Source organism: Mustela lutreola, chromosome 2, assembly GCF_030435805.1.
Source record: "Mustela lutreola isolate mMusLut2 chromosome 2, mMusLut2.pri, whole genome shotgun sequence".
NCBI classification, from domain to species: Eukaryota; Metazoa; Chordata; class Mammalia; order Carnivora; family Mustelidae; genus Mustela; species Mustela lutreola.
In genome coordinates, this window is record NC_081291.1 from 1,534,424 (window position 1) to 1,808,482 (window position 274,059).

Below are 274,059 nucleotides of genomic sequence, written 5' to 3' on the forward strand. Positions count from 1 at the left end.
TCGCGAGACTGCGACCGAGGCCCTAGTGGGTCCCCATCTGAGTCTCTCGCGAGACTGCACCGAGGCCCGGCCTAGTGGGTCCCCATCGGAGTCTCTCGCGAGACTGCGACCGAGGCCCGGCCTAGTGGGGGCCCCCCCATCGGAGTCTCTCGCGAGACTGCGACCGAGGCCCGGCCTAGTGGAGCCCCATCGGAGTCTCTCGCGAGACTGCCATGAAGGGGCGCGAGGAGCACGTGGCTGCTTCCGGGCCCTTAGGTGCCGAGGCCCGAGCGAGGCCAGTGTCCGGCGAGCGGGCGGCGGAGGAGGCCGCGGCCTGTCCCTCCGAGGCGATGCTGGCGGCCGCGGGTGGCCACGAGGCGGGCCCCCGAGCTAGCGCCGGGCCGGGCTCCGTGTGGTTCGCTCGGTTCCCGCGGCTTCTGCGTGCTGGGGCCGATCGGCGGCCCGGGGCGTGCCTGGCCCCGTCCTCGACCCGCGGACGTGTCCCCTCCCGCGGCAGAGGGGCCTCGTCAGGGCCGCGAGCCGGGGGTGACCCTGGGCTCCCGGGGCACCCGGCGTCCTCCCCAGGACCTCAGGAGAGGGAGGCAGAGGCGGGGGTCCCGGAGACGGGCGGACCCCGCACTGCCGGCGGGGAGGATGGGGCCGCGGGCCAGGCAAGGGCGGGAGCCGGTCTCCCTGGGCCCGGGGGACCAGCCTGCCCGCGCCGGGGTTGTAGGACTCCGAGCCCCGGACTGCTCAGCAGTAAATCTGGTTCCTTCTCAGCCCGGGTCTGTGGCGACTCGTCGCGGGAAAGTCGCGCCTCCCTCCGCGGCCGCCCCCCAGGGGCCCCAGCCCGCTGCCCTGAACCCGTGCTGTGCTGCGTTTGTTCTTGTTGTTGTTGTTTTTAAAGATTTCACTTACTTGTTTGTTTGTCAGAGAGGCCGAGACAGGGAGAGAGCTCCAGCAGGGCCGCAGGCAGAGGGAGAAGCTGGCCGCGTGCGGGGCTGGCCCCCACCCGAGCTGACCGCACAGGCTCCCCCGACTGAGCCACCCAGGCGTCCCTGAGCCCATGTGTCGCCAGGGAGACGGGCACCCAGGGCGCGGTGGAAGGCTGCCGCGTCTGCACGAGGGAAACCCTAGCTTGGGGGACAAGAAGCGTCCTCCAGCTCTGACCCGTGTTTCCGTCCTTTTTCCCGCTGGGATCCAGGTCGCCTTCCCCGTGTCCAGGAGCCATGGAGCCCACCGCGGGTGACCTACAGCTTGTGCCTGGGCCAGCAAAGGACATCGCAGCTCCCGGTGCCACGTGCCGCCGTGTGACCCTCTCCGCGGTGGTGGCCACTGGCCTTGTCCTGGTCACCCTGGCGGTCCTCGTGGGTAAGTGGCTGTGAACTCGCACGGGTTCACACGCTGGGCGACGTGCACAAAGATGTCGGGTGGCTCAGCGGTACTCGTGCTCTGACTCCAGGACCCAAGGCCTGAGCGCGCAGGCGTGGACTTGAAGGCTGGCCCTCAGGTCACCAGGAGAAAAGTCAGGCAGGCCAGGAGCGGGGGCCTGGTGTGCACTGGTTGGCTGTGGGGGGCGGGTGGGTGCATGCGGGGGCCACCGGGCATTCGCGTCTCCCATGGACCGGGCTCTCCCAGGGAGTTTCCACCACGGGGTGAAGAAGGAGACAGATGGGGACAGGGAAACGAACTTTTTTAAGGATTGAGGAATTTGAGACGCTCTTGTACTTTCTGAAGCGTAAAGAACGGGCAGTGGGGCGTCTGGGTGGCTCAGTGTCACGCGTCCGACTCTGGATTTCAGCTCAGGTCTCGACGCCAGGGTTTGGGGATCAAGTCCCGCATCAGGCTCTGCGCTGGGTGTGGCGGCAGCTTGAGACGCACCGTATAGAGAGGCTGTGATTTTGTACGGTTCACCCGGCAGAACGATCTAGAGACGCCCACATTAGAAGCAGAAGGGAGAGGCGCCGTGTAGCAAGAAAGGAAATCCCGTCCACCCGTGTGCGTCAGTTTTTCTGGCGGGGGGGGGGGGGGTCCGCCCCCGGGTCACCTCCGGGGAGGGACAGCCCACGGGCCGGCACAGGGGTGGTTTGTCACCAGGTGGCCTTCAGCGGCTTCTGATTTTGAACCTGTGGATCCACCCACAGTGTCGTCTTGTTCTAAAGCACAAAACAGGTCACCACAGCTGGCCACAGCGTCCCTGCCACGTCTCTGTGGCTCACGGCCCCGCAGGTCTGCACAGGCACGCGCTGCCGGGGTTGAGCTCTCCTGCTGTCTTGTGAGAATTCGTGAGGGGACAGCGGGTCCTGCATGCTCTTGGGGGACTTGCCACTCCTTCCACCGAGTGTTCTGGATTCCCCCGCATGCCTCTCTCTTTCTGTCTTTATATATATATATATATGTTTTTTTTAAGGTTTGTTTTATTTACCAGAGAGTAAGTGAGAGAGAGAGAGAATATGAGGGCATAAGCAGGGAGGGCGCAGGCAGAGGGGGAAGCAGGCTCCCTGCTCAGGGGAGCCCGATGCGGGGCTCGATCCCAGAACCCCGGGATCATGACCTGGTGAACGACTGAGCCACCCAGGGGTCCCCCGTCATGTTTCTACAGACGTTCCCTGAGAGACCGCGAGCCATTGTCATTCCTCCCCACCACAAAGGGCAGCTGCTCTTCCCCTGGTATCAGCCTCCGTGTGTCCCTGTGGCCGGGGAGGAGCCCCTGGGGTCTGTTGCCGTGAATGTCGTTAACAGTAGATAGTGTTTACGAGTCAGTGTCTGGTGGGGATGAGTTACTCTGCGCCCACCATGCAGCGTCCTTGAAAACAGAGTCAGTTCCTCGTCCCCACCAGCCACCTGCATGGGCAGCTCATGGAGGACACCGCCTGGGCGGTGTCTAGAACATTCTGTCATCACAGGAAGCTCGCCGGGCGGCCCTGACCCGGAGCAGGCCTGTTCTGAGCTGGTGGGCTTCCCGCAGCTTCCCCTGGGGCGTGACGGTCCCCTTGCCGCCTCGAAATAGTGATAGGAAGTGGCATTTGGGGAGAAAAGGTTGTCCTGTGGCGAAACAGTAAGCTGGGAACCCCCGTGGGCTTCTGTGATCTGTGTTCCGGGTTGGAGACGGGTGTTACGGGAGCGACCGGACTGCCCCATGTCCCGAGTGCCCTGCGCCGGGCGGGCCTGGCGGAGCCCTCTAGTGGCCGCGGGTGCAGGTGCAGGAAGGTCGGTGCTCTGGGTGTGCCCCAGTGTGCGTGTCCTTGCAATGGGGAGGCGCGGGCACCCCGGGAGCACGCACACACGCGAACAGCAGCATAAACGCGGCCCCCTGGGACCCCCGAAACTGAGGCAGGCTTTAAGAAACACACACTTTTTAAACGTTTTTTCAGTTAAAATTAAAACGTATCCCCACCCAGCTCACGAGTTGAGCTGCGCACGCCAGCCTCGGGGAAGCTGGGCGTCGGGCACGCGTCGGAGTTTCCGTGGCTCAGTCATCATTTCAGAGGGAAGACACGGGCTCGTGGCGGGCGCCCGGCGGGCTCGGTCGGGTGAGCGAGCGGCTCTTGACCTTGGGCTGTGAATTCCAGAGCCAGGTCGGGTGTGGTGAGGCAGGAGGGAGGAAGCCGCGAGGCGGGGCGAGGGGCACGGACACTCCGGCCCGCACAGCGGGTGCTCGTTTCTTCCGTCGTGTCCCCTGTGAGAAGACAAACCGCGTCCGGGTTTGGCTCCGAGCGCATGTTTAAGTCAACGGGGGCCCCAGCTCCTGCGGCCGGACGTGCACGCGGTCGCGGCACGCCGAAGTGGGACCCAGCCTGAAGGGTTAAGGTGGCCGCTGCTTTCACTGGTCTAACATCCTGATTATGGTCAGTGTTTTGGTTAGCGCGTCTTTCTGTGAGTCCTAATATATTTTCGACATGTTTTCCGTGGTTGCTACTGTGTTGTTTGTTTTTAAACTTCGCGTGGCTCTTAGTCTGGCTGTCGTGTACTTCTTGTGATGGGCAGCACGGGCGCCGGGCGGACATCTGCAGGTGTGTGGCCTGCGGCTGGACACGCCCGCGCTGGTGCCGGGCTCCCCGCCTGTGCCACGCGGCCCTCCCGCGGGGTCCCTGCCTCGGGCCGGCTCCTCTGCAGCCGCTCTGCCCCTCCCCACCCACCCGTGCTCCTGGGTCTGCGTCTTCGCGGCTGCATACTTTTGACACGGTGTTTCCGACGGTTGGAAACCCGTGTTCTCTCGCGGGGTGGCATCGTGGGGCCGTGGCTGTGGTCAGGCCCCTGTGGCATCTGGTGGGAATGGCTCCGGACGGGAGGTAGGGTCTCCGGAGGCCATCTCGGCCACTTTTGGCTGAAGCCAGCTTCAGGCCCTGAGCCAGGCACACCTGGTGGTCAGACAGGGGTGAGAAGGAGCTTGTCCTGTCCTCAGAAAACTGGGGGACACTGGGAGCCTTCAGGTGGTGACCGGAGAGTCCGTATCCAACCTGGAACACGGGTTGGGGGTGGGAGGGGGCACTGAGGGGCATCACTCAGGGCCTCCCGGGAGGTCGGCCCACCCGCTGTTGGGGTGATGGCCCAGGTGGCAGGGGGCCTGGGAGGCTGACTTCACTGCACCCTGACCCCGAAGTGGGGCTCTCTCACGGGGCCCTGGTCTCGTCCGCAGCCTCCCTCTCTACACAGGGTGTGGACGTGGAGCACACGGCCGAGCTCCGAGGGGTCCGGTATGCCGGCAGCTTGCAGCAGACCACCTCCGACTACTACCGCGCGCTGACGCCCACGCTGGAGAGGCTGGTGAGGGCGGCCGGGGGCTGTGACCGCACCAGCAGAGCCGAGCGGGGGGACGCCCGGGCAGGGATGAGGGCACGTGACGAAGAGGGTGAGGCCGCTGTCCCCGGCGCCGGCGGGCTCTGGCACACAGGGGAGTGTGGCATCGGTGGGGACTGGCCCCTGCTGGGCCTGGAGCCGGCTGACAGGTTGTACGAGGAAGTCCAGCGGCGGGATCAGAAGCCACACACGGGGCTGGCGGGATTCTGAAGGCGGGCAGCCGCCGCGGAAGGAGGCAGGCGGTCGGTGGCTCAGACAGGGTTTCTGCGGGGCCCAGCCAGTCTGTGTGTCGTGTCCACCCGAGGGAAGTGAGAGTTTGCGTCCACACAGAAAGTCTGCACGCCCACGTCCACACCCACGCAGCAGCACTCACAAGAGCCAGAAAGTGGAAACACCCAAATGCCCTTCGGCGGGTGCTGCGTCAGCACAGGGAGGTCCCCACGCACGGGAGCGTCCCCAGCTGCCAGCAGGGGTGAAGCCCCATGCACGGCCCTGGGGACAGACCCCGAGCCCATGGCACTCAGGGAGGGACCCAGACACAGAAGGCCCCCAGGGTGTGAGTCTGTGCGTGTGACACGTCCCAAGCAGGCTCGTCCGCAGACGGGAAGGAGGCTCGAGGGGCCGGGGCTGGGGAGGGGAGACTGCTGGGGGGGATGGGGCTGCTTTCAGGCCGGTGGATTGTTCAAAACTGGGCTGCAGTGATGGCGGCACCACCCCAGAAGGCCCTGAGACCCGTCGGTGCGTTGTGCGGCAGGGGGGTGACATCCCTGTGGAACAGTGTTCCAGCCTCCTGCTGGGCGGGGTTGGAGGGTCACTGGCTGCGCAGCTGCGGTGTGCAAGGAGCCCCCTCCGCCGGGGCTGGGAGGTAGGATGAGGAAGCGGGGCGGCCTTGCCGCGTCCTACCGTCCACATCCGGGCCGGCGCGCTTTTTCTCCAAGGCCAGACGGGCAAGGTCGTGGGCTTCGTGGGGCCAGACCCTCGGCCCAAGGACTGGGCGACTTGGCTTGGCCTGAGGCAGCCAGAGAAGTGCCAGGGGTGGCTGACGCCTGATCTGTGGGCCCCGCGGCACACCCTCCAGCTAGCCTCCACGCGACCCCAGCAAGATCTTCCTTTTCTTTTGATTTTTCTCCAACCCTTTGGGGACGGGAACACCATTCCGAGTCTGTGAGGCGATGACGTGAGTTCGGCCCATGGGTGTCGGGTGGCCGATGTCAGCCCCACACCCTGAAGCAGGGACCAAAAGAAATAGAACGCAAGCCCCGTGCGTAATTTAAGATTTTCTAGCAGCTACGTTAAGGGAAAAAGGTAAATTTAATTTTAACGATTTTTTTATGTAACTCAGAACATCTGGAGTATTATCGTTCTGTGTCACTGACATCGGTAAAGTGGGGATTAAAGAGAAAGCTATATTTTTTTATTTTACTGTTTTAAGATTTTATTTATTTGACAGACAGAGATCACAAGCAGGCAGAGAGGCAGAGAGAGAGGAGGAAGCAGGCTCCCCGTGGAGCAGAGATCCCGATGCTGGGCTCGATCCCAGGACCCTGGGATCATGACCTGAGCTGAAGACAGAGGCTCAACCCACTGAGCCCCCCAGGCGCCCCTCTGCTGTAGAGTTGAAGCATGAATTAACGAAAATGTAAAAACCAGTTCCTCTGTGGTACCAGCCGTGTTTCAGAAGCGCGGTAGCCAGTGCGGCCAGTGGTGGGCCGGTGGCCAGGGCAGCAGAGAGCACCCGCTGCAGTCCGTGGGCTGCGTGCGGGCCGGCCGGTCTGAGTGCGGGCGCGGGGACGCGGACTGGAAGCGGAAGTGAGAGAAAGAGGTTGGAGGGAGTTTGGGGAGGGAGAACCGTGTACTGCGGTCTTCGGGAGCAGGCCGGCGGCCAGCTTTAACAGCCACGCCGGAACGCTGACCGTGCCCGGGGCCGCTCTTAGTAACTCCACTGGGAGAGCAGGTAAAGCGGGATGTCCTGTCGCCCTCGGTGGAGGTCCCGTGAGGTGCCGGGGGGACGTCGGAACCCCCGGCCTTGGCGCTGCTGGGGCAGCACCTGGAGCAAGAGCCACGCCAGCTCCCAGGGCGGGGCCTCTCGCTGCTAAGCCGATACTGTCCCCGGAGAAGTGGACAGTGGTCACTCGAACAGCACACGAAGGATAAGCAAGTTCCAGTGGCATCTGTTGGCACAAAGTAGGCTTTTCTTGGTGTAAAATTCACATAAATTAACCACTTGTTAAAATTTTCTTTATTTAAGTGATCTCTGCGCCCAATGTGGGGTTTGAACTCAGAACCCCGAAATCAAGAGTCAGATGCTTGGGGTCCCTGGGTGGCTCAGTTGGTTAAGCACCTGCTTCAGCTTGGGTCATGATCGCAGGGTCCTGGGGCTCCCTGCTCACCGGGGAGCCGCTTCTCCCTCGGCTGCTCCTCCTGCTTATGCTTGCTGCCTCTGCCACATTAATAAGTAAATCTTCAAAAATGAAAGTCAGATGCTCTACCGACTGAGCCAGCCAGGAGCCCCCAAATTAACCATCTTTATTTATTTATTTTTTTTTTTAAAGATTTTATTTATTTATTTGACAGAGAGAGATTACATGTAGGCAGAGAGGCAGGCAGAGAGAGAGAGGAGGAAGCAGGCTCCCTGCTGAGCAGAGAGCCCAATGTGGGACTCGATCCCAGGAGCCCGGGATCATGACCTGAGCTGAAGGCAGCGGCTTAACCCACTGAGCCACCCAGGCGCCCAAATTAACCATCTTTAAAGTGAACAATTCAGTGGCACTTAGTGTAGTCACAAAATCGTGCAACCATTACCTGTCTGGTTCCAGGACATTCCATCACTCCCAAAGCAACCCGGTCCCTGTCGGCCATCACACCCCTCCCCGCCCTCCGGCCCCATGAGCCCCCCTCCCATGTGGGGAGGGGCCTGGTCTGGCCGTGTCTCACATGTGGACTCGCACCCCATGTGGCCTCGCACCCCATGTGGCCTCCTGCGTCTGGTTCCCTCCCTGCGCGGCGTGGGCTCGGGGTCCGTCCCGGGGGCAGCACAGGGGGCGTCGCTCTTCCTGTGGATGGACCATGTCTTGTCTGTGCGTCTGCCGATAGGCCGCTGTTCTCATCCAGATAGTTTCAAGGTCTGCAGCTCTGGGACCGGTGTGTGTACCGGGAGAAGGGGCGCTGCCCCGCGCGCTCTGGCTCTGCGCACACGGCAGGTCCCCGTGGGGCGCGTCCGCCCCGTGGCCTCAGCGTGTGCGGCTCCTGTTTCTGTCACAGTTCGCAAGCAGCTTTCAGGAGACGGAGCTGGAGGCCAGCTGTGTGGGCTGCACTGTGCTGGGCTACTGGTGAGTCAGGGCTGCCTCTGGGGGAAGGGACCCCGGTGGCTCCCGAGAGATTCCGGAAGATTCCAGCAGGAGCCCCCGTGCACGGGCTTCTCTGTCCTGCAGGGATGGGAATCCCAGTGTCTTCGTGCATTTCTGGCTGCGCTTCCTGCTGCGAGGCCTGCGGTCCCTGAGTCTGGGCCTGCAGGAGGAGCTGCTGCGGCAGGGGCTCCGGGCGCGGCTGCGGGGCCGGGGCATCCCCCTGGCCGCCCACGGCGCCATCCTGTCCGCCGAGCTCACAGGCAAGTAGGAGGCGGACGCTGGAAGGATTAGGAGGCGGCCGTGGGAGAGGAAGCTGGAAGTTGCATCGAACTTCAGGCTTTCAAGGGTTGCTCCCTCCGATGACCAGTGGACCCCCCCAGGGCGCTTTACTCTGGGCAGCACAGAGCCGGTGACCGCGGCCGGGGGCAGAGTGTGAATGCTCCTGCCTCTGCCGCCCTCGGGACCTCTGTTGAGACCAGTCGGCTCTGCTCTAACAGGAAGGTTCCAGACGGTGCACGAACAAACGGGCACAGCTGTGTATTGGCAAAACTGTATCTACAGAATCAAACGGGCTGCGTTTGGCCCGTAGCCATTGCTTGGCAACCCTGGTGTAGGTATAAGAGTAAACGCGATTACACCCCAAAATCCGATGATGCAGATTCCTGTCGTGCCCCAGAACCGCATAAAATCTGATGACGCGTGCATCGCGACCTGGGAGCCGGACACGAGCTCGGTGTGTTGTCCGGTTAAACACCGATTGCACTGATCCTGCCTGCCCTGCAGGACAGGACGGTCCTTCCCCACCAGCCCAGACGTGCTCGCTGCGTCCCAGTAACCTCTCCACCAATGCTGGCTGAATTCTCCTCAGTTTCCTGCCTGCGTGGCCCACAGAAGGGACCCCCAGCCCCAGGTGGCTCTTGAGCGTGCGTCATGCAGCCAGTGAGGCCGGGCAAGAGACTCTTCCATTGGATTTAACTTCAGTTGATTTAACTTACAATTTAGGTGGCCCCCATGGTAGGCAGTGCAGCTCTCGGCTTTGCAGTCCGGCGTTTTCAAAGAGCTGCGGAGCTCCCTGAATGCGCGCACAGCTCTGGTCTCTTTCCCCGCAGGAAGCCGGGAAGGGCCACTGACGGAAAGAGACTTGAAGTCAGGTACGTCTTCCCCTCTCCCAAGGAGCTCCCCGCCTCTGCAGAGTTGGTCTGATTGCAGGCTTGCGATAGGTTTCCCGGACTTCTTTCCAGTACACAGAGGGGTCCCTCAAACGCAGTAAATGCTGCTTTTGCGCACCAGCCTCCTCCAGGGGACCGGAGGGGACAGGTTCCCAGTCCTGTGTGGGCAAAGTGTTTAAAGAGGAGACACTTTGAATTACACATGGCCACACACGAGGGAGAGAAAACATTAACGATTTTTTTTGAAAAGCGGTGTAAATCTGCTGTTAAAAGAAAAAAACAGACAGTTTGGAAAAAAAGAAAAGTGGCACTTGCCGTACAGAGTCCTCAACTAGGGGTGATCCAGGCCCCAGGGGATGCTGGGCAGTGTCCGGGGACTTCTGTGGTTCTAAGGATTGGGACCTCTGCGCCCAGTGGGTAGGACCAGGAGTGCTGCGCAGCCCCCACGAGGAACAGCCCCGAAGCGTGTGAACTGGAAACTTGAAATGGTTAGCACGGTGGATTTTATGTTGTACGTATTTTACTGCAGCTTGAGAAGTCCAGTTTCGTCTGTATTTTGCTCTAGAAAAGTGAGGGCGCTGGATAACGTGGGAGCACAGGTGGTGCACCAGTGTTTCTGCTGCACAGCCCTCGCCTCGCGCTGGCCGGCATTCTCGTGTTTCGTCTCTGTACCGATGCTGAGAAAATTATTTCGGGAATGTTCAGGGCTAAAAAAGTAAAAAAAGAGATGTTTTCCATGCTCTAGAGGCTCTGAGTAGACCTCTTGCCGCAGCCAGGAGAGACAGAGTTGGGAGGCAGAACCTAACCTGCGGGTTCTTCTCTGCCCTCAGGTCGCTGTCCTGGGAACGCCTTTTCCTGCCGGAACAGCCAGTGTGTGACCAAAGTGAACCCGGAGTGCGATGACAGAACCGACTGCTCGGACGGATCTGACGAGGCTCAGTGTGGTCAGTGTCCGGTCGGGCCGGTCCCTGGGCCGTGTCCCCTTTCCAGGGTCAGCGGCTGGCTCTGCTCTCTGGCCCACTGTGCACGTTACCTGCGGGCTCCCGGGCGCGGGAGTCCCTGGAGTTGGCTGAGAAGCATGCAGGGGGACACGTGGCGGCACAGTCAGGTGCTCCCCGAACTGTGGAAGCCACAGGAACTGGGGCTCTGTCCGACAGGCCGTGGGATTTGAGCAAGGGAGTCTTGCGGTCGGAGTGCGGTAAGGCTACGCGACGTTTTCTAGCAGTGCTAGCCCAGGCGCTAGGGTCAGAGCGGCAGTGTGGGCGTGGAGAGGAAGGGGGACAGCGCTCCTAACAGCGGCGCGACTGTGTCAGCCGGTGGATGCGTCGACTGAGCAGCGGCTGGAAGGTTAGTTCCCCCAGAGGGAGTGAGACGGACACAAGCGCACGAAAGCCGCTGCTTTGCTTGATGCAAGTAACAACAGGTTAGAAGAGAAAAGGCTGGGGCGCCTGGGGGGCTCAGTGGGTTAGAGCCTCTGCCTTCAGCTCAGGCTGTGATCCCAGCGCCCTGGGATCGAGCCCCACATTGGGTTCTTTGCTCAGTGGGGAGCCTGCTTCCTCCTCTCTGCCTGCCTCTCTGCCTGCTTGTGATCTCTGTCAAATGAATAAATAAAATTAAAAAAAAGAAGAGAAAAGGCAGAAAGCCCCACTCGTGACCAGTAGCAGCAGGAAGTAACCGTGTCAAGCCTGTGATATCATAGAGTTATAAAACTCCGCTGAAGGACGTAGACGTGAGCAAAACCAGCCGAGACCGAGATTTCCCGAAGAGAGGACGTATGAGAATTTTGGAACTGGCAAAACCCACGATGAAGGGGACACCGGCTGCGTGTGGCCCCTGGCTGTGGGGGCTGTGGTCGGGGTCCACCGGGCTCCCCCGGGGGCTGTGGTCACTGAAAGCTGTCACAGAACTCGGGTGCTCGATGACGGTAACTGTGTCTTCCAGTGAAAAGGTCCTCACAGGAAAGGCGCACAGGCAGGGTGTGCGCGAGAGCAGGAGTGAGCCAGCGTCCTGCTGCCCTCCCAGTGGTGCGGTGGGGACCGCCCTGAGCTAACTCACGGTGGCAGCACATGACCACACACACGGTGTTTCCGAGCAGGGCGGCTCGCAGAGCCTTGGTGTCCAGGGTCTGTCCTGGGGGTTGCTCCCATGGCCATGTAGCCCCGGCACAGCTCGCTTTATGGAGGAGAGTCCCAGAGCTGGCGGGACCAAGTGCCACACACGGATTGCGGGAGGCTGGAGGCCCGAGTTCACGGTGTCCGAGGGTCTGGTTCCTCCTGAGCTGGTGGAGAATCGGGGTCCTGCTTCTCGCCCAGCTTCTGGGGTTTGTGGGATGCCTGGCACTTGTCGGCTTGTAGAAGGGTCCCCCAGCCTCTGTCGTCGTGTTCCAACGGCGTTCTCCCTGGGTGCCCGAGTCCAAATTTCCCCTTTTCCGAGGACACTAGTCATTGGTTTGGGCCCTCACTCGTGACTTGGTCTTACCTGGGTCATCTGTGACAGCCTGTTTCCGAAGAAATCACATTCACCAGTGTCGGGTGTTAAAACTTCACCTTCTCGCGGATCACAACTCAGCGGGTAACAGTTCACCGCTGCTCCAGACACCAGGCGGCTGCCGCGTGGCCCCCGCGTGACCCCGGGCTGTCAGTCAGTCCCGCTGTAGCGTAAACTTCCTGCGTGACCTAATAATGCCCCAGGACAAAGCTGCTGTTAGCATCAGTATTCCAGGGGCGTAGAGGTGCCCCGCCAGGAGGTGGTCAAGGGCCAGACTTTCTTTGAAATGTGTTTGGACAGGCTGGGGCTGCCAAGTTCAGGGTCACTGTGTGGCCACGTGAGCTGTGGTGGAGACCTGAGAAGCAGGGGCCCCTGGCGGGAGGAGGAGGAGGAACATGCCCCAGGCAGGGAGGGACACAGGAAAGCAAGGAGCTGACCCTTTGGTTTCTGAGTTGGCACATCCCCGCATCGACTCGGAAGCGTGAGTCCCCCCCCCCCCCCCCGCCGACCGGGCTGTGGCCGTGAGCATGCGACGTAACGTGGCAGGGTGACAGCTGCCGGACAGCTGCGCAAGGCAGAGCACAGGGTCCCCGTCGGCGTTCTCTGCCACTCCCCGGTACGTGCAGCCTTTGGGGTTCCGACATCTGTCGGGCAGCTGGGGAGATGGGGCAGAGGAGGGGCGGGGAGACCCCGAGGGAGTCGGCAAAGCCAAGTGCCAGGAATCTAGGACACGTCTTTGAACAAGAGGTTCCACGCGGGCACGCTGGGAGCACAGTCACAGCCGCGCCTCCTGCGGCTCCTGGTTGGTGACCTCTGTCTTGCAGACTGCGGGCTGCAGCCTGGCTGGAAGACGGCCGGCCGGATCGTGGGCGGCGTGGAGGCGTCCCCCGGGGAGTTCCCGTGGCAAGTCAGCCTTCGAGAAAACAACGAGCACTTCTGCGGGGCGGCTGTCGTCGGGGCGCGGTGGCTGGTGTCTGCGGCCCACTGCTTCAGCGAGTGAGCCCGTACCCCTTGGCCCCCTGTTCCTTCCCGCGCGGGGGCTCCCCTTTCCTGGCGTTCTCAGAGCCTCTGGGGTCTCTCTTCTTTATTTTTTGTTGTTGAATCTGAATGTGTCCTTGTTGTTTAATTTTTGAAATCATGGTAAGACACACGTAACGTGAATGTACCGCTTTAACCGGTGCAGTTCAGCGGCAGGAAGCTCACTCACCCGGTCCTGCAGCCACCCCCGCCCTCCGGCTCCAGAACCTTCCATCTCCCCATGTGGCGACTCCATCCCCATGAAGCACGAAGCACGCACTCCCCACCCCTGCCCCGGCTCCCACCCTCTCCTCTCCATCTGTGCAGATGGGACTCCCCTGGGTCCTCCCGGAGTCAGGTCCTGCGGGATGTGTCCTGGGTCTGGCCGCTCTCGTGGAGCTCTGTGTCCTCGGGGTCCCTCCGCGAGGGGCAGGGGTCAGGGTTCCTCCTTCCTCCTTCCGTCTGAGCAGCGACACTCCATTACGTGGACGTACCACATGGTGTCCACTCTTCTAGTGGCAGGCGTGGGTCATTCCCAGCTGCTGGCTCCTGTGAGTCCTGTGGCTTTGGGCAGGGGCATGTAGGTCTGTCTTCAGGTGCCCGCTTTCAGGTCTCCCGGGTACAGACCAAGAAGTGGGGTTGCTGGGTCATCGGGTAATTCTGTGTTTAACCCTTGAGGACCCTCTACCCCTGGGCGCTGCACCATTTCCCGTCGTGGCCAGCCGTGCAGGAGGCTCCGGCTCCACGCCCCCGCCAGCACTTGTTGCCACCTGCCATTTTGACTTGAGCCGTCCAGAGGGGACGCACCATGGTCATGATTTGCCTGCCCTGAGGCCGAGTGACAAGGAACATCCTTCTGTGGGTCTCCTTCAGAGAAATGTTTGCGTTCTTTGCCCACTTTTGAACTTGGTTGTGGTTTGTTGTTGGGGATGGCCAGAATGTTTAACGAGCTGGTCAGAGGTGGGAGAAGGTTCTAGAAGTCTCTGCTCCAGGCATTGCTGTTTGGTAGCTGTGGTCTGGGGAGTCCTGCAGAGAGGGCAGGGCGGCAGCAGCCCAGCTCCCCCCAGAGACCGTGGCCTCTCCCATGGGGTGCTGGAGAGCCCCGAGTGCGCCCTGCTGTCCGCCTCGGGGTGACGGTGTCGGGGGGGGGGGGAGGCCAGATACAGGGACAGCTCAGGGCAGTAGGAGCCGGGAGTTTCCCCCTGGAAGTCTCCTTCCTCCCATGTGTAGTTACGACGCCATCAAGGCAAACCCAAGAGGAGGAAACGGTTCTGGCGACACCTGTGTTACCTCCTCCCCGATCCGGGCGCGTAGCCTCGTTCTGCTGGGTCAGCGCTCCCGCCTGCGGCCTGGGCCGGAGCTGGGCCGGTGCGCACAGACGTGTGGGCGCCTTTCTTGGCCAAACCATCTGACGCTGTCCCTGTGACCACGAGGCGTCCCCCCCGACTCTGCTGCTGGAGTCTGCTCCGATGGGGCAGGGGCCCCGCACGCCCGTGATGCGGTCACACGCCCGCAGCCTCCGCCAGCGTCCCGTGCACATCCGACTCGCCCCGTTGTCCCGAGGGCCCGTGCCCGCCTCCACCGTTTTCTCTTTCTTACGTTAATACAGATACCGGGAAATGTACCATTTGAGCCATTTTTAAGGCAGCGAGAGCTTTGGCCTAGAGCGGAGCGGAACGTTCGGGGGATACGGCGCGAGGGTGGGCGAGCGGGGCGGGCTCTGTGACGCGGAGCCTGGCCCCGGGTTCCGCCGGGGGCTGTGCTGTTCCGGCGCCTGGCTGTGGGGCCCACGAGGTGCCTCGTGGGGCCGGGATTAGGGTGAGGGGAGCAAGGCACTCACCAGGGAGGGAAAACGTACGGGGCCGCCGGAGACCGCCATGGTGATGCGTCACATTTCACGTCACGTGGCAGAAAATACCAAAATGAGCGCAAAGATGAAAATCAGTGAATGGAATATGCACTTGTGAAATCGAGCGCTGACCCGGCAGGCTGGGGCTCGGGGAGGGCGAGGCGGTGAGTAGAGCCAGGCCGGGCCCACCCGGCTTCGGTCAGATGTCCCGGCTTCGTTCACTGGGGGCCTTCTGCGTCCCTTTGGTTGTTTCCCAGCCGGTCTGTGGTCATGGCGCCCCCTTAGCATTTCGTTCTCAGATCTGTGCTTGCCGGGGTGTCGACCATCGGCGGGATTTCTTCTGCGTCTGCTTGTTCTTGACAAGCTTGTGTGGAAACATCGGTGGTGATGACTGGGTTTCGGGGCTCCCCCGGGTTGGTATCTCCCGCATCTCCCACAGCCACCTGTCCCGTGGGTGGGCCCCTGAGCCGTGGTCTGTCTCTCCTGCAGATTCCAGGACCCGAGAGAGTGGGTGGCCTATGCGGGCACAACATACCTGAGCGGCGCGGAGCCCGGCACGGTGCGGGCACGCGTGGCCCGCATCACCCCACACCCGCTGTACAACCCGGACACGGCCGACTTCGACGTGGCGGTGCTGCAGCTGGACGGGCCCTTGGCCTTCGGCAGACACGTCCAACCCGTGTGCCTGCCCGCCGCCACGCACGTCTTCCCGCCCCGCAGGAAGTGCCTGATCTCCGGCTGGGGCTACCTGCGGGAGGACTTCCGTAAGTGCTGTGCTCCTGCGGCTGGGCCAGCCCCCGGCCCCCCCGGGTCCCGGGGTTCTGTGCTCCGAGAGCCCTGCTCAGTGAGGTGCGTTCACAGCCCCAGGTGGGTCCCCGCAGCGCCCTTGGGGCCACGGGTCTGCACGAGGAGCATGCTTGCAGCCGAGGCCCACCAGGCTTCGTGCCCCCTTACTGTTCCAGCTCAGACCAGACAGCAATGCCCTTTGCATTTTTGTGCTTCTGAGGGCGATTTCTGAAAGGGCCTCTAGAGGAGAGGTGGGTGCTGGCCGGCGTCCAGAAGCACGAGGAGGCTGGGGCGCGTCTGTGCGGAAACGTGCGGTGCGTCCGCCGCCTTCAGCGCGCATGGCTAAGTGGTGGCCCGCGTGCAGGTGGTGACCGCACGGTGTGCGTCAGCGAGGGTGGCATTTAGGCAGAAGCCACGTAACACGAGGTTCCGTATTGGTTCACGAAAACGTGGGGACCAGAGGCTCGTAGGAACCGGTTCCGTGAGCCCCACGAGCCTTGCTTCCTCTGCACTGAACCGGGCTTTGCAGTGACTGCACAGAACGGAATGGCCTTGGGAGAGAGCCGAGTGTCCCGTGGCGGGATGTCACGGGGAACCCGAGATGGGCTGGGGACCGCTATAGGGAAGGCCCCCCGAATAGACGCCCCAGCTCCAAGCTGGTGGAGGAGGCAGAGGCGCAGGAGGGGAGGGCGTCCTGCAGCGAGCCTGCCCATCCTCGCGGATCGTGCCACGGCTGAGGCCGTCTAGAGTGTTCCAGCGCAAACCGGCCAACACAGTAGCTGCGAGCCAGGGGCCGGCTCAGCGGCCATGCGGGTTTCCATGGACAGCGCACAGGAGTGGAGGCTCCCGGGGGCCCCCGATGTTCGGGGCAGCTCTGCCCTGTGTGAAGGCTCTGGGGACCCAGCGTGGCTGACCTCCCTCGCCCAGCCCGCTGCCTGCGTTCTGGGGTTTTCCCGGGTCCCTATCTACCTGACCTAAAGGGAAGGAAAGTGCTGGTGATTCTTACAGCTTCTGGGAAGGGAAGATGTTGGCCACGCGGACCCCGTGAGGAGGGAGACGACCCCGACACATCCGGGCCTCCCCGGCTCACCGAGCACTGGTCCGGGGCCCGACCGGAAGCAGAGCAGAGAGCTTCCCTGTGTGGGGCTCAGCCCAGACCAGCGCCGTGCAAGAGCACTTGCCTTGGGGTGGCCATGCTTTCCTAAGCTTGTGCCGCGCACTGCAGGAACCAGCAGCCCCTGCAGTGTGGCCCGTGCGGCTCAGAAACACGGTTACGTTTATTTCCTTTGAACACATTTAGATCTGTGTTTAAGTAGCCACGTGTAGCCCGTGGCTACCGTTCTGGACAGCACAGCTCTAGAGGGAAGTAGGTCCTAAAGACGGTGGATGGGGACAAAGCACAGGAAAGTAAGGTAGGGGCGGGGAGGGGGTAAAGCGGTCAGGAGGGGCTTCTTGAGGAAGGAGATGAGGGAGGAAAACAGGCAGATTCTGTAGGGACAACATTCTAGGCAGCTGGAGTGGCATATGCAAAGGCCCTGGGGTCGGTGGTCAGACTTGGACTTTTCACTTGAGCTGGGGAGGGGAGGGCACCCCGGAAGATTTGAGGAGGGGCAACATAACGATTTCACATTTAGCAGAGACGAACCGTAAATCAGCCAGGGTCGGGCTGAGGAGAGCTTTCTGCAAAGTAGCACAAGAAGAGCTGCAGGGGTGGGTGAGGGGTCTCCACAGGGAGACGAGGTGTCCAGTCGGATGCCTCCTTGCCGTCTGGGCCCGGAGGTTACCGCAGAGCGCTTGTAGCGCATGGCCTCCGCCGGTTTCTGAGCAGCTGCTGCAGCAAGTGCCCTTCAGCAGGGGCCGCGGGGTCGGCGCGGACATAACCTGTGGCCCCAGGCTCATGCTGCCGGTCTCCCCCCGGGCAGTGGTGAAGCCAGAAACGCTGCAGAAAGCCACTGTGGAGCTGCTGGACCAGGGCCTGTGTGCCAGCCTGTATGGCCACTCGCTCACCGACAGGATGGTGTGTGCCGGCTACCTGGACGGGAAGGTGGACTCCTGCCAGGTGAGCCTGCGGCCCACACCTGCCCCGCCTGCCCCAGGCCCCGTCCACCGCCCAGACGTCCCCTACCGGACTCGGAGCATGGCCACGGACTGCCTTCGTTTTAGCTCGTGCCCTCGGACTCATCTTAGCAGATGGGGAGACGGTGGGGGAGGTCGCTGCAGGCGGCCAGGAAGCCACAGCGGAGGGACAGGGAGGGACAGCAGGACAGGGGCACGAGCGTGGAGCAGGCCCTTGGGGAAGTGCAGTGGCCGTCCTGTCCTCCTGTCTAGCAGGCGCTCACATCACCATGCATCTGGTGGGCTAAGGAGACGGACGGGTGTTTATCTGGCGTGGGTCTTTAACTGCCCGCAGTGGAACTGGAAGGAATCTTAGCCTCTTGAGTTTTTACAGAAGAGAAAGCAGGTTCTGACTTGTGGACTGTCGGCCCAGCTCTGCTCCCTGAGCTCGTGGCCAAGGACCTCTCAGAAGTCCGACTCCGCAGGCCTGGGATTGGGGCTGGCTGCGGCCTGGAGCCCGACCCCCCCTGAAGGCGTCCCTTTGTCTCCTAGGGTGACTCAGGAGGCCCCCTGGTCTGCGAGGAGCCCTCCGGCAGGTTCTTCCTGGCCGGCATTGTAAGCTGGGGGATTGGCTGTGCAGAAGCCCGGCGTCCCGGGGTCTACGCACGTGTGACCAGGCTGCGGGACTGGATCCTGGAGGCCATCACCACAGCGAGTGAGCCTCTGGCCCCCACTGTGGCTCCCGCCTCTGCCACCCCCAGCAGGGCCTGGCCCACCAGTCCCGAGAGCCTGGTGGTCCACACCCCTGCCAGACCCACACGGGGTCCCAGCACGGCGCCTCCTGATCCGGTGACCGCCTCTAAGCCACAAGGTATTTGCTGGGGACGCAGGCAGCTGTCAGCGTCCACTCCCTGCAGGGGTGGGTCGATCCGTACTGGGGAGCAGAGGGGGATGGGCTAGTGATGTCTGCCGTGGGCACGGGCGAAGGCATGCCGGGTCCTTCAGACTGCGCGGCCAAGTCAGGCAGCGCGCGGGGACGTCCATGGGGCAGCCGGGGGCTGGTGACTTTGAGCTGTGCCCTCGGGGGTCCTTCCAGACACCCCACACACATTCACGTGCACACACACGGACATTTGAACATCCGAGAATCTGCGTTTCTCTTCTTTTTCCTCAAATTTTCCTGCACACGTTTGCATGCTCCTTTTCCAGGAGAGGAGCAACGTCCGCTTATCTGGTTTTTAATTTTCATTTTATCCTTAACTGCCGCGTCCAACACCTAAAACGGGCCGTCCTGAGCTTCTTGCACGTCTAGGTCGGTAGCCTTACGTGTCTTCACCTTGTGCGGCAAGTCTCCAGAACTTTCCACCTGAAGCTCCGCGCCCTCCACACAGCAGCCCGCCCCGCCCTGCCCCCAGCCCTGCACGGCCCCCGGACCGGTGACTGCGACCGGCCCTCCCAGGAGCCGGTGGGCTCGGTTCACTCCGTGCTCCGGGTTTTACACAGAGTTACGGCTGGGCCTGGGCCTGCTTTCTTCCCCACCGCAAGCTCTCCTGTGGCCTCTTCCAGCAGCGCTCGGTGACGGTCACACCCGCATTCTCACCCGGGGCCCCTGTGTCTTTGGCCCCAGGAAGTTGCCCCAGTTATGACCTGGGGCCGAGCTGCAGAGATGGGGTTTCTGGACACAGTGGTCTGTGTCTGTCTTCTCTGGTCTCCAGGTACCCAGACGAGATGCCGGTCCGCCTTCGTGGTCCCCCAGACCCGTGATGCGGAGCCTGTTAGAGCCCCGCTTCGTTTAAATGTCAGCTACCCCCGCCTGTCCCCAGATTCCGCAGCGCCCAGTTCCCCGGGTCCCTGCAGGGAGCCCATCAGCCCGACCTCGTGGGCCGCAGGTCTGTGTCTGGTGGGCTTGGGCCCTCGGACCCAAGACACTCCGTGACCGTATCTTCTCTGGAGCCCACCTGCGCCCGCTGTGCCACGTCCTTGCTACAAGACCGGAGGCCACCATTAGGCCTCAGTTTCTTCATCCGTGTAACGGGGCGGCAGCGCTCTGGTGTCCGAGCCCCTGTGCTCCCACCTGGGCAGGCTGCGATGCTGAGACCCTCTTCTCTCGTCCCTGGCAGAGTGCGGGGCCAGGCCGGCCATGGAGAAACCCACACGGATCGTGGGTGGGCTGGGGGCCGCCTCTGGAGAGGTGCCCTGGCAGGTCAGCCTGAAGGAAGGTTCCCGGCATTTCTGCGGCGCGACCGTGGTGGGCGACCGCTGGCTGCTGTCAGCTGCCCACTGCTTCAACCAGTAAGGCCCGTCCCCTCCGCGGCCGGGTGTCCCCGGCAGCTCCTGCTCCTGTGCACTGGGGTGGCCCTGGGCTCGTCCAGCCAGAACACAGGGGGAGCAGGAGAAGGAGGGGTTCTGGGGGCCTTCTCGGGAGGAGAGTCTGCGGAACTGGCCTCTGGGGACAGGGGGGCTAAGTAGAGGAGGGACGAGGGCCCCTCCCCCCGGGCCCCCGCATCCGTGCTTGACGCCCCTAGAGCGCGGGGAGCCGCTCACTCTCGTCACAGCCCAAGGGAAGGGCTTCCTGCCTTGCCTGGCCCCCAGCTCGGGTGCTTTGGGGGAGCAGCCGCATGGGCCCTCTGTCCTCCTGGTGCCCAGCCCAGACCGGGGGCGCCGCCCAGCTCCCTGGGGGCAGCGGGGGTGCCGGCGGGTGTCTGAGCGGCCCCTGTCGGCAGCACGAGGGTGGAGCTGGTGCGGGCCCAGCTGGGCACCGCGTCCCTCGCGGGCATTGGCGGCACCCCGGTGAAGGTGGGGCTCAGGAGGGCGGTGCTGCACCCCCAGTACAACCCCGGCATCCTGGACTTCGACGTGGCCGTGCTGGAGCTGGCCAGGCCCCTGGGTTTCAACCCGTTCATCCAGCCGGTGTGCCTGCCGCTGGCCATCCAGAAGTTCCCGGTGGGCCGCCGCTGCGTGGTCTCCGGCTGGGGCAGCACGCAGGAGGGCAACGGTGAGCTCCCGGGGTCCGTCTGCAGACCCCTCACCTCCCCCTCTTCCGGGGCCACGGACGCCCGCCCACGGCCCTGCCCACTCGCTTATGGCCGTCTCGGGGCTTTCCTGCTGCGAGAACCTGGGCTCCCTGGTGCTGGGCCCTTCCGAGCGCCCCGAGCCCCCCAGTTCGTGCCAGCTCCGAAGCCTCAGAACGGCCTCCCTGCAGGCCTGCGGCACTGGGGAGAGTGCAGGGGGCGGCGGGGAGGGTCTCGGGCATGAGGAGGGCCAGGGTCAGCTTCCTTCTCACCCCGAGCCTCGGCAGGAATCCCTGCAGCCCTGCGGGTTCGTCCACGGGCCGGGGATGGCGCCGCCTCTCGGGGCTGCTGCCAGCTGAACCGCGTCTGGGGGGCTCTCGTCTCGCAGCTACGAAGCCCGACATCCTGCAGAGAGCGTCCGTGGGCATCATAGACCAGAAGGCCTGCAGCGCCCTCTACAACTTCTCCCTCACGGACCGGATGCTCTGCGCAGGCTTCCTGGAGGGCAAGGTCGACTCGTGCCAGGTGAGCGGCTGAGCAGGTGCCCGCTCCCTTCCGCCCAGCCCGCCCCTCCCCCTCGCTGCCATCCAGGTTTCCACGGCGCTCGACGGGGACACAGAGACCGCAGGGAAGGAACTGTCGGGATGCCGCGAACAGGGAAACCCTTCCGAGAACCAGATGTCTTTCACGTTGGTTCAGAGAAATGCCCTTTCCAAGCACGTGCTCGAGGCGCAGGAAGCTCAGACGCCCCGATCGTGTGCTCCCAGGAGGCGAAGCCGGTGCGGGCTGCGGCGCGGGCCGGACCTCGTCCCCGGCTGAGATTACAGACCAGTCTTACCTAGACACGCCAGTGCAAAACCCTCGGTAGACGTTGGCAGATTAGGAATGCCCTAAAAGGAAAACAAATCAGCCGCGGTGCGTCGGTCTCCTGTGAAGGCTGGTCGGACGCGGGGGACCCAGTACTCGGTCATCACACCCTTGGGCCGAGGGGGAGGAACGGCGGTGCCTGCACAGCCCCAGAGAAAGGCATTCGATGATTTTTTAAAAAAGATTTTATTGATTTATTTGACAGATCACAAGTAGGCAGAGAGGCAGGCAGAGAGAGAGAGGAGGAAGCAGGCTCCCCGCGGAGCAGGGAGCTCGATGCAGGGCTCGATCCCAGGACCCTGAGATCGTGACCTGAGCCGAAGGCAGAGGCTTAACCCACTGAGCCACCCAGATGCCCCGGCATTCAATAATTTTTGAAAGGACTTATTTTAGAGAGATTTATGTAATAAAATAATTTATTGACTACTTAAAAGATGGACATATTTGGGGGGCACAGAGGGAGACTCTCACGTGAACTGCTGAACGCGGAGCCCCGGAGCCCTGTGCGGGGCTCAATCCTGCAGTCCTGACCGCTGGCCCCGAGCCGCAGCAAGAGTCGGCGCCACCTGGGCACCCGGCACTTGGTCGATTTTAGGCACCATTTCTAGTTACATTTTAAACAGTTGCAGCCGGATGAGAGCCGGAGAACAGAAACTGCCGCAGACAGCAAGCTCGGTGGCGAAGCAGCTTTCCTCGGACACGGCCGCCTGCTGTTGCCGGCCTGTCCGGCCTCACGCGGAGAGTCAGGAGGGAAGGAAGGAAAGATGACATTCGTGGACAGAAACGTGACCCGCGGGAACATAACTGACACCCGGACAGAAGACCGTAAGCGCTGGAAACACGCAGCCAGTGGAGAAATGGTGACTCGCGAGCGTCGCCGCCCGGCCTGGACGAGGGCTCCCGCTGACCGTGGGAACAGCGTCCGTCTGGCGTCCAGAAGTAAACTCTAGATGGTGTTCGGGGCCTTCATGGAGGAGATCACGGAACTCCGAAGAGAACGAGGAGGTCTGAACGGATCGAGAAACCGCGCGCGGCCGGCCGGGAAGACCCGGCGTCACGGACACCCGCTTCTCCCCACACGCCGCGCTGCTCCAGGCCGGTCCCAGCAGTGGCTGCCGTGTGACTCGGCAAAGTTCCCCACGGCAGGGCGGGATGATGCTGATACAGGAGAATGGGGAGGGTGGGCACCGCCAGGAACAGCACCAGGGGAGAACGGGCGGTGTCACAGCCCCAGCCGTGGGCTGTCGGGCTCCGGGTCTGCCGGTTTCGGACTCTCCCCGCTGTCGCTCAGGGGACTCACCTGGAAGGTCCACCTCCGGGGCTGCACTCATGCGGCGGGGGCTGGGGATCCCCGGCTTCCTCCCCACCTGGCGCCGGCTTCCGAGCGCGGTATCCACGCGGGGCGGCCTCCGCGGGGGCGGCCGCTGGCGCTGTGGGCGAGGGTCTCCACGGCACCCTGCATGCAGCCTCCCCACGGGGTCTCCGCCCAGAACCCTCCAAAGGCGGCGGTGGGCTTCCAGGACAACGTAGTCCAGGGCCAGCATTTGCCTGACCTTACTTTGGAAGTCACCCGGCGTCGCTGTCCCCACGGTCTGGGGTGGGCAGAGTGGGGCGTGGGCCGAGAGAGGCCCTCCCGACAGCTGTGGGAAGACGCGGCCTGAGCCCCGAGTCACTGGTGCGCCTCCTTCAGCACCGGCGGGAGCGAGGCCGGCAGGAGCGAGCAGCGGTTCATTCCGGGCGGCGGGAGCACCCGTGACCGTGATCGTGTTTAGTTTTGTGCATTTCTCTCTACGTCTCCCAAACAAAAGCCGGAACAGCTGGAACTCGGAGAGAAGCGACCGGACCAGCGTCTCCCAGGCGGGGTGGGGCTGAAGCAGGTGTCCTGGGCCCCCACCGTGGTGACGCGGGAACGGGAGCTCCCGGCAGAGCCGGGAGCAGAGAGGGCGCCCGTGGCCCGCGGCCCCAGCCGGCCGACCCCTCAGTTTCCCCACTTCCGTCACCGTGTCTGCGCCGGGCCGGGCGGCAGCTGGGCAGTGGGCTGGCTCCCACCCTCCCCCCCTTCCCTTGCAGGGCGATTCGGGAGGACCCCTGGCCTGCGAGGAGGCCCCCGGCGTGTTTTACCTGGCCGGGATCGTGAGCTGGGGGGTCGGCTGCGCTCAGGCCAGGAGGCCGGGCGTGTACTCCCGCATCACCAGGCTGAAGGGCTGGATCCTGGACACCATGTCCTCGGGCCCCCCGCCCAGTCCTCGCCCGCCCACCACGGGACCCCCGCCCACCACCAGACCTTCCTCCAGGACGGTGGCTGGCCCCACGGTCCCAGGGGTCCTGGTCAGCAGAGCCACCCCGCGGGCCACCAGCCCGGCAACCAGCCAACCTACCAGCAGGACTGCCACCACCGTGAGCACCACCACAGAGGGACAGACACCGCTTCCAAGTGCCCCCGGCACCACCGTGGGCTTCCAGCCACCAGGTAGCAGGAGGGGCGGAGGGACATGTGGGTGGCAGCGTCCCGTGTCCGTTGTGACAACCGCATACATTTATTCTCTCCCGGTGCTGGAGCTCAGAAGTCTGCGTAGACAAGTCCTCATGGGCTTGTCCCTCTGTGTCTCGTGTCCTCATTATGTCACGGCCCGCCTGGGACCTTGTTCTAAGTTCATGATCTCTTTAAAGACCTGCGTCCCCATGTCTTCATCCTAAGCTCCCGGGGCCTCCGACTTGGTTGTGGGATTCTGGACGACACGAGTCAGCCCACGATAGGCCCTGAAAGCCAGGGATACAGGCCCTGGTCAGACAGCCTTGGCGGGAGGGTCCCCACCGCTCTGTCCATCCAACCAGTGTCCACAAAACCCTCCCGTGTGCGGCCCCGTGCTAAGTCTGGGGTGCCGTGGGGGACCAGACACGCAGGACGGCGGCAGCAGGAGTGAGGAGAGCAAGCCGAGCCCATGGGCTCCCACGCGGGGCCTCGGGGGACGTCCTGGCTGAGGCGCAGCCCTGCTCCTCCCAGCCAGCCTCGCTCCTCGGAGAGGGGATGGTCACCCGAGCAGGACTCCGAGTGAAGCTAGTGTTTTTGCTAAACACGGGGCTCTGTAGAGAAAGGGGAGGCAGCGTGGGGTGGGGGCGGGGGCCGGAGCAGCAGGAGGGCCCCAGCAAGAGCCCCTTGGCTCGGCTCCTCCGTGCGCACGGCCCCCCGCCCCGGCAGACCCCTCCGCTCTCACCCGGAAGCGGAGGGACCGCGTCTGGTCTGGCTTCATTCAGGTGGGGCTGCGGGTCGCCGGGACCGGAGCCGCCCCCAGAGCAGGTGCTCAGCGCGGGCCGCTGGTCTGGTGCTGCCCCAACGCGCTGCTTATTCACGAGCTTCCCAGGAGCCCCGGCTGTTCCGCGCCCCCAGCCCCAGCATTCTCACCGCCTCCCTCCAGAGACTGACCCAGCCATCCTCTGCTGTCCTCCATCAGTGTCCCCTCCTGACCTCCCTAGGTCCCCGTCATCCTTGTGTTCAGGGTGTGTGTGTGACGGAAGCCGTGACACACAGGGGTCGTCCCGACGATCAGGATGCGTCCCCGAGGCTGTCCTCCTCAGGGGACACGTGGTGCACATGTCCGCTGTCCAGGCCCGAGGAGCTGGGGCTGCCCAGGCCTGCAGTCCGCACGAAGTCAGGCTGATGCGCTCCTGCCTCAGGGCAGCCCGCGCGCCATCAGCGCCGCAGGAAGAGGCGGGCCGCTGCGGGGTCTGGGAGCGTCTGGCTTGGCTAGGGGTCCGGTCCGCCGCAGGCCGAGGGTCTGCGCGGGCTTTCCTGCGGAACCGCAGAGTGGAGGCAGAGCGTCTGGTCCACAGCCCCCTGAGGCTCTGCACGTGGGCTGGAAAGCTAGCGTCCCCGGGACCAGTGTGCCCGGCCAGAGGGGCAGCTCCCCCACCCGCTGCCCGCCACTGACTCCCCGCGGCAGGTGCTCCAGCGGAGCCGCTCCCAGAGCAGGGGTGTGTCTCCCGGGCCCTGCGGCTCGTTGGCTCTGCGTCTGGCCTCCTGTCTCGGTGACCGTTCCCATAGCCACAGCCCGCGAGTTCTTAGCCGGGGGTCCAGAAGAGGGCAGGAAGCCCCTGGAAATGGCACCCGTGGCTGCCTTGTTCCGCAGGGGCAGCATTTCCAGAAAGGAGCCATTTCCATCCGATGCTCCAGGCATCTTGGTCGGGCCCTCGGGACTGAGAGGGAGCGGCGCGGGCGGCCTCTCGTCTCCCCTCTTCCCTCCCGGCTCCAGCTGCCGGGCAGGGAAGGCACGTGGGGCGTGGGAAAGCAGGCTGGGGCAGGGGGCCGTTCTGGAGGAGGAGGATTCCCTGTAGGGATGACCAGGCAGGTCCCCACGTGCCCCCACTGGTGGCGACGGGCTCTTGCAGCACCTGCTGGAACCGCCGCGTTGTTCTCTGCTGCTGTGCTCTGAGCGTGCCTTGTTCTGGGGCCGGGGCGGGTGTCCGTACCCTGGGAAGGAGAACCCGGGAGGGCATCGAGGGAGACCCGGCAGCGCAGGAGCTGCAGGGACAGGGCAGGGGCCTGCGGGGCAGCAGCTGAGGGTGTGCAGAGGCGCAGGGGACCTGGTTCCTAGCTCCCGGAGGTGCGGGGAGATGCGTGGGAAGAGGGAGACGTGAGGACCGTGGGCCGGACCTTCAGCCAGGAAGGCCAGTTTAAATGCATCCCAGATGTTCCTGCAGAAGCACCCGGATCGGGCGCATTTACAGAACCAAGCACCCGGGGGGGGGGGGTACCCAGGGCAGGACCCCCAACCCTTTGCCGGCTAGTCCTGCCCTAGGCACGGGCACTGCGGGAGGCGGGGTCAGCCGTGCTGAGCAGTCCCCCGACTCCCCTGCAGACTGTGGCCTGGCACCCATGTCAGCGATGACCAGGATCGTGGGCGGCAGCGCCGCGGGCCAGGGGGAGTGGCCGTGGCAGGTGAGCCTGTGGCTGCGGCGCCGGGAGCACCGCTGCGGGGCCGTCCTGGTGGCAGAGAGGTGGCTGCTGTCCGCGGCGCACTGCTTTGACGTGTGAGTCCGGCCGGCCCATGGGGCTCACTGGCCGGCTTTCTGAGTCGCCCCTCCGTGCATCGGCCTTTGCACACACCCCCCCCCCCGGACCCCGCTGCCCCCAGCCATCTCCCCCTTCATACAGCCCTCCCCTGCTCAGGAACCACCTGAGCCGGACCCCCACCAAACCCTGGGCACAGCCTCTCCCAACAGCTGGGGGCAGGCCTATGGGGACACAGTGGGGCAGGGGAGTCTCTGGGGAACCTTTGGGCCCTCCTACCCCTGGCTCCTACCCCACTGGGACTTGGCACCAGACCTAAAGGAGCAGGGCACTGTGTAGGGTGGACAGGGCTACAGCCCCCATCCTCCAGGGGAACAGCCGGCGGAAGGCGGCACCGTGCACCTCCGGGGGTCAGGGTCCAAGGGGGTGGGCATGTAAGACCCCCAGATACAGCTTGTGGGGTCCCGTCAGTGCGTGGGAGCGGGCTGGGGCTCCGGCCAACGCCTGTCCCCTGCACCCCGCAGCTACGGGGACCCCAAGCAGTGGGCGGCCTTCCTGGGCACCCCGTTCCTGAGCGGCGCCGAGGGGCAGCTGGAGCGCGTGGCGCGCATCTTCAAGCACCCCTTCTACAACCTCTACACGCTCGACTACGACGTGGCGCTGCTCGAGCTGGCGGGGCCTGTGCGCCGCAGCCGCCTGGTGCGCCCCATCTGCCTGCCCGAGCCCACGCTGCGGCCACCCGATGGCGCGCGCTGCGTCATCACCGGCTGGGGCTCCCTGCGCGAGGGAGGTAGGTCCGGCCACCCCGCGCCCAATCCCACGCCCCGGCGGCGTTGAGCACGCCCCCGGCCCATCCTGCTCCGTGTCGCCCGCAGGCTCGATGGCGCGGCAGCTGCAGAAGGCGGCTGTGCGTCTCCTCAGCGAGCAGACGTGCCGCCGCTTCTACCCGGTGCAGATCAGCAGCCGTATGTTGTGCGCCGGCTTCCCGCAGGGCGGCGTGGACAGCTGCTCGGTGAGCGCACGGGGGCACCGCCGCAGGCCCTACTAGCCAGGTGCCACCCTCCAGCGCCCGCTTCTGCAGCCCGCCAAGTAGGGCACCGATCCCGGCCTCAAATTCTCAGTCCACCACCGTTTATTGGGCATCCTGCCTCTAGGCCCTGCGGGGGCAGCCCGGGACCAAGGTCCAGTGTCCCGAACGGTCTGCCAGCCAAAGGAGCGGGTCGTCCTAACAGAACCCACTTCCCAGGAACTAGGAGGCTCCCAGGGAAAGGGGCCCTGGCCCAAGTGCTGCGGTGGGGGAGCTGCTGGGCTGCTCTAAGGCCTTTCCTCTCCTCCAGGGTGACGCTGGGGGACCCCTGGCCTGCAGGGAGCCCTCTGGCAGGTGGGTGCTAACTGGGGTCACCAGCTGGGGTTACGGCTGCGGACGGCCCCACTTCCCCGGTGTCTACACCCGGGTTGCTGCTGTGAGAGGCTGGATCGGGCAGAACATCCAGGAGTGACCGGCCGGTGGACAAGAGAGGTGAAGGCAGCAGGAAGCAGCTGACCCACCCCTCTGCCCGAGGAGGGGAGTCTGGGGCGCGAGCGGGAGGTGAGGGGCTGCGGATAACCGGGTGCAGTCTCACTGCGTATTTTGTTGCAATAAACAGCCCCTCGTCCCAAGCCTGCCGGCTCAGCACCTCCATGTCCCAGCAAGGAACCTCAGCCAGACCCGGGGTGGGAGGAAGGATGTCAGGAGGGCCAGCGAGGCCCCCTGGGGCGAGGACCACCCTCCACGGCTTTGGCAGCGCCGCAGCTGGGGAGGGAGCTGGCCAGCCTCGTCCTCCAAGGTCCTCTTGACGCAAGCACCGCGTTCCCGGTCATCGCGAAGGCCCAGCCGCGCAGAGGGGAGGCGGGGTGGGGGGCCGGGAGGAAGAGGCTCAGGCTGGGGGGCGCCCAGGAACACGCGCTACCCCCTCCGGCAGAGACCCCCGCAGGGCGGACCGCCCGGGTTCTCCCCGCCCCCACCCCCGGGTCCACATGCGGATTCTCCGCCCAAGGCACGGGGCGGGCTGCCGGCACTGGGCGCAGTCCCAGGCCCCCCCGGCGCACGCCGCGCTCGCTGGCAGGCGGGAGGGGAGCAGCGTCCCGAGCGCCGCGGCGCCTGTCTCCTCCGCAGAAGCACGGGCAGGAAGGACGCACGAGCGGCCCCGCTTCGCAAAGGGCATTTATGGAAACGGAACGGGGGATGAGGGCCGGGCGCGGGGCGCCGAGGTCACATGTTGGCTCGTTCCCGCTGCAGCCGCGAGTTGTAGGCGCGGGACACGGTGTTCCAGGCGTCCATGTAGCGGTCCATGCACATGGCGATGCACTTCTGCAGGCGGGGAGGGGCGCGGCTCAGCTCCGGCCCCGGCCCGGCCCGGCCCGCGCCCCCGCCCCCGGACAGCGGGCTGCGCACGCGCAGAGATCCCCCCATGCGACGGCCCGCGCACGCGCACGCGCAGCGGCCTCCCCGCGCCCCGCCGGTCTCACCTGTTCCGAGTTGTCCAGGGAGCCCCCCGGCTTCCCGATGCACTTCCGGAAGCACTTGTCCGTCATCCTCTGTGGGGACACGCGAGCTCAGTCGCGACAGCCGCCCCCAGCGGACCCCACCGCCCTGGACGCCCGCCCCGGCCCGACCCCGGACCTGCAGCAGCTCCTGCGCGTTAGCCACGGCGATCTGCACCTTCACCTGCTCCATGATGAGCCCCGGGTCCAGCTTGCCGCCGCCGGAGCTCCCGAAATCGGAGCCGAAGCCACCCTCCATGGCTCCGCAAAGTCAACCGAACCGTGACCGCGTGCGCCGACCCGTACCCACGCCGGAAGTCGGCCGCCCCGGGCACCACGGGAAATGGAGTCCAGGTGTACTGGTAGAGGAGCCGGACTACAACTACCACAAGGCCGTGCGCCCTCCACCCGTGCGCGCAAGCGCGGGGTGCGAGTAGCCTCGCAGAGCGGGATGTTTACGCGAGGCCGCAGGTCACCCCCCGCTCACCCGGCAGGGGGTGCCGCGCATGCGCGCGGGCCGGCAGGCGCGTCAGGCGAGCCGGGACGGAGGCTGGCCGGCGGTGCTGTCGGACGCCCGTCTCGTGCGGGGCCGGGGCGGCGTGGTCAGAGCCGACGCGGGGCAGCAGTAAAACCGACTGTTTATTGGCGTGTCGTACAAAAGTGCCCGGTCGTAGAATGCGTATTACAAACCCAGGAGAAGGGGAGGGCCACGCGTTTGGCATGCAAGTTCACGGACGCCGGCCGGCCCCGGCCCAGCCCCGCCGGGCGTGCTGGTGCTCCCGCGGGGGCCAGACCGCGGGGGGCCGGCCCAGGGAACCGTCCTGCGTCCTTTAAAGCGGCTTAAACCTAAGAATGCGGACAACTACGAGCTGCTTTCCGGGCCGGTGCGGACGCCCGGGACCCCGCACGGCTCACCGGCGGCCCCCGCCCCCCGAAGCCCGTCAGGCCCCCCATCCGCACGGCCTGCACGACCCCGGCCCCACGCTCCCGAGGCCTCCGCCTCTGCAGTCCAGGCCCGCAGTGGGCAAGGCGGGGTGGGGGATGCACAGCCTGCGGCTCTCATGGGGAAGGTCCTGCGTGGGGCGGGGCGCGCTCCCCACGGCCCCCCAGAAAGGCGGGGAATGGTGGGGAGCCGTTTCCGTCCGCGGGAAAGACCGACCTCGGGCCTGGGTACCGGGCAGCCATGGAAAGAACTAGACCTCAAGCAAGGGGCTGCGGCCAGATTCTCGGTGCAGAAGCCTTGACCCTCCGGCCACAAGCAGGTTCCGAGGGACGGGCGACCGCCCGAGGCGGGAGGCAGGCGTGCTGCGGACCTAGGGCGTCGGTCGAGCTGGGAAGGGCCGGTCGCGGGCTGCTTGTAAACGGGCTGCCTTCTGGGGGCAGCTGCCTCCGTGGCTCAGTATGACGTCTTTAAGACTTGAGCTGCGCTTTCTGAAGGAATTTGCCGTCTGGGGCCTCAGAGGTCACCGAGATGGCCCCCCTCAACTCCAGCCCCTGGGGGGAGGGGCTGCCCCAGGGACGCTGGCATGAGGCCTGAAGCGGGATCCGGCAATCTGAGTACTGACCAATGTAAAAAAATAAATATCCATTAAAAAAATAACTTCTGTGTATCTGTGTGGGAGGGGTACACACGGTGAGGGACCACCGAGGCGGCATGGCAGCCGGGAGCTGGGTCGGGGGTCCTGGAGCCGTCCTGTGGAATCAGCCGGCACTGGCCTCTGAGAAACAGCATTTCAGCGAGAAGGTCACCACGGAAGCTAGGACAGACAGCAAGACACACACACAGCATACGGGACAGTGTGGGGGTCAGGACTCAGCCCCATGCACAAGGCACAGAGTGGGAGACCAGCTTGATGGCTCACCATCAAGTCCCCCTCTTCACTGAGGGAGGGCAGGAAGTGGCTGTGCCCTGTGGACAGTGGCTTTGAGACCCGGGGGACACTTGCTTCCCAGGTGATCCCACTACCCCTTCCACCTGTCCCCTGGCCATTACCTGGTGACAAGTCTCCAAACGGAGCTGTCCCTGTTCCCTGGGTTTCCAGCTCTCTCCTGCCTCGTGGTCCTGCAAGCTTAGGAACTGCACTACAGAAAGCTCCAGAAACCCAAGGGCCAGCCAGCCAGAAGGGAAAAGCCAGAAAGGAGGTGTGGCCTGCGGCAGCTCTCCATCACACCAGGAAGTACACCAGAGCCCCAGAGCCCAGGACGAGCACCAAAACCCACACCCAGGCCCCTGCCACACCTGCGGCCGGGCCACCAGAATGCCACAGGGGATGCGCCTGCCGCCCCCCAGGTCAGAACCTGGCTTCTGGACTGGGCTCTTAAGGAGCTTCACTGGACACGGCAGCCCTGCTCTCCGTGCACTAGAGGCCACAGGGCGGGCCCCAGCAGCCAGTGTGCGGGGGAGGCAGAGGGACAGTAGTCCCTGAGCCCAGCCCGGCCCGGTCTTCCGGCCTCCACACCCAACCCCCCGTCAGCCATTCCGTCCCCGGCCTCGAATTCAACCAAATGGTGAAATGGGGCACCAAAAAAATGTCTGGCCAGTGGTGATGAGAAGTGTCCAAGGGAGCCCACCCGCAGGAAAGACCCCAGAGACCCGCCCCGCGTTCTGGCAGTATGCTTAGAAATCCTCTAGAAATGTATCAAGGAGTAAAGACAGCCAATGATAGAAAAATAGTTTTCAGTGGCTCTGGGTAAAGACAAGTGATGAGGCACGTCCCGTTCACATCACGCAGCAGCCTCTCGAGGTGGTCCTGGGGTCCCCCTGGAAAGAAAGGCCAGCAGCCTGAGAGGAACGCGCAAGCACACTGGGCCACACAGCTCCCACCCCTGGGACACCGGCTCCCAGCAAGCTGAAGGGGCCAGCAGCTTCACCCTCAACTGTCCCTGTACCAGAACCTTCCACGTCTGCCTTGCTTCTGTTCCGAACACATAGGCCGTCACAACTTAAAGGTCAGACACCAGGCGTACCATGCAGAGGAGCTGCAGCCGGCCCCAGGCCTCAGGAGGCCCCCCCCCCAAACCCATCACTGAAGCCCGGGGATCCCAGGCAGGAGGAGCAGTGGCCTCAGAGCCTGCTCGGGGCTACACCGGTGCCGCCTGGCAGTGTTTGGGGTTCAACACCCCACTCCTGGGGGCCCTGGGCCACAACCCTGAGGTCCACACAGGGACAAGAGCCAGGAGGCGAGGGCAGTCCCACAACAGGCCGTCTCTGGCAGTGGGCGGTGTGGCCTGGGGTCGGCTGGCGGGGGAGGCCTGGGCGGTGGCCAAGCAGCGGGCGGGCAGCACGGCCCTGGGGACCCGGCGGGCAGGCGTGCACGTCTGCGCCGAGGGCGCGTCCACATGTGCCACCCGGGGGCCGCTACCTGTTGATGGAAAAGATCCTCCTCGCCGAACTCTGCGGCCTCCTCTTCTCCCTCCTCCCCGTTCTCCGTCTCCCGCACCACCGAGGACTGCTTCACGGTTCTCATGGCCACCTCCTGCGCAAGAGAAAGGCCGCGAATGCTGGACCCCTTGGGCAGCGGGGGCCCCCTGTCTCGGTGACGGGCAGGCAGGACGCTCTGGCCAAGAGCCACATCCCGCCGAACCCCAGATCGCGCGCTCCCTGGCCTGCGCACCCTACTGCACCCGGCCTGTGGTGTAGTGAGGGTGAGGCAGGGAGCCTCCAGGAGGGACCCCAGGGCAAGGAGACGGTGGCCCCCAACAGGGCGCGGGCACCTACCTCCCCGTCGGCGTTGACCAGGACGGTCCGGAAGCTCTGGCCCGTGCCCCAGCTGTCCTGGCTCTTCCACACGAGCGTCGAGGGGGGGCTGTGGGCCACTCCCGCACCAGCTGCCCACACCTGGGGACACCGGAGGGCCTCCCTATCAGCACTGGCTCTGGGCCCAATACCTGCCACCAGTTAGTTCCCGGTCCCTCCCCCCTGGGTCCTGCTGACGGAGGACAGTTGACAGTGTACAGGGGACACTGAGGTCCGGTGCCCAAGGACTCATGTCAGCAAACACAGGCTGAGCAGCGAGCAGAGGCCCATCAGCCTCAGGGATCTACACCCGTGATCTTCTGTCTCTGCCAGCACCCGCCAGCCCAGACAGCCCAGACCCTCTCCCACTGTGGGAGGCTGACAGGTCACCCCAGGGCTCCCCAGGGCTCCAGGGACAGTCCAAGGGCCCAACGGCACACAGGTGGCCAGTGACAGGGCACAGCTGTTCTCAGAGCCAGCCCCCCCATCCCACAGCACTGCCTGCTTCCCAAGAACCCCCCACATCGCAGCCCGCAGCGCCGGCCCTCCCACAGCCACCTACCGTGACCGTCTGGCCGGCTCGCAGCACGTACTTGGGCGTGAACTTGTAGGAGATCTCCTCCCCTTCCAGGATCTGCCTCTTGATCCTCCAGTTCCCCAGAGACTGGTCCTGGCACAGGGGACACCGCGCCTGACGCACGGCTCAGGGAGGGCGCCCCCAGCTCCGCGCCGCAGCCCGGGACGCCCCTCACCTTGTCCGAGCTGTTCTTCAGCTGCACGAACCTGCCCTCCAGGTCGATCTCACCGATGCTGACGCCGCCCGAGGCCGAGGCCTGCTGCGCCAGGTGGAAGCTGGTGGTGCTGCTGCTGCTGCCCGTGCCGGTGCCGATGCCGCTCGAGCCCGCGCCCGGCGACTCCTCCGCCTCCAGCCGCTTGCGCTTGCTGCGGCCCGAGCGCCCGGCCGTGGACACGCTGCTGCTGCTGCTGCTCGACGTGGCCCGCGACACGGCGACCCGCGACGATGGGCTGGGGGTCAGCTTCAGCCTGTGGGACGGAGGGGACCGCCAGCCCGACACACTCGCTAGCCCAGTGGGGCGGGGGGAGGGGAGGGGCTTCTCGCCCGGCCCCGCCCCTCCGGCCCTCCCGCCCGGCCCGCCCCCTCCACAGAGCACGCCCACCTCTCCTCCTCGCCCTCCAGGAGCTTGCGGTAGGCGCTGATCTCCATGTCCAGCGCCAGCTTGACGTCGAGCAGCTCCTGGTACTCGGCCAGCTGCTGCTGCATCACGTCCCGCATCTCGGTCATCTCCTGCTCCTTGGCGTCCAGCATCTTGCGGAACTTGTCCCGCTCCCCAGCCATGGTCTCCTCGAGCTCGCGAATCCGGTCCTCCGCGGCACTGGCCTGGCGGGCGGGGGGGTCCGGGCAGCCAGGTCAGGCCGGCCTCTGCGGGTCAGGCCGAGAAGCGCACCGGGCTGCTGCGGACGCGGGCGGGCACCGACGGCGGGCAGGAGGACTTGGTGGGGTGGGGCCGGGGGGCTCCGGAGGCCCGTGGGCCCTACAGCCCCGCGGGCCAGGAAGGAAGGGGTGCTGCGTCACCCACGCTGCCGTTCCGGCTCGTCTACACCCGACGCCGGGAGGGCGGGCCCGCAGCAGCAGCAGGCCCGCGGCGGGGCAGGCCCCGGGAGTCACCTGCTTCTGGAGGCCAGACAGCTGGTAGCTGAGGGACTCGAGCCGCACGCGCGCTTCCTGCAGCTCCTCCCGGGCGGCGCTGGCAGCCTTGTCGTTCTGGTCGGAGCTCAGCTTGGCGCTGTCGAGCTGGACGGACCCAGACAGAGGTGTGAGGGGCCGGCCGCGGGCAGGGAGACCCCGCCGCCCCCCGCCGGGCCCCGCTGCCCCGCACCTTGGCCTGGTAGGTCTGCTCCAGCTCCAGCTTGTACAGGCGCACCTGCTCGTCGTGCTGGCTGCGCAGCTCGTCCAGCGCCTGGGCCATCTTGAAGTCGTACTCCTGCTGCCGGCTGCTGTCCACCTCCACCAGGCGGCGCTCGTGCCGCCGCCGCGTCTCCCGCACCTCCTGCACCGGACCTCGGTCAGTGCCCCGCCCTGGGCCCCGCACCCCCGCCTCCGCGACCCCGATTCTCCCCCCTCCCCGAGCCCCAAGTCCACGTGGGCGCCCAGACCCCGGACCCGCTGCGGAGTCACGGCCACCAGAGCGGACCCGGCCCGGCATCCCCCACTGGCAAGCAGATAAATAAAACGTGCCCCCCCACACACACACACACACAGGGGCACTACACGGCGCGACCGGGGGCCAGGCGCCCCCACGCGCTGCCCCGGGGACGGCCCCAAGCCCAAGGCCGCAGGGAGGGAAGCAGACACAGGAGGACACGGGGCGTGAGTCCACGCGGGTGACCCGCCCAGACCAGGACGGGAAGGGGGATCGAGCCGCTGGGAGGAGGGGGGTTGAGGGCTGACCGGACCGGGTTGCTTTGGGGCTGACAGAATGGTCTAGAGTTAGAGATGAAGTCTGTGCAGTTCTGGAAACCAGCCGAACTGTACACCTTACAAGTTTCGTAGAACAGGAACGTTCCAATAAAGCTGCTGTTACAGGAACTCCTGACAAGGGCTCCTGGGGGGCTCATGCAGGCGGGCACTGACTCTGGTTTCCGCTCACATCATGACCTCGGTGGTGGGATCCGGCCCCACGTCCAGCTGTGCACTGGGGGGGCCCAACCTGAGACTCTCCCACTCCCGTTCACTCTGCCTCTCCCCCTGCGCGCACACTCAGGCGCTCCTCTCACTCCCTCACGTAACTCCAGGAATAAAATCTTAAAGTAAGAATTCCTGCTGAGCCTATCCCACGTACCTGGGGACAGAAACACAGAGACCCAGGCCTCAGGACAGCGGCCGCACACCACGGCGACACTGAACCCAGCGGGAGGTCCGGCCCCGGAGCACAGCGGCCCCAGACACAGCTGCGGGTGGAGGGCGCTGTCCCCCAGCCTTGGGCTCGGAGAGGAAGAGAAACTCGCTCCGCACGGCCGGCTGTCACTCACACTGTGCCATCAGCTTGTAAGACCAAGAGGACTGCTTCTCAAGGAAGCCGGTCCTGTTCTCAACCCGTGAACCTTGGGGAACACAGGACCAGGACACCCACCTTCACGGCAGCCCCCGTGGGGGCTCCCCGCCAGGAGCTCCTGGCCACCAGCCTCAGGGAGCCCCACCAGGAGCCCTTCCAGTGTGTCCTGCGGGCTCCCCTCACAGGTCCCCGCATGGCTCTCTTCCTGGGATCCTTCCTCACAAGTACGGACCCCCTCAAAGCCTCAGGGTCTCCAGCGGATGCCTTCAGGGCTTCCCGCAGGGGCTCCCCCCTAGCTGTCATGGCCCTGGCTCTCAGGGGCCCAGGCTGGAGCTGGAGCCCACTCCTCAGCTCTATGGGCATCGTTCCCGCCAGCCCCTGCTCCCGCCTGCTCCCGGGGCACTGAGTGCAGGAAGCTGCAGCCCCAGGGTTCCGTTCTGGGCTGTGACAGAACAAAGAGCTCTGTGATGCTGAGCAGGGAGGGGCCCCGATGCCACATCCCCCACGGAAGACACAGAAACCCCAGCTCTAGCTGCCAGGAGGGCAGGTGGGGCCACCATACCCCAGAGCCTGGGGCCAGGGATTCCGAGCTTGAGTGGGGGGCCCAGGAAGCAAGGGACGCAGATGGGCCCTCCCCTGCCCTTTCACAGAGAGGGTCTGCCGTGTGTTCAACGGCGGCACCCCAAAAGATGTGCCCATGTCCGAATCCCCAGAAGCAGGAGTGTGATCTTATTTGGAAAGGGGGCTTGGGAGATGGAATCTGTAAGAGTCTCCAAATCAGAGCTTCTGGATCGTGCCGGTGGGCCCTAAACCAATGACAAGTGTCCTCATGAGAGATAGGAAGCACGTGAAGACAGAGGCACACATGGAGGGATGTGGCCACAAGCCTGGGGGGCACCTAGAGCCCCCACCCCCGGGGCTGGGAGAGGCAGCAGGACCCTCCCCCGGATCGGGGTCCTGTGCTCCAGGAGGTGGCAGGACGCCGCCACCGCCGTACGGGGTGCGAGCCGCCCCCAGACCCACCTCCTCAAAGACGTTCTTGCGGAAGTCGAGCTCCTCCTGCAGACTCTGGCAGCGGTTCTCCAGGTCCACGCGCATCAGCGTCTCCTTCTCCAGCTGCTTTTTGGCCACCGCGTGACCGTCCTCCGCCTGGGACACAGGACAGAAGCTGAGGCGACAGTCTGTCTGCCGCACCGTGTGGCCTCTCAGGGCCCAGAGATCCCCTTACACACACACACACACACACACACACACACTCCCAATAGGGAGTGTCAAGGGCTTGGGGACCGGCGGCCACCGGCATCCTGGCCCTGGGCCACTCCCCCACGACAGGACGTCCGGCCACCGCCCCAGACCCCGGTACTCGCCACTGGGGCTGCTGGAACCCCACCTTAGCCAGCTGGGCCCGCAGCTCGGCCACGTCGCTCTCCAGGCCACGCTTCTCACTGAGGGCGGCGGCCAGCTCCGCCTCACTCCGGTGGAAAAGGGACTCCAGATCCTTCACGCGGCCCTGAGCCGCCGCGAGCTCGCCATCCCTCCTCTTGGAGCTGCCAGTCAAGGGCGGGCGTTAGCTAGGAGCAGGCGGGGCGAGCCGTCGGGGGGCGATGGGGGCCTCTGGCAGCGCCAGGAAGCCCCGGACCGGCTCCCTCCGGCCTCTGAGCCACGGGCACCTCCCGGGGTGACAGGGCCTGGGCCGTCGGCACAAAACGCGTCCCTTCCTCAGACCCGCTCTGCACATCAGGACTCCGCCAGCTGACAAGTAGAGCGCTCAAAAAGACCTCAGGAAAGAGCTAAGGTCACTTTTAATTTAATGTCACCTTTTTTTTTTTTTTTTTTGGACAGATCACAAGCAGGCAGAGATGCAGAGAGAGGGGGAAGCAGGCTCCCCGCTGAGCAGAGAGCCCGACGCAGGGCTCGATCCCAGGACCCTGAGACCATGGCAAAGGCTTCACCCACTGAGCCACCCAGGTGCCCCTTTAATGTCATTTTGTGTAATTTTGAACATGAGGGGAATCACGTCGGGGAGAACGATGTTTAAAAAACCACAGAATTTAGTAAAGTTGCAGGTTAAAATGCTGCCCTTTGAAAAGTTGATCTCGCTCGTAAACTTAATACGCTTCTCCAAGCAGGTTCAGCTGACGCCCCAGGAGACGATTTCCGCGACATTAAAGAGGCAAACAGATTCTTTAATGCCCAGCTGTCTGCAGCACGGGCCTGGGGCCTGGGGCTCCTGGTCGTTTCTCAATGAAATTCGCCACCTTCCAGGAGTTGAATGCGCGCCACCCCCCACCCAGGAGCCGAGGGAGCCGTCCCCAGCAAGGGGACAGTCTCCCCCAAGTGCTGCTCACACAGGGGCGCTATGGGGGGCAAGCAGCATCCCTGGGGCTAGCCCCCCAACCGCACACCCAGTGAGAACTGCTGGGGACGCAGCTTCGGCTGCACGAGGCTGGGGCGGGGCGGATGGCATAGGGACCCATGGCTTCGGCCGCCAAGCTGCCGTGTCCTCAGCAGCAGCCCTAGAACACAGAGCTCCAGCCGCGCCTCTGACCACCATCCTCCATGAGGGTCTCGGGGTCCCCGCAGTCCTCACCCCTGAGCTTATGCCACATGATCCTGGCTCTCCTGCCCGCGGCGGGACCGAAACCCTAAGCCCCTGGAGCAGCTTCTGCAGGGCTTTGGGAAAATGAGTTCCTCGTCTGAACCCGTCACCGAGAGCCTGCTTTGTGGGGACGGCCCCCCTCGCGCCAGAGATGCACCTGGGAGCACCGGGCTCTCCTGGTGCGGAACTTTCTCGTGGGAGGAGCCGACAGTGAAGCCCGCGAACCGCATCAGGAGGGCAGAGAAGGGGGAGGGAAGGGAGGGAGGAGCCCGAGCCACGAGGGAACCCCGTGGGAACCCCACTTGCAAGGCGCACAGTCCTGCCCAGGGTCGCCCTGGAACAGACCTGGATGAGGGGAGCATTAAGAATGAGCCAGATCAAGGGGCGCCTGGGTGGCTCAGTGGGTTAAGCTTCTGCCTTTGGCTCAGGTCATGGTCTCAGGGTTCTGGGATTGAGCCCCGCATCGGGCTCCCTGCTCAGCGGGGAGACTGCTTCCCCCTCTCTCTCTGCCTGCCTCTCTGCCTGCTTGTGATCTCTCTCTCTCAGATAAATTTAAAAAAAAAAAAAAAAAAAAAAAGAACAAACCAGATCTGTTATTTCCAGGAGAGCACTCAGGCAGAGGAAGCAGAAGTGCAAAGGCCCTGGGGTCAGGTGTACCTGGCAAGTTTAAGATCAGCCACAAAGCCAGGGTGACAGGAACAGAGGCATCAGGTGATGTGGAAAATGTTTTTTGTTTTTTTTTTTTAAAGTTCATTTGAATAACCTCTAAACCCATCGTGGGGCTTGACCAAATAAGCCCAACACATGCTCTCCCGCGGGGGTGAACCTGCCACCTTGATGCAGAAAATCTCTAAACACCTTCAGCCAATATTCGCATTCTGCCAAACTCCACAGAACGACCCAGAAAGCAGGGGCGCCAGGGACTCCCACGGGCCACGTCTCCCGAGCATCAAGCTGAACGCGGCTTCCTCATCTGTGGGCCAGTCCTGGAGGGTTGCGTGGGAGCATGTGACCTATCGGTCGGGTCCTCCACGCAGCCACCCACGCTCCTGTCCTCGCCGGGATGTGCTGATAAACGGGTTAGGAAGAGAACCCACTCGACCTAAGTGCGGCCGGCTCCCTGCTCGGGAAGGGCTCCTGCGGCGGGACAGGAAGTGAGGGAACGGAGCCCGGCACCTGCAGCCTCTGCTGGCCAGAGAGCGGCCGCCGGAGGAGGCCTTCCCAGGGGAGCAGGGGCCTCCGCTGAAAGTGACGGCCCAGACGCGCAGAGTCCCTCCCGCCAGCCCCGCTGCACCGGCCGCTCCTTGTGTCCTGTCTGCCGCCCGCCACGCCCAGCACCAGGCCGAGGGAAGCGGCGGACAGAAGCCGTCACAGAGCCATGGGACCAGCCTGCCTCAGCCACGGCTCCCCTGGCGAACCTGTTCTGGGTGCGGGAACATCCCAGTGGCTGGGACAGAATGCCAGCGTGGACGACATCTGATGACTTTGGGGGGACATCCACGAGAGGCTTGTGGCCTCCAAAGCCCAACCCTGCCGGTGTCTCCGGCATCCACTGTGAGTTTACGGAAGGCCGTGTGGGTGCTCACACCGGCCACCCAGTCTGTTTGGGGGAAGCCTGCTGCAGACTTCTACTTTTCTCCTTAAACGAGCGTGCATTTTCCACTTTGTCGCCAGTGAGCACCTGGGACCACAAAGCAGGAAAAGTCAAGACTTCTCGGCCTAGACAAGGAGCCACACCCAGAGTCCCAGGCATGTGGAGGCTTCTGGAATCCTCAGGGGCTACAGGGAAAGCAGTGCTGACCCTGGAATTACCTCAATCTTCCCCCAGAAGCACAAATCCTTTTTTAATTAAAAAACCTACCATGGGGCACCTGGGTGGCTCAGTGGGTTAAGACTCTGTCTTCGGCTCAGGTCATGATCTCAGGGTCCTGGGATCGAGCCCCGTGTCGGGTTCTCTGCTCAGCAGGGAGCCTGCTTCCCACCCCCACCCACCCCCACCCACCCCCACCCCCACCCCCTCTCTCTGCCTGCCTCTCTGCTTGTCATCTCTGTCTGTCAAATAAATGAATAAAATCTTCACAAAACAAAAAATCTTCAAAAAAACAAAAAAATCCTATGAAACTGGTGAGCTACAGTCTACCCTGGGTCTAGCATCACTCCCTGGCCGAGGACCAGGCTCCGGACCCCGCGGGGCCACCCCGCGCGCGCTTCCGCTCCAGTGGCTCTCCACGGAGGGACCCGCGGCACATCCCTGAGCCAGAGCTGGGCTGAGGCCACACACCGTGGGGCTCCGAGTCTGGGACGTTCTGGAAAAGGCAAGACCGCGGTGGCCCGGACGGGACAGGACGGAGGGACAGGGGAACACAGGATCTTTAGGGCAGCGAAGCCATAAGGGCGGACGCGTCTTCGTGATGCAGGTGTCCAAGCTCGTGGAAGGCACCTCCCGCTGGGAGGGAAGCCTAACGTGGACTCGGGCTCCGGTTAGTGACACTACATGGGTGCCGCGTGTGGGTCACGCCGGCGGAGCTCGCCCGCTACTGGGTGGGGAAACCAGAGCAGAGACTTTGGAAACTCTGGCCTTTCCACTCATTTCCCTAGACACACAAAACTGCCTACACCCAAACATGGAGGGGAAGGAAAACATCCCACAAACGTGAAGGTGACTCTGTCGGCAGCTAGGACTGGGAACCGGCACTTGGGAGCCAGGCTTCGGTCCAGGTCCCTGCCAACCTGAGGGATCCTGGACAAGCCTGGCCCGGTCTGCCACCCCCAACACACACACTGAGGCGGGGACAGTGACAGTCCAGCCCTGGTCACGGGTGGCCGCCTGGGGTCGTCGTGGCGTCATGGTGTCCTCTACCCAGTACTAGTGCCATCCCCGCCACGGCACCTGGCTGGCCACGCCGTGCGCACGGGCCTGTCTCCGGAGCAGCCAGAGAAGACACAGCACTTCGGAAGAGAAAAGGCCAGGCCCGAAGGCTGCCGGCCCGGCCCAGCGGGGACCGCAGCCCGGATGTGGGGGGGACGGAGGCGGGCGGCCCCACAGCCCCACAGGAGCCTTGGAGGATGAGGGTCCCCAGGCCACACGTGAGGCAGTGCACCAAGGGCTGTGGGGGCCCGCGGCCTGGCGGTGGGGACGGGGTAGCACACCAGGGGCTCCCAGACCCAGGGCAGAGAGGGGAGGCTGGGCTGCGTGGCCCGGGGCCGTCCTCTCCCTGAGGGAATTGGGGGAGCCACTCAGGTCTACTTTTTATTTTTTATTTCTTAAAGATTTTATTTATTTATTTGATACAGACCACAAGTAAGCAGAGAGGCAGAGAGAGGAGGAAGCAGGCTCCCCATGGAGCAGAGAGCCCGATGTGGGGCTCGATCCCAGGCCCCCGAGATCATGACCTGAGCCGAAGGCAGAGGCTTTAACCCACTGAGCCACCCAGGTGCCCCAGCCACTCATGTTTAAAAGCTTCCCTGGGCTGAGTGATGCTGGGGGACCAAAGGTGGTGGAAAGGGCCGGCTGGAGGCCCGGGCCACAGAGCACGCCCCTGCCAGCGGCCAGCCCGCCCGGCCCGCACGACGGTGTCGGGGTGCCCGAGGGCCGCACGCCTACCCCTTGTTGGCCTCCTCCAGCTCCGCCTTCAGCTTCCCCAGCTCGATCTGCAGCCGTGCCCGCTCCCGCGCAGTCTCGTCCAGCACCCGGCGGGCGTCCGCCAGCTCCGACTCGTACAGCGTCTTGATGCCGCTCACCTGCGGGGTGGCAGCCAGGCCCAGGTCAAGGACAGACCCCCTTCCCCACCAACAGCGGGCCCTCCCGGCCTGAACACGGCTCCTCCCGAGGCCCCCCACCCCCACCCCAGGGGCACCACAGCCGCCCGAGCTCTCCGGGTCCCGGGTCCCCCGCCAGCGGCGCACACAGCTCATGCTTCTCGCCGCCTTCTCGTACCCAACCTTCCCCCGCGTCGGCACGCAGAGGGCCAGGCACGGGTGTTAAAACCATCTGGAACCAAACTAGGGCCGTGAGAGGGCCCCCGGTCCCCCTAGGGCGGCCAGAGTCAAAGAGACAAAGAGTAATAAACACGGGCGGCGGTACCGGGAAACCTCAGGCCCCCGCGGGCAGCAATACCAGGAAACCTCAGGCCCCCGCGGGCGGCGGGGCAGGAGTGGGAAACGGGCCGGCGCCGGGCAGCCAGGTGGGCAGCGGACCCTGGAACCCAGCGACCCCACAGCTGGGACCTCCATGCCCGGAGAAGCAACACGCGCGTGCACACGAAGCTGCGCGTTCGCAGCTCGGCCCACCGCAGCCAGGAGGTATAAACAAGCCCAGTGTCCTCCCGCCGACCGGCAGGTGCACACATGCGTCCCCACACGCACGAGCGTCCCCGGCCACCAGCAGCGGCGGGGCCCCCACGCGCTGCCCTGGGGACGGATCGCAAGCCCACGACGCGCAGGGAGGGAACCAGACACACACACAAGGGCACGTGGGGTGTGAGTCCACGCATGTGACACGCCCAGACCAGGCTCCCCCACGGACAGGAAGGGGACTCAGGGGTGCTGAGGAGGGCTGGGGGTGACGACCGATGGGGACGGGGCTTCGTTTGGGAAAGCGGCCACGTCGGAGGGGACGGCTGTGCACCTCTCCCCACGCACTAGCCGCTGAGCTGCGGAGCGCCGGAACCACAGGCGCCGGGAACTCCAGCTCAGTGACCTGCAGGCGCAGAGGACGACACAGAGCCGCTGCTCCAAGTGGCACCACGTTGCCTCCCACGAAACCACACGCCAGCAGGTTGGGGGGTGCAGGGGTGGCCGGGACCCCTCCTCCCACAGGAAGGCCCCAGGGCGGAGGGGGCTGCCGGGAGCGGCCGACGACCTGCCACACGTCAGGTAAGCAGCATCCCGCTGCCCAGGGACAAGGGGCCTCTGGGGGCGGGGGGGGTGCGCTTCAGAAGAGTTGGGGTTTTCACAGCCAGTCTGAGCCCCCCGCACTGGCCTGGGCATCCTGGGCCTCAAGACAGCAGCTCCCAGTCACTTCATCCCACAGGTGAGACGGGGTGTGCGCTCCTGGCCCGATCTCACAGATGGGGAAACTGAGGCATGGAATAGGCAACTGGTCTCTGCGGACCCATCACGTGCAGGGCAGATGATGTCCACTGGGGGCGATCCCAAGAGGAGGACACGCGATGGGGGAGCAGAGACCACCTCCTCCCTCCTGTCCCCTGGCTGCGGCCACCACCCACCCCAGGACAGCAAGGCTCCTCCCCCGCACAGAGGTCTCACCTGTGGCCACGCCCGGTGTTTGCACCTCTGGGAACTGGATTCTGGAATCAGGCTCAGTTCACAAAAGTGACCGCTCCTGTCTCCACACGAGCCTGGGTTTACCATGTGTCCTGGTTCTGCCTCCTGCCGTTTCACCTTCCAGAACTCTCCTAAGCCTGAGGGAGAGCGCGCACAAGATCCCCGGCCCCGACCCCCACCCTTTCTCTCACACCTTCCCCTCACGAGGCAGGGGTCCCGGGATGACTAGTGACCAACGACAGTCACTAAGGCCACCAAACCCTGAGCCAGGCTGGGTCATAGGGCAGGAGAAGCCAGCAGTGGTGACACTGTACGTAAGTTCTCTCTTTTTTTTTCTTTTTTTTTTTTTAAAGATTTTATGTATTTACCTGACAGAGAGAGATCACAAGTAGATGGAGAGGCAGGTAGAGAGAGAGGAAGGGAAGCAGGCTCCCTGCTGAGCAGAGAGCCCGATGTGGGGCTCGATCCCAGGACCCTGAGATCATGACCTGAGCCGAGAAGGCAGCGGCTTAACCCACTGAGCCACCCAGGCGCCCTGTACGTAAGTTCTTGATACTTCATTCCCAGTGGGGTTTTTGCACGACCTTTAATTTTTCTTTTAAGTAAACTCTACCCCCAACACGGGGCTCAGACTCACAGTTCTGAGACCGGGAGTCACACACGCCACGGACGGAGCCAGCCCGGTGCGCCACGGATTTTAATCTTTTAAACGTACCATTAAAATATCATTGGGCCCACTGCCCGGCCTAACCATGAGGAAACACCAGACTGACCCCAAACTCCTGACCAGCACTCCTAAGGGCTACTGGGGGACATCGAGCCCTGGGAATCTCAGAAACGCGCTCGGTCCAGAGGGGCCCGAGGAGACGTGACAGCTGAGCACTGTGAGGTCCCGAGGGCGTCCCGGGCCGGAGAAGCGGGGGAAACTGAGGACCCCAAACAGCACAGGTGTTAGCCCGTGATGTCGCTACAGCGTCAACACCGGTAAAACCACTGTGACGAGACAGGAGCATGAGACGCTGACGGAACTGTGCTGGGGGACACGGACCCTTTACTTACTCCACAAGGTTGAGTAAGTGAAAACACCTCGTATTGTTTGTCTCCACGCCTGAGACTTCTGGGCGCCCCTGGATTCGCTCGCCCTGACTGCTCTGGGCTCTGAGGCCACGCTCTCACAGTCCCCTCGAGTGTCCTGGCTCAAGTCCCAGGTTCTGGGGCGTCTGGCCGGCCCCGTCCTGCAGCTCTCGGTCCCGGGGAGGAGGTGCGGGCCGCGCGGGCACAGGTTCCCGGACGCATGGACGAGGTTCCCGCAGCGCAGAGCTCATGCCTTCGTCTTCCCGAGGCACCTCCGCAGCCGGGCCGGGGGCTCCGGGCCGCGGCAAACCCATCCCGCCCTCTGCGGGTCCAGCCTGCAGCCCAGGGTAGTTTCCACGTCGGTCCGTGGCTGAGGGGGAAAGAAAGGAGCAGAGACTTTGCGACCCAGGCCGATGACAGGCCCGTTCCTGTATACAGTGTCTGCGGCAGCTTCCACTCCCACTGCTGAGTTGAGGAGCCACGGTGGAGACTTCCAGCCCCCAGAGCTGGAAACGCAGACTCCGGCCCTCCAGAGAACACCGGCCAACCCCGCTCTGTGGCCCTGGGACGATTCAGAAACCTCTTGTGGAGGACACACACACAGAGCGTCTCTCAGAGCCCTAACAGGTGCTCTGCTGGCAGGCCCAGGCCGCCCGGCCCCTGCGACGGCCCCTGTGACAGCCGCTGTGACGGCCCCTGCAGAAGCCCGGCCACAGCTGACGGGAGACCGATGGCTGGGCCTTTTGTTTTGTCTTTTACGGCATTATTCAAGCGCCAGGAATGAACAAATGTGTTAGCATGTGTTGGCCAGGGAGGGGGAGCATGGCGGGGGGGGAGGGGTGTCCAGATAACCCGAGGTGGCCTTTCCCTGTTCCTGCGTCTCCGGGGGATGAACCCTTCCCAGCCGAGAACCACGGCTCTGCAGGAAATCCCCGGACAGACAGCCGATTGGGCTACTTTCTCCCCCCACAGCTCACCGCGCCCCGCCCCTGCTCCCAGGGTCCACCCGGGGGGGCCCTCCTAGCTTCCCCCACCCCCCAGCAGCAACAGGACACCTGGGCAGGTGAGAGAAAAGAAACCGAAGGTCAAAGGAACTTAACACCCAAGTGGGAGGCTCCTTGGAGAACTGCCTCTCCCTCCTGGCTCCCCCTCTCCCAGCCAGCACCCAAGACCTCGCTCGAACAGAAATCGAGCCTGGCCCCAGCCCTTCTGGAAGCCCTCCGGGGACACGGGCACGTGGCTCTTCAGCACAGAGTGGCCGCGGGACCCATATGCGGCACGTGCGGGAGGGTGACAAGGGCTTGGAAGCTTCCGGCATCCCTCGTGCACCTCCACTGTCCGGATTTTGTTACAGGCTTGTGGCACGCTTAGGACACAGTAAAAGGCATCTTCAAAGGGCTCCTTAAGTGGCTTCTCCTAATGGGATCTGGGGTTGGAACATCTCTGTGATGGGGTCATCCTGAGCACTGGGCGAGGATGGGAGTGAGCAGTACCCCTCCCCCGCCCACTCCATGGGCCAGGAGCGCCCCAGCGTGATGACCGCCCCAGCGTGATGACCACCGTCCTCCTGGGGGAACCAGGCACCCAGCTCCACCCACATCCCTCCTGGAGCCTCCGTCCAGTCCCAGCCCCCGCCCCGCTTCTGCTCACCCACTTTGCAGGGCCCCTCCAGCCTGGGCCCCACTGTAGCCAAGGCCACTACCAGGTTGCTTTGAAAGCCTGTGACAGCGCCCTGACACACACACGCACACACACCCCACGCCCCCTGCTCCAGCGCCCCTTCTTCCCCAGGCGCCAGCTCCCTCCACTGCCCAGTTCCCAGGAGCACTGATCACCTGGCCACAGGGGCAGCTGGAGGCTCCAGGAGAACCTGCTGGTGGCAAGTCCTCAGCTCCAGCCCGTAACCCGGCCCTCAGCCCGGGGACACCCGGAGCCCCAGGCCTACCCCTGAGCCCACGGCGGGGCAGGTTTACCACTGGTGGCAACACATCCTTTGTTCCCAGGAGCCCTCAGACCGGGAGACCTCACCTCTCCAGCTGGGAAGGGAACGGCCCCTCCCCAGACCAGAGAGATCCGGGTCCCCAGGCCCTCCTGCTGGGACTCTAGGTACAACACCCACTCAGCGCCTGGGGGCTCCCATGCCCACCAGGCCCATCACCCTCAGAGAGCTGCCTGCCATTCGCCGCACCTGCAGGAGACCCATGCAAGAACAGAAGAAAGACAAGGCACCCCGGCAGGCAGGAACCGGACCCGCACCCCGAGTACTCAGGCGCCCCTCTGGAAGGTGGCCACCTGGTGGGGGGCTGCAGACAATTCTAGCCTCATGGGATGGATGACAAAACCTGCCCAAGGTCACACAGACTGAAAGGACTTTGCACGAGTGAGCATCAGAGCTCGAATCCAGTCCCCCACCCACTCCCACAACACCGACAGCACCACCTTCCAGGGAAACTTCTTCCTCCCCGGCGTCACCCAGGCCACTTCCTGAGCCGTTCCTGTCCTGGCTACTGTTAAACAGGGGCAACAGAACCCACGGTTCCTCGGGGTGCCCATCCTTTATTCTACAGGACGCACATCAACAGGCCTGGCCAGCCAGCCAGAACAAAAGGGGGGCTGTCATCTCCATTTTACAGAAGAGGCACTGGGACCCAGGGAGTTTTAAATGACTTGCCCAGGGTCACCCAAAGGGTAAGTGGCTCCCAGAAATGACCCCCACACGACTGTCACATGGCCCACGGTCAGGATAGGGGCCTGGCTCTCCTAGGGGGCCCTCGGGGGAACCACAAGGTGAGCACTCTCCCACCGGCCATCCAGATTCCCCGCAATCACACTTGGGTTTGGAAAAGGGCCAGCAGGGGTCCAGCCAAGTGAGAAAAGAGCCTGGGGCCCCTGGGAACTGGGGGAGAGTTGAGTTGGAGCCACAGTCCCCAAGCAAGGGAAGAACCCACCCAGGACCCCCAGACAGGCCCTCCCATGCCCCTAGAGGGTGGGGGTTACCCAGCCCCTTCTCCCTCAGTCTGCAGTGAAGCCCTAGGACCCACCTAGAACCCCAAACTTCCTGCTAAATCCCCAAGACCAGACATCTCTCCACCCCCACCAGGCTCCAGCCCATCCACCAAGTGGGTGCCCCAGGCCCCAAGTGAGAACCTCTCAAATTTCCCATGGGACCCCGAGGCTTCGGACCCCCTCCCCTCACGTGCCCACCTACCCCAGGTTCCAGTACTAGATGGAGCCTACAGCCTAACCACCTCCCCAGTCCCTCAACACCCCAGAATTCATCCCAGGACCCCTGGAGAGTTCCACAAAGAAGAGCACCGTGGGCCCCCCCAGAGGCTCTCCACCCCTCCTCGGGGTCCCTTCTGAGAGCTTGAACTCAGGCTCCTCTGAGACCACAGAACCCCACCAGATTTCCTCCAGGGACGCCAGGACACCCTAACGTAGCCCGGAGACTCTCCGCCTCTCCCTCAGGGGCGGGGCTTTCTCTGGCTCACACCCTCTCCGGCCCAGGGATCCCCAGATGCCCCCCGGCCACTCAGGGCTCGGGCCTGCCCCCCATCCACCAGTCGCACAACGGGCCCCCGGTCCCTTGGGGGATCCCTCAGAGGACGGGTCTACCCCAGACCGCGCTCCTCACTCGGTGGGCTCACGAACGCCTCTGTGGGCCCCTCGGCGGGCGGGGCTTGTCCCAGGGCGCACCCCTCGCTCACAGGGCTCCCGAAAAGCCCCGGGAACCTTCGGTGGGCGGGGCCTGCTCCAGGGTGCGCCCCCCTCGTTCCGAGGTCCCCGAAAAATCCCTCGGACTCGGCCCTCCGAGACTGCCCCAGTCTGCACCACTCGCCTGGGCCCCCCCACCCCGAGACCTCTGACGACCCCCTCTGTGGGCAGGGCCCGCCCAGCCTCCGAGCCTCACCCCCGGGAGGCCCCCGAAGCTCCCCGGGTACCCTCAGAGGCCGAGGCCCAGCCCCGCGTGCGCCCCTAGGGCCCCCCGAAACCCCGGGGACCCCCCCGGTGGGCGGGGCCTGCCCAGCCTCCGAGCCTCACCCTCGGGAGGCCCCCGAAGCCCCCCGGGTACCCTCAGAGGCCGAGGCCCAGCCCCGCGTGCGCCCCTAGGGCCCCCCGAAACCCCGGGGACCCCCCCGGTGGGCGGGGCCTGCCCGGCCTCCCCTCTCGCGCACGGGGACCCCCGGGGACCCCCCGAGGCCGGAGCCCCGGCCGCGCGCCCACCTCGCGCGTGGTCACCTCCTCCCTCTCGGAGATCTTGAGCAGCAGCCGGTCGTTCTCGAGCTCGAGCGCGCGGACGCGGTCGATGTAGTGCGCCAGGCGGTCATTGAGCTCGCGCAGCTCCTCCTTCTCCTGCAGCCGCGACAGGCGCGTGGGCGACAGCGGCGTGGCGGGCCCGCCCCCGCGGCCGGGCAGCGGCGTGGCCATGGCGGAGGTGGCGGCGGCGGCGGCGGCGGCGGCGGCTCGGGGCCCGCGCGGCTCGGGACGGCGGCCGCGGCGCGGCGGGCTCATTCAATCCGCGCCGCCGACCAAGATGGCGCCCGGCGCCCGCCGTCGCGGAGCAGCCTGGGACTTGTAGTCTGTCGCGGCTGCGCCGGGCAAGCCGGGAGCTGTAGTTTCCCGCGCCGGCAAGGTTCCTCTCGCCTCCAGCCGGCTTCCCGCTCTGTGCATTGCTGTTGCTGAAACCGCCAGCGTTCAGGGCCAGGCCCCGGGACCTGCAACTCCCAGCCCGCCCCCGAGGGACAGCGGGCTTCTTTCCAGTGCCCACCTTCCCCACTTGTACAATCTCCCTCCCTCCTAGGAGTGCTATTAAAATGAAAGGTGAAGGGACCTCGCACACACGCTCGGGGATGTCACTTACAGGTACGATCAAAATAAAATAATGGTAAGATAAGATAAATAACAGCTCACAGCGGCGCCAGGCTGGCTCAGCCGGAAGAGCATACGACTCCAGCGTTGTGAGTCCAAGCCCCCAGCTTGGCTGTAGAGATTACGAAAAAAAAAAAAAAAAATTAATTAACTTTAAAAAATAACTGAGCTCGCAGATGCAGAGAACAGGTTGCTGGAGGTTGCCGGTGGAGGGGTGGGAGGTGGGCAGCACAGACGAAGCCATCAAAAGACACAAACTTACAGTTATAAAATAAGTAAGTCCCTGGGATATAAGGCACAGCGCAGTGGCTATAGTTAATAACACTGTATTGTAGGTCGGAAAGTAACTATGTGCGTTGACTGATACCAGCCACACCTACTGTGATCATTTCAACAATGTACACAAACCTCAGATCGGCAGGTCGTGCACCTGCAACTTCCACAATGTAACATGTCAAGGACAGGTCAGTTTAAGAAAAGAAAAGAAACACCTCACTGAAAGAAGCCAGGCACAAAGGGCCACATAGTACCGCATCCCACTTATGTAAGACACCCATTGGAGGGGAATCTGTAGGGCCGGTCCCGGCCCACGGCCTGGGCCCATTGTTCTCTGTGGTGGGGCAGAAAGTGGAGGACCACCTCTGGGCGCCCCAGCCTCCACCTGATGCCAGCAGCACCACTGCCCCACTCCAGTCCAAACAACCAAATGTCTAGTCACTTCCCCCTGCCATCGCCCCCAGTGGAGAACCACTTCCTTCCCCTCACCCTGGAACTTGCCCGGAGAACTCCTCCTTCCCAGACATCCCACCTTGGGGAATTGGGCTGAAACGGCCTTGCTTGGGGACTCCTGCAAATGTCACACGGAGACCGTGATTGCCCTTCCAGCCCTCGGAGGGCTGGGATGCTCACCTGTCTCCAACACCTGAAACTCACTCTGAATTGCCCTCTCACCAGGAGTCAAGGGCCCCACCTTAGAACCCAAGCAGGAACAGTCCCCAGCTAGACCCGTCACTGTGCTGCCTTCTCAAAAGAGACCTTGCGCTTGATGGGACCGACACCTGGGTGGCTCAGCCGGTTAAAGCCTCTGCCTTCGGTTCAGGTCGTGATCCCAGGGTCTCTGCTCAGCGGGGAGTCTGCTTCCTCCTCTCTCTCTGCCTGCCTCTCTGCCTACTTGTGATCTCTGTCTGTCAAATAAATAAATAAAATCTTAAAAAAAAAAAAAAGTGACCTTGCGCTTGAAACCCGGTATCTTTGCCTGTGCCGTCATCAAACAGAAGAGACGGTGGCAGGATGTAGGATGCGAGAACGAATCCGTGATGCTGCAGGGGGCAGGGCGGGAGCGGGAGGAAAGTGACTGCGGTTTGAGGGTGGCAGGGGGTCACCTTGCCAGACCTCCCCGCCCCCAGACCTAGCTGCAGCCCCCTCCCCACCAGAGCTCCACTGAGCTGACCGCAGCCCAGAGTCCTGGCCGTCCCTCCCCACCCCCACCCCCCACCCGGCTCAGGGCCCTGCAGGGTCGCACCCCGCCCCGAACGCCTCTCGCCCCTCTACGCCTCCCGGTCTTTCCCGGGCCAGGAGGCCAGTCCCCTCCCGGCGGTTGCACCGACAGGCCTGGGCCTCAGCCCTCGCGTGTGTAGAACGAGTCTGGCCCCTACTCCCCACCCCGACCCCTTGGCGCTGGGCGGGCCTCGGGTGCCCGTCGCGCCCCACCCCACACGCGGGACCCCCGGGGGCTGGACTCCAAGTCCCAGAAAGCCCTGCGCTTCCCGTGGGTGGGGCCCTGGGCTCCCCCTTCCCCGCGCGGTTTGGGAGGTGACCGCAATTTTCAAATTTTGGCGCTGGACGGGCGGGGCGGGGACCGCAGCTGCCAGGCCCCCGCCCCGCTCCTCTGCGGAGCCGGAGGTCCGGGCTCACCCCTCCCGCCGCCCCGCGAGGCTGGGTGCCCCCTGCGCCGGCTGCCCCCGCCAGGCACGCAGCAGGACGCTCCGGGGCAAGGCCTGCGGGGGAAACTAAGGCACGGGACCCCCAGCGGGGCGGGGCGGGGCGCAGGCGGGACGCGAACCCCCCACCCGCCGGCCCCTGGTGACTGTCTGCTCTGGGGACGGGGGTGCGGGGACGGGGTACGAGGGTCCGCGCCCGCACCGTGCTGCCCGCCAGGCCCCGTCCCGGCCGTGCGCTCCGCGCCCCTCCTGTCGCCGCGCTCGCCCCGCGCAGGGTTTGGCGCCACATCTTTCAAAAACCTCCGTGCAACGGCTGCCACTGGCTCCGGGCCCGGCTCGAGAACCCGGATCCTGAATTCCGGAGCCTGGATCTGTGGGGCCGGGATTCCGGAGCCCGGGGAAGGGCCGGACGCCGGAGTCTGGCTGGGCGGCGCGGCGCATTCCCGAGCACGGAGGGCCCTGGGGCCTCCGGACCCCTGGTTCCAGAGCCCTGCGCTAACCCTGGAGTCTAGGAGCCGACGTCGGGGACCTGGGGGGCTGGAACCTATAATCGCAGGTGGAAGCTGGGCGGGAAGGGGGTGGCGGGGCTGGCAGGCAGCCCTGGATTTAGGGAGCGGACTGCATTGGAGACAGGGACGAATACTGGCCAACTTCTCCCCGAGCCACGCACTGGCGCTGGGGCAATTCGGCCCCAACAAAGATCCCTGCTCGGGGGCAGGGGGGCACGGGGGGAGCTGAGAGACAGGACACAGACACACGCAGCACAAATAAGCGAATGACATGGCGTATGGGAAGACGGGAAACGGGGGGAAACAAGGTGAAGGGGTTGGGGGTCAGTGGGGTATGTGGGGATGCAGTTTAAAATCGGTGGGTCCCTCTGCAGAAGGCTGGCTTTGACTTGGAGAAGCTGACATTTAAGCCAGGACTCAGAGAGAAGGAGGAGTTCAACCTCCTGGTCTGAACGTGTGGAGAGAAAGCCTCCCACAGGACGGGACCAGGCCAGCACTGAGTCTAGGCCTGCAGGTCAGGCAGGGCACCGGGGGAGAACTTCCAGCAGGTGGAGATGTCCAAAATCAACCTTGGAGCTTCGGGCCACCGTAATAACACTAAGCCAAGAGTTTGATAAAGAGAGACGATAACTTTATTGCCATGGATGCCCGGCAAAGGAGGCTACGGCTGGTGGCAGCCTTCAGAAACCCTGGGCCCTCCCCAAGGAAGGCGCTGGGGCATTTTGCAGGGAAGCACAGGATCTAGCAGGAATTGGGTTTGTGCTATCAGCCGTTTTCGTGGCGGTTCTGGGTTCCTGAAACAGAAGGATAAGAAGGAAGGAGGGGAGGTTTGCAGAAGAGAGGAAAAGCTTACTTTAAAATCAAGCTTCACCGAAGCTTAGTGCAGCCATTTTATTTTTGCTCAACTTGAAGCTTTTAAGATGAACATGTAATCAGACATTGGCGTAGTAGCGAGCTACTGCTGCGTAACAGGTAGCCCCAAATGCAGACGCTTAAAGCAACTCCCATTTCTTCTCTCCGGTTCCAAGGGTCAGGAATCTGAATGCAGTTTAGCTCGGTCCTCTGGCCGGGGCTTCACCAAAATGCCCTTCCAGCTGGTTCACACTGTTGATGGAAGGATTCAAGTCCTTGCAGTCTATAGGCCTGAGAGTGTCAGGGTCTTAAAGGCTGTTGTCCGAGGGCTGTCTCAAGTCCTCATCCCATAGCAGAGGATCTCGTTTGGGTTTTGAAACCCTCACTGCTTGTTGTAATAGGGAACCAAAACCCCCAAACAACCCAAATATCCATCAATGTACCCACGGTCCCTGTATATTCATGCTATGGAATATTATATAGCAGTGAAGAGGAAAGTGCCTTGGGGAACACCCAGCCACAGAATGGCCTCCCAGACATAAGATCGTGCAAAGAAAGCGAAGCGCAGAAGAAAGCGCAGAAGAAAGCCGCCACTATTCTACCATGTTTATGAGAATTCCGAACCTGGCTGACCTGGCCGATGTGTCATTTAGGGGTCCTACAAACACAATAGAATTGGAAGGAAAAGCAGACCCGGAGGTTTTGTCTGGCGACAGGTTTTGTCTGGGGACAGGTGGAGACAGTGGGGCTTCAACACGGTGGTCATATTTGATTTTGTAAGCTTGCTGGTTGTGAAGGTTCTATGCTATATGCCGGACATACAAGTTATAGATGGTGTTTCTGTGTTTGATAGATTTCATCTTTCAAAAATGAAAAACAAATAAATAAAAAAGAAAAAGCCTCCTTGGGACTGCTATGCAGAGCAATGTGGTCCCAGTAGAAACAGACTGTCCTACCACAAAAGAGGAATGGTAGTCGTCTGACCTCAGAGAGGTGCTAAGTAAACTCTGGTGCTAATCACGTGGGGATATTTAAATGTATCAAATCAGCACACATTGTACACACTAAGGTTACACAATGGTTATATGTCAATTATATGTCAATTAAAAAAAAAAAAAGAATAGGGGCACCTGGGTGGCTCAGGAGGTTAAGTGTCCTGATCTCCAGGTCCTGGGATCGAGCCCCGCATCGGGCTCTCTGCTCAGTGGGAAACCTGCTTCCCCCTCTGTCTCTGCCTGCCTCTCTGCCTCCTTGTGATCTCTGTCAAACAAACAAACAAACAAACAAACATCTTTAAAAAAAATGGGATGTATGTATTTTAAAAAATAAATAAAATAAAAATAAATAAAATAAAATAAAATTTGGTTTCAGGATGGCTGAGCGGCTCAGTTGGGAGAACATGCGACTCTTGACCTCAGGGTCGTGCATTTGAACTATGTTGGGTGTAGAGATTACTTAAAAAAATAAAACTTAAAAAAATAAAAGGCGGGGCGCCTGGGTGGCTCAGTGGGTTAAGCGTCTGCCTTCGGCTCAGGTCATGATCTCAGGGTCCTGGGATCGAGTCCCGCAACGGGCTCTCTGCTCAGCAGGGAGCCTGCTTCCTCCTCTCTCTCTCTCTGCCTGCCTCTCTATTTGTGATCTCTGTCTGTCAAATAAATAAATAAAATCTTAAAAATAAAAATAAAAATAAAAGGCGTTTCTCAGTCACACCAGCCATATTTTAAGGGCTCAGTAGCCACACACAGCGGCTTGCCACCGGCCAGCGCAGGTGACACGGAGGCTGGGAAAGCCCCCGGGGCCGGGTCTGCAGCGGCCTGCGTGGTGGCCGGTGGTGCAGTTGGACCTGGCCCGTGGACCTTTCCGAACCTCTCTCTACACCTCCTCTTCTACACGTCACCCCAATGCCCTGGACTCAGAATCACCTGTTTCCGGCACGGGGCGGATCTCACCCTCTCGGGCAGCCTCCCAAGGGCACACTCCCCGGACTCCGGTAGCAAAGGGCAGCTGGCCGGCTTCTGCGGGGGGAGAGGGAGAGGATGGGCGCGCTGAGCTGCCACCTGTGTGCAGGCGAGGACCCTTCTCACAGCGAACAAACTGCCAGGAGAGAAACAGAGGCAGGCGGCGGGGACCGAGGTCGGCTCTCTCCATGCCCCCGGGGCCGGGGCAGAGCCCCGAGGAACGGAGAGCTGTAACTGTGAAGCAGGCTTGCCGGGAGGGTTTGAAGGGGTGAGTCCTGGGCTATCTCCGTGTAACCAGCGGCCCCCAGACTTTATTACCACTCACAGTCCTGGGAGCTGGGAATGGGGCTCAGCCGAGTGGCTCTTCTGTCCCATGCAGGGCTGACGGGAGTCACTGGTGGCGTCAAACTCGCAGGTGGGCCGGGCTGGGGCCTCAGGCAGCCTCTCTCCCCTTCTGTGTGGTCACACGTCCCCGGGGCTGCGGCCAGTGGGACTTCTTAGATGGGATCCCAGGAGCCCCGAGAACCGGACAGGAGCTCCAGGCCTCTTGAAAGTTAGGCCTGCCTCAGGCAGGGCCCCTTCTCTCGTGCCCCAGTGGTCAGCGAGTCACAGATGCAGCCCAGATGTGCTGAAGGGGAGGGGGAATGGGACCAGGCCCTGCCGCTGGGCTTTTCTTTTTTCCTAACAACTTTATTGAGATGTAATTAACATACCATACAATTCACGCCCTCAAGGGCACAGTTCAGTGGTTGTTTTTTTTCCACATTCACAGCTGTACTATATTCACCACAATCAACCTTCGAATGTTCTATCAACCCCCAAAGAGGCCCCATTCCTTCCCTTCCCCCAGCCCCCAGCCCCCACGAGCCCCCTTCCTGTCCGTGGAGGAGCCCGATCTGAGCATGTCACTCGCGTGGACTCACACCCCGTGTGGCCATCTGTGTGGGTTCCCTCCCTGAGCGTCGTGGACTCGGAGTCCGTCCCCGGGGCAGCACATAGACGTCTCGCCCCTGTTCGTGGGTGACTGAATTCTGGGGTGTGGGTGAATGACCACGTTTTCACCCGTCATCAGCTGATGGACGTCTGGGCTGATGCCCCGTTTTGGACGTCACAAACGCTGCTGCTATTAACACTCGTACGTAGGCTTTTGCGCAGACACGGCTCTCGGCTCCCCAGGGTGGACTGGGCAGGTCAGATGGTGATTCCACACTCGCCCCTTGCAGGAGCTCCCAGACTTGACTTTTCTTTTTTTTTTTAAAGAATTTTATTCATTCATTTGACAGACAGAGATCACAAGTAGGCGGAGAGGCAGGCAGAGAGAGGTGGGGAAGCAGGCTCCCCGCTGAGCAGAGAGCCCGATGCGGGGCTCGATCCCAGGACCCTGAGATCAGGACCTAAGCCAAAGGCAGAGGCTTAACCCACTGAGCCCCCCAGGAGCCCCTACCAGACTTTTCCACAGTGGCTGCGCTACTTCACGTTCCAACCAGCGCATGCGCATGCAAGGGTCCCAATGTCTCCACATCCTTCCTAGCCCTGGTTATCACCTGTGTTTCCTATTGTAACCATCCCCGTGACCGTGAAGCTGACGGTCCTGACACGCGTCTCTCATCCCCAGAGCATTTGTCCCGATGGGAGGACAGAACACGCTTGGGCGGCATTTTCTTATTTGGTGCACAGGCTTTTGAACCCTGAGAGGTGGGTTTTGGGTGTGCCCCCCGAATTCTTGCTCTGGGTCCCACAAATGTTAGAAGCAGGCTCGGGGGTGGTGCCTCCGGAGGCCGGAGGAGAGGGATTTGAGATCTGCCCCGGAGCTGGAGTTGAGGAGTTAGCCGCTGCGGGCCAGGGAGCGGAGGGGACCCCCACCCCACCCGGCCTGTCTGCGCGTCTGGCTCTCCTCCAGCCTGCGAGCCCCGAATCTTTGCTGGGTGTTGGAGCAAATGGTGTCTCCCCACCGCAAACTCCTGCCCACTCGGAACCCATGAGTGGGACCTCACTTGGGAATAGGGTCTTTGCAGATACAATTGGTTAAATTAAGAGGAGGTCACTGGGATTCAGGTGGGCCCCGAAGCCGGTGCCTGGGGTCCTTGTGAAGACACAGAGGCACTCAGGGACAAGTGCAGGTCCAGAGGCAGGTGGGAGCCAGGCATCTGTGAGCCAACGAGAACCAGCACCACCAGAGGGGCCCAGGACAGATTCTCCCTGGGAACTTCCACAGTCCAGCGGCCACCTTGACCTTGGACCTCTGCTCTCCAGAATGCGGAGAGAATAGACCCATGTCCTTTGGTGTATTTGTTTGTGGAGCCCCAGAGACAGCTACACTATGGGTGTGAAGCCGGCACTCTTCCGAGGCCCCCCGAGGTTCTGGGGGTCACGGCCCACCCCTACCCCCGCCCCAGCTCGCCCCTGGGCTCCGAGTTGAGAGAGGTCTCTGGGGACGGTGCCCTCCAGCCAAGCGATTGGCTAAGCACCGGAGAAGTACCAGCCCTCCAGCCAACGAGGCAGCGTTGGCGATGGTCTCGGACAGTCTGCGGTCCTGTGAGACCTCTGCGCGGAACACGACATCTCACTTCTCCCTGCAGTTGTGACGGGAGCCCTGCAGTCGTGCAACCAGCACAGCTTTACTGCGCACCTGCTGTGCTCTGGAAACACTGCAGGGCGCGGAGCCCACGTTAGGGCGCGGTAACAGTGATGCCGGGAAAGGAAGACAGTAGCGTGTTCCAGGACACTAACTGCTAAGAAGGAAAAAGGGGGGCATGGAATGCACCGGGGAGGGCTGTGTGAAACATCTTGGGGGGTCAGGGGAAGTCCCGCTGAGAGGGGGGCGGGGCAAGATGACCCGGGGCTGGAAGGGGGTTCCAGGGAGAGGAACGGGCAAAGGTCTGGGTGCAAGACCACGTTCCGCACATTCAAAGGGCAGCAGGAAGGGTTCCCGGTGGTGCTTCATCTGGGGAGGGCGACCAGACGAGGGACCTGAGCACAGCAGCAGGGGGCCAGCTGGGGGACATGGGAGTCCGGGGAGGGAGAGGGTGGCCGCCGGTGGATTGCCAGGTCACCCCGGCAGGGCAGGGCAGGGCAGGGCAGGGGTATGAGGAGCGCTTCCTGTGTGCCACACATCTTCTAGGCAACCCTTTCACTAGCCGGATCCTTCCCCGAAAAGTGGGAGTTAGAGGTTAAGTCCTCAAGTCAAGGATGCAGCAGGGGTGCAGATGGGGTTCGATCCAGGTGAGTGTGACCTCAGAGCAGAACCCCCTCCACCCCTCCTAGGATGTCGCAGCTGGCAGGCGTCCAGGCCACCTGCTGCCGGCCAGCCCACCCCTCCCCGACCCCGCCCTCCCTCCTCCTCAGCAGTCCCCGAACCTGCCTGGCCTCCTCACCTCCTGACCCCTGCTCTTGTCACCTCCACCGCCTGCAGGATCAACCCCACCTCCTTGCAGCCCGTCCTGTCTTACCAACACCTCCAGCTTCAGAGGATGACTCACATCCACCCGGAAGCCTCTCCTTAGGGACAGGAATCACATCTTGTTCATCTCTGCAAAAAAAAAAAAAAAAAAAAAAAAAACAACCCATGATGTCAGAGGCCAGCTCTTCTCCTTCTTCAAACTTGCCAGAGACTTCCTGGCACATCCAGATGCCCCACCCCCACCCCCACCGCAGATCCCAAGGCCCACCTCTCTGATCGCATCTCCCCCACCTCTGCCCCTCACTAACTCTGCTCCAGCCACCCGGGCCTCCTGGGGGCTCCTCAAACATTCCAGGCACAGCCCCACCCCAGGACCTTTGCACGAGTTGTGCTAGAAGCACTCTGCTTCATGCTTCCCCAGCCTGGCTGCTTTATGTCACTCAGGTCTCAGCTCAAGTGTCATCTCCCCTGACCTCTCCACCCAAAGTGGGGTGCCTGCCCCTGACACCATATCAGCATCCCTTGGGCCTTCAATCAGTGCCTAAAAGTTAGAGGAAGTTACAGCGCTTAAGGAGCCCTCTTGTAAGTGTGGGCCAGAAGGAATTCTTTGGTGCTCGGAACAATCCTGGATGATGCTATGATATTCGTTAGCAGCGAGGGAAACTGAGGCACGGGAGTGGAGCAGGGGACTGACGCACCCAAGGGCCCACAGCGGGACAGGAAGAAGGCGGGGATTCAAAGCCGAGCTATCAGAGCCTCCTTGGTCAGCCCACCCCTTCCATCGGCCCTTTGGGAGGCTCTGTCCATGCCCCACGCCCCTCGCACCCCCTCCGGCTCAGCTCAGGCCACCATAACAAAACCGCGTAGGCTAGGGGGTTGAGCCACAGTCACTGGAGGTCCTGGAAGTTGGAAGCGGGGGATTAGGCCCCGGCAGGGTAGGCCTCACCCGCTGCAGTCCTCAGGTTCACACCACGCCCTCCCATGGTCTGGAAGGTGCCGATCTCTCTTCCTCTCCTTATAAGGCCCCTAGTCCACTGCGGGGCTCCGCCCTCAGGACCGCCCCCCCGAGGCCCCGCCTCCAAGGACCGACCCACGGGAGGTCGGGGCCTCAGGCGCCGGGAACCCTAACACCTCCGGTAACGATGGAGACCTCCAGGCGGCCCCCCTGTCCCCACATCCACCCCAGGCCCGCCTTCCCTTCTGAGGCATTCGAGCCTGGATTCCCCCACCCCCCAGCAGGCTGACCCCCCCCAGCCTCCTTGCTTTGTTCCTTCATCCACTAAGAGCAACCCCCTGGCTCCCAGATTTTCACTGCGGGGGGGGGGGGGGGAAGGGGGGGTTGGGGGGGTGGGTTGGGGGGAGGGGGCGGTGAGGGCGGGTTTAAAGGCAGAGTCCCAAGAAGCAGAGCCTGGACTTGGGTGAAGCAGAAACTCAGGATGAGCAGTGAGATTTTGATGCTTTTAAGAAAGTAAAGCAAAGGGAAAAAAAGAAAGAAATCCATGGATACATTGAATCAAAATTTTCAATCAGGGCAGATCAATCATGCTGGTTTTCCCCTTTTGGCTGGGTCTCCCATCAATGATCCCGCCTAGACGCGCATTTTACCATCCCACCCAGCCCGGACTTTGGGGAGCAGTCGTTGGAGTCAAACTATGGTATTGAGACGTTTCTCTCATTCTGGACCAGAGGTAATAGCCGCTCTAGCTTTTCACTGTGCAAAACGCACTAAGCTGGACACTGTAAGAGGGTGAGTTTTGTGGTATGAGAATTAGATCTCAATTTTTAAAATGAGAGAAAAAAGATGAGCCGTCCTCGTGACTGAGTTTTTTTGTCGTTCCCTTAAATTTTGCACCCCACAATGTCAATGCTTTCTGCCCCCTGGGCCTGCCCTCTTAGCCAGAGCAAAGCAGAGCTTCAAAGAATCCATGTCCAGACCCTTCCTAGGAATCAGCCTCTTCCTGAACCGCCAGGCTGTATCCTCTGCCTGGCAGGCCGCCTCCCCTCTTCACCAGGAAAACACGCATCCTTCCGCACTCCCGCTGTTTTGTCTCCTTCCGGGTCTGGTTTCCTCCATCCTCCTGGCCCCCTGGCCCCCCACCGCTCCCTGTCCTTTCCCTCGAGGCTCCAAACATCCAGTCCTAACCTCTGGGGTCTTGGGATATTTGGAGGATCTGGAGATATCCTCAGGGAACTCTGAGCTCTGTGCCCTTGAACGAATAACACTGTCTTTCCACGTCTCTCTTCCTTCCTCTGTGAACTTGGCCGACCTGCAAAGTGCCACTTAGCGGGGAGGGAACGCAGAGTGAGCCCCCAGCAGAGAGACTGCTTACCAAATGCCCAGCACGTAGTAAGCACCTGATAAAAGTTCGGTCTTACTAGTACCTTCAACCAATGCAACATTACAAAAAATGGGGTTCCAGGGGTGCGTGGATGGCTCAGTTGGTTAAGCATCTGTCTTGGGCTCAGGTCGTGATCCCAGGGTCCTGGGGTTCCCAGCTCAGCAGGGAGCCCGCTTCTCCCTCTGCCTGCTGCTCCCTCTGCTTGTGCTCACTCTCTCTCTCTGACAAATAAATACATAAAATCTTTTAAAAATGTGGTTGCATTTATTGATTCTTGAGACAAAGAGTCTCTCTTTTTTTTAAGGGTCTCACTTTTTAAAAAAAGGATTTTATTGGGGGCCTGGGTGGCTCAGTGGGTTAAAGCCTCTGCTTTCGGCTCAGGTCATGATCCCAGGGTCCTGGGATCGAGCCCCGCATCTCAGGCTCTCTGCTCAGCAGGGAGCCTGCTTCCTCCTCTCTCTCTGCCTGCCTCTCTGCCTCCTTGTGATCTCTGTCTGTCAAATAAATAAATAAATTCTTTAAAAATAAATAAATAAATAAAGATTTTATTTATTTATTTGACAGAAAGACACACAGAGAGAGAGCACACAAGCAGGGGGAGTGCCAGAGGGAGAAGCAGGCTTCCCGCCAAGCAGGGAGCCTGACACGGGGCTTGATCCCAGGACCCTGGGATCATGACCTGAGTTCAAGTCAGATGCCCAACTACGGAGCCACCCAGGCGCCCCAAAGGGTCTCATTTTTGAGGTGGATACGGACATGCCCATTTCCCTCGCTGGGGAAGTCCCCGGACTCACGTATTCTCCCACGGGGTGGGGGGGCTGTGATCTCACCCCCAACAGATGCAGTCAGCTCTTCTTGGTGCCGAGAGGGACGTCTTCAAGGCCTGGGTCTAAGGCAAGGTGAGTCCCTTGTCTTGGGAACAAAATTTAAGGGGACACCAAAATCTCAATCATCAAGATACATATTTGATTTTATTTTTATGTTTTTAAATATTTTATTTACTTATTTGACAGAGATCACAAGTAGGCAGAGAGGCAGGCAGAGAGAAAGGGATCCTGGGATTATGACCTGAGCCGAAGGCAGAGGCTTAACCCGCTGAGCCACCCAGGCACCCAAAGATACATATTTTAAAAAATCAAAATCAGTGCCAAAAAAATCTATGGTGAACAAAAAAAAAGGACAATTATAAATAAAGAGAGGATCTGATGTACCTGCAGAGCTCACTTCCCTGCCCTGCCCCTAGTCCCTGCCCTACTGGATATTTAAAATCTTAATATTTTGTCTTCCATTGGTGGGGTGTTTTATTTTGCATCTGTTTTGATTTTGTAAAGAATACTGCTTTAGAATACAGTTGATCTTGATGACTGAGTTTTGTGGCATTCCCTTAAAAGTTGTGCCTGAGGCAAGTGCCCCAGTTTCCTTACCCCAATCCCATGTCCTGGTTCCATTAAGATTTTACTGATGACAGGGGCGCCTGGGTGCCTCAGCGGGTTAAAGCCTCTGCCTTCAGCTCAGGTCATCATCTCAGGGTCCTGGGATCGAGCCCCGCATCGGGCTTTCTGCTCCGAGGAGAGCCTGCTTCCTCTTCTCTCTCTGCCTGCCTCTCTGCCTGCTTGTGATCTCTGTCAAATAAATAAATAAAATCTTAAAACAACAACAAAAGACTTTACTGATGACAATAGGCATCCAGAACAGCCAAAAGGCGGAAGCAACTCAAGTGTCCATCAGCGGATGAATGGATAAGCAAACCGTGGTGGGACCAGACCCTGCAGTATCACCCAGCGTTAAGGGGCGCCTGGCAGGCTCCGCTGGTCCAGCGGCCAATCCCGATTTCACTGGCACTCATTGGATTACCCCCCTGTCAGAGTCTCCCTGGGTGTGGGGTCTCCTCCTCCCTCTTCCTCTGATCGTCCCCCTGCTTGTGCTTGCTCTCTCTCTCATTCTAATAAATAAGTAAATCAATAAGGTCTTGAAAAAGAAAGTAAGGATATCCTGGGGCACCTGGATGGCTCAGTTCATAGAGCATGTGACTCTTGATCTTGGGGTGGTGAGACCAACCCCACCTGGGGCTGGAGTTTACTAAAAAGAAAAAAAAAGGGGGGGGGGGCGGGAAGGAAGGAAATCCGGACTCCTGCTACACTGTAGATGAACCTTAAGGACGTTGTGCTCCGTGAAACGAGCCAGCCTCAGAAAGACACACACGGTCTGATTGCATTTATAGGAGGCCCCTAAAACAGGCAAGCCACGGAGACAGAAAGCGGAATGCTGGGGGCCAGGGTCTGGGTTCCTGCTGAGTGGGTACAGAGTTTTGGATCTACATAGTGATGACGGTCTGATCGCCGCTGAATGGCACGTTTACAAACGATCACAATGAATTCTACCGCAGTAAGAGGTAAGCCAGGCGCACCCGAGCGGTAGTCGGGTCTGTGACTCGACTTCACGACGTCTGTGAAGTCATGTGTTGCACGTGTAAGATACTGTGTATCCAAAATGCTGTAACTGTCACTCCAGTCCTGATTCCTCTCCCTCTCCTCTCCTCCCCCACCCCCTCCCCCGTCCGTCCCTTCCGGCGCGTCGGGCGCAAAGACCGATGTGGTCACCAGGTGGCGCCAGAACGCCTCTCAGCTCCCGGGACATTTCGCGCCCCCACGGTGGGCGGCGCGGAGGCGGCGCGATGCGTCAGCCGGACCGCGGGCCCGGGAGTCGGGGGAACCGAGCCGCCGGGCTGAGGCCAGACCCCAGGCTGGCGGGGGAGGGGACGCAGCTGTGAGTCAGCCGGGAGCCCCCGATCGCCCGTGGGAGGCCATCCCACGCTGGCCTGCCAGCCAGGCTCGTGAACTGCCTTCCTCGGGAGACCGGGAGGCCGGCGGCAGCCCCTGAGTGCGGCCGTGCTTGTCGCACACGTGTGGCTTCAACACCAATGGCCAGTGGCTTGGGGGCGTGGTGGTCTCCGCAAGCCTCAGTTACCCCTTTCGTCTAATGCAGATAAGTATGGACCCTGCTTCTTGGGTCTTCGACAAAGAAATGAACCACGATGCCGGGAGCCCGGTGCGCGGTCCGCGCTCGGTGTATACCAGCGTCCATCCGGAAGGAGGAGTCAGAGCGGCCACCGTCCCTGCCCGCGGACGCCATGTGGCCGCGCGCCCCGCAAGCACGCACTGTCCGGCCCGGGCTTCCTCGGCCGCCGGCGTCTCTGCGCCGTCAGGTGCGGAGGCCGGTCGGAGCGTGAAGCGCGAGTCGCCGCCAGGGGGCGCGGGGCGGGCCGCGGCCCCGCCACCTGCGCCTCCCACGCGCGCTCCACCCTGAAACTCGCGGGGGGTGAGGAGGGGGCGACCGTCTGGTCCCTAGAGTGCCTGGGGCTGTGCAGCCCTTACTTCTGCGGACCTCGTGGCTGCGGCCGCTACCGCCGGCTGACATTTATTGAACGCTTACTGTGTACCCCTCATTTTATGTCATGCTTCCTGCAACTCCATGCAGCCGGGACGCATTCTCCTGGGGCAGGTGACACAGAGGCCGCCTGCGCAGCTCGCAGTCTTGGGGGGGCCTCCAAGCGGCCTCCTGCGACGGCCGCCGTCTATCGATCACTGTGTACCTCTTACTGCACTTAACGCTCCCTCCAAACCGGGGAGGCCGGCGTCGCGGGGCCATTAGGTTGGGACACAGGGTCCGGGAGAGGTTAAGTCACTCAGCGTTTGGGGTCCCCGCAGTCAGCCACCCCCTCCCCCGCACACACACCGCCTGGGAGGGATCGGACTGCAAACTGGGCCCCCTCCTCCTGCAGGCCCTCAGCAGAACTTGGGAAAGGCGCGGGCCGGGGACTCTCCCGGGACCAGGAGGGGATTCCAGGCCACCCCCCACCCCGAGAGTCTGCGCCGGCCTTGCGCGCTGGAAATCCCGCGCGCGCCCCGAAACGCGGTGCAACTGCCGGGAAATCAGGAGGAAAACTTCTGCTTTTTTTTTCTTTTCTGGCACTCACGCTCCCCGCCGCCCCTCCCCGCGCCCTCCTCCCGGCTCTCGCCCCCACGTGGGCGCCCCCCCTGCGCGGCGCTCCGCCCCCTGCCCGCGTCGGCCAACCGCAGCGGGCCTTTCCCTCGCCTTTGTTGGCTCGCCAATAGGAGGGGCGGACGCGCCGCCGAGGCCACGCCTCTGGCCGCGAGTCTATAAACGTCCGCGCCTGCGGCCGCGGGCTCAGATCGCCGAAGCCGCGGACGCGATCCGCTTCCTCGCAGCGGTGCGGATTACTCTTGCTGAGGATTTTGCCTTTTTCGCCCCCTTCTCTGGGGGAGGATTTCGCTGCCTTCCGAAGGTCTCGAACGAGCGCGCGGGCTCCGTGGGAAGGGTTTGGGCTTTGCGGCCTCGGGTTTTGCGTTTTCTCGCTCGGGACTGTCTGGGCTGTTTTCCACTGTGGATTATAACTGCAACATGACGTTGGAAGAGCTCGTGGCGTGCGACAACGCGGCGCAGAAGTAAGTAGCCCGGGCTGTGGCCCCCTGAGGTCAGCCGGGCCGGGCGGGGTCCCGATCGATCGGTGGCCGGCCCGGCGGAGCGCTGACCCTCCTTCTCTCCTGACCCCAGGATGCAGACCGTGAGCGCCGCGGTGGAGGAGCTGCTGGTGGCCGCGCAGTGCCAGGACCGCCTCACCGTGGGGGTGTACGAGTCAGCCAAGTTGATGAATGTGTGAGTCACACACCGTCCCCGGACTGGGCGCGGGTGGGGACCCCCTCCGCTCTGCACCCCCACCCCCCCCGCTGCACCCCTCTCGCGCAGGGCTAGGATTTCCCCCACGCGTCCCGCTGTGGAGCGAGGGCCTCTGTGCTTGCTTTGGGAGGTGGGTTGCAGTATCCTGACTGCGACGTTTGCAAGTGTCCACCACCATATTTGCTCCTGCGCTTCTCCCCAGATATCTCAAAACGTGCGTCTTCCCACCTCGCCTCCCCCCTGCATGCACATGCGATCCCTTCGGCACCTTGGTTTCTCTTTGCTTTTCGAAACTCCCTTGCCCTCAGTGGCCTTTCCTCAGCCCCCAGCTGACCCATCTCCTTCCTCTGGCCCCCTTAGGGACCCTGACAGTGTGGTCCTGTGCCTTCTGGCCATTGATGAGGAGGAGGAGGATGACATCGCCCTGCAGATCCACTTCACGCTCATCCAGTCCTTCTGCTGTGACAACGACATTAACATCGTCCGGGTCTCAGGCATGCAGCGTCTGGCCCAGCTGCTGGGCGAGCCAGCGGAGACCCAGGGCACCACCGAGCCCCGAGACCTGCACTGCCTCCTGGTCACGGTGAGTTGGGCCTGGGACGTGCCCCACCCTGCCCGGGCACCTGGGGTCTGTTTGTCAACAAAGTTGAGCCGCCAGCCTCGCCCCAGCTCAGCGCTCAGCCACGCTCGGAACGTCCCGTGGGCAGCCCTGGCCGGCCCTCCTTCTAGGGGAGCTATTTTGAGCTGGCCTGTTTTCCCCAGAGGGGCCCTGGGAGAGGGAGGCTCCCTGCCCACTCCTGGGGCTCCCACTGAACCCCTTCTTTCCCCCCGCCGCAGAACCCTCACACAGATGCCTGGAAAAGCCACGGCCTGGTGGAGGTCGCCAGTTACTGCGAAGAGAGCCGAGGCAACAACCAGTGGGTTCCCTACATCTCCCTCCAGGAGCGCTGAGACCCATCCCGGCATCGGAACCTGCTGGGTTGCTACCAAAACCAAAAATAAAATAAATATTTGACCCCTCCCCCCCAGAACAACCCCCCAAAACAACCCAACCTGTGCGACCGTGGGGGCAGAATCATCGGAGAAGAGGGGAGCACGCAGCCGCCCCCAGGGCGGTGAGCCAGGAGCAGCACCCGCTGGGGCCCCCGCGAGACAGAAGAGGGGGACCCGGGCCAGCAGGAGAGGGGAAGCTGGAGCTCAGGCTCTGCGACAGAGCAGTTGGAGTGGGGGAGCCGCGGCCTCCCCCACAGTGGAGGGCCCGGACCCCACACTCGGGGTGGAGGGAGACCGACGTCCCCACCCGTCTTGAGACCGGCGCTGCCATCTGCATGGGACTCGCGGGCGCGAGGGTCTGCGCCCTTGCCAGGACGAGACTTGGGGACTTGGGAGCTGGGGCTGACCTTGCTCTGTACCCATGAACTCCCAGTTGGCAAACGTGGAGGACCATCTATTTTGTTACTTGCACTTGTTACTTGAACCACTGAGAGAGCTCGAAAGCTTACAGATACATATATTTTTACTTCTACAGTGACCTTGTAATAAACTTCTAAAGCTTCTGGGTTCTTGTGTTTTTGCCACCTCTGAGGCTAGGACCTCTGCGCCGCCCCCCCTTGCGCCCCAGCAGCACTGCCCCCCAAGCCTCCGCAGGCTCACCAGGAAGTGTTACCTAAGTCGCTGCTAGCAGCCCGGCTCCGCTGCAGAAACAGTACCTCTTCTCTCTGCAGCCGGCGCCAACCTCGCCAACAAACCTTGGCCTCTTTTTTTTTTTTTTTTTTTTTTTTAATCCTCCCTCCTCCTGCCCCATAGCAATTAAAAGACCGGTTTATTACGAAACCTGGCTGCTGTGCTGCAGCTGTTTCGGGCTGTGCTGGAGCCGGCCCCAAGCTCCGGGCCTAGAGAGACGCACCCTGGGAAGCAGGCTGCAGCACCCCCCCCAGCCACCGCCAGCCCCAGGTCCGGAGAGGTCAGGGGGGCACCTGGACAGCGGCGGGCTCAGGGCTCGCAGCGGCCCTGGCAGGGCTGGGCTTGCAGGGAGGGCTCCTCCGGACAACCCCCAGGGAGGGGCCTTCCACCGCACCCATGCGTTCCCCCTCCCGGGACAGGCTTCCTCACTGCACTACAGGAAAAAAAGTTTTTCTTTCCCCAAACTAAGATCAACAAGCAAAAAACCCGCGGAAGTCATGCTCCCAGCCCAGCTGGGCTTGGCCCCGGGGCTGTGCTTTGCCTCTAAACCGAAACTGTCCGGCCAAGGGCCAGGACCCGCCACCTCCCGGTTCTCCCGAAGCTGCAGGCGCGGTGACTCCCCTGCCCCCGGGGCTGGGAGCCGGGGCTCGCGCCTGCCCGCCCCACCCCGCCTCAGTCTTCCCGCCCCAGGTCTGCGGGGTGGGCTTGCGGCGTCTGGGCGGCAGCGTGTCCCTGCGCCCTGCTAGGAGGGGGACGGGGCGGGCTGCGCTGCAGGCCGCAACCTTTCCACGGAGCCCTACGTGGGCGCGGGAGGAAAACCCCGGCGGTCCCCCGGGAGTCACGGGGCTGGGGAGAGCCCCGCCGGGGAGGATGGGGGGGGCGTGCAGAGGTGGAGGGGGAAGTCCCAGAAGGAGGGGGGGGGGATTCCTCCTGGGGGGTGCGAGTAAGGGGAGAGACGAAGTGGGGAGACGGGATCCCCGAAGGGGGAAGGAGACCCCGAGATGGAGACCCGCGGCGGGGAGCGGCGGAAGGGATCCCCCAGAGGTCAGGGCGAGGGGAGATGCTTAGTAGAGGCAGGGGCCAGAACCCTCAGGGGTGGAGGGGGTAGTTTGAAGAGGAGAGGGTTTGGGGTGTTGGGGTGCAAGGTGTGGAGGAACCGGGGGGACTGGGGTCTCAGAAAGGACCCCGGTAGGGGGTGGGGAGGGGACGGAGGAGGAAGGAGCGCCGAGGGGTGGGAAAGGGGGAGGTGAGGAGGGAGCTGGGGACTCCGCGAAGGGGTGAGGGGAGATGGGGAGCTGGAATCCCTGAGACAGAGCCCTGGCGGGAGGGAACCTGGGGAGGACGGCAGAGGCTGAAGGGACCCTCCCCACCCCAGGGGGAGGGGCTTAATGGGGAAGGACGAGCCAGGACAAGGGTCAGCTTTGGGTGTTGCCTTGGCTCCTCTGGGGGCAGGCTTACCCCCGAGGTAGTGGCTCCGCTGTGTGTGTGTGTGTGTGTGTGTGACCTCTCTGTCCTTATCTTGATTCTGGCCATCCAGAGGGGCTTGTGACGTCTGTAGGTCCTCTGTCCAGTAGGGGAAGACTCCAGCTCCTTGTGTGTCCCAAGGACACACAAGGCATGGGGGGGACCCCAGCTGTGTAACGTTTGGCTGGTCCCCTAACTTCTCTGTGCCTCCGTCCCACTGCCCGAAAATTGGGGGAAGAATGCTGGCTACCTCCTAGACTGTTGACAAGCTTCATATTTTTAAGATTAGGTTTTCCCACGTGGAACACAGAAGGATTGGCCATTACGGCTGCTGTCCCAGCACTATTCCCACGCCCCGTACCCTTCTAGAATCATCTCCGTACTCCGCCCTGTGAGTTACCAGAGCTGAGAGGAGGCGAGGCTTGCACGCAGAATCTGAGAAAGCGGGTGCTCCAAACTCAGCAAACTGAGGATGATTTTCAAGCAATATTTTCGGAACTCAGTGCAAGGAAGGGGCAGGACAGTTTTGCTTGTGAACGGAACCGGGGAGCGCGGTAGGCACGGAATGGCCGATGTTTGCTTCTGTCTCAGGCTCGAGTGCCTCTCCTTTTCCCACTCTGGGTTTGACTTCAACTTCAGATATTTGGTTCCTTTCCTTTGCAGGTGAAGAATGAAACCCGGAAGGGGTGTGACCTCCCAGGACTGGGAGAGAGAGATGAACCCAAGGCCTGGGAGTCAGACCCCAGCTCTCTGGGCACTGCCCTGTGCAAGCGCAGGGTGGAGGCAGCGGTTGGCCCGCTCCTGCCCCTGCTGCTGTGGTGGTGGTGGTGGGGGTGCTTTAACAGGAGCACGGAGTCCAGTTTCCAGAAGAGACGAGGCCCAGCGAGGCGGAGCCACAGACTGGCCACTGTCTTCAGTTGTCACTGACAGGCTAGTCAGCCCCTGGGGAAAATGCAGGCTGAGGGTGAGGACACGGATGGCGCCGTCCCCAGGACACCTCTCCTGCACAATTCACACCAAAGAGAAGCTGCCCAGGTCACCTCTGCCGGTGACCCCTGGGCTCCCACCGCTGGGGGCCAGGGAGACGAGAGATGCCACGACATCAGCAGGAAGGTGCAGGCAGACCCAGGGGATGGGGTGCAGGTTCACCTCAGGGTACCCGCACTCACCTCTGTCCATGCCTATACCCGTGGCCCTGAGACACGCACACACGCACCCCCCCCCCATGTGGCTACGCGTGCACCCAGCTCTCCAGACCCCAGAGCCCAGACACGCTGTCACCTGCTGGGCCCCACCCAGGCACTCCTGGGCCTGAGGCTGCAGGTCCGGCTTCACGCCACCCCCTTGGGCAAGTCACTTAGTTTCTCTGAGCCCCGCGTCCACAAGACAGTTTGCGTGTGTTCGCACACCCGCCCAGTGGACCGGGGCCCGGGTTACATGCATGTTGATAGCTGTGTAAACACAGATGTCATCTCTGGCCCCGGGGCCTTAACAGTTTGTAGGAGTCAAGCCAGTACCTGCATCCTCCGTGCCTGGAGAAGGGGGCTGGCCTGGGGGGCATGTCCTGAAACACGTAACATAGCCCTGGACTTGCGGACAAGCAGGGGCCTACGAGGAAGAGGGCCAGAGCCGGCAGCAAGGTTGAGATCAGTGTCAGAACAGCCGGCACGGCCAGGCCAGCTTCTGCCCTGTTATCTCCTCAAAACAGCTCTGCCCCATAGCTTCTATCTTCATCTGCTTTTCACAGGAAGGGAGCACAAGGGCTCAGAGATGTGCAGCCACTTGCCCGCGGTCACACAGCTGGGGTTAGAGAGCGGGGGTCACACAGCTGGGTGATGGTCTGATCAGGGACCAAGCCAAGGCCTGTGTGATGCAGAGCTAGGCTTTCATATCTGTTTATATTTTTATTTTAATGTAATTGAGATATAGTTTACAGACCATAAAATGTACCCCCTTACAGTGTGATTTAGTGTTTTTTTTTTAGCACACTGCATGGATTTCGGCAGTTATCACCCCTGTCTAGTTCCAGAACATTCCATCACTCCAGAAGCAGCTCTGTCCTTATGCGTGGTCCCTCCCCAGCCCCTCCCCCCAGCTCCTGGCACCCATGAATCCACTGTGTTTCTCTGTGGCTTTGCCTGGTTTGGCACATCCCACAGAAACAGGGCCGCACTCCCGACGGTGCATGATCTTTGCATATTTGGGGGTTCGTCCGTGGTGTGTGTGTCACCGTCAAACTCGGGTCGCTTGCCCCACGTCTGTTGTCCCACGTGTGCACCCTTCTGTGTAGACAAGAACACGGGACGGTGCGGACGTCATCAAGCACGCGCTGGGGCTTGGCACCACGCCTCCCGCCCAGGCCCTGCTCGCGCACCTGTCCTCCAAGCTCTGCCTCGTGCACGCGCGTGGACCGCTCCGTCCTGAGCCCTTCCTGCGACCCCTCCCCCAGCGGACGCTGAGTCAGCCTTGTTTGCTTCCGTGTCGCTGCATGCCCCATCTTTGGGGAATCTCGCCACACAGGACCCCCGAGAGCCTGTCTCCCGTCTCCAACTCAGCCCTCCGACTTCCCAGCACCCGCCTGTGTGTAAGGACACATGTCACCCTGCTTGGGACTCTGGCACTTCGGAAATCCTCCGCACAAAGACTCCTGAGTTATGTGCCGAGATTGACCCACTGATGGTGACCTCCTTCTCTGGGACAGACTGTTTTGTTCCTGAGGGACACAGGCCGGCCTGCCAGGTGCTAGGTCCTGGCCGGAACCAGGGACACCGCCCGCGGCAGGGAAGCTGGAAGCAGGCCCTGTGGGGGCGGCCGGCTGTGTGCCCGGGGCAGCTTGCTTCATCCCTGCGGGCTCAGTCTCCTTATCTGCGCAATGGGGACACTAATAGCAGCGCCCACCTCTGGGGCTGTTGTGAGCCTTAGCTAGCCAAGTATGTGGGGCGTTTAGAACGGCAGGGAGCCTTCCAGAAGAGGCAGCTATTGTTACGTGAGTGAGTCTGAGTCGTAGGCCACTGTTTACGGGAGTCTTTTTACATGAACGAGGTGTCTGTCCTGTAAGTCGTGGGCGCCCAGAACTCCTGACCATCTGGGGTTTTGCCGTTAGACCCAGCCGCGCCTGCCAACTGCAGGAGCTGCTGATTCTGCACATGGCTCTGCCTCAGGCTAAGAAGGGGGCTCAGGGCGTGAGCTCTGGGGGAGGCAGCCGATGTGGCTGCCGGCTGGGGGACTGTCTGTGCTCCGCTGTGGCCCCGGATGGCCACAGGTGCGTGCAGATGCACATGTGTGTGCTTGCACACGCAAACAGCACACACTAAGATCCTCAGACGGGCAGATGGGCATGGCCACACACGCACACACACATGCATTGTTCTGGACCTCAGGCTAGCCCACTGCAGGAGTGTGCTGGGGCGGCTGGTACGCAGTGGGTCGGGGGTGGGCATGGGGGCTCCACAGCAAAAACGGCCTGGCTTCTGCTTCTGGAGGCCGCAGATGTGAGCTGACGGCGTCCTTCTGCAGCTCTGAGGAAGGATCTTTCCAGGCCTCTTGCTTCAGGTGGCCTCAGGTGTGCCTGGGATTTGGGTGTGTCCCCCCCCTCCGCCCCCATCCTCGTGGCCGCCTCCATGTATGTGCAGCTCCGTGTCCCAGGGACACCTTCTTGGAGGACGCCAGATGTACGGGGTCAGACCCGCCTTCAGAACCCCCTCCACCATCTGCAAACAACCTGCCTGCAGATAAGATCCCATTACCAGGTGCCAGGAGTCAGGGCTTCACCTCCTGTGAGCGGACACACTTCACCCCGTCACCCCCGCCCCCTGCACAGAAATACCCAGGATGTCCTCCCAGTCACACGCAGACCCTTGCGACCCGGGTCTCCCGTTCACAGATGTGTGTACACGGGCACACGTGCCGGCACACACCCCTCTTTAGCTGGCTCTCGGGTCTTCACAGCAGAGCAGGGAGTGGAGGGGAGTTCTTTACACAGACTCCAAATGCGTCCTAGGGTCCCTCCTGCCTCCCCCGCGGGCGCCCTGCGGCAAGGCTGGGGGTGCTGAGAGTCGCCCCAGGTGACCGCTGGGGAGCTCACGGGCACTCAGGTAGCCTCCCTGCACAGCGGTTCTCCCCCAGCAAGGTGCCCCGCATTTCATGGGCACAGCTTCCCTCTGGCTCCTTCCACCAGTAGGTAAGATGGCTCGGGGAGGGCGGGGGCGTGTTCTTGCTGAGATGATACCCCTCTTCTAGGAAAGCACCAGAAGGAAGCCGGGGCCTTCCTGGCTTCTGAAATACTTCCCTCTTTCCTCCCAGGGGTCAGGCAGGACTCTAGCCTGTCCCTCCTGCCCTCCGGAACCACCGCCTGCATTTACCAGCCCCACAGTCCCCGCCGTCCCGGGGTGTCCTGCCGGGTGCCTCATCCTTCCCAAAGGTTCTCTCCTGACCCAGAAGCCCAGGCAAGGGGCGTGGCCTTTCTCCTAGATTTTTCAAGGTCGCGGTGCCGCCAGACTGGAGGCTGGGCACGCTGGAGGGTGGGGAGGCGACCCGACGGCATGGCTTTATCTGCTGGAAGGGGACAATCTGGGAATGACAGACCCGGAGAGACCTGAGTGCCGCCCGTCCGGGCTGGTGAAGGTCAAGTGTGCCAGGGACCCACGATTCCTGGCGGTGGCCTCGGGAGACCCGGAACCACCAGCTTGCAGCACAGCCCCGGTGCCACCCCCTCCCCCAAGGGCCTGCGGCCGACACACTTACAGACGCACAGACGCTGCGTCCGGAGAAGCCCCTCCCTGCCCCTTCCCTGCCTGGTCCCTGCCTCCTCTTTCCCACCCCACCCCCTCCTCCCCGGCGCCGGACTTTCCCAGGCTCTGGGGCTGGGGTGGGGTGGGACGAGGGGTGTCTGGGGGCGGCGCAGGCCCGGCAGACGACCCTCGTGCACGCGGGGCTGCTCTCCCCCCGTGCGTGAGCACACACGTGTGGGAGCGGAAGCCTGCGTGCACGCGTGGGGGGACGTGCGCGCCGCGGCGCACACAGCAGGCGCGCCATAAATTCCCCTTGGGCGGCTGCGCGGGGAAGGAGGAGGGGGCAGCCGCGCAGCTCGGGACTCGAGTGGGCTCTCGGCGGCTTCCCGTCTACCCGCGGGGCGCGCAGCGAGCGTGACTCAGTTTCCCCATCCATAAAAGGGAAAGTCTAACCGCCCTCCCACGTGGCGAGGTGAAACCATTTAATGCGCGGAAGCGCTTTGTAAAAAGCTCGGCCTTGAGAAGCCTGACCACGCCTTCCCTCCACCCCGCCCTCCCGCCAGACACTGGGGGTGGAGAGGGGCGCTGACCCTGGCCCCAGACGCCCCTCCCGACCCAGCAGGCAGGAGTCCCGGCTTCCTCGGTACTTAAAACTGGATGATTGGAGACAGAGGCGGGTGTGCGAGAGCCAGAGAAATCCCCGAGTGGGCGAAGTGCAGGGGCCTGTCCCTCTCGTTTCCCCACGTCAGGGGCCCCGACCCTCTCCAGAGCCCCCTTCGTGCGCGCCCTGGGAGCGCTGCCGGTGCGCACGGGAGCCCCCCGCGCTTGCCGCCCACCCCCTCCCGCGCCCGGCGGTGTCAGCCTCCCGCTGGTGCCCGCCAGGCGCGGTGTCTGCGGCCGCCCCGGGGGTGGGGGTGGGGGGGGTCTGCGCCGGCGGCCGTCCCGGCGGCGTCTCCCTCCCCCAGTCCCTGGCGGCGGGCGGCCGGGCCGAGGGCGGGGCGTCTGCACAGACCCTCCTTTTGTGAGCGGCGCCTTCCCGGGGCGGCCTGGCGCGCAGGGCCCGGGCACCGCGCCAGCGCCCGGAATAGCCTCCCTGCCCCGCTGGCCGCCCCACGCCCGGCTGGAGCCGCCTGACCTGCCGGGCCGGGCGCGGGAGTGGGCAGCCGGGCCGTGGCGGCGCAGGGACCGGGTGCGTGCTCAGCGGCACGGGCTGCACCGCCACCGACCCTCGAGCAGCAAGGCCTACTGTGTGCAGTCCCCTGACCGGGGCGGGGGGGGGCGCCTACCGTGTGCAGAACACTGAACAGCCCACCGTGCGCGGACTCGCTCCTATGTGCCAGCGCGCACGCACAGACTTCCACCTGTGCAGGACCTACTGTGTGCAAGACCCACCGTATGCAGTCCCTCTCCTGCGTGAAAATTTCCATGTGTGCAGACCCCCGTTTGCATACAAATACCCACAGCGAGCGGATGTCTTCATGCGTGCAAATACTTACTGTGCGTGGCACCAGGGTGTGTGCAGGAACCCGCCGTGTGCAGGCACAGACACGCTCGCGGATACCCATTTGTGAAGAAGTCCCCTATTTTCAAATACTCTCATCTGTGCAGGTACCCACATGTGAGTACAAAATCCTAATGCATGCACACCTGCGTTCGGGTGCACCCTGTGTGGTCATCACAAGCGTGCAACCTGTTCCAAGTTCAAATGCTCCCTGTGCAGACCGCCCACACCAGTGGATTTAGGGAGAGCAGCATTCGCGGCGCCCACCGAGAGCTGAGACCCTCTCCAGGCGTCCTTGGGGTATATGCTTCAGTTCACCCCAAACTCTGCTGTTTGAGTCTCTTCTGGCCCTGACTGCGAGGGGCTCTGACCCTGTGGGAGGAAGTGGGTTGGACACCCCCCTGCACTGTGTGGGTCTGCGGGGAGGACTCAGTCATGCAGGGTTGGAGGCAGGGCCTCCTGGGACCTTCCTGGAAGCCCAGGGGGCAGGTGCAAGGGCAGGCGGGCTCTGTGGCAGGCTGCCAGCGGGTGGCTTCCCTGAAACTGGGCACAGCAGCTGGGAGAGGTTTCCGGCGCGCCCGGCCCCACCTGGCCCCGGGCACTCTCGGCAGATGGGCGGGGCGGGCAGGCAATGCCAAGGAGGAGCCAGGCCCCAGACTGCGCATGCGCGCCTGTGCACACACGCCTGCGTGCGTGGGCCAGGCCCGTGCTAACTCTGCGCCCCGTATACAAAGGCGCGTGGTTGTGCACGCACACCAGCCTGCACTTGTAGGTGACACGAGAGCCACAGAACGCAGCAATGGCTCTGGGGATCCGTTTTCACCCTTGGGCTCTGCAGGACAGAGATACTTCTCTGATTCACTCAGGGCTCCCTTGTCACACGTGCCAGCTGGCTGGCGCTCGGTGGATATTTGCAGAGTGAGCCACCAGATGAAGGGAAGCGTCACTTTGCAACTATGTACGGAGCATCTAGATGCACTGGGGACCTGTACATCCAGGAGCAACAAAAAGATGTAAGACATTCCAGACCCGCAGTCGGGATGAGTTCAGCTCCCACTTGCCGGCCATGGCCATGCCGGTTGATCAGGAAACCGTGGAGTCCGCTTCCATTCATTCACCGCAGAAACCAGGGCCATGCGGACACACGCAGGCCTCGCGGGTATGCACGCCGGTTTGAGCCCAGGATTAGCCCTCTTCTCTCCCTACGGTCTGTCTGCACTGTCCATCCAGCCGCCTCAGGCTCCTGACCTCCCCTCCCGAGGCCACCGGGCGTCCACCCCTCAGTTTCAAGGGATTCCTCAGGCCACGGTGAGCCTCGTGCCCCACTCCCCAAACACCCGTGTTATTAGGTGGTCCCGGGGCCTGCAGTTCCCACCATCTGAGGTTCTCCTAAGGGCTTAGGGTGTTGTCTGCAGAAGGTTCCAGAAAACATGCAGCCAGAGTTGGCAGGGCCAGAGCCGTGCAGGCTGGGGGACTTGCCAAGGGGCTCCTGGATATTCCCAGAAACGATCTTTTCATTTCATATCCCGGGAAACTGAGGCCCGGAGACGGGAGGGCGTTACTGTGGAGTGGGGGAGGGGAGGGGCAGACTATGAGAAGCAGATGCTTGGTCTGGGGGTGGGGGGCCCTTTTCTTCTCATCCTTTTGCAGCCAAAGCCAGGAGATTCCCACGGTTGCCTGCTGGGGTGGGGACAGGAAGGTGGGGGACTGCACAGGGAGGAGGAGGCTTGGGGGGGGGCTGTCTGTGTCCTGGAGACAGAGAGGAGGGAGGCCCCAAAACACCCACACGCAGTTCACAGAGACCCAATCTGGGACACGCAGACATGAGTTGGCTCCTTCCCGGCGCAGATGCCCTCTTCCCAGCCTTCAGATGGGGCGCCTGGGGCCCCTGCCCTGCCTGCGAGAGTGTGAGTGAATGTGTGTAGGCGTGAGCCCACGTGTCTTTAGTGTGTGCCCCTGCACATATTTCTGGGCGTATCGGGGTGTATGTGCGTGTGTGTCGGTGTGCATGGCTGTATGTGGGTATTTGTGTCTGTGTGCATGGGCATGGCTTTGTGTAGGTGTACACATGCGTGTGTGCGCGCAAATGTGTAAGTGTGTGCGCACTTGCAAAGTCGTATGTGCATGGGCACGCGAGTGTTTCTATGCATGTGTGTTTTGTATGCATGTACACACGTGTGCTTGGGTGTGCTCACACACATTCATGCATACCCATGTGCATGCTTTTGGATGGTTTCTGCGTGTGTGTGTTGCAGAGGTACCGCCGGGTGCTCTAGGTGCCCCAGCCTCCAAGCTCCAGATCCAGGCCCCGTCAGTGGCACGGGCTCTGGGCTGCACCTGCACGCCCGGCCCCCGCAACTGTAGTAACAAGCCGTGGTCTGTTGTGTCTACTACACGCCGAGTGTTTTTTCTAAACACCTCACATGCGTGTTTTGAACGCTGGGTTCACTGAGGTATCATTCACAAATAGTACAGTCATACCTTTTAGGCGTACAATCCCGTAAGTCCCAACAAACAGACGCGATTGTGAGTCCTCATGCTGTCAAGATTTACAGTAGGCGCACAGCCCAGAAGCCGCCTGCTGCCCCTGGTCAGCCGGCTCTCCCCTGCACCAGCCCCTGCCCCCAGGAGGCTGCTCTGTGCTCCCAGTTCTGCCTTTTCCAGAAAGTCATAAAGACAGGATCACCCACCTGCAACTCCCCCAGGCTGGTCCTTATACTGCGCGATGGGCTTCCACCGCGTTGCCTAAGGTGTTGCATATGTAAACAGTTTGTTCCTTAAAAAGAAAAAAAAAAAAAAGCTGCAATCCACATACTACAAAATTCACTCTATTGAAGAGTCTAATTCTAGCGTTTTTAGTGTTTTCACGGAGTTGTGCAGCCATCCCCTCCATCTGATTACAAAATATTTGTATCTCCTCCAGAAGAAGCTTTGTCTCCATCAGCGGTCACTCCCCACCCCCTAACCCACCAGCTCCTGTGGGTGGCTGTGCCCACCCTGGACGGCTCAGGCAGGTGCACTCACACTCCGGCGGCCTTCGATGTCTGGTCGCCTCCTTCCCTTTAGGCTTGTCAGGGTCAGTCCCTGTGCACTGCCCACTCCTGCTCCATTGTGGGGGCGGCGGCCTCGGTCTACCCTTCTGCTGGGCATGGCCGGTGGGGTAGTTCTCAGGCTTTGGTAATTAGGGATAAAGGCTTCGGGAACGCTCACCCCAGGCTGTGGTGTGGGCCTAAGTTTTCGCTTATCCCGGGTACCGGGGTGGGGATGGGGGGCTCCTGGGCCCTGTGATGAGCACACACCTCAGTCCATGGACTCACGGACTCCTCAATCTCGGAGTGAGCACTATGATTAGATCCACTTTATGCATAAGCAGAGTAGACGCTCCCACTGATCTGTCTCACCGCTCCCCTCCCCCTGCAGACAGCAGGGGCGCCGCACCCACCACCCAGCACAGGCCCTGCAGGGCCGCACGGACGCCCAGGGCTCCCCCACGCACGCAGGGCCGCACGCCCGCCACGCCCCGCACCCGGGAGCAGACGCTGGTGGGGCCCGCAGACCCAGACGTGCTGCAGACACACTGGGATTTGTTCATCTTTCCAGCCAGCCCGTCTAGTCCTCACAGTAATTAGCTCCCAGACTGGCGGGGAGACAGGGAACGGGCTCAGAGTCATCGCTGCGGCCCCACGCCCACAGGCCAGGGCCCCCGGCACCGTGTGTGTGTGTGTGTGTGTGTGTGTGTGTGTGTGTGCGCGCGCGCGCGCGTCCAGGGCGCGCGCCCCGCTCCTCTCCTCCACCCCTGGTGTCGCACACTGGCCCTGCAGTGAGGCCTGGCTTCCCACCCCCTCCCGCCGCGCCTTCCACGCGCGATCGCGCCCCGCGGGGAGCCGCCGGCCCTGCGGGCGCCCGGGCCCCGCGCGCCGGTGGAGCGTGTGCGCGCGCGCGCGTCCCGGCCGCGTGGGGTGGGCCCCGCGCCCGAGCCCGCCCCGCCCCGCCCCGCCCTTGCCCGGGCGCCGCCGGAAGAGCTGCGGCGGCGGCGCTGGCGTCACGGGTTTCCACGAGGGCTCCGCGCGGGGGCCGGGATTCCCTGGCGCAGGAACGCCCGTGACGGCCGCGGCGCCGGGAGGCCGGACTGGCCGGGGATGACATCAGCGCCTGCGCTTCTGGAGCCGCGCGGGCGGGAGAGGGAGTCCGGGCCCCGCGCGCGCTGCGCGGCCCCCGCGTCGCAGATGCGGACACTGAGGCCCGCGGGCGGTCGCCTGTGCCGCTTCCGTCAGGCGCTCAGCGCGGCCGCTGTCGCAGTGCCCCCTCAGGGACCCGAGAGCCCCCTCCCCGCTCCAGAGGGCGGGCCCAGCGCCTTCGGTGCTCCGGACCCGCAGGGGCGCGGCGGCCCGGCTCTCCGGCAGCGGGAGGGCTCGCGGAGGGCCTGCGGGCGCCCCGGCGCCACCCCGCCAGCCGGCCGCTCGGGCCAGACCTGTCCACACTGCTGGTCTCTCCCCAGCTCTGGCCGCTGCGGTGGCCAGAGGCGGTGCCCACGTCCGAGCCAGGGCTCCCCCCCCCCCCCCCCGCCGCGCCCCCCGGCTGCCCTGCGGGGTGTGCCCACCGGTGGCTGCCTCGGTGCTGAGGTCTGGGCCAATGGACTAAAAATAGCTTGGGCGGAGAGGAGGGCTATTTTTAGCCGGAGTGGCGGGCCCTCCCAGTTCCCGGGTCAGCGGCCACTGGGCCAGGACGCGAGTGGGGGCTTGCGGATGGGAGAACCCCCTTCGCAGGGTCCCCACGCCTCCTGGGCGTCCCCGCCTTCCAGACCCGGGGGCACAGCCGGCGCTGGGGAGGGCGGCGGGGACAGATAGCCTTGGGGGTGGGGGAAGGGTTGCCCGAGGCCGCCTTTCCTCAACACAACCCCATCCCCCAGCTGCCCTGCCTTTTGTTGGGCTGGGAGGCGGCTTTCTATTTTGAGAAGGTGTTGGAATAATTTCCCTGGCTATTTTTAGCCGGTTTGGGGATTCCTCCACCCAGACTGGCCACCCGCCTCCGCCTCCTCCCCGGGGCCCTCCTCCTCCTCCCTACGGACCCAAGGCCTGCGGCAACTGTGAAGGGCACACAAGGACACACAGCCCCCGGCCCCCAGAAGGGCATCTCCTTGGGGCAGACTTGGGGCGGGAGACCCCCTGCCCCCGTGTTTCCTGGCTTCGGAGGGAGAGGACTCTCAAGGGCGGTCCCACGTTCCAGGTGAGCCGGACATTCCGGCCTCCAGGAATCCATGACGGGCCGCAGCTGGATTCCATCTCCAGGGCAGGGCGGGGCTCCCCAGTCTCTGACCTTTCACCTCCTTTCAGTGTGTGACGGGTGTGCCCCGCCTGGGGGCTCCCGTGTCCCCCAGAGGAAGATTTGCCTGGTGAGGGTAAACTGAGGCACAGAGACGACACAGGGTGGACCACATCTTAGGCTACTGTAGATGTTTTCATCTCCGTCCACACTTCACTCCTTAAGAGCTGGGCGACCTTGGGATGGTGACCTCCCCCCTCTGTACCTCAGCTGCCACCCCCAGGAAAATGGAGTAATAATGGAAATGGAATTCTAGAACACGATCCTGGCAGGAGATGCAGCAGGTGGCTCCAGAGCCTGGCTGGAGGCGAGAGGGAAGTTTTGGGTTTTAGCTAACTCCATACTTTGAGACCACTCTCCAGCCATCTCCTGACTCCTCACGGTCCTTGATGCTGGCAGGAGGGACTCCATGCTACAGACAGGGAAACCAAGGCTCTGGCATGATTTCATGGCCAAGGGTCTCATGCCTGGTGACACACGGAGGCCAGTGTGGTCTCCTGACTCTCCTGGCTCTGACCCATAGCATATTCCACAGCTGCCTTCTGCATGCTTTCTGGCATTCTTTTGCTCATTCAGCAAGTATTTGTTGGGCATCGAGTGAATTTCCTATGGCGGCTGTAGTAAGTCACCGCAAACACAGAGGCTTACAGCAACACAGATTTCTTCTCTTCCAGTTCTGGAGGTCAGAAGTCAGAAACCAGTCTTCTTGGGGACCAGGTTTCCGCCAGCCTGCGATCCTTCTGGAGGCTCCAGGCAAGAATCCGAGGGTGCCCTGCTATCCCTTGGTTCATGGTCCTGCATTACGTGGACCTTCTCTGGGCTCCCAGCGTCCCATCACCTCCTCTCTCTGCCTCAGACCCTCCTGCCTCTCTCTGATAAGGAACCCTGTGCTGGCATTGCCAGCAACACCCCTGCCCCCATCCAGAATGTTCTCCAGTCCAAAGATCATTAATTAATCCCATCCGCCAAGTCTGGAAAACATACACAGGTGCTGGGCATTAGGATGTGGCTATCTTTGGGGAAACCATGCAGGCAGCGACTTAGGTCAGATCTTGGTTGGCAAGGATGGACAGGGACAAAAGCTGACCCGTGCCTGACCTGAGGTCCACATTCTGGGGTCCATGGCCACACTGATCAGATGGTCACAATGATGAGCAAATATTATGAATAAGGTTATAGATAAAATATAAGATGCCCAGTTAAATTTGAACTTAGCTTTGTTTTTTTCTTTTTTAAAGATTTTATTTATGTATTTGATAGAGATCACAAGTAGTCAGAGAGGCAGGTGGGGGATGGGAGGGGTGTGGGGAAGCAGGCTCCCCGCTGAGCAGAGAGGCCCATGCGGGGCTCCATCCCAGGACCCTGGGATCATGACCTGAGCCAAGGGCAGACATGTCTCACCGGCTGAGCCACCCAGGCATCCCAAATTTGAATTTTAGATAAACAACAAATAACTTTTTTTTGGTATAAATATGTCCCGTGTAATAATACGTCTCATTGAAGAGTTAAGTCATCCTGACACTAAAAGAGTAAGTTAAAAAAGCTGTAAAGCATTTGTGTGTGTGGCTAGGCTACAAGTTACAGTTTGTCACGGAGGGACTCATCAGCGGTGACACATGAGCTGCAGCGTGTTAAGACCACCCACGCCCGCAGTGTGGAGAGCAGGCGTCGGTCTGGGATGCACCCAACCAGAAGCCCGGCTTTTATAGCTATGGGGATGGGCGTGCCCATGCGGGAAGCTCCGCCCCCAGGCATGCACATGCGCATCCTGCCCTCATGGCGAGAGGTTCAGCCAATCGCCCCCCCCCCCCCCCGTGGCGCCTTCTGCGCAGCCTCGCAGGAGAGAAGCGTCGAGGAACACGAGGCCGGGAGGGGGGTCCCTCGCCCGCCGGGACCCCTCACAGGACCCGCCCGGGGCCTCGGCCGTGCCGGCCTAGGGGATGGCAGCTCCGCTCGCTAGCGGGCTCCTGAGGCCTGGCCGGTGCCCGGGACAGCGCCCCCTCACCCCGGACACGGGGACACCCCGACCCCCCGTCAGCGCCCCCTCACCCATGGGACACGGGGTCCTCCCAGGGACATCATCACCCAGACACCCCCCCCCCCCCGGACACCACGCCCTCCCCCACGCCTCCCCTGCGCCTCACCTCAGACACAGACCCTCCAGGGACAGTGCCCCTGGACATGGTCCCCCCACCCTGCAACATGGAGCCCCCAGGGACATTGTCACCCAGACACTGTCCCCCAGACACTGCCCCCCTCCTTGGGACACAGGGTCACCTGGGGACACTGCCCCCCAGAAACCACCCCTCCAAGACACCATGCCCCCCACCCTGAGACAAGGCTTCTGGGACACAGCACCCCATAGGGTCGCCCAGGACACCCTATACCACACCCACATACCTGCTCCTCTTCCCCTGATATCACCCCCCGGGGTTACAGGTCCCCCTCACGACACTGCCCCCCAGACACTGGCCCTCCTGGGACACTGTCCCCATCCCCCAACACCATCCCCCAGGGACATGGTCCCCTGGACACCAGCTCACACATGCACTGGACCCCAGTCCCCACCGCTCTCTAGGGTCCGTGGTGGAGGTGCGCCCCTCAGGGTCCGCAGCCCCACCCTGCGAGGACCCCCCTCGGGGAGCCCATTCGCTCGACCTCGGCAGCCGCGACGGTCGGTGTCGTCTTTCTCCCGCGCTGCAGCTCACTTTTGGGGCCGCGTCTCTCCAAGCAGGGCGGTCGGCCCGCTGCCCACCGAGAGAAGGCCCAGGCCAGGACCCTGAGCGGCGTCCGCCTGCAGCAGGAAATGCGTGCAGGCGTCGGAAGAGACGGCGGTCGCTCGTGCCGCGCAGGGCACGGCAGCATCCGGAGGCCGGCAGCCGGCGACCCTCGCTGACTGTCCTTGACGCCCGCCGTGTAGCCGCACAAGGACCTCGGGGCCCCCGACTGTGCTTGCGTTACCGAGGAGGACCCGAGCTGCGGCGCCGTGCGCTGCCGGCCGGCTCTCTCCGCCAGGCTGCCGGGCCTGCCTTGCCCGCCCCACCCCGGTGCCTGTCGCCGGAATGCTTTGGGATCCCCTCCGGAAACAGTCAAGGGGACACCGTGGGTGTCACAGCCCGGGGCCGGGGTCCACCGCGGCCCTCCTGCCCCGGGGGTGTGTTCTGAAAACCGCCTCAGAGAACCCACGGAGAGCGGCTTCCCGGTGTGCGGGCCGGAAAGACCAGACGCGCAGGGTGTTTCCTCTCCCTCCGTTCCAGGGCGGCCAGGACCCGGCTGGAGGACAGTCGGGCTGGCGGGGATGGGGGGGCGCCCCAGGGGGGCAGGTGTTGCTGGTGGAGCAGTTCCATGACCCGAGGGTTGGGTTTGGCTTCAGTGCACCCCGAAGCCATGTTCCCTCTTCCAGCAGGTGGGCGACCGTGAGCTCCGACCCCGTGCTCCTGCCCAGATGGTCTCGGTCTGAGCGCCCCTCCCTTGCGGACGCACCTCCAGCTGGCCCGGACGGCGAGGCCACGAGTGTTTGCAAACTCAGGACCTCCCGGGAGTCTCCTGAGGCTTCGGGACCGGGTTGCAGACAAGCTGACCCAGGGGGCAGGAGACACAGGGCTTTTCCTGGGTGTCCCCTAGAGTAGGAACCCACCTTCTGCCCGGGCTGGGAGACTCTAGAGGGGGGCGTGTGCCCACTTCCCCAGGATCCGCACGCGGCTTCATCCAGGACTACCTGCTCTGCTCACAGAAGAGCGCAGGGAGGACACAGGGATGAGAGCCCCTGCGGGAACCGGGGGCACAGGAGCGATGGGGGTGCTGGTGGGGACTGAGACCCCGACACCTGCTGGCTAGCCCGGGCTCCTCCTCGCCCGCCTGTCCCGCTCCCGGGCGCAGACAGACTGTGTTCTGACCAGAGGAAAAATGTTCTTCTCAACCGTGGGCTTGGAGTGCTTCCCAGAGGGAGGCATCCTGGCCAGAAAGGGCCACATTTTTCGGGCAGGCCCGCCGGAGAGGTCTCGCGCGTCACTCTTTCCACCGGGGGCTTCGAGCTGGCTCTGCGCAGCCACCACACGTGTGCAGCCGGGAGCGCTGGGGCCGCCGTGGCCACCCGGGGGGAGCCCCACCCGGAGCCATCGGAGCCCTCCCGCAGGGTTTCCCCCAACTCTGGATCTCCGGGGGCGGCGGAGACTGCCTCCTCGGTGCCCCCTCATGGGGGTGGGAGGGCGGGCAGGCTGGCGGGTCAGGCTTCGTGGCCCAGGTCCAGGTCGGGTTAGCGTTGTCACTCACCCCTAATTTGGGAGGGACACAAACGTTTGGGGACAAGATGCGTGCAGCAGGCGGGCTGCGCGCGGCTCTCGTCCTCCTGTCCTTTGCATCAGGGGGTTTCCGGAGGTTTCTCTGTTGGTGGCAAAGGTGTACGTGGGGAAGAATGTTAGAGTTCGAGGAAAGAGGGGCGAGGCTGGTGGGCATGGAGGAGGGACGAGCTGGCTCCCCGGGGATGTTGGCAGGGGTCACCAGGCTGCCAGCGCCGCCAGGGGTCACAGCTGCCCTGCCCAAGGTCATGGCAATCCGCAGGCCGCCTGGGGCAACAGCAGGTCCTAATGGACGTGGACCCAACGAGAGACCGTTGGGACAGGCTGGTTGGGCTGCAGAGCCCCGCTGGGGCAGTGCGAGGCCCCTCCCGGCCCTCCGTGACGCTCTGATCCCAGGAGTCCTCTCTGGGAAAGCTCCCGAACACGACTCAGTCCGCTTCCCAGAGACCCCAGCCCGGGGTCCGGCAGGGGCGACCGTGCCTGTGCGCTTGTGTCCCTCGCTGCCTTTTACAGAGCAAGGAACTGGAAGTCACGGAAATGAAAGAACGTTCCAGAACCGCTGCAGGGCCCTCACGGCTCCGGCAGTTCTTGGTTCCGGTACTTGGACGCAGCGTCACTGCTGCGAAGGCTTCTGTCTTCCAGGTGCGTTGAGCCTTCGGCGATGACGAAGGACCTCCCAGAAGGTCTCATGTGGCGCTTCTGGCCTCGCTTTCAACCCTGAAACCCAGCGCCGGTGGTTAGAGGGACTTGCTCAAGGTCACAGGGAAGCGGGGCTGTCTCCACTTGTTGGGATTTTTAAAAAATATATATTTAGAAGAAGAAGTGGGGGGGACCCGGCTGGCCCAGTTGGAGAGCGTGTGCATCTCAGGGGCGTTGAGTTCGAGCCCCATGCTGGGCAGAGAGATGACTTAAAATCAATAAAAAAAAATTTAAAAGAAGAGGAGGAAATACCGGCACAGGATAAAGCAATCGTCGAAGAAAACATTCGGTCACTATTTGCAAAGCGACGGCAGTCTTTCAACCCTGTCCGTCTGTGCCTCCCCTTCCTCCTGCTCTTGGGGCGACCATCAAAGCCCAGAAGAGGCTCTGAGGTCATTTTCGGAGATGCACACAGACATCGCTAAGACGTGATCCCGAGTTCAAGATTAGCCTCTTAATTTCATAAATAAAATGTCCGTTGGCTTTGAACGGGGCACAGGATTTCTTTCTCCCTGGAGCCGAGGTTTTGTGAAGTAGAATCGGGAGCATCGTGTCTTTTGTGCATTTCTCGAGAAGCTGGTTGGGGATGCGAGGAGGGTTGGAGACCCTGGCCAGGCGCTCTCCGGAGCTCCGGGACTGGGAGCGGGGCTGGCCATGCCCGGGGGTCCTGCGCGTCCCTGGGGCCCGAGCTCGGGAGCGCTGGCGCGTGGTCCAACACTCTCCTAGCACCATCTTGAAATTCTTCATTTTGAACCAAATCATTCAGCTGGCCCCACTGAGAGGCTTTGTGACTCCGAATCTGCCGTCTTTCCCGTCATGGGCTGGATGTGGTACCGGTGCTCGTGGAGCGACCACGCCGAGTATCGTTGTGAACTGGCTGCCTCTGTGGTCGGCGCTGGGTTTCTGGCTTTGACTGTGTCCAGCTCCAGCCTCTCGCCGGTCTCCCTGGGCTTAGGGACTCCAACCTCCCTCCTTTCTGCTGCGCAGACCCGGTCACTGGATGTAGGGCCCAGGGCCCAATGCAGCCCTGGCTCCTCTGCAAATGGCCTATCTCCAAAAAAGGCATGTGCGGAGGCGGGGGGTTCGGGGGGGCAGGGCTTGAATATAGAGTTTGTGGGGGGACACAGTTCCGCCCACCATGGTAGCCTAGCTGGAGCCCCTCTCCAAAGCCTTTCCTGACCCGCTGTCCCCCCCAACCCCCGCTGGAGCCCCGTCCCCTCCTTTGTGCTGTGATAACGCGTGGGTCCACTGGCCTCACTCTGGACCCCGGGACTGTAGTGAGTGAATCAGTGACATGAGCTTGCTGGGAACACACGGAGATGTTTCCGCAGCCCCGCACAATCATCTAGAAGAATCTGCCGCACTGGGTTGACCAGTGTCCCTTCCCCAAATTCCTGCCCACCTGGAACCCTGCCGTTTGACTGTCCTTGGAGATGGGGTCTTTGCTGATGATGTTCGTTAGGATGCGGTCCTGCTGGAATGGGGGTCCTGCACCCAGGGGCTGGGGTCCCTCCAGGAAGAGGGACTCCGGGAGACACACAGGGGGACTGGTGGCCACAAGGTGGAGATAGGAGGTGATGCTCCCAGCCTAGAGACCCCAAGGACCACCAAGAGCCCCCGGAGCTGCAGGAGGTGGGGAGGGTCCTCCCCGGAGCCTCCCGAGGTCGAGAGTGTAAATCCTGTGGTTCGAGCCACCCGGGGCCTGGTCCTTCGCCACAGCGGCCCCCCGAAGCCCTGGCACCCACTCTCTCTGGGCAGGAGGGGCCCCCGGATGGGAGTGTGCAGGCCCGAGGCTCAGAAACAGGCAGGTTTTGGGGTGCCTGTGTGGGTCACCCGTGGCTTCCTCCTGAACTGCTTCACTCTCCCCCCCCAAACAAAGGGGTGTTTGCGAGCCTGACGGCGGGAAATAAGCCCAGTGAAGACCAGAAGCCCGTGGCGGGGGCCTCTGCTCCCGGTGGGGGCTCAGTGTGGCCTCCGGCCCTCTTTCTACCTTTTCGGAGGCGCAGTGCACCGTGTCCGTGTCCTGCGGGGTCGCGTCCCTGCCCTAAGGTCGCCTGTGTTCACTCCCTCATGCTTCCGCCCTTCCCCGGCCCCCCGATCCGTTCGCGGTCTCGTGGTGGTGCCTCTTCCAGAAGCTCCCAGGGCTGGGGTCCCTGCGCGCGGCCCTCTCACCCTGGCCTCTGCTGCGTAACTCCTGCTCCTCATGGCTTCGGGGACGCCGCTGGGGGGGCCTGTGAGGCCGCCACGCCCCGGGGAGCCCAGCCCCCCCCCCATCTGCAGGTGTTTGACTCCGTGTCCCTGCAGGACTCCTGACCCCCCGGGGGCTGACAGCCTGGGCTCTGGGGAGGGGGGTGTGCGCGTCCTCGGGTCCCGCTCCTGAGCCGGCGGCCTGTGCCCTGGCCTCCCAGGACGCCCTCATGTGCCCCAGGGGCCCCAGGCAGGCTGCCGGGCCACTGGCCTGGGGGCAGCAGGTCCCTAACCTGCTAAGTGGATTCGGGGCACGAACAGCTCCCGCGTGTTCTGCAGCCGCCGTGGAATGCCCGGGAGGCTTCGGGTTTGGGGTGTTATGACAGAGGCAGCGCTGAACACCCCCGGGGCCTTCTGTGGACGCGTGCCGCATCCCTCTCAGGTGCGGGCCCGGAGCAGAGCCGCCAGGCCTTGTCCCGGGCTGGCCCTCGCCTGTCGCCGCCAGCAGCCGCTCTGAGGCCAGGCCGCCCGCACACCGGCCCCGTCCTGCAGCCACCCCACCCCCTGTCTCCAGAACTCTCCATCCCCCCACACAGAGACTCCGTCCCCATGAAGCAGGGGCTCCCCACGCCCCACCCCTGCCCCGGCTCCCACCCCCTCCTCTGTCTGTGTGGACGGGACTCCTCTGGGCCCTCCTGGGAGTGGGGACCTGCAGGACGGTCCTTCTGGGTCTGGCCGCTCTCGCTGGGGCTGGATTGTGTTCCCATGTGGGGACGGGCCGCGCCGTGTGCGCCCTTCATCGGCTAGTGGCCCCTTCCCCATGCTGTGAGCGGCTGCTGTGGGCGCCACACGTGGGGATGGTGCATCGGGGGCAAGTCTTGTGTTTGGGTTTTTGAACTCATTTTGATCTTATGCTCTCAGACGCAAAGAGGATAATTTTTATGAAGCTGGATCTGTAAATGTTTTAGACAAAGTTCTCTGCCGGGAGGTCAGCATCTTTCGTGGACAGATTTGTTACTAAACTTGAACTCTCTCCACAGTCCGGTGTGAGTCGGGACCACCACCCACTCGCCTTCTCCCCTGGGGTCTCTGGGGGCCGAGCGTGGCCGCTGGGTGGACTGGACGGTGGGGGCACCGGGCCTGGGGCACTCCGAGCTCTCAGGAGAGCGAGGCACTTTTCCGACAAGGGCAGCCCATGCTAGACGGAGGCCACCCCGAGCCGGGGGCACAGGGCTCAGGCATGCTGAACCTCACGCAGGGCAGCCTGAAGTTTTCGTTTCAAATTTATTTGAGAGAGAGAGAAGAAGAGAGAGAACGAGCAGGAAGCAGGAGCAGAGAGAGAGGGGGAAGCAGGCTCCCCGCCGAGCAGAGAGCCCGATGCGGGGCTCGATCCCAGGACCCCGAGAGCATGACCTGAGCCGGAGGCAGATACTTCACTGACGGAGCCCCCAGGAGCCCCTCTCTGAGGTTTTCTCGCTGCAAACTGGAAGGCCCATGGAGGCTGAGAGCCACCTTGTGGGGTTGCCTGAAGCCACGTTCCATCCACGCACCCCCTCCTAGCAGCAAGGGGTGCACGCGTGGGGGGCAGCCCGTCAACCGTGCCCGGCCCGCCCTCCCGCCCGACCCCAGCCGCCACAGGCGGCGGCACGGAGAGAGGACCAGGGAGCCTTGGTGCCGGGGATCAGTCAGTCTGTATTAACGATTCCACACAACATTAAAACACTGCAAGAAAGTGGGTGTGGTGCACCAGGAATTTTTTTCCCTTTTTAAAAAAAAAAAAAAATCAGAAATAAAAGCCACTGATCATCCCAAAGGGGTAGAACCTGCTAGAGCCACGGACGGCTTCTGCAAACCAGAACCGGTCTTTGCAACGTTTGGCAATGGTTTCCACGGACCGAGAAGGAAGCGGGCCAGGGCCCGACATATGGCTGCTTCTCCGGGGACTCCGTGGCAGGCTGGCTTTTTGTAGGTGTTCTTGGAGGACCAGCGCGACCTTTGGTGGCCTCACCTTGGCCGGGAAACTGCCCCTGGTCCCTCGCCCTCGGGGCAGGCTGACGGCCTCTCCCGGGCCCCCGCGCTCAGTGGGGCCGTGCAGAGCCGGGGGAGCTGCCAGGAGGCCCAGCGCTCGGACACGGACACCGGAGTCGCAGGCAGGACGCACCTTGTGCCGCCCGCGGTCCACGTCCCCAGGCCAGGGGTCACGCCCCCAGTCACTTAAATCTTGGCCTGGGGGTCACCTGTGGGGAAGGGTGCACATTCTAGCTCCTTCCTGGTGTGGGGGAGGGGAGGGGAGGCGCCCCACCTGCCAGCCCCCTGGGGACCCTCAGACTCGGTGTGTTGGGGACGGTGCTCTTCACTCTCCCCTATGACGCGGGTCTCGCCCAGGCCCGTGGCGCCAGCTCCGCCGGCTCCGGCTGACGCCGTGCACACGATGTGTTCCTGCGGGACGCGCCCAGGGAAGGCTTGGGCGCTCGAGGTCTACACTAGGGACACGGAGACGTCCTCTAGAAGGAGAACAGGAGCTGGAAGGACCCCCACGGTGGGGACGGCCGCCTCCCGGGGCTGAGGTCCGGGCGGCCCCTGGGGGAGGCAGCTGGGCGGGTGTGGTGGCCGGGGCTGGGGGCGCGCCCGTCCTCACCGTCTCTGGGGCTGGTTTACCCCCACCCCTCAGCCCCGGGGGGCTCTGACTTGAGTTGGGGTTCACTCCAGGGCTGGGGGTGCCGCTGGCTGTGGGGCTCCCTGACTCTGTTCAACCGCACCTGGGCCGCGGGCTGGGGACACGCGGTGAGGCTGAGCAGGACAAGGCCAGTAGGGAGGGGTGGACTGAGACCAGGGCCTCCCGTCCTCGCCGGGGACCCGCGGCCCGAGGACCAGCCCGGAGTGCTGGGAACGCAGGGGAAGGACAGGCTCCAGGGATTAAGGCTTTCACAGAAGGGGCCCGGACAGGCTTTGCTCGGCCAACTGCCTCCCCGGTCTGGTGTCTCGGGGCGGATCCCTGGGGCCCTGGCCATTCCGCCGCGGACAGCTTCTGCTCTGTCTCCTTGCTCAGCTGGGGATGGTAGGCGGCTGGCTTCCGCCCAGCGAAAGGTGGCCAGGGCATCAGGCCCTCGCAGCATCCCCGTCCAACGGCAGGTTTGGAGACACTGGGCTCCCCAAAACCCCTGGTGCTCCCGGACCGGCCGGAGAGAGCTGGGAGCCGGGGAGCAAGGCTGGACCCTACAGCCTGTGCCCCGGGGAGCCAGCCCACATGGGGACACATCCCGCCCATCCCCAAACCTTAGCGCTGCTGGGGTCTGGGCCTTGGCACTTGCAGGGCTGGGGGGTGGGGAGCAGGAGCCTTGAGGTCGGCACGAGGCCCTGGCCCCGGCCTGTAAGGGGAGGACCCTCCTGGGGGGGGTGCGCAGGGGTGCAAGGGTGGGGCAGGTGGGGGACAGGTGTGCCCGGGCCCTCCCTCCGCCTCCTGCTCCTGGAACCGTCCAGGTCGTCACAGGGGCCAAGCGACTGAAGAAAAGTCGAGGAAGGGCAGGTGAGCGGGTTAGGCATCTTACCCCCGGGGCCCACGGCTGCTTCCAGGACCGGACGCCTTCTGACCTGCGAGGCAGGGCCTCCCCAGGCCGCCCTCCCGTCTGCAAAGTGGTCACGGCCACAGGCAAGAGCGGAAAGCACAACAGAACACAACACGGCTGCCCGGAAGGGCCGAGCACGGACGGTTCGCGCTGCCCACCTCGCCGCGGGCGCTCAAAACGGGCTGCGACACAGGTGGCCGCTCCCGGGAGCCGGGCAGGGGCCTGGAGACCCGCCTCCCTGAGGGCTGGGGTCCCCGTGAAGGGCTGGGGGCCACGGCGGGGCTGTCGGGGGCCACGTGCCACACCGATGCCATGCCGGTGCCACGGTGCAGGGGGACATGAGGCCACGCGGGGCGCGCTGCACGAACAGAGCCCCCCTCCCGGCCCCTACCATCTGGGGGCGCCTTCCCCGTGACACGGAGCTGCGGGCTCTGGGCTCAGCGGAGAGGAGACGCGGTTCCCAAGCCGTGCGCGGGGCCCTCCGTGCACCCCTGACCTGGGGCGGCTCGGGGAGAAGCAGCGCTAACGCAGCAGCGTCGCCGGGTGCCCGTGTTTCCACAAACGGACAATGGTGCGAGGGTCACCATGTGCCGGGTGTCCGGGGCCACCGCCAGGTCCCCCGTCTCCTTCCCCCACCCGTCCCGGCCACTACCCCGATGGCGGCCCAGAGCCTCCAGACGCCATCAACGTGTCACTCGGGCATTTCTGCGGCTCCCCACGGGCCGCGGCTCCCCGGCGTCTCCCCACGGGGCCCGGACAGGACAGCGCTGCTGAGCTTGAAGCTCTAGCTAGACCCGGAGGACGCATTTTGCCGCATCCATGGTGGCGGCTGCTCGCCTCTCTTGGGGACTGAGCGTTTTGGGACTGGAGATGGCTCGCTTGCCGGCGCAGGGATGGACGCCCGAGCCGAGGGAGCCGGAGGGAGGGGCGCCTGGAGACGCGGCTACAGGATAATACAGGGCTTCTTGTCCTTAAAGGGGTTCTCGGAGGCGGGGACTCCCACCAGCAGGGGGTCGCTCCGGGCGTGCTGCTCGCAGTAGCTCATGAGCTCCGACGAGGCTTTGGACACCTGCACGTGGGCACAAGGACCAGAGAGGACAGGTCAGACGGGCTGCCCCACGCACGTACACTGCAGCTGAGGCGGGAACAGCCCAGCGTCCACCCAGTGGGACAGATACACCCGGTCTGTCCACCCACACACGGGAGCATCCCCGGCCCCAGCAGGAGCGAGGCCCCCCATGTGTTGCCCCAAGGACGGACGACGCGCAGGCCAGACACAGGAGGCCACACGGTGTGTGAGTCCAGTGTCTGACACATCCCGACCAGGCTCCTCTCCGGACGGGACGGGGGCTCGTGGGGGCTGGGGAGGGGACTGTTGATGGGGACGGGCTCCTTTTGGGGAGATGGAATGTTCTGGAACAGGGTGAGGCAGGCAGTGGTTGCACAGACGAGTGTGTTATCACCGCGGCCAAGAGAGAGACGGAGCCCTCTCTAGGACTCAGACCAAGACTCCATTCCCACCCAAGACAGGAGGGCACAGGAGAAGTCATCCCAGCATCGGAGGGACCCCAACACCAATTCCTGGGCCTTCCTTTGCTGGGCCCTGAGCTGGCTGGGGGCAGTGACCTGGGCGAGGGAGCTGACACCTGGGGCACTTGCCTCAGGGTCCCCAGAAGAGGAGGGGGCAGGTGCAGAGAGGGCCACTCAGGCCCTGGGAAAGCTGATGGGGGATAGGGGTGCTTCGTCACAGCAGCGGGCACAGCCCAGCCCTGCACCCCACCTTCTAGGGTGCGCATCTGGGGCTGTGGTGGGCTCCGTCCCACTCCACTCTCACTAGCAGTGCTGGGGGCTGGGCACCGGGGTTCAGGGATCCGGGGCTCCTGGGTCTCCTCCCTGTGGTGGGAACGGTCAGGGGAGCCTGCTTCCCCACGTGCCAGGAGCGGGGGCGACCGGGGAGAACTGGCGGGAGTGAGGACTCTCCTCGGGCTCTGTGGTCTGGGGCCCTGCACCCCTGAAAGCCAGGGCTGCCCAACCTCGTCCCCAGGGCTGCCCCGTCTGCAGGCTGGTCTCGAGGTTCATCCTGGGGACACTCCTACCCACAGAACCTGACAATTGCCACTGTCCCGAGCCCGCAGGCACTCCCAGGGCCGCCGCCGCGGATGAGCTTGGTTTCTAGAGCTGTATTTGGAAAGCAACCCTCCAAAACGACAAAAATAGCCTCCGGACCCTGGAAATAACCGATGCGGTGGCTCAGGCGTGTGGCCCCCCGCTCACGCCCCCGCGTCAACAGGAAAGCTCTGCCCAGAGGGCCGGGCCCCCCATGCCCGCCTCGCTGCCCCTTGCCAGGCCCTGGCCCTGCCGGCTTTTCAGATGCGCCCATATTTGTGGTTCTGGTCGCCGGTTTGGGGATGGAAAGCCTTAGGCGGGGCCGCAGTGGGAGGGTGGGGCCCGTCCTCTCCCTCCTCCGCCTTCAAGGGTGGCAGGACTCCTCCAGCACATCAAACGGGCCGGAATGAATCGCGCTCTCCGCCAGCAAACCGCGGCAGCCGCGGCTTTCAAGCCTTTCTCTTTCTTCAGCCAGAAGGAATGCTTTGAATGCTCAGGGCTCTGGAACGTTCAGACCCTCCCGGGAGCTGCCTCCCCAACCCAGGGGGCTGCGGGAGCCCCCCACCCCACCCGCAGGGCTGACAGGCAGGTGTCAGTCAGTCTGGGGCTGGGTCGCCGCTGCTGAACTTCCGCGGCAGCAGGACGTTCACTCAGTAGAGTGGCAGGTGCGCAGAGAATCCGTCTGAACAGCCCCGCGCCGCCGATGTCCGGTTTCACGTGTCCACTTGGCCAGGTCAGAGGGCCCGAGTGGAGATGTCACTGGGAAGGTCATTCTTATAGGAGATTAACATGTAAATGGGTTGACACAGAGTAGGGAGACGAGCCCCTCAACGTGGGTGGGCCACTTGCCATCAGTTGAAGGCCTCCAGAGGTGACAAAGTCTGCCTCCAGGTGGCCCTGGGGACTTGAGCGGCTGTGTCAACCCTGGCCTGGATCTCCGGTCTGCCCTGCAGATTTTGGACTTGCCGGCCCCCCTGGTCTGTGAGCCAGTTCCTTAAAAAACCCCTGGCTCTCTCGACACCTGTCCTCCTGGCCTGTGCCCTCGGGTGTGATGAAAAGGCACCGTCTTTCTCCCGGGAGAGGCCGCACCCGGGCCGCCGGCCCTTTTTGGAAAGACTGAGTCTGCAGAGCTGGGGCCCGACTAGAACGAGCTCTGGTGTGGGTCTCTAGTCCCTGAAGGGTGAAGTGTCTGTGAGCAGGAACGGCTTGTCCTTTTTTTTTTTTTTTTTTTTTTTTTTTAAAAAAGGTTTTTTTTTATTTATTTATTTGACAGACAGAGATCACAAGTAGGCAGAAAGGCAGGCAGAGAGAGACAGAGGAGGAAGCAGGCTCCCTGCTACGCAGAGAGCCCGATGCGGGGCTCAATCCCAGGACCCTGGGATCATGACCTGAGCCGAAGGCAGAGGCTTTAACCCACTGAGCCACTCAGGTGCCCCTCCTTTTTCTTTTTTTAGCATAAAAAGCAAACACACTTATTTCAAAAAATCCAAACAACGCAGAAGTGAAGAAGAAGCCGGCACGGAGCCCGGGGTCCTCCCTTCTCTGGGCCGCGGCTCTTGAGGGAAGGACCCCCGGGGCTGGGGGTGGGCTCAGCCTTGCCTCGGGCTCCCCCCGCACAGGCTTTGTATCAGCTGGGTCTTTCCACTGAGGAAACGGAGGCTCAGAGAGGTTGTGGGGGGGCCCGAGGCCGCCCAGCTCGGGGAAAGGCAGTGCCCGCTCTGGGGCAGGGCCCCCAGGGGTCTCCCCGCCCTCCACCCGTCCGCCCAGCTCACCTTGATGCGCTCGATGCCGGCTTCGATGCGCAGCTGCTCCACCAGCTTCCGGGCCTGGGCTACGTTGTTAGTGGCTGACATCGTGGGCCATCAGCGCCGGCCCCGCTGTCCAGAGAGCTGCCGGGGGGAGCAGACGGATGTCAGCTGGCTCGTGAAGCCCCGGCCCCGTGGCCAGAGGATGCTCCCCCCAACCCAGAAGCCTCCACCTGAGCCCCCGTGCCCATGTCCCCGGGGTGGGGCGGTGGGAGGCTCAGCCGAGGCGTCTCCGTGGCCCCCCTGTGCTAGTGGGGTAAGTGCTCCCCAGATGGGACCACTAAGCCTTTCAGGGCCGTCGACCAAACCCCAGCACTGACACGGGGGTGACTCAGAATGAGGTACTCATGGGGCACGTTCTGTGTTCCCTGCCCTGCTCCGTGCCCCGCAGCACCACTGGCACTGGGCAGGGTCACGGTCTGGGGGCGTCCCAGGCACATCTTCGGCCCCCACCCTTCGATGCCATGACGTCCCAGTTGTGACAGCCACCTATGTGTCCGGACACGGCCCCGGGGGACTCAGAGTCATCTGGGAGACACCCCGGCTCTGGACCACAGCAGGTCCCCCGGGAGGCCCCGTGTGCTGTGGGTCCCGGGACCGGCTCCCCATCCTTCATCCCGAGGCTCGTTTGCCCGGAGGATGGCCCGCCCTGTCAGAACCCCGCTGAGCGCGGCTGGGCGCAGGGGGAGGCTCGTGGCTCCTGTCTTCGAGGGTCCCTGCCTCCGACTTCCCTCGCCAGGCCCAGCCGTGACCGGGGCCCCCACAGGAGGCCGCCGGGGCGGGAGCGCGGGCTCCTGCTTCCTGCACGGGAGAGGCTTCTGGGGGCGGGAGGGGGGATCCATGTCACCCGTCGACAAGGGAGCCCACTTGGTTTGGCGGGGTTTCCCCGAGCTCTCTGTTGTCCCGGAGAGGCCAGGACAAACGCCACAGACTAGGGAGCTGAGCCCAGCAGGAATCCATTCTCCCACATTCTGCAGCTCAGAGGGCTGAGGTCCAGGCGGGGGCAGGGCTGGGCGCCCCCCGCGAGGGTCTGGGGAGGCTCTTCCTCGAGCGGCTGGTGCGGCCACACCGCTCGACCTCTGCCTAGTCGACCTCTGCCTCACGTGACCTTCTCACCGGGACACCCTCAGTCGTGACCTGCTCTTCCTAACTACCTGCATCTGTAAAGACCCATTCTGAGGTTCTGGTGGACGTGAGTTTGGGGGGACACTATTCACCCCGCGACGCCTTTCTTGAGGGTGGCTCACAGCCTCCACTCACAGCGGGTAAGCGACTGCAGAGAAACCCTCTTCTCGACCCCGAGCAGCCCTTCCGTGAATTCTCTGAGAGCTGCTGCTCAGCAATGGGGGTGCCTGCGGCTTCGATGACCAGGAGGCACCCAGCGGTGCTCGCTCCCCCACAGCTTCAGGAAGCGGCTGTCACGTCTCAGGGGCTCGGGGCCGGTCGGGGGCCTCCCCCCTGCTCGCCCAGCGAGAAGACCAACCTTTTGCTGCACCAATGATTCTGGCTTTGCTCGTGTTTGAGGGTGACCGAGTTTCCTTCCCAAGTATTTCTATGGATCTATGTTTTCATGACTTTAAAATCTGGAGGTGCCCGTTGACTCCCACGCAGCGGCAGGGAATGACAGATTCCTGTGCCTGGTTCCCCAAGGACGACGTCTCACAAAACCACAAGGCACAGGGACGCGGGCACAGAGGACATGGGCATCCCTCTGTGCCCCGTCCCCCGCACCCCCCCGGCCCTGGCGACCACCCATGTGGTTTCCTTCTCCAAACGTCCGTCATTTCAGGAACGGTGCGTAAGTGGAACCGTACGACCATAACCTTCCCGGACTGGCTTTCCCCGACGGGATCACCGTGGGGCACCCAGGAGAGGCACCCAGACCGCCGTGCGCGTGGCTAGCTCCCTGCAGAGCGGCGGTCCCCGGTCCCCCGGGGCGGATGCAGCTCACCTGCGGAAGGTCAAGGTCCCCCGCCCAGAGCTGCGGCAGCCCCGCGGTTCGCCGGCAAAAGGTCAGTCTGGCCCAGTTCCCGTTTTGGGCCCTCACGAGGCCGCTGCCCCAAATTGTGCGCAGACTTCTGCGCAAACCCAAGGGTTTGTCTCTGAGATCAACGCTGAGGGATGGGACTTCGGGTTCAATTTTCAGAGAAGACGCCAAGCTGTCTTCCAGAGTGGCCGGGCCACCCGCGTTCACACCAGCACCGGACGAGCGGCGCTCGCTAAGTTTCGTAATTCAGCTGTGCACCCTTTCCCCGTTGCTTGGCCGGCAAAGATGAGACGTTCCCCGCAGTCTTCCTCTAGGGGCTCTGGCAGAGCGGTTCCGACGGCTGAGCGCGTCCTCCAAGGACACCGGGCCGAGCGCGTCGGGAATCTCGGGATCCCACGACCAGGGGGGCTCCTGGTACCGGGGCGGGGCAGGACCCTGCTCAACCCCCACCATGCCTGGGACACCCCGCCCCCCACCGCCCGGGCACGACCCGCTCAGGGTCTTCAGTGTCCAGGCTGAGGAGGCTCCCGGGGGACCCGCACGGGTGTCTGTGCAGACACAGGGCCCAAGGTCAGGAGTCGGGGGAGACACTGGGCCAGGAACGAGCAGCAGCCTGTGTCTGTCACGACGCAGCGGGCACGGTCTGCTCGGGGTCGCCGGAGCCAGGGGGCCGCACGCAAGTAAAGGCAGCTTTCAGCCTCCGTCCCTCTGTCCCTCCGCCTGTCCGTCCCTCTGTCCGTCCCCCTGTCCGTCCCCCTGTCCGTCCCTCTGTCCGTCCTTCTCCACCCTCCCCCCCTTCCAGTCTAATTATTTATTTAAGTCTTCCCTACACCCACTGTGGGGCTTGAACTCATGGCTCTGAGATCAAGAGTCCCACGCTCTTCGACTGAGCCGGCCACGTGACCCAGATTTCAGATTTTCAAAACATTTTCTATTTAGCAATAATAATAATAATAATAAAGGGCCACCGATACACACAATACCTTGGGGGGGGGGGTCTCCAGGCAGTTAGACTGAGTGAAAAAAGCCAATCCCAAAGGTCACGGGACGTGCGGTTCCATTTTCCGAACGGGTCTCAGATGACAGAACTGTCGAGACGGGGGACAGTTTCACGGTCCGGGGCGGGTGGTGGGCCTGGGAAGGAGGGGCTCCTCGTGGCCCTGGAAACGTGGGCTCCTTGAAGGGGGCAGGAGGCTCACGGCCCGCACGTGTGACAACCTTGCACAGTTCCACACACATGTACACACGCGGGACCGCAGCAACAGAGAAAGGCAGTGGACGGTGTCGTGTGGACGTTCTGGTTGTGATACCGGCCTTACGTCCACAGGAGGCTACCGTTGCAGAAGCTGAGCGAGTGACACGTGGACCGTCTCTGCTTTGTTACAACTGCGTGTGAATCCAAAGTGACCTCCGCAGAAGTCTCAGGAGAAAGACCCCTCCACGCCGCCTGGCTCCCTGCCCCTTCTGGCAGACATCCAGCCCCCTTCTGGGCCAGAAAGGGCCTGAGTGTGTCTGTTCTGGGAGCACAGAGCCCACGTGTGGGTTTCCAGAAGGCTCTGATTCAGCAGAGAGCTTCAAAGCAGCCACAAAACATCCAGCTCAGGGAAAACGGCCCTTGGTTGGGCTTACAAATACCTAAATTACTCAGCGCTAAATATAGACGCGTTGGGATAAGAAACGGGCTGGCCCCGTGGCGTGTTTTCCTTGGAAGGCCCGGGACGCCTGCTGGGCATCCACACTCAGAAGTGTCCACCGGGATCCCAGCACCCCCGCACCCCTGAGGCCACCCCCAGCCTGGGCTCCCTCTGAAGCACGGAGCCCCGCAGTGTGGCTGGCTTCTTGTTCCAGGCACGTCCCGAAAGGCTCCCTCTGGGATGGCAGGGGATGTGCACGCCCACGAGTGTGTGCATGCATGTGCGTGTGCAGTGGGTGTGCGTGTATGTGAGCGTGCACACACGTGTCCAGGTACAGACGTGTGTGCATGTGCACCGCACCCGTGCATGTGTGCCCGAGTGTGCTGAGACACGGGGACCAGACGCTGGTTGCGTCATCGCCGTGCACGCGGCAGACTCAGCCTTGTCCTGGCAGGGGTCATAGCCCGTCACTGACTCACGGCCCAGCCGTAGCCCCGACACAACAGGCGGAGGCGCTGAGTCAGCCCCGGCACATTCCTCGCTTGGTGCTAGTCCACAAGCAGCACATGACGGCGCCCAACTTGGCCGGACCTGCTCGGGTCCTGGGGGACAGGAGGGAGTGGGCGCGGGGACAGGAGGGTGCCCGGCGCGGGGACAGGAGGGCGCGGGCTGGGCTGTCTGTCCTGGCCCTGACTCCCGGTCCTGCCCCTGCAAGGTGCCCAGGGCACAGCTCGGGGGACGCCCCACCCCTGCTGGGAAGCCATGCCGAGCCTAGGGGCTCCTGCGTGAGAATCTCCCGTGGGCGTGTGTGACAGGAAGGACAGCAGAGGCCTCCCGCCCTGGAGTACGTTGGGAGGTTGTGGCATCACGATGGGGGGGGGGGCAGGCACCCCTGGAAGGAACAGATCTGCCCTTACACAGCAGGCTCCGGTGCACACAGGGTCAAACAAGTCATGGGGAGGGGCAGCGTGTCTTCCACGGTGGGCTGCGGACGCGGCCCCATGGGGACACAGAGCGGCGTCTGACGGGGCGTCCCTGACCCCACCCCTCCGTGCCAGGAGCACCCCCGGTCCCGACGGCTGCAGACACCCCCAGACGTCGTCCTGTGTCCCCAGGGAGCTGAGCCGGCCTGGCATGGGAGCCACTGACCGGCCTTGTCCTTCCTTGTCGGGAAGGACATACGCACAGATCCGTGAAGCTGTCCCAGGTGCTTAACCTCAGTCACGGACAAGTTAGGTTCTGGCACGGAAGCAACGGAAAGAACAGAGAAGGCCAGCAACTCTGATCTTCTGGAAACGGGCAGAACTTCATGACAGTGCTAACTGGACTGGAAACCAAGGCCACCACCGACCCGGCCAAGGCCACGGCAACGCGGACGCTGACGGGCAGCCCTGTAAGGTGTTAATCACACACGGGCCGGGCCCCCCGGAGGTGCAGCACAAGGACTCACGGAAGCAATTCAGGTAAGAAGTGATTTAACCGATAAAACCCGAAGGGGCACCTGGGTGGCTCAGTGGGTTAAGCCTCTGCCTTCGGCTCAGGTCATGGTCTCAGGGTCCTGGGATCAAGCCCCGCATCAGGTTCTCTGCTCGGTGGGGCGCCTGCTTCCCTCTCTCTCTGCCTCTCTGCCTGCTTGTGATCTCTGTCTGTCAAATAAATAAATAAAATCTTAAAAAAAAAGATATGCATGGGTAAAGGCAGACAGAGAACCTCAAAGTGACAAATTTAAGTAGGCTCTGTACTCGACGCGGGACTCGAACTCATGACCCCGCGATGGCGAGTCCCACGCTCCACCCTCCGAGCCCACCGGGTGCCCCTGAGGGACAATTTCGTCAGCAATTATTCTCACGACATCCTTCAGTGAAGGGTGTCCGTGCAGGGACAATCTGCATACAGGGAAATTTGTCCTTTTGGGCACACAGTCGACGAGGTTTCACACACATCCTGTCAGGCTGCCGACACCACCCTCCAGATCCAGACTCTGTCCCGTGCCCCTGGGACGCGCCCTGTGCTGCTGCGTTTGCAGCCAGCCCCTGCAGCCTCGGTCCAGAAGTCTGCAAACACAGGCCCGTGAGCCGGTCTGGCCTTCCTCCCTCAGCAGATGGCCTGGTGGGTCGCCGTGTCGTGGGGCCCACGGGCCCGCGGCTCCTGTTCGGGGCTGTGTAGTCGCCCACAGCCCATCCGGGACACAGCGGGGCCTGTTGGTCCTTTTGCTAACCGGGCCACGTCAGGGCACGGGAGACCGTGAAGAATGCCGCGACGCGCTCGTGCCCAGGGTCCGTGGAGCCCGCGCTCCCGGTCCTTCTGGGGGACGCCCGGGCGTGGGACTTCCAGTTGCGCCGGCAGGTGTCAGTTTAACTTTACAAGTTAAATATTTTCCAAGCAGTTTCCAAAGTCACTACACTTTGAAATAATCCGACAGGGATTGCAAAAATAGTATAGCCCCGTGTGCCCCTCTCCCCCGACGGTGACGTGTCCTACGCGACCACGGGACATCACGAGGTCGAGACGCCAAGGCTGCCTGATGTCCGCTCAGGTGTCCCCAGCCCTCCCGCGGCTCCTTTCTCTGCAGAACGGATTTCTGCCCCGGCCCTTCCCTCCGGGAGGGTCTGGCCCCCATCCCTGACCCAGCGTCCAGCCCCTTCCTCCCGAGCTCCTGCAGGCTGGCCCCGCGCTGCTGTGAGCACCACGGGGCACACGAAGGTTGGAGTAAATGTTTGCTGAGTGGGTGGATGGGCAGATGCACGTGAAGAAGTGCGACCGGTCTGGGCTCCGGTCTGCAAAGCTGCTCGTGTTCATCACGTCGTAAACACGCCCGGCCAGCAGCGGGGGGTGGGGTGGGGGGGGCAGAGTCTCTTCCCGTTCCGTGCCGTGGACCCCGGGGCCAGACTGTTCTCTGAGATCATTCCCCTGCCCCACCCGCTCAGCGCCAAGAGAACCCCCCACCCCCACTGTGACGGCTGCAGATGTCCCCAGACACTGTCCCATGTCCCCTGGGGCTAGGATCTAAGTCCTTTATGCGAAGAAACTGTAGCTAAGAGAGGCTCATTAGGGCAAAACGTGAAGTTTCTTTGAGACTGAAAGGTAATAAATGAAAATAGAAGCTTGTTTCAAAAACGGTTTAATTTTCTTAGCGTCCGACGACCTCCCGTGACGGCAAGTGACCCGGGACGAGCTGCACCTTGAACTCACCAGCCACTTGCCCGGCAGTGAGGCCGCAGGTGCCGGGGAGGGGCAAAGCAGGAGCGGGGGCCCACGGGACGCGGCAGGCCTGCATTCCGCAGACCTCGAAGCTGTGTGGCTGTGGGGAAGCTACCACCCCTCTCTGAGCTCCAGCAAACTCTGCAGTGCTCAGAGTGTCAGGCCCTCCCCGGCCAGGCCTGGCACACCTCCAGGTCCCCAAGTTCCAGTGCCAAGGAACAGAGGTGCCCAGAGGCTGGCAGCCATGGAGGAGACCCTCTGGGAGGCACCTGTGCCAACTGCTAACTGTAAACACAGCTGCTAGAGACGGAAGCGAAGCCAGGGCGTCCTGCACAGCCCGTGCCCAGCAGAGGTGGCAGGGCCGGTTTGCTGCAAACTATTGAGAAATCCCGCTCCCCATGGAGCTGCTCTCCCGCGGTGGTCACGCCCCTCAGATGCCCGGGGGGCCCGGTAGGACAGGTGGGAGCGTGATCGGAGGCACCGGGGCCTCTGGGGACCCCCAGCCGCAAAGCCCTCCTGCGGAGCCCCCAGAGCTGTCAGGTCTCAGGGAGAAATGGGATTGATTTCCCGGCACCTCGTTCCAAGGACAAAGGCAGCCGCCAGCTCCTGAAGGTGCAACAGGCGTGTCTTGAAGTGGGTTCACGGGCCAGCTCTGCCCTGACCTGGGTCTCAGCTTCCTCCACTGGAGAATAAGGCAGCTGCGAAAAGCTGAGAAGGGAATCCCTGTTTGTCACCCACTGGTTCTAAGACCCAGATGATCCGCACTCCTGGCTTCTGCCGACCAAGTCCCTTGGACTTTGAGTAAAGTCCTCTGTCTGCCGATCCTGGCTTACACCACAGCGGGACGCTAACGTGGACAGGCTCGCCTGCTGAGGGCAACCAGGAAGTTGGAGAGAACCCAGGCGCATGGGCTCGAGGGCGCTGGAGGGTTATTAGCAAAGAATTTATAGCTACGGTCTGGGGGAGGAGGGAAGCCCGGGAGTCTGGCTTTTGGGGTCACTTTCCCAGGATGGAAGGTTTGCTAAGAGGCCGAGTGGTGCTTCCATCAGCTTGCAAGGCTGGCGATGCAGAGACTGACCTCTGGGGCCCTCCGAAGGGCGAGTGCTGGGCGAACTCCCCTGGTACAGACTGGGAGAGCAGAGCAGTGCGGTCCAAGCAGGAGAAGAACTCGGACAGGGCGACGTGGGGCAACACGGCAGACGCCGCGTGGGGTCTTCTTGAACGCATGGCAGCATTTGACGAGACTGCGTTTTAGATGGAATTTAATTTTACTGTCACTTTTACCATGGGTGTCATTACCTTAGCTTTTCCCCAAACAATCATGCAAAATGATGGGGTCCCCGTGATTATCACACACACAGAGGGATATGGGTACACCCTTAAAGCAACCGCAGCAGAAAGACACATAAACTCAGACCTCGAACCAGACGGAGGTGATCCCAGGTTTCGGGCAGCCCTAACCGCCGGGCATGAGTAAATGGACAGCTTCTCTGGTGGAAAACAACATCATCTTAGGATTCAAATGATCTCCACAGACAAGTCGGCAAGCGCAGTGTCTAGCTCACATCTAGTAATAACCAGGTGTACAAGGAGGTAAGAGCCCACAAACAAAACCCAAGAGGAATAACAGGCAAGACGAACAGCTCACAGGGGCTCCGGACCCTGGAGCTGGCAGATGCTTTCCAGTAATTGTGTGAATTACGTCCAAGGAGATGAACAGGCGAGACTGGAATTTCAGCAGCCCTGGACGCTACAGAAGAACCGGCGGACATAAGCGTGACGCCGACGTCTAAAGCCCAAGAACTCAGTGGAGAGAATGGCATCGTGAAAGACGACGACGGAGAAAGTTGGTGAGCTGGAGGACAGTTCGGGGCGAACACCCAGGACGAAGCACAGAGACGCAGAGGGGAAAGAAAGACCGAAGAGAAGGGAAGGGCAGAAGGAGTAACACGCGCACCCGGGGCCCGGGCAGGAGCAGGAGTCATCCCTGAAGCGCTAACAAGAGACCGTTTCTCCAAACTGAGGAGTCAACGAAATACGACTTTCAGCCACAGATTCAAGAGGTCCTAGAACCTCGGGCAGGATAAACGTCTTAGGCACTGACCCAGAAATAGCCAGGAAGCCGGCGAGAAGGTGCCCCCTGGTGAGTCGTCCGGGAGACACGAAAGGACACTGGAATGGGCGGCCGCTTCCCGAGCACTCTGGGGGCGAAAGCGGAAGACTGGCGACTGTGAATACCGGGACGGCGCGGAAATGCTGGAAGTTTCACCCGTTCCTGAAGGGCGTGTTCAACGGTACAGCCATTGGGGAATGGGTTGGCGGTTTCTTAACAGGTGAACGCCATGCCTCACCTGTGACCCAGCAATTCTGCTCTTAGGGACCTCCCCAAGACACACAGAAGCAGACGTCCAGCGAAGGACTCGTACGGGATGTTCACGTCTTGACTCACGACAGCAGAGCTGGAAGGAGCGCGGACGTCGCCGACGGGACCGTGAGGAAGCAACCGGTGCTAATTGGTGCGGTGAAACAGGATGGCAGGACAGAAACAGCCCACGGCGGACAGCGGCCGCGTGTGTGAGGCTCGGAAGTGCTCAGCCATCGGAAGCCAGACAGCGAAACGCTCTACGTCCCGGGCGACGTGTTGGTGTTCACAGGTGTACGTTCGTCCAAACTCGCCCCGCTGTGTACTGAAGGTCTGTTCCTCTCGCTGACGGTGAATCGCGCCTTAATAAAACCGGTTAATCACAGAGCAAGCGGGAAAACACACACCGCCGGGCGGAAAAGAACCAACAACCGGGCGGACCCCGGGAAGACCCCAGACCCGGTGAAGAGCGTGTTCAGGCCCTCAGGTGCAATCCAGACACTTCCAGACCCCCAGAACAGACAGCCTCCCCGGCAGACCTGCCTCGCTCCGGGGGACGTCAGAGAAACAGGAGCCCTGATGGAAGGGAGGGATGAGTGAAAGGAGAGAAAAACCCAGGGCAGGACTCGACACAGTAGCTCGCGGGTTCTCCTGGGAAACGCGACCAGGAGCGGAAGCCCCCAGAAAGGCCCCGGCGCCCCTCGCCCGCTGCCAGCTCCCTTCTCCTCCAGCCAGGTTTTCAGCCGCTGTTCTGTACCTCGACCTTGAACGTTTTAGGGTGCCCCCTTGTGTCCTGCTATTCTGTTCCAGGGGTCACTTCTCTAGTGTGGAAGCTACACACGCGCACTTGCGTCTGGCCCAGGGCCAGAGCGAGAGACCCACTGAGTATTCTTCTTCCGCCATCTGACCCCTGACCCCACTCCCTGGGTGTGGGTGCTGTGTGCCCCGGGCGGGGGGGGTGGTCAGTGCTCCTGCCTGTCCCGAGGGCTGCCAGCTCCTTGGGCATGGGGTCCATGTCTTCCTCCAAAATACCCTCTGCTGTGGCCCCTGAATCACCCATCCAGGAGAAAGGGAGCTGGCAGCTGCTGAGGGGCACCGGGGCGGCGCATGGGGCCCCCTCGCTCCTGCTGGTGGCCGGGGGACACTCTGGCACGTGTGCAGGGTCACGGTGCTTTTTTTTTTTTTTTAAAGATTTTATTTATTTATTTGACAAAGATCACAAGTAGGCGGAGAGGCAGGCAGAGGGAGAGGGGGAAGCAGGCTCCCCGCTGAGCAGAGAGCCGGATGTGGGGCTCTATCCCAGGACCCTGGGATCATGACCTGAGCCGAAGGCAGAGGCTTAACCCACTGAGCGCCCCAGGGTCACGTTTTTAAGCAAACATTTTTTACAATGACAAGAAGGAAAAGCCAAGACCTCATCTTGCTGCTGTGGAAACCCAAGCCCGTGCTGTGTTCCTAATCAGAACTAAAGCCAATCAACGGCTTGCCAGACCTCCAGCACGACTGGGAGATTCGTGTTTCCGGAGGCTCGAAGATGTTTGCACCTTAATAACCGCTCCGAGACCACGCGGCTGGTGGAGGTCAGACCAGGGTTCGGATGCTATCCCCAGACTAGGACTCACGGGGAGACGAGCCCCAGGGGCTGCCCGGCCACACCCCGCTGCACTGTTCTGTCCCCTGCCGTGCCTGCTCCCCCTGCCCCCAGAGCCAAGCTCTGAGGTCCGGGCCAGAGGCCATGACTCCTCCATGGCCCCGTGTACTTGGCAGACTCCTTGGGGAGTAGGACCTACGGCGCTCCCAGGTCTGAGGCTCTACAGGTCGAGGTGCTTGGCACCCACACTGGTCCAGGAGACTCCAGGCCACTTCGTCCGTTGTGGAAGGACAGGCCGCTGTCTGTGCTACAGAACACTGCAGATGTCGGGGGCCTGGGGTGCTGGGAGGCTGCGAGAGAACCCTGAGTAGGTGTTAATGACAAAATGTCTTAGCTTTTGTGCTTCCCGTCCAGCGGCCTGTAGGCGAAGCCGGGACTCTGAGTCCTGGGAATGTTTTCCCGCGGATGAGAGCGCACTCCCCTGCCAGCTTCCCACAGCGCTGCCCGGGGGGAGTTGGGGAAATCTCTGCGCTGCTTGGAAGACTTGTCACCTTGGCACCCCAGGGAGGACCCCTGAGAGGGATTCCCAGGATCGGATTTCTGTCTCCCCGGCTCCCCGACGCGGCTGGGTGGGCTGCGGCTTCCGTCTCGGTGAGTCAGACGGAGGAGCGGGTGCTCTGAGAGGTCACTGGGGCCCTGCGTCGCGCCAGGGTGCTCAGCGGGACTGCGTCTGGACCGCCCACAGGGGGACTCACGGCAAGCAGGGACCTGAGACCGCCCCCAACCACGAGGGTGCACAGGCCGGACCTCGGAGCGGTGGCGTGCAGAGCCAAGGTGCAGACGGGGTCCTGCGGGGCTCCCTGCCTTCCCGGCACATGCCCGGGCTGCAAGTCCCCTCCAGGGAGCGGGTGCAGCCCCTAGGCTCAGCCCGGGTGCTGGCTCCGCCCTTGGAGGTGTTTTCCCGCTGCACAGGAAGCAAAGACAGCCAGACAAAAATGCCTGCGATCCCTCCGAATTCCGCACATAGCTCTCATAGCTGGGGAGGGCGCCACTCCCAGCCCGCTCCCGGAGCCCGCACCCCAGCGGCCCGGGCCGGTTCTTTACCAGAAGAGGAAGAATGTGATGCCAGTGGAGGCTTCTGAAAGTTGGCGGGCTGGGCTGCGTAGCAGGAAAAGAATGTGAAAAATGTGCCTGGCGGGGCAGCGGCAGGAGGGAAGGGCCTTCCAGGAGAGGCTTGGAGAGGCTCGTGGGCTCTGGGTTCTGGTGGCCTGAAGGACCCTTCCTGGCCCAACCCCCAAACCCTGTTTAAAAGGAGGGAGGTCTGGGCTGCGCAACCCTCCCGTGTCTCCTGCACAGACCTCCTTCTGTGAGCAGCAGGGGCCGCTGACCTGGGACAAGATGCGTCAACAAGCCGGACCTCAGACAGGGAGGGCTCCCCAGCGAGTGCTCCCCCCAGGGCTGCCTCCGTTACGGCAGCTCTGGGCAGCCCTCCTCAGAGCCAGGGGCTGTGTGTGCCTGCTGGAGAGATGGAACAGGGTGGGGGGCATCCCTCCATGATGGCCCCCAGTGACCACGCAGGAGCCCTGGGCCTTCAGTGTGGCTGGGACCCGAGCAGAAGACCCGGTCTCCCTCCAGGGAGAGGCCCTGCCCTGTGGCAGCTGCAGCTTCAAGAGAGGGAGATTGCCCTTGGCCTGCCTGATTCAATTATGGGAGCCCTTAAAAGGGAGGAGAAACGATTGCCTTTTCAAGATTTTACTTATTTATTTGTGAGAAAGGGCGAGAGCTCACGTCGGGGGGAGCGGCAGGCAGAGGAGAAGCAGGAGGCCCGATGTAGGACTCGGTCCCGGAGGCCTGGGATCGTGACCTCAGCCGAAGGCAGATGCTTCACGCACAGAGTCACCCAGACGTCCCAAGGAGGAGAAACGATCTGAAGCTTGAAAGGGATGTGGCGTAGAGAGATCTGTGTTGCCGGCTTTGAAGATGGAGAGCCTGGGGCAGGGCATGGGGGTGGCCGCGAGGAGCTGACAGCCAGCAGGAAATGGGACCCCAGCCCTGCAGGGGCACAGACCTGCATTCCGGAGCACTGTGAATGGGCACAGACGACCCGAAGCTCCGGAGGAGACATTCTGACCGGCCCGGTGACACCCCGCGCCGGGAAACTAGCCACACTGTGCCGGATCTCTGACTTTCCAGACCCGGGAGCCAGCTTGCTGGGGACAGTCTGTCACACAGCGCAGAGCCGGTCCACAGGCCTGGGCGAGGCTGGAACAGGGTCCCCCGGCTGTGGGGCTGGCTTCCTTCTAGCACGCTCTGTGCACGACGTGGGCCGGGCCGGTCCCAGCGGGCACCTGCTACTGATCGCTGAGCGAGGACGCACGCTCGGCGGGCCACGGTCGTGACTCCTGCCAGCCTCTTCCCCGCCGGGAGACGCAGGCCCGGGGCGGCTTCCCACAGCGTCCGTCAGCGGCCCCAGCCTCCCGCACAGCTCTGCTGCGCAGGGGCACGAGCGCGCCTTCTCTCATCCCCGGACGGCCAGGCCTGGAGCCAACCAGCTCGGAGAGCCCGGGGCGGGCGCGTCAGAGCCCCCGGAAGGCTGGCTGGGATGGGGTGGGGGCCTGTGGGGCTGCAGGGGCTGGGAGGGCGGGGGGCAGGCGGCGCAGTGACCCCTCGTCCTCAGGGAGAACCGAAACAGCTTTAAAGTCTGCTTTAAAACCTCCGGAACCAGCAATTTTACGGCTCACAGAGTTTCTGAACTTGTCTCTCCCGGGGACGGACAGGGAGACTCCTGCCCCTGCCAACCGTCAAATGGGAAGAAAAAACCCAAACCCAGGAGACACGAACCTGCAGCCAGATTCTGGGGGAAGCGGGGTGGGGGGGATGATGCTGGGAGGGAGCACGCAGCCCCCCAGCCCCGTGCCAGGACAGGGCTGTTCCCGGGCACACGGTGTGCGGAAGGAGAGACGGTACTGATGTCGACAAGGGAGGAAATCCCAAACCAAAACAGAGCGAGACAGAAGAGGGGAGACGGCGGCCACTGCCCTTGGGCAAGGCCCACGCGGCGCGAGGCCTAGAACAGGGACCCCCAGCCAGACCTGACCGTGCCCCCAGGGGCCCTGGGGCGGTGTCCGGGGATGGCTGTGGTCCTCACAGCGGGGGTGCTCCTGGCACCGAGGGGCTGGGGGCAGGGCTGCTGCTGACCCCCACCCCGAGGGCTCGGGACGCCCCCGCAGAGTGACCTGCCCAGATTGCTGGCAGCGTCGAGGGCTGGGGGGAGGGACCCTGTGCGTGTCTCTGGAGAAACGTGCCCACAGAAGTCCCCAGATGCTGGGCTGGGGTCAGCCGCCGGCCCGCAGCAGGGTCACGCCGCAGCGGGGATCTCCGAGAGCCCCGGGAGCCGTGTCGGCATTTGCACTTCAGTACTGGGCAGACGCAGAGCCTCTCTGACCCCCGACCCCGGCCTCCGCCGCCCACCTCTGAGGCCCCTCTGAGGCTCCCAGCACTGGGTCCCCCCAGCCCTGCCCGCGGCCTCCAGCATCACGGTCACCCCCTGGTGTGGGGCGGGCCGGCCACGTGAGGGCCTCCTCTGAGCCTTTGCGCATCCGTGACCTTTCGGCGGGTAGGGGGCGGCGGGATTCCGCTAGGTGGACGTTTCCCAAGAGAAGCCACGGACCCCTTGGAAAACAGCGTCTCATGACTCTGCCTGTCAGCCTGGTCCTTTTGTGTGTGGGCTACGTCGGCCCCCGGGGCAGCTATATTTAGAAAGGGCTGGGGACTCAGCAATGAATGAGTCCCCACATGCGAGGGGACAACAGCGCTGCAGGGCACGCCGGTGCCGCCGGGGGCTGCGGGCGCCGAGCCCAAGAATGAGCCGGCTCGTGGGCGCGGGCGGTGACCAAGGCTGACGCTGTGGCTGGTGCGGGAGCAGAGGAGAAGGCTCCCTCTGTCACCGGGGGGTGACTGCAGTCATGTGAGGGTTTGCAAGCCGGGGGGCAGGGCTGGGACACCGAGCGCTCCTGCTCTTGGCTTCCGAGCACTGAGGAAATGCCGTCACCCAGGCCCCATGAGGGGCAGGAGGCCCGGGGAGGCGGGTAGGGCAGACCCAGCCTTCCCACCGTGGTTCAGGCGGGTCCTTCGCCCCGTGCGCCCGAGGAGCTCCTACGTCCCCAGCGAAGCCCTGGGAACGTCATCTCTCTGAGAAGGTGCACAGCCAGTCTGGCCCAGACCCCTTCTCGGGCTGTCCACAGCCCCGTGGACGTTCCGTGGGCCCTTTATGCGTCCCCTGTGGTCACTGTGACAAATGATCACCAACCTGGTGGCTTAAAGCCACACACACATACTATCTAACGATTTTGGAGAAATCGGACATGAGCCTCCCAGGGCTACAACCCTGGCGCGGGCAGGGCTGGTCCCTCCAGGGCCCCAGGGAGACCGGCTCCTGCCCTTCCCTGCCCTACGGCCCTGCTCCGTCCTCCCCGCCGGCAGCGCGGGGTCTGCCCGTCTCTGAGACCCCCGCCCTCTGCCTCCTTCTTGTGACGACCTCGTGGGGATGCCGGGCCTCCCGGGAACCCAGGATCACCCCCACCTTGGGGGCTGTGACTTGCTCCCCACTTCAAGGTGCCCTCTGCCATGGCAGACGTCATATTCACAGGTTCCAGGGACCAAGATGGGGGCTCCTGGGCACCTCAACTCCTCTCTGCTCTGCAGAAGAGGGCGGCCTGTCTAGGCACACGCGGAGGAAGACGGGCCTCGGACCTGGGCCGTCTGTGCCGGCCCCTTGCTCTTGGCCGCTGGGCCGCTGGCCAGCACAACGTGTCACACAGCATCTGTGAAGTCCCCAGGGATGTCCCTCCCCACCTCTTGCTGTGGCTGGGAAGTCCGGGACAAAGCAGACCCAGGGGACCCTTCCTAAGCTGTCACGAGGGCATTTTCCACAGTGAAGAACAGGGACGGGCGGCCCTCCGAGAGTGAGACGGAAACTATGGGGCACGCAGGGTCTGCAGCGGGGTGTCACCGGGGTGGCTCTGTCTGTGGTCATCCCAAGTGGGGGGCTCCTGGCGTGGAGGGGTGGGGCCAGGGAAGCTGCTCAGCACCCCCAGTGCCCGGAAGGCCTGTAGGGAGCGCCCCACCCCCGGGGCCGCTGTGCTGGCAAGGAGACCCTGGCCTGGGGATATTCGACCCCACAAGGCAGCTCTCCCATGAAATCCGTGTGCTGTGCTGGGCCCACCGGAGTCACAGGAGGAGCGTGGCTCCCGGCACGTGTTCCCGCTGCACACCACGCACCCTCGGTGTCCAGGCAGGCCGGAGCTCCGGAGGGGCCCCAGATGTCCACGCGGTGCAGACAGGAGGGCCTGGGGGGCCTCTCTGCACCGCAGCAAAGCACTGGGACATCTGCGTGGAGTCCCCCTCCCCCGTTGAGTGCTAACCCACGTGGTCTGGATGGAAGCGTGACCCGGAACAGAGTAAAGGTACAGAGAAGCGAGAGGCCTCGGCCACGGGGCTGCTGGACCACAGGCTCATTGGGGGGTGGGGGTCACGGACCGGGAGCATGGAGCCACAGCAGGTCTGTGGTGCTAGGAGCGGGGTTTTGGTGTCGCGCAGGAAACCGTCCAGGGGGGACGACACCACGGCAGCCCTGGGACCCGGAGACCAGAGGGAGGGACCGGAGGGCCTGGGTGCCCACGGGTGGCCGCGGCTGGCCGTGGGGTGCCGGGTGCCAGCGCCGGGTTTGTGGGAAACCTCTTCTGGGAGTGAGTTAATCTCCACTCCCAATGGCCTCTGCCCCAAGATGAGGTTTCGATGACCCGTGCGGAATTTCTAACAATGAGATCAAGTGTCTGGTTCTGCTCACGCTGACATCCCCTTTCTCAACCGTCCAAATTCCATGACGCCTTTTCTTGTTACTGTAGGAAGGCAGCCAAGCCCGGGGCCGCCCGGGCCGTGCCGAGTCTCCTGGGACTCTGGCTGGAAGGGGAACCCTGGCTGCCGCGGGCAGGGTCTCTGCAGGACCCCGGACCGACGGCACGCAGCACGTGGAGAACGCCCAGGATGCGGGAGTGTGACCTCGTGGGATCTGCGGGGGACCTCTGCACAGCGGCCGGCGGGTTCTCCCGTGGAGACTCCTGACGTCGGCCCCGCCCCCACCCCCGCGAGCTCTTCCTTGCTGGCGTGGCCAGGTACAGCTATGTGTAGGAAGCCCGGGATGGACGGAGCAGTGGACGAGCCCCGGGAGCCGACGACAGCCCCAGTAACAGGCAGCAGGCACCCCAGCACACAGCCCCACAGCTGCAGGGGAATGAGCTCACCGGCATCCCGGGGGCCTCAGGGGCAGGGTCTCCCCGTCTCCAGTGAGGCTGCAAGCTGACACCTGCACGGCGGGCCTGGGGGACCCGGGCAGACAACGCCGTCGGGCTGCACCCAGACTCCTGACCCCCAGACACCGCGGGAGAACACACGGTGGAGACGGGGTCATCTGTCCAGCAGCGTCACTAACCAGGACAGCGGAGGGGTGACTAGAGATCCCAGAGACATCGCAGGCCTGCAGGAGGCGGCGGGAAGACAGCCGATGTGCCTGTGCCCGACTTGTCCCAGGAGGTCACGCCAACTGCGCCTTCTGCTCCTAAAACGGACCTACCTGACTACACAAATACCTACAGAGAATACAGGAAGAACACGACATAATCGTAACGTCGCCCTCCTGACCCCAAGATCAGGAAAATCACGCTCCCGGAAGGAGCGACTCTGCGTCCTGTTCAGGGGAGCAAGTCCGGGGCCACCCAGCAGGCGAGGGACAGAGTCAGGAGGGAGCCCTGCCGAGTCCGAGAAGGAGCCACGCCAGCCAGCGAGGAGGTCCGCTGATCAGCTCCAGGCCAAAGACCACCTGAAACGAACACGTGTCACCGGGCCCGGCTCTTCGCTTCCTGGAACGCCAGCGGACCTCCCTGGGAGCAGCGGCGGTGCCCAGCGGTCCGGGACTCCCCGGCCCGTCAGACAGCTCGCCGGGCCCAGTCCTGCCTCGTCCCCTGCTGCTCGTGGCCCCGGGGGCTCCTGCCGGTGCCCACACGGGTCCCCCGCCTGCACCGGGAGGGACACAGGCTCTTTCACGCCCGCCCCGCCGAGGCAGGGAGCAGGCGGGAGCCAGGCTCCGTTCTGTGTCTCAGCGCCCACACCTGCTGCTTCAGGCGTCTGGGAAGACCTGTCCGCCGTGCCCTCGGCCTAGGACGGCCCCACTTCCTGCACCGGGACACCCTCCACAGCACGCTGGGCCTGCTGGGTCTTCCCTCTCCCCTGCCCACACACCCTCAGAAACCGCACCACTCACCATTTAAAATATACACTTCAGTGCTTTTTGGTATATTACATGGTCGGTTTTTAAAGTGCAAACATATGGTAAAATGTATATGTTAACAGAACACTTGTTTTAACCATTTTTTAAAAAATTAAGTAGGCTCCACACCCAATGTAGGGCTCGAACTCACAACCTCAAGACCAAGAGCCGTGTGCTCTACTGACCGAGCTGGCCGGGCGCCCCAGTTTTCACCATTTTCAAGTGTGCAGTTCAGTCGGATTAAATATATTCACAGTGTTGTGCAACCACCGCACTCCATCTAGTTCTAGAACATTCCTTTACTCCAAAGCAACCCTGTCCCCAACACTTGCCCTCCCATGGCCCCCACGAGCCCCCTTCCCGTCCATGGAGGGGCCTGTTCTGGGTGTGTCACACCCTGTGGGGCCTCCTGGGTCTGGTTCCCTCCCTGCGCGTCGTGGGCTCAGGGTCCGTCCCCAGGGCAGCGCGTGGGGGCCTCACTCCTGCTCAGGGCCGAGGGATGTTGACATGTTTTATTCATCCGTTCACCGGCTAACGGCCCCGAGGGCTCTGAGAGGCCATGCAGCTGGGCAAGTGGCCGTGCCGCTTGGGAGGCCAGGAGCCGGCGAGCTTTCCACACCTGCAAGGCTGGGCCACGGAACGCCCAGGCGTGTGGTCAAGCATTATTCTGGATGATTCCGGGAGGCTCTTTCTGGATGAGACTGACCTCTAAACCAGGGGGCTTTGTGAAGACAGGAGGACGCTCTCCGGTCCACGACCTGACTTCCCACTTTGAGGACCGGGGACGGGAAACCCGAAGCCGGCAGGAGGAGGGGGTCACAAACATGGAGTGGAGACAGACGGAACAGACTAGAAGTACCGCAGGAACGTCCACGAGCGCCGAAGCCGGTTCTCTGAAGTGACAGACGGTGCTGTGACCCGTCCGCCGCCCGACGCAGAACAGCCGAGACGAGGTGCACATCACAGGAGGGGGAGCGAGGGCCGTGTCACCACCAGCCGCCTGGAGCTAGAAGGGGCTGGGGGGGCTGGGGTGGGGAGACACCGAGAACGACCAAGGCCGGCACCGGCAGCGGCCGAGCCAGCGGGAAGCGCACACGTGCCCCCCCTCCCCCCCGGCTCAGGGCCCCCTCGCATCTGCCAGAGACCCATTCCAGCCCCGGGGTCCTGCGAGCTTAGACCCAGGCCTCGCTGCATCTCTGCGACATTCTTGGGAAGCCGGGGATGTCACTTCCGTGGCAGAGATGAGAGGAATCCGCTGAGTGGGATGGAGCCGGGAGAGGCCGGCCTGGGGTCCGCACGCGGGTTTCCTGGCTGCGGGCCCGGAGCTCTTTCCACGGCGATGCGACGCCCCGGGTGTCCTGCGCGCACCGAGCACAGTGGGGTGCTTGGTCCTTTTTCTAAAAAACAACAGATTCCTAACTCATGACGTAAGGTAGAATGCTACCTACCTTCCCCAGTCTTTCCAAAGAGCACCGCTTTCCCCGCAAAGAGAAGGGAGAGACAGAGAGAGAGAGGAGCCCGGTTCAGTGGTTTTGACTTAACCGCCTCCCGCTTTTCTTGGGGAAAGACTTCACTGTCGCCAAAAACGTGCCGTGTGAATGGAACCCGCCGCGGCCTCCCGAGAGCCTGGGCTGGGGTTCTGAAGAGTCTGCTTTACTCTCCACAACCCAGCCCGTGGGGAGAGACACCCGTGTTTCGCAGGGGCAGGGCGGGGGCACCGAGCGTTCCTCTGGGACCCGCACTACCCCGTTCCGGAGCTCGACGGACACACCAGTATCAGAAAAACAAAACGCTCAGGAACCGAGCCTTGAAACGTCACGCTGGGTGTTTTTCCACGTCTGGTTTTCTACTTTGCTGGAAGCCACGTGCCGGGACCGAAGAGGGAGAGGTGGAAAACACAGACTCAGGACGAACGGATTAACCCCGGGCGGCGGAGGTGACGGGCACTCGGGCACAGGAAGGCATGGGATCTGAGGCTGGCCGCCGAGGGCCAGCAGGCCAACAGGAAGGCCAGGAAGTCCCGGGATCACACTGGGGGACGGCACTTTGGAGCTGTTGTTTTCCAGGGAGCGGGAGCCCTGCTCTGGGTGGAACCCTGGACAGAGCTCAGTCTCCCTCTGGTACTGGACACCCACACGGCAGGACCATCCTTGGGGGCCACCGTGTCCAGCTGTCAGGGTGAGTCCGAGGCTGAGAGCCAAGCTACACCGCATGTTGCCTCAGCTGCCCGGAGAACGGACCCCCGGGGAGGTCCCCCTTTCCTGCTTCCTGGCAAGCACGGCCACGAGGGAGAGGCGAGTGTCCCACTCCGCTGCATGGCTGTGGCCAGCGCCGGCCTCCTGTGTGTCTGAGGAAGCTCCAGGCTACGGAGGCCAGGCAGATGCCTTCGTCTGGGTCCCCCAGGGGACCCTGCAGCGGCTGGGACCACCACAACTGGAAAAGAAGGCAGCTAGACCCTCAAGTTTGGGGTGAGGGGCGTGGCGCTGGTCCTTGGGGCTGATTCTGCTGTGGGCTTGTCCTGGGGGGTCAGCAGAAGCCCCTGTCCCCGGGCTACTGCAGGCCATGCTCTTTCCCTCCAGCTCCCACCATCTGCCATGCTCTTGAGAGCCGGCCCCTCCTCTGCAAACATTAGCTCTTTCCACAAACCGACAGGGTTTTTTCCACTTATACAAAGGGTCATGCCGCCACTGCCACTCCCGGCCACACGAGTCTTTCTCCACCGCCCTGGGCTCCGGGGGGCGAACACCACAGGCTGGGGGTGGGGAGCTGACATCGGGTGGAAACCTTCCCCACGGCCCGGCGGGGGAGGCCCAGCGTCTCGGACGCAGGCAGGAGGCAGCTGCGTGGTTTTCTCTAAAGCAGGGCTCTCCCGGGGCCTCCCGAGGCCGACCTCTCTCTGCCGCCTGGACGGCACCCCTGGCCCCCACCCGCTCCACTCCGGGAGCACTCCCTGGAGCTGAAATAACCAAAAATGTCCCCAGGCATCACCTGTGTCCCCTGGGGAGCAGACTCACTCCCAGGTGAGACCCCCTGGGTCAGGAGGTCCCACTGACCCCCAGGAGACTGTGTTTGGCAGCCACCGGGCTCCAGAGGTCCTGGGACACTGCACACGCCTCACGACACACGCTGAGTGGGGGCGACTCACAGACACTGGGGTCGCCCTGGTTTGTACCCTCTGACCCCAGGGATGTATTCTCGTGTCCAGCGTGAGCAGGGACTAGACTTCACTGCTTTTTCAGATAATGTGGGGTCTCCCTCGTGGCCCAACATTTGGAGCCGGGTCACTCTCGGCAGGGGCGTCCCGGGCACCACGGGCACCGAGCAGCATCGCGGCCCCACCCCCTCAATGCCAAGAACAGCCCCCGTCGTGATGACCACAGACGTCCCCAGACGTGGCCCCGGGCCCCGTGGGGACAGAACCAGCCCCGGGGAGACCCCTGTCTTAAGGGAGAGTCTGAGTGAGAGCCACGTGGGGACCCTCCGCTTGGCCGGGCTGGACAGGGTGGGTGGGAGGCAGCCCCGGGGGTGAGGCTGTCCCAGCGGGCCAGGCCTCGGCCTGTCTGCGCTGAGCACCGCACTGTCTGCACGGTCCTTTCTCGGCTTTGCCTAACTGCTAAAATCCCTGAGTGACCGCAGTGACTCTCGGAGGGGCCGGGGTGGGGGGAGCGGTTCTCAGTCCTCCTCGGACACACGCAGGGCAGTGACAAATCTGTCGCCGACCCGCTCCCAGCTGAGGTGGGACAAGGCGCTCAGCTCGGGCTACGACCGCAGAGGTCCCTCTCCGTCCTGACTGCCTGGTCACTGAGGTCTTCAGACAGTCGCTCGAGGGCCACGAGGTCAAGGTCACGTACGGATCGGCTGACGGGAGCGTGACCGACACTTGTGGGAACCGAGCCCGGCGAGGCCCTGGGCGCTGCACGGCGTGCCCGCTAACTCGGCGTCCACGGCGACTTCCCGGGACAAAACTGCCCCCGCCGAGAAGCTCTGCAGACGCGCACGTGAACACAGACACACACGCCGCGCGGAGCGGCCGCCACCGGATGCTTCCGTCGCTTCTGATCGACGTCTCTTCTCGAAGACATTTGCCAGGAAAACCTACGCACAGGACGCGGATGTCCACGCACATCCAGGCTGGGTACGCCCCTGGGGACAAATCCGGGTGTGAACCCTGAGTTCAGAGGTACAGGGGCTGACTCGCCCTCCAGAAAGGCTGCGAGAAGGTCCCCGCAGAGCCCCGGGCGCTCTTAGCCATCACCCGCCAACACGGCCAGGAGGCCCCGGGGCGCGGACTCAGCCGCCTCGGGTGTTCCCACGCCCCCTTGTTGAGTGTGTGCAGACGCGCGGACGGAGCATCCCTCACAGCGTCTGGCCTGAGGGGCCGTGAGGGGGGTCCCCGTGGCGTCCCTCTAGGGGACTGTCCGGACAGCACCGGGCAGGCCCAGGGCGCTTACCACAGCGACGCCGGAAGGAATCACGTACCGCATACGCTATAGAGAGCCGCGTGGCAGTGGGGGCGGGGGCTCCCAGGGTCGGGGCCAACGCGCCTGGGTCAAGCTGATGGGTCACAGGGCTGTGGCAGCTGCCGCTGAGGGCCGTGCGGGGTTGGAGAGGGCACGACGCGTCTCCCCACAGCTCCCCACGCATCATAAGACGATTTTCTCTTCTTTCCTCTACGCTCCTGAGAAAGGAGTCAGGACCGCGCTTGCAGCGCGGCCCCCGACGCCCTGCAGACATGCGCTGCCTGTGGCTCGCTCGCCTGGTAGCCGGGAGAGGAACACTCCAGAATGCCTGGCTGACTGACTCCCTGCTTTTCCACGAGCAAGGCCCTTCTTTATATGCCGGAGTGGGTGGAGGCTTTCACATGCCTGCACATGTGCACGTGTGTGTGTGTGTCTGTGCGCGTGTGTGGAGGGGGTCGCTGGGGCAGGGGGTCTCCCCTGGGGCGATCCTGCCCTCTGGCACAGTGGGCCGTGTCTGGGGACGTCTGCATCTGTCACGAGTGGGAAGTCTAGGCACAAAGCAGGCGGGGCTCTGGGATGCTGCTTGGCCCCCACTGTGCCTGGAAACCCCCCGTCCCGCCAGAGAATGACTGGGCGGGTGTGGGGGCCACTGGTCTGGGTCACTTTGCAGCCACGGATGCAAGCGGGCCCTGTGGCTCTCCGTGCCCACAGGGACCCTGGCCCCCGTCTGCGGCTTTGCCTCCGGGTGCCGCTGCCTCTCCCTTGTCTTTCCAGCTCCCGACGCCGGGGCCTCTCCTGGAAGGACCACAGACAGGTAGGTCGTCTGTCTGCCCTTCTTGGTAGGTCTCGGAAATGCCGAGCAAACCGCCCCGCACAGGAAGCTGCCCCGGGCAGGGAAACAAACGGGAAGTGCTGCTTCTTGACTGTGACAGCTCTTCTGGGGAGCCAGCGGGCAAGCCCCCGCCTGGGCACCTCTTAGAAGTGTCTCTGGGTTCTGCTTCTCGGAACGAAACCGGGCTCACGGCTACCATCCACGGCCTCCGCCCACTCAGGTCCTGCCCGTAACATCCAGCAGGTTCGGAAGACTCAGATGGGAGTTGACTGTGACCCTCAGGCACTAGACACCCCGCAGCAGCTGCCCTCGTGCCCCTGGGGTCTCGGTCTGTCCTTCCGTCCGGCAGGAGGGTCCCCACCGGCCACAGTGCAGGGAGGCACACCCACTGCCTTTGTTTGTTTGTGTTAACGTGACCAAGAAGTAAACCTCACGTATGTTCTGCTTACTCTCAGTATCTAGGACGGGGTCCTCCCCACCCCCGCCTGTGACACAGCAGAGTCACTCTCTGGGGGCGCGTCCCCGGCAGCATCCCCGGCCCCACCCCCTCCACGCCCCCACACCAGGAGCATCGAGTCCCGACAGACAGCCACAGATGTCCCCAGACCCGGCTCTGCGTCCCCTGGGGGCAGGGCTGCCTCCACCTGCGTCGCCCCCAGCACCACGGCGCTGGGATTACTGAGTGCGCGTCTCTGAACCACTCCACCGTCTTCATCCTGAGGAGGGATTTTTAACACAACCGTCGACCTTACTCTTTAAACATTTATTTGCCCTGAGATAATGGACATATGGTACCGCGAATTCGGCAAGACCGTCACCAAGGTAACCGTCAGCTGATCTGGACATTTCTACCCACCCCCTTCCCTGGTCGGAGAAGGATGGGGGGCGCTTATGCAAGTGTGTGCGTGTGTGCGCACACACACACACACACACACACACAGGCAGGCGGTGCTGGGGGGGGCGGTGGCAGGACGAAACCAGAGGACGGGCTGCGGAGTAGGGAGGCAGTTCTGTGCACGGACTGTTCCGGCTCCTCTAAAGGATGGGCAGTTCTCGGCAAGACGAAAATAATGTCTGCTGCTTGCAGTGGGATGGAGACTGTCCCCAGACTCACGCTCTCCTGGAAGCTCACCGCGCGGCCTCATTTGGAAAAAGGATCTTTGCGGACAAGGACGTGAAAGGTCATCCTGGATTGAGGGCCGGCCTCGAATCCCACACCGGGTGTCTTCCTCCGAGAGTGGGGGGGTCTGATTCTCAGACACACAGCGGGAGGCCACGGGGCCACGGAGGCCCACACTGCAGGGCGGGGGGCTGGAGCCCCGCGGAGTGGGGGAGGCAAGACGGACCCTCCACAGGGAGCAGGGCTCTGCGACACTTGCCTGGGGGCTTCTAGCCTTCAGAAGCCGAGAGCGCCGATTTCTGTTCTAAGCACCGAGTCTGGGTTATTTGTTGCAGCCGCCCCAAGGAAAGGACACATTGGTCATTAAAAAAAGAAAAAAGGACTTGGCTGTAGGAGTTCTGTCTCTCTGGAGCTGTGACATGCCAGGACCCCAAGAGAGAAGGGTCCCCCCTCACTGGACTGACAGACTCCCAGCACTTGCGGGAAGCGCAGGAAACGTACACCTCACCCCCCTGCCCCAGCACAACAACACCCCCACCTCTGGGCGGTTTGCACAGGAGGAAGGGTCTGGTGGTTCCTTCCCTCAGGACGAAATCCATGCAAAGTGCAGACATCTAGGATCAGGAACCAGGAACACCAGGCTCCCAGACCTCAGCATCACCGGGGGCTTCAAGGTACACAGATGTCACATCCCACCCCAAGTGGATGGTCCGGATGTATCCCACCTGAGGGGTCCCAGCCAACTGTCCAGCTCAGCGGAGCGCGGGACCCGCGAGTGAGGCCAGGGCTCCGTCCCAGTCCCCACAGGAAAGTGAGGACCTGGAGGTCCGATGCGTTTAGTGCCCCCGATGGTGAGGGTGGGGATTATGTGCAAGTGCTTAATGACAGCAAGAAACAGAAATAAAGAAACAAAAAATTGAATTCCTGCCCTAAGGGGACTGTGTGTGTGCTGGGGTGCAGATTAGAGGTACACAAACAGCTGATTACAGTGTATGGATAAAGTGGGGAGTTACAAACATATTTTTTTTCTGTAAAAGGCCAAATAGTAAATATTTTTGGTTTTGTGGGACACATTATCACCGTTCCAACGATTCAGCCCAGTTGCTGCCGTAAACAACACATAATGGGTGTGCCGTGTGTCAATAAAACTTTATTTGCAATGACGGGCAGAGGGCCAGGTTGGTTTGCCGGCGGCAGTTTGCAGAGCCCTGACCCGGAGGGATGAACAGACTCTGAAGTAAAGAAACGGCAGCTCCTCGTAAGGTTAAAATGCAGTTTCTATCACCCAGAAGTTCTGTTTCTAGGCATCTACCCCAAAGAGATTAAAACATGTGTCCACACAAAAACGTGTGCACAAATGTCCACAGGAACATTACACGTGATAGACCAAGCACAGACACAACCTAACGTCCACCACCCAGTGAATGGACAGATTACACACATGCACGCACACACACACACACACACAACAGAACATCACTCGACCGCCAGCAGGAGCGAGGCCCCCATGGGCTACCCCAGGGACCGACCCTGAGCCCACGATGCTCAGGGAGGGAACCAGGCACAGTTGGCCACATGGGTGTGAGTCCACGCATGTGACACGCCCAGACCAGGCTCCTCCACAGACGGGAAGGGGGTTCGTGGGGGTCAGGGGAGGGAGGAACGGGGCACGGGGTTATTTCGGGGATGATGAAAGTATTCTGGAATCAAGTAATGGCGGTATAAGTGCACAACCTTGCGAATGGACCCAAAACACTGAAGTGGATACTTCGAATGCGTGAGTTTCTGGCCATGAGCGACAGCTCACTTTTCTTAATGAAGGAATTAAGTAGGGAGCCTGCTTGCGTAGACGGTGCCCGCGACAGGGCGCAGGGTGGGGCTAGAGGCCTGTGGGAGGCCCACGTGGGGCCGGTGCCTGGGGTCTGGGCCGGGACGCGGGTGGTCGGGGTGGAGTCGATGGGGGTCCGGGGCCGAAGCCAGGCTGTGCTGAACGCGGGCGAGTCCGCTGCGCGGAGAGTCCGGGCCCCTTACTGGGGCGTGGAAGGGTTTCCAGGCCGGCAGTGGTGCGTCCGGGGTAGAAGGGACTGACAGGGCCTCGTTTTGACTTGGGCGGTTCCTCCCCGTGAAGACGCTCGACACACGTCACGACCGCGCGGGGTAAAGGTGGGTGCGACCAGCCTGGAACGTTGCATGCGCGTGGTCCGCTGACTTCAAAAGAGACTGATGCAGCCTGCGGGCTTCACGGCGAGGCGGAGCCGCAGAGCGGGGGGCACGAGGGGGCTCCACGCCCCAACGAGACACCCCGACACGCGTGGGCCTCGGCCGTGGCGGGAGAGGAGGCACCTGCGTGGCTGGGGTCAGGGACGACGGAGGCTCGGGGCAGCCCTTCCGCACCCAAGCCGAAGAGCAGGGCCGTGGGCGGGGGGAGCAGGACCCGACATCAGGTAAATGGGGCGCGTCTGCTCTCTCAAGGGGCAGCAAGACCGAGGCCAGACACAGAGGTACCCTCTCCCCTCGGGGCCTCTGGTGCTTGGGGTCCGGCTCCCGAGAGCACGCCGGAGCCTCCGAGAGCCTCCGAGAACCTCCGAGAGCTCCGAGAGCCGCGTGGTGGGGCTCCCTGAAGGCGTCGGCGGGGGGCTGCCCCGACGTGCAGCGGCGAAGGAAGGGCGGCCTCTGCTCACGAGGACCCCGCAACGGGCGTGTACGAGCCTTTCTGGAAACCGTCCTTCACGATGCCGTCCAGGCCTCCGAAGATGAATCACACCCAGATACTCCGACACACACGGTGTGCACGCGTGCCTACGCGCACGTATACTTACCCATTTACACACATGCGTGTGCGCACACACACGCACACACACATACACACACACTACAGCTAATCCACACGGAAGCACAGCTCATCAACGGGAGAACCGTGGCACGGAGAGCCTCGTGGAATCCACTAAACAAAGCTCTAAGTCGGGGCACTAACGGCCTGTCACTGTCCTGACTCTTGCATGAACGTCTGTGAAGTGACGGGAACTCTGCTGATACAGACTGCTGCTGACATCTGGGAGGTCCTGGGCACGGCGGGGGGCAAAGTGTCCCCGGCCCCTCCCCCTCCATGCCCACAGCCATCCCCGACACCATCCAGCGGCCCTGGGACCAGGCCACCCCTATTGAGAACAGATACTAGAACCACCCCCCCCACCCAGGAACTTGGAGCAGAGTCCACGGGGGCCACGCAGAGCCTGACCGGGCCTCCAGGTGGGATGGAAGTTTGCCCCCCACAGCCACCCCTGGGAGGGACAGCGGGTGCCTGGAGCAGCCCTTGGAGCCTCGGCTTTTCTCTCTGCACAATGGGTTCCTGGCACCCGTTGGAACTTGGGCGTGGAGGAGAGACTCGCACCACAAGCGCTTGGAAGCCCCGGGCCCTGCCAGGAGCCATGGACAGAGACGGCCCCTGAGAAAAGTCTCGGCGGCAGGCAGGATGTACTAGGAGGGTTTTCAGGAATAAGCGGCCCCGACCCCTGTACAAAAACAGCCAAGGCAGTGCACAAGCAACCCCCACACGAAGCCCCAAACCTCTGAAGAGACGGCCGGCTCTGACAGACGGGGCGACGGTGCACAAGCCAGGCCTCGTCCGGCCCCCACTGCCCAGGGTCTGAGACCGCCAGCGCCCGCACCTGCCGGGGCCTGCCGCATGGGGCCCTGTCCCGTCCTGGGAGCCTGGGACCATCAGCCCACCTTCTGGAAGGGACCTGGAGACGGCAGAGCCATCCGGAACCTGCCGGCAGACGCCTGGTCAGACCTGGTCCCGTCCACACCACAGGGTAACGGCCACCGTGGCCCAGGGTCTGCTGAGGGCAAGGGTGGGCTGGTCGCGTGCCACCGACTTCCTGCTCCCAGGGCGAGGCCTCTGACCCCTAAGGGGGGCTTCCCCGGTCCAGGGGACATCCCTGCCAGAGCCCTGTGTCCTGTTCAGCAGCTGGGCCAGCGGGGGTGCCCCCTCCCCTCACAGGCAGGGGCCCCTTCTGTGCGCTCCCGGGGCAGCCCCCACCCAGGACCACAGGCCGGAGCTCCAGGGAGCGGACACTCACTCTCACGGTCCTGGAGAGCAGACTCTGGACCGAGTCCTCTCTGGACCCATCTTTTGTGGCACAGGGATGTCAGGCCGGGCCCACACCGCCTGAACTGTCTCTGCTCCTTTGTCAGAGGTCAGCGGACACTACGTGTGGGCTCTGTTTCTGGACAAGGTCAGTCCTTCACCCAACCACGGTGGCCGCGGCACGCAAGGCCTGAAGGCGGGCAGTGTCAGCCTCCTGCTGGGCTCCCTCCGGCCACACCCCGCGGCTAGCCCGGCTCTCCCCGCTGCCCCTGACCCCCCTCCCTCCCGAGGCTCCAGGCGCCCCCCGGTCTTCCCCACCCTGCACATCTGTGCGTCCAGACTGGCCGCTTCTTGCAGGAACGCCTCTCTCCCACCTTCCCCCACACACATCTGCAAAGACTCTCTTTCCCGACAAGGTCATTTCAGAGGTTCCCGGTGGACGGAAACTGGTGGGGACACTATCTGAGCCACTCCGGGCTTGCTGTCTTGTGGGGATGTTGACCCCTGTCTGAGGTCTGGGGTCCGAGGGCGGAGGTGGGGTGCCCCTCACGGGCCCACATGCAGCAGCCTTGCTGCCGGGCCCTGTGAGCTTCGGGTGACGGGGGGCCCCCGGGGTGGGCGCCGGCAGCTCACCCAACGGGCAGGAAGCCAGCTCGCTGCCCCCACGGGACCCTTGCTTCCTTCCTGCCCCCCTCCTGGGGCGAGTGCAGCTGCTGCTCACAACGGCTTCTTGCATATCGCCAGCGCTGGGGAGCTCACTCCCCTCCAAGAACAGCTCAAGCCCTCACCGCGCAAGGACGGAGACCCGACCGCTTACCTGCGCCGTGGGCGGGGCTCCGACATGGCTTCACGGAGCCACAATTCACACACCCCACACTTGGCCCATCAAATGTCTGCCCAGCCATCCCCGCGCTTAATGTCAGAACACTCCCGTCACCCCACAAAGAAACCCCCTACCCTTGGCTGTCACCCCCAACTCCATTCCTCCCTCAGCCCCTGGAGACCACTAACCCCTTTCTGGGGATTTCTGCGGTCCGGCTTTAAGCCAATCAGCTATCGGTCAGACACAGACGCTCCACCGTTTGCGAATCCCCGAAGGACCTCTCCGCTCCGCTCTTCCGAGTTGCCGGCATCCCACCGCTGTGCAGAACGCGCGGGACCCCGGGGACTGGCGCAAAGGTTCCTGAAGGGGCACCGCGGGTCACGAGGGATGGGCTCCCTGACTTTCAGGGGACCACTGGGATCAGCACCTGCCTCCCACCGGGTGTCAGCAACTAATCCTGGGGAGGGGCTGATCCCAGGGGCACGGCCAGAAGACAAGCCCTGCCCCCACGTTGGTGTGTCCTCTGTGTCCTGGGCCCCGGGGGCTGCTCTGTCCTCGGCAAACCATTGCAGCGCAAAACCGACGCTCACCTCCTGGGGTTCTTGGTCTGGAGATGCCGGAGAGCAGGGCCTGGGTGTGACAGGCTGCCGGGGCCACAGCTCGAGCTCGGCAGCCCCGCGTGGGGACGGACCGCGCCGCGTGTGTCCATCTATGTCAACAGACACACTCCTCAGCTGCCGTGACCCTGCTGCTGTGAATGGAGGGTGTGCGGACACCTCCCCGAGTCCCCGCGTGCCGTTCGCTCCGCAGACCCGCAGGCCCAGCCTCTGGAGCACACAGTAGGTCTGTTTCTAATTGTCTGAAGAAGACCCAGACCCGGCCAGGCGGTTTTCCACAGCAGCTGCCCCATTTCACAGTCCCACCAGCCGTGCACAAGGTCTCAGCTTCTCCACATCGATACCCGCCCGAAGCCCCTTTCTCCTCCGCACCGCACGACGGGCTCGCGGTTTCCCCACCGGCTGCCGGGAGGCCCCTGAGAAAGGACCGTACCTGTGTCGGGCTTCGTTCGGTCCCGGGGGAAAGGGTGTCCCTGGGTGCCAGGAACCCGAGCAGAGACCCGAGCTGGACCCTGTCGTGTGTGCACGTGTGTTCGGGCCATGCTTGGCCACTCTGGAAAGCCACCAGGAGAGGAGCAGAGCAGAGGAGGGACTCACCCTCGTGAGCGCACACGCACACACACGCACGCGGCACGCATACGTGTTCCCAGAGCAGGGGTCGCGGGGCTGGCGGCCCCGGCGGCTGAGTCTCCCACCCGAGGCTGGGCAGCCCCGGGTGAGGTGCGGGCGTGCAGCGCGGGCGGCCCGGGAGGCCGCAGCAGAACAAACACGCGGGGTCAGTCCCAGCGGCGCGGGGCCGGCCTGCACGTGCGGCGCGGGGAGTCCGCGCGGGGCGGGGTCTGCTCCTTCCTGCAGGGCGGCTGTGGCTTCCGGACACGTGCAGGGCCCCCGGGGGACGGGGCCGCCAGGGAGGGGGCCAGGCTAACCGCGGCTGCTGGCGAGCCTCCGCCGCCCAGCACTGGTTTGCTCTGAGCTCACGGACTCTAGTCGCAGGGCTGCAGGCTGGGCCCCGGCCAGCGGGTGTTTTCCAAGCTGCTTCACACACTCCCCACCGAGTGTCTCTGTGCGGGGGGTCCCTGCCCCGAGGCCCCCGAAGCCAGCTGGGGTTGCTGTCTCCCCAGGAGCCCGAGGACGGCCCGTCTCTGCTCGGGCAGGTTGCTGGTACAGTCGCCTCCTCGTGGCTGCGGGAGTGGGGTCCCCGCCTTAGGCTGGCTCAGTGCCCAGCGGCCACCCTGGGGTCCTAGCCACGTGGCCCCCTGCAGGACCCCTCCTAACGTGGCATTTTGCTTCTTCACAACCAGCAGTGGAGACAGTGTGACTTAGGGGCTGCTGAGCGGGTGTTATGTGACCGAACGAGCTCACGGCGCGTCTGTGACCTTTATCACGTTCCCCAGGCCGGAGGCGGTCTTGCCCACATGCAGCGAGAGGAGCTTACCCGAGGCACGGAGCCCGTGGTGAGGGTGCAGACCATGGAATCAAGTCTCCGAGGTGCCTGAGACCGTGGCCCTGGGCCCTGAGGACGGTTTGCTGAGGTGCCGGGGCTCTCAGTGGGGAGACGCCTGCCCACGCGTCCCTAAAGTGGGGAGGCCCTTCCGATGGCGTTACGGGCCAGTACGTGTGTCATCGACATGTAGAATTCACACATGGAGGTATTAGGTGCACTGTGCACCTGTCGTTATGAATAAATCTGGAAAGAAAGGCAAAGATTTCCTACAGGAAGTGTCGCGGGGTCTGCACGCAGGTCTGCACGCAGCACCACGGAGTGGCGGGAAGACGTGAGTTGACAACGAGGGGCTCCGAGGTTGCCGGGACGCGCTGGAGGCCAAGCGGGCCCTCGGAGAGGCAGCCCCCCGCACTCGCCCCAGACGCAGCTTTATAAAACGATTTGTGTTTCTCCTATTGGACGGAGTCTCTTCCTGACCCTTAGTTCAAGTCTCCAAGAAAGGACAGCTAGCTGTGCTGTCGACACCTAGCTGTGCTAGGGTGCGTACCCCAAGTCAGTCACCTTGCGGGGCCGCAGGGCTGGCGAGGGGCCCCAGGGCTCGGCCCACTGCTGGAGGCCCCAGACCCCATTACTGCGGAACCCGGAGGACCCAGCAAAGAAGCATTGCTTGCTGTCCCTACGGGCCACCTCAGCACGGCTGACATCAGGCCAGCTCATTCTGGGGGGCGTCCTGGGCACGGGGAGGTGTGCAGCAGCCCCCCGGGTCCCGGAACCAGCCGGCCCAAACGCCAGCAGAGTCAGGTGCAGAAACCCCGCTGGAAAGGATTTCCACGTCACACGGCTGGGACGGGGTGGAGCAGGGCTGGAACCCGTGTCTCCTGCTTCCCGGGTCGTGGGGTGTGGATCCCAGGCTGACCCTCCCCTCCCCTCCCCCTCTGTGGAAAACAACCGGCCCTGGCCGGGGGCCAGCATCACTGGTCTGCGAGGGGCCAGGAAATGGCCGGAGAGAGGCTAAAAGGGAAAACATCCCGAGAATGCAGACTGTCCCTCCCCAGCTGGGGCCCTCACCCGCCCACCACGGCGGACTCCGGGTTCCTGCTCCCGCCTGCACGGGTCTAGGTGCACAGGCCGGGTTGGTGGCCACCCACACACCCCCGACACGTCTTGTGGGACTCCACCTCGTCCCGAAACTTCAGGGAGTTAGCAGGAGCAAAGGAGCCCCCTCCCAGCAGCGCCGGCCACCATCTCCGGCCGTGGGACGCCCTGTCCTGCACAGCGGCGGGCTGGACAGGCCCTCAGAGCTCTGGCCAGTGGCTCACCCGGGACCCCAAAGGGCCCCAGCTCCCCCACACCGGCCATCGGGCTGGTTCCGGGAACTGGGTGGGCCGGGAGACGAGGGACAGTGGGACCGTCAGAGAATGGGTGTCGGGAGGGCGTGGAGGGGACCGGCCGACTGACTGGCTGGCAGGAGTGAGACAGCAGGGCTCAGGGCCTCTGAGACCGGGGCGCAGAGCGGCTTCAGCTGCCAAGTGCTGGGAGCGTTGGCCTCAAGTCTGGAAGTGTTCCGGGTAACAAGGTGGGGACACAGGCGTCCTCGGGTGTCACCTCCTCGGGGTACTGGAGGATGGGCCAGTGGGCCACCCACTGGAGGAGTGAGTGGGAAGGCAAAAGATACTTTTCTAGGCATCAAAGAGGCAAACAACAGGGGTATAAACCCTGCTGTCTGGGAACTGTCGGAACAAAAGACCCGCTCCGCGGCTTCACTCCGCTCCAAGCTGTTCCGTACCACGCCGGAGGCCAGGAGTCCAAAATGGGCCTCCCGGGGCCAAACCCCTCGTGGGCAGGGCTGGCCCCCCTGACCCAGGGGGACCTTGACGAGGTCCCCTCTGTCGCGTGAGGGGACACGTCCACAGGTCTTCCAGGACAAGGATGTCTTTGGGGACCAGCGTGGATGCACACACACCATTCTAAGAAGGATCTTTAAAATGACTGCCTGTGTTTAAAATCAGGATGTTGTAACCGCCCGGGTGACCCACGCCCCAGGTTTTGGTAACTCCTCATATTGGTGGATCCACCGCTCTGCCCCAAGCCCACCCACCAGCCTGCTGCTGACAGTCTCCAGGCTGCCTGTCTTTCAAACTCAGTTCAGCCACCGCCTCCTCCAGGAAGCCTTCCTGGCCTTGCTTTTCCCTGGACAGGCTGCCTCAGCGCCGTTTCCTCCTTGGCCACTCCACTCGGCTGCATCAGGCTTTAAGCAGTCTGCAGAACCCAGCGCCCACCCTGAGCAGACACTCAAATGAGCCACGAAGGGTTCGTGGGGGGTTACGTGTGCAGGAGATCAGGGCCGAATGTCCCTTCCCCATCACCCCCGCCTCTGGTCCTGCGCCCATGACCCCTTGGGCCCCTTGTTGGATGGAGGGACAAGGCAGGACACATCCCTGAGCCTCCTGGGGCTCACCTGTCTTCTCGCCCCTCTGGCCCCTCTCCAGGCAAAAGGACGAGCAGACACGGGCTGTGTCTCCGTGGCCCGCACAGCGGGTGCCGTCTTGGGCAATCCCAGCCTGACAAGCCGTTAATCTGCGGTTTGGCTCCAACTTTGCCCCGAACAGAGGTTTTCTGAAGGACAGAAAGTCCCCGGTTAGGAGACAAGAGGCAAAACAACAAAAGGACAGTCTTGGTGGCAGAGCGGGCCTGGGGGCCAGGTGTCAACGTCCTCATGTGCAAATCCCCAGGACAGCTGGGGGGTGGTGGTGGGAGGCCGACTCACTCGTCCCGACTTCCCCAAACACGCGGCCACGCTCCCCGGCTGCCCCCCCCCCCCCCCGCGAACGAGGTTTCCTGCTCCGCGTTCCCGGGGCACCCGCCGCCCGCCGCCGAGGGTAGAATCCGGGAGACGTCCCCCCACCCCCGTGGCCTGGCAGAGCCGCACTCACTCCTCACCACTCAACAGAAGTGGGGTCAGAGCGAAGCATGGTTTGGTACAAGAAGCAGCTCTGCCCACGGCGGCCACAACTCTGTGGGGTGAATACTGAAGTTTGCAAAGGCGCCACGTGGCTGGTTACACAGCCTGCCCTGGGGACCCGCGGATGTGTGGGAGCAGGTGGGGGAGGGCCCTGTAGGTGGTCTGTGCCCTGCCGGGTGCCCAATGTTGGTTCTGTGACTCTCTACTGAACACAGGACCGCAGTCTCGTTCTAGGAGACTCATCTACAGTCTCCTGTGGGGGTTAGGACTTTGGTCTATGGGATTCTTGTTGACCATAACAAAGTGAAAAGGCAAAATGAGAAATGCTTCACCACAGGAGCAAGTGCCAAAATGTGGAGGTCCTTCATATAGAAAGATCTCCAGTAAATCAATAAGAGGTCCACAAACCACTTAACGAATGTGAGATCCTGAACAGGGTGGAGGACAGAAAAAGCTCGCTGGCCGTGTAACTGGTGACATTCGCATCAGTTCTGGGCTTTGGTCAACAGTATTGCAGGAAAGTTGGTTCCTGACACATGTTTGGTGGTTGTGGAAGACGCTGAGCGAGAGGAAGCCGGGGGGAGGGTGTATGGGATTTCTTTGCATTGTTTCTGCACTTAAAAAAAAAAAAAAACTTTTATAGATTTTCTTTATTTATTTGGCAGAGAGAGAACAGAGAGAGAGAGAGAGAACACGGCAGGGGGAGTGGGAGAGGGAGAAGCAAGGAGCCTGACGCGGGACTCAATCCCCAGGACCCTGGGATCATGACCCAAGCTGAAGGCAGACGCTTAACCCACTGAGCCCCCCAGGCGCCCCGTTTCTGCACTTCTTCTGCAAGTAAAAAAGCATCTCAAGATTTTAAAAATGGACAGTTCACAACGGACGTCAGCGACCCACAAAAAGCATGACAAAGGACCGTGAGTGAAAAACGCACACTCAGCAGTCTCCGACCGTTATCGACGACGCGAGGAAACGGTTCTTTCAGCCTCTGATCCAAGGACACCAACAAGCCGGGTCCCTGGATGCCATGAGGGGCCCTGGAGGGGGGATGCCCGGGAACGTGGCGCGTCAAGGGACAGAACTCGGACGCGGACCTTCCCGATTCCGCTGCCTGCCCTGTGGTGAGGTGGGAGACCGCCCTTGCTCTCAGTAAATTCCTGTTGGAAGACTGACGGGCGCGGGGCTGGGGGGCACCGATGTCGGCAAGTTCATCTCCAACGGCTCAGAGAACACGGACGTGCGCACACACGCTCGTCACGTGTGTGCTGGTGACCCCGTTCCTCCGTCGGCCACAAGCTTTGCTCTCTGCGCCGGTAGGTACACACCCCGTGCACACGCAACAGGAACACACGCGCACACACACACACACACGCACACGGACACACACGGCGGGAGAGAGAGCAAACAGGTCAGCTGGAAACGCCCGCAGCCCCGGCGTGCAAAGGGCACATGGGGTTCCTCACACGGTTCCTGCAACTTTCCGGTAAGTTTGCAACCAGAGCAAACATGGGAATCAGTCTGGGAGCTACTCCAGGGGCCATCCCCAGGCGAACGGCCTCATTCTGAAAAAAACAGGAACAGTGGACACAGGCCACAAAATCCGTCCTCTAAGAGCGTAAAACGCAGCTCACCCTTTCTTCAGACCCGCTGTGCTTCCTGGGAAAACAAACTGAAGACGAGAATGCGTCCGTTTTATAAATAGGAAACAAGAGCTATTTCTGAAAAGCCCCGACCTTTTGCCCCTACACACACTGTGGACGGGGGTGGGGTCTGGCCCGGGGCCAGAGGGTGGGGCGGGGTGGGAGCCCGAGCCCAGCGGGGCCCACACTGCAGTGGCCGGGCCCCCGTGGGTGCAGCCGGCGGGGCGGCCGGCATCTCCACCTTCCGGAGCGCCTTCCCGGCTCTGATGATTTTCCCATCTGCTCCGCGGGCCCGTAAACCCAAAGCAAGGGCCGCACGCGGGAGCCGTCTGGGGCGGCCGGTCTGGTCCCCAAAGCTGTAAGCCAGGGTGCGTGACGTGCTGCCAGCGACCGCGGGCCCACGAGCCCAGGGGAGGCCGAGGGACGGGGGCACGGCGGGAGGAGACGGGCCGGCCCGGGCGTGCGTCCCGGTCCAGACATCCGCCGGCCGAGAGCCTTGGTCTCTGAGACTCCATTTCCTCAAACGGGAAATGGACAGACCGGACGCACACAGCCCTCAGCGGGAACTCAGACCAAGTACTATATTTGGATCCAACAGAACATGACCTCAACGTCGTGTCAGCCTGGGCACCAAGGCCAAGCACGGTGACGAGTCACGGTGACGGCACAACCCGACACGGAGTCGGGAGAAGGCACTTCCCTCGGGGATCTTCCTCCCCAAAACCCATCACCCCAGTCTGACCGAGAGAAAAACATCAAACCCCAGCGGGGAGACGTTCTACAAAACTGCTGGCCAGTTCTCCCCCGAATTGTCTGGATCAAAAAGTGAGGAAAGTCAGAACCTGTCACAACCCAGAGGGCCCTACAGCCTACAGAGATGGGCCGGAGATGGGCCCCGGTGCAGGGGGCGGACGTGAGGGCAGGGCTGGCGACACGGGCATTACCGCGGAGGCTGACGCACCGACGTGGGTTTCGTGGCTGTAACGCTGGGCCCTGGTCACGTCCAGGCCAACCCCAGGGGTGGGGGAGCTGCGGGGCTGCCAGGCGGCGGACGGCACTCACAGCTGGCTTTGCAACTCTCGGTAAACCCCAAACCATCCAGAACAAGAGGGTTCACTCTAAGATAACCTGACTGGCCGAGTGCTTCCTGCAGGGTCAGTGCGGTGCGTCCCTGCTTCCCGTGGGGACGGAGGTCTGTGAGCCGGAGCGCGGCCAGGGGGCCGTTCTGGGCAGGGGGGTCCTGGCTTGTGCCTCGTGTACCCTGCTGCAGGACGGGCCCCAGGGGGGAGGACACTGCCTCTTCCTACACGTCCATCCCCTTTGGGCACTGATAGGTCCTCATCTTCAGGGTGAGTGTCCTGTGCCCCCAAAAGGGTTCCCTGATGGTACCAGATCTGCCGTGGGTTAAAGTGCGCCTCCCAACACACGACGTGACCTTCCTTGGAAAGAGGGTCGTTGCAGATGTAATCAAGTCAGTGAGAGACTGTGCAAGCAGGGCATCTAATCCAGTGTGACGGTGTCTTTGGAAGAAGGGAGTTTGGACACGGAGACACACAGACAAGGCCACGGGGGCACAGAGACAGACGTGAGGGGTGTTCTCACCAGCCAAGGCACCGACCCTCTGCGGGAGGCTCGGGAGGGAGCACGGCCCTGGGCGTCGGACGGCTGGTCCCCGGGGCTGAGGGAGGACAGATCTGCGTGGTTCTGGCCGCCCGTGCATGGCGGCTCTGCCATGGCGGTCCCGGGGACGCAGACACAGCAGATGGTGGTGAGCTCTGCCTCACGTGGTCCTCTCCGTGCTGATCAGCTGTCCTCTATGCAGGAGTGTCCCCGGCCTCTCTGGGCCACGGGCAGAGCAACCTGTCCGGGGGGGGGGTGTCATTCCACGAGGCGAGAACAGCGGCCGAGGACACATGCGTGTGCAGCACCGCAGCCCGCCGGGCTCTGGGTCCAGCACACGGCGGCGGCCAGCTCTGACCGCACAGCCGAGGGACAGTGCGGTGGCCGTGGATTCGCGCCGGGCGTGACATGACAGGAGGGCCCCGCCGCCGTGTGGACGAGCGGCAGCGTCTCCGTTCTCGCCCCGGGGTACTTGGGCAGGGGCGCGACGCCCGCGAGTCACTGGCAAAGGTGAGGTGCGTGTGCGGAGGTGAGCGGGCAGGCGACGGGGAGAGGCCGGGTCCACAGGTGACACAGGTGGCTGACGACGGAGATGCACACGCACGCACAGGCGCACGCGTCCCCTCCAGAGACTGCGGTTCCACTCCTGAGCCAGGCTCTCCGACACGCGCCCCCCGAGCCGCCCTCCCGCGTGCCCCTCGCCCACTTCCCGTCACCCATCTGGACGGGTCCCACCTCGGGCCTCCCCCCCACCGCCACCTCCCCGAGACCCGAGCCTGGCCCCCAAGTCCCTGCGGTAGTCCAGGCTCCCCCCGCAATAGGGACACAGGGCAGGGCCGTTCTCCGGGGGCGTCCCGGGCGCTGTGGGGGCGGAGCAGCGTTCCTGGCTCCCGTCTCTTAACGCCAGGAGCTCCCCCAGTCCCGACAACCACGGGGTCCCCAGGTGTAGCCCAGTGCCCCGAGGGCTGCTAGGCGATGGCCAGTACTCGTCCCCGCGAACAGGGTCACTGTCGGGATGAACCACATCGGTGTGGGGAGCTGCCGCCAGGCTCTCCCCCCAGGCTCCGGGCTCCGGGCTCGGAGGGAACCGAGGTCACGAGGAGACTGGGCGGCAGGGAGGGGCCGCGCGGGGCTGGTCTCTGGGGAGCTGTCTGCTGCCTGTTCCCTCCCAGAGAGCTCGGAGGGCAGATCCCACCCCCCAGACAAGGACAGGGACCCCCGCCGCAGAGTCCCGTGGCAGGAAAGCAGGTCGCCCCTCGTCTCTCCTCCCAGTGCCCCCCCCCCCCGCCACCGTGTTGAGCCGTGCAGCTGCCCCCGGGCCAGCAGCCACTTGACCCACAGACCCTCGCCTCTTCGGCAGCTCCGTTTGCTGCGTGTACGCTTAGGAGGGAAGACGCGTCCAGGCAACAGCCCCATTTCCGGATCCTGGCACGGGGCCACGGCGGGGTCCCCCCACCCCACAGCAAAGGGGGCAGAGGCAGCGGGCAGCGGGGGCGGCGGACGGGACGCAGGCGCAGGTGTCGTGGGGCAACCAGAACAGGCGGAGGGAAGGCAGCACGGGCGGGCAGGGCCGGGCCGGGCCGCTCTCTCGGCGGGAGGCAGACGGACCGGTGCGCAGCGGACACGTATGCACGTCCCCGGGAGACACAGAGCTGAGACAGCGGACAGACAGACAGAAGCCCTGAGAAGTGGTCTCGGGCTCAGGCACATGCGCCATGGTGCCCGCGAGCCAGTCCACATAAGGCCTCCCGGCTCTGCCCCCGGAGGACGCCCACGCGCTGATGCCCCGCAGGGCGGTCGGCGGCCGCCGTGAGCTTATTTCGCTTCACGCCGCGGGCCTCCCTGCCACGTCGGCCACAGGTCCCCCCGCCACGTCGGCCGCCGGCAGCAACCCGCCGGCGAGTCCCTGACGCCCTCCGGACGGTCCCCAGCACAGGCCGCCAGCCGGAGCTTCCGGAAGCCGCCGGTCTCGCGGCGTGTTCACCCGCACTTGGCAAGAGGAGAGACTCCGATGGTTCTCAGAGTGCTCGTTGCCAGGACCGACCAGGCCGGCCACAGATCCCGCTGAGGTCCACGAAGTGTGTGGCCAGACCGGCCACGGCTCGCTTTCATGAGCAGTGTTGTTTGCAGGGACACGGGCACACACGCATTTACAGATGACCAGAGGCCACAGGCTGGGCTGAATCTCTGCAACAGAGACACCGGTCCCCGAAGAGACACTTGCTATCCGCCTGGCCTCCCAGGAAGCCGGCCCTCCCGGATGGAGCGGACCCCAGGGTGGGCCGTCGGCACTCGAGGGCGGGAGAGGTCACCGTCCCTCTTGTATAAAGATTCGAGGCACTTCTCAGGCGCGCCTTCGGCGGGGACCACCGTGCTGCCTGCTGCCGCTGGCCTCCGAGCGGCCGTGTCCTCTGGGCTCCTTCCTCTCACAAAGCCGCGCCTTCAGCCTCCTGACCCGACGGTCAGCCTGTCCTGCTCTGCTCCATTTTTTTTTAAACAAGACACCGTCCACCAGGAGGATCTCCTTGCTGTGGGTTAGTGATTCTCAGCCGGGGCCAATTCCTTCCCCCTCACCCAGGGGACACAGGTGATGTCTGGGGACGTCAGAGGTGGCCATGACTGGCATGCTCCTGGCCCCGAGGACGATGGTTTGGGATGCTGCTCAGCCCTCCCCCCAGCACCCCGGGAGCCCCCAGACGATGACGGCCCCGTCCCGGCAGCACAGGGGTGGGGCGGAGGGTGAGCCTGCCTTAAGCCCCAAGTAGGAACAGTCAGGATGAGCTAAGGCAGCCGCCCGGCTCGGGGAGGCCGGCCGTACCCTGCTTGGGGAATCAGGATTCAGGACTTCCCCAGCCTCCGTACTCTGAAGCAGGAGCCCACAGGGGTCAGGGACCGCCAGACCCTGGTGAAGCGGACGCTGGCAAGGCCTTGCCCCTCAGACGCGTTCACAGAGCGGCGCATGGACGGGCACGAGGAACAGACCCGCCCCTTCCTGGTGAAGCTCCCTGCGCCGGAGCCAAGCGTGTGACCCACAAACAGAATTAGACACCAGGATAACAGGTTCGAATCAAAAGTGCAGAAAGTCATGAATGAGCCTAGAGGGTCCTGATTTCCCTTTGGGAGGGTCAGGAGGTGACTTTTAAAAGAAGAACAGGGAGGGGGGGCGTCTGGGGGGCTCAGGGGGTTAAGCCTCTGCCTTCGGCTCAGGTCATGATCTCAGGGTCCTGGGATCGAGCCCCGCATCGGGCTCTCTGCTCAGCGGGGAGCCTGCTTCCCTCTCTCTCTGCCTGCCTCTCTGTCTGCTTGTGATCTCTGCCTCTCAAATAAATAAATAAAATCCTTTAAAATAAAAAAATAAAAGGCGAACAGGGCTTAGGAGGTGCAGGGGTGCGGGAGGGACGGACCCATCAGCCCACAAATCCACCGATGCCTCCTCCCTTTTTGGACTCACGTTGAAAAGCGGGGGGCTACAGCCCCGCTGGGGGTGGGGGGGGGCTCTCCGGGGCTCTGGACGTTATGAAGTGGCCGCCGGCCCGCTGGTAAGTGACCAGACATGATGCAGGACCGATGGCGTGAACATCATCTCTCCAGCCCTGCAGGGGCCCGGAGGAAGGAGGCTCCGGGGCTCTGCCCCACGCTCTGCCCCCACAGCACTGTCCACAGGGCCCCGCGCCGGCCCAGGGCCCGCCACGGGGTCTGCTCAGACTGCCTCGGGGTGGCCAGGCTCTTCCACTCAGCTCCCGACCACATTTTTGCTTCTAATTTTTATTTAAAAAAATTTTTTTCACATTTTGAAATCATCACCGATTCCTAAGAGGTTGCAAACAAAAGAACCACCGTACAGGGGCCCTCGCCCGGCCTCTCCCGACGGGAAGGACGTGTGCATAGTTAATCGCCGCTGAACCCGTGCTGGGACACGCAGGCACAGAGCTTAGGACCATCTGGGTGTGTCTCAGGCGACCGGGCCGGAGGGCGGGTTCGCGTCCCACCGCCGCGTCCCCCAGCGCCCCCCCTCCTCGCGGCTAGCCCTTCCCCACCGTACCGACCCCGCCTCCCAGCTCCTTGACAAGGCACAGCAAGCCAGGCCTGCACCCTGCAGGGGTGTCCACGGGCACCGGCGGTGTGTCCCGGAGCACACAGCTGGTTTAACACGGGTGCTGGGTCCACACGCCACACCACGTCGCGTGAGCAGGACAGAGGACAAAGCCCACGGATGCAGCAAAGACTTGACCAACCTCTCCACCCCCGTCACAAGCTGAGGACAGACGGGAACTTCCACAACCTGACTGAGGGCCTCCCCGGAAGCCACAGGCACACGTGTGCCCACGACGACGGCCCGCAGAGCTGGGGGTGGGGGGCAGGGGTGCCTGGCGCTCGGCATCCTGCTGAATGTCCTGGTCAGAGCGGCTGGTCCGGGGCGGGGACGTCAACGGGATCCAGACGGGAGAGGCCGGAGAAGCACGTGTGCGCGGCAGACGCCACCACCCGGGCGGCAGGGGCACAGACGCACAGCAGCCACACGGCGCCCAGCAGGCTGCCTGGGAACCGAGCAGACGTGTAGGGCCCCAGCCGTCCCGCAGCGTGACCGGGACGTGTGAGAGGCTGCCGGGTGACGCGAGTCCGGCGTCGGATTCGATGGCGGCACAGAGATCACGCCGCACGGGCTCTCGGCACAGGACAGGTAGTAGGCAGACCTCAAAAAGCACGTCAAGACTCATTTTTTGCATTTTTCTTTCTTGTCAACAGCTGCCCAGGATGGTCAGAGGGCCTGTTCCTCCTGGGAACGGGGTGGGGACAGGGGGCGGCTGGGAACGCTGTCCTGTCTGGGGCCGTATTTCTCTTCCACCGTCCTCCGGCCTGCGTTCCAGACGGCCGGCTGGTGCACCTGTCCTCGGCGGCCGCGTCCTGGGAACCCGACTCGGGGTCTAGCGCTCTCGGGGGCTGGTCACCCCCGACGGCTGCAGCAGACATCCTTCTCTCCAGGCCCCCCTGGGTTCACGGTACCTTTCTTCCACCTGGTTGCTGCACTCGGACACTGGGGCCCCGTGCTGTCCCCAGGGCCGGCCGGCTCCCGGGTCCCCTTCCTCACAGCTCCTTATAGCCTGCTCCTGACCTCCCCACCCTGATCCCAACTCTATTTCTCCCACTGCTCCCTCCTCCTGGGCCCTGTGCCATGGCTGTGTGATGTCTGTGTCATTTAAAACACCACTTCACACGCGCTCCCCCAGGGACGGACCCCGATCCCACGGCGCTCAGGGAGGGGACGAGACACAGGAGGCCCCACGGGGTGTGAGTCCACACGTGTGACACGGCCAGACCAGGCTCCTCCATGGACTCACGGGGCCCGGGGATGGGGGTAGGGTAGAGGAGTGACTGCTAATGGGGTGCCCTTTGGGGTGATGGAACGTTCTGGAATTAGATGTGGGTGATGGATTTGCGATCTCTGCAAATACGCTAAAATCTGTTCAATTCTACACTGAAAATAGGTGAAGCGTATAATGGGTAAATTGTGTCTCAATAAGGTGTTAGAAAATAAACGAGAGGCAACAACATTATCAAGAGGTCGGGCCGTGAATCCAAATGGACTTTTCTGGGTGCGTCGGTTTTTACATGAAGCTCTACGGGACGACCCGACCAGGGGAAGGAGAGGACGTCAGCGTTCAGGTTTGCTCTGTCCAGCACAAAATCATTTCCACGTATTTTATGGGTGAGGCAACAGGCTTAGCAGTGGGGGTTACATGAACCGCACACCCGCAGGGCCGCTCTGTCTGCACCTGTCCGCACGTCCACCTGCCCTGTCTGTCTGCACCCGTCCGTCCATCCACTGTTCCGTCTGTCTGATTCCATCCATCCGTCCCCCTGCCCTGTCTGTCCCTCCATCCACCGTCCTGTCTGCATGCGCCCCCCCCCCCCCCCAACCACAGACACGCACAGGACCGCCAGCAGAAAGGCAAGCAGAATCCAGGGCTTGCACGCCGCGGCCCACACTATTCTGATCCTTCGTAAATGTCAATACCCATTTACGTTCGCAAAGCTGAACACAGGGACAAGCACATCCCTCCTCGCCTTCCGCGGCTCCGGGTAACCTAGCAACCCTCGTCCCCGGAGCCCGCAGGAGCGCCCCGCCCTGCGTGTCTGCCTCTCCTCGCTCGCTGGGAGAGCCTGTGGGAGCGGCTGATGCACGAGTCAGAAATAACCAAGCCTCTGCCGCTTCTCCCGCGTTCCTAAGGCGCACTCCTCCGTGCCTCCGCCGTGTGCCGGCGCGCCTCCCCGCCTCCGTTCTGGCCCGCTCTCTTTCCCGGAGCGGCCAGCGATGCACGCGGGGTGTGGCGGGGCGCTCGGCACACCCTGGGGCACATCCAGGGGCCGGGCCTCCACCCCGCCCTCCAACACCGCCCCCGAACACCGCCCCACCTGCACGGCCCGCGGCGGACCTCGCTCTGCAGCAGCCCAAGCTGGACAGCAGCGCCGGCACTGAAGGGAGAAACGTCATCTCTGCTGCCTCCTTCCGACTCGTGGGTTTCTTCCAGAGCTCACCACCCCGAGTCCGGGAGCCGCACACCCACGCCCGCCCCGACCGAGCCGGCCTGGCGCCCCGGGACCCTGTTACTCTTCATCTCTCCTGCGCTTGCGCTTTTCACCCCGACTGGGAACCACGACGCCCCCCGTACACCCCACATTCACGGGATTATCGTCATCCGCTCCCCAGCCTGCGAGCAGTGGGCCCTGACGGTCCCACGGGCCTTCTCAGGCTCGTGTGTTGAAACCGGGAGCCCGCGAGGCCCATGCGTGGCATCTGCGTGACTCTTCGCGCCCCCTCTCTGTCAGTCATCAGTTAAGAAACAAAACACAAGGTCTGGCTTTCAGAATCCGCTCAGGCGGGAAGAAGAACGGTGGGGCCGGCAGGGAGCCCCCCACCCCCACCTCCCGAGGCTCCTGCTGCGAGTCCCGAGTCCCGGCACGGCGGGCTAGAGCTGTCCTCCCTGGGCCGGCACAGACACGGACAACCCACACTGTCCGGATTTCCTTACTACTTCCCCAAGGTCCTCGTCTCCCGCAGGACCGCACACAGGACCCCTGTCCGCTGCTCGTGCGGCGACGGCTGGTCCTATGCGTCCGCTTGAGTGGCGTGTCCGGAAGGCACCCCTGCGCGTCCGCGGCCTGAGGCACACAGGCCACCCTCCCCGCAAAGCTGGGCCTCTCCACCCCGCTGAGGGCCTGAACACGGCAAGAGGCAGAGTCCGTGAGAACATGTCTCTATCCGACCGTCCAGCTGGGACATCGGCCTCGTCCTGCATTTCGGACTCGGACTCAGACTGGGACTCACTCCGTCCGTCCGGTAGGATCTCCAGGCGGCCAACTGCGCTCCTGGACCTTCTCAGCCTCCCTAACAGCCTGGGCCAATCCCTTCTTTCCACACCCTGTTGGTTCTGCTTCTCGGGAGAACCCAGATGGTACAGCTGTCCTGCCCCCCTGGGGCTCTCGGGGCTGAGAGAGTTTCTCAGATTTTCCTGGTTTCACGATCTGGACAGTTTCGAGGAGGCCTGGCTAGGAATTCTGTAGGCAGTCCCTCAAGCACGGTCTGTCTGATGCTTTTCTCACATGGTTAGACTTGGGTGATGGACTCTGGGGAGAAAAACCGCAGACACAATGCGCTCTTTTCGCCCCGGTACGTGAAGAGTGTGTACTTCACGGAAATGACACCGGAAGGACAGGAAACAGAAAAAAAATAAATTGAACTTCATTAAAATTAAAAACTTCTTTTTTTTAAGAGAGAGTGAGAGAGTGAGCAGGGTCTGGGGGGACAGAGGCAGGCAGAGTGAGAATCCTAAGCAGGCTCCGTGCCCAGCAGAGAGCCTCATGCGGGGCTCGATCCCACAACCCTGAGATCACGACCTGAGCCAAAATCAAGAGTCGGACACTTAACAGACTGCGCCACACTGGCGCCCCCCAAACGAGAAAAGGTCTGTGCATCAGAGGGAATTTTCAGTAGAGCAAAAGGCAGCCCAAGGAACAGGAGAAATTGTTTACAAATCATGTATCTGGTAAGGGATTAATATGTACGATACATAAAGAACCCCTACGATCAAACGAGCAGCAGTCTGATTAAAAATGAACACCACACAGGCGTTTCTCCAAGGAAGACCTACGAATGGCCAGGAAGCACAAGAAAAGACGGTCACGTCACTACGCGCCGGAGAATGCAAGTCAGGACCACAGGGGGTACCACGCCACACCGCTCAGGACGCCTCGTATAAAAACACAAAGCCAGTAGCGGAGATAACAGACCCGTGAGGACCCGGAGGACCCGGAAGCCTCGTGCGTGGCAGGTGGGAATAGAACGTGGCGCAGCCGCTGCGGAAAACAGTGTGGGGCATCCTCAAAAATGTAAGCATGAAGTTACCATAAGGTCCAGAAATTCCACTTCTGGGTGGGTATGCCTGAGAGAACAGAAAGCAGGAACTTGAACAAGTCCTTATACTCCCATGTTCACGGCAGCCAAAAGGTGGAAGCAGCCAAGGGTGTGTGACGATGAACGAGTAAACACCGTGTGGCCCGCCCACGCTCTCGACTACGGCCCAGCCTCTGAAAGGAAAGTGACCCCTGACACCACGCAGAGGGACCCCGAGGACACGGGGCTCAGCGCGAGGAGTCAGACCCAGAAGGACCCGTCCCGCAGGACCCCACTCCCAGGAGGGCCCCAGAGGAGTTCCATCCACACGGACAGAGAGGAGGGGGTGGGGGCCAGGGCTGGGGCAGGGATGGGGAGTCTGTGCTTCGTGGGGACAGAGTCTCCGTGTGGGGGATGGGAGGTTCTGGAGACGGAGGGCGGGGGTGACTGCAGCACAGTGAGAGGGTCCTTCGTGCTGCGGAGCCGTGCACTTAAAGGTGGTTATGATGCTGAATGTCCATGTTGTGTGTGTCTTACAATAAAAAGAAGCCACATGTATTGTTTAAAAGGCCAGGCCTGGAATGACCCAGATGGACACTGGCCCAGCCGTGCAGAGGTGTAGAAACACCTCGGGTCTGCCTCCGTCTGGGTCTTCGGGGCTTCTCGGAGCACGGTAGCCAGAGCCCTATTCTCGCCTTAAGCGGCTCGGAACCCGGAGCTGAGGAGTCAGCAAACATGGCCCCACACATCTGGGGAACCTACCAGAAGCTGAGACGCTGAGAAGGGCCATGCTCCCAAGCCAGGCCACCGGGGCACCGAGCTGAAGCGCAGGCCACACACCCACCTCCGCGTGGCGGCACGTGCCCAGGAAAAGCCTGCGAGAAAGTCTCGGGGCGGACACAGGAGTGGAGAGGACGCAGGAAGACTGGCCTGTGCGGGGCACACGCTCTCGCCGGGCCTATGACTTAGCCTTTCCGTAAGTTCCCCAATGCAGTGCTCACGACCGGCCACGGACGGGTCTTGGCCCAGCGCCCAAACACGCCTGCCATTCCTTCGCATGAGCGGGGAAGCCGCGATGCAGGAAAACCAAGAAACGAGCCTCAGACTCATCCGGACAGCCTGTGGCCCGCGCCGGACTGGACGGCGGTCCACCTCGCCCACACCTCGGTGCGGGCTGGATCTGGGGAGAGGGGTCTGCGGGGGGAGACGTCCGCGTCCCCGTGCCCACACTGTTACGTGCTTTTATAAACGCCTCCCCGGCCGGGGCAAGATCCCAGATCTGACTCTCGGGGAGATGACGATGGCCCTCCTCTTCCAGAGTGACGGGGGCCGCGGGCACAGACACCTGTGGACGGACCTGCGGCACCCCTGCGCCCTTCACCTGCCACGGCTCTGGCGCACACAGCCTCTTTTTCTCGGCTTTTTGATTTCTGGGACCTCACTTCTCCCCAGTCGTGAGCAGCCTCTGACAGGCTACAGCTGAGGTTTCAGAAATGCCGCACGAACTCGGGGCGTCTGGGTACGCGACGCGTTTTCCCCCGCTGCCGGCTGTGTGTTTTCCGATGAGCGCCCAGGAAAAGAAAGTCCCCGAGGGGGGCGGTCAGGAGAGAGAGAGAACAAGGCTGAGAAAGCCCGGCCTTACCCAGAGCTGGTATCGCTTCTGTATTCTCTCTTTATCGAGAAGGGGGAAAAAAATCGAAGTTGAACTAAAAGGTCACATCACTCCAAGCTGGAAAGAAGTCTAGTTTCTAAAAACATCTCCAGAAACGGGAAGCTGGGTTTCCAGCGTAGTTTCCACCGGGTGCCGGTGGGGAAGGGGCTGCAGGGAGGGAGGGGGCGCGGCAGGAAGTGGGGAGCCCCGCTTGGCCGGCAGGACTGAGGCCGCAGGACCGAGGCTGCGGGGCTCCGGCGCGGGCCGGCTGTGCGGTGGAGCGCGCCTTCTGGGCGTCGCTCCGGGGCAGAACCGCCGTGCGGAGCCTTGCGGGACGGCCGCCGGCCTGCCTGCTGTCCCGGGCTGACCTCGGGGGAACGGCACTCTCCCTCGCGGACCTGGGGAATGTCTGTCCTCATGAACATTCACACGGAGATCTGAGGTTTCGGTTTCAACAAAACAAATACGGCAGTGGCCCACCCCTTCCTCAACGAATCCAACAAAACAGGCTGGTCTCTGGGGGCGTTCCGGGGGTTTCCAGGGGAGAAAGCGTGGCCCTGCCAGCCTCCAGGACGCAGAAGGTGGGAGCTGAGTGGACGGCCCCCGAGGCAGCGCCGCATGCAGCTGTCCCATCTCCTCGGGGTTCCCCAAAGTTGGGGAAGCTTGGGCACCTCTCTGAACTCGGCTGAGGCCTGTAACACGTCCAAGTTGTAAGGCAACATGGGTATTCTGGTACGAAGGGTCTGCCACCAAGGGGGGGCTCCTGGGAGCCCCGAACAACAAGGAACTCCCTGCCTAAAAGACCAAGGAGCAAGGACCTCCAGGCTGAGTGGCAGGGGGACCACCAGGCCTCTCCTGCAGATCTCAGACCCCATGGGTAAGGAACTTGCTAGAATACGCCTCTCCCCCAGGCACTGTGGGCCTCTGGCGCTGGGTCAGCCGTGGGGTTGGCAGCATTCCGGGCCCCATGCTCTCGATGCCAGGACCACCCCAGGCGTGACAACCCCACACGAGCCCGGACGCCACCCGTGTCCCCTCGGGGAGCCCTGGCCTAGAACGCACGACCTCAGAGCAAGCAACTGTCGTTTGGTTCAATCCGAGAAGCATATACTGCATCTCCTGAGAGGTCGCTCGGGGGCCCCTCCCCAGCCTCGCGGCCCCCAGCCAGGTCAGAGGCCCCCCCCCCCCCCGTGACGGCTCCCGGAGAGGCCCATGCTGCAGGACACCGGACGAGGGACGGACAGACGGTGGCGGAAACGAGACACGGCTCTGCAGGGAAGTCCTGCTGATGCGCACGCGAGCGGTCAATGTGCCCTTCTCCTTCTCCGTCCGCGTCCCCCTCGATCGGGGCCCACGGCTGGAATAACGTTACCAAGAACCAGACGGACAGGAGCGAGCGGGGCCTGCGCAGAACACAGGCCTGCTCTTGGGGTTCCAGGCCTTCCAAAGCCGGCTTCTGTGCCCACGAGCTGCGGCGGGGGCTCACCCTTCAGGAATGTTCCGACTCACAGAAACGCAGGTGGCTGCCACCAGAGGCAGCCCGGCGCGTCCCGGGGGGAAGAGGAGTGTTCTCGCCGGCCCACGGAGTGTCCCAGAATCGGGGATGGTGATCTCGGCTAAACCCAGAACGTGGGGGGCGCCCGGGGGGCTCGGTCGTGAAGCGTCTGCCTTCGGCTCAGGTCCCGATCCCAGAGTGCTGGCATGGAGCCCCGCATCGGGCTCCCTGCTCGGCCGGGAGCCTGCTTCTCCCTCTGCCTCTGCCCCGCCCCCCACTGGCGGGTCCATGCTCTCTCTTTAATAAGCAAAATCCTTTAAAAAAAAAAAAAAACCACACCCCCCAAAAAACAAACACAAGACAAGTTTGTACACAGAGCAGGGTCTGCCTCCCCCCCCACCAATCCGGGACCGCAAGGGCGGGTCCGCGCCCAGAGCCAGACAGGCATGGACGGCGGCCCCCAGTCAGCCCCACTGCAGAGCCCGTCGTGGTGAGGAGCCTTGCAAGGTGTGACTAGTGTCCCCCCTCTTACTACTTGTAATAACGTGACCCTCTACCAGCCATCTGCTCCCGTGAGCAGGGGGAGGGACAGCAGGCTGTCCCCTCCCGGGAGGGCAAGCGGTGCCGGTGGCGTTGGGCTCACAGGGCGAGGACGGCCCGACGGTAGCCCACCCACCCCCGTGTCCCGCCCTATCTCAGTGTTCATCTTTTCAAAGCCTTAATTAGAGGAGTGGTCTCCCCACAGCTGAGAGCACGTGCTCTGGGTCCGCGGGCCGGGTCAGGCCGCTGAGTCCCCGCTGCTCACGGGCGGTGGGATCCGGGGAAACCCAGTCCGGGCGGATTTCCTGGCTCCTCACGTATGGGACAGGCGGGTGCAGCCGGAGCTCCTGGATCCGTGAGTCCAGTGACCCCTAAACGGCCTGGCCCCAGGACCTGTTTCCACCCTTGAAAACGATCGTGGTGACCTCTGTGATCAGACCACACAGGCGCCTGGCCCGTCTGCCGCCCCTGCTCTCTGGGGCAGGGGCTGGGGGCCTCTTCCTCGCCGCGTCCCCAAGGCTGGGCAGCCAGGGCAGCCGACGGCGCCATCCCAGTGCGAGATTCTGTCCAGGAAGAGAAAGGGCGCTGGGAACACCCCCCACCCCGGCCCTAGCACTGCCTCCAGGAGCTGCCGGGAGCATCTCGGAGACCTGCCGGGAAGGAAGCCTGCTGGGCCCAGAGACACGACACGCATCTGACCGGGGGTTAAATTTCCCACGCCCGGACTTCAAGCCACCTGCGCCCTCCACTGCCTCGCGCAGATGCTGCCTCCATTCTGCAGGGGGGAAGCTGCGGGCAGGAAAGCACACTCTGCAAGGAGCCCACGGAGCGGGCGGGCAGGCGAGCGTGGGGACACCCCAGGCCCGCCCGGAGCAGCTGAGCAGGGACCACTATGCGATCCTAACGGCGTGTGCCGCCTCCGACGGGATTCTGGGAACCTAAATTAATCCCAGACACAGGGCTGCGAGGCAGAAGCAGAGGCTGATCTCGGTCTGGACAGCAGGCCACCTTTTTCCTGGATTAGAACGGCCTTTTATAGCGCGCGTGGTGTTGAACGACCGGGAGGGGTCGAGGGCAGAAGCCAGAGCCAGATGCAGGGCCCGTAGGGAGCGGCCGGACCGAGGCGGAGCCCAGACCCTGGGCTCTGGGGCGGGCGCTGGGCGCAGCAGAGCCGAGACGGGGAGGGCCCGAGGTGTCTGCAGGGGTGAAGGCACAGGGCCGGCCACACGCTCCAGGAGGCTCGTGCATGGCCCACCCTCCTCGCTTCCGAAGAGGGAGAAGCCGGGCACCAAGGGGCAGAGCTGAGGTTGGAAGGTGCCCTCTGTTCTTCCGACTCCAAGCGGCTGGATGTGGATGCTGGCGGCTCCCGGGGCTGCGAGTGCCGGACGGTTCCGGGCTCGGAAACGCAAGCCCAGAGCCGTGTTTCCAGAGCCCAGAGCGGGGACGGAACAAAACCAGGCCGGAGCAGCTGCGGTGTTTCGGAGGGTGATGTCGGTTTGCCTGTCCTCCCTGTGCACAGGGTTCTGAGTTCCGCACAGGGCACGGGCTCGGGGGAGCTCAGATGTCTCGGCTGCTCCATTTCACAGGTGCGGGAACCGAACACAACAGTCAGAGGCCCCCGTTTTAAGCGGCTGCAAGTTCTTGACCCCGTGCCTCCGAGCCGTGGTGTGGAAACCTTTCCACACACCCCCCATGTCGCACCCAAGGGGTACCCTGCATTCAGGGACGAAGTGTGGCCTGTCAGGGTGCTTTTCCCAGAGACACAGGACAACGGGGGGAGAGCACCATTCGCGGTGGGTCCCTGCACCCCAGAAACAGTGGGCCACAAGGTCCCAGGACAGCAGCTGCATTCTGGGGGTGCATGAGGTACAGCTACGGAAATGCAAACCCCTTATGCAGCCCAGACTCGCTCCTGCAGCTCCTGTAACAAATCACACAGACCTGGTGGCTTAGAGAGCGGACGTTCGTCTCTGCAGTTCTCACGGCCAGAGCCCAAGCAGGGGCTGAGGTCAAGATGTGGCGGGGCCACGCTCCCTTCAGGGGAGGGTCCTTCCTGTGTCCGCCAGCTCCTGGGGGCCCAGGCGCCCCGTGGCTTGTGCCGCACCCCCGGTCACTGCCTGTGGTCACGTGGCCTCCCCCGAGTGTCAAATCTCCTCCTGCCTCGGTCTCGTAAGCACACTTGTTGACTGCATTTAGGGCACACTGGGAAAATCCCTCCGTCGCAAAGTCACACCTGCAAAACGCATCCTACCAGGGGCCATATCCCCAGGTTCCACGGACTTAGGACCTGCTGTCTCTGGGGGTCTTCCTTCCCCAAGCACTAAGTCTTTCAGGGCCCGCGGGCACACCGGAAGAGCTCCCGTGCCCCGCAGCCGGGCACACCGGGTTTGGAGCCGGGAAGGCGGCTGCGGACGTCCACGGGCAAAGATGGGAAAGCCCGGACTGAACAACACTGACAGCGGCCGCTGCCCCACACTCTCCGTGGGCGTCGGCCCATGTGTCCTCGGTGTTAAAAACAGTCAACAAACAGCAGCGTTTGTTAAAATGAAGTTGGGAAATAAAATCCGCCTGGAGTCTGGTTCCCGCGGGGGCCCGGGCGGGCCCCGCAAGCCCACTGGGAGTGCCCCCTTCCTGCTGCACTGAAACAGCCAAGCCGGCACAGAGAGTGTCCCCATCAAACACACGTGACCCGCTTCCTGGGGAGCAGCCCCAGGGTTAGCAAAACCCAGAGCCGCAGCCGACAGCAGCACCACCAGCTCCCTCCGGGTCCGCGGCCAGAGAGCACCCGGAAAGCTGGCGGGGGTCTGGGACGCCTCCCGCTCACCGGGGGCTCACCACTCAGATGGCATTTGAGAAGAAAGGTCAGGCACCGCCTGGCGGAGGGCTCTGGGTGACACAGAGCAAACCGCACGGAGTCACAGCGATTGCAGGTGGCGGGTGGGTGGGGCTTAGGAGGGGTGCTAAGGGGGAGGAAAACCGAAACAAGAGACTAGCGTGATTCAGCACAGGCCCCGCCCACACACACACACACACACACACACACACACACACGAGCTGCCCTGGGAGAAACAGAAACCCCGACACCCTGCACGGAGGACGCGAGGCTGGTACAGCAGACGGGCCCGGCAGGCTTTCTGCAGGTGCACACACTTGTGCACACACACGCACACGCACACACACACTCATGCACACGCACGCACACAGGGGCACGGAGATCCTGGCTGAGGCGCACGGGCAGGCCGGCGCCGTGGGAGCCAAGGGCACAGCACGAGATCTCGGTCTGTGCTGCGAGACAGGCGGCCGGCCCGGGTGTCCCCCGGAGCAGGCACAGCCGTGCTGTCTTGCACACACCCCAGAGCCCAGAGCCGGGACCCGGGCAGAGCTCCTCGCGTTTCCAGCCGCCATCCTGGCCGAGGAGCTCCAGGCCGCCCCCGGCATCTCCTCCTCCTGCGGAGAGCCGTGATGGTGAGCCCCACAGACCCTCCAGGGGTGAGCAAAAGTGCAGACCACGGCGGCCTTGGGTCTGCAGTTTGGGGCACGGTCTCGGTCAGCACCAAGGCGCCGTCAGACGGCCCCAGGCCTGGGAACGCGCTGAAACCCGTGGGCCTGATCGAAAGCTGCACTTCCCTCTTCCGACTTAAGAACTTTTCAAATTTTTATTTATTTTTTTTTTTAACTAAGCTCCACACCCAGCGTGGAGCCCAACACGGGGCTCGAACTCACAACCCTGAGATTGTCCAGGCCTACGCCGAGATCACGAGTGAGATGCTAACATCCACCCAGGAGCCCCTGCCTAATTTTTAAAGAAATTCAGATGAGAGTCGCATGAAACAAAACGAGTCACTTCACAGGGAACACCTCAGCGGCACTGACGGCATTCACAGAGTTGTGCAACCAACACCTCTACCTGTTCCAGAACATTCCATCGCCCCAAAAGCAGCCCCGTCCCCACCTGCATTCCCCTCCCCCAGCCCCCGGCCCCATGAGCCCCCTTCCCGTCTGTGGAGGGGCCTGGTCTGGGCGTGTCACACGCGTGGACTCACACCCCGTGGGGCCTCCTGTGTCTGGTTCCCTCCCCGCGCATCGCGGGCTCAGGGTCCGTCCCCAGGGCCGTGAGTGGGGGCCTCGCTCCTGCTGGTGGCCGGGAACACTCCCGTGTGCAGGTGAACGTGTCGTGCATGGTGGCACCGTGATCGTCTCCCCGTTCTGGCTCTGGTGAACTGTGCCGCTGGGAACACGCGTGTGTGCGTCCTTCCTCGCGCAGCCCTGCAGATTCTCTGGGGACCTCCTAGGCCTGGAGCTGCAGGGCCAGCGGGCTCTGTCTGTGGCTCCGCCGTCCCACCAGGGCCCCGAGCAGGCCTGGAGCTGCACCCTGCACCCGCCCGGTGTCCCTGCGGTGCAGCTGCCTGGCGTGGAGGCGCGCGTGTGTCCGACAGGCGGGTCTGCCCGCCCTCAGGTGACGGCCGTGCGGATCCTGCAGGCAGCGATGAGAGCCGGGCCAGAAACCAGAGGGACGCCAAGACCCAGCCGTGGAGGGAGCATGTGTTCTGATGCTGTAAAAGAGCAAACGCACCAAACCCAGCACGAATCACACACTGATATCCGGCATCCCGGCGGGACGGTCAGCGTGGGCTGAGAGCCACGCTGGAGCCTGAGCCTCGAGGAGGACGGGGCCGCCCGCCCCCGCCCACACTCGGTCCTCACTCTGATCTGGTTCGTCCTGGATGTCCTCGAGGACGTTGAATTATTAGTGCAAGTAACAGACGGTGTTCTGTTAAAATGTCCACTTTCACATAAAATCACATTTGAGGGGCGCCTGGGTGGCTCAGTGGGTTAAAGCCTCTGCCTTCAGCTCAGGTCATGATCTCAGGGTCCTGGGATCGAGCCTCCGCGTTGGGCTCTCTCTCTCTCTCTCTCTCTGCCTGCCTCTCTGCCTACTTGTGATCTCTGTCTGTCCAATAAATAAATAAAAATCTTTAAAAAAAAAATCACATTCGGACAAGCTGGAGAGCTGGAGTGAGCGAGCTGATGCTAACACGAATGTTCTCTTTCACGCTAAACTGCTATTTACTTGGTCGCCGAGGTTCTCCCTGTGGTCTCAGGCTGTCCACACATGACCCAAGACCAGGAAGGACCCGCACAACCCGGAAGGCCCTGCAGGAAACGAGGCGTTGTCTGTTGGTCCCGAGGTGGAGGGAGTGGGCGGGGCCGCTGCGTTACTCTTCTCAGCCGGTTTCCCGACGATGACACGAGCTTGTGACAAAGCCTCTGCTGCCGGGAGGGCAGGTTTTCAGTGAATGTCCACCTCTGCTCAGCCTTAGGCCCCCCAAACGCGGGCAGCAGGAGGCGCTGTGCTGGTGCGGGTCCGTGTCCCTGTGGACACGTGCGGGAACAGTCCTGCGCCGGCCGGCCCACGACTCGGCAGGGCCCCCTCGGGGAGCTTTTGGCCATGCTGCCACAGGTGGGGCTTCGAGGAAGCAGGTCAGCGCTTTCTTCGGAAAGGCTTCGTTCTGCAGATGGCACGGGCAGGATTGTCCCCCGGCCCGGCCTGGCCCGGTCCGTGCCACCAGCCGGGTCTGCATCCGCCCTGCACCCGGCCCTCTCCCGCTGCTCGGCCCGGGGGGGCTTCCGGCCCCCAGACAGCAAGCCGGAGGTGCCACAGTGCTCCTTCCCAGCCCAGAACGGGAAGTTCTCTGGAAATGGGGTGGTCGCAGGCGTACTTAGTGAAGGTGAGGTCAGTCTGGAGTCCGGGGCGCCCAAAGCCCCGCCGGGTGCCCTTATAGAAAGGGGACATGTGGACCCAGACAGGCGGGGAGAAGCCCTGTGAAGACGGGACCAAGATGCGGGGGGATGCTTCTCTGGGCCAGGGCACGCCGAGATGACCAGTGACACTGGTGTGAGGCGGGGGAGGCTGGGAGAGGCTCTCCCCCAGCAGGAACCGCCGTGGGACACCTCGGACCCCAGAGCTGGGAGAGGATACGTTCCGTTGTGTCAGCAATAGCGCGGCGGACCTCCCCCCAAGGAGGCCGAGACACGGGGCCCAGGGTGTGGGCACCTGTCTCCTGAGGGCCCGTGAGACTCTGTTCCCAAAAGGCCGCAGAAGACAGACACTCAAAGCCAGAGCCAGGCGGGCGGCCGGCCCAGGACATCCCGGGCCCTGGTGGCATTTCATGCCGGTGTGAAAGCAACGCAGGGCGGGTCCCCTCTCCCTGCCGGGCCCCCCACCCCCGCCCGGTCCCAGAGGAAGCCACTCCGTCCAGTGAGCTGGCCCCTGGCGGGAGCCCCGACAATGCCGTGGGAGACGATGACTGGGAATCAGGATCACGCACGTCTCTGCACAGACTGACTCAAGGGGACAGGAATTCCGCCGGCGGGTGTCTAGACTGCGGCGGTGTTTCTGGGATGCAGGAACCGGAGCCAGAGGCAGGAGCCGGTGGGGTGGGCTGTGCTGCCACCTGGTGGCCACGGCGGCACAGGACCGAAGCGGGTCAAGGGGCCCGGGTGTGGGGGTCCAGGCCCTCCCCGGACGCTGTATGAAGGGGTTGGCCACACAAAGCCTGCACGTACTTGCGGCAGGGGGAGACCCCCAGGTCAGGGCTTCCGCTGACCCCAGGGGCCTGCGCTCCGCGACCACCGGACTCCTGAGGTCCCAGGATGCCGTGTACACTCGGTGGGGGTGACTCAGACACTGGTTTCTACGGTGGGACCCTCGGGGTTTGTTGCGCATCTAGTGTGAGCAGGGACTTATTCCCCCAAAGTAAGGAATGCAGGGTCCCCCCATCCTGGCGCCGCTGACACGGCGGCGGGTTATTCTCTTTTGGGAGCATCCCGGGCACTGTGGGTGGTTGGGCATCCCTGGCCCACAACCCCTGGATGCTAGGAGCACCCCAATCGGGACCCCAGATGCCTCCACATGGGGCCCCGTGACCCCGGGTGCAGTCATCCCGGTCTGAAACTCGGGGAAGGGTGATCACTCTTGTGGTTTGTTTGATTGGAACCAAATGTCCCTTCTTTGAAGCTGTAACGATCCAGGCAGCCCCCTGTCCTCCCTGCTGTGAGGAGCCCCCCATCAGGGCTGGGTGGTGTTGGGGGAGCACGGTGATGAGGGCTGGAGGAGACCCCTCCTGCTCGGCCCCGGGCAAGGCGCGGCCGGGGCAGAGGCCCCTGTGCCTGGGACAGAAGCACAGGCACTCGCTAGGTCCACGGGGACAGGGGTGGAGGCGGGTTTCTCCCAGGAGGGACAGCCCACCAGGAGGGCTCACCTGTTGCCCCAAAAGTCCGCTTCTGGATTTTGTTTCCGAGGTCCTTAAGCAGGCTCCTGCCCCTCCCAGCGGCACCTGGACGCAGACACACACGGGGGCTTTGGCGGGGGGTGTCGCGCTTGCCTTCATGGCCCCTCCCACCCCACGGCGATAGGGTCCTTGATGCTCTAGAACTCCATCTGTGTAAAGGGGAATGTAAACCAGGGGTTTGTTACTCAACGTTCACTAACATGTTAGTCACCTTTCGTTCACTGAGTTTATTGTATTTTTAAAGATTTTACTTATTTGAGAGCAAGAGAGAGCATGAGCTGGCAGGGGGTAGCACAGAGGGGGAAGCAGGCTCCCCACTGAGGAGGGACCGATGTGGGGCTCGGTCCCAAGACCCTGAGATCATGACCCGAGCCAAAGGCAGACGCCCAACCAGCCGACCCACCCAGGTACCCCCTGTTCACTGATTTTAAAAGAAATTAAAATCAACACCCTTTGGTGGGCCGTGGACCGCCTCTGTGGGCTGTGGGTGCGGGGCCTCCCCTCCCCCAGGCTGGGTCTGGACGTGCCCAGCTCCCAGGCGTCTGCTTCGAAGCCTGGGCCCAGTCTGGGGTGCTCCTGCCCCCTGGGGACATGGGACAATGTCTGTGGAAACCCAGGGCTGTCCCTGGCCTCGAGGGGGTGGGGCCAGGGATGCTGCTGAACCCCCACAGTGCCCAGGACGATCCCCAGAGAGTGAATGAGCTGCCCTGTAGTGCTGAGAGCCTGGGTGAGGCCGGTGAGCTCAGATCCAGGCGGGGGGAGGGGGGGTCGGCTGCTGGACTGAGACTCCAGCCAAGAGCACCGAGGGGCGGGCAGAAGGCTGCGGGTACAGTGACTTCTAAAGCAGCGGCACAAAGACCACCTGTGGAGCCACGTCCCCCCCCTGGGCACCCCCCAGGGCCCCCGGGAGGTGAGGGAGCCAGGCCTGGGACACCGGGAGCCTGCGAGAGCCAAGGAGGTGGGAAGGCTTGCACACAAGCCGGCTCACAGACAACAGGTGGTTCTGGGCGTCCCTGCACAAGGTTCGGGGGGGTTAAAACACACCTAACAGAAAAGCTACCATTTTACACTGTGGCATCTGCGCAACCCACATCTCTATCTAGTTCCCGAACATTCCATCTCCCTAAAGGAAACTCATCCCCGTCGGCCATCACTCCTCCAGCCCCCAGCCCCCGCGAGCCCCCTTCCCGTCCGTGGAGGAGCCTGGTCTGGCCGTGTCACACGCGTGGACTCACACCCCCTGTGGCCTCCTATGTCTGGTTCCCTCCCTGAGTGTCGTGGGCTCAGGGTCCGTCCCTGGGCCACACGTGGGGGACACTGGGGTTGTTCCTGCCTCATACCTGTCCCTGGTCTCGAGAGGGTGGGGCCAGGGACCTCTGCTGCTGTTGCACACGCGTGTGCAGGCTTCCATCTGTGCCCCTGTTTTTTCCCCTTGGGTGTGGATGCAGGTAACCCTGTGTTTACCTGCAGACCGTCTTCCACGCGGCCAGCCCTCTCCTGCGGCCCATGGGCCGAGGCGCACCACCTTGCCTCACAGCGGCACGGGCCTGGCCGCATGGAGACCCTTGAGAAATGGGGGGCTCCTGCCCCCCACCCTTAGAAGGCACCCCGGAATGTGGTTACGCCAGGCAGGCAGGGCCCTGCTGAGGTCTTCGTGGCGGGGTCACCGGCGCCAGCTCAGGAGCTGCCCTGAGCGGACACAACGTGACCGGAGTGTTCTGAAGACCCGTGAGCAGAGCCCGCGCTGACAAAAAGGAGCCAGAGAGAGCACGGGGCTGCGGGCCTGGCTCCGAGCCTCAGTTTCCCCGCTGTTGTCACGGCGTTGGCCACAGTCTGGTGGCTGTGACGGGGCGGGGGATCATCGTAAGAGAACACTGGAGGGTGCTGGCAGGCGAGACCCTGCCACAGGCGGGCCGCCCAACACGTGAGCACGCGGGAGCTGCCGCACGCTTCAGCCCAGGGTGCGTGAACGCGGGGCCCCCCCCGGCACCGGCTCCGCGGACGTGGGGGCAGCTGTTCCCTGCGGGGCGTCCCGGGCACTGGGGGGGTGCCGCGCAGCAGCCCTGGCCCCCCCTCCTTCAGTGTCCCCCGTTGTGACAGCCACACACATCATCAAACATGGCCCCGGGTGAGCCCCCTGTGTGAAGGGATCCCATCGACCCCGAGGACTTCGGCGGTTCCATAATCACCCGACAGAAAGCCTCAGTTTGGAAGTTTGCCTCGAAGACAACTCAGCGTCGCATGTGGTGGGACCACGACGGGTCCCTGTGGGAAACCCTCTGACTCAGAGGGAGGCAAACCACGGCTGGGGGGGGGACGTGTCTTTATAAATAAAGTTTTATTTGGCACACGGCCCATTCCTTTCCTAGGGCACAACTGAGTCGTCTCGACAGAGAGTCTGGCCCACAGAGCCGAAAATACTCACAAGCGGGCCCTTTACGGAGAAGGTTCGCCACCCCGATCTCGGCAAAGCTGAACGGACCCCACGTCCTAGCAGGGCAGACACACGCGCACGCGTCATCCCGGCCAACAGACGGCTTCACCTGGAGGCACCAGGGGACCAGGAGGGCAGCTCAGGAGGACCAGGCGCAGTGGGGAGGGGAGGGGGCTTCCGAGATGAGCCGAAGAAAAGAGGTCTGGCGGGAAAGGGACTTGCCCCAGAGCACAGATCCTGAAGACAGGGTGGGGGGGGTGGATCTGGAGGGAGGGTGGCCCCCGGGGCTGCTCTTGCAAGTGTCTGGGAAGGGGGCGGGTGAGCGGACACTGTGAGGCGTCTGGCTCTAGTCCTCAGGACATGGGGGGGGGCATGCTGCCCGGGGGGGGGGGGGCACGTGACCCGACGAGCTTCTGGGGCTGCCTCTGCCTGCTGCGAGCCGGCCGGCCTTTCCTCCATGTGACACAGCCCTGACTCAGCCGGCCTAGATGGTGGCCGGGAAGTGGGACCTACAACTGCTTCTGGGTACTGGGACAGATTCGCAGGAGCTGACCTCTCGGCCTGTCCCCAGCCCCGCCCGGCGCTTGCTGGAAAGGGCACCCTCCCCCACCCCAATCCCCCGGCTCCCTCCCGGGTGTAGGCGAGCTTCCTGGAAGCCCCAGGCACACAGCCAGGGAGGCCACCACCACGGGGCAGCCTGCTGACATCCTGCCAGACGGATGCAGCAGGTTCCTCGGCTGCCATGGAAGCGCCCCGAGAAAATGCCACAGGTCTCAGCACCACGCCCCCCACCTGGCTCCTGCCAAGGACAGCGGCTCCCACTCACCGGGGCTCCCCATTCAGCCGGGCCCCTGCTCACACAGCCTACCCCACTCCCCCGGGGCCCTGCTCACATGTCCCCACACCTTCCCCCGCTTGCACAGGCTCCCAGCTCACACTGGCCTGCCCCCCCACTGCTCGCCGGGGTGCAGGAGCTCCGGCCCCGCACCAGACCAGAAGGCATTCCCGCAGACAGCAAGTGACCCCGTGTCCCCATGACTCCCCACCCACCACAGAGCGGAGGGGCCTCACCCTCATCTCGGGGCTGGCAGGAGGCCCCTGCGCTGCGGCATTCTCCGGGGGCATCTGGGCACTGCGGGGGCTGAGCAGCTGCCGGGGCCCCATCCCTCAATGCCAGGACCACCCCCAGTTCCCAGATGGGATGGCCCCAGATGTCCCTCCATCACTGGTTGTCCTGGAGGCAGAACCACCCCCACGAGACCCCCTGGCTCCGTCTGGTGCTGGACCCGACTTTGGGAGTGGCCAGTCAGACCCGCCTTCAGGGGCCCATGACAGAAGGGGACGTGGTTGAGGAGCACAGGGAGGAGCCAGGGGCCGTCCCGGGCCTGGGCTGGCGTGTGCGGAGCTCTCAACACAGACACATTTCTGGCTGTCCGGTCCTTGGAAAGCAGAGCTCCCAGCCCCCCTGCACCCTGGCCCAGAGCCCGCAGAGGCTCCTGGGTCCAGCAGCCTTCCTGGCATTGCTGCAGTGCTGGGAAAGCGACCCAGCCCGGCCCCAGGGGCGGGGCTCCCTGCCTCCTTTGTCAAAGGGCCGGGACCAGGGGCGGCTCTCACCTGGGCTGACTATCCTCAGAGGACATCTGTGGTGGTCACACTGCGGGTGCTCCTGGGACTGAGTGGGTGCAGTTGGGGACAGTGTCTAGGACGGCCCTGGACGTCCACGGTGCTGAGAGGCAGCCTCCCTGAGTTCAGTGTGTGGGAAGAATTGAGTCTGATGCCTGCTCACACTAGACACCAGTGCATAGGCCCAGGGTGAGCCCAGGGTCCCTCCCCTAAACTCGGGTCATAGACGCCGTCTGCACATCAGGAGCACTCTGGCTGGGAAGGAGAGAGAAAGGGCAAGCCTACAGCGGCCAGGCAGGGCAGGGCCTGTCTGGGGGGACGGGGCTTTGCTGACATTGACCCCAGGGTTCTCTTACAGCCAGTGGCATGAAGCCGAGGTCCAGAGCCGTGACCTGGGACAGGACAGTGTTCCCAACCTCCTGCTGGTCAGCCCAGGGCAGCACACGCACACACAGAAGCCTGGGAAGCAGAGTGGACAGTGGCCAAGGCCAGCAGCGGGATCTCGCCCCAGGGGGAGGACCGGAGGCCGGTGCTCACAGACGGCCAGAGGGCCCTGCAGGGGGAGCCCAGCCCTCTCCTGACGGCCACCACCTGGCTGACCCGGCAGGCCAGGCCCCTGGGCCCGGAGGGCCACCCCGTTTAACAGTCTGCATTCCCCGTGATTTGGGCACGAGGGGCCCGCAGGGTCTGTAACCTGTAGCATGGCTGGTAGGTGAGGGAGTTTCTGGGGTGCTCCTGGGACACTCCAGATGCCGGTTTGGGCAGATGGCACCTGTGAGGGGGACACCCGAACTTCCCGGCAAAGAGCGACTTGGAGTCCCACCGGAGCACAAGCCCAGCTCTACACCTGTGTCCAGAGTGCACAGGGACTGGACCCAAGTTTCTTCTAGAGGATTAACGCAGGGTCTCCCCCAGCACTGCTGACACGGAGCGGGCTGCTCCCGTGGGGACATGCTGGGCACTGTGGGAGCAGAGCACGTGCCCGGCCCCACCCCCTTGATGCCAGGAGCCCCTCCGTTGTGACAACCACAGATGTCCCCAGACCCTATCCGCTGTCCCCCGGGCAGAAATGACTTTTGCTGAGAACCGCTGGCCTGGACCAGGAATTGGGCTCCTCCAGGGAGGCAGAGCTGACCCCCCGTGCGGCGACCCTGACCCTGTCTCGGGGGCCGGGAGCCTCGGGTCCCCGTCAGCCTGTCAAAAGCAGAAACCAGCCCCAGCGGAGGGCCATCCCCAGGGCACCTGGCCGAGTCTCATGACCGTTCCTGCCCAGCCAGACCCGGCTCAGTCCCCTTCTGCCTCCAGTGCTCCTCCCTGTCCCTTGGGGTCTGCATGGACGTCCCCTCCTTAGAGACCTCCCTGGATCCCCGCCCCCCCGCGCCCCCCCCAGGTCCGGCAACCACGACTGTCTCTGGTGCGTGACTGGCATTGGGTCAGGACTCGCCGACTTGCGTGGCCTCTGGTTCCCTCGTCTGCCCCCTCGGCTCCTCCTGTGGGGACGCCCAGTCCCAGGACGGACGTCCCCCGCCCTCCCCTCACTGAGGCCACGGCACGTCCCCTCGTGCTGTCCCGTGTTTGTTTGTGTTCGCCCCATGTTTGCAAACAAAGTTTCCGTCTGGAATAATCTGGGATTTGCAGAGAAGTCACAGAAACAGCAGCAAGAGTCCGGGCCACCTCCCCCGGGCGCCGCCCACGGGAGCATCTTCTCTCCCAGGGGGCGGCTGTCGCAGCTGGAAGGCAACACGGCCACGCCGGACGCAGAAGCCACTGGGTCCCTCGCACCGCCCCCGCTTTGCCGCGGGGACCCGCACTGGGCATGGCTGTCCCGCTCTGTGGTCTCCTCCTAGGTCAGGCCCCACTCTGGGGTTCCCCCTGCCACGTTCACACCAAATCTGCTTGTTTTTCAAACCGCGGTTACTTTTTGTTTAAAAAAAAAAAAAGTCACTTAGCACGTTCTTCTTTCTAAGTGAATTAATAAATATTTAAGTCACTTCTCAGCTTTGATTCCTGTCTAGTGACTTCTGGTGGATAAAACCTGCATAAAACAAACGACCTTGGAGCTCTCAGGACCGAGACTTTGAGACTCTCCGTCCTGAAGCCGGGGCGGAGAACCACGGGTCGCCCCCGGACGGCCCCGAGCCCACGGGGCGCAGGGAAGGGACCAGACACAGGAGGCCGCGTGGGGTGTGAGTCCACGCGTGCGACACGTCCGCGCCAGGCCCCTCCACGGACGGGAAGGGCTCCTGGGGGCCGGGGGCCGGGGACAGAGGGGGAAGGATCGCTGAGGGGGCAGGGTTTCCCTCTGCCGTGATGGAATGTTCTGGAATGAGATAATGAAATGGTTGCACAACATGTAAAGGTACTAAAACCCACCCAATCATACACCCGAAGAGGGTGACCCGTACAGCGAGGGGATTATGTCTCAACAAAGCTGTTCTAAAAACATTGTTTTTACGCCGGTCGAGTTAAGAACACAGAGCTCACAGGCCTGTACTTTGGCTCCTGGACGCCCCGTTTCAGCCACACCCGCCGGGTCTCGCTCGCTCTCACTGCTCCCGCCTTGGGATCCGGCCACAGACAGGGACGGGGCTCCCCCACCCCCCGACCCCCCAGAACCGGGTGCACCCCCAGGGGCCGCTGAGTCGCCGGATCCACATGACCCACAGAAGGGAAAAGTCCAAATCGTTTTCCATCCAAGCCAACGAGAGAGCTCGCCAGCGAGAACGCGACACTTTCGGGCCGTTAAAAGCCAACAAAAAGCGGCACGTGGCCAGCTGGGGCGGGAGAGCGCGGTCCGGGGCGGGGGCTGCGGTCTAGCCCGTGCTGTGTGCAGGAGCTGCTTAAGAAAGACCTTTTAACAACAAATAAATGAAAGCAAAAGCAGAGATTTCGAGGGGACGTCCCAGGGGTCCGAGGGCTCCCAGGCCCTTGGTGCCTGCCACCTCGGGGGCCCTGGGGGCTTCCTCGGGCAGTCGGCAACCCCAACCGGGAAGCCGGTGCTGGGCACGGAACCCACCTGCAGGGCGGAGGTTGTGGGCCACGCTCGGGGCGCTCTGCGTGCCCGGGCAATCTCTCCCTGCTGGGCCCACCTTCATTTATAAAAGGGATCGTGATAGAGGGGCGCCTGGGTGGCTCAGTGGGTTCAGCCTCTGCCTTCGGCTCAGGTCATGATCTCAGGGTCCTGGGATCGAGCCCCGCATCGGGCTCTCTGCTCGGCAGGGAGCCTGCTTCCCCCCCCCTCTCTCTCTGCCTGCCTCTCTGCCTGCTTGTGATCTCTGTCTGTCAAATAAACAAAATCTTAAAAAAAAAAGCGGGGAGGGTGAAGGATGGGGGTGAAGCCTCTATTCCTGGCAGGGTTCCCCAAAGGTCAGACCACAGCTCAGCTAAGTGACTCACACGCAGAGACAACTCTGTGCCACTCTGCAGAAGGATGGGGCCTCCTCCTGGGGAGACCCGACCCCCCCTTACCTCCCGCACAGCCTCCCTGACGGAGGCCTGAGCTCAGCCCCCACCTCCCCCGGTGGATTGAATAGCGTGTCCCCAGGGAACCTTAGAAGGTGACTGATAAGCTAAGCGGTGTCCCCAGATTCCCGTGTTGAAGCCCGAATCCCCACTGGGACTGTACTTGGAGATGCGGCCTTTAAAGATGTGGTTAATTTAAATGAGGTCGCAAGGGTGGCCCGAGTCCGACTGCACCCCTGCAGAAGGGCGGGGTGAGACCCAGACGCGCACAGAGGGACAGCCCGGTGAGGACACAGGGAAGGGAGGCCAGGAGAGCGGCCTCAGAAGACACCCTGCTCTCGGACCTCCCGGCTCCAGGACCCTGAGGTCTCACAGTCGTGGTTTAGGCGGCCCCGTCCGTGGGAGCAGGCTCTGTAGTGACCTTATTGGAAGAGACAGACGGTCTCTGTGAGTCTGACTGGTTACGTTAAAATGAGACCGTGCAGGACTGGGGGGGCCTGACCCGAGCCCTGGCGTCCTTATCAAAAGAGATAAGGATAGAGATAAGATAGAGATGAGATAGAGATAAGATAGAGATACGATAAAAGGGGAGAGGCTGAGCCTGCAGGGACAGGGCCACAGCCCCGCGGTGCTGCCCCCACCCCCACCCCCACCCCGGAGCTGGGAGCCGCAGAAGGACCCTCCCCTGGAGACTGCGGCGGGAGCAGGGCCCCCCCACACCTCGACCCCGGACTTCTGACCCCAGAATGTGCGAGAAAGAGGTCCCGTGGTTCTCAGGCCCCTGGTCTTTAGTCTTGTTACAGTGACCCCAGGACACAGGCACATGCCTCTCTGATCTCCCCTTTTGCCCACAGGAGGCAGCTCCACGGGCCCCGCGTGCCAGAAACCGCTGTGAGGATCCGAAGGGGACCCCGCCTCAGGTGACTGCCGGGGGTGCCTTTTGCAGACTGCCTTTCTCTTTCTTTTTTTCTTTTTCTTTTTTTTTTTTTTTTTCAGATTTTATTTATTTATTTGACAGACAGAGATCACAAATAGGCAGAGAGGCAGGCAGAGAGAGAGGAGGAAGCAGGTTCTCTGCTGAGCAGAGAGCCCGATGCGGGGCTCGATCCCAGGACTCTGGGATCATGACCTGAGCCGAAGGCAGAGGCTTAACCCGCTGAGCCATCTAGGCGCTCCTCTCTTTCTTTTTTTTTAGAAAAATATTCCGACGGGCTGTATTCGTGCACTCTGGCCGCTCTCACAGAACAGCACAGACAGGGCGCCCTAGCGCCCAGGCATCACTTCTCATGGTTCGGGAGGCAGGAAGTCTTAGATCATGGGGCCACAGGTCGGTCCCTGGTGCGGATGCACCCCCCGCCCGGTGTGTCTGGGACAGAGCGCCCTGATCGCTCCTCTTCACCTTACCAGGACGCTGAGCCCACCGCAGGGCCCCACCCTCGTGAGCTCGCCTGACACCCATCACCTCCCAGACCAGCCCGCTGGTATGGCAGGAATCTGGGGAACACAAGCATCCCGCCCCTAGCACGGGGGCACGTTACCGTCATCAAACACCCACGGCGCTGAGGCCCGGGCCTGGGCGCCGATGGGCGGGCCCGCCGCGGCTGCGGCACCCGGCAGGTGAGGCCCCTGGAGCCTGGCCGGGCCCCCGGACTGCCCCCCGAGCCTTTTCGTGGCTTCACGTTAGTGCTCCCGAGGGGTGCGCGACTTCACCCTGCAAAATCCAGGGTCAGAAAAGGTGCCTGGGAGCGGAGCACATCCAGAGAAGACCAGAACCCGGCGATGGTTGCTTCCAGGCGGAGGCCGAGAGCACAGGGGAGGGAGACGTCCTTCTCGCCTCACGCCGCGCGCACCTTGGGAACCTGTGGCCCACGGCATCTTTATTTGGGCAAAATGTCTATTTTCCTTTCTAGGGGTGTGGGAGTGCAAACCAGGGTCGGGGAAGGAGAAGCCACATCTTGGATCCTGCAGCTCCAACTGGGCTCCCCTGTGTCTGGAGGGGCGGGCAGGGGAGCTGCAGGCTGGGGTGGGCTGTCAAACCAGGACAAACAGGATTATTTTTCCCCAAAAGAAGTGAAAACAGCGACTCAAACAGGCATTCACACCCCCGTGTTCCCAGCAGCACATTCACAACAGCCAATAAAAACGTGGAAACGACTCACACGTCCACTGACGGGTTAATGTGGTTGGTCCATGTGCGGGAACACGGTGCAGCCTCAGGAAGCGGGGGGGGGGGGGGGGGGGAGAGACCCTGACCCTGCCACATGCGGAGGGACCCTGAGGACACCAGGCTCATAGACAGGAGCCAGACCCAGAAGGACCCGTCCCGCAGGACCCCACTCCCAGGAGGGCCCCAGAGGAGTCCCGTCCCTCAGACAGAGAGGAGGGGGTGGGAGTGGGGGCTGGAGCGGGGGTGGGGAGTCCGTGCTTCGTGGGGACAGAGTCTCCGTGGGGGGGGTGGAAAGTTCTGGAGACGGAGGGTGGGGGTGTGTGCTTCCCGCCGCAGAGCTGTGTGCTTAGAAATGGTTAAAGTCATGAATTTTATGTGTATTTTACTACCAAAGAGAGAATGAAAGAATTTGGTGCTCCAAATGCTCAAGAGGCCGTCTCTGTCCTGGTTTTGGCGCGTGGTGCCACACGGCCGGTACACAGAGTGGCCCTGGCGGCCTCGTGGTGCAGGTGGCTGTCCCAGCGCGGTCTCCGCTGGGCTCCCTCCCGGAGGCGGCAGAGCAGCTGGATTCCTGAAGGGTGCAGGGACCACCTCTGCCGACCTTCCCGGGAGGAGCCAGGAAGGGGAGCGCGGACGGCGGGCCGGGAAACTCAGACCCCCCCCACCGGCCCGGCCCAGGTGTCCCAGGCCTGGAGAGGTCCATTCCGTGGGCCGGGCCGTTCCTGCCCCGAGCACGGGAAACGACGTGCCCTCGTGGACGCAGGCCAGGCCGCTGGGGGTGGACCCCGTTCGTTCCTCTCGCGGGGGCGCAGCTCTCGGGCAGGGGCGCGCTCTGTCCACGTGGTGCTTTCTTTCTCATCCTCCATTAGAGGGAAGGATACCCGGACGGGAGCCGGGGTTCAGGGCTCGCCGCCCACCTGCCGAAGGGCCTGGGGCCTTGCCCTCAGTGCCCACGTCTCCTCAGATCCAGAGAAGCCGGACGAACTCAAGAGGCAGAGTCCAAAGAGGAAGGGCTTGGGGAGGTCACGTCTAGTGACCACAGGCTAAGGGACGTGCTGCTGCCAGTTCACCCATAGCCCCGGCCTGGGGAGCGGGTTCCCTCAACTCCTAGCAGCGACCCTGGGTGTCAGGGCGGTTGTCACCCAGCTGCACCAAAGGGAAACTGAGGGTGGGGGCAGGTGCCTGCCTGACCGAGGGTCTGGGAGCTGGGAGGGGCTGAGCTTCCTGGGCCCGGCTCCAGCACCCACCCCACCCCCAGCCCCCCGGGCTGGCCTGAAGCCCACAGGACTCTACCCACCACCGCTGGGTGGGGGGGACCGGGCACCGTCACCTTCTCTGGTTTCCTAATCTGGAAAACAAGGGCAGCTCGTCGTTGCCACGGTGGGCCTGGAACCCTCGGGATAATGCCCGAACTCTGCTCCGGGCCTCGGGGCCTCCGGGCCTCCCCTCCCTCAGCTTGTGCCCCCAGGTCTAGCACCAGCATCCACTGCTGTGCACCTGGAAGGTCCTTTGGCCCCAGTCAGCTCTAGGGCATCGCCTACCTCAACTCAGACATCACCTCCTCCAGGAAGGCCTCCCTGAGCACCTGCTCTCACTCTCTAGCAGGACTGTCACCATCAGTTTGCTCAATTAGGGTCTCGCCCAGGGCAGTCCTGCCCCAGGGGACACTGGTGACGTAGGGACATCTGTGGCTGTCATAACTGGGGAGGGGCAGCAAGTGGGTGGGGCCAGGATCCTGCCTGACCCCCACCCGCAGTGCCCAAGGCACAGGCCGGTGTCCACGGTGCCCAGGGAGCCAGCTGGCCTGGCTAATGGTTTGCCAGGGGGACGAGCCAGTGTGACCGCAGCCGGCACCCCGGGTGCTGCCTGCGAACTCCGTGTGCCTGTCCTTGTGCCCAGAGCGGGCAGCCCAGTGCCAGAAACACCCGCCGGGAGTGCTGCCAGGCCTCGCTCTCTGTTCCTCGGCTGCTCCTGGCTCCGCGAGCCCCACGTGGGCTAGAGGGCGCCCGGCTCCGAGAGCCCGCCTTGGCAGGGAGCAGAGGTCTGGATGAGCAGGAACATGAGTCAGGAGCCAGGGACAGCACGTCGCGCTCCAGGAAGCTAATGAGCTCAGGGCTCAGCTCCAGAGATTGATGACTCTGCCGAGGAAGCCGCATGGGATCATTACTCCTCCCGGGCTCTGTGCCCAGTCCCCGACGTGTCACCGGGCCCGGTCTGACCCCCCTCTCGGGGCCGGAGGTCAGGTGAGGACCAGGCTGGAGCCTTCTCTCCATTGTCCACACACGCACAAAGAACCCGCGAGCAGTCAGGCGAGATGCCTGACCAGGTGGAGCCTCTGATCCGGCCCTGGGGATGGACGCGGCGGACCTGAATGTCATAAAACACAACCATGTGGCCCCGGGCAAGTCACTCAGCTCCTCTGCCACTGTTTTCTCGTCTGTGACACAGACACGACGGGCCCTCCCCCACCATGCGCTTGCTGGTGGGGCTGAGCGCGCACGTGCCGTGGCGGGACCCGGCCCCCTCCGAGCTGGCTCCCGGACGGGCACTGCTCCTAGCACTTGTGACACGACGGCTGGCTTCACGGCGGCAGTGTCTGCTCCTGCTCTTCCGTGTGTGTCTCTCTTCCGGTAACAAGCACACAACCATCTCCCCGTTTTTACAAGTACGCTCGTTAGCATGAAGACATCTGTGTCCACGTGCGATGGACGTCTACAACTTTTTCACTTTGCACACCCGAACCACTGGTCAACACGAACTCCCTGTCCCCGTCCTTCAGCCCCCCGCACCCACGAACCTCAGTACTCAGGATAAGCTTCTGGTCTCTTTCAAGAGCTGGCCTGATGAGGCCAGGCCCACCCAGGCACCGTCTCTTCTGATGAGCCCAGAGTCAACCGATGAGGGGTCTTCCTGTATCTGCAAAATCCCTGTTGCCGTTTCACATCAGCCCAACGGCGAGAGTGGCATCCCGTCTGCCCCCAGGTTCCCTGCACCCGAGGAGCGGGGACCAGGCGGGGCGTGGACAGCAGCGGGCACCCGGCTGGGGCACCACCTTGGAAGACGGGGCCCGCACGGCTACGGTCGGTACCGTGCGGAGGGAGAAACACAGAGCCCCGCCCCACGGAGCAGCTCCTACGCGGCAGACTCTGCGAGGCGCGGAGAAGACAGCCGAGGACTCCGGGCGAAGCCGGGGTATCGCGGTCGGTCGCCAGGGGTCGGGCAGGACGGACGGGGGTATGAGGACAGCCTCTCTCCCCTGGAAGGACCTAGAGCCCCTCACAGTCATTTGCAGCCGTCCTGAGAAAGCTAGGCCGGCAGTGGGCTCGGGGCCAGGCCTCCATGTTCAGGAAGGTCCGGGGAGCTGTGGGTGTGCGTGCCTCTAGGAGACGCACCTGGACTTGAACCTGAGCCTTCTGACCCACGAGGGCTTCTCCCCTTCTGCAAATGGACCCGCCGCAGGGGCCGGCTGCCTGAAGAGGGACGGGCAAGGCCCCCCTGAACGGGGGTGGGGGGGAAGAGAGCATGGCCTGGAACACTGGGCGGGGCACGCAGCGCCCCTGAGGCACATGCCCCCCTCTGCACACACGGGCAAGAGGAACTCTGTCCGCCTTATGGGCCTGACGGTCCTGCACACTCCTCAGCGGGGCAGGGCTGAATTCGCAGGTGTGGCCCACCCGAGGGAACCTTGGCCCACATGGTCCCCGTGCTGAATGCCTGGTTTTGCACTCTAGTGACCAGAGCTGCCCCCACTTGGGGCAGCTGGATGGAGGGCGCACAAGACTGTGCTGTGGGAGAGCTTGCAACTTCCTAGAAATCTGTAATTATCTCAAAATACAGGTTTTTAAAACATTGGGTGGAGGGGCACCTGGGTGGCTCAGTGGGTTAAGCCTCTGCCTTTGGCTCAGGTCATGATCCCAGGGTCCTGGGATCGAGTCCCACATCGGGCTCTCTGCTCTGCAGGGAGCCTGCTTCCTCCTCTCTCTCTCTCTGCCTGCCTCTCTGCCTGCTTGTGATCTCTGTCAGATAAATAAAGAAAAAATCTTTTTAAAAAAAAAAAAAAAAACATTGGGTGGAGTCCTGCGTCCGTTTAGGTGTAAGTGGGACAAGCTGGCCGTGCATTCCCCAAACCCTCCGTGCCCCCAGCCCTGACCCTCGAGTCCCGGCCACACCCCCGGCCAGGAGGGGCCGGCAGTGAGAGGAGGACGCAGACCCCGCCTGTGCGCCCCGGCTCAGGCCTGGCTGTTCCCGGACTCCGCTCCCTTCCACCCCTGTGTGGCCGACAGGATCTCGGCTCCTTGCTGAGGGCGCCGTGCGGACGAACCCTGGGTGCGGACGGGGCCTGGGAACAGGATGAGATGCCATGCCCTGCGCAGACGACTGGTATGGAAGAAGGGGTCTGAACGACGGAATTAAGCCTCCACATCGGTCAACTCCGAGGGGAGAAGCCCTCGTGGGTCACCTGGGTGGGCCTGACCTCATCAGGTGAGCCCGTCAAAGGGTCGGGGACCTCCCTGACGCCAGAGGCTGGGAGTGTGAGGAGGCCACATGGCTACAACAGGACCCGAGAGTGGCCTCTAAGAGCTCAGGGTGGCCCCTGGCTGGCCGCCAGCAACACAAAGAAGCTGAATCCTGCCGACGGCCAGAGCGATGGTGGGGGCGGCTTCTTTCTCCGCCGCGCCTCGTTGAACACTCGGCTCTGGCTGAGCCCGGTGGGGCTCTGGATACAGCAGCTGCCACAGTGTCTACACTGCTGACCTGCAGAACCAGGAGCCAAACCAGGGTGCCGCGTGAGTGCGATCACCCACCACACGCTCTGCGAGACGGCGAGCAGAGCACCCCGGGGTGTCCCGGCCACTGTCCCGGTCAGTCACGTACAGGGGACGCAGGGGACGCTCCTCTCGCTCAGACTGTCACAAGTCTGGGGAGCAGCGAGCCAGGAACTGTGCCCAAAGACCAAGACGGGTCCTACTAGAGGACATAGCGTCACCCTCCAAAGGCCTCCTGTCCGGTTGTCGGCACACGGGGGCACCGATGACCATTAGAGACCACCGGTGATTCCGCCTGGGGCCGCTAGAGGCGGGCGCCCAGCGGCCACGGGCCTGCACTGGGTGCCTGGCAGGAGCTCTCGGACCCTCGGGTCCCTCCCTGCCTCCCGCTGCTGAGCACGCCGCAGCAGGCCCCTCCAGGCTATGCCTGGGCCCTGTCCTGCGCACCCGCTCTGCCCCGTGGACGCTGTGCTCTCTGTCCTGCCCCGGGGCTTCTGCCAGCAGCGACGAGCAGGTCAGCCCGGCGGGGCCCCGGCACACAGACATTTGTGGACTGAGAACACGAAGAGAAACGGAAGGAAATGAGGAGGCTCCAACCCGCCAGCTCCAAGGGCATCAGCTGAGGGTGAGCCTGGGAAGACGCAGGGACCCCGCTGCCCACCACGTGGCTCCTGTCCCCCTGCCCCCACCTTCCTGTCATACGTGACTGCCACCCTGTGTTTCGAGTCAGGAGGCTGCAGCTGGGTGACCACGACAGGCGCACGTGCGCCATGCCCTGCCCGAGGGAGGCTGACCGTGTGAGCAGTTGCCCAGCAACATCCCTGTGCCCACGAGGTGTGGTCTCCGACCCTGTGTGGCCACCGGGCTGCTCCAGTCCTAGTGGCCCCACGGAGGGGGCCCCTGCTCCAGCAATCCTCCACGTGAACCCGCCAGGGTCCTGACTGTCCAGTGGTAAATTCAGGTGGTGGAAGCACTAGCCAGCCCGTGAGACAGAACTTCCCAGCACACCCTGGCCCACAGGGTCCAAGAGACGGCAGGGGTGGAAACCAGGCAGTGGTGCACGTGGACAAGACGGTGTGACCTTGACTCCCCCTTTGGGGCTAGACTCCCGGGCAGCGGGGATTCCTCCTCTCACGCTGGTGGACTTTGGGGCAGGTCACTCTCGGAGGGACATCCTGGGTGCTGGGAGGGGGGGAAGCAGCCTCCCTGGCCCCACCCACCTGATCATGATGGCCACAGACCTCCCACGACGTGGCCACGTGGCCCCTGGGTCAGCGCCTGCAGGGAGAGGGTTTTGGGCACTGTGGGCTACGGCAGGGCCCCCGGTCACGGATGTTCCGTATGTGTTTTCTGCTGGGAAGGCGGCGGCAGCCCTGTGACCTTTCGCAAACAGAAGGTTTGAAGGTTCTGACCGTGGATCTTGGCAGTTCCTGCAGGAGAACAGCTTGTCCACAGGAAAACTGATAATACGGCGCATTTCCACACGCCTGGGACAGACCTGAAGCGGGAGCCGAGCCGGGGGAGAGCAGCGCTCTGCGGGGCAGCGGGCTGGACTTCGCTCCACAGAGCTTTCTGCAGACGACCCTGCAGACGCCCCGCAGCTCCCAGGAGAGCGAGGAGCCGTCAGAACAACACTCTGCTGTTGAAGGTCACGGAGCTCTTCTGCACGCTCTGCCGGGAGCAAGACTCCCGGGAAGTACATGTCTTCCCCCTCCCCCCGCACCAGGACGCGGGCCACTCTGCAGGGGAGTCCCAGGCACCGTGGGGGCTGAGCAGCATCCCTGGCCCCACCGGCTCGGAGCTGCCCCTGCCGTATGACGACCACAGATGTCCCCGGACGCCGCCCAGTGTCCCCGGGGGGCAGCATCGCCCTCAGTAAAGAATCACAGATGTAAACTGGCCTATGCAGAGTCTCATTTCCCGGGTGGCCCCATTTCGGGGTTCAGGGCTGCCGGTAGTTCGTGCCCGCCGTGCCGGACATCGCAGCTCTGGGCACCGGATTCAGCTCAAAGACAATGCCCCATCCACGTGGCTAGCACCAGGCGAAGGCCGGAACACCGGAGCCCAGGTGACTCCCAGGCTGAAAGGCCAGTGCCCTCGGGGGACGGGGCGGCTGAGCTGTCCCGGGCAGCTGCCAGGCAGGAGGACGTGGGCTGGCTGTTCCGGGAGGCGAGCATCAGCCCCTCGAGCTTCCAGGCAGCGGGAAGACCCACCCGGCGGCCAGGATCCCCGTTACAGACACAATGTAACAGAAGCCATTAGGGCACGGTTCTCGTCCTGCCCTCAGGGGACCCCGGGCCAAGTCTGGGGACATCTGTGGTTGTTTTCACCACGGAGGGAGGAGCTCCTGGCGGCGGGTGGGTGGTGCTGACGGGGCCGCCCCCCCACCAACAACGCGTGGGACACTGACCCCAGACAGTGACGGGCCTGATGCCAGCAGAGCTGAGGCGGGGGAACTCGCAGTGGCCCCCAGTCCCTGCTAGGACGTCAGCTCTGTGGGAGCCAAGGGTTTCGTCGGTTCTGTTCACTGCCTGGGCCACAGGCCTGGCCCAGGCACTCACCCAGAAACCCCTGCTGGGGGCGGGGGGGACAAAGTCTGTGGGAGGGCGTCCCTGTGCCCAGGCAGCAAGCTCCCACGAGAAGGTGTGACAGGGACTGACGCTAGGCCACACGGGCCGCAGGGCGACATGGCCAGAGTCCAGGCCCTGGAGACCCCGGGGGACTTCTGAGGACTGGTGCTGTCCATCCAGGTAAGCCCCTGAAGGAAGGGCCGCGTGGGGCGGGAGCCGGCAGCCGCTGCTCCAGAAGAGGGAGGGAAGGCTCCAGAAGCAAGACTCAGTCTTCGCGCCGGGGCTGCTGCGGCCAGGCTGCCCACCCCTATCCGGGGCCTTCGCTTCTGTGCCACGGCCTCTGCTCGGACCACAGGGTCGCACCCAGATCCAGGTCCCCTGCGCCCCCAAGGTCGCAAAGTCAGCACTTCCCTCCCCCCAGTGGAAGGGGCCAGCCATCCGATGCTGGTCCCAATCGGGGAGGTTTGGGATCTGTTGCGGGGACGGTGAAGGGGCCTGGGACAGGGTGGCCAGGGGACTCCCGGGGCTGCAACATCCTGGAGGACGGGGCAGGGTGGTCACGGCACTCCAGGAGGGAAGGGCAGACGGCTGGAAACACCCCAGGCCCGCTGCCCCTGCCGGCACCTGCCCCACCTCCACACATACCCGGCTCAAGCCCCGCCCGCGGGCCTTCTCTGCCCCCTCGTGGCCACCAGGGGGAACGGCAGCACCCCGGCCGAAACCCCTGCCTGGCACCCCGGGAGCCAACACCCCAAACTCCTGCTCACCATTCGGCATGTGCCGGGCGGCTGCTTCTGCCACCGGGGCAGGCGGCGGTGGCCTTCGCTCAGCGACACCCGGCTGCTTGGAGGTGGGAAACCCTGGCCGGGCTCTGCTTGTCTGTCCGCCACAGATGCCTCCCGCAGCGCCTGACAAGCAGGTGGTCCGCGAGGGACCAGTGAGCCACAGCGGAGCCAGGCAAAACCTGGTAGTCGCCCTCCGAGGAGTCCCTGCCGGGGATCCCTGCCAGGCCCGCCCACCATGCACCGGCTCAGGGAGCCACTGCGCGCCCCTCCACCAACGTCCGCCCCTCGCCACGCTGCGCAGCGTCCCCCACCCCAGCCCGCACGGCGTGGGGTCAGACCCTCAGTGAGTCTGGTTCCGGGACTGAAGTGGAACAAAACGCAGGTGAGTCGCTCTCTAGCATCTTGAAATTTGGGGAAACACCAAAGAAAGCCCAAAGGCGAGCGCCAGTGTCCTCGGTCGGTAGGAGAAAGCCCCCGGCGAGGGCAGGGGAATGACCGGCTCAGAGAAGTATTCACAGCGGGGGGACGGACACCAGCCCGTGTCCACGCAGAGAAAGACGGAGAGGTCAAGCACCGTGTGTGAAGAGCTGAAGAAGGTCACCGATGACGGGGACAGACCCACACCGGGGCAGTCCGCGGGGGCACCTGCTTACCGAAGGCACGGCTGGGAGAATGCAGAAATCCCGCAGCCTGACCGGCAGCACTGGACGTGCCCGACTGCTCAGACGGCCGGGGAGACGGCCCTGGAGACCGGGCACGTGCAGAGGGCAAGCGGCTGTCGGAACGGGAAACCAGGGCACCCCGATTCTCTCCCTCTCTCCCACGCACTGCAAACCTACGTGCGGGAGTTCACCCCCGACGACAGCCGGCCCAGGACGCACAACGCTTGCGCGAACACATTCATCACAGAATGTAAAAAGAGAGAGGGAAAAACAGGAAAATAAACATCCCTACAAACCAATTAAATCCACTGTAAAGTTATTTTAAAAGGAGTGACTAACCAGTTGCCTGTGATGTGAAATGCTGAGCCAGCATCAAGAGAGGTTAGGGAAACGCAGGCTTCCTGACAAGGAAAGCAGCCCAGCAGGCAGAAGGAGCACATTAAAGAGCAAATCCTATTTATCCAGAATCCCGCGTGTGGACGGAACTCACAGAAGGATGGGGGAGAACGCTCACCAAGACGCCGGCACGCCGTCACCAGGTGGGGGCTCTAGCGGTCTTGCTTCTCCTTTGCCTGCATTGTCCCTTCTACGGGACATCCGTCCACCTCCACCCGGCCGGCTGCTGGCGGTCTCCAGACACCCCTCTGTCTGGCAACTCTGACACGGACGCCACATGGAAGATCATCTGTAGGGGACCCACTGGGTACCCACACGTCACACCCAGCCCAGGGCTCCCATCCTGGCTCCTGGCCTCTGTCCCCAAGGACGGTGTCTCTCCTGAGCGAAGCCAAACCACATCCTCTGCGCCTTACTGAGGTGCACGTGACAGGCCCTAGAACCCGTCCGCTGGGCGCACACAAGGCCAGGAGTCCCTGATGAGGACGCCAGCCACCGCCCCCCACGCAGTTCCCGGCGCACACTCACAGCAAGGCCCTATTCCCCCCTCAGGCCCTGGTGGCCAGCAAGCACCTTCCTGTCCCTGCAGACGGGCCCTTTCTAGAAGCTGCGCAGAGACAGACCCATGGGATGTGCTTCTCCAGGGTCTGCCTCCTCTTCTAATGTTTTCTCATTTAAACACGTGCACACACAGTTTGGGAACGTCCAGCATTATGAAGACACCCGTCCAGCGTTCCAACGTCCCTCACACGTGCCGGTGAATGAAACACAACAGCGGTCGAAGCTCTGTCAGAGCTCCTGCTGGACACCCAAGTTCACTCTGAAGACCACCGGACAGAGAACACCGTGTGGCAGCGGCAGAGCCCTTCGTGGGCAGGCGGAAGGGGAGCCTGGGGCCACCGCAGGCCGCTCTAGCCTCCCTCGGTCCAGTGAAGGGTAAAAGCCGCTCAACACCCATGGGGCATGAGACCAACAGCCGGCCCGAGCTCAGAGGGCATCCGAGCTCAGCGCAGGGGCCTCCTGAGGCCGCGCAGTGCCTCCCAGTCGCCAGGACCGGCACCAGGTTTGAGGACCCCGTCACGTCCGGGGACTTGGCTCTGCGCCTGGCAGTGGCCCGGGACGGGCTACCTTCCACACCAAGCCAAGCCCCTTCCTCTCGCCCAGGCCCAGGACGGCCAACGGAACCCGCGTTCACACCGACGGCGGCGAAGGAAACATCGCACACTGACCTGTGCCCGGGGCCGAGCTGTCTTCACCGCCGAGGCTCGGGAACTGCACGTCCGCTCCCTGGAAGAAAAACGGAGCCCTTCAGTGGGGCAACATTTGCTCCGACACACGTGTCCCCCGGGGGCGGCGACGAACAAGGGTCTCGCCCTCGAGGTCAGACCGCCCTAAAGACCCCTCTGGGGGGCCTGTCTTTCGGCTGCCCTGCCAGCCTCGGGGCCAGGCCTCCTGGTGTAGAAGTGGGATGTAAGGCGGCAACTTGCCAGAGAGGTCTGGGAGAAGTTTGCAAGGTCGTCCCTGCTGAATTTTCCAAAGGCTCCAAACGCAGTGGATGCAAGGGTCGGTTGACTGCGTGACCTTTCGTGCTCTGTAAAGCTGTTCGGCCACATCGCTTAACCCTCGCGGTCACTCTGCGAGGAAGAGGTGGGAACAGAGTCAAGCCCCACCCCAGGGCACCCCCTAAGTCACCGGGGTCGGCCTAAGGAGGCCCGAGGAGCAAATGCAAGGTAGGGTCCGGGACGGGGTCCCAGGGCAGGAGAAGGGCACTGGGAGCAAACCGCTGAAGGCCGTGGAGTGCAGCTGGGTCTGTGGGTGCGCGGCCGCCACAAACGCACCCTGGGCCGGAAGGCGCGGCCACACGGGGAGGCTGGGCAGGGGCACACAGGACCTCTCCTTGGAACTCCCCTGAAAATCTAAAATCATCTTAAAATTAAAATGTCATTTAAAAATAACTCAATTCGGGGCGCCTGGGTGGCTCAGTGGGTTAAAGCCTCTGCCTTCGGCTCAGGTCATGGTCTCAGGGTCCTGGGATCGAGCCCCGCATCGGGCTCTCTGCTCAGCGGGGAGCCTGCTTCCCCCTCATCCTCTCTCTCTGCCTACTTGTGATCTCTGTTTGTGAAATAAACAAATAAAATCTTAAAAAAAAATAAAAATTAAAAATTAAAAAAATAAAATAAAATAAAAATAACTCAATTCAGGGGCACCCGGGTGGCTCAGTCGGTGAAGCTTCCGACTCTTGGCTTCAGATCAGGTCACGACCTTGGGGTCGTGGGACTTAGTCCCGCGCCCGGCTCTGCGCTCAGAGAGGAGTCGGCTTGGAACGCTCTCTCTCTCCCTCGGCCCCTTCCCCACGCGCTTTCTCTCTCTCACATAAATAAATATATTTTTTAAAATGACTCAACGCGAAGATTTAAAGGCTGGTTCCCTTTCCAGGGGTCCCCGCCACTCTGTTGTCAACCCGCGCCGGGACGGAGAACTGAAATCCCCACTGTCGCCTGCAGGTGGCGCCATGGGCTCAGGAACACCCCGGTCCCGGGGGGTGCAGCGGCCCCAGCGGCCCTAAGCCGGCGGGGGGCCTGCTGCCGGCCAGAGGGCCTCCTGCATGGCCAGTGCCAGCTCCCGCCCTCACCCCAGAGACTGACACTTGCCTCAGCCCTGCAGGGGCCATCTAGGCACATGATGCTTCAAGTTTTTATTTCTCAGTCAATTAAAGACACAAGACGTTGCAAACCTAGTGCCGAAGGGGTGCTGGGCACCCTGCGCCCAGCTGCCCCCGGGGTGACTCTTTGCACAACCAGGGGACGCGGACGCGACTGGCCGAGGGACAGGCAAGCATGGTTTTCTAGACCGTCTTACTTAAAACAGGCTTCTCCCGCCGCACAGAGGCTGCACAATAAAGTGCTTTTGAGTATTTTTGGAGTTGTGCGACCATCACTGCTAGCCACTTCAGGGCTTTCCGTCACGCCTAAAGCAACCCCATCCCCGTCCGCCGTCACCCACCAGCCTCCCCTAAGCCCCGGCCCCCGTGAGCCCCCTTCCGGTCCATGGAGGAGCCTGGTCTGGGCGTGTCACACGCGTGGACCCACACCCCGTGGGGCCTTCTGTGTCTGGTTCCCTCCCTGAGCACCGTGGGCTTGGGGCCGTCCCCGGGGCAGTGCGTGGGGGACACGTTACTGACAGGACACTGGGGTGTCCCCACCTCCTGGCCACTGTGAACATGGTGGCACGAATCCTAAGCCTTCTCATGTATCCCCTGCAAACACCCACACTCAGCCCCAGAACACCAGCCCTGCACTTGAAGTTGAACACACGGGTGCCCATGCAGATGCCCCCACCTTGGCTGCGCTTGGCCTAGGCCAGCGTGAGCAACGCACCCCTGCAGCTCTGACCCAGGGCTCACGAGACCACAGGCTACGAGATGCACCCACTGGTGCCCGGCCGTGCCTGCGACCTTCACCCAAGCCAAAGTGCTGGACTTTCACTCTCCCACCAGAGGGAACCACAAGCCCTCCGGGACGGCCAGCAGAGGGACAAGGAGCTGGGGCTCTGCAGCAGGACCTGCTTCGGAATGTGCAGCGCCGGCAACCAAGTGAAACGGAGATCCCTCGTTCAAATATTAGTGCCAAACGTGAAGAGAATGACGGCCGAGCCTGCCGACCCCACGCAGACCCCAGCCCGAGGCACGGCCGGGGAGGTGCAGGACACAGACCTCAGACACACAGAGAACGCTCTGGAGGAAAGGGCCCGGTGCCAAGGGAGAGATAAATCACACCTGGAAACAGGTAGTTTCCAACAGTAGCCATCGGGGGGGCCACGTCGGAAGGACGTTCGTCCCGGACAGCACTTTACAACCTGGACCTTCCTCTTGGCCACACGCTTCCTTTCTCTTTTCCATGGAGATCGAACTCACCAACCACGACCTTCAGTCACCCTTTTCAAGTGTCCAATTCAGTGGCTTTTAGGATATCTGCAAGGTCGGGCGGCAGGTGATGCAGCCGGTTCTGCGCTAACCCCAGGACACTGTCCCCAGCCCCCGAGGAACCCCCAGGCCCGCTAGCATTGCCAGCATCGCGGGGTCTGGTCCAGCGTCCCAGGAGAGGGGAGACCCCCCCCCGTGCAGGGGCCGCACCTGTTCTGCCGCGCTTCGCCGCACCCCTTGAACACAGCACGTGTGCCATGACCCCAGGGTTTCCTGACCCCCAGTCAGTGCTGAGGGAAGGCCTGCAGAGCCAGGGTAGCCGGGGGAGACCAGGAGGCCCCCACAGAGCCCGGTGACACGGTCCCCCCAGGGCTCGCCTATGACATGGGAGAGGCCGGAACCCTGCCGCAGGCCGTGGGACCCACGCAGGGGCCGGTGCGCGCAGGCGTGGCTGGAGCAGGTCTCGTCAGGCAGCCGCGCCCTCGGTGACCTCCTCTGTCAATGGCAGAGGGAAAGGAGGCACGCGGATGACAAGCCCAGATGCTCCCGGAGCTCCCACCAGTAACTTCCTGGTCGTTTCTACTGCCTGTGTTGTTCTGGGGCCGGCGAACGGTGAGTGGGCGTCACAGGCGGCGGGACCCTTAGCTGCCAACGCTGGAGATTTGAAACTGTCGGAAGCAGGGCCGAGAACCAGGCAGGAGGGGAGATGACAGGGCAGCCCCTGAGCGGGGAGTCGCGCTGGGCTGCACCCCTCAGAGCCCATCGTCAGCATCTCCGGGTTACAGGACCGAGGACCCAGCCCCAGTTGGCACAGGACGGCTCCTCTGGGAGGAAGGCACGTCGCAACCCACTTCGCGCCATTAGAGCTCGACCAGAGGGACTTCTCCAAGAGCGCTGGCCCAGCCGTGCTGTGTGCAAACGCCACTGTCCCTCCCTCTAGAATTCAGGGTTCCCCCCATGCTCTGGTGGGTCATTCTCCGGGGGATAGGGGCATCCTGGTCGCTGTGGGGGGACTCAGCAGCCTGTCCCACCGGCTCGATGCCAGGACAACCCCAGTCACGTGACCGCAGAGCCCCTGCAGGAAACGAGGAGGAGCTCTGCTCACCGGCCTGCACCACAGCTTCCGGAAGCTTCTCTGTGAAGTTCTCTGCCCAGCTGGACACAGCAGCTCCCGAGCCGCTGCCCCCTCTGAGGGCCCCGTCCCCCCTTGGTGGGGGGTAAATCCCTTTTTGGGTGGAATCCTGTTCTGCCTCCCGGGCAGGGCAGGGTGCAGCAAAGACTGTGCAGGAATGTCCCCTAGGACTTGGGTTAACGGTCACGGTCACGTATCAATCGTGGCTCATCCATGACAACAAAGCGGCCACACTATACAAGTCAGCCAAGGGGAGAAGTGGAGGGGGCGTGGGCTGTGCGGGAACTCTGTTTTCCGCTCGGTTCTTCCATAAACCTAACGCTACACTAAAAAGCAATCTATTAAGAGAGGGTCTTGAAGACACGAATTAGGATTCCAGTTTTAGAAAGGAGGAAGGGGGGGAGCCCCTCTCAGACCAGATGATCGCTGAGCGCTCACACGTCCCCGGGATCCCTCCGACAAGCCCTGAGAACCAGACCCGGAGAGAAGGTGGGTCAGTCCCAGCCAAACACATTTCCTACTTTTCACTCCAAAGCTCATTCGAGGGTTGTTAACGATACAGTTCGGGGAGGATCAGCCTGGATTAACCTCCACCAGCGCCGCGCCCCAGGCCTGGGACCAGAGCGGATCAGGGCCGTAATACAATCAGTCCCAAGGCACGGCCCTCGGATTACTCCCAAATCCCGTTTGGCCAACCGGGAGCATATTGTGGCCGGTGATGAGCTGATGTCTACGAGATGCACCAAGCAGACAGACATCGCTGCGCAGCACACCCGGGGCCCCGACACCCTCAGGGTCTAATGCCAGGGCCGGGACACTGACTCACTGGACGTCCAGCCGGCCGTCGCAGGTTTCTAAGCGTGAGCACTGAGCAGCCTGGGGCTTTTCATTTCCGTGTTTCCCCAGCATCTACCCGCCCGGTCCTCTGGGGAGACACAGGACCCCAGTGGGACACGAGAACTTCAGCGAGGGGGGAGCCGCCTAACCACAGGGCTGAGGAAATGAAATCCTTGGGATTTCACGAATTATTAAATTATCACAATGTAATGGGCGGCATCGAGTTTCTGAAACTGAACAAAGCGACCGCCTTAACCTCCTTCCCTCCGAAGCAGGGTCTCTCCCTCCCCCGCAGCACGGCTGACTCTCCGTGGGGCCTCCCCAGTGCTGTGGGGGGCGCTGAGCAGCACCCCACGAGCCCGCTGGCTCAGGCCGAGAGCACCCCAGTCGGGAGGAGCTCCATATCCCCCGTGGCCCCCACAGCCCCCTGTTGAGATGGGCCGTGCGGACCCTGCAGAGGCAGAGAGCAGAGGGCAGATCTCCCCCTGCCTGGGATACAGGTCACTTGTCTGGGAAATGGGTGGGTGGGAGCGGGGCATCGGCCCCCTCGACGCCCCAGCTGATGACCGCGGGGTGCGGCGGGAGCGCCGGTGCCGGTGCCGCAGGCTGCGTGTGGCAATGCCGAGCCGTCCTTCAGGCACGGCAGCCGTCAGCCCAGCCTTCTCTCGTCACCACAGCAACCGTCTAAATTTGTCACCCTGACGAGGCTCTGATTGCAAATGAAGGGGGAGGAGAAGCCTGGGGGCCCGGAACGGTGGGGGGGTACCCAGAGGGGAGGCGACCCGGCTAACGGCTGACCATCCTGACGGCAGGCTCCACCAGGACAGACCCCGGGCAGGCGCTGTCACACCCCTGATCAGACAGGGCTCGAGGTCCAGTTTGCTTGGCCCCAGGGTGAAAGGTCTCCAGGAGCCAAGGACAAGAAGGCAGAAGGCGCAGGGAGCGCTTCTGCCTTGTGATCTTGGGTCCCTGGTGCCTGGGAGGTCCTCTCCACCTCCCCCACATGGCCCAGGCTGCGGGTCACCTGGTTCCCACCGGGACCATTGGGGTTTACTCTGCTCTCACATGTGGGCAGGAATCAGAGTCAATTTTTTCCCCAAGTAATTAATACAGGGTCTTCTCCCCCCAGAATCTGGCACAGCTACCACGGCCGGGTCATTCTCTGCCCAGGTGTCCTGGGTGCAGTGGGGGCCGAGCAGCACCCCTGTCCCCCACTCCCTCGATGCCAGGAGCCCCCGGCTATGATGACCGCAGATGTCCCCGGACACGGGGCAGGACCGCTCCCCTGTGTGAGGTCATCCAACCTCCATCTGGAATTGTAATACGGAGAGACACGCGCTTGATTTGGGATTTGGGAGAGGACCAATGTCTGACCGAGAGAGAGGGAGAGAGAGAGAGAGACAATATGTAGAAACAGATTTCTTTTTCCTCTTGGAATTAAAATGCTGACAGTCCCATGGAAGGGGTTGGGCGGGGACACATACCCTCACAGCCAGCAGGCAACGCTCTGGTGCACTGTCTGCCCTGACGCCCAGCTCATGGTCTCCCCTGTGCCTCAGTTTCCAAATCTGTGACACAGAGATGATGGGAGCACCGACTCCACGAGTGCTTTCCAGATTAAACAGAAGAAAATCTGGGGGCGCCTGGGGGGCTCCGTCGGTGAAGTGTCTGCCTTCGGCTCAGGTCATGGTCCCAGGGTCCTGGGATCGAGCGCCGCATCAGGCTCTCCGCTCAGCGGGGAGCCTGCTTCCTCCTCTCTCTCTCTGCCTCTCTGCCAACCTGTGATCTCTGTCTGTCAAATAAATAAATAAAATCTCAAAAAGAATAAATAAATAAAAATAAACAGCTGAACATCTATAAGACTTTTCCATCAGCATCCAGCACCCCAGAGAGCGCACAACTGTGTTCTCACGGGAGCTTCTGCGTTCTGTAAGACGTGGCAGAGAAGTCACACGCCACAACTCCTTCATCACTCAGAACTTGAGGTACCGGCTTTGTTAACAAGACCGAGGCCCAGCAAAGCGCTCCCTCAAAGGGCCAGACGGTCAGTACTTCTGGCGTTGGGAGGCAGGTGTTCTCTGTCATTCTCTAGCTCCTTGACCTGGCCCCAGCAGACAAACAGGTGCGGCCAGGTGCCAATAAAACTTTATTTACAAAAGCAGGAGGCCTGGGACCAGCCCATAGGCTGCCACTTGTGACCCCCGGCACAGAAGATGGTCTGTTAAAACACGGCACTATTTCAGCCACGGATACTCAAGGTCAGGCACCACTGCGGAGAGAGAGTCCCGATCTCATCCCCAAACTAGACCCTGCGTGGGTCACACGGAGAAGCTCCATGTCGCCCCAGACCGTCACCCAGAAAATGATCTCGGACCGTCCCTCAACACAGAGCACTCACCGATGCAGAGCTGCCCCGTTTAAGTTCCTAAGAGGGCGGCTGCTTTCCCACCACCTTGAGAAAAATCCATCCCCCGACCTGGTCGTAAGCACCTCACTTTTATCGACTGGCTAAGCCTTGGCTGCAAAGGGCACCCGGAACGTCTAGACCTGGTGAGCAAAATCGCCACCGGTAACAGCGCGCAGGACGCCACCCCCCGCCCCCAGAGCGGGACACGGTTCGTGTGCACGGAAGGTCTGAGAAACCGCCACAGCCCAGCGGGGTCGGAGACTTGACACGGGAACGTCACGTGGGGTCCTGGATGAGGTTCTGGGGCAGCAAAAGAGAAAGAGGGGGAAAGTCGAGGAATCCGACGTCTGGAGTTCAGTTAATGACGCCACCGGGGAAGACAGCGCCGGCGGGGAACCTGGCTGCAGCCGGAGGGGGATCTGGGTGCGCCTGCGGGAGCTCTGCGCTGCCTGCTCCATCGCTCTGGGGATCTCAAACTCTTCTAAAATGAAAGTTTACTGAAAGAGAGAACAGAAGTGAGTGACGACGGGCAATTAGCTGCTGCCGCCGGGGAACGCTTCAGAGTGTGACTGAGGGCATACGAACTCCCTGTGACAGCTCCTAATAATGACACGATTATATAAAACCTACAAGAAAAAGACACTAAAAACAGGATATGCTAATCAACAGGGGAAGCGTGCTCTGCTGACAGGAACAGGGGGCGGCGGAAGACAGGTGGCTGAGCGGTCCCCACCCCCAGCCCCCCACCCCTCGCCCCCGCCACCCCAGGGCAGCCACAGCAGGGACACCACGGGGCTGGCTGGAACAAGCCTCTGCGACAGCGCCCACCGACCCAGGCCCCGGGGCCACGTTCACTCGGGAGGCCTGCTGAGTGCGCACCCAGCGCCCCGGGCCTGGAGGAGGGCAAAGGTGTTACGGATGGAGAATTCTGGAAAATCAGAGGGAGGCTGTGAAGAAAGTGGTGCCTGACCAGAAGAAAGACAACCAAGAGATCGTGCATCCTGGTCTTTGCAAGTGACCTTATTAGACACTTCCCTCTGCACCTGGGTCTCTCCCTTCTTGGGCCCACAGACATTCAGGCTGGTTCATTCTCTGCAGGGGCGTCCCAGGTGCTGTGGGGGCCGAGCAGCAGCCGTGGCCCCACCCCCTCCATGCTAGGAGCACCCCTGGTCGTGACGAGCACAGACGCCCCCAGTCGTCACCCAGCGTCCCCTATCAGCAGAATCACCCCAGATGAGAACGACCATCCTACAATACCTAACAACCTACACACAACCCATAAGGAGTGCCATCATCCCCGCTCTACAGATGGGGAGACAGAGGCTCGGAGAGGAGACGAAACCTGCCTAAGAAGAAGAAAGGGAGTCAGGTGTCAGGTACCACTTCTAATAAGGAGGGTCCCTGAGTTGGGAAGGAGGCAATGCTGCTGTATCGGGGACGGGAGGCCAAATCTGGCCCACCACTTGCTCTGTCAATAAAGTTTTATTCAAACACAGCCATGTCCATTCACTGATACACCATCTATGGCACACCTGTACCTACAAAGGCAGAACCCGGTAACTGCAAGCAGGACCGCTGGCCTGCAAAGCTGAAAATACCTACCCTCGGGTCCCAGAAAGTCTGCAGACACGGAGAGATCCTACCTCACCGCGTCAAGGCCCTGCACGGCATCCTGTGCAGACTGTCAGTCTACGTGCACAGGGAATGTTCTGAGGAAGGAACGCACACAACACAGGCAGCCTCCCAGGAAGTGGAGCAAACCTGGCCTGCTTCTGCTTGGTTCTGGCCCAGGGCGCCTGCCCCGTGCTCCCCTCGGAGGCCAGAAGAGAGGGCCGGCCCCTCCCGATCCACCTTCCCGGGAGCGGGTCATCGTAGGTGTGCGGGGACTGTCGGGTGAGTGGCAGCGGGCAGCACGCCAGCCCATTTGCCTTCCGGGCCCCGTTGTGTGGGCGGTGCTGTCACCTCGACCCTGCTGTCACATGGGACGCAGGGGAGGCTTCTGCTCCGAGCTCCTGCTCGCCTAAGTCTGCGGGTCAGCCCTGTGGCCCCCAGAGGGTCAAACGTGCTGAGTGAGGATAAGCTCATCTTCCTGGGGCTCCAGCTGCCTCAGCACAGCTCTGCGTCCCAGGGCTGAGACCCACTGAATGTTCTGGAATCTGAAGGTCACCTTGCTCCACGCTTTCCCCCCTCCAGCACTGTGGGCACTGAGGGCAGGTCACTCGGGGGGGCGAGCACTCTGGAGGGCTGGGCGCCATCCCTGGCCCCACCCACTCAACGCCAGGACCACTGCAGCCGTGACCATGAAAAATGTCCCCAGATTCAACTGCTTGGTCTCTGAAAGTCAAGTCACGGACGCTCTGGACCTGACCCCAGCCAACACTTGGAGGCTGAGTGAACCAGGGGGGCTCGTAGGGGCCGGAAAACCGCAACTCCGGTGCAGCAACCCTGAGACGGCGAAACGGTCCCCCCCAGCAAGTCCCACACACGTGGTCCTAAAGCTCGTGTCCCTCCTGATCCGAGCCTCGCCGACGGAATCCGTTTCCCGGGGGGCCATAACAAACAACCACAGACCAGGCAGCTTAAAACCGCAAGGACCTCTTCTCTCCCACCTCTGGAGCCGGGAGTCCGAGACCCAGGCGTGGTGGACCCTGAAGCCCGAGGCCACCTCCCCATCTGCCCCAGATGCCAGCAGCTCTGAGCGCCACAGGGCCAGCAGCGGCCAGCCGTGTCCTTCACACGGACCACAAGGCGCTCCCAGGTGACTTTCCCTCCCCTGCATTCCAGCAAGCTTTTCTGACTTACAGCTGCCTCCCGCGGGGCTGTGTGTGGGAGTGAGCTGTCACGGGGACGGGGACCATCCCCACCAAGGGAGGTGGGCCTCGGCGGGGGTGGGGGGTGGAGTGTGCCGTGCTCCAGCAGCCCATCCTGGGGTCACACGTGTGAGACGGGCCCCAGAGCAGGCAGGTGGAGACAAGGTGGGGTCCTGCAGGGAGAACACGTCGTTCGTGCTGTCACCACGTGGGAAGTGCCTGATGCCGTCAGCTCTTCCCAGCGCCCCAAAGAGCTGGGAAGTCTTTCACTACAAAAATCTCCTGATTTTTAAAGGTTGGCAGGAATCCAAAGTTTAAAGCCCCTGGGGTCTGGCTCAGCCAGAGGATGGACGTCAACACCATGGACGGCACGAGCCCCTCTGTGCATTCTTACCCAAAACCACAACCCAAGTCGAACTGCGAGCGAACACAGACAGACGCGGATCCGGGGCGCTCCGCAAAGCTCCTGACCTGTCCTCGGCATGGCCAGCCAGGCTTCAAAGACAAGGAAAGTCGGAGAAACTGTCTCAGCCCAAAAGGGCCTAAGAAAATGTGACAACTAAATGTCATGTGGGGTCCTGGGGCAGAAAGGGGACATTTTCTGGGAGATGGAAAAAAAATAAGGAAATCTAAGTACGGACTTCGGCTCATCATAACGTGTTGATGTTGGCTCAATAATTGTGCCAAATGCTCCGCACTGGCGTACGGGACCCTGGGTGTGGGGTCCAGGGCAACTCTCTGTTATTTTTGCACTTTTCTGTAAATTCAAAACGACACCATGGAAGTTTATTTTAAAGAAAAGTCTGCAAAGTGCAAACTAGGTGTGTTGCTGTAACACACAGCAGAATGTTCACGATTGCCTTATAACTTGCTGTTAAAGGCTCAGTGTGTCTTCCAAACTCAATAGACTTGTCCTCAGAAAGTGCTGGAATGGTCAAGCCCCCAGGCGTGAAGACAGGGTTTAGTCTGTGAACCAGCAGACCCAAGAGGGAGAGCAGAGGCAAACACGCTTAGAAGGCGGGGAGCTCCTGGGGGGACATGAGACCAGCTCTTCATGGCACGGAGGGGCACCAAGATCCCGGCCCCCAGCAGCCTCCCTGCCACAGGGCGCCTCGAAACTGCATCGGTGGGCACCACGCCCGAGTGGTAACAGCAATGGCAGCTGCCCTCTGAGCTGGGGCCCTGGGGATCTTGATGTCACTTCACCCTCACACCAATAAGGCTGAAAGGTCTGGAATGACTCCTTTTTTAGTTCGTTTAGGAAAATGTTTGTTTGTTTGGGGTTTTACTTTTAAGCTAAACAAGACACAAAATGTTGCCAAAAGCCAGTAAGAGGAAAAGGAAGAATTCAAACTGGGGCTTAACTCTAAAGTTCCCGAAGGGAGAGGTCTGGTGTAACCCAGTGCATCCCCCCATTGGAGACACTGGAGTGCTCGTGGCAGGAAAGGGTAGGGCCAGGGATGTTGCTCGACCTCCACAGAGCCCGAGTGGCCCACAAACAAGGACTCAGCCCCAATGTCCACAGTGCCAAAGGGGTGAGCCCCTGACGGACAGAGAAGGAGTAACGCTCCTCAGACACCCAGACCTACACGTGCCAACTCTGTGAGAGACCCAAGGCACTGGTGGGAACCAAGCACTGCAGACCGGTCCATCAGCCAGCACAAGCCATCTGAGCTACGTCTTCTTGAAAACATACATTTGCACATGTACTTGGATATGCAAAAGGAAAAATATTCTAGAAGAAAACACCAGAACTGTTAGTAGTTAAAAGGTGAGTAGGACTGAAGGGTGGGTATTTTATGCCTTTACATACAATTTGAAATTTTATTTACCATGAGCATAATTGATAACTCAAAAATTACTTCTACTAACTGGGGATTTGATTACATTAATTATGTAGAGCAAGAGCTCAATAGTGCCTAGGTTGAGAAACCCAGATGCGTGGAAAATATAATTTAAAGAAACCACTGAAGAAAGTGATGTGTTAAAGATGACTTCCCCAGAGAAAGGAGAAACCTGAGAAAGCCTCAAGATAAGGAGGAAAAACAAAGGCAACCATCAATGCAGCCAATACGTACGACAGGAAGAGCTACAGCTGGGGACAGCAGATGGCACCCAAGCTCTGAAATCAAACAAACTGGCAGCTATGGACTCCTCCAGAGGAAACATGAGGACAGATTTCCATTCAAGAGCACAGCCCAACCCACGCTTTTAAGTCTGTTCCAGGGACGCCGGGGGGTGCTCAGGTCATGATTCCAGGCTCTTGGGATCAAGACTCCGCTCAGCAGGGAGTCTGCTTCCTCCTCCCCCTGCTTCTGTGTGCTCTCTCCTTCTCTCTCAAATAAATAAAATCTTAAATAAAATAAAGTCTGTTCCATGGGTGTCTCTGGGTGGCTCAGTCAGTAGAACATGTGACTCTTGATCTCAGGGTCATGAATTCAAGCCCTGTGGTGGGTGTAGAGGTTACTTAAAAATAAAACCTTAAGGGGCGCCTGGGTGGCTCAGTGGGTTAAGCCGCTGCCTTCAGCTCAGGTCATGATCTCAGGGTCCTGGGATCGAGTCCCGCATCGGGCTCTCTGCTCCGCGGGGAGCCTGCTTCCCTCTCTCTCTCTCTCTCTCTCTGCCTGCCTCTCTGCCTACTTGTGATCTCTGTCTGTCAAATAAATAAGTAAAATCTTTAAAAAAATAATAATAATAAAAATAAAACCTTAAAAAAGGGGGGGGGTGCCTGGGTGGCTCAGTGGGTTGAAGCCTCTGCCTTCGGCTCAGGTCATGATCTCAGGGCCCTGGGATCGAGCCCCACATCGGGCTCTCTGCTCAGTGGGGAGCCTGCTTCCCCCTCTCTGCCTGCCTCTGCCTGCTTGTGATCTCTGTCAAATAAATAAATAAAATCTTAAAAAATAAACTGTTCCATGGAAATCGAGTCCATGTGGAGCCTGAGTCTGTGTGACGTTCAGCTCCAGGAATCCGCTTCCCAGGAGGCAGCGGTTCGATCATAGGTGGCCAGTGAACAGGTGGTCCCACCTCCCACCACACAAAAGAGCCGAGTGCCCCCCCGCAAAAGCCGGCACTACACACAACAGCTCCACACATAACACACTGCGTACTGGCTACAAACTTTCTAGAAAAGCAAACTTGAAGCTTTTAACTCTGAGCTTTTGGCTTCAGTAAATAGCTTCTTAATTATTTAAAAAAAAAAAAAAGGAATTTTTTTCTCTGCTACTTTTATTTCACATTCTATCATAAGCCTTTTCTTTTCTTCTTTTTTTAAAAATGGTTTTATGGGGCGCCTGGGTGGCTCAGTGGGTTAAGCCTCTGCCTTCGGTTCAGGTCATGGTCTCAGGGTTCTGGGATCGAGCCCCGCATCGGGCTCTCTGCTCAGCGGGGAGCCTGCTTCCTCCTCTCTCTCTCTGCCTGCCTCTCTGCCTGCTTGTGATCTCTGTCTGTCAAATAAATAAATAAAATCTTAAAAATAAATAAAAAAGGTTTTATCTATTTATTTGAGAGATACAGAGCAAGAAAGCGGGAGAGAGAGAGCACGAGCCAGGAGGAGCAGAGGGAGAGGGGAACCAGGCTCCCCACCGAGCAGGCCGCGGGGAGCTCAATCCTAAGCCCCAGGATGATGGGGGGAGGTAAGGTCCGACACCCCACTGACGGAGCCACCCACAGGACCCAATCCCTGCCATTTCCTACGTGTTCTTTGAAAACAGGGTTTTTTTTTAAATGACTGTCCATATATTTACATCATTACTGATGAACCCAGTTCCTTACTGCTTGGGCATTTACACTGTTCCCAATTTCTGCTTTACAGTAACGCTCAAGGGAACCTCGTTATGCCCATCTCTACCTGCTTCCTTAGTCTCCATTTCTAGAGAGGGCATTACGGGATCAGAGAGCATTAGGTATTTTTAAGTTATTGTGACCGAGGCGACTCCGTGTTTATACCGTCCCCCTGTGCGCACACACCCTCGTCCACGCCGGTATTATTTTGTATTACTGCTCACCTATAATAAAGGTGAAAAATAAAATCTTAACTGTGTTTTTCAATACACTTTTAACTTTGGAACATGTTCAGATTTGCAGGGAGTTGTCAAGACAGTACAGATGGTTCCTGCGTCCCTCACCAGCTTCCCTCAACGCTGACAACGCACACAACCGAGGCACACGTGTTACAATCAGGACCACGGCACCGCGGCGCTACTATCAACCGCCCACGGTTTATTCAGATTTCACGAGTTTTTCCACAAATGGCTCTTATCTGTTCTAGAAGCCCACCTAGGATACCGTATTACATTTATCAGACTTTCTAGGCATAGTCCCTAATCCTTAGAACAACCCTGTAACCTGAGGCTCACCATCTTCACGTGCCGACAAGATGAGGGCTCAGAGAGGTTAAGCGACTTGCCGAAGTCACACAGCTGGTGAGCAGCATAGAGGGTAAGCCCCGATGCAGGCCATCCCTGGAGGGACTCCAGATCCAGGAATATGGTTCCCTCTCTCTCATTCCGTCCTCACCTCCTTCGTGCGCGAAGGCTGGTCTCTAATTCCCCACTAACAAACGAGGTGATCCCAGCAAGGTGATGGAAGGTGGGTAATGAACCCCCCTGACAGAATTAAGTCACTGGTTCTCCCCTTCAAACAGCCACCCTGGGAAACTATTTCAAAGCGATACGCCATCTCCTGGCGTTCCTGGAAGCATCCTCGGAAATCCCCTCCGGAGAGAGCGAAAATCCGTACCTGGGAAATATGGCCCCACAACTCAGCAATGACCTCTCCCACTCAACCCAAATCAGCCTGCTCCTGCCGGGCCGCCCACCTTGCCTACCCCTGAGGGACCTCCGGCTGGGCGGAAGGCTCTCGGGCGGCCTCCCAGTGACCCCCAACTCCCGGTCCCCCGTCTTGCGTGGCGGCGGCCCCTGTGGCTTGCTTCCAACCTCCAGCAGCCAAAACCACATAGAGCGGCGCCGGGGAGCAGCCAGCGAGAAACGTCACCAGGTCAGCAGCCCCACGCATGGGCTTGGCGGCAGAGCCTGTCCCAGCAGAGACAAGGCCACGGCCCAGGCCCACAGTCTGACTGTGGCCCGAGACACGCTGAGCGGGGAGCCAGGCACGCCGCACTGGGAGCCCTGACCCACGGATACGGGGAGACAGCGAACACCGCGGCCGCTAAGTCTGTAGTGACTTCTCACACAGCCGGAGCAGATAAATACGGGCCGTCTGCCGGATTCCGATCTCCCCTCAAAAGATAAAAACGCGGGGGCGCCCGGGTGGCTCTGTCGGCTGGGAGTCTGGCCCGTGATGCCGGCTCCGGTCACCGCTCACGGGCGGCGGGACTGAGCTCCACGTCTGGCTCCTGCAGGCTCACGGGGGCGTCTGCTTGACGTTCTCGCCCTCTGCCCCTCCTCCCGCCGGCCACGCAGGCGCACACTCTCTCTCTATCATAAAGCCTTTGGGGTTAAAAAGGATAAAATTCTGAAACCTACAAGCGTGGGTATCTGGAAGCCCGGGGGCAGCGCAGCCCACTCTGGGAAGCACTCGCGGCGGCGGCGCGGCGCGACTACAGATTCTCCCAAGGTGATGGTCGCGCAGAGGACACCTGCTGCGATGCGAAATCTGGGGGTGGGGAGGGAAACAGATTCCCTCAGCCGGTGCTCCTAACCCGGAGTTTTGCGCTCAGCAGCCCATACTCCCGTCAGGCGGGTTTTGCACATTACGGAGTCGGAAAGCCGCTCTGTTGTATCCCACCAAAACGGAAAACCGACTCAGGAAATAACACTATACATTATATATATCGTACTACTTTTCTTAAAACGGAACTGCTGTAACGCCTCCCCCTCCGGCGGAGACCAGAATAGACAAAAATCCAGATTTTGACACACTTGGGATTGGTAATGTTTTAACACATGGGAAAGGCGATGGGGTTGCAAACTGCTTTATATTCTCCAAACATATTTCCAACTGTGCCAACCACCCTAACAGTTGGATGTGTTCGTAAATGAACCAAAACAGATCACATTCTCGGGGAAAGATGCACTGTGGAAACTAAAGGTTCTCTCCGCGCCGGGGGCGGGGGGGGGCGGTAATTAAACCCCTGAGCCGTCACAGAAGACGGAGTGTGGCTTTCATGGAATGCCAGGGCTCAGGGACCCCGAGGAAGGGAGGAATATGGCATGCTTAGCGCTGCCCAGTGAAAACCGGTAACTGCAGAGACCAGGAAATGCTGGCCGGCGAGGAGGAGGAGGAGGAAGAAGCAGGGAGCATTATCTCCCAGCCTAGGCTGAAAACACAGAGTGCATGGCCCCACTCCCGAGGAGGACAGCTCTGAAGGACAGGCGTGACCTGAACAGGTTCCTGTGCGGGTCTCGATGGGTAAAGAACCTCTGGAAAAGCGCTTCCCCGGGGTCCTCCAGGGCATGAGACAAACACAGGAAAGACACTTATTCCTTGCACACAGCTCTCAGTGGCAGAAGTGGGACAATTCTGCCCCCAGGGGACATTAGGCCATGTCCGGGGACGTCTGTGGTTGTCACAACGCGATGCTCCTGGCATCGAAGGGGTGGGACCAGGGACGCTGCTCGGCTCCCCCAGTGCCCAGGACGCCCCCCCAGGGTGACCTGCCCTGATTCAGCAGTGCGGGGAGAGGGATGGGGGTGCCGCTGCTCGGTCTGGGCCTCAGAGCTAAAGGGACCCCTTCATCTTTATTACAGCGCCAAATCTGTGTCATCACCAGAGAGGGAAAACCGGCGCTTAATTACATTTGCATGGGCGCCACAGAGAGCTTCCCTAGGGAAGGGCAGGGAGGCTCACGGGCGGACAGGGCCCTCCAGGCCCAGCTGTGAGCCCCGAGGGTCCCTCTGTCAACTGCAAAGCCCACAGCAGCCGGAGTCTCAAACACATTTCCTCTGGCTTTGATCCCTTTCCAAACAACAAGGGGCGGTCCTGCCCCCAGGGGACACTGTGTGCGGTGTCCCAGCACAACTGGGTGGTCCACCCGGGGAGGGGCTACAGGCATTGAGTGGGTGGGGGCTGGGCCTGCTGCTCAGCCTGGGCCCTCCCCAGTGGCAGCAGTGCTGAGGGGAGACCCTGGCCCCGGGCAGCGCATCGGGAGAAGGACCGGGCGGAGGGCCGGAGTGCAGAGAAGGTTAACGAGCCGCCCCAAACCCCGCAGAGCCAGGGGCGCACACACCATCCCGCCTCATCGCCTCCGTGGGCAGCTGTGTTCTCTCTCCCATATGCAGGCGAGGAATCGCGGAGGGAGAGCCCCCAGGAAGCTGGCGAGGGCTTGGGAGTTGGTTGGGTTTTTCTTCGACGCTGTGGTCCCTGTGTCGTCGTCCTGTGACCGACGGCAGGCCGTACACCTGCTTTCCGGCCCGGGGCGCTGGGGACGAGGGCACCCACCTGGAAGGTGTGAGGCAGGGTCTGTCGCCCCAGTACTGTGGGAACTCGGGGCCGGACCATCCTCCAGGAGGGGGCCGCCCGGTTTAAGGGTCAGATCGACAACCTCAGCGGCCATGAGGGCGTCCGGCACGGAGGGGGAGCTCAATGAATGCTTCGGGTCTTTTTAATCTTTCTGGGGGCTGGGGGTGTAAGGGGCCCCAGCATGGCGCTGGCCCCGCTGAGTTAGCTCTGACCCCCGCACTCCAGCTGGGGGTTAGCCCCGATCCCCGCAAAGTGTCCGTGGTGAGGGGCAGCCCGGCGGCCTGCTCCTGGAGCAAGAGCAGAGACAGGACGCCACCTACCACAGAACCCAGTGTGGCCTGCTGGTGCCACTGTCCACAGACCATCTCCGGGATACCACGACACCCCCTGTTGCATCCAGAATTCCTAATTCTCGGCCTCCAGCATCTGACCACCAGGGCCTCTGTGAGGTCGGCAGCCTTTGGAGAACAGTGAGCCTAGGGTCGAGTCCCTGGTGTGTGTCTCTGCGTGGAGAGGGGGTGGTGGCTGCGGCTGACCCCAACATGACCCCACAGCAAAATGCACATGTGCGCTGGATATGAGGCACCAGAGGGCTGGGCCCTGGTGGGGGCTGCCATGGCCCTGTGTGTCTCAGCCGCACACCATCCCCTACTGGGCTCAGGCACGGAGGCGGAACCGTGACAATGGAGAAACCACGAAACGCACCCACTCGGGCACGGCACAGTCACCACCCGGTGGGCTGTCCATCGGGGGCTTCCAGCAACCTGGCCACGCTCTGCACACCCCACATCACCTGTCGTGCAGAAGCGAGACCAACTCCTTCCTCTGCTCCCACGAGTGCCCTGACCTGGGGTGGGGGGTGGAGGATGATAGGCCTGTGCCTCAGTTTCCCCTTCTGCAACACAGAGATAGGAATCCAGCCTGGCAGGGGCCTCGGCAGCAAGTAGCTCCCTCCGCACTTACCCTCTGACCCCACCTTGTTGCATGGGGGCTCACAGCTAGGAGCCTCAGCTCCCAGAGTGGCCTCTGGTGTCAGGTCCACACCCGCCACAAAAGAACCCCACTCCTGTATTTGGCCGGGGGCTACGCAGCCTCGGCCACACCTTCTTCAACAACCAGGGACCAGTGGCATCCCAAGACAGTCTGTCTGGTTCCCAAATGAGTCCAACCACCGTGGCTTCTGCCCCCTGGCTACCAGGAACGGGCCTGATGCCTGCGGTGCGGTTGTCAGTATCAGAGATGCTAAAGTCACGAAGTGAACAGAACGGGGACCACCACCCCGGCCCCGCCCTGGGGACGATCCTGCGGGTGATCCCTCTGTGCCCCCGTGGAATCAGCAACAGAGAGATTCCAATCACACAGGGACAGAGTCACCCAGGGCTGAACAGCAACGCCAACCCCGAAGCCTCAGGATGCCATAATGCCTTCCACGTTCCGGAAGGTTCCAGAAAGTCCCATAATTCCCAGGCTTTCACCTCCTCCTCAGCGGCACCACACCTCAACCTTACTGACCGCCTTCTCCCAGAGACCTGAGAGCACCTTCCTGCCCTCCCAACCTAAGCTGCACACGTGGCTGCTTCAGGCCCAGGGCGGACAAGACCTCAGTCAGGGGTGTGACGGCTCAGCGGCCCCAGACGCAGGGGAATTCACGTCCTTGGGCCAGACTCACCAGGAGCTAGAAATGAGCATGCGCCTGGGCTCACAGCTCCACCGTGCTTGACCTAAGGCGGAGGGAGGGGAGGGGCTCTCGGAAGAACACAGGGCCATGCCCCCGCCTCGAGGGTCGCCTACTCTGAAATATGACCACTTAGACCAAGAGGCGTTTGGGGAGGGGTTGATAAAATGCACACAATAGAAAATGTATGATGTCAACCGAAGCGTACATTTCCGTGGCATCTGGTATATTCACAGAGTCGTGCAACCATCACCTCTAGCTAGTTCCAGAACATTCCATCACCCCAAAAGGAAACCTTGTCCCCATCAGTGTCACTCCCCACCCCTTCCCAGCCCCCGGCCCCCGTGAGCCCCCTTCCCATCCATGGAGGAGCCTTGTCTGGACATGTCACACGCGTGGACTCACACCCCGTGTGGCCTTCTGTGTCTGGTCCCCTCCCTGAGCGTCGTGGGCTTGGGGTCCGTCCCCAGGGTGCCTTGCTCCTGCCCGTGGCTGGGGAACGCTCTCATGTGTGGGGGACCCACTGTGTGTATCCCTTTGTCTGTCCATGGACCCCTGGGTTGTTTCCACTCGGAGGCTGTTGTGAGTCCGGCTGCTATGAACACGGTGGGCTGGTGCTGGTGTGGACACAGGTTCCCATTTCTCTTGAGTGGACACCCGGGAGTGGAATCCCTGGGTCAGACGGATGCCCCGTGTTTAACTTTTCTCAGGACCCACCCAAACGTCTTCCAGAGCAGCCGCCCCTCGTGCTTCCCCAGCCCTGTGGGGCCCAGGTTCTTCTCATCCTTGACAACGCTTACGCGCACCCGTCTGTTGGATTCTGGCCGTCCTGGTGGGGTGGCGACGTGCAGTCTCGCGGTGGTTCTGATTTGCATTTCCCTGACAGCTAAACCACAGTGAGCACTTTTCACGTGAGACCAGTAATTTTTAAATCTGTTTACAATGTTTGTTTTAAGTAGGCTCCATGCTCCATATGGGGCTTGAATTCAAGATCCTGAGATCAAGAGTTGGCCGAACACCAAGATGACCAATTATTTTTGCTACCAGGAAGCCGGTACCCGGGAGCCGGCTCCACACTAGAGGAAAGCGTGGCGGTCCATCCCCGAGACAGAAAAATCCTACTCAAGATGCAGGCGGGGCAATCAGGAAGAGCTACTAAGTGCGAGAGCCCTGGGGCTGGGGTCCCCGATTCTGAACCTCGGCATACTCCTCGGAAGACAGGACCCCAGACGGGCACCTCGGGGAGTTGCTCTGGGGGTCAGTGCAGCCCAGGGCGGAAATCGCCGCATACAGTGGGGAGTGAGACATGAGCCGCTGGCAAGTCACCTTGACCTGGAGCAGGAGAAGGGGGGGGGGAGGGCGCGAGACGCCAACCAACAAAATGGAAGCATGGCATAAAGGACACGGGGCGGGTGACTGCAGACAGGGGCGGCTGGGAGTCCTGCAGGCTCAGAGTGTCGGGCACTGGAGAACACTGGACGCAGGGGGCTGGTGAGAGCAGGGGCGAGGCAGAGAGGCGGCCCCACGGCCCCACGAGGGGCAGGCGGACAGCGACAGAGCGGGCCTGCGCAGAGGGCATTCCAGGCCAGGGAAATGGGGCCGAGACCCCGGGGGCGCCAGGGAGAAAATTCAGCCGTGCTGAGAAGGCTGCCCCGGGCGGGCTGGCGTGGGGACCTGCCAGCCGAGGCTCCCAGGCAGAAACAGGGATGGGGGAGGGGAGCCGCTGAATGGAATCAGCCAGAGGAGCTCGAATCCTGCCCCTGGGCTGAGCAGTGAGCAGCCGCGAATGGACAGAAGCCCCAGCAGGCAGAGAAGCCCCAAGGACAAGCTTCCTGGACGGCCCGGGGTGCCCCCCCCCCCCCCGTGCATCCCCAGCAGCGGGGAGGGTCTGTCCATGCAGGAGCCCCCGGCATCACACTCGCCACGGCCCGAAATAGACGCAAGCCCAGGACAGACAACGCGACGTATTCAGACAACGGAATGCCGCTCGGCCATTGGATCTGAACGTGGACGCACCCCGAGCCCACGACGACGCTCAGGGACGGCCCAGACACGGACGCCCCCACGGCGCGTGGTTCTGCGGGTCTGCACAAGCGCCTCCACGGACGGGAAGGGGGCTCGTGGGCGCTGGGGGCCGGGGGCGGGGGTGGGGGGGGTCCGTGCTTTGTGGGGACAGTCTCCGCGTGGGGAGATGGAAGGTTCTGGAGAGGAGGATGGGGTGGCTGCAGGCGGGGTGAGTGTGCTTCCCGCCGCTGAGCCGTGCGCTCCGAGACGGTTAAGGGGACGCGCGGCTGGCTCGGCCGGTGGGGGGTCCCACTCTTGCTTTCAGCTCAGGTCATGATCTCGGGCTGTAGGGCTGAGCACTGTGTTGGGCTCCTGGGAGGGCGGGGGGGGGGTGCTGTCTGCTTGAGTTTCCCTCCCTCTGCCGCTTCTCCTGCCCTCAGCTCACATGCTTTCTCTCTAAAATAAATAATTTTTTTTTTTTTTAAAGAGAGAAAGAAATGGTTAAGATGGTGAATTTGATGTTATGGGTAATTCGGGCAAAATGGGTGCGGGGGAGCACCTGGGGGGCTCAGTGCGTTGAGCCTCTGCCTTCAGCTCAGGTCATGATCTCAGGGTCCTGGGATCCAGCCCCGCATCGGGCTCTCTGCTCAGCGGGGAGCCTGCTTCCTCCTCTCTCTCTGCCTGCCTCTCGGCCTGCTTGTGATCTCTGTCTGTCAAATAAATAAATAAAATCTTTCAAAAAAAACAAACAAAAAAAAGATCCTAAGAAAAAAGAAAGGAATGGCTGCGGGGAGCGAGGTGGGAGTCTGGAGCTGCGCTGAGCAGAGGCGGAGGGAGAAGTAACGGACGTGTCTGGTGAGTGACAGATGCTCCACAGCTGACAGGTCCCCTCCCCCTGGAGGCAGGGGGCACTCGGGGGACGGCCACACCCCAGCACCTGGCCCCATCCCGTGGCCGGTGGCTGAGCATCACGGGGCCGCTGAACCAAAGGCCTCGGTGCAGCCGGGCAGCTCACTGCCCCGGGCGGCGGCACGGGCGGCTGGAGGGAGCCCGTCCTTCCTGCGGGGTGGCTCCCCCCGCCGCTGCCCAGCTCTACTTTCAAAGGACACCCGAACACCTCCCCACAAAAGAGCCTGCTTTCCAGCAATCCTCGGCTTTCCTGGAAGCCGCATGGACATGTGAATGAGACCCACCATGCCCCTCTGGGCGCAGGCTGACCGGCTGGGAAGGCGGGAGCACCAGGGCCACAGACAGTTTCTGGCCTTGGGCCGCATGGGTCCCAACTCTGCCCCCAGATCTAAAGCTCCCCTTCCTTTTATTAAAATGGGGCACTGGCGCAGAGCTGTGACAAACGCTCAGGGCCGGCTTACGCCCGTCTCCGTCACAGGCAGGGGGACCCAATGCACAGGTTTGGGGCAGGTGGGACCCACGAGTCTCAGGTTAGAAGGGGGAGGGCTCTCCCCAGCTCTCTGCAGTGTCCACGGCCACAGCACATGAGACAATGATTTCTAACTCCCTCGGATGATCTCCGGCTCAGCCCGCAGAGGGTGCGGGAGGGCCCCGGTGAGGCCGGACGGCACAGCTGGCAGGACAGAGGACGGGGAACCCGGTATGGGAGAGTGAGGTGTCCTGGGCCCCGGGGCTCCCTCCGCACAAGGAAGGACGCGCATCCAGGCCTCTGAGCACCTGGCAGGTGGGCAGACACGACCTGGGACGGGGGGCCAAGGTCAACACCATCGGTGATGTTCTGCGGCACCAGGGACTGCTGGTGTGATGTGCCGAGGGGGTCCTCCGCACTGTGCGCTCCGCCCCAAAACCTGTAACCCTGGTCTGATCCCAAGGAAACATCGGACAAACCCAGACTGGGGGTCGCTGTGCAAACTTCCTAACCAGGTGTCCTCAAGACTGTCCAGGCACGAAAGGCAAGGAAGGTCAGAGAGGCCGTGTCAGCCCCGAGGGCTGAGTGCCACGGGGGGTCCCAGGGCAGAGACGGACGAGAGAGGGAATGAGGAGAGATCCGGACAAGGTGTGGGCTTCGGCTGAGAGCAACGTGCACAGCTTAACTTCGAGGGCAGCGCAGGTGCCGGGGGAAGACAAGACGCTAGCTAGCGCGGCGGTCTGAGGGGCACGTGGGACTCTCCGCAGCGCCTTTGCGACTTTTCTAACACCTAAAATTAGCCCAGAGTCAAAATGTTATCGAAGGAAAAAAAACAAGTCTCAGAACGCAGCGTACGATCTTTCTCTGAGGCCCTCTCGGGCCCTCAGCTGGCGCGCTTCTCGGGAGGGGGCTGGGAGCTGACAGGGGCGGGGGCCGAGCCCCAAACCCACAGACAGTGGTCAGGGGCCTGTGAAGGCTGTGGGCCTGCCTTTGTTGCCTTTACACAGAGCGGAGGGGCCCCTGGAACCCTCCCGTGTGAGACCCAGAGACAGAGAGAGAGAGAAGACGGGGCGCCAACCTGTTCCTCAAGCAACAGGGAGCGTCCGGCCACCCACAAAGCCCCCCAACCCCATTTCCCCCCAGCGGCCTCTCGCTGCCGACGGAGACACCTGGGCCTCCCCAGAGCAGCAGGAGACAAAGGCAAAGCAAACAAAACGAACCCCCGTCTCTCCCCGTGGCCTCGGATATTTCAAACTCGGCCTCCCTGAAGGAGGAACGCTTGCCAGCGTCCAGCCTGAAGGCCCCAGCGTTTCTGAGCTCGGCGGGCGTGGAACAGAGACCCGTCCTCGGCTCCGGATGACGGAATTCTCTGCGACCCGCTGGGGGTTCGAGCCTGGCTCCGGGCAAACTGTCGCTCCTGGACATCGTTCTAAAACAGCCGCCCCCGCCTGGCGTCACAACTGCCCGTCGGATTGCGTGTTTGGAAGACCACTGCTTCGCGGCGCCGCTGCTTCACGCCCTCGATACGCTTTTTCGGTTTACAGCTAAAAGCCCTGAGCTCGAGACGTCTAGATGCAGTTTTACGTTCGTGCGTCTTTAAGCAGCGTGATAATAAACATAACCGGCATTCTCTAATGGGTTCTATTTGGAGCTCTCGGACGCCACGGTTCATCAGATCTAAGAGGCCGTTATTTCTAAGATCGGCTGTTACGTCTTGTGACGCTAAAGAGAATAAATAATCAGTCTCACTAAGTATGGCACGCTGCGATGGGGAAAAAATCACCCTCCGCGTCTGTCCCCCCCACATCGTTAACCTCTGCTCAACCAGGAGGCTGTGGCGGTGCAAGCTCCCAGCAACACCGCACCAGAGGCGACTCTGGTGTGAAGCGTCATCGGCTCTCCCAAGACCGGGCTAAAAGGAACGGATAAAGCTGAACTATGAGATCCCAAGTTCAAGTCCCAGCACTGCCATGAACCCACGAAACCAGGCTCGTTCCCTCATCTGTAAGTCCGCCCGCTAGGCCAGCAAGGTGGACTGACTTCTTCCGAAGGGGCCAGAGAACTGGCATTCTTGGCTTTGCAAGCTACACGGCCTCCGGTGTTACAGCCTGAAAGTCACTGTAGGCAACATGTCAATGAACGAGCATGCCTCCGTGACAATAAAACTTTATCGGTGGACAGTAAAACCCGAATCCTATATCATTTTCATACGTCGTGATACAGTACGCTTCCTTTGAGTTTCTTTTTCTTTTTTTTTTTTTTTGAAACCACTTCAAGTGTAAAAACCATTCTCAGCCCAAGGGCCACATGGAAACAGACGGTGAGCAGGCTTTGGCCCGGGGGCCATGGTTTGCTGCCTCCCGAACTGGGCAGTCTAGGGGGCTCTTCTGGAACTGACTTTCTGAGACTTTCGATCTATCTTCTCAACCGCACACACCCAGTAGCTCTAAAAACCACCCACATGTCCTAATGCTAAGCTACACTCATGATCCTTTAGAGGTCTAATCTTCTCCTAAAGCTTCCCGAGTCACTTCCTACACCTGTGAGGTCCAGTATGGGGCCCTGAGCGCCGGAAATGGGGCTCGGCATGAGATGTCCAACTCTAGGGGTGCAGAGTGCACACCAGGTCTTGAAGACGTCACACGAAAGAAAGGGGTCAGAGCTCACTCGCACCTTCGTCACACCGACGACGCACGGAGACGCCAGTGTCTTGGATATAGCGGGTTATGTAAAGTGTCTCATTAAAATTGGTTTCACCTATTTCGTTTTTTGGAAGGTGGCTAGTCGGACGTGTACAATTACATGAGGCTCGAATCTCATTTCCCTTCCACAGTAGGATTTCCTGGAGGGAGAACAGGGAAAAATAATTCACAGAAAACGCCACAGCCTAGAGTCACATCTGCCCCAGCAAGTACTCAGGGGTACGAAGCCGCTCTTATCACTTGGCCATAAAAAGACAAGGGCCGACGTGGGAGGGAAGAATTGCTGGGGCACAGAAGATTGTTTAGGGCCGTGAAACTATCCCGTGTGACACCATAATGGTGGACGCGTGACTTTATACATCTGCCCAAACCCCCAGACCATACCAACGGCGAGTCTCAATGTCACCTGCAGACACTAGGGGGTCATGACGTGTCCGTGTAGGTTCACTGACTGTAACAAATGTCCCGCTTTCACGGGGACATTGATAATGCAGGAGCCTGGCAGGGGGGACCCGGGGTATATGCGAAATCCCTTCTGCTCACTGTTGTTACGAACCTGAAACTGCTCTTAAAAACAGTCTATGAAAAAAACCCAAACATACCTTTTCACTTTAATGCAATCACAGACTCATAAAATCTTATTTGAAATATTCCCAACCGGGGGTGATTGTGTCCCCAGGGGACACTGGGCAGCGTCGGGGGACAGCTGTGTCTGTCATGATGGGGGTGCTCCTGGCCCGGAGGGGGTGGGCTCGGGGGGCTGCTCGGCCCCCAGCAGTGCCGAGGATGGCCCCACAGGGAGGAAGCTGACCCAAGTGTTAGCAGGGCCGCAGGGGAGACCCTGAGTGAAACGACATCGAAGATTCAGCCCTGCCTTGGGGCTTGCACGAGGGGTTACTCTGCACCCCCACCTGTCCCCCAGCAAACCTGTCGGCGCGAAGCTCGTCCCTGGCCTGTCCTACACACGGGGTCCCCACGTCCCCATCTCTCCACCCCCGGAAGCTTCCCTTCCCGCAGCACCTGTGGAGCTCACAGGATACCCAGGCCTGGGCCTGTCTCCACCATCCCCAGGGACCCCCACTCAGAGAGCCAGGCCAGGGACAGAATGGCCCTGGGTCCCCCGTCTCCACGCCTCCCCACGCATGCACACAAGCATCTCATTCACGTGGCACTCCCGGTGCCTGGCACCCGCTCTGACGCTTAAAATAGGCACACAAGCAGCCTTTGTTGGGCAGAGGAAGGAAGGAAGGAAGGCAGGCAGGCAGGCAGGCTTCAGACAAAGGAGCCAGCAAACCGCACCATCCAGGAAAGGGGGCTTGTGCTGAGCGGGGGACGGGGAGGGGCCGGAGGGGCGGGTTTCTGCAGGCAAAGTGAAGGTCACTGGGGAAAGGTGAGGCGGGGCCAACTCCCGTGGTGCCACCCAGGCCGCCTGGGGCATTTCAATTCTGTCAAGTGGGTGATGAGTTGGACGAGGAGGCAGGGCCATGACATACACACCGTGCCTCACGGAGCGGATTCTGTCGGACGGAGCTGCCCACCTGGGCGGGCCGCAAGGCCACCCACCTGCTAGGATGCGTGGCGGCCGGAGACCACGAAGCACTTAACTCAAGCGGAAAAGAGACGGGCAGGACCTGGAGGGCTGACCCCCAGGCTGCCCCCAAGCTTCAGTTCAACAGGCCACCAAGTGCCAGGAAAGAGCCACTTAAACAGCAGCTCGATTGTTTGCTGCCAAAATGGGGCGGGGGGGCAACCCAGAGTCCAGCCAGGGGAAGGGGGAGAGCAAGTGTGTCTGTTCACGGGGTGGGCTATTACTCACCCAGGAACAGGAGCGAGGCCCCCACGCGCAGCCTCGGGGGCGGACCCCGAGCCCACGACGCGCAGGGAGGGACCCAGACACAGAAGGCCACACGGAGTGTGAGTCCACACGGGGTGTGAGTCCACGCCCAGACCAGGGTCCTCTGTGGACGGGAAGGGGTCCCGGGCGGGGAGACCAGGGAGTGATGTTAATGGTTACAGGGATCCTGTATGAGTGACGGAAGGCTCCAAAGGTTCATGCGGTTGGCTGCACAGCTCCGTAGCCTGCCCCCCAAAACTGAACTCTGTAACTTCCTCCCAAAACTGAACTCTATGCTTAAAATGGCTGAATCTCACGACACGGAAACTGTACTTGTATTGAAAAGAATGAACAGCAGTAAGATCCTCCCCTCTGCTAGGTTCTCAAGGAAAAGTAGTAGCCGTTTCTGGAAGAGTCTCAGAGCTGCCCAAAGCCGCCCCGCGTGCCAGCTGGCAGGGTGGACGAGGAGGGTGGGGGCCACCACCACCACCCCCAGCTCCCGAGGACAGGCCACTCCGTCTTTGCAGCTCCCCCAACTGGTCCCCAAGGTGTGCTGGGTGACATACACCATGGTTTTCCTCTGGAGCCTGGAGAGCAAGAGGCCAGGCTGGAGGCGGCACGAGAGAGAAGCAACGAAAAGCCAGGTCCAGAACTGTGGGCAAGGACAGCAGGAAGCGCGGGGAGGCCCCCGGAACCGCAGACGCCAGCCACCACGGACCCGAGCGTGCGGGCGTCCGGTGGGCGCCAGAGAACCCTTCCTGAACAGAGGTCCGGGCAGGCAGTCACCTGCTGGCCGCTACTGCAGGGCACAAAGGAGGGCGGGGGTAGCTCTGCATCAGTACCCAGCAACCGTGCAACCGTCCTGGTAACCGTCCTCTCTAGAAAGCTCCAGAAACTTCCAGAGCCCTGGAGGCCACACACAACGGCCCTTTTGTAGGAAACTACAAAGGGCTTCGAGAATGGGAATGACCTAGTAAATGCCATGTTAAGGACTCTTCTTGGTTTCCAGATGCAAATGAGAAACTTTGTAACAACACCTTGAACAGAAGCAGCAGCTTTTTACTCTACTACGTGGCCGGCGTACACAAATAACGCGCCCGTTCAGTAAGCACGAAGCTGAGCCTGAGTTGGGCAATTCATACCCCGTCATCCTTCCCTTCAAACCCAGGCCCCGGGCAGCGGGCAGCGGGCAGCGGGCGAGGGCAGAGGACGGCATCGGTCCCTGCACACTTTCTAAGGAAGACCAGGAGTCGCCCACACGACCTCGGCATCTCTGCAAACCTCGTGCGCTGGGTTAAAAACGGGGAAACCACCCCAGAACCTCGGCATCTCCCAGGGCTTGTGACTTAGCAGTTCGTCCCGTGCGTGCGACCCCCGTAATGCGTGTTCAGAAGCCACACGGAAGACCCCCCGAGGGAGAAGCCAGCATTGCTAAGCTCCTCGGGAAGCATTTTTCCTCTCAAATCCCAGCACCCGATGACTTACAGAGTCACCCCAGGTATAAACGGAGATGTGCTCTGCGGAGGGAAACATAACCTCGTTTTGCCTAAAACAGGGGGTCTCTCCTGGGGTGACTCTGCACCGAGGGGGCGCCGGGCAGTGTCCGCGGATGGCTGTGGCCGTCATGAATTTGCGGGCTGCTGGCATGGAGTGGTGGGGCCAGGGAAGCTGCCCAGCGCCGCCCCCAGTGCCCCGGACGCCCCCCAGACTGCGACCCCTCCCCAACGTCAGCAGTGCCAAGCGGAGACCCGGCTCCGTCATGTGAGCCCCGGCTGTCGGAGTTCATACATGCAACGACTGTGTAACTGTGGCCCGGTGGTCCCCTTTGGGGTACACACTGCAGTGGCCCCTGGGGGTACACGGAAACCACAATGACCCATGCATGCAACCTCCTCTTAAGCACATGTGCCGTTTCTGGAAAAACCTTCAGAATCTCCTAGCTTCAGGAGATTTCTTCCTTTCTACTTTCTCCTTACTTTTAACGATAGGACCCCCCCCCCCCGAGATTCTTTTTTAAAGCTCCAGGGGTGCTCTGCGTACCCCAAGGCTACAGCACTGCAGTCAAGCTCCAGCTGATGCCTTCCCTCCCCGGCCCCTCCCTCTGTGACAACCCAGTAATTCTACCCACCCACCTGCCCCCTCCCAAAAAAAACCCCTTAATGTAGAACATTATCAGAGTCTCACGTCCCCCTGCCATGTGCCAGGAGCGCACTGGGTGCGTGCATTCCCTCGTCTGACCCCCGGCAGTCCCGGGAGGGGCCCGCTACTGCTTTCCGACTCCCGGCTCCGTTTCGCGGGGCAGCAAAGTAAACTCCCAGGCGGCCCGAGGCCCAGCCTGCCCTGCGCAGCCCACCACACCCTTTGTTTCCGCAAGACCGCCGCCCGCGACCCCGCCAAGTTTGTGAACTGGGCACCCCTGCATCCCGACACTCAGCAACAGTCGTGGCCCTCGAGCCCTCAAGCCGCTGTTCATCACGCCTGTCCTCCCCACCCACCGTCCAGCCCCCAGCAGCCCCCGCTCGCCCCAAAACACAAGGCGCCACCCACTTCCCTCAATACCATCATCCCCCAAACTCCCACCTTGGTTCCTCGTTCCTGAGCCCAGAAATTCCTGGAAAAACTCGGTCACCGCCACGACCTGTTCTGCTTACACCCTGCGTCCTAGAAGCTGATCTCCCAAAGTGTGTCGGACCCCCTTGTCCTCCAGCTCACGGGAGCCCAGGGGTTTCTGCACCAAATGGTTAGCCCCGCAAAGCCTCCACAATCCTTGTAACTGACTTCTAACCAAGACCCCCCACTTCCTCCTGACTCCTCTTCCTCCCCCAAAACCCCAGCACCAGGTTTCAGAGCCCTCCATCACCACGGGCCTCAGACCCCAACCCTAACCCCGGCAGAGAGGGGCCTGGCCCTCCCAATGTGCCCCCTTTCTGTGCTCCCCCTCCATGGGGTGGCCTCAGTCACTCCCCCAGGTCCCAGCTCCACCCCTGGCTGCACACCTCAGTCTCCTTCCCCCCTGCCTGCGACCCCCAACTCCCAACGAAGCTCCCTCCACAGCTCACGTCCACTTTCAACTCACCCTCCCCGGACCTCCACCCCAATCTGACTCAGACCCCAGCTACAGCCCCAGTCCCCTCCTCCCTCTGACCCCCAACCCCAGTCTGGATCCCCAGCCCCCGCCCCTTCCTCACTGACCCAGGACGCCCAACTCCAGCGGAACCCCTCCCCCTACCCCATCCCCCCGCCCCGCCCCCCACCACAGCCCCTCCTTCACTGACCGCGACCCCCAACTCTGGACCGGACCCCGGACTCAGCCCCTTGTCACTGACCACGATCCACAAGTCCAGCGGACCCCCTTCCCCTGCCCCGATGCCTGGCGCCCCCCTCCACAGCCCCTCCTTCACTGACCGTCACCCTCGACTCTGGACCAGACCTGCAGCCCCAGCCCCCTCCTCACTGACCGCGACCCCCAACTCTAGACCAGACCCTGGACCCAGCCTCTTCCTCACTGACCAGGACCCACAACTCCCGCGGACCCGCGGGCCACAGCCCTTTCCTCACTGACCGCGACCCCCAACTCCGGCGGACCCCCCCACAGCCCCTTCCTCGCGGACCGCGACCCCCAACACTGGACCGGAGCCCCCCACAGCCCTTCCTCGCTGACCGCGACCCCCAACTCCGGCGGACCCCCCACAGCCCCTGCCTCGCGGACCGCGACCCCCAACACTGGACCGGACCCCCCCACAGCCCCTGCCTCGCGGACCGCGACCCCCAACACTGGACCGGAGCCCCCCACAGCCCTTCCTCGCTGACCGCGACCCCCAACTCCGGCGGACCCCCGACAGCCCCTGCCTCGCGGACCGCGACCCCCAACACTGGACCGGACCCCCGGCCCCAGCCCCTTCCTCGCTGACTCCGACCCCCAACTCGGTCCGCAGCCAAATCGGAGCCCTCCCAGGGCGCCTTCCCCGGGCCGCCCCGGCCTGCTCTCCGCCCGGGCCGCGCCCCTGCTCCCCCGGCCCGAGGCGGGGGCGGCTGACCCCGGCCCGGCCCACCGGTGCACGCGCCCTTACCTGCGCTCCGGCCGCCGCGGCCGCCTCAGCCCCGCCGCGCAGCCGAACCCGCAGCCTCGCCGGCGAGCGCCCGCTCCCTCCGCGGGGCGGGGCCGGGGCGCGGGGGACGGGCACTGGCAGCCAGCGCGGCCAATCAGGAGCCCCGACGGCGGGAGGCTCCGGCCGGGGCGGGGCATGGGGCAGGCAGCGGGGTAGGCTGCACCCAGGCTAGGGGGCGGGGCAATAGGGCGTGGGCGGTGCAAGGGGCGGAGCGCTGAGTGGCAGCGCCGCTAACCACCCGCGAGCGGGGACCGCGTTGAGGGAGGCGGAGCTATGCTGATATGCAAATAGGCCCTCTGTGGCGGACTCCGCAGCCAGTGACGAGCGGATTTCCAGAGGTGACTAGGTGACGTCAGTGGGGTGCGAGGCGATTCGCGAGCCTAGCTCCTGGGCCTCACTTTCGGGAGAAGTATATCCCTTCCTCATAGATCGCTTGACCTGCGGGGCAATAACAACTTCCCCATTATTTTGAACCTTCTGCATAAGTCTAAGAGGTGAAATTACATTGTCCCCATTTTACAGAGGTGGTAATTGAGTCTCAAAGAGGTTAAACCCAAGGTCATTTGCCCAAGCCTGTCTCATAAATTCCAGCGTTTCTCAATTTCCTAATTCCTGGGTCTGGATCTAAAAAAAACAGGTTCATGGGGGGCCTGGGTGGCTCAGTGGGTTAAACCTCTGCCTTCGGCTCAGGTCATGATCTCAGGGTCTTGGGGTCCGCCCCACGCCCCACATCTGGCTCCTTGCTCAGTGGGGAGTCTGCTACTTCCACTCTCTCCCACCTCTGCTCGTGCTCTCTCTCATGAATAAATAAGATCTTTTAAAAAATGATTTAGAAAAGTGAAAAAGCATGTTCCTTGGCCCTCACCCAGACTGAATGATCCAGAATCCCATGGAACCCTGGAATGCATATCTTTAAAAAGCTCCCCTTGGTGATGTTGGAAAATGTATGGTATGTCTCCAAAAGCATTGACAGTCAGGGAGGGGAGGATTTCTTATAAAAAGATGAAACCACCAGATGCCAGGACTCCTAGAACTTCGTGCAGTATACTGATACTCTGTGATCTGAGCCTCTGGCCTCCCAGCGGAGCACCCCCAGGGCTCCCGTCATCCCTGTAATCCCCTGCAGTGCACAGAGAAAACCAGGAGCCTGGGAGCCAGCATCTCACTCTCCAGCCCCCATCTTTCTGTAAAGATGGCATTGTTCCCCAAATAAGGGTCACAAACTGCTGGCCCACAGGTGGGATATGTCCCCCAAATCCTTTAAAAATGTAAATCCATTGTTACCATTTAAAAATAAGGACACTTCAGGGTGCCTGGGTGGCTCAGTGGGTTAAGCCTCTGCCTTCGGCTCAGGTCATGATCTCAGGGTCCTGGGATTGAGCCCCGCATCGGGCTCTCTGCTCCACAGGGAGCCTGCTTCCCCCTCTCTCTCTGCCTGCCTCTCTGCCTACTTGTGATCTCTGTCCAATAAATAAATAAAATCTTTAAAAAAAAATGTGTCTCGATGGTGGAGTTTTTGGTGTCCCCCATTTAAGCTTTGTGCCCCTGGTGAGTGCCTCACTCTCCTCACCCTCATCCTGCCCCTGCTTTTAAGTTTGCAAACTCCAAGCCACCATTTAGCTGATGGGGAAGCTGAGGCCCTGCAGGTTCCTCCCCAGGTTAAAGGAGGCTCGTAGCTCCCGCTCCCTCCCGGCATCTGGCATCTGACTGCACTCATGGGCTCAGCAGGGCCTGTGAGGTCTCCTGTTGGGGGGGCCACCAGAAGAAGTGCTGATCTGTTCAACCTCTCCCCATAGCAGCTTTCCTCGTCCCCTTCCCTCACCCCCCTCCCTGACTCCCACCCCCACCCCTCCCCTCCCTCTCCTGCAGCTGGTGGGCTGCCCTCCCTGAAGCCAAAGAAAGGGCACTGACAGGAGATGCAGGATCCACTTCTTTATTGCAGGAAGACTATTTCTAGAGCAAATGCTACACAGACCCCACAATGGGGGGCAGGGGGCACCCACATGCGGGGGGAGAAGGGACAGGGGTGGAGTCACAGCAAGCATGGCCTGGCAGGGTCCCCAGAACCAGGGGTGCCCAGGCAGGACGGGCTCTCAGGTCCCTCCTGCGGCAGGAGCCCCTTCTCCCCAGGGGACCATGGCCTGGGGCAGGGGAGAGGCCTGGAGGTGGGCGGGGCCCCAGGGAGATTGTGCTATCAGGGTGTGTCCCTGAGAAAGGGCTGCAGACCCCTGCCCAGCAAGGCCCAGGAAACGCTCCCGGGGTGGGGAAGGGAGCAACACCAGTTGCTGGTGGACCCTGGACCTGCCGCAGGGTGGGGGGGCTCAGCTGTGCTCAGGCAGGTTGCTACCAGCTCTTCCAGGGGGCCGTCCCCATGCCAGGCCGTGACACACACACTTGCACACACACACTCCCTCCCTCTCTACACAGTGTGCCCAGTAAACATTTGCGGAGTCACACAAACACAGACAGGACCAAACGCACAGCCACTAAGATGGACAGAAACAGCCCCTCTTATCCACAAACAGTCCACTGTACTGTGACATGGTCTTTCTAGCACATGCACACACACAGGGCAGTCCTAAGAACACACAAGCAAGCACACACAGCCCCATCACGCCCCAGGATGCCCAGCGGTGAGCAACCCCCGGGAGAGACCCAGGTGGCAAGGGAACGCGGGTGGCGCTCGGGGGTGTCTAGTGAGCAGCAGAGCCCCTCGGGCCTGAAACTGCAGAAAACGGAATGCCGCTGACAGCCGCGTGAGCTTGGGAGCAAATCGGTCCCCGGTCAGGCCTTCCGATGAGACCGCGGCCAGCCCACACGGGGATCGCAGCCTCGGAGATCCAAGCGGAAGTCTCCGGGAAACCGTGCCTGCACTCCCGACCCACAGGAGCAGAGACAACCGACGCGTGCAGTTTCTGGCGGTGGGTGTCGTGGTAGGCGCCACCAGCTGACGATACAGAGTTGGAGCTGAGAGTAACCTCGCTACCACGTCGAACAGGCTTAGTGTTCCTCAGACGGAACACTTACAGATGTGGTCCTGGAAATCACGTCACCCACTCCCCAAAGCACAACCACTTACAATCCCCCTGAATGCTGGTATGAAGGTTCCCATTGACACAAAGAACCAGTCCTGTCCACACCACACTGCCCACCCCTACATAGAGCTTCCACCACTATCACATAGAGACCGGGACATAGACGTACCAGCCAAATGACAGACACACACACACACACACACACGCACACATCTTAGACATAAGCCGTCTCCCTGTGCATAGCACGTGGCACAAACACACCAGCCCGTGGTCACCTCCGCACCCCAGGCCTGCGGCTCCCCTTCCCGCTGGTCCTACACATCAGGGTCCCACGCGCGTGGTTATCCAGACACTCGCAGAGAGCACTCAGAATCTCATAGACACACACCTTCCCGGGCAGAGCCCCCCCTCTCTGGGGCACAGTTGGTGGGAGGCAGTGGGCTGGACAGAGCTCTGCCTGGATTCCCTCTGACCCTGCTGGTGCTGGGTCCAGCTGCCTGCCTCTGGATGGGGTCCTGGGGACCCCCTCCCCAGCACCCCATGGGCCCCTGCCTGAGGCTCACAGGTGACGGGCTGTGTCAATCTCTGGGGAGGCCCCCATATTCACTCTGGATGGTCCCCTTGAGTTGTGCTGTGGCCATGGGCCAGTCCCAGGCCTCCCCTGGGTGCACCCCGGGTCCCCCAGGCAGGGCGAGGAGTGGGGTTCCAGGCTGACCCGGCACCGTGGCAGGCTCTGTGGTTATTGCCTGGTGGCCTGAGACCCATCCCGCGAGCCCCTCCCCCTCACCGAGGCTGTGGGGACAGGGGTGAGGACTGTTCTGGGACCTGGGGTGGGGGCACAGGCCAGAGGTCACGAGGAACGGAGCAGGGGCAGCGTGTGTCAAACACCGAAACGGGGAGAGCAAACTCTTAGGTCCATGTGCACTTCCGCTCCCCTCCCCAGCAAGGTCACAGTGATCTGATGGAGGAGACAAAGGTGTGGCTCGGGGCACCCACGGGAAAGAGACAGAGACGGGCAGAGACAGGGAAGACGCGGCATCCTCGGCCCCAGCGGGGACATCCAGCTTCCCCGTTTTCTCATGTGCGGATCCAGGGGGCCACCTCCGGCACTTGGCTTTGGGGGGTGCAGACAGGCCTGGGGGGGCGGGGGTGGGAGGCAGAGCCATGCGGCAGGGCCAGGTTGGAGCCCCAGACCTGCCGCGGGCTCACCGGGGCCTCGGTAGCCCCCACAGAGGTGCTGGGTGAGGGAAGAGGAGAGAGAAGGCGGCGGGGAGGACCCGAGGCCGGAGCGGAGGGGGAGGGGCCGGAGGAGGGGGCGCAGGGGCGGTGGGGGAGGCATGGGCCGGCTAGTGGCGGGCCTTCTGGGCTCACATGAGGACGCATTTGCCCTTGACGCGGTCTGTCCTCTTCTGTTTGCTGGAGCGCTTGCCGTCGATGTTCAGGCTCATGTTCCGGCGCGTCTCCAGCGTGAGCAGCTCCTGGAAAAGCTCCTTCACGTTGTAGTTCATCTTGGCCGACGTCTCCATGAAGGCGCACTTCCACTCCTGGGCCACGGCCTGAGCCTCGCGGGTGTCCACCTCCCGCTGCGTCTCGTCGCACTTGTTGCCCACCAGCATGACGGGGATGTCCTCGACGCTGCCCTTGATCTGCACGATGAGCTTGTAGATGGGCCCCAGCTCCTCCAGCGACTGCTTGCTGGTGATGGAGTAGACCAGGATGAAGGCGTGGCCCTTGGAGATGGACAGCCGCTGCATGGCCGGGAACTGGTGGCTGCCCGTGGTGTCGGTGATCTGCAGCGTGCACACGCTCTTGTCGCAGCTGATCACCTGCCGGTAGGTGTCCTCGATGGTGGGGATGTAGGTGTCCCGGAAGGTGCCCTTCACGAAGCGCAGCACCAGCGAGCTCTTGCCCACGCCGCCCGCCCCGAACACCACCACTCGGTAGTCGTTGCTCTGCTCAGGCATCTTCCACGCGGTGGCAGGGGGTCAGGCAGGGCCGGGAGGGTTCGTGCCAGCCGCTAGAACCCCAGACCAACCCTGTACAGAGAGGAGTGTCAGGCACAAAAGGCCACAGGCAAGAGGGGACAGCTCTGGGCCCCAGCGGGGCGGGGGTGCAGCTTCTCAGGGGACAAGGCATCCCTCCTGCGTCCTGCGGAGAACCCTCTGGTTGACCTGGCTGACTTCGCAGTTCTGTGTGGGGCCCTGGAGCCAGCTCCCTTTGCTTGCTTCCCTGCCCCGGCAGAATCGGGGGCCCAGGCTGGTTCCCCGGGGACTCTGGGCTGGAAGGGGAGTAGAGATGCCATCGTGGGGGGCACTGACTCCTTTCCTCACCTGCATGCCTCCCTCCCAGGCTGCACTGGCCTCTCCACGGGCTCTTGGAAGCCGGCAGACCTGGTCTGTGACCTAGGCAAGGCTATGCGTTGCCACCCTGAGCCGCAGAGTCCTCCTCTGTGAAGGGTGCCTCTCTCCAGCAACCCCAGGCTTCCTGTTTTTCCCTCAGCCCAGAGGTTCTCAAACCTCACGGGGGCCACATGGTGGGATGTCTTTAGCATGCCTGTGCTCTTGGGCCCAGAAGGGACAAACCTGGTGCCCAGGGCCACGGCCCCGGGAACTCGCACCGTACATACGCCTCCTCCCCTCTCCCATCCCATAAGTGCGATCGTGATACTGGAAGTCCAAAAGCCATAATTTGCAAATCAGGGCACTGATTTCTGACAGCAGCCCAGGTCAGAGGTGAGAAAATGAAGTCTGGACCCAATGAGAAAGGTCCCCACTTCCTGCACTGTGCCCCCAAACCAGTCTGGCCTGCCACGGCTCTGGTTCAAGGTCTGTTAGTTTCTGGAGGAACAGACCTTCCTGAAGGACATCCTCCTAGCCTCTCTCTCTGCATCTGTACTCAGAGAGGTCCAGCGGCCTCCCGAGGTCACACAGCACAGCAATTCCTGAAATGCTGCTGGTGGGGGAAGAGGCCTGGGCTTGGGGTGGGGCCGTAGAAGGCCGGTCTCCAGCATCTGTGTCCTTCCTGGCCATCTCTGTGGAGGGAGGTCCACAGTGCTGGGGAGGAGACACGAGGTTTCGCCTGGACTAGGTTACCTCCCTCGGGTGTGTGTGGGGTAGAAGACTCGGCGGTGTGAAGCCGAAGGTGAGAGCCAGGGCAGGTGGGTCGGGGTCCCCGAGCCTGGGTTTTGTCACAGCGCCTGCTCCATGAGTTGCTGGGACAAGCGGTGCAGAAGCTGGAGAAAGCCCAGAGCCGGGCTCCTGGCACCGGGGGCCCTCGGTCAAGACGGACCATCGTGACCATCAGGCACGAGGGCTCGGGGTACAGGCACTTGGCTGGCAGTGGGGTGTGAAGGCAGGTTCTGAAGCGACCAAAGCACCAGGTTTCCCAGAAGCAGACAGGACGATCCAAGGAACGGCAGACTCACCCCCCACTTCCGCGCCAGGCACACGCGGCCACGCTTACCAGTACTAACTCCTCGTACCTCACTAGGCACCTTGGCGACACGCATGGCAACACTCAGCATTGGGAGGAAGCTGGGGTGGGGGGCAGGGAGGGGTGCTGGCCCCCTCTGCAGGCACTGCCCTTTCCTGGGTGGGCACCCTGAGAGGGGGCACAAGGGTGTACAGCCAGGCACCGCCACGGCTGGCTGGGGACCCAGACCCCCAGGCAGGACTCCAGGCCCGTCCGTCCTCCAGGAGGGGCCCTGCTGCGCCGCAGTCCCTGGACCAGGAGCCCCCATTCCCTAACCCCCACATGCATGCTGGGTACCTACCTGGCGCTGCTTGACTCCCACCCTCACTTTCTGCGGGGTGGGGGTATGGGGTCGCAGGCTCTGAGGCTCCAAGGGGGGAGGCCCCAGCTCAAGGTCATGGAGCAGGGAGGTGGCAGAGCCGAGGAGGACTTGAATTGGGCCCCGGCTGGCTACACAGCCCAGGGTCCTCCTCCTATGCAAGGTAGCCCAACCTGACCCTCCCCAGGCCGGGCTGGGAGAGCAGGTCTCCACCCAGGGGAGGGCACAGGACACACACTCACACACTCACACACTCACGAACGGCTTAACTGAATGGGGGAGGGGTCTGACCTAGGGACTACCTGCCGAAGGAGGGGCTGGATGGCCGGGGGTCTGAGGGAGGGGAGGCACACTCAGGGGACCAGCCCGCGCTCCCCTGGGCCAGCGGAGGTTCTCAGTGGTGGGGGAAGGGCCAAGGGAGGGGTTCCTGGGTGAGGGGCTTGGCTCGGCCCAGAAGCAGGAGGCTGAGCGGGTGCTCCGCGGGAAGACGGGCCCAGGACCCCCCTGATCCCTCACGGAGGGGGCTCCGACTGAGCGGGACCGACCCACCCAGAGGTGGCTGCGGCGGGCCTGGGGGAGGGGCTGGCTTGGCGGAGGGGCGCGCGGCCAGGACCGCGGGGGCGGGAGGGCGCCCGGGGGGAGCTGTCCAAGGTGGGCGCGCCGGGCGCGGCACGGCCGGGGCTCCACGGACTGGGGAGGGGGTCCGGGCGGGGGGGGGGGGCGCCGGGAGCGGGAGGGCCCGGCCCCGCGGCCGCGAGGGTGGGGCTCGGACAAAGGAGGGGCGCGCGGGGAGAGGGCCCAGCGGGCCTCGCGGGTGGGGTGCGGCTGGGCCCGGAGCCCCGTCCCCCGCCCCGGCCGCCTACCTGGGCGCTCGTCCTGCGGCGCCGCCGCGGCTGCTTGCTGGCCGGCTCGTGTCCGCTCGGGCGCCGCCGCCCCCCGCGCGCCCGCCGCCCGCCCGCCCGCCCGAGCCGCCGCCGCCGCCGCCGCCGCCGCCGCGCCCGCGCCCGTCCCCGCCCGTCCCCGCCCGCCGGGCGCCGCGCTCCGCCCCTCCCCGGGGACCCGCGCCCGGCCAAGGTCACCGCCGCGTCGACCCCCGCCCGGAGCACACGTGCTCTTGCCCGCGCCCCAGGGGTTCGCCAGGCCGGGGGCGGGGGACGGGGTGGGGTCTGACTGCCTCTTGGGGAGCCCCGCGCCCCAGGGTCACCCTGGGGAGCAAAGGGAAGAATCTGCTGGCGGAACTGCAGCTGAGGGCCCGGGCGCTGGTGGGGTCTGGGCCAGCCAGGGTCCCTCACCGGCGTGGGGGCTTTCCTGGGATGAAGACATGATCAATGGATAAAGAGACCAGAGCGCAGCGGTGGCCCCAGGGGCCTCGCAGGCAGTGGGAGTGCGCCTGGAGACCACTCCCCCATCCTAGGAGCTCAGCCTGGGCAAGGGTGGGAGAGGGGTGGCAGGAGAGAAGTGAGGAGGGCACTAGGAATGGGTTGGTGCCCCTAAGGCAGCCCACGGAGGGGGAGAGCACAGTTCTAAGTCTGGGCTAGCATCTGAAGGTGGGGGTGAACAATGGGGCAGGGGTGGTGCTGGGTTTGGGGCTTGGGGTAGGAAAATATCTATCTTCCCCCAATAGGAGTTGTCTCTGAGAATGGATGTTTGCCTTGGGAAGTGCCTGTTTGAAGTGTCTGCGTGCCCACGTTTAAGGCTACAAGATACCACCACTCCCTCCTGAAGGGCTGGAGGGAGGCAGAGGCTCATCTCGGAGGAGACTGGACTTTTGGCACATCAGTGGGATTAGGGGTGGGTGTAAGACGGACCCAGGCTCCCGAAAGCCTGTTGGAATAAGATGCTCCTTGATGGGGGTAGGCTGACACTAAGGTCCCACAAGAAGGGACTTTCTGGGGTCGGAGCAATCAGAGGATAAACGGTCTTTGTAGGTGGTGAGCTCCCCGTCATGTGTGAGCAGATGGTCAGCCCTTAGTGTCTCGATTCTCATTGGCCCACCATCTCCATGTCTCTGACTGAGGTGGCTGCTTCCTGTTCCCTTGGAAACACAGGCACTGCCCCCAAGACCACCTGCCTCCCACGGAGCTGGGCCCTGAGCTTAGCCCTGCTTCCGGGGCTTGGTGGTCGCCATTTCTCCCGGACCCAGCCCTGCACTTCACCCACAGGCCCCTCCCACCTAGACAGCCCCGCCTGCCTCCTTCTAGGTCTCCCAGGATCGCCCCTCCTGCTCTCCTTCCCCCCAGCATCCAGTGCCCAGCCTCCACCACCGGCCTCCTGAGCTCTAATGCTGCCTTGGCTCCCTTTGCCCCCGGGTCAAATCCAGCTTCTCACTTGAGCTCTCCTCCTGGTCCCTGCAGGCTGCTTGGAACTATTCCCTGGGCACACGTCTCTCCTGCTCTGTCCTGTCACTGGCCCCATGGGGGCGCCTCAGAGGACCGTCTGGCCCCAGCCCCTCATCTTGGGGTGCCCTCAACCAGACACAGAGGCAGCTCAATCCATACATAATAACTTCTGGTCTGGGTTGCCATGTCCCAGCCAAGTGCCCTTCTGAGTCTCAGTTTCCCCATCTGTGAATGTCTCCTCACCTTTCGGGTTGCAGGGAGCAATCAGGGGGACGTCCATCTTCGAGGGGCTGCCAGGCACACAGGTGCCCTGAGGCGACAGCCCCACTCCCTCCCATTCCAGCGGCCAGCCTGCCTTGGTCCGAGTGACCGGACTGCACTTGGGCCGGGCCCCCAGCCTCTGGCCAGCTCTCCGGCTCCTCCGGGCGCCTGCCCAGGCCAGGCCAGGCTGACTCATGCGTAGGAGCGTGGGCACAGGCGGCAGCTCCACTCTGCGGCTGCTATTTATAGCTCCTGGGCCAGGCTCTTGGCCTTGTGAGCCAGAGGAGGACAGGCCTGAGTCCCCTCTGTGCTCTGTCCGGGGACCGAAGCCCCCACTGGAGCACCCCAAACTAGGATAGCAGGCGACCCTTGCCTATAGCTCATTGGGGCTGGAACTCAGGTCCATGGGGCTCTGAAGCCACCACCCAGCCTTCTACCTATCCCTGGCCAACTGTCCCTGTCCTGCAGAAATCACCTCCACTACAAGGGACAACCATTTGTGGGCAGAGTCCCAACTCTTCACCTGGCCTGGCAGCCTATGGGACTTCTCCCTGCCCCAAAGCTCTAGCCTTGCTTACCCCCAAAGCCCGCACACACACACTCCCGGCAGTGCTGCTGGACCTGAGTTCCAGCCCCAATGAGCTATAGGAAGATGGCTGGGTTGCATTCTCTGCTCGCTCTCCGTGCTCCCGGGATTAATGTGACCATTCGGGCAGAGCAGAGGCCGAGTGTCACGGTCTCTAGATGTGGTCCACTTTGTTTTTAAGTTTGGCTCCAACATTTGGAAATAAGAAAATCACTTGTCCAAACCCAGTTTGCCTTGGAAAATGAATAGGCTGGCATTCCCAAGCCTGAATTTTGCCTGCCGGACTCTGCAGGAGCTGGCCCCCAGCCCTGGGGGAAAGACGTGGGCCCTTCATTGAAGCCACCTGCGGAGCCAGATGGAAGCAGCCTGGAGCTTGTCCCGAAGCACGAGGTGCGGCTATTACCACGGCCTCTCGAGCAGGAGCCCACCGAAGTCTTCACTGCGGGTCGGAGAAAGCCCTGTGACCCTTGGCCGTCTTCACAGACCGTCAGGGCGGCTGTGAACAGTCGGGGGAGAAAAGGACTTGCAGAAAGACTCACGGCCTTTGCACCAGCTGCCCCCACCCCTGCCCCACCAGAAAGGCTCTTTCCCCATCTTCGTGGGACTCGGGTGGTCCCAGGGATTTCCTCCCTGACCATGTTTCGAAAAATCGTTTGCATTTTCCCTGGCTGTCCCTTCGCTCTGCTTCTTCTGTCTTTGGGGCACTACTGGCGGCTGACACCGCATTTCACGGTGACAGGTTGTCTCGCCCCCGTTACCAGGCGAACTGCCATGCATCTTAGGGCAGTGGGCCTCACCCTTGGGTGACTCCGGGACGCTTGTCAGCAGACACTTGTGGGGGCCACGACTGGGGTGCTCCTGGCATCCCGTGGGCGGGGTCCAGAGATGCCGCTCACCTCCCCCAACCCCCTCCCCCCCGGCACTGTGCCCGGGACAGTCTGGTGTCGGTGGTGCTGGCTGGAGAGACCTGGAGCCGGGCAGTGGATCTCAAACGTGTCCGCAGACCAGCAGCATCAGCACCGCTTGGGGGCTGGGTGGCCATGCAGATCCCGCAGCCCCGCCCCCAGCCAGAATGCGGCTCCCAGCCTGCTCCTGGAGAGACAGCCCCAAACGTCTATGGTGCTGAGATGGAGACCCTGTTCTAGCTTGTCAGCAGAGAAGCGGACCTGACCGTGCTCAGATCGAGGCCCAGCTGGTCCCTGCAGGGAGGGGCCTGACAACTGTGGTGGCTGTTTACCTCGGTCTAAAGGCAGTCCGTGGGCCAGGCCTGCCCCGTACCAAGGAAGCAGGGGCTTGGAAGCGCCCACCTGCCCAGCAGGTTCTCCCCAGCCAGGCTGGGCACACAGCAATGGCCTCAGGCCTCCATCGGAGCACAGCAGCCAGCCAGGCCTGTGCTCCTGCCTTGGGAGCCACAGAGGCCTTCAGGGCGGCACGGAGGGCATCCTGATGACCCAGGGAGCAGCTCCGGCTCTGGGAAGGTCAGATGGGCCGGTCACTGGCTTTTCCCCGGAGGGTGGGCACAGGCTGGGACAAGTGGGATGCCGCCTCTTTTCCTGGCAGGCCCAGAGCTGGTGGCCAGAGCAGGTCTGAGCCCACAGTGGGCTGGGAGACACCATCCCCCTCCCCTGCCGGCTGCGGGGGGGGGGGGGGAGCTGGAGATGCAGGCAGGCGGGGAACCAGCGCACCACCTCCCCGCCCCACGCTAATAACTTGTGCACCAGAGACGCAAACAGCAGACAACAGAAACCCCGACACACTGTTATTAAGGTTGATTCAATCCACGAGGCCTGGGTGCCGCCTCATAATTTCCCCCTTTGTCTCCAGATCGAGGAGGGGAATATGGCTGACTCCATCCAGCTGTTGCCCGTGCCCTGAGCCCCCACGCAGAGCAGACCTGGGAGGGCTGAGGCCTGGGCCAGCGACCTCCTGGTGGAGGAAGACACGCTGGTGGCCTTGGCTGATGACGGGAGACAGTCCTGGGGTAACTTTCCTCCTGGCAGAGCTCTCAATGGTGTCCCCAGCCCAGGCACCCCTCCTCCTGCCCGCCCAGGACCCCCAGTGGGGGAGGGGAGAAGCTAGACCAAGTGGATGGGTGCGGCTGGCCTTGACCCCACCACGTCCATGCTGGCGGAGCTGCTGCTCGGTGTTCTGTGTGGAGGGCTTGGCTTGGAGCGCTCGCTGGGCGCCCTCGCTTCTGGCTGCAGCTCTGGCCCTTGCCGAGCACCACCGGCTGTCGATCAGCAGGCGTCCGCCCCCTCCTCTGTCTCCGACACGCATATAGGATCTCAGCACCAACCGGCCTCTGCATGGAACCCACTGTCCCTTCCCATGAATCAGAGCAGTGACACCCCAGTGTGACCACCACGGCCACCCTCAGACACCACCTGGAGCGCCCTAGGGGATCCCCCCTACTGGGAACCGTGAAGTGAGCAGAAGACCCCCAAAAGACAGGGACCTCTGCAGCAGCAGGCCACATGGCATTTCCTCAGTGTCACCAGGTTGCACACGGATGGCCTTCTGAGACTCCTGTCCAGTTTTGTGCAGGGGCTGGTCTGGGGCCAGCTGGTGATCAGCCTCAGCCGTAGCCACAGGAGAGCTGCTCCTGCCTGGGTGGCGGGGGTGGGCAAGGGGGCGGGGACGGAGCCAGCAAAGGCCTCAGAAGAGCCTTGTCTAGGCCGGACCTAGCCACCAGAGCCCAGGAAACCTCGGGAGTGGGCGCTGCTCCTCCGGGCTTCAGCTGGAGGGCAAAAGAGCCACTCTTCTTAGCTCAGGGCAGAGATGGTCTGATCTGCACGCAATGTAGGGAAAACTGACCAGAACCAAGACACTTTCACCCCAACTGTTGGCCAACTGCGGCAGCTTCTGGAAGCAGGTCCCAGGGCTGACCCTTGCTCCGCTGGCCACAGAAGACAGGAGGGGTAGCCAGGAGGGGTCTGGGGGGGCTGCTGCGGCAGCCTGCATCTTCTCCAACACAGCCCCCTCAAACCTCTCAGGGTCCCAGCGTCCTCCGGGGGCCTGGAAACAGCTTGCTGGAGCCGGTGGGACCCTAGGGAGAGCACGTCAGCCGGGAGCAGCCACGGCCCAGCAGAGAGAATCTGAGGTGGTGAGGTCTGAGGGGCCCGCAGAGGGAACCCCGGGTCTTCCTATGACCCAAGGCTCCTTGCTGGTGTGGTGCTGCCCTTCCCGGGCCCACTGGTCAGGGAGTGTGCTCAGCGTGAGGGGGACAGGGCCTTGGAGACATCAGTGGGGGTGACAGGAGGTGGTCCGGCTGGGGTGTCCCCAGGGCCAGATCCCCAGGCTGCTGATGGCTGGCAGCAGGGGAGGGACCCTGTGGTGTGTGGGCTTTTGGAAGCCACAGGGAGTTTGGAGCAGGGGTCCCGGAAGCAGAGACGACCCTGGCCCAGATGAAGGCAGGCTCACAACCTGGTGGCCCCACGGTGACCTGCCCAGTCGGGGAAGAGGCTGAGTGGGTAGAAACTTCCACCTCCTGGGTGGAGTGAGGTGGTGGGGGGGGGGGGGCAGGCCAAGGCTGACACCACTGGCTTTAGGACACAATGGAAAGGATAATGTCCCCACACCCGTGCAGGTCACCTTCCCAGCACGGGGACAGGGTCAGGCCATGTGGGGTTTGGAGATGGGTCCCCAGGACAAGCCAGACAGAAGTTTCCGGCAACAGGCCTGAGAGTTCTGCAGCGACAGGCCCTCAGACACACATCCCCGCTCTCCTGGCCTCTTGTAGCAGAACTGGACAAGGCCGGGGTGCTGGCAAAGGTTGGTTGCTTGTGCTGGGAGGGGCTGAGCACCAGCAGCAGCCCCCAGGGGTGCCCACAGGGCTGGAGCCGGTGACCAGAAGCCCCACCAAGCCCAGGGCCCGCATCAGAAGGGGCCTGTGCTTGGGGGACCCTGCAGGCCTGGAGTGAGGCAGAGGAAGGGACTCAGGGCACTGGAAGGCGTGTGCACCCAGGCCCTCATGCCTGCCGCCATACAGCGGAGCGTCCCTGATGGAGCTCGAGAGGCTGCGGCTGCCACAGCCCAGCCCAGGCCACCAGCCCACATTCCCCCTGGAGCACTCCTGATGGCAAAATCCCCCGGGAAAGGCTCTCAGCACAGCCTCCCATCCCTGGAGGCCCGCGTGGGGGTTGCTGAGACAACAGGCGAGTTGAACAGGTTACCAGGGAGCGCGTGCGCAGGGTTGGGGCCAGCGCCACATGCGCCCTGTGCTCCCGCGCCCCTGAGGCAGCTTCTGGCATCGCCAGTGTGTCTGCGGTGGGGGGCACAGGACGGGTCGGTGATTCACAGCTTGGCCCCTGCCCCACGGCCCTGGGGATGGCGGGCTGAGAACCAATGGCCCAGCTGCCCCTGGACCCAGCCTGCGCATCTCTCGGGTCCCCCAAGTGTGTGTGGGGGGCACCGCGGAAGAGGGAAGTGCTGAGGTGCCTGGCAGCCCACCCCTCGTGCCCCTGGAGGCACTGGCTCTTGGCAAGAGTTAGAGCTCCCCATGTGACCCTGTGTGACGCTGTGTGACGCTCCGCGGCAGAGTCAGCTGGAAGAGGAGGCCAGGAGTCTCCAGCCTCTGGACGGGCTTGGTGGCCCAGAGCAGCCGGGGTCCTGTCCTGTCCACAGGCAGGAGTGGGGGGGAGGGCAGGGTCCCAGCCCAAGCCCAGCGGGCTGCGCGGCCCCGCCCCCTGTGGGCGGCCTCGGCTCTCCATGCCGGGGCATGACGGGCATGACACAAAGCCACACAGCTTTGTGAAATAATTTTAAGAGAAGTATTTTTAAACGTAGTTGCTGTGCTCCAGGCTGAGGGTGCTGGATCCAGGGCGCGGCCCCTCTGGGCACAGGTAGCCGCTGGGGGCCTGTGCTCCCCTGCTTGGGGGGAGGGGGGCGGGAGGGGCAACTGCGTCCGGCGGGCGGGCGACGGGCCGTTCACCACTTGAGGAAGACCATGCCGGCCAGGACGGCGTAGCCCAGCACCAGGAAGAGGACTTTGAGCAGACGGTCGCTCTTCTCCTCCAGCTCCTTCGCCAGGATCTCGAAGAAGGTGACAAAGAGGAAGGTGCCGCCCGCCAGGCCCTGCAGCAGCACCGAGGCCACGCTGCTGGGCACCCCCCGGGCACTCTCGATGCCCAGGCCAATGCCGATGCCCAAGGGGATCATGGCGCTGACGGTGACGGCCAGCTTGGCTGCGTCCCTCAGGGCCATGGCGCTCCTGGCCATGCTGATGCCCAGGGCTACGGCCACCAGCGTCTCGTGGATGGCCACCCCCACGAACAGGCTCACCACCTTCTCCCCGTCCTCCTGCAGGCCCAGGGCCAGGCCCTCGAAGATGGAGTGCGCGGACAGCGCGAACACCAGGCTCAGGAGCCGCAGCGGGCTGGAGCGCGACAGCTCCTGGACGCTCAGCCCGTGCGCGTGCGGGTGCGGCTCCGCATAGAGCGCGTGGCCCCGCGCGCCCCCCATGAAGGGGCTCTCGTACTCCGAGTCACTGCCGGCATCTGAGCCGGCGTTGAAGGTCTCTAGGTCGATGAAGGACGGCTTCTCCTTGCGGAAGGTCAAGATGAGCTGCTCCAGGAAGACGGTCACGAAGAAACCCAGCATCGCGATGGTCTCGGCCAGTGGGTAGTCAGTGCTGATGTGCCCGAGACTCAGGACTTTCTGCAGCTGGAGCGGAAGATACACAAGAGGGGGGCGGAGGGAGAGACGGGTTCAGAGCGGGCAGCCTGGCCTCCGGCCGCCAACGCAACAGGGTGTGGGAGCTACCACTGTTCACTTAGCACAGCACAGAAACGTCCACTTCACACAAGAAGCTAAAAAAATAGGAGAAGGTGGGCTCACCCTTGCTGGGTTCAGGAAAAAAAACACCAAAAATTCCATTACAGAGAGCACTTGGGGGTTAAGTCAGCCAAATATGATGAATCACGCTGTATCGGGCTGAACTGCGGTCCCTAAAGGCCCGCCCACTCGGAAGCTCACAATGTGACCTGACTTGGAAGAAAGGTCTCCGCAGACGTAATGCAAGTGCAACGGGCTGAACGGGATCCCCACCAAACAGTCCTACATTCCAAGGTCTGAACGTCTGGAAATGCAGAACCAGCCCTCCGTAGAGGGAGCGTCCTTGAAAAGGCGAGTCAGCGGACTAGGGTTGCTAGGATGGGCCGCGGCCCACTGGGACCGGAGTCCTCGCAGGGAGCAGCACGTGAAGAGGTGGCAAGGAGACAGGCCTCAGAGGGAACCAGGCCTGCCGGCACCTGCCTCCCGGACCTGTGGCCTCCACAGGGACAGACGGCAAACGTCTGAGGTGTTTTGCTGTGGCGGCCCCCGGGGAAATCCTACCTAAGCTAAGGGTCTGGAGACGAGACAGAGCATCCTGACTTAGGATGGGCTCTTACCCCAGTAACGGTGTCCTTATGAGACAAAAAGGAGGGGACACAGAGAGACACTCGGGAGACGGGCAGCTGGCCCAGAGGCAGAGACTGGGGTCATGTACCTGTAAGTCAAGGGACGCCAAGGACCGCCAAGAACCCTCCAGAAGCAGGGAGATGGCGCGGGACACGCTCTGCCTCACTGTGACATCGCCCAGCCTCTGCAGCCCTGAGGCCTGTGTGGGGTCTGCTGCCACAGGACAGCGGGCGGGCTGCTTTCCAGGTCTTCCTGCGTGAATACGACTCCGCACATGCCCCCAGCCAGGGAGAACCTGCCAGCCAGTGCTGTCCAGAAGTGCAATCTGATACCGAAGCCCCCGGCCACATGCGGCCCAGGGGGACCTTACACACGGCCGCGTGGCCCAGGACCGGCATGTGGACTTATGTCTCATTTACTTCACTGAAGCTCAACCAGACAGGCAAGGCGAGGCGCTGCCGCTCGGTACGGTGCAGCGCTGGGTGCCATCCGGCAAGGCAGCAGGTGGGCTCCTCTGGGCTGGGCTCATTTTCCCTGCACTCCTAACGGTGCGTGCACACCCCCAGGGGCCTGCAGAACGGGCCAGCAGCGGTCTGGACGGCTCCTCCAGCGTACTCACAGCTGGCTGACGCTCACGCTTTGGGTCCTGGGTTTCGGGGCACAGTCAACCCCGCACGGGAACCCCGGCTGCAGAAGGCTGTGATTTGTAGACAGACCACTTCATTTGCTAGGCATCTCTGGGAGGCCTGCCGGTGCTCCGCCTGGGAACCCCCGAGAAACACTAACAGCCCCCGCCCCTGGAGGAACAGTCAGATCACATCACCAGATCGAGAGAGACAAGGCAGACACGCAGAGGCCACAGCTTTTGATGCTGCCATCTGCAGGGTGACCAAGCCAGCAGCTGTAGCTGAGCCTGGCCGGGCGCCGGGGGGGAGGGGGCAGACCCACCCAGGCTCAGGTGTGGGCAGCGGTGCAGCCTGGAGTGGTTTGGAGAGGACCATAGGAGGCCACACGCACTGGAGGGGCTGGGGAGGAGCAAGGCCATGGCAGCAGCCGCGGCCTGAGCCAGGCGTGTGATGACGGGTGACGGCGTGAGGACGCAGCAAAGTGGGGTCGGGGGCAGTAGGGCTGGATGTGGCCCTGGAGTGCAGACGGCCTGAGGGAGGACTCTGAGATCTCACCCCCAGGGATGCCGACTGCATGAGCTCCCACGCTGGGTCGTGAAGGAACGCAGGGTGGGTGGCGGACACAACAGAAACATGTCAGAAGTGCAGGCACCTGCTGACGGAGCAAGTGGCTGTCGGGGGGCCCACGTGGAAGGGGCTGAGGGCAGCCCTCAGCCACGGAGAAACAAGGCCCCCATCTGACGAGCGGGAAGGAACTGACTTTGCCCACCACCACATGAGCTTGGACCCTGAGATGCGCCCCGTGCCCCTGGAGACCTGGAATGCCGCCTGGCGGGGGTCTGGAGTGGGGGGCCCAGCCAAGCGCTGTCCAGCCCTGACCCGGAGAAACCGCAGCGTAACCAACACGTGCCGCATTAAGCTGCGAAATTTGTTATTGCTGGTTAAGCCGCAGCAGCTGCCGGAGGAGAGGCCCGGACAGGCAGCTACGGGGCAAGATGGGGGCCACCCAGCCGGGAAGCCCAGGTCTCGCTCCAGCCCCGTCTACCAGGTAAGGCCCAGGGAAGGGAAGCAACCGACTCGCGGTCACACAGTAAATCCATTTCCGGTTGCTCCTGCATGGTCACGGCTATCGCCAAGCTCGGTGGTCTCATTGAAAACGCATCAGAGACCCTGGGTCATAAGATGCCACGGGCTGCAGCGGCCCCCAGGGAGCCCTTACCTTCTCCCTCACGGCCGGCAAGAGAGCATTGAAGCACGTGGCCAGAAAGACCCCACCTCCAAAGGTGTTGCAGAGCGAGAGGATCTTTTTGGAGCGATGGGCCTTCTCAAAATCCGTCTGGATGATCTTCACGGGGAGCAGGGAGCCCAGCAGCATGAACAAGAACACGCCCACCATGCAGAGGATTTTGGCCACCAACAGCTTCGTCATGCTGGCGGCCCGGGCTGCTCCGGTCACCGCGGGGCCACACCATGTGTGGGCGCACACTCCTGTCCCACAGCGTGCTACCGGGCCCCACCACGTAGCCGCGGGCTCATGCCTCCGTCCAGCCACTGTGAACGCCGAGGGCAACCACGTCAGCCGCTGGATTATCTGAGCAGCTCTAGTGACCAAGCCCATCACCGCCCCCCGCTCCCCACACTTCACTCAGTCCAGCCTGGCCCAGCTGGCGGCCTCCTGCGGAACATTCCCCACGGCCGTGCTGTCCGGTACGCAGTCACGAGTCCTGCGTGTCTGCTTAAATCAACTACAATTACGCTCAAGGCAAAATCCAGCTTCTCGGTCACACTTCAAGTGCCCGGCGGCCGCACAGGTGCAGGAGGACCGCACCGGCCGGCAGGGACAGAGAGCCCTTCCAGTGTTGCGGAATGTTCTACTGGGCGGTGCCGCCCCACTGGTTCCCCACTGCCCTGCCACGCCTGTGTCGAAGGCTCTGCACCGCCAGCCCCTGCTTCGGCCCACCCTGGCCCCAGCCTCCGCGGTCCTGGACTATGCCCAGCCCGTTCCTGCCTCAGGGCCTTTGCACAGGTTGTTTTCGCCGCCTGGAATACGTCCTTCCCCCGACCTCCTGATGAGGTCTTGTCTTTTAGGGTCACTGCCTCCAGGACCCCTTGAAGGGCCTCCCCCGACCTCTGTCCTAAGCCGTCGGCCTCGTACCCACCGGGCGGCCTGGGCGGAGCAGAGGCCCAGGGACGCTGCAGGCCCAGGGGTGCGCTGACGCCTGTGCCCTCGGGGAGCCGCGGCGCGGCGGATTTCCCCCTGGATCCGGCTCGGCTGTCCTGCGCCCCGGACCCCGCTCTCGCCCCCACGGCCCCCTCGGCGGGGTCTCCAGGTCCCCGCGCGGGCGCCTCCCGCCCCCGGCCTGGCCCGGGCCCCCGCGTCACCCGCGCCGGGGAAGCGCCGCGCTCGAGGCCGCGAGCTCCGCGGGGCACCGGCGTCCGGGCCGCCCCGGCCGCGCGCCGCTGCCGCCGCCGACCCCCGCCGGTGCCCCGAAGCCCGGCCGCAGCGGGCCGCGCGCGCGCTCGCGCCTCGCGCCGCACCTCGTGGGCGCCTCCTGTGTGCACCGGGGCACGCGACGCCCGCGGACCGCGGACCGCGCCCAGCCGGCCCCGCCCGACAGGGAGCCTCGCGCTCCGCCCGGGGGCCCGGAGCCCGGTCAGCGCAGACCGAGCCGGGAGCCGGCGCCGGGCCTCGGGAACGGGCGGCCGAGCCCGCCGGACCCCCCGCCCCGCCCCGGCGCCCAGCCCCGGGCCGCGCCCGCACGCACCTCCGCCGGGCCTCGCCCGCCGCCGCCGCCGCCGCTCAACCGCCGCGCGGTCTCGACCCCACAGCCACGGTCCCGTTCCTCCCCGGCTCCGCGCGGGGCTGCCCACGCCCCGCCCACGCCCATGCCCATTGGCTGCCCCGAGCGACACGGGCCTAGCGCGCCGTGCCATGGGCTGCTGCGGCCGCCACTCATCCCGAGACCCCACCCCTCCTACCGGCACGGGAAAGTAGTTTCCTCCTGCTGAGCGGTAGGTACGGCCAGCAGGTGGCTCCGGTCGGAAACTCAGACCGTGGGGGAAAGGTTCCGAGAGCACTTGGCCTCCAGAGCTGTCCAGGAGCGCCTGGTGCTGAATGCCGGCCGCAGGGAGGCTGGGCCGGGGGCGAGGCCGCTCCCCCGGGAGTCGGTCCCTCCAGGGCGTCCCCGCCAGCGCCGGTCGCAGACCCATCGGCTCGGCAGCCCTGCCTACGGCCTGTCGCTCCTGTGCGAGCCGGTAGAGAGCTCCCTTTCCGCCCGTCCGGGGCTCACACGCTCGGACCAGCCGCAGGAGAGGAGGGCACGGAGCGGGGGGTCCGGCCCGGGGCTCTGGGATCGCAGGACCCACAAGGGCGCCCGAGGTGCTGCGTGCGGGCTGCCGCTTCAAGGGAGTGCTCCCACAGGCCTCGTCGGGACGGAGGGGAGAAGTCGGTCCGGCGGGCACGTGGGGCCAGACCTGCCACATGCAGGGGCCGGGCCGGTGTGTGCAGCGAGTCCGAGCGGCCAGGGCAGGGACCCCCGCAGGTGCGGCTGGACGTAAGAGGCGGTAGGTGGCCAAAGGCTTTGGAGGGAAATAAGGAGCAATCGCAGAGTTTTGATCCGAGGTGTGACCGATCGGCCGTGTTGCACACACCATCTGGTGACTGTGAACGCGGCCAAGGCGTCAAGCAGGATGAAGGCTGAAAACTGCTGATGCTATTTAGACAAGAGAAGGTACCATTAAAAAAAAAAAAAAAAGGTGGGGCACCCGGGTGGCTCAGTGGGTTAAAGCCTCTGCCTTTGGCTCCGGTCATGATCTCAGGGTCCTGGGATCAAGCCCCGCATCCGGCTCTCTGCTCAGCGGGGAGCTAGCGGTACCTGGGTGACTCAGTCAGTTAAGGGCCTCCCTTCGGCTAAGGTCAGGATCCCGGGTCCTGGGACTGAGTAACACATCAGGCTCCCTGCTTAGTGGGGGTCTCCTTCTCCCTCTGCCTCCCCCTCCTGCTCAGGAACGCTCTCTCTCTCAAATGGATAGATAAAATCTTTTTTAAAAAATTTGTTCCGTGTCCTGTGAAAGCAACCAGAGTTATGAAAAGAATGTATTCATTTGTTAACTAAAATCTTATCGACAGTCTACTATGGCCCAGTTGCAGAGAGAGCCGTGAAGAATGAAGTAGGGAATACTCTGATGTGAACGGACCCCGGGGACACGGGGCTCAGTGAGAGGAGCCAGACCCAGAAGGACCCGTCCCGCAGGACCCCACTCCCAGGAAAGCCCCAGAGGAGTCCCGTCCACACAGAGAGGAGAGGGTGGGAGCCGGGGCTGGGGTGGGGATGAGGAGTCCGTGCTTCGTGGGGACAGAGTCTCCGCGTGGGGGGAGATGGGAAGTGCCACAAACAGAGGGTCGAGGTGGCTGCTGGACGGGGTGACTGTGCTTCATGCCGCTGAGCCGTGCGCTTGAAGTTGTTAAAATGGTAAGTTCAACTTTATGTATATCTCACCACAATTTTTTTTTTAAATTACTAATGGAGTAAAAAAACAAACAAAAGACTGACTTGTGTCTTCCTAGCACCTCTCCTGCCTGCCGTGAAGAAGGGAGCTGAGATGTTGGACAGGCTCACGCACTAAGGAACTGGGGACGACCTCCAGCCAGTAGTCCGCAAGGGACTAAGACCTCCCGCCTGAGACCCTCTGGGGAGTGGAATCCTGGCCGATGACAACATGGGTGGTCTTGGAAGGGGTCGCGTCCTGGGCATGACTTCAGATGGCTGCTGCCCAGGGGACACCTCGACCGTACATTTTGAGAGACCCTGCGGCTGAGGACCCAGATTGTACAAAAAGCTCTGAAGAGGAAGAGAGAGTCGTGTGAGCCCAGCCAGGACGCGAGGGAGAAGTAGGAGCAGCAGAGCACAGCTGACATAACGATGGAAAGGAACCCGCCACGCCGGAGGAGCTGGAAGGCTGGGCTGGCTGAATGTTCGCAAGCGACAGGGAGGGGAGAGATGCGGGACAGTCCCACGGGCCACGTTTAGGAGTTTGTGTGCTACCGTGAGGGCAGTGAGATTCACTGAAGGGGGTTAAGCAGGGGAAGCCTGTGATCTGATTTCTCTCTTACGGTGACTCTGACGTCTGTGTAGAGACTGAATTGTGGGGAAGCAGGAGTGGAAGCAGGAGACCAGTTAGGAGTCATCTGGGCGAGGCCAGGCGCTAGCTTAGATAAGGGCTCTGGCAGGGAGACGGCGGAACCAGGATGGAGGGTGAGTTGAGAGGACGCGGCGCTGGTTCTCCTGGGCAGGTTGCAGGAGTAGGAGGGGTCAGGGTAACTTCTTCTAGTTCTCGGGTTTGAGCAGTTAGGTGGATTCTGGCATTGTTCGCTAAAACAGGAGGGACTGGAGGAGGTGCAGGTATCGGAGGTGCTGGAAGACCGAGCTGGGCTTTGCAGAGGTTAAGTGTGACCTGTCTGTGAGTTCTTAACATTTAATGCTGATTTCTGCCTTCCTCATCGTAGGCACCCAATATGGGGTGCCTCTTCGTTCTCATTAGACACTTTGTTATTATAGAGAGTCTTTTCCTGGCTTCCATAATTCACAACAACAAAAAAAGATGGTTTATAATAAGTGCACACCAGGTAAAAGCCCGCAGGGTGACACCTTCCTACAGAAGAATTTGTGATGTGCAGTATTTGTTCATAGTTATCTAGAGAATGAGGCTGCTCGGAGAAGCACGCATTTTTGAAAACTTCCTAGGCTCTAGGACCTGTGTACGAGCAGGTATCTTCAGGGCACCATAGGGAAAAAACGGACACATCTGACTGCATTGTCTACTTCAAAAATATCCTCTAGTGGAAGACACTATGAATGGGCTTAGGAAACAAGAAACGGGGGGCGCCTGGGTGGCTCAGTCGTTGGGCGTCTGCCTTCGGCTCATGTCATGGTCCCAGAGTCCTGGGATTGAGCCCCGCATCGGGCTCTCTGCTCTGTGGGGAGCCTGCTTCTCCCTCTCCTGCTCCCCCTGCTTGTGTTCCCTCTCTTACTGTGTCTCTGTCAAATAAAGAAACAAGATGGAGCAGAAGGAAATGCCGACGAGAGAAGACAGGGCACGTGACAGAGAACAAGAATGGGAAGGGGATGAATAAGTTATCCACGGAGAACACATCTACAGGGGAACAAATATCACGGACATTGGAAGTAAAACCATTTTAACAGCTTTATTGAGGCTGATTGACATAACACAAGGAATGACACATATTAAAGTGTGCAACTTGGTGAGTTTTGACCTGTGTGTAACATACCTGTGAAACCACCCTCACAGTCAAGAGTGACCATGACCTGCTCCCCTGAGGGTTCCCTCCTGCCGCTTCGCGCCCTGACTCCCGAGCACCTAGCCTTTGGCACGGTGGTTCATTTGGTACTTTCTGGTGTTGGCTCTTGCTCAGGTCTGCTCTGAACACGCCTCTGCCTCTGGGTGGTCGTTCTTACGTGTTGCTGTTGGGCGGACGTCCACAGTGGGTATTGTAGTCGGGGTCCCAGGGGATGCAAACCCTTGGTTTTAGGACTTAATGGAGCTGGTTTTCCCCCTTCAGTGCAGAAGAGTTAACACAGCAGTCTAAGGCCGGCTCACGAGGCTGGCCCTCCCTCCGCAGTGTTTGGGACTGGACTGTGGGCTCCGGCCAGCCTCGCTGCTGGGGGGCTCGGGTCCCTGAACCATCCGTGTGGACGCGAGGCTTGGGCTGAGCACCTGCTCCCCTCCGAGTCGGGGTTCCCGGCCCGAGCTGGGCAGATGAGCCCGCGAGACCAACCCCTACAGAGAACCCGGGCACTGGGTCTCTGCCAGCCCCCGGAGACCACACCACATGTGCATGGTCCTGTCTCGTTTGTTGGAAATAAGTGTGTCCTGTGGGACACCCTGGGAGAGGGCTCTGGAAGCTCCCACCCCCGCCACCCATGCGGCCGTGGGGACGACTGTTTGCTGGCCCTGGGGTCCTCCCGGCACACCCCCGCACCGGGGTGCTCCTGAGGCATCTCTGTGATGACAGCACTTGCTTCTAACCGTTCTGCTCTATTTGCCTTACATTATGGTTTCAATCATGTTCCTCAGATATCTAATGACATTGATGACTGGCTAACTGCATACCCTGGTTTTTTGGAAGGCCTGTTTTGCCCATTTAAAAAATTTGGTTCAGGAGCCTGGGTGGCCCAGTCAGTTAAGCAACTTAAGCCTCTGCCTTCTGCTGGGGTCATGATCCCAGGGTTCTGGGATCGAGCCCCGCATTGGGCTCCCTGCTCAGTGGGGAGCCTGCTTCCTCCTCTCCCTCTGCCTGCCACTCACCCTTACTCCTCTGTCAAATGAATAAATAAAATGTTTTTTAAAAAGTTCTTTAAAAAATTGGGTCCTATTTTAAAAATATATTTTAAAAATTTATTTGAGGAGAGGGTGGCTCACTGGGTGGCTCAGTTTGTTAAGCAGCTGCCTTTGGCTCAGGTCGTGATCCTAGGGTCCTGGGATCAAGTCCCACATCCGGCTCCTGGCTCAGCAGAGAGCCTGCTTCTCCCTCCCACTCTGCCTGCTGCTCTCCCTGCTTTGTACTCTCCCTTTGTTAAATGAATAAATAAAAACTTAAAAAAAATTAAAGTTTATTTGATGAGAGAGAAAGAGATCACAAATAGGCAAAGAGGCAGGCAGAGAGAGAGGGAGGAAGCAGGCTCCCCGGGAGCAGAGAGCCGGATGTGGGGCTCGATCCCAGGACCCTGAGATCCTGACCCAAGCCAAAGGCAGAGGCTTGACCCACCGAGCCTCCCAGGTGCCCCGGGTCATATTTTTCTCATGGATTTGTAGGAGTATATTTTTGTGAAATAAATAAATATATTATATATATTTATATATAATATATAAAATAAATAAATAAATAAATAAAATATATATAAATATGTGTTGCAAATGGCCTCCTCCCCTCAGCCAGGCCGGAGACCCAAGGGAGAGTCGACACTGTAGCTTGAGTCCCAAGGCCATGTAGAGGCTGAATTCCCTTGAGGAGAATTTCCTCTAGGGACCTGTCTTTCCTCTGAATGCCTTCAGCTGGTTAGGCCAGGCCCACCCGCACCCGGAGGACTCATGTTCTACTCCAGACCAGCTTGTTTAAATGTTGCTCTCGTCTAAAAAAATACCTTCCCAGCAACATTCAGACTAGCGTTTGACCGAGTACCTCGGTACTGTGGCCTGGCCAAGTGGACACGTAAGATTATCACAGTGTTGGGCTTTTTAAGAAAATCTGCCTACCCAGAATTATATTCTAAATTTTCTTCTATGATTTTTATAGTTTTACCTTCCCCCCACCTTAGATTCCATTTTATCTGTATCAAAACCAGGCACAACTACCCCATGGCACCAATCACTGGAGTTGTGTTCCCCTTGAAGGCGTCAATGGAGGCGGGCACACACATGATGAGGGTTGCAGGGCGGGCTCCGCTCTTGGTCCAGGCACCGATGGCGGCGTGCTGCCTTTGTGGACCCTCATCCCACGCCTGCTCGCACTCTGTGCACTTACGCGTGTGTATTTGCGCTTTGATGAAGAGTGTAAGAAGCGTGGTCACGAGAGAGGGAAGAACGCAGCTCCCCCCGCCCCAAGTCTACAGGAGCTTCCAGCAGCCGTGCGCGGAGCAGAATCCGTGGGTGTCACCCCAGAAGGGGCTCCCATTCTCCGACCCCAGGCTGGTGGCCCCGTCAGTGTGGCGCGCAGCCCGACATCCTTGCCTGTGACTTAGAGTTCTGAGGACAGCCCCCTCTAAAAGCACAGGCCTGACCCCTGGGACTGTGGCCCTTTCTAGGCTGGAGACCAGGTGGTTTTGTTCTTTCTGGTCCTGATGCCGAGGACCCACGCGTCCGGGAAGGTGGGGCACGGCTGCGCCACCTGCTGGTCCCAGCGCCTCCCGGTGGAGGGGCGCGCTGGGACAGCCCCCGCGGTGTGGGGTTTTCAAGTTACCCAGCCTGGGGCAAAGCCTCTGCTGCTGGGACACAGGAGCCCGTGGAGCGGGCAAGATCGTTCCTGCTTGTGGCAGAGCGGGTTGGGGTGTCTATATGGGACACCTCTCCAGAGCCCACCGGGTGCCGGCAACACTGTGGGGTGGGCGCTGCGGGGGGCTGAGCAGCTCCCTGGCCCCAGCTTCCTGATGCCAGGAGCCCCTCTGGCTGTGACAACCCCCAATGGCCCCTGGACACAGCCCAGGCCCCTTGGGCATAACTGACAGCCGGGGACACCCCTTGCTTGCTTTCTTCCTCAGCATCCTGGGACTTAATCTGGGTGGGGCTCGCGGTCCAGGGCCTGGTCATCATGCACGGCCACGCACGGGGTGTGGGGGCCGCGGACAGACTCCACGATTCCATCTACGGTAACAGCAGCTGCCTTGCCTTTCGAGGCTCAACCTACTCCTGCAAGCGTTCTCCAAGTCACGACGCATGCTACCTCCGTGTTTAATTGCTGCTCTTCCTCTTAACGTGCCTCTGACAGGAATATTCAAAGACCCTATTTCTACCTCGTGTGGGATGGAGCAGTCATTACCAGTGACACACGTCTCGTCAAGTCACACGGAGAAGCCACCAGCTTCTCGGATGACATGTTGACAGCTGCTCCTCTTCTCTCCCTTCCCACTCCAGCCGTGGCTCCAACAGAAAGTTTCTGGGTCTTTCCTGAACACTTAGGCTGGGTGTGGGGCAGCGGCTCTGCAGGGCTGCTCGGTGACGGACACACCGGATGGAGTGAGACGATCTGGGGAGACCTAGAACGCACCTGTAGAAGTTTCTGGAACACAGGGCTCACGCCCCTGTGACCCCCCAGTGCACTCTCCAAACAGGCTGTCAGCATCCTGTGGGCGGCACATGCTGAGTGCAGCGCAGACCCGAAGGGGGTGGGTGGGGTGGGCGGACTCCGGAGAATGGAGACTGGTCTTGCAGGGACTGAGTCACGTCCCCTAACCCCCACCTACCGGACGCCAGGAGTACCTGATCATCACAGCCGTAGTTTGTGACAGCCACAGATGTCCCCAGCATCAGGACCTGCCCTGCAAGTCGCGTGCTGGCCTGGCTCCCCCCCTCCCTGGGAAGCTTGTTTCCCGGACTGCAGGTGGCCACCCCGCTCATGCGCGACAGATACAAAAAGGGGCCCCGAGGGTTACCCCGGGGAGAGTGAGGTGCCCTCATGGCTCTGCCCGTGATGCCGGGGGTCCAGGCTGGCCCCCGGAGCGCGTGAGTTGGGAAGCGAAGGCGCGGCAGAGACCATACAGGAGCAGCACGGGATCTGCAGTTTCTGGAATCATCTGTGACCCGACACAGGAAGTCAGCCGTCGACACGACTGACCCCTGGTGTGGGCCTGAGGCGGGCACTCGAGGCTGGGGGTTTCTGGGAGCTTGGGGCAGGAGGGCAGGGGTGGCGCGAAAGGTCACGGCAGAGTGGAGCAGAGGTCATGATACCTGTTTATTCCCCACACGTTTCTTGTCACCATGGCTAGCACTCAAGTTAGGACACATCTCGCCAGACGTGGGACGACTGCGGGGCTGGCAGTGGCCCGTCTTCCCACTAGTTACCTACAACACACACGTACTGGGTCTACCCCGCAGACGGCCCGGACCATGGGGGAACCTCACACGATCCAGATGCCAACACTGGTGCCCACAGACCTGCCCCCCCCATCCTGCCCGAGTGGAAGCCATGGGCACATCCGCAGTGGCCCCGTGTCCTGGGCGGGCTGTCCGGCCATGGCTGGCACTCCTGCCTCGCCGGGAGCAGCTTGGACGGCTGTCTGCCGATGTCAGGCCGAGGCGGGGGTGGGAGGCACCGGGGACCCCTGCTGGCCTCCCAGCCCTGAACGGGACAGGAAAGCCTGCCAGGGACCCAACATGCCTGCCGGCAGGATCGTCTGTGGACAGAAGGGCAGTGGGCTGGACACCCAGCTGCGGACGGGCTTGGGGTCAGTCGGTCAGGACTCCTGGGACAAGAGGCTCAGAGATGAGACACGTGTCCATCCAAATGCTTGACTGGAAGCCAAGTCCCAGTACCTGGTCCCGTGCACCCCAGGACGGTCCCACCACCGCTCCCAACAGGGGTGCAAGGTCACGGAAATCGTCTTTTAGGAAAATGTGTCTGAAGAGCTCCTCAAACGAAAACCCACGGTCTGAGGGGCACGGCGGCCACTGGCGCCCAGACCACGGCTGGCAGTGAGCTCATTCGAGCAGGGCGCGGCTGGGGAGGCCAAGGTCGACTCAGAATTGGCTTCTCATGTCTCCTCTGCAGACAGACCACGGGGCTGCAGAAAGGGGCTCTGGGAGCCACGGGTGTCCCCGACGCGGCTCAACACAAAACGGGCAGCTTCCTGGAGAGCGGCTCGAGGACGCCCCCAGCCCGGGGCGCTCTAGGAGACACTTCCACGACCGAGTTTTCAGGGGGCTGGGAGAGATCAGTGCTGGTCTGCGTTCACAGCTTGCTGGCTCTGTTTCGAGAAGGGTCTAGGGGCCGCGGGAAACTACAAACAGGGAGGGGACGGCGGAGGGAGTAACAAAAATCCATCTTAACATGCGGGTCCGATTTCTGTTTCTTTTTCTCTCTCGGGTGGTCCAAGGGGAGAAGACGGCAAAACGCGCGGTGGCTCCGGTGGGTGGCTCCGGTCGGTGGGAAGGAGCTGGCAGCGCCGGAGGGCTGGGGGAGGAGGCAGGAGGGCCGCGAGTCAGCGCAGCCAGGACCTCCCCGCAGGCTCTGCGGCTGAGAACGCGCCAACGCTGGCAAAGGCGTTTTGCAGGTTAAGTTACGATGTACAACAAATGCAAAACGGATCTCAACTAGGTTTTTTTTTCCTCTTTAAGAATGCTTTGGGGGAGAAAAAGGAAGAAACACGAGCTCAAATAATTAACGTTCGATGCTGCCGGCGGGGCGGTCAGAGTGGTTTTCCTTGCTGCTCGGTGGTTTTGGCATTTAAAACCTCTTCAACTATTTCTTATTTTTTATGACCTGTACACCAGCGTGGGGCTCGAACTCATGATCCCAAGATCAAGAACTGCACCCTCCACAGACTCAGCCTGCCAGATGCCCCGTCCTTTGAAGTTTTTAACAGAAAATCCCAGTACAGGAGACAGGACAGTGACGAGGTCTCCTGGGCACAGGGGGAGTCTAGCGGCCCGGGGAGGGGGTGGCCCCGAGCCAGCCGTGGCCACAGGGACCCCCAGTCTGTTTTCTAGCAATCCTGCCGTAACAGCTGCTTCCAGCAAACACACACACACCCAGGCGAGCCCCGGGCAGGGCGGGGCTGTCCGCCACCTCCCAGGGACCTGGCTGGCATTGCTGCGGCTGCCCCGGGGCTTCCCACACAACCGCGGCCTGCCGGCGCTCTGGCCACTGCTGTGACACGGAACCCTAGGCGTGCAGCCCTCGTCTGCACAAGACCCACCTGAGTGACGGGCCACCCACAGACTCTTGCTGGAGGAGCAGGATGCGAGTGGAAAACACCTGGAAAGGGACCTGAGGATCCCAGACACCCCCCCCCCCCACGGAGACCCTCCCCACCTCATGGACCCAGAGCTGTCAAAAAGGGGTTTTCCGGGACGCCTGGGTGGCTCAGTTGGTTAAGCAGCTGCCTTCGGCTCAGGTCATGATCCCAGCGTCCTGGGATCGAGTCCCACATCGGGCTCCTTGCTCCGCAGGGAGCCTGCTTCTCCGTCTGACTCTGCCTTCCACTCTGTCTACCTGTGCTTGCTCTCGCTCGCTCTCTCTGACAAATAAATAAAATCTTTAAAAAAAAAAAAAAAAAGAGGGGTTTTCCCCACTCCGTGGCCCACGGGGACTCACGTGGGCGGTCACTCCTGCTGGTCGTCGTTGCTGGCACTGGGGGTCCGACTCCGGATCTGACTCCGGAGCTGTTCTATCAACTCTGGGTTCTGCTGCTGCATCTGCTGGGCGAATTGCTGGCCGCTGCGGGAGGGCCGGGCCCAGGCTTAACCAGAAGCCCAGGGCACCCTTCTGGCCACGTCCCAGGCGCGTGCCCCCATAGGCAGTAGGACTACTCACTGGAGGACACGGGGCCCGAGAGCGAGCTCAGGGACACAGCACCTTGGTTCTTATGCTCGTGGGTGGAACCCCGCCCACTCCCCCACCCCCGCCTCGGGCCCCATGAAGCAGGTCTACTCACGCCTGGATGAGACTGGCCAGGTCGTTCTGTGAGGGGCTGGTGCCGGGAGTCCCCAGGGGGTTGTGGCCACCCGAAATCATGCCGGACATGCTGCAGGGGGAGCCCACGATGAGACCGCCAGCCTGGCTGGCCCACTCCCGCCGGGCCCTGCCCTGCCACCCGCGAGCAGCTGTGTTACTGGCCGGCAGCCCTCCGGGGGCCCAGCACCAGCCCGGCCCACCCCTCTCTGATGGCGGCTGCCGTGAACTCCACCAGCTCACTCAAGAACAGCCTTTGTTTTTGGCTTAGAAACAGGGGTCTTCAACCAGGGGCCACGGGGCCATGTCCGGGGATGCTGGGCTGCCCCCATGGTACCCTGGATGTCCGGAGGGTGCCCTGCCCCGACAGCAGCGGTGCTGCGGAGAAGCTGGGCTTTAAGGTTTGACCACAGCCTGGCAGTTCTTCAGTAAGTAAAACAGAATCACCGCATACCCGGCCATCCCGCTTCTGGGTGTGGACCCAGAACAGCTCCCGACACGCAGGGAGAGAACAGGATGCAGACGGCCACATGGGGTGTGAGTCCACACATGTAACATGCCCAGATCAGGCTCCTTCACGGACGGGAAGGGGGCTCGTTCACGGGGACCGGGGGCTGGGGAGGTAGGACAGTGCCTCTAATGGGGACAGGGACTCTTTATGGGGTGATGGAATGTTCTGGCATGAAATGGTGATGGTTGCACAGGTGCATGTACTTAACGCCGCTGTACCGTAAACCCTAAAATGGTTAAAATGGCCAAATTCTGTTACGTGCATCCTGTCGCAATAAAAAAATAAATGTGACCCCAGACCCCAAGGAAGACGGCGGTCACTTACAGCTGCTGGACCTGCGGGTTGTTCATTAGGTTGGACGCCTGAGGAAAGAACACGTCGTCAGACGCGGCGCACGCCAGCCACACAGCGTGCTGGCGGGGCCTGCTCAACGCCCCTCCCGACATCCGCTCGCCCACGGTTTACCGCTTTGATCCTGCTCGGATCTTGTCCCTCTTTAGGACCCATTTTAGGAGTGGCCGAGCGGGACACTGCAAGCGGCCTGCCTGGCATGGCTCACCTCCACGAGGGGCCAGAGTTGAGGTTCTTGGCTCTGTGGCCCAGGCTCTGCCCCGACCACCCACCCGGGTCGCCACCGACGGACGGCGGTGGTTGTGCCCCAACACGACTACAAATTCCGGCTGGTCGCCGACCCCAGGTTCAGGAGATCAAGAGCCGTGGCCACGGCCAGTCCGAGTCCTCCTGCCCCGCGGTGGGCTCGTGCACTCCACGCCAGCCCCCGGCAGTGCCCGGCTGTCCTGCCGGCCTGCAGACAAGGTGCCGCCCCCACCAATGGAGGCGGCCGGCAGCCCCTGGTTGCCCCGCGGGGATCTCTCTCTAGTGGGGACCCTGGGCCCTGAGGCGCGGTGAGGGAGCCCCACCGTGGACATGGCCGTGTGGGTACCAGCCCCGCACAGAACTAGTGCTTCCGGCCTTAAGTCGGGGTCTCATTAGGGGGTGGTGCTGCCCCTGGGACATGGGGTCCTGTCCGGGGCCATCTGTGGCTGCCACACGGGGGCTGCTCCCGGCGTCGAGGGGGTGGGGCTGGGATGCTGCTCCGCCCATGGCACCCCGGTCACCGCCCCAGCGGGGGCAGCCCTGGCCCAAGGCAGGCGTACACAAGTGGACACAGGCGCGGGGCCAGGCCCCAGGGGAGGCGGGAGCGCAGGTTACCATGCTCATGAAGCTGGGGTTGTTGAGCAGGCCAGCGATGTCAAAGCTGCCGACGCCTCCTGTCTGTGGGGACAAGAAGAGCCCTGGTGAGTGATCATAGGACCATGACACCGACCCCTAATCGGAGACGGACGATCCCCCAGGGGGGCGGCTGGGATCCCGAGAGGCCTCGGCTCAGATGTCCTCTCACCCAGCAGCCAGGCCTCACGGCCAGACACCACCACGTCCAAGGCGCGTGCCCTGGGGTTGATTGCTTGGGAAAAGTACCACGTGAGGCTCAGACATCTTGGGCCCCCGCGCAGCCTGGAGAGCCCTCGGGGTGAGAAGTTCCCAGAGAATAATCACCCACCAGTCCACGGCCCACACCCCCAGCCCGACTGCCCCGGACTCCGATGGGGGTACTCGTCTGGGCTGTCCTAAGCCCAGGTCCCCGGTTTCCCACGGAAACCGGCCCACACCTCTCGGCTCCCACCCGCTCCCTTCCCGGGGCTGCTCACGGGACTCGGCGTCTCCCTCAACTTCAGCTCGGCTATCTTGAGGTTCGACTTGTAGGTCTCGTTGTCGGGATCCAGCTCCAAGGCCTTCTTGTAGTAGGCCACAGCCTCGGTGTGCTTGTTCAAGCTGGAGAGCGCGAGGCTGCGGGAGATATGGCAGCGCGTGGGGAGGGGCCTGGGAGGCTGCCCGCCGCGGCCTGGCGTCTGCTGGGGACGGCCTGAGAGGGCCCCGGGGGCAGAGAGGATGGACGTGTGGAAAGAACGCAAAGGCACAAGGGCTAGCGCCTGAGAGGACCCACAAAACGGGGCAGCCCAGAGGAGGGGCGCAGAGGCAGAGGGCAGGGTGGTCGCACGTGGCCAGCCTGTTCCTGGCACAGAACTCTTCAAGTCCGGCACCTCCCAGGTCACAGGCCCTCCTGGTTTCCTAACGAGCCCCTCTGATCACACCTGAGTTTATGCTCATGCGGTGACCTGGGGCTGGCGGCCAGGAAGACCAGATCTGGGATCTGGATCCTGTGACCCCCACACTTCCGGGAGGGGAGACGGCTGGAGAATGAAACTGAACAATGAGATACGGAGAAGGTCCCTGTTGGTGACGGCATCACACTCCATTCCAGGGGGACAGAACTCCCACCCGAGGACCCTCCTGTGAAGCCCTTCGTCTGCATCCTCTACGAGAATGCACAAGTGCATTCCAGCAAAACACAGGAGCACAGGGGAGCGAGCCGTGGGACTGATCCAGCAGCTGGGTCGGAAGGAGGGGAGGTCCAGATTCAGGACACGTGAATGGGGCCGAGTCCAGGCTCTGTCCACGCAGAGGCTCAGGACTGCACGTCGGCAGGTGGTGGGGAGTGGGGGGTGGTCCCTCCCCCTGGGGCACTCACCCCATCCTGCCGTAAGCTTTGCTGTAGGACGGGTCTATGCAGATGGCTCGCTCGCAGTCCTGCACAGCCCCAGTGTAGTTCCCCAGTTTGCTGTAGGCCGCGGCTCTGGGGACACAAAGCAGGGCGGGGCTTGCTCACTGCCAAGGAGGAGCCTTTTGGGGAGGAGCCTAGGCCTCCCAGTCAGTGGGGGGGGAGGGGGGGGGAGGGGGTGGGACACAGGGCTGCCAAAGGCCTCCGTCCTCGGAGCACCTGTGCTGGGGGCTGCACCAGTCTCCAGGGGAAACTGAGGCTGGAGGCCAAGCTGCTGGGCTCGACGATGCTGTGACGGGACCGGGATCCGAACCCCGAGTCCATGGGCCCAGCACCCAGGCTCCGCCCACCGTCGGGAGCCGGCGCCCGTTCTAGGTCAGGAACTAGACACTAACTCATCCCCCGCGCGAGCCCTGTCCAAGCTCTCGGGGTCTCTTCTCACGCCAGACAGCCTCTCAGACGGTTTCAGGTTTTAACACTGCACTTGGCGATTCCCCACATTCTGAAGCCCAGAAAGGCATCAGGTAGAAATACCGAGCAGCTAGGCCGGCGGAGGGCGTGTGGGGTTCCCGGACTACATGTGCGACTTTCCTGCCAACCTATTCGCGTTACTGCCCCCAAGAGTCAAAAGCAAGAAACTACAGTGACAAGCAGCTCTAGCTTAGCAACAGTGCACAGCGTGCGGCACCCCCGGCCCCCGCCACCCACTGTCGGCTCCCAGGGCGGTGCCCTGGAGCGCGACCCTGACCCTGCGTCTACTCCGCATTCCAGAGTCTGCCTCGTCAGCATGACGGTCCGTCCTGGGGGCCGGGGCAGAGCCGAGGCAGCTTTTCCTGTAAAACGACCAGCCAGGGGTGCCTGGGGGCTCTGTTGTGGAGTGTCTGCCTTCGGCTCAGGTCATGGTCCCAGGGTCCTGGGATCGAGTCCTGCGTCGGGCTCTCTGCTCAGTGGGGACCCTGCTTCCCTCTCCCACTCCTCCTGCTTGTGTCCCCTCTCTCTCACTGTCTCCCTCTGTTAAATAAATAAAATCTTAAAAAGGGGGAAAAAAAAAAAAGAGAGAAAGGACCAGCCAGACGCGGCTTCCCACGGCTATGCTGCCGTGACCGTGGGCGGGAGACGTCACGCGTGGTCTGGCTTATTTCCTTGCCGCAGCATCTGTGCAGAAGGCTGCCCCCGATTTTAACCTAATGCTGTGCTCAGCTCCTGTGGACCCAGGCTGGCCACCTGCCGCTGACCTGGGGCTCTGGCCGAGGGATCAGCAAGCGCCAGTACGAACGCCCTCCCGAGCGCACCCAGCCAGCACCTGTTACAGAAATAGACGGCGTTGGCCGGGTTCAGCTCGATGGCTTTGCCGTAGAAGTGCACGGCAGCTTCAAAGTTCTCCACTTTCATCTGCTCGTTTCCTAAAGAGAAAAAGAAAACAGCGTGCGCCCCGCTTCTCCCGTCAGGCCCGAGGGCTCTGGGCATCAGGGCGGCTCTCCGGGGGCTTCTCTGAAGGGGTGAGAAGACTTTGGGGACCAGGCTGCAACACTCAGACGCAGGCTCCGGTGGGGGGTGGGCCGGTGGAGAGGGCGATGATGTGGTTTGCGTCTGGCATCCTGGGGCTCTGGCCTGAGATGGCCCTCTGACAACCGTCCCTGCTTTGGCTGCGACATTTGAAGACATAAGCCTCTAATACAGTCACTTTTGCTCCTTGGAAGTAACCAAGTTTCACGAAGTGCAATTCAAATAATCTAAAACGCACATTTTCCAAGTGTACAACTCAATGGTTTTTAAATATTCACAGGTGTCCATCACAATAATCTAATTCCAGAACATTCTATCACCCTCAAAAAGCACTGGTGACCCTATCAGCAGCCACCCGCCCACCCCCTCCCCAGCCTCTGATACACACTAACTCATTTCTGTGTCTGTGGAGGAGCCTGGTCTGGGCGTGTCACATGTGTGGACTCACACTCCATGTGGCCTCCTGTGTCTGGTTCCCTTCCTGAGTGTTGTGGGCTCAGGGTCTGTCCCTGGGGCAGCGTGTGGGGGCATATTGCCTGTTTGTGGCCAAGGGACACTTCAAAGTATGAACAGGTCACTCTTTGTTTATCTTTTTAACCCGTTTATGGGTATTTGGGCTGGTCCACCTTTTGGCTGCTGCGGACACAGCGCATCTCTCCTGGGCCCATACTTGGGGAGGGTAGCGGCTGGGCCACGTGCCCAGTGTGACCACTGGGAACTGTCAGAATGCCTTCCACGGTGACTACCGGCCCAGCCACATCCCCACGGGCCATGTGGGCGGGCCCTGCTCTCCGCACATCTTCACCCCGTGCACTCGGCGGCCCCCGTCCCCTGGAGCTGTGTGCTGTGCGGGTTTTCATGCACCGCTCCCCGCTACAGCGGCCGCCGCCCCGGGTGCCAGCCCGCCCCCGCCAGCCCCGCAGGCCAGGTGGGTGAGGGACCTGGCGCCGATGCGACCGTCTCGTCTCACCTTCTGTTTTGAGGCGCTCTGCCTCAGCCGAGTCCTCCTCTGAAGGTGGGGTTCGCTCGGGGCTCCTCAGATCCTGCGGCACCTCCTGGCCCCAAAATGTTGAGCTGCTTGAGGGGTGGCGGGCCACCTGACCGTCCGACTCCCCCACACCCCACACCCCCGGCCTCCCTTCTGCTCAGGGCCGCCCGAGAGGGCAGCTGAGCTCTAAGGGAGGGAACCTGGGGCCACGGTGGCTGCAGGCAGCTCCCTACTGCCCCGTCCGTGAGCCGGGAACCCCGCTCCACGGTGCTGGTCTGGGGGAAACACGGGCCTGCACAGGTGCTGCGGAGCCCCCCCGCCCATGCTCGCTGTGACTACTGCTCTGGGAAGCCCAGAGACTCACCTTGCCTGCGGCGGCTGCTTCAAATATTTCCGGAAGGGTCTGAGGGAGAGCGAGGTCATGGTCTTCCACGGTCACCCCAAAAGCGGTCTCCAGGCACTGGATTGCAACTGTGTGAACGGGACATATGCATTTTCTTCTGGACGCAGCCCAGACTTTGGGACTTTGGGGCTCAGAGGGAATCCCTCCCCGACGAAACCCAGGTCAAGGCCTGGCACGTGGCAGAAGCCAAAACGCCATCTCCCACCCTATCGCCGTGGGCGGAGCCAACTGGACACCAAGGGGCTGGTGGCAGCGTCTGGGCAGAGGGCCGCTCAAGTGCCCGCCCGGCCTGGGCTCCTCACCCCCCAGCCCCAGCAGCTTCCACCCTCTTTAGGGAGAGAGCCTTTCTCCTCTCATCAGGGGAGTCGCACTCATGGGGTGGGAAGAATGTTCTGGAACCACCCCTCGATGAAGCAAGGGGAGATGACCAGAACACCCGCAGGAGGCCGGGCCTGCCTCTGTGTGGCGGGAGGGCGGGCGGCGGCCCACACGTACCCTCCAAGCTCTCCTGGGCGTCGGACGAGAGCCCCCCGTGCCGGAGCTGGTCGTGCAGGAACCGGATGATGGCGTAGGCCAGGCGCTTCTTGTTATCCATCTTGAGACAGGAAGGGACCACGCCTTGGGTTTTCAGGATCTGCAGACCCAAGCCAAGGGTGTGAGGCGTGCAGACGGGGGGCATGGGTGTTGCGGAGACAGTGCCCATGGCACCTGCCATTCCAGGCCCCCCCAGACCGCCGGGCCCCGGCTCACCAGGCCTGTGCCGGCCTTGGCCCCGAGGAACCCACTCGAAGTGCCTGGCCCAGTCTACCTGCAGCACAAGTGAGGGGAAACGGTTATGACCCGTGTCACAGCTGAGACTCGAGGCTCCCCGGGAGGAGGAGCGCGCCCAGCCATCCTGCCTCCTCCTTCTGAAAGAAGGCCCCGCGGCCTTGGCCGCCACCACCGTTTCACAGACGCAGCGGCACCAGGGGGCTCCCAGGGATGCGGAGGGCTGGCCCACAAGCTAGTCCTGGAGGTCTTCGAACCCTGATTTAGCTGAGCACAACGCAGCCCCAGTCCCACCGGCTTCTGCACTCAGACTGAGGAACAAGGTCATGGGGGTAGGAGGGCCCGAGACAGCTGGGGTCAGGAGAGGAGGGGCCCAGAGCAGACCAAGTGGGCCCAGAGGCACGGAGCCCCTTGCAGGCCATCCGAGGGCCTCTCCTGATCCCTCTGCCGTGTGCTGCACTCCCAGGCCAGGAGTGGTCCTGCCTCAGGGACTCTGGGCCGTGTCTGGGCGTCTCTGGTACTCCTGGCACCGGGCGGTGAGGGCCTCTGCTCAGCCCCGGCTCCCAGAATATCCGCACAATGGAAAACTATCCTGCTCTAGGGTCAGCAGTGCCCAGGGGAGAGCCCTGCTCTGGAGCGTTGCAGGCATGAGGGGTCTGCTACCCGAGGGTCTCTGATGGGTCCGGCCCGTCACAGCAATGTCTCACCCCTCCACATCATGACCTCCACGGCCGCTCCCGCCGAAAGGCAACAGGCTGGGGACAGGGATCTGGGAGGAGGGGCTGAGGCCGCTCAGGTCCACGTGCACAGCCAGAACCCGCAGCAGGAAGCGCCTCAGTCTCCCCAAAACACCTCCGGGGGTGAACGGCCTGCGCCCCACAGAAAACAAGGAGCAGGCCTCCTGACCACCTTCTCATGAACCTGTCATCGGACACTATGGTTAAAGCGGGGAAGAGCCCATCACGTGGCCCCGGCTCTCACGGGGAGACGGTGCCAGCGCGGGGGCGGGGGGCCACCGGACAAGGGCAGGCGAGACACTCGGTGCCAGCCGTGCACAGAGAGCTCGGGCTCCGGATCCCGGAATCTACGTCCACCCACAGCTGCCTCTTAAGGAGAGGGGGTCAGATACAGGCCACAGGGCGGGAGTCCACGCATGTGACACGTCCAGAACAAGCACATCCGTGCGCGGGAAGGGGGCTCGTGGGGGCCGGAGGCTGGGGGAGGCGGGAATGATGGCTGATGGGGATCGAGTTTCCTTTTGGGGTGATGGAATGTTCTTGACTTTCAGGAAGGGGACAGTCGCACTATGAATACACACCAAAGTCTACTGAACTTTAGGGTACGTGAATTATACCTCAAAACACCCGTATTCTGTAAAGCTGGTGAAGAAATTAAAGCTCTGTGAGGATGGTAACAGCTCCCCATTTCTGGACACATTAAGCTGGCACGTACCCGTGGCCGGAGACTCCCTAGAACTGGAAGGTCTGGCATCAGGACAGGCCGGTGCTTGGAGGACGGCTGGCCGGTCCCAGACCAGAGGACCTCAGGGGCGAGAGAGAGGCTCACAGAGACCAACCCCCTCAATCCATTCATTTTGGGGGAAATCAAGCCCCAGAAGATGAGTCCTGGTCCCCAGCTGAGAAATCTAGAGAGCAAACCAGTCAGCCTGCTCACCTCCACCTAAGAAGAAATGACTGACACGTCAGACTGTTTTCATTTTAGGCGTCTGTCTCGGCAGCGGCAGATTTACAGCAGCTGACAGACACGACCCCGGTGTCCGCCACGGGCGAACGCATCAGCACAGTGCGGTCCGTCCACATGCGGGAACACGGTCCAGCCTCAGGAAGGGAGGGACCCTCACCCCTGCCACCAAGCGGAGGGACCGCAGGGACACGGGGCTCGGTGAGAGCGGCCAGACCCAGAAGGACCCGTCCTGCAGGACCCCACTCCCAGGAGGCCCAGAGGAGTCCCGTCCGCACAGAGAGGAGAGGGTGGGAGCCGGGGCTGGGGAGTCCGTGCTTCGTGGGGACAGAGTCTCCGAGTGGGGGGAGGGACAGTTCTGGAGCCGGAGGGCGGAGGGCCGCGGGCCGGTGTGCGTGTGCTTCCCGCCGCGGAGCTGTGTGCTTACGGATGGTTAAGGGTGTCTGGGGGGCTCAGTCATTGAGCGTCTGCCTTCAACTCAGGTCATGATCCCAGGGTCCTGGGATCGAGCCCCATGTCGGGCTTCCTGCTCAGTGGGGAGCCTGCTTCTCCCTCTCCCACTCCCCCTGCTTGTTGTTCTGTCTCTCGCTGTCTCTCTATCAAATAAAGAAAGAAAAACCTTTAAAAAAAAAAAAAAGGTTATGAAAACGCTAAACTATGCTATGCGTATCTTAACATAATTAGAATTTAGTTTCCTTTTGTTTTCGAAGTCTGAGGTCCTCCCCTTCAGACGAACGGTCTCGGGCCCTTCGTGTGCTGTGTTCTAAGTCAGGCCTCGAGAGTCACGGCTGGGCAGCTGCCTGTGGGGATCGAATCTTGAGTTCTTAAGTCACATAAGTGGCTACATCCCACCTCTGGGCTCCAGGCACCAGTTCTGGGGGTGCTTCCCCTCCATTCCCACGGGTCACTCATTCTGGGCTTTACGCAGTCACACGTGTGTATGCCAGGACGGGACTTCGTCTCCCCTCCCAGGGAACGGATGCGAGTCCTGATGATGCTGGGCGCTTGCTCAAGAGCGGACTGAGAAAGGAAACCTGGTCTTCGGCAGACGTTTCCCACCCTCCTGGTCTGGCTGGTGAGAGGGGGCGGGGAGGGCAGGGTGTGAGACTATTGAGGCAGGCAGGCAAGGGATCGAAAACCTAAAGACCCAGTCACGCTCCTTTCTGGCACACTTCCGGTCCTTCCCATGCCCCCAGCCCCTGGAGCCTCAGGGCCTTTGCACGAGAGGATCCCCTGCTCCCAACAGACTTGAAGCACCGTGGTCTGATTTCCCTGGCATAAACTCTCACTGCCTCCTTCCTGGGCTTCTCCTTGTCTGTTGCTTGGTCTTCTTTCAAGTGCTGGCCCCTCCAATGCGACTCACTGTTTAGTCGGAGCCCCTTGGAGCCTGCCCTGGGCCTGGCGTACGGATGCCAGGCCACGGAGGCTGGATCCGCCTGGAGGACCAGGGCCTGGAGTCATGTCACAGGTCCGGCCATTTCTGTCCGACGCCCGTTCCGTTTCTCCTCCCCCACCCTAAGCAAAGGGATGCTCTTTGTCCCGTCTGAAAGAGTCCCAGCCAATGCCCTCACTCTCCTCTTCCACAAAATGGGTTAACAAGGGCGTCCTTGCCAGCTGTTACAAGAATTCACCACCCCATGCAGGGAGGGTTTCACTACCTCGGCACTATCGACACCAGGGGCTGGGCTGTTCTTTGCTGGGGGGGCAGCTGTCCTGTGCAGTGCCGAGTGGTAACAGCATCCCTGGTCTCTGTCCACTGTGCCCAAGGTAAGGGACAGAATCTTCTCGGGGTAATACCCCTCAGGTCAAGGGGTTCCACTGACCCCCCAGGAGTGTCTGGAGTTCTGTAACCACGTGACTCCTGAGGTCCTGGGACACTACACACTTTGAAATGCGCACACTGAGCGCAGACGCCAGGGTCGCCCTGGTTTGTACCCTCTGACCCCGGGGGATTTACTCTGGTGTCCAGAGTGAGCAGGCACCAGACTCAGTACTTTCCCAAATCATCAAGGCAGGGTCTCTTCTGCTTGGCCCTAACATTAGGGGCAGGTCACTCTCAATGGGGGCGTCCTGAGCACCGTGGGGTTCAGCATCCCTGGCCACACCCCTTCAATGCCAGGAGCACCCCCTCCACAGAGGTAACAACCACAGATGTCCCCAGACATGGCCAAACCACCCAGCTGAAAATCACTGAAACTCCAAGTGGGAAAAATAAAGGCTCTAAATCAGCAGAAGCGAGATTTTTTTTTCTGGCCAAAGAACTTTGCTCTAAGCTTTCTGAAAACCTTCTGTTTGCACATTTTGGGCTTGGGCCCTGCAGCCAAGGAAGCCCGGGTCCTCAGCCGAGGAAGGTCCCCAAGGCGCGAGGAGGAGCCCGCACGCTGTCCGACACGGGCTCCACACAACGTTGCTTCCTTGTGCGACAGTCTGCGGGTCTTACCCACGCGTGGCTTTTGAGATGAAGCACCTTCCGCTCCCCACAAAGTGGGGCCCAACAAAACACGGGGACAGCACTTCTCCTCGTCCCCTACCAGGCACCCAGAGCCTGCAGAACAATCCCAACTTGTAGGGCTTTGGCTGCCGGACAAAAGTCTCCGAGAAGGCCTCCTCTCTGAACAGTGAGGGCTTTATGAGCTCCCAGCACCGCCGAAGTGCCAGGCGAGCCTGGGCGGGGGGTGTCTCGGGGCCAGCTCCTCCGGTGGTCTTCACGGTCCCTCCCGGCTCTCAGTCCACCTTCTCATTTCCTCATTTTATTTTATTTTTCTAAACATTTTATTTATTTATTTGACAGACAGAGATCACAAATGGGCGGAGAGGCAGGCAGAGAGGGGGGAAGCAGGCTCGCCGCTGAGCAGAGAGCCCGATGTGGGGCTCGATCCCAGGACCCTGAGACCATGACCTGAGCCGAAGGCAGAGGCTTAACCCACTGAGCCACCCAGGCGCCCCGATTTCCTCATTTTAAAAATAACAACAACTTCTACTTCTTTGATTTGCCTGCCCAGAACTGGTCAAGGGGGAAAAAAACCGCGTGTTTTTCCACCCTGGACGGTGGAGTGCCCACTGCTGAGGGCTGCCTGCCTCCAGCCTGCACCCAGAGCTCAGCCCACAAACAGCAGCGTGCGAAGCCAGTGCCCCGGTGCCCTCTCTGGTCCCAGCACACCCCCGGTGTCCAAGCAAGGGCTGTCCCAAGACTTGAGCCCACCACCCTCACCACAGCCTGCTGTCTTCTAAAACGCCGCCAGAATGTCCTGCATCCTTGAAGACCATCAAAAGCTCCTGAAACTTCACAAATGCACATGGGAAGCCCTTCACCAAACGCTCAGTGTCTCCACTCAAACCCAGCTGCTCACCATTCCTCCAGCCCACCTGGAAACTCTTGATTCCCTAAAACACTGAGCTGCAAAGTTATCTCAGAGCTAGACGCCCTCTTTTTCCAGCAAAGTCCAAGCACCAGCTTAATCACTGGCCCAGCCGGCTTTAAACCCGTCTGTCGTCTGACCCCCGGCCTCACCCAGACTGTGAGCACGGGACAGACGTCTTCGCTTTCACCCTCGCACTCAGCAGTGTCTGATCCGTACGGTCCTGGGAAACGGTGAGATCCCTGTCAAACCCAGAGCCCCTGACCAAGTTCCCAGGGAAGCCCGGAGGAGACAACAAACCCCGGGCCTCGCCTGCCTACTGACGACTGCCTTCATTCCTACAACCCCCTTGCTGAGCATCTCCCACAGAGGCCAGTGCTGGGTCTTGGACCCCCCCCAAAAAAGGGGGGGGGACAAAGTAAGTCAGACAACGTAATCTCGCAATCTGGGGGGGAGGCAACCCCACTTACAGCCGCTCGCCCGTCCTCAAAGACCGATGGTGAACCGCAGGTGAAACCCTTGGCGCGTTGAGCGCTTTCCCGGCCCCGCGCTCAGCGCAGCCCTCGGAAGGGGTCCGCGATCACTTTCTGAAAAGGGCCACAGGGCTCCTGTGGAAACCGCGCACCTTTGTTCTTGGGCAAAAGCTGTTCCAAGTTTTGTGACGGGCTGCCCCACCCCCCACTTCACTTACAGAAACAGGCTGCAGCTGGATTGGGCCTGCTCACAGCCAGCCGAGCCCCTTGGTTGTTTGCGCCAATCCCCATTGTACAGAAGGAAAAACTGAGGCTCTGAAAGATAGGGGGGCTACCCGAGGTCATCCAGCTTAGAAGACCCAAACCAGGAACTCTAGGCCCAGCAGTCAGATTCCAGAGCCTAAATTCCGAAGCGCCCTTTCCTCTCCCCGCAAAACCTTCACGTGATCTCGTGAGTTCATCCCCCACCCCCTTGTGTGCCGCTCAGGCTGGCGGAGAAGCACTGGTCCCGGGGAAGGTTTAACTCCCCGCTGTGGACACTGTGACGGTTCCCCGTGGGGAAGTCCCGGGCACCCCGGGGGTGTTGGGCGGCATCCTTGTGCCCCACCTACTTGCTGCCAGGAGCCCACCCAGTCGTGGCAACAACAAATGACCCCCAGACATTGCCCTGCGTCCTCCAGGGCGACAAAACCACTGGACTGGGAAGAGGAAAAGCAGACAGCCCAACCAGACCCAGAAAACCACAGGGAGCCGGGACATCGTCCCGCGTCCGGGGTGCAGACTGCACACACTTTCCCGCACCTAATACACCAGCCATTCTCCAGCCAACTCTTAACAAGCAGCAGGAAGCTGAGCAGAGCATGACCTGCTCATTAACCTCGCAGAGAGCCTAGGAAGCACGTTCTTCTGGGGTCCCTGCTGCACAAGACACGCGCCGCTCAGAGGGAAGCGATGAGCCCCAGCTCGGGCAGCCAGGAGAGGGGTGCAGCCGGTCCTCGCCCGGCTCCTTCCCGCCGCCAGCACAACCGACAGAAGCCCCGGGCTGGGAAAGGCCGAACCACCGCGGACCCCACTGAGCTCTCACTCTGCGCTGGCCCCAAGACCGCCACCCCTCACCCCGCACCCCAACCAATCAGGCAGGGACCGTGAGGACGCCCATCTTACTGCGGGGGAAACTGAGGCTCCGGGGAGCCAAGAGGCTGGCCAGGTGGAGGGTGGCGGCGCTGGGAAAGGACCCCGACCCGCGCCCCACGAACGGGGTCCCCATTCAAAGGGACTGTGTTTCCGGGAAGCAGAAGACACCCTCACTGCTAGCGGGGCACTTCCGACTCCTGCTGTCCACCCACGGGCCTGCGCCCAGCATCTCCCGGGCCTGGGGTCCGGGGTAGGATGACCAGGGCCGGCGAAGGCCTGCCCGACGCCACCTGCCTCAGTTTCCCCTTCGCGCCGCCAACTCACAGCAGCCAGTGGATCGCGGGATCCTCGCCCCAGACCAACCGGTCTTTACGGGCCCTGGAGGCCAGGGAGTTCCGAGCCGCGGACCCCCGGCCCACCCCGCTCAGCGCCGGACCCCGCTACGACTCACCTCTCAGGCGGCCGAACGCCGACCCACCGACGGCTGCACCTGCGCACCGCGGCGCTGCCCGGCCCCGCCCCCGGCCGCGACGCCTGCGCGGAAGGAGCCGGCTCCCGTTGTGTTTTCTTCTGCGCAAGCGCATTAATGATCGAGGCGGGCGTGGGGAGAAGTGACGTCACTTAGAGGTGGGGGCGAGCTGGTCGTTAGGGCAACTGACCTCTGCGACCGAACGGAGGCCGGAAGTCAGGACGGAGTCCCCCTCTCGGGCGGGAACGGAGCGGTGCATGGTGGGACGGTGGCGGACTCCGGGAGGTCGGCAGGGCCGGTCACGTGGCACCGAGCCGGCCACGTGGTGTTGCGGTGTTTGGGCAGCTGGCTCCTGGAGCCGCGCATGCGCCGTGTGCCGGGGAGCGAGCGGTTCCCACAATCTTTTGCATTTACTCACGCACCCGTCGTCCCACAAACGCACTCTCTCAGTCATTCAACGCATGGGACGTAAGGGAACGTCTTTGTTTACAGCAGGTGCCTAGTAGCCAACACTAGTTGGCAGTACTAGTTTGCAGTACTGCAAACCAACAGGGTTTGCTCCCGTTCCCTTGTGCTGGCGTTGACGAGCTGCAAACTAGTCAACTGGGACGTAAACTAGCCCTTTCCAGCGGAAAGACAAAAGACAAAAGCGGCGTGCTGGGATTATGACTGGGGAGGCAGAGGGCCGGGGGAATGGTTAGGAAAGATCGACCTGGTAGAGGTGGGTTTGGAGGATGAGGAACAGACTCCGGGAATGGAAAACGGCGAAACTGAAGACTCACAACCGATCACCGTTAGTGTTAAAGTTGCAAGTAGTGTTCTCCTAATTAGCTTTTCTCCTATTTATTTTTTTAAGATTTTATTTATTTGAGAGAGACAGACACAGTGAGAGAGGAAACACAAGCAGGGGGACTCCTCGCTGCGCTGGGAGCCTGCTGTGGGGGCTTGATTCCAGGACCCCGGGATCATGACCTGAGCTGAAGGCAGATGCTTAAGGACTGAGCCACTCGAGGGCCCCCTTTTATCCTATTTAAAACACAGGCAGGGCGCCTGGGTGGCTCAGTGGGTTAAGCCGCTGCCTTCGGCTCAGGTCATGATCTCAGGGTCCTGGGATCGAGTCCCGCATCGGGCTCTCTGCTCAGTGGGGAGCCTGCTTCCTCCTCTCTCTCTCTGCCTGCCTCTCTGCCTACTTGTGATCTCTCTCTGTCGAATAAATAAATAAAAATAAAATCTTTAAAAAAAAAAACACAGGCATATTTTTAAAAAGATTTTATTTATTTATTTGAGAGAGATTACAAGTAGGCGGAGAGGCAGGCAGAGGGGGTGGGGGGAGGAGGCACCCCAACGAGCAGAGAGCCTGATGTGGGTCTCCATCCCAGGACCCTGAGATCATGACCTGAGCTGAAGGCAGAGGCTTTAATCCACTGAGCCACCCAGGCGCCCCAAAACACAGGCATGTTTGAAGCCCGGAGTTCTTTAATTTCTTTTGCAGAAATAGGGGAGTGGGGTTTTTGGCCACTTTAGCTCTAGGAAATTTTCCTACCTGGAAGGAAGGACGCCTTAGGTCAAGATTTTGTTTTAACAGGGGCGCCTGGGTGGCTCAGCCAGTTAAGTGTCTGCCTTCAGCTTAGGTCATGATCCCAGGGTCCTGGGATCGAGCCCCGCATCAGGCTCTCTGCTCGACAGGGAGCCTGCTTCCTCCTCTCTCTCTCTCTCTCTCTCTCTGCCTGCCTCTGTGCCTACTTGTGATCTCTCTCTGTCAAATAAATAAATAAAATCTTAAAAAAAAAAGATTTTGTTTTAACAGACGACAATAGTTATAGGTTAGGATACTGCACCGTTTCAAAAACACCTGTTGTTTGAAGTCCTGGATTCATTTACTGAAGCTTTCTCGACTTATACAAAAACTGCCCTTAATTTAGGGGATTCACCGGATTCTGCTGATGTATGTGTCCCGCCTCTATTCGTTCCAAGCCAGAAGCTGGGCAGGATGTTCGTTGGTTCGTTGGGATAATCTACAAAAAGCGCCCGAATCTGGCCACTAACTCAGGTGCGGGAGAAAATCTGCACAACGAGCCCAATACACAGTTACAGCTGTAGAAAGGGGGCGAGCACAAACGAATACGGGAGCTAGAAGACCTGGCACAAAAGCCTGGGCAGAAAGAACCGCGAGCATCCCGGCTTCCGGGCGCCAGCGGTGAGTGGTTTCCATGGAAACGGCCCTCGAAGGTTCCGCTCTCTCGCCGCCAGAACCAATCAGGGGCAGGGAGGGATCCAGCGCAGGCGTAGATTGCGTGAGCCTGCCCAGGCACCGCCTCGGGGGTGTGGGCGGAGCTGGGGCGCGCATGCGCCTACTCCTTCGGCGCACGCGCCCTCTCCTTCGGCGCACGCGCCCTCCCAGCATTCAGCGGGCGCGCGGGCGGCGGGCGCCTCGGTCCCGGCTGCTGCGGACCCGGAGCGCGCGGAGGCGGCCGGCGGCGGCCGCTGAGGCAGCGCGGAGCGGACCGGGCGGAGGGAGGGGCCGACGGTGCACACCCGCCCGCCATGAAGCCCCCGGCAGGTACCGGCTGCCTCTCGGAGCGGCCCGGCTCAGCGGCCCCGGGCGTCCCCTGCACCCCCGCGCCTGCCGGGGACTCGGGCCTACGAGCCGAGCCCGGTGGCCCCCGGGGGGCGGGGCCTGGGTGGGGCGCATGGGTGGGCGACCCCGGACCCCGGCCCCTCGGCGGCGAGTGAAGGACCCCGCTGTCCCCGCGCTTCATCGTTCGGCCGCTCCGTGTGCGCGGCTTCAGCCCAGCGCTTCGGGCCCCGAGGGCGGGCGCCGGGGGGCTCCGGGGGAGCCCGTGCGTCCCGGGCGGCGTTCGGAGCCGGGGCCGGGGCCGGGCGTTCCCGCGGCGAGGGTCGGGGTGGCTGACGGCGCTTCGCCCGAGAGGGCGGCCCGGGAGGGGCTTCTCGGAGGAGGCGGCCCGAGTGAGCCCGGACCCAGGGGGAGAAGCAGGGGAGAAGCCGCCGGCCTGCGGGCGGCGGGAACTGCGAGGGCAGAGGCGGGGAGGCAGAAGGCACCTGGGAGTCCCTTTTGTTTTAGGGGCCGGGGGCGTCGTGGAAGGGTTTTCGTTACGGGAGCGACGGGATGTGCGTCCTGTGTGCAGAAAGCGCCCGGGTCGCTGTGGGTGCCCCTGAGTTTCTCCTGCTGGCCGCCACCCCCTTGTCCAGCCGACCGTCGTGCTGATTGCATTAATGACGGTCGTAATTAGGGTTACTCGGGCCTCAGGAGGGCGGGAGTCTTGCCTGTCTTGTTTGGGGCAGGTGGTTCGCCTGGGCCCCGGCGCCCCGCCGGATCATCGGTCTGCTCCAGTCTTTCAGGTCCCGGCTCCTCCCGGAGATCTTGCGGGCCATTTTCCGGGCCGCTCTGGGCTGACCGCGCCTCCTGCCTTGTCCGCTTCTGGAGCCCTGGTTTACCACCACGTGTAACACAGACCCACACCCTTGCTCCCTGAGCTGGCGGCAGTCCGTTGGCCAGAACGTCCGCCCTGTCCTGGCTCAAGAGCCCTTCTTTTTCCCACTTGGTGTATGTCGGGGGTCCTCAGCTGGCGTGATTGCGCCAGGCAGGGCACACTGGGCCGTGTCTGGGGACGACTGCGGGTGCTCCTGACGTGGAGTGGGTGGGCATCAGGCGTGCTGTTCAGTACCCCACAGTGCCCAGGGCGGACCCCCACCCCAGACAGTGACCCAGCCACAGACGTGCATAGTCATTAACAAACCCTGCCGTGGAGACGCCGAGCGCCTGTCCCCAGCCAGCAGGGCCTGCAGAGACCCCGTCCGTCTTCGGCGGCGTTCACAAAAAGGCAGGGGGTTTAGGACCACCGGGGCCCTGCTCAACTCCCTGCTGTGCCAGAGGGGAAACGAGGCTCAAGTGGGTGTTTCCCGGAGCAGCTTCTGCTTGCTCTGCATTCCATACTCTGCTGGGGGGTGGGCGGTCACACAAGCCTGTGTCCCTTAGCTCAAGTGATTCAGGGCAGCCGTAGGCATGTGAGGCGCCCCGGTGCTGCAGGGGTGCCATTGGGATATCTGAGAAAGGAACATGGGACAAAGAGTCCACGGCTCAGGGCTCAGGGCAGAGGGGTTAGCCTGTGGGAAGGCCTGGGAGATTCCTTGAAGAAAGAGGGTGTTTCTAGGCACAGGCCAGCTGGCTAGACCTGCTGTGCAGGATCCAGTAGAGTCTGAGTGGTGTAGACCAGGGGCGGTAGAGGGCTTGCTAGTTTAGGCTTGTCGGGTCACATACTCGGCCTCCTGCCACAGCATTTTGACCCTGTGAGCTGTACAAAAACAGGTCGTCTTTTGCTAACCCCTGGTATAGACTTCCAGTAAGGCTCGAAGCGGGGTGGGGCCCTGGAAACGGAGCAGGAAGCTCTGACAACTGGATTCGTGCAGAGGTGGGGGTGCACACGCTCCGCTGGTTCACAGGGTTGAAGCCCAGGTCCGACTGCACGGGTTTGAATCCCACCTTTGCCCCTTGCTGGTGTGGGGTCATGGCGTGAGACTTGAATTCTCCAAATTTCAGGACCTCCGTCTGTACGGTGGAGGCCACAGAGGACGCAGAACTGCACATCCGTGAGGGAGGGAAAGTAAAACATCCTTACCCTGAACACCGCACAGCAGTTTAAGGGACCATTGTTTTTACAGACCACAGTCTCTCCTCCAAAAAGTCTTGGGTCCAGGGGTGTTTTAAAAATCGGTGATTTCCTTTGTTTGAGGAAAGTAGCATGGTATAAACGTTATGTTACGTCAGGGGATGTAAGGGGTAGCCCCCCGTGATCAATCGAGTTAACTCAGAGGAAGGTGTCTACTGCGTACCCACCCCGCCCTGCCGACGTTGGGGCTGGGCCATCATGGGGCGTCCTGGAGCCGAGGGGGTGTTGAGCAGAATCCCCGTCCACCCACCACTCGATGCATAGCTCGCTCTGCAGTCGCAACAAGCTCAAGCGTCCTCAGAGATCACAGCCGAGTTTGTGTCTCCTGGGATGCAAGAGCTTCTGCTTTAAGGGATTGGTCATTCTGCGCATCCCCCACAAAGCCCTTGCGTGGGGAAGCCATGCTTCTGTCCTTGTCCTCCAGCCCCTACTTAGTCGAACCCTAATTCCGCCCTTGAAGCAGACACGTTCAGTGTGGGGCTCTGTCTTCTCTGTCTAGCCTGTGCAGGAGGCGCCCTGGACACAGCGGCCCCGTGCTCCGTGGAGAACTACCTAAGATGGGACCTGAGCGCCCAGCAAATAGGGGAGCTCACCGTGGAGCTCATCGAGCAAACTAAGCGTGTGTATGACCAGGTGGGCGCGCAGAAGTTTGAAGACGTGTCTTACGAGAGTACCCTCAAGGCGCTGGCTGATGTGGAGGTGTCCTACACAGGTAATCCGGGTCAGGATCCAGGCAGGGGAGCCGACGCACCTCAGGCCTTGGAGCTCCTGGACCCTGGCCATGAGCGAGGCCTCCTTGTCCCCAGGGGGGCGGTGATGACTGGAGGAGCTGACGGGGTGTGTGTGTGTTTGTGTGTGTGTGTGTGTGTCTGTGTGTGTGTGTGTGGTTAAAGGCATCTGCTGGGCAAGGGGCAGCCCGGGGGGCACTGGTTCCCCCGCATGCCCTGCTGCGCAGCCTGGCGTACTTGGCTGTCCTGGGCTATGTCATCCGAGGGGCCAGAGCAGGACAGCGTGGCTGACAGCTCACGTGCCAGGAGCCAGCTCACGTGTCAGCCTCGAAACCAGAGCCACTCCTTGCTCCTTTCTGTGTCTGGGGAGACACGGGCTTTCTCTCCGGGCGACTCAGCTTAGTCCCTTTGCTTTTCTTCTCCCCACTCCGCTTTGGGAAACCTGATGCCACCTGAGAACACCTGGAGCCTGGTGTTCTCACCGCCACTCGACTGGATCCTTCTCTCCTCCTAGGGGTCCGTTGGCCCCCTTGTGAGGGCCGAGGCACTCAGTGAGATCGATGCGGTGTTGCTTCCCCCGGTCCCCTCTGTGGAGGTTGACAGTGTGGGGACAAAAGGCTGAGACGGTCTTAAAGCTGAGAACGCGGAGCTGAGGAAACCTTGCCCCTGGGTCTCTAGCAGAAGTCCTTCTTCAGGGAACCTTTGAGAGTCTCTCCTGGGGCTTCTCCCAAAGCCTCCGTGCTGTTGGCCGGGCGCCATGGGTTTCCGTGCTGCCTTCGGTGGTGCGCCTTTCTGGAGAGGCTGTCAGCAAATGTGCCACGCTGATCTCTGCCTGTTGGCCGCACCCCTGCTGGACACCAGCTTCGCTTCCACAGCCTTTCTTTCTGTCTCCCCGCAGTAGCCCAAAGAATTTTATTTTATTTTTAAAGCTTTTATTTACTTGAGAGGCAGGGAAAGAGGGTACACTTGTGCATGTGTGCATGACGGAAGAGGGCAGAGGGAGAAACAGACTCCCCGCTGAGAAGGGAGCCCGATACGGGGCTCCATCCCAGGACCCTGGGATCATCACCTGAGCTGGTGGCAGACGCTTCACTGACTGAGCCCCCGGCACCCACTCCCCGAGGAATTGTAAAGGGAACTAGAATTGAATCATGGCATTCCCCTTGGCCAGCTGCTCAGTGTCCCGCTGCCCTCCGGACAAAGGCCAGAGTCCTTTGACTCAGCTCCTCGGAGTTTGCGTGTGCCCGGCCGCGTGGCCACTTGCGTGCGCTCACACACGCTCGTCTCGCAGCTTCATGCACCCGCTGCTCTGCCGATGTTGGGCTCCTCTGTGATCACAGAGCCCCTTCCTGCGCCCCCTCTGCTCACACCGGCCGCTTGCTTTGATCTCACACTACACTGTTCTGTTGTCACACTGGGTACAGTCACGTGCGCTCGTGAGCCTGTAAATCCCAGAGGGACAGGTGCTGTTTCTGTCCTTTTCACTGTCCTCTCTTAGGCCACAGGAGCGACCAGGTCGTGACTTGAATGCAGGTCTCTTCAATGCAGAGTGTATGCCTTTACAAACTAAGTGCTCAGTTGGGATCTGATTTTATATGTCACGGAATTTGTTGAAAGCATACATTTCAATGGTTTTTATATTCAGAGTTGTCCAGCCGTCACCAAGTTCTAATTCTAGAATATTGCATGACCTCAAAGCGAGCTCCTGTCCCCATCAGCTGTCATCCACCCCCTCCCCAGCCTCCGGCCCCCATTAGATCCCTGCCCATCTGTGGGAGAGCCTCATCTGGGCGGGTCACACGTGTGGACTCACACCCGGTGTGGGTTTCCGTGTCTGGTTCTCTCCCTCAGTGTCGTGGGCTCGGGATCCGTCCCCAGGGCTGTGCAGGGGGCGCCTCCCTCCTGCTGGCGGCCGTGTGATGCTCCCGTGCGTGGGGACCGCCTTGTGTGTGTCCGCCCCCCGTCAGCGGACACGTGGGTGATTCCCGGTCCTGCTGCGAGTGCGTGTGGTTTTCGTGTGACGGCGTGTAGGCACCTAGTGGTGCGTTGCTGGGTCAGGCGGTGACGGTTAAAGCTTACGCTCTCACGGCCGCCCCCGCTTCCTCTATTTAACGAGATGCAAACGTGCTCTGTAAGTGAGAAAGTGGTTGATGAGTTTAGGATGCTGCCAGCAGCGGCGTGGCTCTTCTTCTGGATCCTGTCATACTTCTCTGTTAGGGCCCTTTCCTTGGAGTTCGGGAGTTGGGTCTTTCCGCCGGACTGAGATCCCTGCGGACGTGGGTGACCGGGCCCCCTGCCCCTTTCTTCCCTTCAGCTCCCAGCCCGGGGCCCGGCGTGAAGGGCGTTTCGCTGAACAGATCGGCGGGCGCGCCTGAGCCGCGTGCCTGATGGGGCCGAGGTCGGTACTGGCCGGTTTCTGCCGGGGCCGGTCTTTACGCCTGTCCTGTTCTCTCCCCGCTTCAGTTCAGAGGAATATCCTGGACTTCCCGCAGCACGTGTCTCCCTCGAAGGACATCCGGACGGCCAGCACAGAGGCGGACAAGAGGCTGTCCGAGTTCGACGTGGAGATGAGCATGAGGCGCGACGTGTACCAGAGGGTCGTCTGGCTGCAGGTGAGGCTGCGGCGAGGTGCCCGGCACGCACCGGGGAGACAGCGGGCACAGACCTGCGTCTGGATGGGCACTGCTGGGTCGGAGCCTCTGCGGACCTGATCGTGGTGTTCCTCAGGCCTCAGGAGGTGGAGAGTGAGGGGCCCCCGGGGTGGCGGGTGGGGGTCCCTGCGCGACAGTGGAGATGCGCTTCAGGCCGCTGAACCGAGCATTTAAGAATGGCCGAGGCGGTAGGTTCTGTATTGCCTTTGACTGCAGTAGAGAAACGTGAGAGAATGACACAGAAACGCGGAGGAACACAAACAGTAGAGCCTAGAGCGCCAGGGACGTCGTAAGCCTTCCGTCCATACACCACATGCTTCCATCGTCCTGACCCCGCCGGCTGCTCCGCAGGGCTGGTGTCGGGGTGAGCCGTGGGGGTGCATAGGCGCGCTTCCGTCCGTTCCCTTAGCGCCCGTGTCCGCTCGGTCAGGCGGGCTTGGGCACAGGCCCGGGTGGGTGGCTGTGGATGTGTGAGCAAGATTCTGTGTAGAGTCATAACGTTGAGACCTTCATAGATGTGCGTGGGGTCGTAAGAGAACTGGGAGCTTGCCTGTGCTTGGCCTGGTTTTCCCAGCATAATGCTTTGCAAACCGGTCCCCATCACAGCCAGGGTGGTGGCCTGGAGGTCGCCCTCTGCTCCCATTCACATCCGACCAGTTACCCGTGGGAGGTGCTCCAGGCTGGTGTGTGTTTGGGCTGTTCCCAGGAAGGAGGTGCTCGTGGGCAGGTTTCGTGTGAGCATGAGTCTTTGTGTCTCTGGGATGGACGCCCAGGAGAGCCCTTGTCCAGTTGGGTGGTGGTCGTAGCTGCTGTCCCCAGCAGCCACACCGTCTCGCGTTCTGCGGGGAGGTTTGCACGAGCGCCCTGGTCTCCCGCCCCCTCACTGGCCCCTGGCAGTACGTCCGTGTTCTGTCCCACACGGGACTGTGGTTGTCTTGCTCTAGGAGAAAGTGCAGAAGGACTCGCTGAGGCCAGAGGCCATGCGGTACCTGGAGCGACTGATCAAGCTGGGCAGGAGGAACGGGCTGCACCTGCCCGAGGAGACTCAGCAGGTGAGTGCCGGCCCGCAGGGGTGGGCGGGGGCCCTGGCCGCGAGTGGCCTTCGAGGGCCCGGCCTTGGGCTGGGTGCCCACCTCTGCTGCCTGAGTTCTGGGAGGCGGGGTCTGTGTGGAGCAGCTCTGCCTTTGCACCCACCCTGCTCCGGGTTCTCCCGGGTCATGATGTGGCTTTCCCGAGAGCGTGGCACTCCCTCAGCCACGGAGAGCGGGCACGGTGCAGGGGGCACAGCTCCGCTGCTCCTCTCCGTGACTCGGGTGCCATGGCATTGAGGAGGAGCTCGCGCCGGCGGGGCCTCCTGTTCTCCGAGCTCTGCCGCGGCAGCGCGGCTTCCCCTGATGCCACAAGTGGCTCCCTGGGACAGCAGCTGGGTGTCCCGCGGGCAGCCCATGTTGGACACCATCTACCTGGCAGTAGTGTCAGGTCCCACAGCCTCAGGGCTTGGCCCCTCGAGACGGCGCCGACATGACACTGCGGTCCCACATCCAGGCTGTTCTCTCTACTTCTGAACGACCGCCGTATGGTTCAGAGGTTCCCGCCGCATTTTCCCCGCGTTCACGTCGCTTGCAGAGCAGCTCACGCAACCCAGGAGACGCTTGCTCACTGTTACTTACGTAATGGGTCTAACGTGGCACAGCAAGGCGGGGGGAGAGGCACGGAGCTCTGCCCTCCCTGTGCGCCCTGCCGGAAGCCTGTCCTTTGGGAGTTCTGTGGGGGCCTTGTTGCGTGGGCGTGACTGATGACACCGTCGGTGACTGCCGGACTCTGCAAGCGGGGCCCTCCCCGCCCAGCGCAGGCAGGAGGCGCCTCACCGCTCCGTCCTCAGGGGCCGTCCTTGGGGGCGTCCCACAGTTGTCTTGTTAACGTGCCCTGAGTGCAGTCGGAACGGGCTGGGGATAAGGAGCACGATGGTCCACACTCCTGTCGCTTGGGCAATTTATTATCGTGTCTTGTTACCACAGGAGAAACTCCACGGCTTTTAGGAGCTGTGCGCCAGGAATGACAGCATCGCCTGTCATAAGCCCGGCCTCACAGGAGCGTCTCCTGCACGCTGGCCTAGACCAGCGGGCGAGCAGGGCCGTGCCTGCCCCGTCCTGCAGTTAATCACGGAGGATCTCCGTGTGCCCCACTCCCTCCCCGCTTTCTCCGGGCACCGGGCAGCCACATGAGGGAGACGGCTGGGCCATGGGCTCTGGGCTGGCTGGTCTGCAGACACGAGGTGCCCTTGGGTGGCCACCCCTTGGAGAAGACAGTTCTCCAGGGTCAGTGAGCCCCCCGGGGGGGAAAGCAGCAGGACACAGGAAGTGGAAGACGCAGTTAATGCCGACACTAGGTCTGCACCCAGAGCTTAGCAAGCGTCCCTCTTGTCATTTAGAAGGATGGTTTTCCGATTAGTCCAGCACATCTGCCTTGTGGTTGCAGAAACCAGGGCTCTGAGAGATGAGGCGCGTGTGTTGTTAAAACCAACGGCAGGGAGGGGCTCCGGCTGACGTGTGTGGTGCGGTGTGCGACTCCTGGTCTTGGGGTCGTGGGATCGAGCCCCACGTTGGGTGTAGAGATTATATAAGAATGGACACGTGTTTAACGTGGGTTTTTTTTTTTTTTTTTATTACTATATATCGTTGGGGCAGAGAGTTTGTGTGCGCGTAAAGCAGGGCGGTGCAGGGAGAGAGAATCTCAAGCAGACCCCCTGCTGAGTGGGGAGCCCGATGTGGGGCTTGATCCCTGGACCTTGAGGTCACGACCTGCATCGAAACCAGGAGTTGGACACCGGAGCCACCCAGGCACCCCCGTAAGAATTAAGAAACTCAAAAGCAAAAACACAAAAAGCAGGACCAGTGGGACTTGAGTCAGATTCCACGGCAGGAGTCGGCCCAGAGCCCGGCGCGGCACCCACTCCAGTGGCTGCCAGTGCCACAGTCCGCCAGAGCGGCGGACACACAGCTGTCGTTTTCATTTGTATAAAGCCAACTCCGCACCTAACTCAGGGCTTGAACTCGCGACCCCAACCCAGAGTCACGTGCTGCCCTGAGCCGGCCGGGGGCCCCACGGTTCCTGAAGCTCCGAACTCTTCAGGGTTGTTTAAAGTCTGGCGTGTGTGCACAGGCGGGCGGTGGGCTGCACAGACGGTGACGTGAGAGCCCCCGTGCTGAATGGGACACAGGGAGCCCGGCGTGGAGCCGGGGCAGCGGGCTGGGTGGGGACCCCGGAGGGCACCCCGGAGGGTGTCTCCCTGCCGCGTCTCAGAGCAGTAACCGGCATGGCTGCCGCGGCGGGGGTGGGCAGGGAGGGCGGTGCCCGGCGCAGGGTTGTGGCTGGCGAGGCCCAGTCTGCCTGTGTGGGCTGATTCCGGCCAGGGTCTTACCTGAGGAGCTCCGCGTTCCCCGTGAACCCGCCCCTGCCCGCCCCTGCTGGCGCAGAGCAGCTGTTGTCCCGCCGAGGGGTGGGCTCTGCTCTAGGCTGCCCTGGAGGGGACAACGGCTGACCTTGGGGCCCCATCAGTAGTCCCCACGTTGAGGCCTAGCCCTGCTGCTCTGTCAGAACGTCCGAAAGCCTCGGCTGTGGACTGGAAGGCGGTAGGGTCCAGAGCGCTCTTGGTGGGGGATGCGTCACAGATCAGGACGCTAGCCTGAGGTCCCCGGGGTCGCCAGGGCCGCTCAGTGTGGAGGCCGCTGTCTGTGCTGTCGGCACCGTGCCGACGGGTGTTAGAACCGGACGTCTGTGTCTTCTGCGTGTGGGGCCCCGCCCCGCGGCGGTGCTCCCCTCACAGCTGTGCTCCTCCCTGCAGAAAATCAAGAGCATCAAGAAGAAGCTGAGTCTCCTGTGCATCGACTTCAACAAGAACCTGAACGAGGACACGACCTTCCTGCCACTCACGCGCGAGGAGCTGGGTACTGGGGGGGGGCAGGGGGGCGGGGGGCTGACTCGAGGTCTCAGGACCCTCACGGGCTGCGGCCACCACCCGCAGGCTTCCGAAGTGCGGGGGCATTTGTGTCCCACCGCCCTGGGCGAGGGGGTTTCTTCACTGGGAGCAGTCAGCGCTTTGGAATCTGCGTTTCTGGATCCTTCCTCGAGCAGTGCCGGGGGCGCTGGGTTAGGCGGCTGAGCCGGCCGGGTTCCCCCTTCGGGACCTGCGCCCCACCTGCTGGTCCTGTCTCAGTCTCGTGAGAGGATCGGACCGACCGAATCCGGCTGATGGTCGTTCCCGAACCCGGCTGTACGCGGGAATCCCCGAAGGTTGGGGCCGAGACGTCTCTTCTGATTTTTACTCTCTCCTTTGCTTGGCCCAGCTGTTCCGTCTGGAAAAACTCCATACTGTGGGAAGCCCCGTGTCCTCGGCTGTGCCTCACGAGGACGGTGCCACGCCTGTGTTATTCCCGCGGTGGGAGAGTCGTCCGTGGGCCTGCGGGCCTTCCCCAGGGGCAGGGGCACACCTCGCGCCGGGGAGGGCGGCCAGGCGCGGAGCCCACGGCCCACGGCCCCTGCCGCGCCGTCGAGGACACTGCCCGCGCTCCCCTCCCCTGTCGGGCCTGCTCCTGGAGCCCCCGTCACATTGAGTCGCGCGACTCTTTGGGCTCCTGTCCTGACGATCCACCCTTCAGCCATTCACGGAAGCGTCACCCCTGATGTGGACGCTTCCGAAAAGCTCAGGCCAGCGGTCGTGCTGCTGCCTATGTGAGCCCCGCCAGTCCCGTGTCAGGCACTGGGGTGTCATGGCTGTGACCTTGTGGCTGCCTGGCGGGTGGCCGTGCCGGGTCTCGCTGCCAGGCCCCCCGCCCCCGGAGGTCCCCAAGGGCAGCTTGCTTGCCGAGGGGCACGTGGTAGCAGGTGTTCCTGAACGGGGTGTGCACTTTGCTGCCCTTTGTTCTGGTTCATTCCCTTCCCTGCCTGGGCCTTGGGCGGCAAGTCCCCCCACATGGCTCCCGTTTAAGGACAGGTGGCCAGGCGTCCTGGCCAGAGGAGGGTCCTGGGTCTCGAGCTCGGCAGACGAGTTTGCTTGCCCACTTCCTCGCGCGGGTCGGCTCTTCCGCCCATTTGTCTGGCCCGAGGGGCCTCGCCTTCTCAGCCTGGCTTCGCATGGGGGCATCTGGCCGCCCCAGCCTTGGGGAGCAGGACCAGCTGGCCTCGGGGGGCGGGGCGGTGACCGCAGCCAGGGTGGCCTGGCCAGCCTGCCGCGGGTCATGCTCCGCAAGCGTGGGGCGCGTGTGGATTTTCCTCGGTTTGCCGGAGGGAGAGGTGGTGTCTGCTTACAGCTCGGACAGCGGGTCTCTCTCTGTCCCCCTCCCCGTACCCCGAGGCTCGGGTGCTCGTTGAGGGGCTTCTCTGTCCGGGGCCTCCCTGGAGGTGCAGCTGCTCCCCCGTCAGCGGCTCCCCCGGGGGGCCCTGGGCTGCGGTTCCTCACTGACCCCGCTGGGTGAGGCTCCCGCCACCGCTTTTCTGACCCTGTCATTCCTCATGCGTTCGTGTGCGGGTCTCTCGGGTCAGAACCGCCCAGCACCCCTCAGGAGTGGGTTTATCTGCGGCATCGGTGTGGACGGAGGACGGTGGTTACCCCGGGGGCTGTGGGCCGCTGCTGTCCCTGTTTGGGTGCTCAGCTCGTCCCACTTCTACCTCGGGCCTCTGCAGCGTGAAGTGTCCCTGTTACCCCGCGAGCGCCTCCCTGGGACTTGGGTCCCAGGCCCGTTTTGTCCTCGCCCGGCCCGTCTGCTCTTGAGAAACGGTGGTGCGGCTGCCGGGCGTGCTGGTGCTGCTGTGGGCTTGTTCCCAGGCCCCGTCGCAGAGTCAGGAAATGGGTGTCTGTGCACACGCACACACGCACACGCATGTGCACACGCGCAGCAGGCCTGAGGCTCTGCCCGGCACTGCCCACCCTGCCGCACGGCGTCCCTCCCCCGCTGGACTGAGGGCAGGGCCCCGAGTGAGCTGCCCTTGGAAGGTGCTGTGGGCCGGGTGGGAGCCGGTGGCCCCTGTTGATTTTCCGTCTGCAGTGACGCGCCCGGATCTGTCTCCGGGGGATGGTTCCAGGGCAGGGTGCTGGGTGGGGGCCGTGGCAGAAGTGCGGCCATCCCGAGGCCGAGGGCCGCACACGTCCTCTGCCGGTGGTGCTGTTGGAGGAGGGATGAGGGGAGGGGCTGCGGTTCCTGGAAGCCCCGCGTCAGGGGTTGAGCTGCGGGAGTTTTTCCTCCCTGGGAGCCCTGGTGGGAAGGGCGGCAGCTCTCCGTCCTCCCGGAGGGGCCCAGGGCAGGTTGGGGAGGCCGGGCCTCGCGTCCTGTTCCCGCAGGCCCTCAGCCCTGACCTCTTGCGTGGAGGGGAAGCCCGCCGCCCGGGCCCGGCAGCGTCTCGGGCCTGTGGCAGCGACGGTTTCCTGTTCCCGCAGGAGGCCTGCCGGAGGACTTTTTGAACTCTCTGGAGAAGGTCGGGGATGACAAGCTGAAAGTCACCCTCAAGTACCCACATTACTTTCCTCTCCTGAAGAAGTGCCATGTGCCCGAGACCAGGAGGAAGGTGGAGGAGGCCTTCAACTGTCGCTGCAAGCAGGTGGGAGGTCACGGGCCTGTCCTGTCTGCGCACTGCCCACTGGGCTCGGGGGTCGGCAAGCCCCGGGCGAGCTCCATGCCGGGTCTGGCTGTGGGCCCATGCCACAGCTCAGGGTCTGATCTCTTCCCCAACCCAGTCCCGTGTCTGTGTGACCGTCCACTGCTCCCACGCCGTAGCTTTGGTCATCTCCCTCCACCGGTGGCGTTGTGGGGCTTGAGCGGGCTCTGGAGACGTGCCCATCCCTTTTCTGTGTCTTGTGTGGCGGCCTGGGCCCTCTAACTGCAGCCGGGGGCGCTTCTCCAGTGCACAGACCTCCGTTCCCACATAGACACTGTGTGTGTGTCCGCGCCGTCGGGTGGCCTCGCTTCTCCAGTGTCTCCAGCAGACGGGGCTGAGCGCCCACGCACGGTGCCCCTGAGGCTCCCCTGGCCCGCGTCACTCTCCACTCGCGGCCTTCGAACCCCTCACAGTTACACCCTTTCTGGGTCCAAAAGGGACCCGAGGGCTTCCGGAGACGTGTGTGTTACGGGCAGACCCAGGGCAGTCACAGCCACTTAGTCTGTGGGAAGGGGGTGGGAAGTGAGCCGCAGCTGGCTGGGCCTGGCGTTCTAGAACTGTGCTGGCCGTGGGGCTCAAGTGGGAGAGGGTGGGCCGGGCGCCCACGGAGCGGTTGCTGGTTCCTTCCAGGAGAACTGTGCCATCCTCCGAGAGCTGGTGACCCTTCGGGCCCAGAAGTCCAGCCTGCTGGGGTTCAGCACACACGCCGACTACGTCCTGGAGATGAACATGGCTAAGAACAGCCAGGTGGTGGCCACTTTCCTAGGTAACCCCGTGCCGCCCCCAGCTTCCCGCCATGCGTTCCCGGAGTGGGGCTCGGGGTATTCTTAGCTGCATGTGACGAGGCTTCTGAGAGCCCCATTGTGTCCACTCTGTGGGGGGTCCTGACACCTCCCTGACCCCGGTTCAGCCTCGAGGGGCTCGAACCGGATGGCTGAGTGTAGGGTTCTGGGGTGAGCCTGCATCCACCCCCGCTCTTCTGCCTCCTGGTGTGAGCTCTGGGCAGGTGTCCGCAGTGATGCTGTCCTTTCCTGCCCAGGGTAGGGGACTGAGCTGAGGCGTCTGCCGCGCCCCGGCACCCCCCACCCTCTCCCTGCACCCACCCCCATCCCCAGCTGCTGCGGGGCGATGGCGATGTCGGTCTGGGTCGTTCCAGCAGCCAGGCCTTCCGGGCGGGGTGCGGGGGCCCAAGGCTGTGAGGCCGTCGTGCTGCGGACGGGGGCTGGTGGGGGAGGTGCCGCGGGGAGGTGCCTAGCCTTCCCCTCTGCCCTCCCCAGATGAGCTGGCCCAGAAGCTGAAGCCCCTTGGGGAGCAGGAGCGGGCCGTGATCCTGGAGCTGAAGAAGGCCGAGTGCGAGAGGCGGGGCCTGGACTTCGACGGGCGCATCAACGCCTGGGACATGCGCTACTACATGAACCAGGTGGAGGAGACGCGCTACAGCGTGGACCAGAACCTGCTCAAGGAGTACTTCCCCATGCACGTGGTCACCGAGGGCCTGCTCGGCATCTACCAGGAGCTGCTGGGCCTCACCTTCCACCTGGAGGAGAGCGCCGCGGTGTGGCACGAAGACGTGAAGCTGTACTCCGTGCGGGACTCGGCCTCCGGGAGGCTCATCGGCAAGTTCTACCTCGACCTCTACCCAAGGTGCGTGCGAGCCGGGCGGTGGGCCTCTGCGCTTCACGTCCCCGTCTGTGAAACGGGTTGTGGGGCTGCCTCAGCGCAGACTCAGGCGAGGGGCTGGGGGTGCTCGCCGTCTGGGGAGAACGGTGCCTGGGAGGTTCCGGCCGAGGGGGTCAGAGGAGTGTGGGGCAGGCCCCCGGCTCCCGGGCACTTGCTCCCGAGAAGCAGGTTTGAGCCACTCCATGCGTCCAGCCGCCTTGGCTGCCAGATGGTCGAAGGGGTGCAGAATCGGGCTGGCGGAGCCGGGACTCTCTTGGGGTCGGGAGCCCTGTGGGCCGGGCAGCGCATGGAGCAGATCCCAGCCCGGCCCAACCCTGCCTCCGTCCCCAGGGAGGGGAAGTATGGGCACGCGGCCTGCTTCGGCCTGCAGCCAGGCTGCCTGCGGCATGACGGGAGCCGCCAGATCGCCATCGCGGCCATGGTGGCCAACTTCACCAAGCCCACCCCAGACGCGCCCTCGCTGCTGCAGCATGACGAGGTGGAGACCTACTTCCATGAATTCGGGCACGTGATGCACCAGCTGTGCTCTCAGGTGGGTGCGGCGCTTTGGGCGGGCAGTGCTGGTGGCTGCGTCTGGAGGCGGCCTCCATGCTGCACGGAGTACACCACCGGGGTCACCACGGCCATGGTGATGCTGTCCCGTGCCAGCTGCCGTCGCTGAGCCCTGCGGACGGCTGGCTTGCGGATGGAAGTGCGTCCCCGGGGGGCTGGGGGTGGGGGTCTGCGGTCAGGGCGTCGGCTGCACCAGGCCCTTCCGAGGCCGTTCTGGGCGTGGAGCCCCCGGTCTCCTCACGTCCTCACACGGCCGTCCCTTGGTGTGTCTGTGTCCCCCCTCCTCTCATGAGGATGCTGGCCGTCGCATTAGGGCCGCACCAGGGAGCGCCTTTTAAGTTGGATGTTTCAGCGACGGTCAGTTCACCCAGTTACGTGGCCGTCACAGCTGTGCCAGCGTTGGGGAACGTCTCCGTGACTGGAAGGAGCCTCAAACCTCTTAGTTGTCCCCACGCCCCCACGAGTCCCCTTCCCGTCCGTGGAGGGGCCTGGCCTGGTGTGTCGCACCTGTGGACTCCTACCCCGTGTGGCCTCCTGTGTCTGGTTTCCTCCCTGCACATCGTTACCTCAGGGTCCGTCCGTGGGGCGGCGTGTGGGGGCCTCGCTCCTGCCGGGCCAAGGCCTGTGCCCACATGGGGGATGCACTGAGAAGCACATTTTGAGCAGAAGATTTGACCTTCGTGTGCAGTGCCCCGCCTGCTTCCTGCATGGATGCACTCAGTGTGTCTTGTTGGAGGGTCACGTTCTCCTGATTTTCAGGAAGTTGTGGCTTCAGCTCTTCCCCCTCGTCCCGCCGCGCCGGCTGTTGTCTGCGGGGTGAGGGTTGGTGATCGGCGGCCAGCGGCTCCTCAGGCGGGTCCGTGGCTGTTCAGCCCTGTGGACCGTGTGCCCTGGCTGCGGCTCCTGTTCGAGCTCCCCTCAGCTCTCCCTGCCCGGCGCTGGAGGCTCACGGGCTTGTCCCCCTTCTGCAGTGAGTCCCATGGCTCCCTGTTTCCTTCAGGTCTTTCCAGATGCACAGTCAGAGATTCGCAGCTCTTCTTTTATTTTTATTTTATTTATTTATTTATTTATTTTTTAAAGACTTTACTTATTTGACAGATCACAAGTAGGCAGAGAGGCAGGCAGAGAGAGGGGGAAGCAGGCTCCCCGCCGAGCAGGGAGCCTGATGCAGGGCTCGATCCCAGCACCCTGAGATCATGATCCAAGCTGAAGGCAGAAGCTTTAGCCCACGGAGCCACCCAGGCGCCCCAGTATTCGCAGTTCTGTGAAGTGGCTGCGAGCACAGAGTTTGTGGATTCTGAAGCAGGGCTCCTGCGGGGGCGCAAGGTTAGGTCCCCGTGTCGTGTGTCTGATACGTCCTGCTGGCTTGTTGCACTGAGCTCCAGCCCTCCGCGCCGTAGCCATGCATCCGACTGTGCTGTGCTGCATCACGGCCGTCGTGTTCTCGGGAAAGCTGGAGGGCACGTCAGCGTGGCAGTGGGGGTCCGTTCTATTTACTCATTTCTGAAGATCTTATTTACTTGAGAGACAGCGCACACAGGAGTGGGGACAGAGCAGGGAGAAGCAGGCTCCCTTCCGACGTGGGCTCCATCCCAGGTCGCTGGGATCATGACCGCCAAAGGCGGGTGCTTCACTGTTGGGCCCCAGGTGGCCCTGTGGGGATCCATTTAAACAGCCCAATCGCCTACCGGAAAAACACAGAGACGGGGGGAGCTGTCAGCAGAGCATGGAAAGACCCGGTTAGAGCCAGAGCTGAAGCCCAGCGGCAGAGGGTTAAATGACCACCGAGGGCCGCAGGTGTTGTTTTTGGGGTTAGAAATTGTAGCACCTAACAAGAGTCACAAGTAGGGTCTGTGGGTAGCGAGGCCCAGCGCGCCTGCTCTCCCAGTTCCCTGCCTCCCTCTGGGCCCTGAAGGGACTTGCCCAAGGCCGGGGCTGCTCCTTTGGCTTAGTGGCTGCCAGAGCGGATTCTCGCAGCACTTGAGGGAAATTTCTGACGTGAAAGCAGAGTCAGCACATCGTGCCTCCGACGCTGCCGTGCAGCTCCATCACCTCCAGGCCCATGCCTTTTGGGGTCTGGGACTTTTTTCGGGAGGATCTAGGGCTTTTTGAGAACGTTGGCTTTGTGGATGGACGAAGGGAACGTAGGTGGCCAGGGGTGGCTGTGCTCCTCGTCCCCGTGTGTCCTGGGCCGGGATGGCTGTCATCCCCCTGAGAGCCTCTCCTGTCCCGTCCCCAGGCGTCGGGGCCTCAGGCAGCCTGCTGTCTGCTGGCCCAGCTGTGCCCGTCCGGAGAGTGCTGTGTGCCCGGGCAAGGCCGGCGGCTAGGAGCTGGCCCGGCAGGGTCCAGCCCTCCCTGCAGCGCTGCCCCCCCCACAGGCGGAGTTTGCCATGTTTAGCGGGACGCACGTGGAGCGGGACTTCGTGGAGGCCCCTTCGCAGATGCTGGAGAACTGGGTGTGGGAGAAGGAGCCGCTGCTCAGGATGTCCCAGCACTACAAGACCGGCGGCGCCATCCCCCAGGAGCTGCTGGAGAAGCTCATCAAGTCCCGGCAGGCCAACACAGGTGCCCGCGGGAGCCGCCCTTCGGCCCGGGGGCGTCCGGGAGGCCTTGGCGCTGAGGCTGGGGAGGCGGGGAGCCTGGTGCCTGCCTTCACGGGGTTCTGCGCTGCTGGTGTGGGAGCTCAGGGCCGGCCTCCCTGTCTCCTTCACCCCGTCAGGTCTCTTCAACCTGCGCCAGATCGTCCTGGCCAAGGTGGACCAGGCCCTGCACACCCAGACCGCCGCAGACCCCGCGGAGGAGTACGCCCGCCTCTGTCAGGAGATCCTCGGGGTCCCAGCCACGCCAGGTAGCTGCCCGCGCGGTGCGCCCGCCGTTCTGGAGGGGGTCAGGGTAGTGGCCATTCATGGAATCAGAAGGATCTAGTCAGGCCCGTTTATAGATGGCAGCTGAGGCCTGGGAGGAAGCGGACGGCCTCTGGCCCCCTCGCTCTGTGCTCTGGGGCCTGCCAGCGTGTGGCGGGCCGCTGGTGGGTGTGAGTGCTCCGTCCTTCCTCGCCGTCTGTCCTGGCGCCCGGGCTGGACGCTGCTGCTCTCGCCGCCAGCCGCGGAGCTCCCGCACCCTGTGCCTCCCACGCCCTGCTCCGGAACAGGCCTGGCAGCGCTGCAGAGACCGGGGGATCATTGCCCTGGTCGGAGAGAGTAGGTCAGGCCGTGCTGTCTCTCCTGGTGCATCATGTACGCGCTTGGATTAGCACTTGTGAGAGGAATTGGGATTCTAGCGTGGGTGTTGCGGCTCTGTTTTATCCTACGAGCACTTTAATGTCCCTTTCAAAAAGCTCAGCAGCGTGTACTCTCTGCTGCACGGGCCTGTCTTGATTTATCTTCTGTGTGAACTCTTACGTGGTAGCAGAGAGCGGGCAAAGCTATGTTTCTAGAAAGCTCCTGCTTTCTACAAGTGTCGGGGCAGTTTGTCTCCTCCTGGGTGTGTGTGGGTCACCTCTGGCCGGGCTGGTTTGAGGCCCCCTTCTCCTGGCAAGGGGCCCTGAGGGGGCGGGGGATAGACGGGCCGCGGTGAGAGCCATACCCCGTCTGTCCCAGGGACCAACATGCCTGCAACCTTCGGCCACCTGGCAGGCGGCTATGATGCCCAGTACTACGGCTACTTGTGGAGCGAGGTGTACTCCATGGACATGTTCCACACGCGGTTCAAGCAGGAGGGCGTCCTCAACAGCAAGGTGAGGGCCGGCCGCACCGTGGGACGGGGCCTGTCTGCGGACGGAGCAGGGGGCCTCTCGGCGCTGTCCCGGCTGCGTGGGACCAGGGGCGGGGGCTGAGGCACCTGCTGGTCTTTGCGAGGTGCTGGAGATGGGCCCTCCCTCCTCTCCGAGGTTCGCCACCCCGGACCCTCCTGGGGCTGGGGGCTTAGGCTACTTTCCAGGCCTGTGTTCTGTCACCGCAGAAGCTCGGCTCGGCCAGGGCTTCAGTCTGTGATGTGAAGGGCCTTGAGGAGTTGGGAGTGGATGGGTTCCCGCACACGCGTGCTTGTGTGCATACCGTGCACACAGTTGTGGACACGTGTGTGCTTGCGCACGCATGTTCTCTCTGACGCTGACACAGGCACCCCCCGAGCCCACTCATGGCGGGAGCGGGGGTGCTCGAGGGCTGCTGCCCGAGGACTGACGCCCCCACCCTTGTCCCTAGCAGGTCGGCATGGACTACAGAAGCTGCATCCTGCGGCCCGGTGGCTCCCAGGACGCTAGCATCATGCTGAAGCTCTTCCTGGGTCGAGAACCCAAGCAGGATGCCTTCCTCCTGAGCAAAGGGCTGCAGGTGGACAGCAGCGAGCCGCCGGCCTGCTGACGCCCCAGGCGCTGCCGGCTCCGGCCCCGGCCCCGGGCTCAGCGCCCCACCCCCGGCTCCTGCCATCCTGTTGCCTTAGCTCCCGGACGGGGCACGGGGTGGCCCGCAGCTCTGGGTGGGGGGTCGGGACAGGGTGAGCAGATGGGGTGTTAGTCCTCCCTGTCCGTTCCTCCTGGCTGGTCTCCACAGGCCACCCCCCCTTGGCGGCCGGCCTGGGCTGATGGGCTCTTATCCTCGAGAGGCCTGGAAAGCTCGTGTCCCGTCAAGCCCGCCAGTTCGTTGCACTAATCCATCCCTCTCTCGGGAAATGTTGTGAGTGGAAAGATGGTGGTTCTTGAAATGCAGCCATTAAAAAACAGGAAAAAAAAAGGAAAGAGAAGAGACTGTTGGCCTGGTCTCTGACTCTTGTCCCTTCTGCCCTGTCGGTGGTCGCACGGGGGTGACGTGCCGGTGCGCTCGGTACACCCTGGACTTCTTGGCAGTCAGCCTCAGGCTGGGGACGCGGACCGTCGACGGCGGCTCTGTGCTGGCGTGGCCTGGGTGGGACAGGTCGGGGTCCCTGGGGACCAGCTGAGCTGCCAGACTGCGCACAGGGGTGGGGGTGCCGGTGGGAGCCGCAGAACGGGTGTGTGGTGCCGCTTACCAGCAGGGACCTGTGTCCTGCCCTCCTCCCTGCTCCGGCACAGCCCCGGCCCCTGTCGGACCAGGCTCAGCTGTTCTGGAAGCGGGGAGGCCACAACCGCCCGCCTGTGCCCCAGCAGCTGGGATGGTGGGCGCAGGCCGCAAGCGGCCGCCCGCCCTCAGGCCCGCTGGGCACAGCTCCTGTCTCGGCCCCTTGGCCAGACCTAGGGCTTTGTGATTTGACGGGTTCTGATTAATGGGCGCAGCTGCTGGGTGCCAGGCCGTGACCTTTCTGGGCCATGTGACCTTGAAGACTAAGGCACATGTGGTCCTTTTGGCTCAGCTCCCTCTGGCTGCGAGCAGCACAGCCAAGTCCGGGCTTGGGGGACGCACGGCCTTCCTGGGTGTCCTGGTAATTCTTCGGAACGCCTCGGGATATTTCTGGCAGCAGTGGTGGCTCGAAGGGGTTCTTGAGCAGGACGGGTCGGTCTCTCCCCTTTCTTTGGTCTGGGCCATCCCATGTGTTCTCTGTTTCTTGGTCTTTGTGCTCTTTGGGAGCCCTGCCCCCTGCCCTGGAATTGTCCCCACCAGTCCTGTGTCTTCCCCTGCTCTGAGGGACCGATCTGTGATCCGTGGAGTGAGCGGCTACGGGGCTCGCCTGTCAGGCTGGCCCCTCGGCGGGAGGTCTGCCCCCTCGCCTGCCGGGCTCGCCAGCTCCGGGCTCGTTGGCTGCGGCGGCTGCCCATAGGCAGGCCTGGCTCCCTCCTGCTCCCGCCTCTGTGTCTGAGGGGGCGGGACGGGGCCCAGAGCCAGTGCGCCCCCGGTGGGGGGGATGGTGCTGGCCCTTCAAGGCAGCTGTTGCGTATACTTCAACCACTGGGGTTCTAGAAGGAGCAGAGACAACCAGCAGGGGCCACACCTGGGCCTCCCTCAGGGGCCTCTGTCCAGCGGTGGTCATGTCAAGGGGCCGGGGCTCTCCTGGCCTCTCCCTGTGCCGAGCCCCCAGAAAGCCAGGATCTGGTGCTTGTGCGAAGTCCGGGTGTGGTGCTGGCATCCCCAGTGGTGCACCGGGCCGTGGGGGGCTGGGGATGGGGAGGGAGCCACAGGCCTCCCGTGTCCCCAAGTGGGCAGGTGGGCTTCGGAAGATGGGGATTGCCGTGCAAGGCCTGCTTAGCACCCCTGGACCGCCTTGCCGAGGGCTGTGGGGCTCAGGGGTCTGTGGCCTGCAACACAGGCCACGCACCTGCTCTCAGGTTTGGTTGAGGATGGTCTGGAGAGCTGTTGGATCTTGGCTGGTGGCCTCGAGCAGCTTCACCCTGGAGGAGCTGATGGGCTGTTGTGTGACTCCTCTCGGGGCTGTCACAGCTGGCGCATCTCAGGACTGGGCCAGTGTCCCCTGCTTCCTGGGCAACCCCCCCAACAGCCTGGCAGGACCTGGCCTGCTGCGGCCTAGTGGTGAGCACGACTTTCTCATTGTGGGAAGTCCCACGTGGATCCTGCATCGAGTCTCAGGCTTGGCTTGGGGGGTAGTGGGGCCCCGGGGGGACTTCCAGCCCAGGTTAGGTGGGAGCCCGTGTGACGCAGGACACCGAGCTAATCTTGGCCGCGTGCGGGGCGCGGGCTGGTGCAGTACTCTTTCTCACACAGCCCAGACCTCCCCGGGCTTGCCAGCCCGCAGTGCAGGAGGTGGGGGACCACTCCATCCCAGAGGGGCCCCCGGGCCCCTGGCTAGGGCAGGCCCTGCGGCTTGTCTCTCCAGCCGGAGTGCGGTTCACTGTGACAAGCGGCCTCCTTGGGCTGGTGCTGCCAGCGCCCTGACTCGTGTTGAAGCTGGGGATGGAAGTTCTGGGAGGCACGGCGACCCGGCAGGGGCGTGGGGGACCAGTGCCACGAGGGGGGCCGCTCCCCCATGGCTTTGTCCCGACGAACTGGCGTTCCCTATTCTGTTCCAGCCACGTTGAGTGGTTCTCTGTCACCTGCAACCCACAGCATCTGTCCTTGGTCCTGGCCCTACTGACCCCCGAGATACGTGGCGGCTGAAGCTGGGGTTGCCGAAACAGACTGGCCTCTCGGCCTCCGAGGACCATAGGGGTCTCCGATGGGGCGTCGAGGTAGTCGGGGTGGGCGGGCATGGGGGGGTCCTGGGGAGGGTTGTGTTGGCTCTGGTCTGGGAGGGACTTGGCGGTCCTCACCGTCCCGGGGCCCGAAGATCGGGACCGCCCCAGCCTGTGGCCAGTCGGGCTCCAGCCTCCCGCAGGCTTCTGTGCGCGTCTCGGGACAGCAGCCCCGTCTGCAGGGGGCTATGCATGTGTTTGTTGTTAACAGCTTCGTGGAGGTGAAATCTCCATGAAAATCACATATTTGAAGTTTTGTTGCTTGTGTGTCCCCACGAGAGCATCAGCACGGTCAGGACGACATGCTTGTGGCATGTGCCCCCGCCCCGGCCGGTCCCCTCACGCTTGCACCCGGCCTGTCCCTGCGCACGCGGCCCATGCTCTCAGGGTTCGCACAGCTGTCCTCACCGCGGCTCGTCTGGATTCTGGTGCCGAGGCTCGTGTTCCGGGAGGCGTCCCCGTGGGGCCCCTCCTCATTCTTGCTGTGCTGGTGTGTCGTTTGGGTGTGCGTTTGTTCAGCTGGTCTGCTGCAGGGCTGGGTCCGGTCCGGGGCTGTCAGGAGTAAAACAGGTGGACATTCCTGGGCCTGCCTTCGTGCAGATGTAGGCGCTCAACTTTCTAGAAGTGGGTTTCGGCCCTTCCGGTAGGCGGCTGCGGTCTCCCGCGGCGGGTTTACGTTTCTCCTCCCTTGTGGTGAACGATGTCCAGCCGCTCGGCACACTTCCTTGCTGTCGTGTGTCTTCGGTGACCCTCCTACCCTGTCTGTGCTAGCAGAAGCGCTTGGGCCCGGAGACGTCTGCGTGGGCGAAAGACGACGGTTTGTGACCGCGTCGGACGTTAAACACGTAGAAGTGAGGGGACGAAAGCGGCTCTACCCTGAAGCCGCGGCCTCCTGCCGAGGGAGGGGAGAGCAGAGGGGCCGTAGCTCGTGCTCAGAGGAGAGGGGCTCGGGAGACCCCTGTTCTCCCCACTGGAGGTTCCCAGACCCTACGATCGCAGGTAAAATTGCGGCAGACTTTTTTTTGTAGAAACTAATGGATGATTCTGAAATCTGTATTACAACTCAAAGAAGCTAGAGTGGCCGAGGAGGATGGCCAACCCAGGGATGGACAGAGCCACTGGGCAGCCACAGAAACAAGTCTGGGAGCAGAGCCGCACGTGGCGCCTGTGATTGCACCCAAGGCTTCTCTGCAAGTCGGTGGGCCCGCAAGCTCTCAACACCGAGCCCTGACCGGCCGGCTCACACTCTGCACAGAAATGAACCTAAAATGGATCCTCGATCTAAACGTGAAAGGCCTGCCCGTATCTGCAGTATGTCCCGCCGGCCCGCGCGTGGCCTTTCTGAGCCGAGGCTGCGTCACCCGTGGGAATTCGCCATTTGCAGAATGAATGAAACCCGCAGGCGGACAGCAGTACCGGATTCGCCCATGGGGCGGCAGGGCCTTGCCACATGTAGCCGCTGGAGGCTCAGAATGCGCCAGAACGGGTCTCGACTTCCTGGGCAAGCGTAAAAGAAATGCGGCATTTAAATCTACTGGCCGAGCAAATGGAACAGATAAAGTTGGTTTTTGTTTTTTTAATGATTTTATTTACTGGAGAGAGAGCAGGGGAGCAGGGGCAGAGGAGGAAGCAGGCTCCCCGCTGAGCAGAGCCCAATGCGGGGCTCGATCCCAGGACCCTGGGACCATGACCTGAGCCGAAGGCAGAGGCTTTACCAACTCAGCCACGCAGGCGCCCCAGGAACACTTGAAGTTTATGTCAATAATGTATCCTACTTAACCCATCGTGTCCAGAATATTTCAAGGTGTTAACAATAGGAAAACCCAATAAGGAGACATTGTATGGACTTTTTTTTTCTTTAAATGAAGCCTTCAGAATCCTGTATCTGTTTCTGGCCGTAGCACATCTCAGCACAGACCAGCTCGATAGCCACACAGGGCCGACGCCTGCTGGGTGGGACAGCAGGTGACCGCACAGGAAACCAGCACACGGCACCTCGGGCGGGAAGGCTGTGGTTCCCATCCTGGCCCCTCTGTGCCCTGCTTCCCTTAGAGCGCATGTCTGCTCAGGGCGCCTGGGCCTCCAACCCGAGGTCCCGGACAGGGCTCCTTCCATGTCGGGCCACCGGCCGCCTCAGCAGGTCCCCAAGAAGGAAGATCACGGGTGAGGCAGATGGACGCCTGATCCAGCCTGTCCCGGCCAACGACGTCCTAACTCTCATGAGCGCAGTACGCCTTCCCCGGAGCAACGTAGATTGAGCCTGGAGCCCTGTTACTCGTAGCCACAGACGAAAGTCCAACAACACTGGATATTTTATTGACGACCTGGAGAAACTGCCCCAGAATGATGAATCCGGGGAGGGTCCTGAAGCGTAAGCAGGGGCTGGCTTCTACAAGCTCTCGACTCCCGCGTGTGGGTGCAGCCCGAGGCCCGCACTGTCACACAGCCGCACAGCTTTGTCTACACAGATCTAGGAGCCCTGCTTGTGAGCTCATATATCGGGAGATTGTGGGGAGGGGTGTTTGGGGTAATGAAAATCATACTTCGAAAGCACAGGACCTGTCGGTAGCGTGAAAATGTGTAATGAGATCCCGCAATAAGAGCCCATCCGAGTGGAAGCATTTTACAAAGCGGCATCAGGATGGGGAGAGAGTGAGCTGGCAAAGTCCTAGTGGAGAGCAATTTGAGGTTATCTATCAAGATTTGAGATGTAAATACACGCACCCCCAAATTCCATATCTAGGGTCTGAGTGACATACACGCACATTTGGTTGAGTTGTATGTGGAACGTTGGTTGTAGCGTTACTTACAGTAACGGGAGGTTGAAGACAACTCAAATGCCCACCAACGGAGAAATAGTTAAATTTGAACAAAATACGTAATTTAAACATAGGATGTGTTCACTTAACGTGATCCCCAGTCTAGCCCTAGTGTACCTGCACGTTTGCAGTTTAGTTTAAGAAGACAGTCTATTGAGGGGCGTCTGAGGGACTCCGTCGTTAATCGTCTGCCTTCAGCTCGGGTCACGATCCCGGGGTCCTGGGATCGAGCCCCGTGTCGGGCTCCCTGCTAGAGGGGAGTCTGCATCTCCCTCTGCC

General features: G+C 62.5%; 9 protein-coding genes and 1 long non-coding RNA gene across 23 annotated transcripts; 4 read left to right on the forward strand and 6 right to left on the reverse strand.

The window, feature by feature from the left end:
• Positions 1-604: 604 nt before the first annotated feature.
• On the forward strand, positions 605-28,365 carry TMPRSS9 (transmembrane serine protease 9). Of its 2 annotated transcripts, XM_059159362.1 has the most exons (18): positions 605-1,350; positions 4,619-4,746; positions 8,041-8,108; positions 8,211-8,390; positions 9,240-9,277; positions 10,126-10,239; positions 12,607-12,778; positions 15,138-15,412; positions 17,357-17,493; positions 18,042-18,360; positions 19,610-19,781; positions 20,213-20,484; positions 20,889-21,025; positions 23,438-23,837; positions 26,224-26,395; positions 26,900-27,165; positions 27,251-27,387; positions 27,713-28,365. In XM_059159362.1, exons 1-18 carry the CDS (start codon positions 1,209-1,211, stop codon positions 27,872-27,874), a joined length of 3,291 nt encoding a protein of 1,096 aa, XP_059015345.1. In that variant the 5' UTR covers positions 605-1,208; the 3' UTR covers positions 27,875-28,365. The 2 variants fall into 2 exon arrangements, with proteins under 2 accessions (XP_059015345.1, XP_059015343.1); XM_059159360.1 differs by lacking the exons at positions 4,619-4,746; positions 8,041-8,108; positions 8,211-8,390 and having other exon boundaries at positions 606-1,350; positions 9,236-9,277; positions 27,251-28,365.
• Positions 28,366-28,560: 195 nt separating this feature from the next.
• Positions 28,561-29,227, reverse strand: TIMM13 (translocase of inner mitochondrial membrane 13). The gene is made up of 3 exons (XM_059159365.1): positions 29,038-29,227; positions 28,884-28,952; positions 28,561-28,725 (listed from the first exon to the last, which is right to left on the reverse strand). Exons 1-3 carry the CDS (start codon positions 29,155-29,157, stop codon positions 28,627-28,629), a joined length of 288 nt encoding a protein of 95 aa, XP_059015348.1. The 5' UTR covers positions 29,158-29,227; the 3' UTR covers positions 28,561-28,626.
• Positions 29,228-29,519: 292 nt separating this feature from the next.
• LMNB2 (lamin B2) lies at positions 29,520-49,205 on the reverse strand. Of its 4 annotated transcripts, none has more exons than XR_009350531.1 (13): positions 48,892-49,205; positions 41,912-42,048; positions 37,099-37,255; positions 36,732-36,857; positions 34,533-34,703; positions 34,322-34,447; positions 33,813-34,033; positions 33,387-33,678; positions 33,197-33,304; positions 32,617-32,736; positions 32,261-32,374; positions 30,892-31,659; positions 29,520-30,616 (listed from the first exon to the last, which is right to left on the reverse strand). XR_009350531.1 is itself a non-coding variant. In XM_059159363.1 (12 exons), exons 1-12 carry the CDS (start codon positions 49,177-49,179, stop codon positions 31,618-31,620), a joined length of 1,902 nt encoding a protein of 633 aa, XP_059015346.1. In that variant the 5' UTR covers positions 49,180-49,205; the 3' UTR covers positions 29,520-31,617. The 4 variants fall into 4 exon arrangements, 2 of the variants coding, with proteins under 2 accessions (XP_059015346.1, XP_059015347.1); XR_009350530.1 differs by having other exon boundaries at positions 29,520-30,655; XM_059159363.1 differs by having other exon boundaries at positions 29,520-31,659.
• A 5,437-nt stretch (positions 49,206-54,642) lies between these two features.
• LOC131823250 (uncharacterized) lies at positions 54,643-62,508 on the forward strand. Its single transcript, XR_009350532.1, has 3 exons — positions 54,643-55,063; positions 61,374-61,433; positions 62,217-62,508. It is a non-coding gene; the product is annotated as an uncharacterized LOC131823250 (long non-coding RNA).
• Positions 62,509-64,712: 2,204 nt separating this feature from the next.
• GADD45B (growth arrest and DNA damage inducible beta) lies at positions 64,713-66,788 on the forward strand. Its single transcript, XM_059159366.1, has 4 exons — positions 64,713-65,000; positions 65,110-65,211; positions 65,593-65,815; positions 66,070-66,788. The coding sequence occupies exons 1-4, from the start codon at positions 64,957-64,959 to the stop codon at positions 66,181-66,183; spliced, it is 483 nt and encodes a 160-aa protein (XP_059015349.1). The 5' UTR covers positions 64,713-64,956; the 3' UTR covers positions 66,184-66,788.
• Positions 66,789-88,788: 22,000 nt separating this feature from the next.
• Positions 88,789-202,828, reverse strand: GNG7 (G protein subunit gamma 7). 3 transcript variants are annotated; one of them, XM_059159393.1, is made up of 5 exons: positions 202,726-202,828; positions 171,765-171,822; positions 151,641-151,819; positions 94,561-94,677; positions 88,789-91,751 (listed from the first exon to the last, which is right to left on the reverse strand). In XM_059159393.1, the coding sequence occupies exons 4-5, from the start codon at positions 94,639-94,641 to the stop codon at positions 91,626-91,628; spliced, it is 207 nt and encodes a 68-aa protein (XP_059015376.1). In that variant the 5' UTR covers positions 94,642-94,677; positions 151,641-151,819; positions 171,765-171,822; positions 202,726-202,828; the 3' UTR covers positions 88,789-91,625. The 3 variants fall into 3 exon arrangements, with proteins under 3 accessions (XP_059015376.1, XP_059015375.1, XP_059015377.1); XM_059159392.1 differs by lacking the exon at positions 151,641-151,819; XM_059159394.1 differs by lacking the exons at positions 151,641-151,819; positions 171,765-171,822 and having other exon boundaries at positions 202,726-202,748.
• Positions 202,829-204,681: 1,853 nt separating this feature from the next.
• On the reverse strand, positions 204,682-212,365 carry DIRAS1 (DIRAS family GTPase 1). 3 transcript variants are annotated; one of them, XM_059159388.1, is made up of 2 exons: positions 212,172-212,365; positions 204,682-207,835 (listed from the first exon to the last, which is right to left on the reverse strand). In XM_059159388.1, the coding sequence occupies exon 2, from the start codon at positions 207,761-207,763 to the stop codon at positions 207,167-207,169; it is 597 nt and encodes a 198-aa protein (XP_059015371.1). In that variant the 5' UTR covers positions 207,764-207,835; positions 212,172-212,365; the 3' UTR covers positions 204,682-207,166. The 3 variants fall into 3 exon arrangements, with proteins under 3 accessions (XP_059015371.1, XP_059015370.1, XP_059015372.1); XM_059159387.1 differs by lacking the exon at positions 212,172-212,365 and adding an exon at positions 210,453-210,569; XM_059159389.1 differs by lacking the exon at positions 212,172-212,365 and adding an exon at positions 209,572-210,154.
• Positions 212,366-214,529: 2,164 nt separating this feature from the next.
• On the reverse strand, positions 214,530-222,668 carry SLC39A3 (solute carrier family 39 member 3). Its single transcript, XM_059159381.1, has 3 exons — positions 222,566-222,668; positions 221,020-221,351; positions 214,530-218,436 (listed from the first exon to the last, which is right to left on the reverse strand). Exons 2-3 carry the CDS (start codon positions 221,227-221,229, stop codon positions 217,702-217,704), a joined length of 945 nt encoding a protein of 314 aa, XP_059015364.1. The 5' UTR covers positions 221,230-221,351; positions 222,566-222,668; the 3' UTR covers positions 214,530-217,701.
• A 7,578-nt stretch (positions 222,669-230,246) lies between these two features.
• On the reverse strand, positions 230,247-247,021 carry SGTA (small glutamine rich tetratricopeptide repeat co-chaperone alpha). Of its 5 annotated transcripts, none has more exons than XM_059159382.1 (12): positions 246,898-247,021; positions 239,507-239,645; positions 238,973-239,079; positions 238,591-238,675; positions 237,418-237,517; positions 236,085-236,189; positions 235,204-235,342; positions 234,707-234,769; positions 233,819-233,856; positions 232,967-233,056; positions 232,627-232,749; positions 230,247-231,483 (listed from the first exon to the last, which is right to left on the reverse strand). In XM_059159382.1, the coding sequence occupies exons 2-11, from the start codon at positions 239,604-239,606 to the stop codon at positions 232,635-232,637; spliced, it is 942 nt and encodes a 313-aa protein (XP_059015365.1). In that variant the 5' UTR covers positions 239,607-239,645; positions 246,898-247,021; the 3' UTR covers positions 230,247-231,483; positions 232,627-232,634. The 5 variants fall into 5 exon arrangements, with proteins under 5 accessions (XP_059015365.1, XP_059015368.1, XP_059015367.1 ...); XM_059159385.1 differs by having other exon boundaries at positions 230,247-231,563; XM_059159384.1 differs by lacking the exon at positions 246,898-247,021 and adding an exon at positions 246,771-246,866.
• Positions 247,022-249,317: 2,296 nt separating this feature from the next.
• THOP1 (thimet oligopeptidase 1) lies at positions 249,318-268,600 on the forward strand. 2 transcript variants are annotated; one of them, XM_059159369.1, is made up of 13 exons: positions 249,318-249,475; positions 252,103-252,315; positions 254,795-254,943; positions 255,927-256,034; positions 258,827-258,929; positions 261,416-261,576; positions 262,264-262,399; positions 262,911-263,277; positions 263,644-263,845; positions 266,244-266,430; positions 266,585-266,713; positions 267,465-267,601; positions 268,068-268,600. In XM_059159369.1, exons 1-13 carry the CDS (start codon positions 249,460-249,462, stop codon positions 268,224-268,226), a joined length of 2,067 nt encoding a protein of 688 aa, XP_059015352.1. In that variant the 5' UTR covers positions 249,318-249,459; the 3' UTR covers positions 268,227-268,600. The 2 variants fall into 2 exon arrangements, with proteins under 2 accessions (XP_059015352.1, XP_059015353.1); XM_059159370.1 differs by having other exon boundaries at positions 268,071-268,600.
• The last annotated feature ends 5,459 nt before the right edge of the window (positions 268,601-274,059 follow it).

Excerpts from the sequence above, each read along its gene's own strand:
- LMNB2 (XM_059159363.1), bottom strand. The coding sequence starts at position 49,179 with ATGAGCCCGCCGCGCCGCGGCCGCCGTCCCGAGCCGCGCGGGCCCCGA. Across the intron at positions 37,256-41,911 it reads CTGGAGGAGGCCAACAAGGG|CTCCAAGAGGAGGGATGGCG; the intron begins GTAGGCGTGCGG and ends CTTGACTGGCAG. Across the intron at positions 34,704-36,731 it reads GCAAGAACGTCTTTGAGGAG|GAGGTGCGGGAGACGCGGCG; the intron begins GTGGGTCTGGGG and ends GGTCCGGTGCAG.
- DIRAS1 (XM_059159388.1), bottom strand. The coding sequence starts at position 207,763 with ATGCCTGAGCAGAGCAACGACTACCGAGTGGTGGTGTTCGGGGCGGGC.
- TIMM13 (XM_059159365.1), bottom strand. The coding sequence starts at position 29,157 with ATGGAGGGTGGCTTCGGCTCCGATTTCGGGAGCTCCGGCGGCGGCAAG. Across the intron at positions 28,953-29,037 it reads ACGCGCAGGAGCTGCTGCAG|AGGATGACGGACAAGTGCTT; the intron begins GTCCGGGGTCGG and ends GTGTCCCCACAG. Across the intron at positions 28,726-28,883 it reads CCCTGGACAACTCGGAACAG|AAGTGCATCGCCATGTGCAT; the intron begins GTGAGACCGGCG and ends CCCCGCCTGCAG.
- SLC39A3 (XM_059159381.1), bottom strand. The coding sequence starts at position 221,229 with ATGACGAAGCTGTTGGTGGCCAAAATCCTCTGCATGGTGGGCGTGTTC. Across the intron at positions 218,437-221,019 it reads TGCCGGCCGTGAGGGAGAAG|CTGCAGAAAGTCCTGAGTCT; the intron begins GTAAGGGCTCCC and ends CTTCCGCTCCAG.
- THOP1 (XM_059159369.1), top strand. Across the intron at positions 263,278-263,643 it reads TACCTCGACCTCTACCCAAG|GGAGGGGAAGTATGGGCACG; the intron begins GTGCGTGCGAGC and ends CTCCGTCCCCAG. Across the intron at positions 266,714-267,464 it reads CGGGGTCCCAGCCACGCCAG|GGACCAACATGCCTGCAACC; the intron begins GTAGCTGCCCGC and ends CGTCTGTCCCAG.
- GNG7 (XM_059159392.1), bottom strand. The coding sequence starts at position 94,641 with ATGTCAGCCACTAACAACGTAGCCCAGGCCCGGAAGCTGGTGGAGCAG. Across the intron at positions 91,752-94,560 it reads CCGGCATCGAGCGCATCAAG|GTGTCCAAAGCCTCGTCGGA; the intron begins GTGAGCTGGGCG and ends GCCCACGTGCAG.
- TMPRSS9 (XM_059159362.1), top strand. The coding sequence starts at position 1,209 with ATGGAGCCCACCGCGGGTGACCTACAGCTTGTGCCTGGGCCAGCAAAG. Across the intron at positions 15,413-17,356 it reads CTACCTGCGGGAGGACTTCC|TGGTGAAGCCAGAAACGCTG; the intron begins GTAAGTGCTGTG and ends CCCCCCGGGCAG. Across the intron at positions 17,494-18,041 it reads GGAAGGTGGACTCCTGCCAG|GGTGACTCAGGAGGCCCCCT; the intron begins GTGAGCCTGCGG and ends TTTGTCTCCTAG.
- GADD45B (XM_059159366.1), top strand. The coding sequence starts at position 64,957 with ATGACGTTGGAAGAGCTCGTGGCGTGCGACAACGCGGCGCAGAA. Across the intron at positions 65,001-65,109 it reads TGCGACAACGCGGCGCAGAA|GATGCAGACCGTGAGCGCCG; the intron begins GTAAGTAGCCCG and ends TCCTGACCCCAG. Across the intron at positions 65,212-65,592 it reads TCAGCCAAGTTGATGAATGT|GGACCCTGACAGTGTGGTCC; the intron begins GTGAGTCACACA and ends TGGCCCCCTTAG.
- SGTA (XM_059159382.1), bottom strand. The coding sequence starts at position 239,606 with ATGGATAACAAGAAGCGCCTGGCCTACGCCATCATCCGGTTCCTGCAC. Across the intron at positions 235,343-236,084 it reads AAAGCTTACGGCAGGATGGG|CCTCGCGCTCTCCAGCTTGA; the intron begins GTGAGTGCCCCA and ends TATCTCCCGCAG. Across the intron at positions 232,750-232,966 it reads CTGGCCAGTCTCATCCAGGC|CGGCCAGCAATTCGCCCAGC; the intron begins GTGAGTAGACCT and ends GCCCTCCCGCAG.